The sequence below is a fragment of the Chamaea fasciata genome, unplaced genomic scaffold (genome assembly GCF_029207755.1).
Source record: "Chamaea fasciata isolate MVZ Bird 193981 ecotype frontalis unplaced genomic scaffold, bChaFas1.0.hap1 SCAF_2, whole genome shotgun sequence".
Taxonomy (NCBI): Eukaryota; Metazoa; Chordata; class Aves; order Passeriformes; family Sylviidae; genus Chamaea; species Chamaea fasciata.
Window position 1 is genome coordinate 50,665,830 of NW_027094087.1, and position 288,358 is coordinate 50,954,187.

Sequence of the window (288,358 nt, forward strand, 5' to 3'; positions counted from 1 at the left end):
AGTTAAAACAGCAAGAAAGGAGGAATTTTAATCTAGTACGACATTAGGAATAAAATAGTATGGCTGTAAAGGAGACTGAAAAGTCTCCTGAATAGAAACTGCTTCTACTTTTCAGTCAATACCATGCTGGGCTCCTAATGACATATTGTCATTCTGATTGTAATTACTTGTACCACACAAAATTATTCTCCCCATATAGAATCTGTAGCTAATTTTCATCTTTGTATCAACTGTGAAGCACAAATCTTGTCTATCACTGAATATTTTAATTAGTCTTGGTTAAAAAAATATATATACTGAAGCTATTTTTTTCCATATCTTAAAAAATATTAATGCTATACTGAAAAACAACCCTTGGCAATATTGGGAGGCTTGCATTTTCTTGAGCTGCTATAAAAATCATATCTTTGGAGGAGGGTGACACAAAGGAGAAGGTGAACTTTTGAAATCTTCACACTTGGGGTGTATGCAGAAGAGAAGTGGAGAAAAATCTTCCCTTAATAATATAATATGAATCCCTGTGCCACTATAAATCTTAGAAAATCCCGCCTGATCCAATTACATGTCTTATGCTATCACTGGGATTTCTGGAACTCCGTACCCAAAGGAATCAGTTCTCATTTCATTTGAGTTGTGCTTAGTCTTTGGTATCCCTACTCAGACCCTTCATCTGGGATTGGTGTTTATCAGTTCTGAGCTCTAGACAGCAAAATAATTAATTACAATACAACTGATCTCTAAAGACTACTGCCTCCACCCACTATTTTCTTAGAATACTTTGTGGACAAAAAGTGGAATTCTTTCATTTAGTTTTGCTACTCCAGGTCTTTTGAGAGATGAACGACATGAAAGGGCATGTTAGGTTTACATTGGAGATGGTCACTTGCTTAGCACATTTTCAGTTATCAAAATGGAAATGGTAAAAAAATCCTTCCTGGCATCTTTTTTTTCAGATTTCAACAATTTTCTTTATAAAGGAATCAAACTATTAATTTTATTTTATTTCAAACATCTTTCATATTTTGGGATCTTGTAGATTATTCATGTGCACTTTCTGCTGGCAAAACTGAAAGACTTGGGAACACTGACAGTTCAAAATTCTTCCACATTACATTTCATGCAGGATATCAAAGGAAGCAGAAGAAATGCTTTGAGAATTCCATCACCAACTCAACTGGACATTCCTGTTTATAAATACCTGAGAGATTTTAAACAAACACAAAATAATGTAAGTGCTCTATTGCTAATGAGAATTCTAACTTGGTAGTATGCCAACCCCCTGTTTAATCACATTACATTAATTTAAATTGCTCTGAGGTGAGAGGAAATAAATAGGAGGGCAGGAGGAGCTGTAAGTTCTCCAAATTTGCTCTTTGGTAAAAGACTGTCTGTATTGACCAGGAATGGCTCAGCATATGAAAAGCAAATAAAAGAACATGATAATTTTCTTTCTATACTGGGTTGTGGAAAGATTCTTGTTCAGATACCTAGAAAAAGCCACTCCACCAAAAGAAATGTCACTGTTCATTGTAGCTGGGCATACAATACATCTACTGTGGTCTAAGAAGGACTGAGAGGGATGATGTATCAGGGAAACAAGGTTTCATGGAGGAGTGCCCTTCATAGACTATTGTATTTAACTCATATTATATATTACTGGTATATTATATATTACATATTATAAATAGATTATATTGAAGGATGAAGTATGAAATGTATTTTAGTGAATACCAGATGCTTTAAAATGTTATCAAAGCAGAAGACATACCAAAGTTATGGTATGTCACAAATTCACAAATTTATTCCTAATTGAAAAGGTAAAACTGTCCTACCACTGGATAGGTTTTAATCCTTTTTTTTTTTTTCTAGCTTTTACTTTCTTCCCATTTTTTGTCCATTCTTTATCTGTCATTACTCTTCCATTTTCTTCCTTATCTTCTAATCTTTTTTGAGGAGAGAACACAGACACATTCTTCCCCTAAAATAATTCCTGTCATTTAAAATCTTACTTGACTGATAGCTCAGGGTAGCACAGCAGTGAAGGAAGAAGTTTAAACCCAGTGTTTTAATGACAATCAAGTGTCCCAGAGAAAGGTGACAGCTTCAGTTCACTTTTTAGATAGTCCTAAGAGCTCTGATGCTGACCCAAAAGCCACCTAGCCCTTGCCAGGGTTAAAAGCTGTCCTTCGATTAAAGCACTATCATAGTAGATATTGAGGTTACCTTAGTGACATGTCTGATAGCCCAGTAAGGCTGCACAATTTATCAGTCCCATTCTCAGATAGCTGTACTGTTCGAGGAGCAGTGTTTAGGGTTTGTCACTGTGGAATTGGGGAAGGTTTTTAATTGTTTAAGGACAGTGCAGTTTAAGTCCATTAGCATGTGCTAAGTAAGAAAGGGAAGCAACAGTTTGCTTCTGTGAAAGCATATTTTGCAGTTACAAGTTAGATTAAAAATCTTTAAAATATTTAGAATTTTCTTTGCTATTAAAAATATTTAAAAATGAAAGGAAGCACAGTTCAGCCAAATTCTTTATTGAGTATTTGTTTCAAAACAGAAGTAGAAAAGCATGTTAGACAATGCCTCTGATACTTTGGTCTGCAAAATTAAGGAACATTGAACAGGTTTTTTCTACTCCATGAATAATTGTCTCTCACCTTTTGTTGATAAAGGCAAACAACTTCTATGAGTACAAAATTAGAGTTACAAAATTGACAAAATTTACAGAAAACTCCACATTAGTACCAGACATTAGCGAAGCATGTTTTGATAAAAAAGCTTTCAGACCTGGCCTCATTTTGTAAGACCTTTTTCCATGCTGAGTTAACTGTTTGCATGCATTTTATTTATCACTTTTACAAACCGCTTTAATAATCAAAAGACACATTTAGGCAAAAATGGGAAAACACTTAAGAATCTCAGTATATGTATTGTTATAGGATTCCTTTAATGGGAATGTGATTTCTTATAAATAAAGAAGTCAACATGATCTCTAATACATTGCAAGAAGCTCATAATATTTGCTTTTTTTCTTTTTTCAAGAGCTTCCATTACCCAAGTTACTAAAAGGTAGTTGGATATGCAAGGTAGAACAAAAAAAACATGATACATTTAATATAAGGCATGTTTGCTTAGAAAAGGTAACATTACTGGTATTACGAATTTAAACACATGATGAATTTTGACTTATAAAAAGCATAAAATACTACTGAACCAAAAGTGCTATGTTAACATCTCATATTTCCTTAGATTACTATAAAAGTCACCTGAGGTGATTTTTTTTCTAGAAATTATCTAATTTCACTTATATTTCTTATTTAGTGGAAATAATAATAATAAAAAAATACACTCTGTATTGTTCCCTGCTCATTTTTAATCCAATCCTGCAAACACTTACTAACCAGCAGAAGAAGGAATCCTGGTTCTACAGAAGTTTTTGGCCTTCCAGGATCCCACCCTGCATAGTGCTTACTATCAAGAGCAGTAAAAGCACCTACAATGGACTACTCCGAGTGAGCACTGTGCTGGCAATGAGTATCTGCAGCTTCACATCTCTTTTTGGATTCATGGTTCAGTTTACATTATGTCATCAAAACAACGTCATTTTCTAATGTTCGCATTAAAAAAAAAAAGAAAAAAAAAACCCCAAACCCAAAAAACGCCAAACAGTTTGTCTCAAAGACCATGTTGTTAAGTTGTAATTCTGTGAATTCTGTCTTTTGCAAGCTTTTAGGAGTGGTCTAGTCTTGTTCTCCTTCTTGCGGCTCCTCCTGCAAGATATGGAAAATAAAATTTATTATTATCTATAACTATAGATAGCATAGTAACACTGTATACTGTATTTACTTGTGAAACAGACATGTGAAAAGGAAAGATGAAGCCCGGTGCTGAACAATTCTCTCTCGTGCTGGGAGCTGTGAAATTAAACTGACCTTTCAGCTTCTTCATTAATCAAAATAATATAGATTCTGAGAGTTATAAATCCTGTGATGGAGAATCCCAGAGTGCCATTTTCCCATTGTTAAGACTCCAAAGTCAAACTTCACTTTGATGGCTTTATTCTCATCTGAAACACTCTTTCAGTAAAGCACATAATTTAGGTTGTTTACAGATATCAGAAAAAAATAATTAGCAATTCCAGATTTTGTTAGGTTTTTTTAAATACAAATATAATATTTTATTTTGAAATCTGTATTTTTAAAAGCTTTTTTTCCCCTCTCCTAACTCTTAAGATAACTGAGAATAATATTTGATATGTGTTATAATGTTTAAATGTATGGCTTTTTTTTACCTTGTGCCCTCCTTGTTGGTTGTGCTTTTCGTACAGGTGTATCTAGAAAACAGAAATGTTGTAGTCAGAAGTTATTTGCTCAAACCTTTGAATTAAAACTCATTAGAAATACTGGAAACTCATTGCTGACTTTTGAAGTTTGTTCTTTAATTTTTATCTAAATTAAGAATTTTGTTCCAGAACCATGTTGGCTTGATCACCTGAAATATGAATTCTTATAATACAATTCCCACATTTCTCTCATGTGCAGTCATCCCTTGAATCTTAGTAATATTTAAAAAGTATTTTTGCATTTTAAACATATGAATGAATCCATTATCCGCAGTGATCTTCTACAGATGGTTACATGATGTAGGCAGGTGTCAGGGCATTTTCTCCATGCTCTTCATTCATCAAACACCATGTGACACTGTCAGTGGAGAACAAGCTTAGGTTAAGGCACAGGACTTGGGCTCAACTTTCAGCAGTGGATGTCCAGGTCTGTTGCATTGGCATTACTCCAGGAATTTTTCAAAAGCGAAATGCTTGAAACCATCACAAGATGTTGGCCACGTTCCCAGGTGTGCTTGGGGCTTGATTTGTAACTGCATTGTGAGCCCACAGTATGATTCCACATTTAGGGTTCAGCTAATTTTCTCAGGCTTCTGCTTTAAAAGGTGGAGCAGAGCAAGGGCTATTGGATAGGTACCACCCCCATTAGATATATCCTTTTTATTTCACTTATTCAGGGAAACTATAGATGTGTTTTCCTTTTTTTCATCAAAACTTGAGACTCTCTTTTAACCAGATGACCCCTCATTGGGAGGAAAAACATGACACAAGAAGAAGAAATAGTTCTTCCGTTACCGTCACAGAAATGTTACGGCAGTAATATTTCCTTCTTTACAACCACAAAGTACTTGCGTTTTCATTTAAAAAGTTGCAGCCAGTTCTCCTTTCATCCTGATGTACAGGGTATATCAATGCATAGCCCTAAGATACAGGCTTGACCTCATTCCAGCTGAGACTAAACATTGGGTATCTGCACCACCATGGAAGAAAATTCCAAGCCCTGCACTGCCCTGACAAGGACAGAATGTGGTCCAGCCGAAGTATGCTTTCCAATACCTAGTTGCTGTCCATAGAATTTTGCTTTCAGATAAGCCTCATGTTTGAAGATCACACCCATCTGTCATTTTCAGGCAATAGGAGACTCCCCAGCATGCCTTGTACTACTCAGCACTGAAGCTGTACAAACAGGGTGTATAAACCTTCACTGTTTGGCACAGACTTCAAAATTAAATAGGCAGAAACAAGTTTATTTAACTTCATTCTCCAAAAGCCATAATATTTTTTCCTATGTATTTAGTTCAAAGGATGACAGAATAACCTATTCTGCATTATTAAAATTAGAATTAGAATTAGAAAAACACATAAATACAAAAGAAACCCTAAGCAAATTATATCTTAATTTTAATGAGGATTATTAAACAATGGTTGTTAAACTTGAAGAACAAATTGCTGGTATAAAGTGAATTATATTTGGCTCCTTTTGGACCTTTATTCCACTCTGGTTTTTCAAATCAAGAGCTTCCTTCATTTAAAAACAGGACAAAGGTAGAGAAATTCCAAGACCCTGTGAGATATTTACACAACCTCACAGGTTATATTCCCTGCACCCCATCCACTCCTTCACAACATTGAGAAACTGGCAGCAACAGATCACGTTTACACTGACAAGATATAACTTAAAAGCAACTCACGTGGTCCTGTTCTGTATGTGCTGCTTAAAGAAAAGTCAATTCTTTATGGTGCGTGTTCCTTCAAATGTTTTATCTCAGCTTTGTGGTAAGGCATTTCCTCTTGTCTACTATGCTTGCCAAATCTTTTAGTTACTTTTAGCCGTAAAATAAGCCTCAACATTTTTCTTTGAAACATCAGTGAAAGAATTCTTTTCCCAAACAATTATAAAACTCTTCTTGCTAAAATGCTGGCTTCAGACCTAATAATTTTTATGAATAGATACTGTAAAACCTCACCTGGAATGATCACTTTGGACAAAGCAGGTCTTAGTGATACTGAATTTTTGACAAACTAACCTTCCAGATGAACTTTCTTGATTTCTCTCTCGATAATCTGTGGCTCTCCCTCAATTACTTTAGTAACCTTGGTGTACTCAGTTCCAGCTATGATAAGCATCAAAAACAAATGAGTTAAATCTGGCACAGCATTTTTCCATATGCAAGGAGCCCTCAGTGGAAACAATGTCATTTTTGGGTGTAGGTGTTGCAGGCTATCATGCTATTCATGCCATAAAGCATGTTATCTCTAGGGATGAGTCATTCATTGCAATATTGGTTCAAAGTTTTGCTTCAGCAAATACTGATAATTTTTTAAGCGGTTCTGGAGACTTTATGAGCAAAATTAAAACATATGAAATCATTCCTTTATTTAGAAAGTAATAATAAATTTGTTTGTGACTGTATTCAAATTTAAATGATTAGGAAATTTACAGTAAAAAATAATTTTATGTAGACAAGAGGGCCATAAAGCATTATCACCATTATCACCAATAACCCTAAAGCCGCATGTATATCTGCTTTTATTGGCTACATGTAGAGTAAGGTATTATCAGGGCAGCCAAGGGTAGCTGACTGGATAAATCATGGAAAAGATAGAGAAAAATCAAATTAAAGCAAAAGAAAAATCTGCCTACTTGGTCCATTCTGTAAAGCGGGATGCTGATACAAACTAACATATAATAGCAAGGAAAATAGCAAGAATTCAAGAGATGATATTGTCTACTTCAAATTTCCTGGAGAGAAACCATCTCTTTTCCATACACCTATATGCTCTAAGATGTATCTCTATAGATTACACCTATTTAATTTTATACCTCTCTATCTGAAGGTGATTACAAGTACAGTTATAATTGTTAGATTATGGCATCAGACCTATCGGTTTTGAACAGTTCTACAGATAAAGTTTCATCCTGCTCCTTGTTGACTGGTTTAAACCAGTAGAACATAGTGCAGTATACAGAGGAATTTTCTTGCTGCAACTGATTAATTTCCAGCTTTTCTTTTAAACAGTCAATCCAGAATTAGGCACCTCCAGAGAGCAAGTCTTTTCATATAGCTGGGATACGTAGGATAAAATGAAAATCCCTCTGGAAGTTTCTGTTTCTGTCCAATATGAATTTAGGTCTGTAAAACTAAGATTCAGATGTTAGAAACAGAACAAAGAATTATGGTCAGCAGGAGCCATAGCCTCACCTTGGCTTTTCTCTAAGACTAGGTCTGTTGTCAACTAGCATATTTAAGTTTGGTGGTCAGGTGTCCAGCTGTTCAGCCATCAGGGAAATTTTTACTTGACTGAAGTTTAAGTCACATCCACACAGTAGCGCTTTTGCAAAACGTTGAGATTTCGTTCAGTGAACTAAATGTGGCTGTAAGTTACTTTACTGGTATACAACTTTGTAACTTACTGAAAAGTGAATATAAAATTAAATTGATTCATTAAACTTATGTCAAGAGAAGCATCCATCCATATTTTTGATCTTCTGACTCAGGTTTAAACTAACATTTACAAAAACTGTATCGCTTAAATTCTTTTCTTATTCCCCATTGCTATTATAGATAGTTTTTCTAATCTACATTAAGCAGAGAACATTCCAAATTCATAGATAAAGATTAATTTCATAAGCAAAAGTTCTTTTACTAGTTTTCTACAGCTACTGGTTATATACTGCCAAAACTGTTAGAATTAAGAGAGCAAGAAGGAAAGAAAACCATTCTTTGGAATGCTGTATTTGGGGAGAATTAAAATTAATGTCTGGATATCCATCACCTGTAAGCATTTAAAGAAGATATTACACATGCCTTTAAGTATTAACTTGAGGGCAATGAACATTCATTTCTGAAGAACCGATAAGTAAGATGAATTTGGCCTGTTACAATATGTTCCATTTCATAAGTATTTTTCACAGATTTGAATTTGCTTAAAAAAATAAATCTTCATTGCTCCCCTGAGTTTTAATTAGGTAACCTTTTAAAGACTGAAAAAACCCAAATAATTTTTTTCTGTGATCAACGGCATTAAGAAATTCATTACTCAAATTTTGTGCTTACTTCCATTTCACAGATATCTGGCGCTAGAATACAGTGTTCTACTTTTTCCATTAAAATTCCACTTCTACTACATCAGTCTTTAAAATGTTAAATTCAACATATATAAGAGGGGTTTCAGTTATCATAACCTGTTGCAAAAATGTTAGTTATAGTACACTGAATTACCTCCCTGCAGAAGTCTTTTGATTTCTTCATCTTCCAGTAAATGACCATCACCTTCAATAAATTTGGTCACTTTGGTAACCTCTGATAGGATACAGGTAATGGCAAAAAAAAATTGATTTACAGAAAACATTTGGCAATCCCACAAGAAGATATATAATCCTGTCATAGCATTGTTCTGAATTTAAAAATTCATGTTATGTTATCAAATTCCACATAAACACTGGAAACACCATATTTTATGACAAACATAGCATGCTATATCTTAGATTCAGGCAGGCTCAGCTCTAGAGCTGACAGAAGTATGAAGATCAAGGACTCAAACCAGAATGTTCCATTTGGAGGGCTCTGAAGTTTAATCTCTGGGTGAGATTTTGCTGTATGAACACAATTTTTTAATACATGGAATATCCTTTCAGTAATTACTTGAGTTTTATAGAGAGATACATGTATTAAAGAAATTAAATAAAACAAACATACAAACCTTCTTCAAGGATTTTCTTTAACTTCTCTTCATTGTCTGAACCCCCTGCAGTAATTCGGGTATATTTTATTTCAGGACCTGGATAAAAAATGTAAGATAGTGGCTTTTATCAGATATAACAGATTTGTCCTTTAAATTTTTTTTCCTATTTAATACATACGGTGATTCCATGGTTAACATGCTGTAATCTGTTTATAACTTTATATTTTACCATTTCCAAAATTAATCTGAAAGAGCATTAAAAGCAGTAGTTAGAACTAGTCATGAAAGTAATTAGGCAAATTTATCATGATTAATTACCTGCTTATATTCTTAGATTAAGGCACAATTTTAAATACTGTTGTATTGGTTCATTGATCACGTATTTCTGAAGTCCATGATTAGTCTGAATTGACTGTTGCAAACAGACATTTTTTGCTTTTATTATTGCTATGAATCATTTGAAGACTTAACATTTGAGATTCCTTATCAGTTTCTACAGGTTGAAAATAAGGAGATACAGGTCTGAAAAGCTGGCATTTTACATTTTATTTACCACTTCATGTGGGATATTAGTGAAATTTGAATCTGAGAATTGAGAAAATTATATTTTATTTGTCTCCCCTAAAATTTTTTGCCAGAAAACAGTCCCAGGTTTATTCAGAAACCACTAATGCCTTTCATTCAGTTATTTTCATTGTAGTAAAAAGTTGTATGATAATAAGTAAGCATAATTTTTTATTTCTGTCTTTCTCAAATGACTTCAGTTGAATTTCAATATTTTCTGAATAAACTGAATATTAGGACTTATAGCTAAGTCAATATGTTGCTATAACAGTGTCTTTTCCTTACAAGCTCTCTAGCAGAGGCAATTTTAATGGCAGCATTCGAACAGATATTTAAGCAAGGTGATCGAAAAGTGTCAATAGAGAACTTCATATATTAAACACTATGCTTAAATATGCCTCACTCCACTTATTAATTTCTAGGATGCTTAAAGAAATGGCTCTGTAATAGGTCAAATAGAATATAAATTGGCCAAGGAATTTGGGAACTTTTGTGTGAGAAAATCAAGGGATGCAGATACATATTGATTTTATCTTGCATTAGCTGTATCCAAGTGTCTAACTTGTGGATGTCAGATCAAGTCCCCACCTTACAGAGAAATAGAGATCTTTCTCTGGAATGCCTGTGAGGAGAGCCTGGGATGACATGCAAAAGTAAGCATCTACACATTAATCATCTACGTTCGGTAAAATGAAACCTTCCTGGAGATATATACTCTAGAAGTACAGAAAAGAAGGGGTTTCCTTCTAAAGCAAGACAGAGTACAAAAATGCAGTGAAAGCAGTCTCATTGTGAAATGGTAGCAAAAAGATTGCAAAAGTAGACACTTAGCAAATATATGAAAATAAAAACTAGAAAAAGAAGACAATTTATCACAGTTTTGCATGCTGCTAAAATATTGTTACTATTTATGTATATGTGTGTGTAGGACACATGGCCAGCCTTACAGATACAGAGGAAAGTATTCAGGAAAATTCATCTGTCAAGGAAATGCAGTTTAGACACTAGGACAGAACTTAAGATATGTTATTTTTGTATGCAAAGATGGACTGTACTAAGAATGAATATCTCAGCTTAATTTACCTTGAATAATTCTTTCTTCTGTCACTTTTTTCTCTGTCACTTCCACAGGTCGTCCATCAATGATTTTGGTGTATGTCTTAATAATTGGTTCTACAAGGATATTTAAATTCAAGGCATTAATCAAATGATGAACTTTCAAGTGTACGTTTTGAGATGTGGAAACTGACTGAAGCACAGAAGGAAACACCATCAAATATTTTATGAAAAATAAAAATGTTCAGAGACCAGGAAATAAATCCACGCAAAATTTAAGGCGATTGCATGATTTTTCCTTTAAAACCATCCTGGATGTGAACATCTCAATGCCCTTAGAAAAGAAAAGGGAAGGTTTACCTCTCTTTCTGACAAAACTGCCTTTTCACAGAATCACATACTACATATTTGATTGCAGGACAGCAATGAGCAAATAATTCTTGACTGAGATTTATGCTATGTCAGCATGCAGAGAATTTCTAAACTGTCTTGATTGCAGCTATGGAACACAACGAGGGGGAAAAAAAACCCAATTTTTTTGAAATGCAGGAAAATTAAAAAGCATGCAATGTAATAAAATTACAGCACTTCAGAAAGATCTTGTTAAAAACAGAACAGCTGTCTAACATGAATCACCTAGATAAAGGGAAAACTGATGGGGAATATTGAATGCTAATACAAATTGAGTTGCTGAAAGCATACCAACCTCCATGAATCACTTTAGTTATTGTCTCCCCTTCTCTGACTATTTTGAACTCAGGTTCCCCTTCAATTAATTTAGTGAGATGTGTGATAGATGGGTCTGTGACATAGGAAAAAGAAAACAGCATGTTACAAATAGTCTTAAAATACTTCTAGCATTCCATGGAGGTGAGATGAAGCTTGCATTTTCTCCCCCTACTCTAGATAAACCAGATGATTATAACAGAGGGATGTTTAGTATCTGAGAGGTTATTTGTGGAAACACTGTACAGTCTTGTGTTTCCTCATACAAGATCTTAAATTTAGATCCCATCATACACTTACTCTTTATGATTTATTTATTTAGTGAATATGATATTTTTAATATTTTTTGACAAGTCTCAGGCAATAAATCAGATCTACAGCAAAGGAAAGGAAGTATTTTTCTATATATATTGGTAAGAAGGCTACTCTGCATCTTTGCAGATGTCTTATAGCTATTGCTCCACTAGTGATCAGCATGCAATCTACATAGTGAGAGCTTTTGGTTTTTTTAATTATTTTTATTATTTGTTGCCTTCGAGGTTCTCTATTTGTTGTTTTGGAGTTTCTTTTATTTTTTTATATGAGGTTTTTTACATAGTTTTTTCTCTTTTTTTTTTTTTTTTTTCCCCTTTGTATGTAAGACTTGTCCAGCGGTTACACAGCTTAAAAAAAAAACAAACCTAAAAGCAAACTTCCAAGATCAGCTGAAATGGTTGTAAGGATATTTATCAGCATTACTGGCTATCATTATCATGGGTGAGGTCATCTTGATTTTGCTGATCCAAATGTATCTCTGTCAGGCATGCTAAAGCAGGAGATACTGGATAAATTAGGAACATACCATCAATGAGCAGTAATAATATGGTTCTACTCTAATGAGTAGATCTGTTATCTGTTAAGACTTGGGTTTCGGTCAGATTTAACTCTTTACATCTGTTTAATCTTTTAGATCCCGTACATGCCCAGGTACAAAAATGGAAGGACAACACAAGCAGAAAACATTGAGACAGGAAAAGGCACACATCCCCCTCTAAACTGGTGGGAAGAGATGTGATTTTTTTAGTGGAAATTGCCCTTGCATCATTATCAAGTAGAACTTCCTGACAAAAATTGACATTGAACTTTGCCAGATTTTATCTACAGACTGTTGTGGATTTAGGTAGTTCTGATGGCATCTGCCACTCACTACTGTTACTGAGAAAGCTCAGAAGTGACAGAATTGGGTTTATTTGGTCAATACCTGAATCAATTATCAGCAGAAGGACTGCACTGACCAGATATCATTCCCTGGAGTGTGTCCCAAAGCAGAAATACTGTACTGGAAATGGAAAGGACTTCAATACTCACTGACTTCTTTTTGCTCTATTTGGTGAATAAAATTTAGTTCTATATTTGACTATACAAGTGTTCTGACATATAATTTTTTCTTTAAAAGAAAATTTTATTTAAGTTAATTTTCAACTTCTAAACATCCTGTAAATCACCTAAACTATGTACTCTGGGTATTACAGAGCAGAAGAGGAACTTTCAGAGGGTGATTCACCCTCACCATAGGAAGATTTCTAAAATAGCTTGAATGACCATATGAAATAATCTATCCATTTCTATTGCACTGCGGATCTGATTTAAGAGAGACTAGGCAGCAAACATCAGCACACATGTTAAATGGCCTCTAATCCTAAATGGGATGAAGCACAGACAAGCTCTGAAAAAGTAAGCGTTTGTCACCCCTTCTGGAAGGAAGTCCTCTCAGAAACACTGATTAAGCAATCTGGATAAGATTCTTTACATGACATTTCTAACTGCCTTTCTCAGTTGAGATAAAAAAAAATCCCTTTCAGCATTTTTATTTCAATGGAAAGCTGGATCTCATCAGCCTTACTTAAGTTATAAATCACAAGTGATTTTAGCAGTCCCATCCCCACATTTTTTTCTCTTCAGTCCCACCACTAATCTTTAAGTCATGCTTCTGTATGGAGAAATAAAGAAAGCCAAAGATTGGGTAGATATTATTTTCAGGCATCCAACAGATATTGGTAGTTAGAACTGATTGAAAATTATAGAAAAAATGAACCCTTTTTTCTTCAAAGTATAAGAAAACACATTTACTTTAAAATATCTGTTTTAATTTTTAAAAAAGAAAATGTCTTAAGTGAAAAACAAAGGTGATAAAATAAGTGGTTTGAAAAAATATTATTTCAGATATTTTAAAATACACATTGGAAAAGGAGAAAACTCGTTTGGGGAGAAAAACCATGGGGAATCTTTTCATACAAAATACTTCAGTCAGTTCTAATTGCAATATTTGTATCTTTGCTTTTCCAGCAAAGTGCTTAGCATCCTGGAATTGCTAGGTATAAAATGCATCCTGTTGAAGAAATATATTTAATATATATATTCTGAATATGTATATGAACATATGCAGAAAAATATATACCACAGGCCTCATTTACCTTCCTTTGTGATGATAGGCTGGACGTTGCTTTCAATTATGTTAATTTCTGAAAATACAGAAAATGGAATATGCAGTGCATTCCATTCTTACAGTTTCTTTGAGGCAGCTATCAATTATGTTTGGTCGGCTAATAAGGATGTGGATAAAATCATAGATATTAATGGGTGGAAGAGCAACTCAAAAGGATCTAGAGTAAGAATCTTGGTTCTGGTTACGGAATGGTGATCTACTTGGGTCACCTGCAGACAGAGTCTACTGGATCTAGAGTAATAATCTTGGTTCTGGTTATGGAATGGTGATCCACTCGGGTCACCTGCAGACAGAATCTACTGATATGGTATTTGCCTTTGAGCCTTATGAAACCCATGGGTCATGGTACCCATGATGATGTATGGTACACAATAGAGAGGGCTTGTACAATTACCCACACAAAGTTTTGCACAATTCCCTGACACACCTTATGCCTGAGTATTGCCCTTTTCATTAGGGAGCTGATCAGGCACACACAGGAAACTTTCTGGCATTCAGAACTATAGATAGAATATCACAGAAAATACACTCTTGGGAGATCAAGTTGTCCCTCTACACCCAGGACAGACTCAAGCATTGACTGAACACCTCTGATAGACATTTTACTGATACCCATCCACTGGAGAAGACCACAGTGATAGAGGCTCCAGCCTTCCTAGTCTTTCATTCAACTAATGCTACAGCTTTCTAGATGTCCACATTGACCTGTCTAGCTTAATCTTGACAGGCATTGCTTCCTGGGCTACTCTCACTGGCCGTGGGAGGTAGAATCATAGAATATCTCAAATTGGAAGAGATGCATAAAGATCATCAAGTTCAACTTCCTTCTTAGAGGACTACCTAAGACTAAGCCATATGACCAAAGGTGTTGTCCAGAAGCTCCTTGAACTCTGTCAGGCTTGGTGCTGTGACCACTTTCCTGAGGAGCAGTGCCCAGCCACGCTCTGCGTGAAGAACCTTTTTCTAATGTCCTGTCTGAAGTTTTCCCAAAGCAGCTTCATTCCATTTCCTTATGTCCCATCACTGGTCATCATAAAGCACACCTGCACACCCTCCACTGCCCTTCTTGGGAAAGCATGGGTTGCAATGGGGTCACTGCTCAGCAGTGAGGTCACCCCTCAGCCTTCTCTTATCTAAAATGAACAAGCGAAGTGACCTCAATAGCTCCTCATAAGTCTTGACCTCAAGACCTTTCACCATCTTGGTCACCCTCCTCTGGACACTGGGACCAAAACTGCCCCAGCACTCAAGGTGAGGCCACCGCAGTGCAGGGACAATCCCCTCCCTTGCCCAGCTGGCAATGGTGTGCCTGATGCACCCCAGGACCCAACCCCCAGGTTTGCTGTTTTGTCTGTTGGGGCTCTGTTGACTCGTATTCAACTTGTCATCAAGGTGAATTACTCAGTTTTTTGTTCCAATGTTTTTTTAACTTCAGTATGTCCATTCCCAATTTTCAAAAGTCTGATGTGATGGTTTCACTTTCTACTGTGAAATATGGGTTGAACTCCATCAAAATTTAATCATTTGTTTAAATTTATACTGCCTCACAAGGTTACAGCAGGATCTTTGTCTTCTAACAGCTTGTTTCAACACATACTCTATATTCAGAAACTAAATGCAAACCCTGAGAAAGGCTGCAAGAGAACTAAAAGGGTTTCGTTTTTTTTTTTTGTTTGTTTGTTTGGGGGTTTTTTGTTGTTTTTTTGTTTGTTTTTTTTGTTTTGTTTTGTTTTTTTGTTTTTACAATTACTCCCTGAAGAGAAAATATTCTGAACAACTGTCTCTCATTAAAGCCTCATATTTGCACATATGGGAAACAGGGACAAAAGGGACACTGTCCCTCTGGAAATATTTATGAAAAAGAAAGTATCTCAGCACACAGTCAATGCTGCATCTTGGAGAGTAAGTACAGTACAATGCTACATCTTAGAGAGAGATACAACTCTGTTATGCAGCAAGCACTGAACCTTGGCTAAAAGCTGAAAAACAATCTTTTCCATATGTATCTTGTCTACCCCAAGAGTTTGAACAGCTTACTTCAGGGTTACTTTCCAGTCACACATCTGGAAACAGAAAAATACAGTAGCACAGCAGCCAGAAACATTCTACTTTGAGTCTTTCTCTTCCTTTTCTTCATTGGCACATCTTACTTTCCCAGAAATTGCTTTCTTCTTTATTGAAAAAGAGATGTACAGTTCCAAATTGGAATTGGCACCACTTAAAAAGCAATATCCAACCCATCTGGAAGTATTTAAAATGAACTTACTGTAAAATGTCAGTGGAATTTCTTTGAAGGTACTGTCACGAACAAACTATAAAAACAGAAAAGCAATTTATTTAACATTTTTAAAAAGTAGCACTTGCCTTATAGTTTCCTTGTGAGTGTGGGTAGGATTCACTGCTTCATTGACCTAAAAGTTAGGTGATGCTATTTGTCTAGGTTCTCTCATTCATTGTTGAGGAAGAATGTAATCTCAAGAGGATAGCTGAGCTAGATAAGGATGCCCACTTTTCTTCACAGGTTATTGATACTGCTGGCTTTAATGGCATAAGAATTAAGTCACTCAGTGTTTTTTCCAAATAAGTGATTTGTTTTCCAAGAGTGATAAAATGAAGTAAAGAGCAGATTTGGGCCAAATCACACTGAAGTTATCCAAATGGAAATATTCTACAATTATTTGGGAATGAAAAACATAAATTATAACTGTTGAGTTCAAGATATCATTCATGACTATATTTGGGTAACTGGGAGGTACTGAATGTATTGTCTGCTGAAGAAAGAAAGGACCAGAGAATCACTTTTGACTTATAATTTTCTCAGTTTCACAGATCCTGCCAGATAGACAGAGGGATAATTACTGAAAGAATACCTTAATTTGAATATATTTAATCAACTTTTTCAGTATTGTGAGCAGCTGATCATTTCCAACAGGCAGTTCTGGCAAAAGAAAGAGGCATGTAAGAGGAAATATACAACTGTGTGCATTTTACTTTCATTTAAAGTGGTCAGGAGATGCAATCATTCTCAGACACTCAGAGAAGAGTGTACTCAATATATTATTCCACATCAGCAGAAAAGGTAGTCTTTGGCTAGTCTTGTCTTTTATATACTTTAGTAAAATTTCAAAATCTTGCCAATGTTTCAAGCAAGCTTCTTCCACAAAATGAGCATTGAGGTAAATTTTCTGTTTCAAATTCCACATAGGATTTGTATCTTTAAATTAATTAGCTGTTTTAAGTTAATACAGTTACATAGCATGTAAACAGATTTAAAAGATTGGGTACAAATTTAATGAAATGATACTCACCTGCTGGATACAGGAGTTTGTCAATGACATGAATGACACCATTTGTTGCCATCAGATCAGATTCTCTTGATTTCAGTTCATTAACCAGAAGAGTATCATTGACCTGGAAAAGGATCAGAAGAGAACCCAAATTATCAGGGACATTAGAAAACAACCCCAAACCCTATTATAACATTTGGAGAAATGCATTCCATTCTATTATGTGGACAGATGTGAAATATCAAATCTCTGTTACAAGGTTGTAGCAGTGAGATATTTTCTATACTTAACTGTTTTCAAGTAGAGTTTGCCTCCTTGGATGGTTTTAAGAATATTTGTCACACCAGGCTCAAAGCCACTTCCAATGAAAACTCCTTGTGTCAAGTGGTAAAGAAGAATATTCCTGAGAGCATTTTTGTCTCCTGAGTAAAAATAAAATGAAAAAAAAAATCGGAATAAAAATTAAGTTATAGGGGATAGTTCTTTGTGGGAGTTCCAGGGATTCACATACACTTGAACTAGAATGAAACATAATATGTATGAAAATACCGTGAAAACATACGATTTGAATTTGCTAAAATGATGACAATTGGAAAAAAGCCCAACTATATGACAAAAAAGGTACTCAAAACATAATCACAAAATCCTATGAAAAAGCTTCTAGAAAAGAACATAAAAGCTGTCAATGGAGCAATTAGAAGTGCTGGGTTTGTCTGTTCTTACAGAGGGCACAAGCAGCTTGGAGAAGTTGGGAAAGGGGGAAACCACTCTCTTTTAAGGATGATTTCCATATTTCAAAATTGACATTCCTATGTGGGGCAAAAAGAAAAACAAATGCAATATTTTCAAGACTGTCTTTAAAAAGAAATGTATCCTCTAGCCCAAGTTAATATCCTGATAGGACTCTCTGAGTCTGTGGAGGTTGAGTCATAGGATAGGCTGCAGAAAACCCATAACATCCCCAGGAGACAGAGTACCAAGCAGAGAAGCTTTAAAACATATCTGTCTGCCATTGCATGGAATATTGACCATTCTAAGTTTAATACTAGAATTACATGCTGATATTAGTTGTTATTAGGAGTCCCAGCCTTGATGAAACTGCAATGGGAATCTTGTCTGGTCATACTCTTTCCCTGATGTTTCTTTCAGTGAACATTTTCGTTTTTATCCCTGTGTTTTGCCCTGAACACTGATACTACTACTTACTTCACTGCTGAAATCCAATTAAAGAATCTTTTTTTCCCTACTAAAATTAGTGCTGATATTTTGTGACTGGACCATTCATAGATAGCATTAAGTTACATAAAAAAGCCTAAGCGTGGCCACTCCAAAGATTTTGCACAAACTCTCAGATTACTGTTGTAACTATGCCACCATACTTACTGGTTAAAATAATCATTGGTTTGTATTTTTCTTACAGATAAACAAAGTATTTCTTTATATATTTTTAGAAGTTATATACATTAAGGTTTAGTATTTAGGGAGAAAGCAACATAATAATTTAAAAGAAAACCAAGACGGAGCTCTAGAAAGTAACCTGGCACAAAACAAAACAAAACAAAACAAATTGCTGTAAAAATTATGAGGGCCAAGGAAAGCATTAAGTAACTGAGCCACAATGATAGAAAAAAATGGTGCATAAAGCCCCTTTAAAAGCAGAAGGACAAATAAAATTGTCTTTTTAACTACGGAGTTAGTCCAATATGGCATTGGGCAACTACAAGTTCTGAATTGAAGACAAAAATAACAGGAGGAAGCAACACTACAGAATAAGATATTGAGGAGTGAAAGTTAAATTTAAAAATCAGGTTGGAGTTTTTTTCCAAAAAGACATTTTCTCTCTGCCCAAGAAGGAAATAATTTAGGGGATTCCTATAACCTCCTCTATGCAAAAGATACACTGCTTTGGCAGACAGCTTTTGTGTGAGATGTGCATTGGTCTCCTTTCCAATCAATTTTACTTCACTTTTAATTCAAGGTTTTTCATGTTACTTACTTATCAGTATGTCCTTGTCATCATCAGTCAAACCTTTAAAGGCATCATTAGTTGGGACAAACAGAGTCCACTGTCCAGGCCGTGACAGAACATCATCCAAATCTGCAGCTTTCACCAGACTGAGGAAAACGCTGTTTACAACAAAGAGACAAACCACAAATCCATTTTGTTGAAATGTGGTGACTATGAGTGGGTCCAGGTACTTAATTCACCCATTTTTATTTCTGAGTGTGTTTCAGTTTTCAAACACTTTCACTGTTTCCCAGAAATAAATATATTGAAAGAGGAAAATGAGGGGAAAAAAAAAAAGGAAAATACAGTTTTAAAAGCAGCAGACAGAGGAAAAACTATTTGAAAAAAATATGTTGGCAGCCTGGGTCAGAGCAGGATTCATCAAATAAAAACCCCTACAGATCAGACAGATAAAAGGAGGATGCAAAGAATAGTTCTTGCTCTAGGAGTATTGAGATATTTGCTGGAAAAGGACAGAAATAAGTACTGGAAAGGTATACAATCATACCGTACCTCTATGGAATTGTACTGCTCATTAACTAAAACTACAGAGTCCATTGTGTTTATAGCTCTGGATGTATCATTCAATTCTTTCTGTCCTCTTACTCCTCTTATTCTAGTGTCTTACAACCTTTTGTGTCATAAAAAACCAGTGTGGAAGCCTTTTCAGCATACAGCTGGAGAACACTTTTTCTTACCCCACATTTCTTTCCTTTTATGTCATTTGTGTAGGTAATAAACCCTTCTCTGCCATCCCTGCTCTCAAAACCCCAACAACTCACATGCTCACAAGCTAAAACTTTTCCTCAGACCAACTGTGCTGTACATAAAGTTACCCCCTGCAAGAAAATCTCAGTTGTCAATATTGCTACTCACCTAAAACGCTTATCATTCCTCAGCATTTCATGCAATGTCTTTTCTGCCGGATTGATGATCTGTCTGAAGATGTGAATAAAACCATTTCTTCCTTCTTTGCTTCCTCTGACCATGCATGAATTTTCAATACACACAGCCTTATTGAAAGAGAAACAAGTGTAGCTGTTAACACAATGTAAAAAAACCAACCATATGTATTTCCTGTAGTCAAATTGTGTGTTCTTGATAGGAAATTTTGCATTGCTTGAGAAAGCAGAAATAGTAAAATCTAGGAAAAAAGAGCATGGTGCAAATATTTTAAAACTTGATTTTTTTTGTGTGTGTTTTTCCCTTGAGAATGTTCCTAATTAGTTCTAAAACCAAGCTTTACAAATTTTTAGTCAACTGAGCACACAATTTGAAATTCTGTTGCATTTACCCAAAGAGATCTCCATGCAAACAAAGCTTGGATTGAGAAACATCAGATTTTCCTTTTCTGCTATCTTAAAAGTTTAAGGATTTTTTTCTAGATAGTCATAATGGTAAATGATGGGGAATTCATTCAGCATTGCCTTTCATTGACTCTCTATTTTCATAGTTGGATGAATATATTTAGAAAGACTTATTCACTTACTGTGCGATACACAAAGACTCTAAGAAGTTTTCCTCCAATTGTTTCCAGCTCTTGTCCATTGTACAGTTCATTGAGGCCAACTTTCACTTTTATAATGTGATTCTGCAGGATTGTTTTAAGAAGACGTTGATCCAGCCTTAAAGTGTCATCTACAAAGCCATTTAGATATTAATGTATAGTAATTTGTATAGTGAATTTTTATTCAAATAAAGTTAAAAGGCTCTGGAAATACTGAATCTTTCTTTGAAATGCCTGAGTTAGAGCATGGGCAGGTCTGTGTATACAGAAGGCAAATTGTTTTGACCATTCCTCAAATGCAGCCAAGAACTTTTGACACGATTTGCCATGATTAATTACTGTAACTAATATATCTGACGATTGATATGTGGGCCTGCTCCATCTTCTGAATTACTGCTATAGTTTGTATTAGAACTAGTCCTTTCTACCTGTGAACCTAAAATCTATCCAAATTTGCTTCTGTGGTAGTGAGACAACACTCTGCCTCTGAGAAAAGGCAAGATGGCCATGAGGTCACCTCCACAAATATACAAATGCAGTACATTTATATCAGTTTCTCTCTGCTTTAGTGTACTGAGAAATACTAGCTTTCTTATATTTCCTGGATTTAACTGGGATAGAGTCAATTTTTGTCCTAGCAGGTCCTACAGTGCTGATTTTTGGGTTTAGTATAACGTTGGTAACACACTGATGTTCTGAGCAGTGCTCACTGTAAGCCAAGGACACCTCAGTGTCCCATGCTCTGCCAGTGGGCGGGTGCATTGAGAGGCCGAGAGGGACAATGGCCAGGAGAGGTGACGCAGACTGGCCAAAGGGATAATCCATACCTTAGAATGTCATGCCCAGTATATAAACTGGGGAAAACTGGCTGGGAGGTGCCAGCCACTGGTTGGGCATAGGTTGGTTGGTAGTAGGTAATTGTTTAATGTGTCACCTATTTCTCTTCGGTTTTAATTATTTTTTATTTTTTAATTAATTAATTTTTATTGCTATTAGTAATATTAGTATTGTTAACATTATTATTTTACTTTGTTACACTTAGCAAATTGCTCTTATTTAAACCTATGAGGATTTTTTACCTTTTTCTTTTCTTTTTTTTCCTGATTCTCCTCCCCATCCCAGAGTGGGGGAAAGAGGGGAGTGATTAAGTGGATGTGTGGTACCTAGCTGTTGGCTAGAATTAAACCACTGCATACGTTTTTTGAGAATAAATAAGTTTTGAATCTAATGGAAGTAATGTAAATATTAAGGAAATTTGTTCGTCATTAATATCTTCCCATTCCTACAATCTTCCTGTGCATATTTTGCATCTTATTTTAGTGCTACTATTTCCAATAGCAAATGTTATAACTGAAAACAAGCTGTGCAGTCTGGTGGTTAGGCTTGTTTTGTCCTTCTACAAGGTATGTAATTTGAAAGAATGAAGTCATTCTATATGTCTATGGTGTTCTTGTGGTGAGACTTAGAACAAATACTGGGGGTTATTTGGAAAACTGTCAGGGTAGCATACATTCTTGTTTAATTTGGTAATCTTTTAGGACTACTAACCTGAGAAAGCACCATTCAGAGGTGCTAGGAGAGTGTATTGGCCTTCTGGCCTTAGAGAAGATGCCAGACCTAGCTGTGCCACCAAGTCCGTAAATGTAGTCTGCTGAGCACCCCCAAGCTCAATGACTTGTTTGGCTGCAAATAAAAAATTAAGAAAAGGTATTTTAACACACAACATCTTCCTATTCCTGATCTGGATTCTCCATGCTTATCCAGAACTATATATCTGAGGTAATCTGGGTAAGGTTATTGAAAATATCTTCAGTGCAACAAGTTTTTCATACACATCACTGACCAGAGTCAGGAATTAGGACTTGATCAATGAGGTGGATAACACCATTGCTTGTCACAATATCTTTGCGTTTCACCATTTTCACTCCATTCACAGTCAGGCTTTCACCATCACAACCAACTTCAACAGTGTGTCCTTCCAAAGTTTCATAGACAGCTCCACCTGTGATGGCTTCTGAGCACTGGAGAGTATTTAGTATATGGAACTTCACAAGAGCTGCAGAGAAAAGAGGAGGAATTTAACAGATGTGTTAGGACACATATTCATATACGTATAATTCACACATAGGTATGGAATAAATTATTCGAGCCACACTATTTTTAACTAAGGTCACTCACAGATTCTTTATTTAAATTTAATGATACTGTAGGCCTCTAAATAACATTTATGGTCAAAACTATTTGGTATCCCTTATATTATTAAAACGACATTGGTTATGATACAATCTGCTGGTGACTGCATGATATGCTCCACACGGACCTATGAGTAAAAAACACCATAGGCTATGCAAAGGTATGAGAGAATTTCATAATCAGATAGCCCTGAATTTCTAGGGACAGGAATGTCTATCAGACCTATGCAGCTGAACTATTAGAAAGTCAATGTGCCTATATTTTCACAGTGCCCTTTAAACTGTTTTGGAGACTAAGTTTTCAGTGACTTTCTATCCTTAGGCAAGTGGAAAAAGCTAGAGACTGAAGAAATAACTCTTCCTACACACATGAAAGTAGAGGTGCTTAATTCCAGACCTATAAGGATAATGTATTTTCTGCTTCCTGATCCACTCATAAAAATTCCTCCTTTGCAAAAAAAGTTCAAATACCTTCAGAAGCCACCTTGTCACTCATGATTCTTTCTATAACTCCCCTTGGAAGTCTCTCAAAAGCTTCATTAGTAGGAGCAAAGAGTGTGTAATGACCAGGTCTTCCAAGAATGTCCATGACACCTGATGTAATGGCAGGAGCCTAAAACATAATTTTTTTCTTTTAATGCTGATTATTTAAATATTACCAAAGGACATTATCTGTCTAGTTTCACCTCATGGCCAGCAATACTTTAACGCTAGACTGAGATCATTGTGTTTTAAAAATATAGATCATGAATGTTAAAGAAAGATGAAAAAATTAGTTGACAGGGGAATTGGTTTTTTTAACTGAAAACTAGAAAGTATTGGTTTTTATATGAATTTTTTTTGAAGAGGTTAAATGTTGTTGTTGCCTGTAACTATCATGAATTGGATTTGAGTGATTCAGAGATCTTCTCCACCTTTATGCCTCTGCATTGAAAATGCCTTTTTGCATTTATTAAGGAGATGGAAGATGGAAAAGAACAGTAGTTATTTGGAAACCAATGGCATATTTTTTAAAATAGGCATAATAAAATCCCATTATATTGTGCAGACAAATTTTTCAGGAGATGGAAAAATTAGAAACTTGGACAATTTCTAATCATACTTCCTCTTTGCAAGAAAAATCATTCTTATCTGCATCTGCTGGTGCTCTGAAACTTCGTATGAGTCAGGTTCGGAAATTTATTTGGCGTCTTTACCATTTTTTTCATCCATTTTGAAATTATTGTTATTTATCTAACACTGGACACTGTAACTTCATGCTCACATTTCATTTTCTCAGTGCTTAAAGAGAAGACACTTTTATGTGCAGGGACACATTCTGTCCTATTGATGTTGCCTTATTTGCATAGGTAGATTTGCAATATTACCTGGAGCTCTTAATTTATTTCTCTCTCTTACTGAGCTAACTCTTCTTACTTCCAGATATCATAAACAAATAGAAAAGGAATAAAAAACTCTCCTTAAACAAACAGAGAAGAGTGTTTATTTTTCTCCACTTACTCTAAATGATGAAAGATCATCCTCAACTTCAATGAAATCTTGAATGGTGTTTCCAACGGAAGTCAGGACACGATCAACCACATGGACAACACCATTGGTAGCAATCTGGTTGCCATGTATGATCCTGGCACAGTTAACAGTAACAACCTATATTTGAAGAATCAGGTAGTAGAAGATAAAATATTAATTTGATCACAAGCTTGGAACCTGACTCTCTCAGAGACTGGCAATGTAAGTACTGTACATTGTGTATCCACTCTTGTTATTTCAGTTGTTTTTTTCAAAGTTTGAAGTAAAGCCTTGTAAAATTTGAAAGTCTGACTAAACTTCTAGAAAGATAGCAGCAGATTTAATCCAGGTTACATTGATTTAATATTAATTTTTAATTTCTTTCTGCAATTATTCTGATTTGGTTTTTTCTTATCTGGCTAATATGGTGATTGTATTGTTTTTTAGTGATGCAGTCTGTAGACAAACAAACATTTTGATCCATTTAAGACAACAAAGATGAGTGACTTAACTGGCAGGTTTCTAGCATTTATAAAATTTTCTTTTTTTGACCCAAAAAATGGATGTATGTTTCCTACAACTTTCAATGCTCCTACCATGCACTCAAATTCAAATAAAAGATCCGATTTAATGTTATTTAGCAAAACTATGAAATTAATAGTAGATTTTGCAGTTAAATTTATTATGATTATGTATTTTGACCACAAAACGCTTTGTCTTTTATTAAGAAAGTGCATTTTCATTTGAACTTTGATTTCTAAACAGCACAATGTTTACTCATTCTTTCTTAGTCTTCACAGGAACTAAATATTCTTCAAGAGAATATTTGTTTTTGTCAGTGGCTACTGACTTGGTAGATGGTAAACCTTTGATAATATATTTTCTTAGTTGCATAAGGAAATAAAGGAAATAAAGGCTACAACTAAATACATATCTTAGGAGGGAAAAAGACAATAGACTTACCCCATTAGGATAATGGTTAATAAGCAATTTCTGGTCATTATACATAGACACCAGGGTCATGCCATTCTTAAGATCTTTTGTCAACATTCGTTTGTTTAACATGTGGTGGTGGAGAGCATTATACAATTCAATATTTACATTGTCAACCAAATTCCTGTGAATTTCCTGAAGAAAAAAAGGAATTTCATTAGTTAGAAGCTTCAAAACTTTTTTCCACTCAGAAACATGTAACTATTTTTTTACCTTTGTATATGTTTTCAACATATTCAGCACCTGTTAGGGAAGACAACTTTGATGCCTATAAATCTGGCTCTACTTAAATGATATATAAGTTTGATTTGCACACAAATGGAAGATGAGGTTTCATCACAGACAAATTATTGGAGGAGCTTTAATTTAATATTTATTGAATAATTAAAAAATTTAAAAGAAGGACACCTGAATTACTGACAATGTACAGCCATACACCATGCAGCTGCTGGAATTTCCAGGAGTTTTCCCGAAACTATGTCAATAAAATTAATAATATTAACATGTGCAAGCAAGTGTTTAAATAAGCAATTACAGTTGCTCAGTACTCCTGAAAGTAAACGCAGCCTCTTTAACTCCAAAAACATATGTTAAACACATAGATTATTTCATTATTACTTGTATTATGTCCTTCTATGTCTAAAATCTTGACATTTTTTCCAATTTAATTTATCCCACACTAGCTGCTTCAGCTAAAATGTTTAACTCATGCACACGCACACAGACACACAGACACACAGACACATACACACACACTTACTGAGTCTAATTGGTCCCAGGCTTCATTGCTTGGTGCAAAGAAAGTGAATGATCCTCGTCCCTCAATCTCTTCTCTCAGCTTTGATATGTCAGAGTACTGCTGTGTGGAGGTAGCTCCCACAATACCAAGGGTACCATATACGTGATCAATAGGAGCAACTAAAATAAACATGAGGCAGGAATACTGTAAACTCTTCAGTCCCCCAGTTTTTCACAATCAAATTTTCTTTGTGTCTTTTGGATGCATAATAGTTCTGAAACTTTTAAAATCAGTATTAAACAACATGTTTAGTTTAAAAATTCCATTGTCAATATGCTCAAAAATCATCTAAGCACATCTGCTTGCTATTGCTTTTTGTGTTTTTCTTAATGAAAAATTAAATCAAACAATAGCAAATATTATAAAGTTTCCTGTAGAAGAGCTGTTGTATTTTGTATCAACCCAACAGAAGATGGGAGGCTATCCATTTATAATCACAAAAAAATGGAGTGGGTCTCATTCGGTCACAATGGAGCAGAATTTTTTTTGTGAAGCCTGTTACTCTTCTTCCAGTGTCTGGTTTATGCATATGCTGACCCATCCAGAGAGTAAGAATGGCCATAGTTTCACAGTTAAAACATGGCTACAGGAGAACAGCATTCATCTCTCCTAATTTTAAGCATCTAGGAGTGATACATTTGCATGCAATCTAATGGTTCTTGGCTCTTTTTATGGTTATGGAGAAGAACAAGTGATTCTAGTGTGTGACTGATCTCACCCTAATGTCGGCATCTGAAGGGAGATTAAATTATCTAAACAAACTTAACTCTGCATTATTGAACATAAAAGGATTATTCCAGACATAGGGATCAAAAACTGTGAAATATATTCCTTCTCATACTACTCTTTCCTATTGCAATTAGTTTTATTTTTACAAAGCAGAACAGCATAAATAAGAGAGATGAAGAATTTCTGTCTTCATTTGCACTCTTTGAATAAGGCAATAAGAATCTTTAGGTAATTCAAATTCAAGTTTTTTCAAAAAAAAAGGAAAATACAAAATTTAGATATGCTTCATCTTGTGTCCTGGATTTCTGGCCACACTGGTTTGCTTTAGACTCGTCTTGGATTTGATGGGAATACAAATTAAAGTTCTTCTTTGGCAGCTTTGGAAACTGAAGACACCTTCATTTCTCACCAATCCAGAATCTGAAGGAGCTGGGAAATTCAACCTAAACTCTGTGATCAAATTCAGTGCTAGCTGATTTTTAACTGTGTTTGCTGTGTGCAAATGAAGCTGTGCATTCTTAGGCAGCACTTCTTAGAAGGAGGCAATCATTTCCCAAGATGATCACCTTTGAAACTCTACTGTAATTGTAATTCTTACCATATGCCAATTTATCCATCAGAAAATAAGCTCATACCTGCAGGACATCCTCTCGTACCATCCATCTTCATATAGCCAGGACAGCACTCATATAAGACAGTTCTGTGGGATATAGACAAAACCACAATTAAATAATATACAGGAGAAATAAGCTCATTTTAGCTAAGTTTAATTTAATTTTTATTATCAAATTTTATTGCTAGCACATATTCTCCAGATATTCAGCCTTTTTTTTGTCATTCAGCCTTTTTTGTATTGATTACAAATTGGTCATGTTTTACTAAATGAAAAGTTTTTGAATTTAAAGAATGACTGCCATCATTAAATTTAAGCATTGGGAGGGAACATGGGTGAGTTTATGGTACTCATATAGAGTTACTAAAAGATGGTGTGACTAGAACAGCAGCTGAAGAACATTAATTTATCTATTGTGTGTTGAAGAGATTGAAATTGAACAAAGAGAAAAAATAGATAAGGACATTAAAATTATATCCTGGCTGAAGGGTTGTAAAGGAAAATGACAAATTTAAATGAACAGGATAGAAATTAAAGTGACGGAACTACATGAGGTCACCTACATACTGGTTATAGGAAATAACAAGTATTTCAGAGAAGGTCCTGTACATTGTATGGTGATAAAAAGTGGGATAAGTGAGCCTCTGTTTTTCAAGAAAGAATTGGAAGAAGCTCAGCAATGAAAGAGAGAACTAATTAAGAACAGGCGTAAAACTGGTTATAGAGAAGGAAGTCACTAAAAATGGAGGGATGGACACAAGGGAAAGTTCACAGGTAAATGTAGTAAGGATGAAAGCCAGAATACAAGAAATCAAAACCAGAGTTTAAAAAGCATGTCATCACAGCATACAGAGACTAGCATTGCCAGGGGCCAGGAAATGTTACATAATTATTTCAATGAAATACTCTCATTCTCAAATACACATAAGCTGCACATAACAGCAAACCAGGGCTGAACGATGATTCTGTAATGTAATGTTCATTTTAACATAGTGTTTCTTATAATATATAATGTCTCCTTAATTAATAGACAGAAATAAGGGTTCTACTATTGACCTGTTTGAAAAATTCTTCTCTCTTACAGGAAAATGCAAATTCACTAATGTTATCACAAAGGTAATTTTGGCTCCCTGGAAGAAATTTAATACATTAAACTTTAGGTATTTTTTTTCCAATTATGTTACACTATACAGTATATGGTTCACCATAATGACATCACTGTTTTACATAATAGATTTATTTTTATAGGTGTGGCTGATGTTGGCAGTTCAAAATTTCTGAACACTAATTCCTTTAAGGTTTTTACTGGGTCTTTAACCACTGCAGTCTAGCTTTTAATTTGCAGAATCTTTGGTGGCAGCTGAGTAAATTTCTCTCATGTTTCATAATTTAAAGCTGACAAAAAGTTAACCACAACCACACTAAAATAAACAGCTTAATCAAATGAAAAGTTAATATCTTAATATTAGTATCTTCAACATCCAAACTATTTCAAGAGATTTCAAAGTAAAGCAGACTGGAAGAAAAATAGTAATAAACAGCACGATTGAAATAGTGAGGATTATCATTTCATAAAGGAGAGCAATCTGATAGAGCTGGTGAAGATGATTATTTTTTTTAAACACAGACTTTTATTTCTCCATGCTATGAAAATATTTTTTCTCCATTCTGTAACATGCATATTCATACATGCCATATCCACCCATCTGCCAGGTGCATATTTTCAACTGAAAAACCATCTATTGAAAGTATTTGTACAGTTCTTTTAGTACATCTCTTTCTTAAAACAATTCACTCAAGGCTAGTTCTTGGGAATGCATAGATAGCATACAATTTAGCGTACAGATTTTTACACTAATGATGAACCTTTTACTCTTAGTCCTTTCTGCATCCTTGCCACAAGCTAATAATAAAAACATAATAATCTGGTTATCTGATTAAAAAAAATACATGTGCAGCAGAATAGGAGTCAAAACGTTCTCCCAACTCTGTGAACTGCTTTGTCATGAAAAAATACTTTTTCCTTCCCTGAAATAGCAAATCTTTCCCTCTCCTCCCATGGGAAGCTATGAAAGATTGCAGTTTAATTAGCTTTTGGAAAAAGGAAAGAGGCAGCTAAGTCATAAGCATAGAGTAAGACATGGCAAGTTTCATCCTCATACCACATCCAACAATGATACAATTAATGAAAGACAGAAAATTGGCTGGAGAACATAGTTAAGAAGAAAATGCTTCTTCAGTCAAGCATTACAAGGTCAGTGCCTTTTTACCATGTATCTTGTTACACACAGCCCAGGCTTCTTTTCAGTTATCAAGTTCCTACTTATATTATTCATTGTATTATTCCTTTACAGTTTTCTGCAGTTAGAAGGTTCTTTAGCTGCGCCCAAAGTGTAAGAAAGATGGGATGGGAGAAGAGAGATTTGTATGGAGCATCATCCCACAATAAGGTTAGAGCTAGATAAAACTTGTTGCAAGATGCAGTTCCTCAGTACCACCTGTCTGTAGGCACAGCACACAGGGGAAGTGCCACCTCAGACTAGGCCAGAAATTATCCTCACATGCATCCCCACAGATTCAGTATAAGCCTGTGGCCAAAAGAAGAAAAAAAGCATAAAATTCACATAAGAAATCAATGTTGTGTTCTTGAGGTTGGGGGGGGGGGGGTGTTTCTTTGTTTGTCTTGGTGTTTTTTTGGTTGGTAGGTGGTAGGTGTTTTTTTTTTTGTTGTTTTTTTTTCTGGGGTTTGTTGTTGTTACTGTCTTTTTTTTTTTTTTTTTTTTTTTTTTTTACTACAACATTGTGCTGACCTCTTCCAAAGGAGTATATTCCAAAGGAAAAAAGACAGAACAGCACTACCTTAATCCTTGTTATTCTTGGCTAATAGAACCAGTTTTCAGTTTATTCAAATCAGCTCTGTGACTCATCTGTTTCTAGTTCTTGCTGGCATGGAGATAAAATACTGCTGAGAAGCAGCGGGAAGACTTTTGGTCCAACAAATGCTGATTTTAGGAAATTTGTATGTTACAGTCCTATTGTAAATGGGAATTGCACATAATAAAAACTTTCAACATTTTATAGATATAAGTTAGGGAGGACTTGTTAATGTGGAGATATTGCCATGAGAAGAGCTGTTGTCATTTGCATTAGCGTTCTTATCAGAGTAACCTTTTTAGTCTTGTCTGTATTTCTGGTTTTAGTATGCAAAGTATAAAACTCATTAACGGCTAAGACTAAGTCATAACTGATGCTTTATCATAACCACAAAAACCCCTCAAACAACTCTCAGGAGTTCTATGACTCAACCTATTCTCACACACATTCTTTTCCTCATCTAGCCTTGCTCTTTGAGTTCGTGCACAATGGTAGGGGGATTAAAATAGAAGGGGAAGGGCAGGTGACAATTTTTGAGGAAGACATTGATCAGCCCCGCTGCTCAATGTCTTCCTCTGATTGGCTGTATTAGACTCCCTGGGGCCTTGCACAGGATTTGTAAAATGTTTTACAACTAACATTTACATTTCTCTAAATTCTAGTCATGAGGAGAACTAAGTCTCCATGTGACTTCAGTTCGATGAGTCTAAATTGCCTATTGCTTGAAACTATCTTTCCTAACACATGAAGTTTTCTATCTCTGCTTAAGACATTTTGCTTCTGGAGCTTGGCAAAGTAATGAGTTACCTCAGATTCATTCTGAGAGCAGACTTTCTTTCACGGGAAGACATAACATCTATCTAGGAATAAAACCACAGAAGTAGGTTGCTTTCCAAAACTGCCTGTGAGAATATTCAAGTTCGACTCTAAGCATTTTCAGGAAATACCCTTCTTCCCAATGTGTCTGTGGTAGAATAAAATTTAGTGCCAAAGTTGTCAGCAGTATGGCAGACTTTGCTGAAAAGGTGAAGTATTTTGGATGACTAGCAGTGTGCCCAGAGAAGGAAAGGGGAAGTCAGTATTGCAATGCCACCTGGAGGAGAAGTAAAGATTCTAATATAAGCTATAAACAGTTTGTCTGTGAGAAAAGGAGTTTCATAACAGTACATTTTATTATCTCAGTCAATGGAGAGTAGTTTGGAAGCAGAGCATACTTACGCTTTCTTTCCACAGATGGCTTGCTGGTACCAGTTTCTGCAAGTGCTGAAGTATTTCTTTTTTGTTCCCATAACTTGCTGAAGAGCACAGACATTTGGGCTATGGGTGCAGTGAGAAACATTTTAAAAAGAAGTTTTCGTACAAGAAAAATTCTACATGAAGTAGTAGCAAATAGTAGCAAATTCTTACTCCTGTCGAGTAAGAAAATAACATCTGGCTTCAGTTCCCAGGACAGGTGTGTTTTGAAGAGCCAAGCAAGCACTTGGGACTACCCAGCTGGGTTCCTTGTCAAGTCCACCCTCCCTGCAGTGACAGAAGCTTCCCCTTCATTCTGTTTTGACCCTGTGTCTCTGATGGGCAGTGATCACCAGCTGTGCCTAGGCAAGTCTTGATATCCATTTCTCCGTTCCCCCTGTGAAGTGAATTACCAGCCTCCAGGGACCAGAGCAATGAGGCTCTTTTCATTAAAGTTTTTGTCTTTTGCACATCTGTGCAGCTAAAGGTCGTGGAGAGATGGGGGAAGAAAAGTGCCTTGTTCTTTATGGAGAAGGAAGCCCTGTCTTCTGTAAATCAATCAGCTATTTTGATTACCAACCATTTTGAGTACCGCAGGCACCTAAATAAACATTCTGGGAATTACTGGGGACCAAAGGGTAAATTGGCATGTCAATAAAAGGAGCCACAGACTTCAGAGGAGGAATTCCTTAGCATCGTGGTGTACAAAGATGAATTATTTATGGTCAAATTCCATGGAGCAAAGGTATTTCATCCCTAATTTTTATACTTCTGCAATTAAAAAAACCCATCAGTTTAGAAGTTAAAATATATACTTTACATCGCTGGGAAGTCAGGGAGCTTTTTTATTTGAAAAGCTAAAATCATTTGAAAAGCATGTGTGTGTAGCAGGCAGTGGGAAGATAGGATGGTAAACAACTCTTATTCACAGAATGTTTTTCGCTTAAGAAGACTAGAGGAAAATGTCTTTAGGCACATGTGCTTCCCTGACACCAGCTGTTCAAATTATTTCCATGTGTCCGAGCAGCCTGGCTTGTAAGAATTGCCTTTTGGAAGCCCTGCTGAGCAGCTTGCTGCATTGCTCTGGTGGAAACAGAAATTTCACAACGGATTCCCAGTATATATTCCTATGTTAGAAAACATTTAAATAGAGTTCACTATTTTCATCAGGATAGAATAAAGAGAGCAAATACTGTGGATAGCTATCAACTCTGCAAAAGTTTGAAAACATACATTAAACATTTCTGATATCCCATTACAATACCTATGAACTGAAATTAATTTTGGTGATTCTGAATCACATTTTATCCATTGAGAGAGAAGTGATTTTTGATTTCTTTCCATTTTATGAAGTTTAACAGTATTCTGTCTCCTTTTAAAACTCTGTAAAAAGCTTTTTATACAGGAACAATTCTTGTAAAATGAATTTAAAAAAAATCTGCTTGAATGACAGTAAAAATTCATAGTAAAACATTACATGTAATGTAATACTAGAAGAAAGGGGAGAATAAAGATTAACAAGCTTCCTTTAAGATTAGAAATAAAATCCAGTTACTTACCCCTGGTCGCGTGCCCTTATTCGACTGTGAGTTAAAATCTTGTCATAGTGAGCAAAAGCAGCTGCTTGTTCAACAGCAGACAACAAAAAAGCCGGAAAGGTGAATAAGAAAAAGATCTTCATCTTTAGTCCTCTGTTGCTTCTGGCAAGTCTAGAAGAGAGAACTGGCAAAGGGTCTGGAGAGCTGACAATTTATATACATGTTAGAAGGTGGTGGGAGGGAACCACAGGATCAACCTGAAACTTTGTTCCACCCCCCCAAGAACAGCAGCTTTTGCTGCCAGTTTCAGTAACCCAAATCAGTACCATACATTAACCATATAAATAATTTCTTTTAATCCCCAATTGATTAATTTCTTCCTTATTACAGAAGGCTTAACATTTTATTCTGCTGACATGACAACAGAGAGCTTGAGAAGTTTAGACTTTGACTTACGGTTTAGTATTTATAGTGCTGAGGCATCCAGGGGTCGTGATCATTGCATGTGGTTTTATTCAATCTTTATTCTGATTTTATTCAGAGGAAGATGTTTTCTGTTCCCATAAGAACTGCATTGCTTTCCTTTGTTTTCCATGTGCTCACAGTTATCAGCTATGAGCTGTGTAACTAGTGAAGTTGATGAAAGTTTCAAAGACAGTTGCCTATAACCTGGAATAGCATTTTTGTCTTGAAAAAAAAGCTGTGTTAGTACACATTGTGATTATGAAGTAGTCACTCAATCAAATGCAGTATTAGTTTAAATATTCATTTTAATTCTAATGATAACAAGTTACTGTTACATAATGCTTTCATTCAGAGCTTTATGTAATGTATGATTTCATATCATATCAAAATCTCAGAGTATCTGAAAATTTGAATGCATACCTTTCTGTACTTATTACTCAGTCCTTCAAAAGCCTCTTATACAGTAAATGAAAGATGTAATTCTGAGCCGTAACTGAGGAAACTGAGGCAGAAGTGACAGGATTAAGCCTCCTATGAAGCGATAGTCTTATGGATCCAGGGGCAGTTGGTGTTTGGACTGCAATCCAGGAGTTTGAAATTTTCATGTCAAGAAAAAAAACCTGCCATTTTTATAGATGTGTTTGCATAACACTTTATGGTTTCCAACATTGAGAACCAAGACATTTGGTTAAATGGTATGTGGGCTTCTGTTCTATCATGACCTCTATATACCTAACTTGCAAAAACCTCAAGATAGTTCATGGAAGTGTCAGCGCCTCCTGATGTATGAACTCCATGGCTGAAACCTCACTGACAGATCTACTGACAGAGGTGATGGGTCAATTCTGTGATTTCATATTACAAGCTTTAGGAGAATATCAGTGCTGTGCTCTTATTCCTCTCAGAGCTTTTTATTTCTTTCTTGTCTTTGCAGAAAGAAATACTCTGAGAAATATCACCTCTTAAGTGTCTAGCTATGATACTGCAAGTTGCTAATTGGCCTTAGTTGAGTAGTCTTTGCAGTTCTCAATTTAAAGGTGTAAAAATCAGAAGATACACCGTAAAATTAGCTTGAAAAACCTCAGAAAGTCCCAGAACTGTCCCAGTAACCTGTCTTCTCAGAAGTCCCTCCCTCATCTCTGAGATCTCAGCGTAGCTCAAGTTCTTCTTCTTCACACTTACCATGTAGCACCAAAATGTAAGTAGCAATTAATGCTGCATGCATTGAGCTCTTGTTTACACAGCTATCCACCAAAGTTAATGATTGAGCGATCTGAGTAGGACAACCATTTTTCTTTCCATAGTTTTCCAGTTTTCTGATGAATGACTCCATTCATTCATGAGAAAACTGAATTCAAATCTCAGAGAATGCCTTTTGTTCTCTGCGTTAAATACAATAGGCTATAATCCAATAATTAATAACAAGCCTGCTGACATCATTATACTATATTTAATGAGTCAAGTGTTAGCAAAAAAATTAGTAAATGCAGAGGTAAAATTCATTGAAATAGAGTAGCATAAAAAATAAAATGAACACAGCCTTCATTTTCTGGAAAAATATCTAAATTCCTGAATGAGTTTTTCTGGTGAGTGCTATATAAGAGCACAGATCCTAAAATGGATAAAGCGTATCTTTTAATGGAGATTACTTTCTTGAAAATACCAATCCAAGAAAAATGGCACATTTTCAATTTAAAAACTTTTAGTAATAACAAAACAAAAAGCATAAAGGAGAAAAACAGAAAAATAAGAAAAATTCAAATTACATGAATTTTATTCCTCATTTATGTTTATGATAAACTAGATATAAAGAAAAATATTGGAACCAGGTTTTTTTCGCTTGTGATATAATGCATGATGAACTGCATGACAGAGTAACCATTTAATAATTTGACAATTAAAGTACTGCTCTAGTTAGCTATTTTTTTTTTCACTTGTGCCTGTTGCTACTTTATTTATTTTAATTTATTGTTTAGCAGGTTGGCTACCCCACCAAGATGCCACCTTAGTTTTTTCTTCCTTCAGCTAAATGCTTTGTGCTATTGTATTTCCTAAGTGATGTGATGTTGAAGTTCTAATTATAAATGTTAAATATCTATTTATAAAATTGATTAAAATACTTCATGGATTTGAATTATTATTGTAGTAGTAGGAATCTTTATTATTCACAGCAGAAGGAGTATATCCAAAGAAATATCTGGAATAAGTATCCATAACAAAAGGAGTATATCCAAAGAAATACCTGGAATAAGAATAGAACACATGTTGATTTTCATCTTCCAGGACATGTAAACAATGACAAGCAGCAAAGTCTAAGGTATCTGCTATTCTGAACATTTTATTATATTTCTCTAGAGACCTCTAGTGGAGATAAATCTGTAGTGTCTTTTACTGAAACCTGTATCAAGTGTTTACATTCAGAATTTTTTGTATGATAAGCAATTCCTTTTATTATTCCTAAAGAGGATTAGTTTAACTATATGATAAAAATACTTTTTTTTCAAGCATTTAAAGTTGTGAATAACTCCTTTTGCATCAAATCAAAGCAACAGGAACATCTGTCTACTAGTAATTTGTGGCCAATCCATAAAAATCACAACATGATAGCAACATGATTCAAAAGAAGCCAGTAGTAGTTCTGGACTTAAATATTTCTGGTCATTTACTGCAGGACTTAATAAAAAGAATTCTGCTCCTGAATAGAATTTTTTTTTTTTAAGTTTAAATTTAATTTTTCACACATTGTCAAATATTTTGTCTCCTCATATTTCCACCTTTTTTCAATAACTAAACTTATTCTATTCACTGCTCTGTCTTTCCAAGTTTTAGCAACATTAGGGGGTTTATCAAAATAGCTTCATATTATTTTCCCCTTGACATCACCCAGACAGTGTGTGATATAGCATGTATAGACAAATGTACATAGGAATTAAATCACAGAAAGCATTGCTAGATGTAGAAACATGAAGATAGCTCATAGTCATCTGAATTTAGAAGAGAAAAAATAGAGAAAGGAAGAAATGAAGACTCAAAGTTTTCATTCTGGTGATTCAGAGCTGTAGATACTAATCAATACTTTGGTTCCTTCTGCCTTATAAGGAAACATGCATCTTTGGATATCCTTGGAAGCTGTAGGTATCTGGTTTTAAGCAAGTCAACAGGAGCTGTAAAATCTACCATATCTCTTAGAAAACTATTTTATAGTCAAATTTTGATGGAAGAAGAAATACTCCTAAATTTTAAAATACCATGTACATACTCCAGTTTTTGTATATTATGATTTTATTCTATCATTTTAATGCATAATGACTAGATTTTAAGTGTGATGTTCCTAGCTGTTATTCTAAACTAAGACTTAAAGTATCTTGTGTGCCAATTTTTGGATCTGTTGTTCTTTAGAAAATTATATTTAATGGTGATCTGGTAACCCAGGGAAGTATTACTTCTAATAAATCTCTCCAAATTTTTTCATTGTATGGACTAATTCTTTTTACGAGTTTTGGGAAAAAACCTACAGCTGCAAACATCAGAATATTCTGCTTTCTCTGTGTCAAAGTGACACTAGTAATCCCAACATATGAATTGTAATGTGCACATGGCAAAATTTTATAAAATATAGCAGTAAAGCATGAATTATATCGTCTGATTCTTCAATCCTGATCTGGATATTCTGATCAGTTACCCTGAAAAATTAAGTAAGGATAAGCATTACTCCTCAGGAAAAAGAAATGTTGATTTCTCATCCAACAGCAGGTGATGCTGTTGCCACTGGCAAACAGTTGTTTTCTTCCTTATAGAATGAGCACATCTTCTGACAAGGCAGCCTGCAATAAAATCCAGCACATTCTGGACTTCTTGTGTTTGTAAAGCACGTGGCGAGTGTCAGTGCAACAGCGAGATAAGAGCTGAGGGAGCCAATCAACAGGAGTTAAGAAGTCATTCAGGCAGCAGGAGAATGTAGTAGAGGGTCCCAAAGACGTGGTAGAAGCTTCCAGGGTGTTTGTGTTGGGCACCACTAATTTTTTAAGGTTGCCCTGGAATTAGATGATATGATGATGAACTCCACTGTCTGTCTACACTCTCTATTCTTTCCTGCTTAAAGGAAAAATCACAGCAAACAAAGAAAAATCCTGTGAGTTTGCCAGTGCCATCCAATTTATTTAGTTAGCAAACATGCCTTGCAAACAAGGTATTTTTGGTTGAGGTTGAAATGACAGCAAATTGCCAGTAATATGCATCCTAAATGGCCCAATTAAATGCTTATTCATCCTGCTGGAAAGCTTTCAGAGATTTCAAAGGTCATTTAAACTACACTAGTGCAGGTAAAATTTACCACACTTCTAGTTAACCAAAAGGTCATTTATTGCAGTGTCTGTATAGTTGTGAACACTAAGGAGGGGTCCCCAGGATATGTATACTACACAAATGGTAGCTGTTTCATCTGGTTTGAATTTTGTGGTGGCTACTGTCAAGTTAAGGCAAAATTCTAATCTTCTTGCTCTTTACAGGCTGTATAATCCTGAATGCCACAAATCTTTCCTGTAACTGCCAGACTTCGAAACCTAGAACATACAAGGGCATGAATCAAAACTGTAAGAAAGATGCTGGAATTTATGGACGTTGTGGTATGGTGCATGTGTGGTGTGAAAAACATTCTAATCAAATAATCATTATTTATGATGAAAGAGGTCTTCTAAGTTAGGCCTTTGATCAATTGCACTATAAAAAAGAGCTACTTTGCTTTACATTAAGTGTAATATAAAAACATTTAGGAGTGGCTCAAAGACAAACAAATAATTTCAGGTTTTATAAGGTTAAACACAAGAAAGATAGCATTCCGGAAGATGTGAAAATAAAAACTACCAAAACTGGGGTATAGTGAAACTTTAAATTTGCTGTTTGAGCTTGTGTATGTATCTATAGAATGGAAATGGATTTGACATTAAAATTATTTTTCATTATTGATTCTTTTTGCCAAGTTTCAAGTGCACATGACATATCGAGATAGAGCTTTTGTTAAGTAAATAATATAGCAGTGTCAGCTGAATGTGGGAAAAAGCAACTACATGAAGTTTTTGAGAATTATCTGTCAGATTCTCAGAGATTTCAGGAAACAGAATCATTGATATTGTTAGCAAAATCTAAAATTACTTCTTGTTCAGATAATTTTTTAAATGGAAGTGATGTGAAACTGAATGCAACTCTGGTAAAATAATGATAAATATTAAAATATATAAAGGTATTAATAATTGAAAAATATATCTCAAAAATTAATGTAACTCTATTTACAGGGTTGACTGTAAAACACAGTTTAAAATCTTGAATTTCAAGAGTTACTGGAAAGCCACAGCTTCCCCTCCAACTGAGCAGGGATTTGACCCTGGCTTCCCACATGGTGTAAAATATCAGGCTCTCTATGTGTCTGACATTCAAGTTTTTGTTTACTGCCCAGAGCGGAAATGAAAGTCAGGGAACCAATTCTAGACATGACAAGACATATTGCCCTCCTTCTTGCATCTAGATTCCTATATATCCTGTCTGGAGACAGGGCAATTGTCTGGTGTCTGTTTCCTATAAACAGCTGTAGTATATGGCATAAATTTTAGGACCTTCTTAGTATGTGATTAGGCTACAGTATGGTAAATAGGAAAAAAAACCCAGTATGGGTTCTAAATCAAGGATTCTCCGTATAAATACTTGCTACAAAAAGTAGTTTCTTTGAGTTAGAGAAGCTTAAGGACATGTTAACTTTTCCAGGAAACAAAATACCTCTTCCAGGCACTGAAGGTTTTAACTTTTAAAAAATTATGAGTTCACTTAATAAGATCAAAAAATAGCTCTACTCGATGCTGAGGTATTGTTTTATACCAGTGCGGCCCTGCACTGTGAATAAAACAAAGGACAATGAATAAGACCTCAAACGTGACCAGATTTTACTTTTAATGTACAATGTGATAAGGTCAAAACTTACATGTTTTTATGACAAAAAACATGTGACTGTCTCCACCATGAATATTTCAAAATAAACAGGTTGTCTTCTGAAGGGCTAAGATGGCATGAAAATATGAGTAATATCAGCTTTCTAAAGCAGATCATACAAACCAGCCTGAAAAAAATCAAACCCGTTTTTCACTGGATTTCATATAGATTCACACTTACAGAGAAAGACTGTTGCCCTAGTAGATGGATATGACTTTGAAATTCAAATTTCAATTCATCAAGTCATGTGAGCGCATTTATCGCATTTTATAATTTCCAACGCATTCGCAGTCAGATTTGAACTGTACTATGTGTATCTTGATGCAGTTTTTGCACATTTGCACATCAGTTTTATTTTATTTATTCTTTCTAGAATACGTGACTTTTGATTAGAAGTGACACCTACTGTAGCTTTTATTATTGAATTGAAATTTTGTTCAGTTTAAAATCATGATTTGCAAGGAAAAATTACTCAAACAAAATAATGTAGAATATAATCTCCCTTGACAAATCAGGAGATCTAAGGTTGCAAGGTTAGAAAAAATTGATTTTCTACTTGACATGGGTAGAGCTTTGAGAAAAAATTAAGGATATCAGTATTATATTTTGGAGAGAAATTAAAACATTTATGTGTAATTTCAGGCACACAATAATTATTTCACTGGTTCAGTGAGTTACCATAGCAATACAATCCACTGGTTTTTGAAACACCTTATTTATCTTAGTCAGTGAGGGGAAGGGTTATTTTATCCGGAATCAAGATGAATCAAAATGAGAGAATAATTTTTTAAAACCACAATTACAACGAACAGCCCATACTTCACAAAAGAAGCTTATTGATTACAGATCTGTCATTTGAAATCAGCCTCATTTCTATAGTTAATGCAGGAATGTATTGTGAAGAACCAAGAGTAAATCACTTGAGTGATCACTTTTCAAGTCGTAAGGACCACGACTTTGAGTCTTACTTATTTTGTGGTGTTTGTAGAACACTAGAAATCATAATTAAATTACACACCTGATTGGTGTGGGCTGGCATCAACTCTAGGGTCAAATCAGTGAGAAAAAGTGCAACAGGTAAATTCAGACCTTGCCTGATACATCTTTCAGTAACACAGCTTACTTGTTTAGCATTTATTACAAGCAAGCATTTCACTGTCAGATGAGCTCTTGCAGTATTAAAGATCAATTAATAGATACTGGACTGTAACACTGGCTTTTAGAAGTAAAAACTGTGGAATAAAACAAGCATCCATGTCCTCAGAAGATCAGAGATTTAGAAAAATTAAAAAAAGGTTAATAAAAGCTCATGGAAAGATTTGTGTATAAAATGACTGGATTTGTTATGCTGATGAACAGTCTTACTGTCTGATAATTCTGTATCTGGAATAAAGTTTTATGATTTTTTTTTTTCTATTTTAAGGGAAAATTCTCTTCTGAGCTATATCGTCTTGATAAAGCCTGAGAAATGTAAGGATCACTTTGATCCAAGAGAACATGTGATACGTATCATGTGCCTCCCTGCCCTAGAAATGAGGTTTGTTGCTTTTTTTCAGACTTCTATACTTGACACAATCATTCGTTGATGTGAACATGTCACCAAAGATGTATGGAGCAATACTTGGTCAATATTATGTCTTATGTTACATCAAAGTAATTAATAACCCCCAGTTCTAGCTTGAGTAATAGTAGATAATTCTAGGATGAGTAATCATCATTTCCAAGGTTTCTTTTTTGTACAACGTTGTGTCTAAACTAATTTAGAGTTTCTTCCTGTGTTCTGCTCATACACACCTTAACTTGGATATGATAATTCTCCTATCTGCAATTAAACCCTGGAATTAAAGAGCTTAACGAGCAAAAAATGGGAGAACAGCCCTGGGGATATTAAGACTGATCTTTCTTTCTAACAGATGGTGTAGGCATGAAGTTTAATACTGAAAAACATAATGCTTTACTCTGCCATTTTTAGCAGTGCTTCCAAATGCTTTGACTTTTGTCACACCATTGCTTAAAGGCACTTAGGTCCTCCTTCTGTTTCATATAGCTCCCTGTGGCAGAATAAGGACGGCTGAAGTGCCAAGAAAATAAACCTACATGCTCTTTAGGGAAGTCCATAAAGCTTCCAGAATCAAGTAAAAATAAAGACATACAATTGAGAATGAGGCTGTCAGAATAAATTATAATCAGTCCATGCTGTATTTAAAGTTGATAGCAGACTTTTAAACATACTGTTAACATTTAATGACAGCTGTGACTACATGTGGGGTTTTTTACCATTGCATAGCAATTCCACATTCACTGCGATGCCTTACCCAGACATGCCTTAAAGTTCTGGCTGATAACATCAACGCTAGAAAAAAAAAACAACACCTTGAAGTGGGTATAGACATCAGATACGTGACAGAGGGCACAACCAATCATCTGAAGCCCTCTGCATACTGAGTTTAGGAAACTCCTCATTGCTGAAGGTGCCATCAGCAATAGTTTGACTTTGGTCAGGTTCTTAGATATTCACATTGAATGGCCCTTCCAATGTCTGATATGTTTGCAGAACCCCCTCTACAGCTGAACTATTGTTCAGACAGAAGTCTAAGAGAACTAGGTGTTAGAAAACTAAGCTAGTATACAGCACATTGCTGTCCCTCATCTCCAGAAGGAACGTCCTTGAGCAGAAGTGATTAAATAACAGTGGACATCTGACTATGGGTGTGCAGGCTGGGCAGTGCCAGAGTAACCAGGGGCTGCCCTCTGCCAATCACAGCTATTAGCAACTGGCTCCAAACAGTTTGGCAGCAGACAAACTTCAGGCCTTAAATGCCTACTCAGAAAGGTAAAGGCTGGGATTCATTTGGAATCCTTTTTTTCTTCTTGAGCATTCATGGTGGACTGTCAAAATTTGTGTAGTATTACTTTTCTAAAAAAATATGTTTAACACAATCAGAAAAATCTGGTTCTCCTGATAAAAGTTTTAGTCTTTCTTTTAATGATTTTTTTTGAAGGCCAGAGTGGTTTGTTTGGATGAATAGCAAGATGTCTTAAGGATTTTTCTTCTCCATAAGATTTTGATTAATTTTACTTTCTCAGTACAGAGCTTCTCATGAGGTATCTTTTCTTCAGCTGCCCTGGAGCTGTATGGTTTATGAAATGAAATATATTTATATAAAATATAAATATATATCAGTAAATATATCAATCAATCATGGTGCACATTTAGTTCCCAAACATTGCTTAATTTATTTTCCTATCGGAAAATTTCCTTTCCTTTCATTAAATGAAGAATTTCCTTTCATGAAAGGAAATGAAATCTTGAAACTGAGAAGAAAGTCTCACACTCTGGAAGGGAGATATGGAAAAAAAAATTGAAATGGAGTGACTACAAGCAAATGAATGAAATAAGGTGCATTGCAAAAGAACTGAAACTTACCAAAATTCACTTCACTGAAATCTCCAAATCAGGGAATGAAGTCAAATGAAAAGACAGTAGAGGAAATTGATAAAATGAAATGCTTACAGAAAAAAAATAAATTCTGCACTGAAGGGAACACAATGAAATTGCATAGGATTACAAGAAGTGCAGGGAAATGGATCAAAAGTTGCCAGATTAATCCTCATGGAAATCACAAGATATCACTTTCATGAAATGAAAAATTCCCTTTAAAAATAAAATCTCGAAGTCAGAGACCAAAGTGAAATAAAATTACAGGGGTGGACATATAATAAAATGAAATGAAAAAAGGGAAAACTGAAATGTAATCGTTGTAATCAGATGTAATGAGATGACATGGAGTGCTCCCCTTTGCATGCTTGGAGCTCCAGGCTTTGTGGTTTTCTGAACCATAACCCTAAACCTAGGTGGAGCTCTCAAAACAGCATTCAGCTGAGTCTGGTGCCAAGCAGAAAAACAAGGACATAGCAAGGTTGGGGCAGTGCCATGCACCTCTTGGCATGCCTTTTGCAGTGTCCTTGGAGCACTGGGTTTTGCAGCTTTCTGAACCCTAACCCTAGGTGGAACACCAGATACAGCATTTGCCAGAGGCTGGTGCTGAGCCGAAAGGTGTACTGGAAGCAATGCTGGGGCACTGCAATGCCACTCATGTCATGGCCTTTGAAGTTGTGGTGTCCCTGGAGCTCTGGGGTTTGTAATTGTTTTCAATCCTAATCCTAAGTGTAACCCCAGCCCTAGGTGGAGCCCAAAAGCAGCGTTGGGCTGGTGAAAATGCCAAACAGAAAAGTGTGGAGGGAGAAATGTTAGGGGTCTGCCGTGCTCCACATGGCATCACAGTGCTGCAGTGTGCCTGAAGCTCCGGGCTCTGTGGTTTTCTTAACCCTAACTCAAAATCTAACACTAACTCTAAGATTACAGTTAAAGAAATGTTGCCAGATACTGAAACATAGAAAAAACGTGCAGTGGAATAGACCGAAACTCGCCAAAACGGATGCTAGTGAAATCCCCAAAAAAAAAAAAAAAAAAAGTAAAGAAAAAATGAAAAAAAAAAAAAAAAAAGAAAAGAAGTACAAACAAAAAAAGAAAATGGAAAGACGAAAATTTGAAATCAGAAAACAAAATGTAGAAAAATTCAGGAAAAAATACATCATGAAATAAAAAAATAATTGCAAAACCCCCAAAAATTCAGAAAAAAAAAAGACTGATGAAAAATGAATTGAGAAAAAATAATGTGCAGTGAAAAGAAAATAAAAAGGGACAGAATTATTCAAATTGAAATCACAAAAATCTAGGAAGAAAAAGAAACAAATAGACAACAGAAAAAAAAGAGGGATATTAAAAAAAAAAAAAACAAAAAAACAAACAACCAGATACAAAGTGAGAATATTGAAGTGAAAGGGACGACAAGAAATCAATGAATATAACAAATCTGACTGAAATTGCAAGATTTCGTTCCCTTTCCTGGAAGGAAAATCTTCCTTTCAGGAAAGGGAACGAAATCTTGAAATCGGAGAACCAAGTCTCGCAAAGGCTCTGGAGAGGAGATATGAGCAAAATCAAAGCAAGTGAAAAAAAAACAAGAAAATCTGGAAATGCACTGATTCCAACCAAAAGGACTGAGATGAAATGAGGGGCTGTGCAAAGGCCCAGCATTGCCCAAATGACTCCAATTTAAGTCCTGCAATCAGGGAAGAAGTGTAAATAAAGAGATGGGGAAGGAATTTGAAGGAATAATTTTTTAAAGATATTTACTGAAGATAATATTTAACCCAGTGAAAGCAATAAATGTGATTGGAATGACAAGAAGTGCAGTGAAGTTTACCAATGCTTGCCCCAGTAATATTGACCTACAGCTCAAGATTTCGTACGCTTTCCTGAATGAATGTATTTGCTTTCAGAAATGGGAATGAATCTTTAAATTGCAGAGCAGTGTTGAAGAAACACTCTGGAATGGGGATATGTTCAATCACATGTGAAATGGAAAACACCAGAAAATTTTAAATGGAGTTAGTACAATCAAATTTCCTGTGATAAAAGGAAATGCAGTGAAATTTAGCAAAATGCAAAAAACATTTCCATTTTAATCCCTTGAATCTTTGAAGAGAAGGAAGCAAAATACGGAAGAGAATCAGAATCATGAAATTTTGAAAGAAAAAATAATTATCTGATACAAAGTGAATAAAAGGAAAGAGAATGGGATGACATTAAGCACAGGTAAATTGACCACACATTTCTGCATTTTTTTTTCTCCTTGAAATCACAATATTTCTTTTATTTACAGGAAATGAATTATTTCCTTTCAGTAAAGGTATTGAATGTTTGAACTCAGAGGAGAAACTTTCACAAATACTTTCACTCATATAAATACTTGCTCACAAGTCTATGAGACTGGATGGGATCCTTCCTAGGATGATGAGTGGGCTGGCAGATGAACTTTCCAAGCTGCTCCATCATTTTTCACGTCTTTGCTCACCAAGGAGGTCAGCAAAGGACCACTGGAAGCTGGCCCATGTGACACCCATCCAGGAGAAGGGCTGGAAGGAGGACCCAAGAAACTACAGGCCAGTCAGTCTGATCTTGGTGCCCAGCAAGGTTATGGAACAGATCACCTTGAGTGCCATCAAACAGCACCTGCAGGATGGCTGGGGGATCAGACCCAGCCAGCAAGGGTTTAGGAGGGGCAGGTCCTGCCTGATTAACCTGATTGCCTTTTACGACCAGGTGACCCACCTGGTGGATGAGGAGGTGTTAGGTCATAGGTTGGACTTGCTGATCTCAAAGGTCTTTTCCAACCCAGTTCATTCTGTGATTCTGTAATTTTGACAAAATCAGCATGCAAGTCAATAGTATTACGCTGTCTTGGCACTGGTGACAATGTCACAGGAGATCAATAAGAAAATCCCAGGTGAGATTGAAGAAGTTGAATAGTGAAAATACTTTAAATAGTATTTTAATACTGTCTTTATGTGGGAAATAGTTTCCCATGGAAATAGTTTCTTTTGTAGTTTATTGTAAAGAATTTTGTCTTTTTCAGAACTAGCAGTTTGTTTCAGGTTTATAATTGCTTTTATTTGGTCTTTCATCACTTACTTCTCTTGACCATGCTGGATAAATCTTGGCTCAGTATCATACATCTGGTTCTCTCTTCATCAGCTCCAGTGTGTGAGTGTGTGGGAATATTTAAGTTTTCAGAAGTTGTTCATGTTCTGCAGAAATAGAAAACAAACAAACAAGCAAAATGAAGTGCTCTTTCCCCACCATACATGGTCCTTAATGAATAAACTTTCTCAGTATTCATTTCTCTGGGGAAATATGAGCCAGATTTGGGTTAGAGTTTGACTTCCTAAAACTCTGGGTGTTCAGACTGAGGTTTTGGGTTGCATGTTTTAGACAGGCTTAAATACTGAAATACTTTCTCACATATATTGTGCTTTTATATTTTTTTTTCTGTTATTGTTACTATTGTTTAGACATGACTGTAAAAGACTCTAAATCATACTCTATGATTTGGTAAACAAATAGTTTTTTCAACTCTTAAAAGCACCAGAGCACATTTCTCTGTGGCTGAAATCCTGATGGTTCCTCCATGTGGATCTGATTTCAGATCAGAGCTGCACAGTTCAAGGACAATAAATTAACTTGCAAAACGGTCAGAGAGTTTTAGATCTTGGGAAGTTACAATCCTGTAAAAACAAAATCAGTAGAACCAGCCCTCAGAAAAGGTCTTTCATAATCTCTCCTGATTTACAATCTCCCAGTTAATTAAATTCTTCATAACTAATAAATAAACTTCTGTGTGTCTTGCAAAGCAACCCAGAGAAGCAACTGTATAATTTTAAAAAGAAATGCTGAAGAAAGGTCCCTCTAATTTTACTTAATAAAAGTGAAAGGAACTAAGAATGACGATAGTTGGTACTCTAATTTCATAAAAATAGACCTCTTTTAATTTTCTTTTCTCTGCTTCTGTTTCTTGATGTAGAACCAGATTCTGTTAAATTAGTCAGAGAGAAAGATTATTTCCATGGTTTTCTAACTGCATTCATGTTTCTGATATGACTGATCAATATATCTGAGTACCCCATGTAATTCAAGCAAATAAATTAATTTCTAGTACTCCTTAGTAAACTATCTTTTAATCCTATGGACCCAAGGTCAAAGGCAACATAAAATCTTGCATTATTTGGTCTTACTGTCTACTTTTAGAAACAGGTAGCAGAAAAATGTAAGATATTTATCTTTACTGGTGGAGTTACATATTCTCTGTAAAAACAAATCATTAGACAGGGAAGACAAGTAGAAGAAAAAGGAATAAAAATTATTGCACAAATGAACATCTGTGTAGGACTTTCTGAGTTTCTCTGAATGTGTATGAATTTATTGTATTTGAGACAAGTTGACACTTTCGGAAAATGATGAGGTATGCATCACACATCTTGTAAACTCCATTTTGTATGCTAAAAGCATAAATTATTAACCAGAATACGTTATTTTGCAACTGACATTTTCACTTCGCCACATTTAAGGAGCAGTCTATGCTGTCCATTGAATTTATGAAAGGTTAGCTCAATGCTTTCAGATGTTCTTAGGGTACTAATTATACTACAAAGCCTCATAAATCTCTAAAAAATCTCTGGGTTTTTTTTTGTTTGGGGTTGTAGGGTTTTGTTTTGTTCTTTTTAAAATGGGGATTTGAGTTCAGGAATACAGTATTTCAATCTGCAAAGATTTGCTATTACAGGAGAAAAAAAGTTTTTACTAACCTGTTAAACACACAGATTCCTAGAACATTATTTTATCTTGCTCACTAACCATGGACTTTTATTGCCTGTTTAAACACTTATGGAATAATTTAATTGTGAATTAAAAAGCTGAGCATACAAAGCAAATGTAGATGGGGCTATTCCTGCTTTTTCAGTTCCATTGAATCACGTATGCCAGCTCTTATGAATCAACTCCTGATTCCATGCAGTGGAAGAGTTTGCCATGAGTTCTGCCTGTGTGAAATTCTCTTAGTAATCTTCAGAATAGAACCAAGCTTTCTGGAAACACCTGTTTTACATCTTGAATATGTCCTCTGTCTCCACTGCAAGCATGGCTCTCATAAAGTGCAACACTGAGTATGTTGCCATAATGAGACTTCTTTTTATAACAAGGACATCCTTAACTGCATTGTCAAAGAAGAAAAGTGAGAGAAAAGATACTGAAGAAGCACCATGGTTAACTCATATTAATTTCAACTATCAGCTACTGGAAACTAGTTTCTAGTCATGGATAGTGACATAAATTCCCTCTTAAATGTACAGAAGAGGCAAGGATCTCTATCAAGGACAATTATTCTGATGCTAAGTGTCTGAATTTGAAAGTTGCATTGGCCCTTGAGTGTACCAATGTGTTACCACAGTAGAAAGGTACTGGGTTACAAAGAACTGAAGGGTGGAATGAAAAGACCACAGCAGTAATGAGCACTGCAACACCTACTGCTGCACAGCACTTGGCTGTGACTGTGATATTCAGCTAGACAGAGCAGAAAGTTTAATTGAACTGAAAACAGCATAACTGGTTTAGACTACACCCAAAGAAAACCAAGACTAAAGGTGAATGAGTAGTCAGAACAAACAGTAGTCAGAAAAAATTTATATAGTTAAAAGATAGTGGCTTCCTGAAAGTACAAATATAAACAGTTGAAATTATTCACATGTACAAACATTTTATAGCTATATTTAGCAACAGCTGAGGATTTGATTAATTTAGGAAGAGATTTATGTGTTGAAGGGACCTGTGATAAAACTGTATGACTAAATTCATGACAGTTGAAAGTTACAACCTTTTTTTTGTTGGTTTGATATTAATGAGAAATGACCTCTGCCTCATTCTTTACACTTCTACAAATAAGGCAACTTCTCAAGTGCTAAAGCAGTGGTTACTGAACCTGATGTGATGTAGTTCAATGAGTTCAATTCCTTTTGATATCTGGAGGACTGAAATTCATCCTTAACTGAAGCAATTTATTTTGGAGTATATCCAACTACTTAGGCATAAACTGTCTCAAAGGATCTCTAATCTGCTCATGCTGTAGTGAATGTGGGGTCCATAATTAAAACTTATAATAATTAAACTAGTGAATGAATTTAAACATAGAGAAGTAAGATTTTCTCAACAGAGATTAGAGTGCCTATGCTGGAAGACAGATGCCCAAGGACAGCTTACTGGTGTTAACAAATGGTTGCTTGACATGGAAAACAGGCAAACTTTGAGCAGGGATTAGAGCTGGGGAGTCCCCCTTTCCCAGGGGTAAATACAAAATATTGCTATTGTTACAGGCACATTTGCTAGTACTACTGCTTTCATTACCACTATCACTACCAGCACTATTATTTATTATTACTATTTACCAGTACTATTATTTTTGTGAGGTTACCCTACTCACTAAAGCTTTTGGTATCTCTTAAGAGACTTAAAAATGAAGACAGATTATGTTCTTGTCCAACTTGTACCTCTATATTCCCAAAAGAATACTTGATACTAAATGTTTTTAACTGTATTCAAGAGTTCATTGCCTCTTCACAATATTTAAGCATAATTTGATTCTTTTCTCTTTCATGCTGCTTCTCAGAATATGACGAAATATTCATCTGAGGTTTTGGGAGTAAATGGAGTGTTAAAGCTTGCAATATATATATATAATTTAAGAAAAAACATATAATAGTTTCTTTGTGTCTTTTTTCTATGCTTTATTTCTGTAAGGAAGCTAAGCAGAAATTTTCCTCCTCAAAGATCCATCAAAGGATGCCATCAAGAAAGACATTCTTATATCAAATACACTTTTGAAGAATTTTGAGTGCTCGAATACCAGAAATTTCACATTTTACAGCTCCCAACAGCTATAACTATATTGAAGATATGCATTCTTCTGGAACTAGGTACTACTTATTTACAAAAAAACCTCATATTGGGAAAGTCATAGAAATTCTTATTAAATTTGGATTTATCAAAAAGAAAGTGCTGTGTGATGTGTTTAGCTCATACCAGTCAATGTAGTGATGTCAATATACGAACCAAGAAAACAAGATTAAAAACAGCTGCAGAGCTGTGGTTACCGCTGGAAGAGGCATCTACCTGGCTTGGTCTCTGGTAACATTGTACCACGTGCCAGTATAGCTGTGACCTGCAGCTGGCTCATGGGTCCCCACAGTCTGAATCCTCTGATGTTCTCACCTCTGCAGCGCCCTTGAGGGCCACTGAAGCAGTTAGTCAGAGGGAGCTTTTGCAATTTTGTCTTGAAGGTAAGCATGCAGTACTTGCATCCCTGACCTCTGACTGTGAATCAATGTGAAGCACTGTCTTACATGAATTCAAGATGCCTCCTGTCCTGCTATGCCAATGTAGCAAAGTCCTGATGGTCTGTCTGCACTCTATTTCTCCAGGAGCTGAAGAAAATACAAAGGGCAGTCAGATTTTGTCCTTACAAAAATAGACAGATAAAAATTTTAAAAAATGTTTTCTCAACATTTTAAGCTATCTATTACTGGTATTAACCACCATTGTACTTGGTCAATTTTATAGCTGCATGAAACATTTTACCATTTTAAGTTCTGCTTCAAAAGACTGTCTTTTATAGGGGTTCATATCCTTTCATTTGTATTCCTCCTGTATTATGCTAATGATAGCTGCAGGAATGGATGGATAGGTTTGAACTTTTTAATTTCTTTTGAGAAGAAAATATGCTCAGCTTTGCAATGCTTAATAATGCCTCTGCTATGGCATCACAAACTTTGCTGTGTGCATATCTTGATCTTTCTTGGCACAGGTATCCTCTCAGAGGCATCCAGTGAGAAAGGGTTTTTTTTTTTTGGCTGCCTGCAAAGCAATAAAAGTTCATCACCATTTCAATTCTGGATATATTTTGGGTTCATCTGTCATCACAGAATGAGGTGCTTATTTGGCATTACTTCTAAATGGAACACTGACATTAGGTCCTTATTAATGTCAAGCTTTGAAGCCTAAGAATAACATAAAAATAGAGAAAATGTTGATTTCAATATGCTTTATTTAATAGACCTGTGTTTCAGTATTTGGATGTAAGGAAAAAAAAAAAAGGCACCAGAAGACTGACCGCTTGTTGCTATGCAATGTATTGTTTCCCTATGGTTAAGTATCCTGCCCAACTGCACCGTCTTTGCTGTTCTCTCCTGTATCCACTCCATGACTTAGACTGATGCCCAGCACAGTGGGGTGATCATGTGATGGTGTGGCTGACATTTTGCATTAACTCGACTGTGTTGAGAACTTCATGCACAGGAGAAACAGCCTCTTATGATACCAGAATAACATGCAGAACTCTTAGGCCTGTTGTAGTTAACTTGTTCTGATAATGGTAATGTTTGCAATACAAACACCCTGCTCAGGCACTTTCTGTCTGGAGTGAAACCATGTGGCTGGAATGTGTTGAAAACTCTTTTGAGCAAGCACTGTCTGCTTTGAATTTTGCTAGTGTAAAGAGAGTAAGCTTAGAACCTGAAGGCATTACAAAACATGATGAAGAATGAGAAACTGAAAGCAGTAGTAGAGAAGGACTGTTAACTGGGATATAGAAAATTTTGTGACAATCTGACACGTTTGCTTTATGGCAGTTTTAGCAAAAATGTTACAGTACAAAAAAGAACTCTCTGAAAGAGTTGACCTAATACAAATGATATGAGGTTATTCCACCATTATTATTATTTATTTCTTTTTATACTTGTGATAATTCAGGTGCTTTCCAGACAGAAAAGCTGCAGGTCCTGCCCCAAGGAGCTTACAATCTAAAGGTGGACAAGGAGAGAGACGTGAAGGAGAGAGGGTCTACAGAGCAGCCAAGAGGCCAAGATGGAAACTAACCAGTCAAATATGATTTGAACACATTGTTGCAAAGCTATACAAACTATTTTCAAACTACAACTCATGTTTTCCATTTTGGCTTAACTGTATCTGCCATCACACAAACAGGTGTGGAGGAAGGAAGCTTTCAATATGTGAGATCAGAGAGAGTAGCACACGTGTGAAGTAGAGCTGGAAAACTCACCTTCAAGTATGAGAGATGAGAGGGGTTTGCCTGGATTTCCAAGACACAGTTCAGTATCAGGACAATTTAGATCCGGAATGACATGGCTTTAGGTCAGGTCCTACAGGTTTACATGGGATAGATTCCATCAGAAATGTAAATGTACTCTGCATCTGGAAGTTCCTTAATACATCCTAATAGGAACTACAAAATCTATCATGGCAGAGCTGTGGAAGTTATGAATGAAATAACACACTTTTGTGGTATATTCAGGGTAGGAAAGAATGGTGTTGAAAGCTGGGGATGGTTATTCTCATGCCAGTTATAAAATGTAATTTTTAATAATGTAGGACACCAGCCAATGATTAAAAACCCCACAATGTTTAATTTTAAAAATACTGGTTTTAACTAAGACAGTAAGTCACTCATCAGTTATGAAAAATACTATTAGGTTTTCTTCATACATTTAGGTATCTATTATAAAACATCCAATCAGATTCCCCCAAACTGTAAAACTGCAAAAGAAACTCACTTAAGGCGTGCCTTTTAAAACTTCTCAACAAATTGCACTATTTATTCAAGTACTCAGGGGAATCACTGTATGCCTGTTTATTCCTGAAGGATCTTTCCCTTAGCAAATGCAGGTGTATTGTGAGGCAGAAGCTAATAAGCAGCTGAATACTAAAGTGCATAGGTTGTCCACATGAGGAAAACTAAATGGTTGAAGAAGCAGTATCTGTGGTGATAAAGGATTCTTGGGGAGTAATCCCTCATCGATTTGTAGTAAGCCACAGATATTTCTTTTCCTATAAGAAACTTTCTACAGCTTTCAAAACTTGAAAATGCATTTCTAACAATGGTATCAGGATAGTCATACTCCTCTTGCTGTAAGGGAAAAGCTGTAATTAAATAATCAAATAGACCTATTTTTCATAATTTACAGGTATTCATATTCCTTCAATAAATAAAAGAATATTATTTATCTTCTGATTCTGTATAGATTTTGACACAACTTTCTAGCAATTTAAATAAATGATTCTACGAACTTGACATGAATTATGCTGGCAAGAGCCACATATGATTATTATGGTGCACAGAATCTTCTAAGAACCTACAAAGTTAAATAAAAGCTTACAAGTCTCTTAAGCTACTTTTTATTTGCATAGAAAAATATTTATCATAGGAGTCAACTATCATATGAGAGAAATTCCATTTGTTGTAATTGAAAAAGATAGCTAAAAAGTTTCTGTGGATTATTGCAACAGTACAAGAATACAAGATGCTTCCATTTATTAAAAAATGTAAAACAAATCGTGAAAGCTAAAGCAGGCTACAAAACAGAAGGTCCTCATATTTTCTTTCTCTTGACTACTATGTTACAAGATCATGTGCCACAGTTGAGTACTATAAAGTGTAATTCTGCATTAGCTAATATAATTCTTAAAACATTCCCCCCCAAAGCACTATGCAAAATATATATATTTGTAAATGCTTCCTCCTGTAAGCATCACAACTTTGTTATCACATAGTCACCCTGAACAATTGTTTCCTGTTTCCCATCAGAGTCAATGCTAATGTCCAAAGCCTTGTCCAGCTGATCCTGTGGAGTGGCAGGTTCTGAGTTCTGTAAATCCATTTTCTCTGTTTCTGAAGCACAAATACTTCCCTCTTCCTGTGAATCCAAAGACTCACTGGTATTTTGTGACTTGGCTAACATGCATTTTTTGCCAGGACTTTGGAAGTTTAATTCACAGTTCATGATCATTTCTCCCTCTTCCAGTTCATCAGCTTTCTCACATTTTTCTTCTGCCTGTTGACGGGAAACTTCCTCAGAAACTGTGTAGATTTTATTTGTACTCTGCCCCACAGAGTTTGTTTTTGATTGTCTGTGAAATAACCCAAAATTTTTTATGTCTGTTACAAAATTCACACGCTTTTGTTTCTCCTGAGTGGACTCTGACACCATCATTGCTGAGCCATTGCTTACGTTATGTCCTTCTGAGGCAATATTGGTGGATCGCGGGTGAATCATCGTTGTTATGTCAAAAAGGCTGAAGGGTTTCTTCTTTCCTTTCTTGTTTCCTTCGCTCTCACTATTTTCTTCATTTTCTGACAGAGAGGCAGTGTCTTTGCTCATCTTTGCAGTCTGCAAATTAGACAGCTTGCTTCCTTTTAACAAACCCAGGACTTCAAAGCGAAAGCTGGAAATATCTTGTTTTAACTCCTAAAAATTAGGAAGATGAAACATCAGAACATCAAAGCTGATTTGACTTTCCTTTTGAAATGAAAAAGAAAAGATAAAGAAAGGGAAAAAAAAGGGCTTATGCCGGGGTCAGTAATAATCTTTACTGTCTGGATGCTGGCATATCTGGCATCTTCAAGGTTGAAGATCTTGCTCTATGGAGCAAGTTATATGCTACCTGAATAACTGAGGGCAAGAAACATGCTTCACAGTCATAAAATATCTTACTGAATTACTAAAACACCCATAAATGTAAAAATAAACACATACCTTAAAATTTTCTTCTGTCAGTCCTTCCTCAGTTTTGGCATCTCTTATCATTGCTGCAACATACCTTTTAACCAGGTTTCTCATAACCTCCTAAAAATATAAAGTATTGTGTTAGCTTTCTTGGTATTAGTTAGTAAACCTACACTTCCAGGCGCTGCTTGGGCTTTTTCATGCTTTAGGAGCATGACAAAAACTATACACATCTTAGGTCTGTTTGAAAATTTGTTTTGCTTTTTGATGGAAACTGCTAATGCTTGCTGTCCTGAGAAGGGATATGTTGAGTTTGTCTCCTGCCAAGGTATGTCTGCTGCCAGTAATATCCAGCCTGGCAGTGAGCAGTTGCTGATGCCTCATGAGGAGAGCAAGTGTGGTGTGCTTGTACAACTTTATTTCCAGCTAGTCTCTCTCAAGCCTCCTGTGCTGTGAGATGCAGTGACTGAACAAAAATGACAGTTTGAGGTTTAATTGGCCATGACAGGTTTTCTTATGCATTTTGAACTAATGTAAACTTTCAGCATTCAGAAATCCACTGCCAATGAATTCCACTGTATGGAGTAAGATTCCATTTGGGGTTTTATTTTTAACCTTCGGTCTGGTAGTTTCCATTGTTATCTTCTAAGAATCCTAGAAATTATTTAGGTTGAAAGAGATACCTGGAGGCTGTCTGAGTCATCTCAGGGCCATGCCTAGTCAAGTGCTAAATATCTCCTGGGGTGAAGATGCTGCAGCCTCTTTGAGCAACATTTTCTAGTTCTTTACTACCCTCATTGTGAAGATAATTTCCTTACCTTACAGAATTTCCCTTCCTTCAACTTGTGTCCATTTTGTCTTTTGTATTATATCTCGAAGAAAAATCTGGCTCCTTCTCTCTAACCATCCACTAAGTAATTTAAGATAGCAGTTATATTCCCCTCAACCTACTCCAGGCTGAAATCTGAGCTTCTTATATGACAGTCCTCTAACCTTCTTGGTCCACCCTTGCCAGATCCCTTCCAGTTTGCTAACATCTCTCTTGTAGTGTGGGGCCCAGACGTGACATACTGCTCTAGATACAGTCTCACAAGTGAGGGCTGGAGGAGAATAATCACTTCCCTCAAAAGGCTGCCTATACAGCCTCACTAATGCAGTGAGTTGTACATGTGGTACTCAATTCACAGATAAATGGCAAACCGCTGCTTTGTGTTCACCTTCCTCATGATTTTATAGATCCCTATTGTAGTTCCCATAGTTGCCTCTTCCTCAGGTTGGGAAAGTCCCAGCTTATCTAGTTATTTCCCATATGGGATTCATTAACCACCAAGCCTACAGCTCACACCTTGTTTAACTTGCAGCCCTTTTAACAGGACAAAAATTTAAAATAAAGCTGAAAATTATTCATTGTGAAATAATAATCTAAAAAAAGTAGAAGCTGAAGAACAAAGGATGAAAAAGAATTGCTTACAGGGGATCTAGCCAGAGAGGCTGATAAGGAAGTGGTCAATGGGGGCTAAAGCTGGAGAAAAAAAAGAGCAGGTTCTGATGGAACATGTCAGTTCACTGCACATATGGTCCTGATGATTCCTGGCAGACAGGAATTTGCCTTTTTTAAAGGCAATCCATGTTACAATGGGCAAAATACTGGATAGCATGTTGTGCTCTAGAAAATATCCTTTTGCTCCAAAATGAAGACAATTATATTCTCAAATGTTTTTGTTTGAACAAAAATACTAAGCTTGTTTGCTGAAGAGGAAGTAAGTACAGTTTTTATGGTTTTTCTTTTACTTTTCCGCTTTCTCATGAAATTTTTTCATTTCATTTTCTTCATAAAGACATTCTGAGGACATAGAAAAACAATTGCCCAAAGAATAAACATAGGCCTGTACCTGGTATTGATGATGTCTCCTCAAATTGTCAGCTGCACGTCTCTGAAAAATAGAAAAGAATAAAAAAAATTAATCCCTGTCTGGAAGTAAAATACTTAACCATAGAAAACAGCAGGCCTGTGCATTATACAGTATCTAGCAAGCTGAGAGAAAAGGTTCGAAATCTGTTGAAAAATGACAGTGTTTGAAAAAAGCCTATCATTTGCTTTATAGAAAGGAGAAGGCTGCTGTGGGGAAGGCAAAGTGTATTTTCTACATTTTTGTCAAAATGCTTTTGTTCCTGCATCAGCGTGGATGTGGCGGGGCAGCCAGGTCACAGGTTGCAGGGCCCCATGGTCAATGATCTGAGATAGAAGCGGAACAATGGATCATGTCACTCACTTGCACAGAATGAAGCATATTTTACTGAATTGAATAAAGCTTGACTCATGTCAAGTTAGATTTCTCTTGGAGGTATACAGTAAAAGAACAAGAGTCAATGGACATGAGTTACAGGAAGGGAAATTCTGTATGGAAAAACATCAGCACAGCGGGGTTCATAAAGCCATGGTGTTAGCAAGACACTTGCTATGGCTCCTAATATCTCATTTAAGATCAAACTAACCAAACCCTGCACTATAAAACTGTGTTAATCAGAAGTTCCCCCTTAGTTCTCTGTAAAAACACTTAGTGAGAGAGGCGTATGGAAGAAAGAAACAGCTTTCAACACAGTTTGGTGTTGATAGGGAGGGAGGGTAAAAGCGACAGTACCTCTGAAGAAGAGCAGCAAAAAAAAGTGTGTTAGGATGAAAGAATACCCAGGTTTCAAGCAGGTGTTGTTTTAGATTATACTGCCATATCTAAGGGCTACCCAGAAGAAGACGGGAAAAAACAGCCTGAATTATTTTCTCCCTTGAATTCTTTTTGTCCTCAATTGCATAATGAGAAACATATCCCCATCCTCTACCTTAATTACCCCTAACTGGTGAAAGAAACACAGCTTTAACTTAGACTCTCATATCTGCTGCTGACAAGAAAATAATGTGTCCAACCACTGATTGTATTTCTAGAAAACAGAACACTTAACAGCAGCTTAAGGCAAAGTGAAAGGACATCCAAGGGATTTGTTAAAATTGACCTCAGTTGCAAAGTAAGCCAGGCACTGCAAGTGGTGTTTTTGGTTGTTTTGTTTTTGGTTGTTTTGTTTTTGTTTTGTTTTTGTTTTTGTTTTTTTTTTTTTTTTTTTTTTTAACTTGAAAGAAGGAATGAACCTTTTCCCTGTACTTGGAGTCAGTTTACACTTCAGGGTTGATTTCTTGTTTGCAATTAATTTGATGCATGCAGTGGCTTTGTGGTTGGGGTAGCAAAAAATAACAGAAAGGGGGAAAATAACTTTTTCCTAGTCAGTCTTAACAGCCACTGTGGGATAGGGCTTTGTACACGAGAATGCTTTCTTCAGTATTCTTCCAGATTGTGTTTCTCCATCTATGCCTCTTCAAAGAGAAAATGGATATTTCTCGTGTTTAAGGATGGAGCGATGGGCGAGCCTGCCCATCACCAGGGCCGGAGGGGAAAATGCAGCTGTGGGAAGGCTCATACCCTCAGAACACCCGAACTTAGCTGGCTTTTTGAAAAAAATCTCAGCTTTCTTGCAGTTGACCACACGGTGGAGATGTTTCACTGTGCTTAGAGAGCATTAAGGGAGTCCGAGACGACAGATCTGACTCACAGGTGAAAGGAAAAACACTTTAGGGCATAATTGAAACACACTTCAGGTAAAGCGAATAACTCCTAAGTAAAAAACAAAACAACAACAAAAAAAAAAAAAAAAAAAAAAAAAAAAAAAAAACCAAAAAAAAAGGCAACAAAAAAAACAAAAAAAAAAAAGGTAAAAAAAAAAAAAAAAGCTGATTCTTGTCTCGCACAATACTTCCTGCAGCTGCTGTCTGCTCTATTTTACAGTGAAATGTGAAATAAATGCATAGGTTTAATTTTGTACCTGTAACAAGCACTACCTAGATAACACTTATCAGAGGCTGTGGCTTTCCCACTTAATGTAATGCCAACAAGTACAATTTGAGATAACTATGTGAAAAGATTAGTGTAATGTGTCAGAACACTGCACTGAATTGTTTTTAATCCATACCACCAAGAAGCTGAAAGGAAATTCATTTAATTGTATGTTTTCATGCACAGCTATATACCTACTCCACTGGGAATTACACATATATGTAACCTATCAAATTTATTATCACCAAACAGTTCTCTATCTCCCATTTAAATGTTTAGGTTCCATCTCCAGTTCCTAATCACCTTTTGCTTGCTTTAAAAAGCAGAATGAATCTTTGCCTAAACACATCTGAAAACCAGGCTATTCACTAGAAATAAAATGTCATTAACATTCATATTGTCCTTATTTAGATCTCAGCTGGCCTGCTTTTCTCTACTTGGTTATAGTGTAATTTATGGTTCAAAATTTGTTTCAAGTAACCATTGTTCTATGTGCATGAAGAAGCTGAAAATTATGCCTGGCAAACGGATGAAAGTTTGACTAAAAATAGCAACAGGGTGGGAAACACAGTTATGCATGTTGAATACAATAATGAAATTGAGGGGGATGCTGTTGTCACTTTCCAAAAGGGGGCACAAATATAGTTAAGGAAGCTCTAATAGTAGCTCCACGAGTAGTGATAATTATTTTGGTCTTCCTGTTTATGCCATTCCAATTAATTTGCACTGTTTGGAAAAAAAAAAGATCTCTTCAGCAGTCAAAAATTTAATAAAATTGTATTATTAATTTTGATGTGCTTTATTAAAATTGTATCTTTTATAATGCAGGAATACAAATCCAATGCCTGCATTTGACCTTAAACTGCTTAGTGATAAAGGCCCAGAAAATGGAACTATTGTCTGAAGTTATGGGATATATTCCTCATCTTGAATAGAAGAATCACCTTTAAAGCTTTAGAACTTATCTGTGTTGATAGAGAGACTTCTCCATGAAATGATTCTTGGCTACACAAGGAACACTCCAGATTATTGATTTCCATGCCAGATGGAAGATGTCATTTCTTCACTCAACTTTCAATAGCACACATTACAGAGAAAATACAAAATGCTTATACTGACTTAGAAATTGCATCATTTTCCACTGGATGAAAAAAGAATAGGAGAAAGGAAAAGAAGATTTTCTGAAACAAATGATAATAAAATCATGTAGGTTGCTTGGAAAATGGCATAAAAATCTGGATAGCTAGAAAAGAGGCAACTGTTTATCTAAACATCAGATTAAAAAAAAAAAATCACTGAAGCTAGCCGAGCTATCCCTGGCAATTCTTTCCATTTTCACTTCTGAAATTCTTAAAATTATAGCTAAAACACTTTTTTCTCACTGATCAGATATAAAGTAGAATGTAATTTGAGGAAAACAGTACCATTTGTTCTGGTGGGAGTAGGATTTCTTTTTCCATATATCTTTTTTTTTTTTTTTTTCTGAAATAGCAATGGATTTCAGATGGCCAACAGGATTAGTCTTGACACACCCATAAGCCTTGTGCAGTCAGGAAAACCTCAGCCTAATTAATAGAATTATATTACTAATCTGGCTTTTGCAAAGGTGAGCTAACAAAATTAATAGAACTGATATAGATATAGATAGAGATGATATAGATATATGTAAAGACCAGCACACAAGCATGCACTTATTTCAGAATTTTAAGTGCAGGAGATAACAGATAATAGCTGAAAAAAATGCTGCATAGCTGGGATATGTGAAAATGACAGAGTATAAAAATGTGCTAATCTCTGAATGGTAGAAGAGCTCTATCTGATTCATAGCAGAGCTGAAATATTAGTAAATCACATGTACCATCCACACCTTCCTTCAGCTGAAGCTGTGGCTAGAGAAGCTGCCATCAGCAAGGCTGGGCACTGTGTTGCTTTGGAGAAAAAGCCTCTCCCATGAAAAACCTCCCCGTGACTTCATCACCCTCTGCTTCAGCTGTCCCACTTCAACAAAGGACAGAAGAACCACAGAACTGTCATCCAAGGAGAAACAAATTGGCTTTTTTCAGAGGAACCTCACATCGCTACAGACCATTTTCTTGCCCATGATAGTTCGACATAAACAACAATGCAGATGATCCTCCCAAGCAACCATGTCATTCTTACTGGCATTTCTCTTCTTCCTATGGGCCTAGGTTTCACTAGAATATGTGCTGTGAACTATCCTGACCCTGAACCCTTTCTTTACACATTCTGCCTGTATATACTGAACTCTCAAGTGTACACATATATAAATTTTACAATGGATTCTTGACACATTTGATTTGATCCTTGACTCAGTCCTAGTTCATGATTTATGGCTTTCTGTTACTGAGAACTTTTTGCAGAGATCACGCATAATCCTTGCCTGCTCCTTTCTGTCTGTCATCTATTTTCTATCCTCTAGCACTGACTCACTCTTTGGACGCACACTATTGCTTTTTCTACTGGAAAACACCACAGTACGTCACTGCTGATTAGTGCTTCCTAATAGGAAAGTTAACATTTAGAGATTTCAGAACAGAATGTTTTGAAATCTGGGTTCTGCCTTACAGACAATGTGGCATCCATCCATCCATAGTGCCAATATAAGAAAATCATGTTGTAGTATTTTTTTCTCTCCCAGTCCTGATTGTAGGGAAGGAGAAAGAGTTTATAATGCAGGCCTCAGTGAAAAGGAGCAGATCCCAACAAAGCTTATCTTGTAGCTCAGAGGCCAAAGTTATTACAGAGGAGATACAAGTGAGCTGCAGTAATCTGAGATCCTTGAACAAAAGGCAGAGAAAACTCTTCATCAACTTTTGGTTGAAAGGGCATAGAGGTTCTAAATTTAATTTTTGATGTAGCTTGTTGGGACAATTGAAAAAGTTCTAGGAAATCAAGGCTGAGCTGTGGGTGATGGGAAGTTAATCAGAACCAGAAGTAGTGCTCTCCCTCAGAAAAAACTATGAGATCACTGTGGTGTGCCCATTTGTTGACCGATGATTTAACCTCTTTGAGAATGTCCAGTTAACAGCACCTATCTGCTGGATTGCACCTATCCAATGTGGAAATCAGAGCACAGAGTACGTATGCACATCTCACTCCATTTTGGAGCTTGGGTAAATAACTGGGTCTGGAAATTGCAAAATGTTCCTAATTCACATAACCCTAACGGGGTTTGTGTTATGCTGAGGAATTAGCTGAAGAACTTGTTAGTTTTATGAGGTGCCCATATGGTGGGCAAAATCTGCCTGCTCAGCCACTCACTTTTTTCAGGCAGATAGAAGTGTGGTTGCCATGATGGTTCTGCTGGCAGGGTCTCTGCTTCAGAGGGGTTTCAGCTCTAGTTCCAACTAAGAATCTATCCTGCAGGGGAAACCAGTGATGGATATGGCCCTGCTGTCCCACACGCTTTAGGGATTCCACTTTCAAATAATAATAATAATAATAAAATGTACAGAAACCAACTAAAAATGTTCCACAACTTTCCCTCACTGATGTCCTCCACTTCCAAACAGTTTAGTAATTAGTGGTTCACATTCAAATCATAAGGAAGCTAGGTTCAGCTCCTCTTCTGTTCTCCCAAGAGAGCACCTTAGCCCCTGCTGTATCTTAAAGATCTTGTGAAGGACATTTCTGTTGTCATAGCTTTTAAGCTTGGGGTAAATAGTTAAATATCCGCTGAAGAATAAAAGTAAATCTTTGTCTTCTCAGCCCAAGATATTTGCTTTAAATGGCACCTGCCCCTTTCTTCAAGCAGAAATTTCATCCTGAAGCTGAAAGTCTTTCCCAACAAAAGCTTATTTGAATCTGAAATATAGTAATTAAAAAGTTTGGTGCTTGAAGATTTTGGGTGATTTTAACTTTAAAATAAAAAGAAAATTCTATTTGGAAAAATTCTCAAGCAGCTTGGTGCATAGAGTCTATGACCCTTTGCTGCACCAGTTTTCCTGTATCTAAGATGTGGGTTTCTTGGAGGTGGTATTTATGTATCCTAGCATTCAGCATAGGGCTGGGAGCACCCCATATCTTTCTTTATTATTCCACTTATTCACAAATGAGTTTACTCCCAAATCTGCAGTTTGAGAGGGCAAGAAAAAGAAAAAAAATATTTCCTTATCCCAGATGGAAGGTCTGAAAAGAAATAATGTCCTGAAGTTTTAGTTGGGATGTATAAGGGTATTCTGTATCTGTCTCAGTCAAAAAGGAATATTGTGTTAATCAACCATCAACCCTCTGCTATACACTGGCATCATACCATTAATTTTAATATCAATCTCTCAGTTTACACTAGCTAATCATCCCTACCAAATGTTTAACAAATGCCTAGAAGCATTGCCCACTCTCCCACACACCCAAGTACATCACTCTCTCTCTTGACTTTTTCTTTCCAACAACATCTCATACTTTCTCCTTCTGTTGCTCTCTGCATTTACTTTATTCACTTCCTATATTAAAGAGATGTTTTACTCTTAAAATTATTCACCATTCATGCTAGTTCATGTTCTTTTAAAATTTCTATATGAATCACTTGTTAGTCTTTCTTAATGTATTTTTTCAATGTGTGCTTCTTGTAGTCTTTTACTGGTTTGTTTCAATGTCACCCTCATGTTTGTTAGCTTCTTTTCCTGGCTGTCTCTTTTCTATATGCACGAATATGACAGCTAAGTGAAACAATTTTGCCTTCACAATTTATATACTGGCCAACAATATCAGTATATTTCAAGAGGCTTGATTTGAAGCTTTCTACAAAAAGGACAAAATCCATTTATCAAAATAGTAATTGTGAATTAGTTTTATATGTCACTTTTCCTCTTTACCATATATCTGTACATGCATGTGAACTTGTTCCTCCAAGTACATCTAGAGATTAAACTGCATTCCAGGATATGACAGCAGAATAGGTAGAAAAAATGTATTACTCACCTATCAAGAAATGGGGAAGAAATACAAAGAAAAGGTTGATATAGTAATGGCCATCAAAGAATTGTATCATACCTCCTGACTTCTTTGAAATAGATGGAAGTTTTTTGTTTTGTTTTTGTTTTTTTTTTTTTTTTTTTTTTTTTTAAATAAGAATCAATAGCACAAGGGCTATACCCCTGTCTTTTCCCCCTTACCCACATTTGACTCCCATACTGTCACTCAATGCTTGGCAATCTGAGTTCCTAACAGACTTGAAAAATTTATATTCATCAAATCGCTATGGTATAAAAAGAATGCCATTATCCACATCTTATCCCAAATAGTCGTCTTCATGCTAGAGCTGGCTAAATTCAGTCTAGTTACTGAGGCACTGACTTGCTCATGGGAAATGAAGAAAACATAACTAGAGAGAATTAGTTGTTGGTGGGTTAGGATGTTGCCTGAATGTTTGCACTGACAGTATAGAAAAATTGTGTCGCTGACTGAGGTATCTCAAGTGGATGAAGTTAGGAGGGAAAAATTCAAATCTGCTTTACCCACTGCAGCTACCAGAGAAAGTAAGTGGCTGATATATTACATAGGCTGAATCCAGGTGCAGGACTATTCTTGGTTGCCTTGTGTGTCTTTTCCCTTCATTTTCTCCCCTAGAAATGTCACTGCTAATCAGCAGTATCAGAATATGGTATAATTTCAGAATGTGATTCTGAAATAGCTCTACCTTTAAATTCAAGAAAACAAGTCCAAGTAAATGCTATTAGCTTTCAAATATTTTTTTTAAATGGGAACATATTTTGGTAAGAATGCTTTTATGGTAAACTCATTTCATTACATGTAGAGAGACAGAGACACAGAGAATATACCATGATGAATACTTCCTACATGAGTCTCTGGTTCATGGTATTCAATTATACCTGAACTGTGACACTTGAGCTAGAGATTAGCAACCAACAATTCTGACACTGGCAGACAAGTATATACATTTGATCTCTTGTATTTTTTATTGCTCTTAATCTTTCTTGCCCTATCTGTAGATGAAGCACAGTCATGGTTCATATCGTCATTGTACAAGGATGTGATGATGCTTTCTTTTCAGATACATTGACATGAATGTAAAAAATAAACATTCTCTGCTAGAATTATTCTCTAGTTCATATGCATATTATTTGAAAGTTCAGATACTCTATAAGGCTGAGAAAAAGTCATCTATATAGCAAAGAGGAGGACTACAGGCAATGTAAACCACACAACTTACCCCTATTGTTCCAAAACTTTCAGGCTTTCTTCTAATTTTTTTCTTGCAAAGGTGTCTCCATAACCACTTGATCAAATACCACAAAGACTTTGGGCTTGGTATGACATTAAAAGGAGTGGGTAGAGTTCCTCCTTCTTCAAAGTAACTCATCCAGAGTTTTGTTCGAGCAAACTTCCACTCAATGTCTGCATGATCCTGCACAAAAGAAGAACATCATCAGCATGGATGTTGCTGTAATAAAGGAGGAGAAATAAATCTCTACAAAAATCTGAAAAAACTAAAGCTAGAACAACCTTGAAATACTAATGAATTGTCTTGTTAAAATACTGCCATCTTTTGACAGAAGGTCTTTAACACAAAGCCAAGCTAAGCTGCTTTACCTCACTAAGGAGATGTTTGATATGTAAAGTATGTATCTACTTATAAGAACTCCTTTCACTGTTAAAAGCTGTTAAATTATGGAAAGTCTCTCAAAAAACAGAAAAGAAAATTACAAGCAAAGAAATATTACATTTCTGGAAGAGGAGTTTTGTTATAATAGCAGCTCACCATTGTTCTGGTAATTATGCTGCACTGCAGCAGCTTCTACAAGTCAGTAAGGCTCATGCATTTTGTTAGAAATTACCAGTCCCCAAAATTCACAAATAGGTTATGGAACAAACCATGAGGCTACTAAAACTACTGAGTCAAGTATATTTTTTTTCCCCTACTACTTCAGAATTCTATATTTGGGATAGGTTGTGAGGTGGGGTTTTTATTTTTATTTGAAATTTTATTTCTTTTGGAACCTACATAGTATTGTATAATTCTGAAAATTTTCAGAAAATGAAAGCTAAAGACCATGAAAAGATATCTAAGTCTGAGCAGCTGAACAAGAAGTTTAAATCACTAATGTTAGATTTGGATAGACAAGAACTTCAGCTACAGGTCTAGCCCTGGCCACACAGTAACAAAAGCAACAATTTAGAAGTTGTAGCAGGAAAAGTATACCACCTACAGCCCAAGATTTTGTGAGTGGTACTATGTTGTGATATAGTTCACTAGACTCTGACAACTAGAGTTATAAAAACACAGGTGGTCAGTTTTTCTTCTGTGGAAACACTTGTAATTTCGAGTTTGAAAAAAAAAAGCCACACTTAAAAATATTAAGACTGTTTGCTTAAAATATTAAGCAAACAAAAGGAATTATCATATGATAAGAATTATCATATGATGAATCAGTGTTTATTTTTCTTAGTCTTCTTAACAGACATTTAGAAATAAAACTGCACCAATAGCTCTGGTAAGGATAAAGACAGTTTTCATAAAAGCAGGAAACAGAACACTGTTAAAAGAGAAGACATGACCTTTTGTTTGAATAGCTAGTGTCCTTGGAACATCGGCACTCAATTTCTGTTAACTGTATATCCATGTCAGATTAAAAAAAAAAAATAATAAAAAAAAGCAGCCTTTCAAATACAAATAAATATAATGTATTAAAAATGAAGCAGTGACAGAACAATCCTGGGCAGTCTTTTTCTAAGAAGAAGTCCTGCACAGTGCAGCTTGGGCAGGGCTGTAGCCCACGTCACTTGCCAGAAGCATCAGGACACCCTTCCCAGCCCATGAGCAGACTTCTTCATCAGAGTCACCTCTTCCCCATTCTTGTTGTGGGGAAATTTCCCTCTAGCTAGTCCAGCTTGGTTTGGCTTCTTTGTCCTTCCAGAACAGTGCAAAAGAATTAGAGTAAATTGCTGTATTTGTCCCAATGTCCTGTCTGTGAAATGTTTTACTGCCAGAGAAATTGAATGTAGGAACAGAGAGAGGGTATATATTATAAATGATCTAAAAATAAGGACCAACTTACAGCAATGAGTTGGTAAGAGTTATTCATCATGGCTATTAGCATGTTGAGCAGAACAACCAGAGATATTACATTATAGGTACCAAACATGGTGGCCCCAACAAATTCAGTGAATTCATGCCTTGCTTTCACATTGGTCACATAGAGATTGATAAGTCCAAATATAGACCAGAATAATGACTGCAGCGTTTCAAATAACCTGAAAAACAAAACGCAGAAGGAATAGCTCTATAACAACAACACATTTAGTTTTAGATTATTCAGTTTCTCCCAAAACACACAAAAGTTCTGGACTTGACTGAGATGAATGACACTTACCACAATACAGCCAACACAGAAATATCTTTCCAGTGAAAAAATGGCCTTCAGATATACAATATATTATCAAATCTGGGCCTCTAGATATACAATACAGAATCTATAAATAAGCTTGCAAGCAAAAGTCTGATTTTGCTTGAAAGTTTTGGTCAAACTTCAGAGAGATAAATATAGTCTCAGAGATCTTACATTGGACACCTTCTTTAGAACTATTTTGACTCTTTGTTTTAACTATAAGGGGTAGAGTAAGTAAATGATCATGTTTCACAAGGATGTTGAAATAGTATGGTATTCTCATGCAATTCTGGTTCGTTGAGAGCCACTGAGATAAAAGGAGTTGAATAATTAGAAAGACATTGTTATCATTAGCACATGTTTTTATAAAGAAGGGAGACACAAAAAAGACAAACATGTTGTACTCAAAAGAAATTTGTGTTTTATACCTAAAGCATATGATATTCCCTTAGGGAAGTTTGTACCACAGCTAGGAAGCCAGTAACAATGATGAAATTTAAAAAAAAATAATCCTCTGCAGCTCGATAGATTGAAAAAATTTCCCTTTTGTTCTGTGTTCAGCTACACTGTACTGTCGTAAGAATGATCCTGGTTAGACTCTGCTCCTTCAAAGTATGGAGCATATAATGCATCACAGTTTGCCATGACACTGCCTTCTGACACTAGTACCAGTACTCCCCACTGTTCCCCAAACGAATATTGCTTTCCTCAGTGCTGAGCTCTGAAAAATTTTGGTGCGTTTTTCTGTTCAGATCACATAAAATTTAGGTGAATAACACCTGCACAGGTGTTATTAACATACAACGCAAATATGCTGTGCCTGAGAAAAGTTACTTGATTAAAACGATATAAAGGCTGCTATTTTTATAAAAGAATTTCCTCTAAGGAAGCCATTGGTAATAAATATATTTTTAAAAACAGCCTAGATACACAGAAGTTAATAGGGAATGGACATTTATAGCAGTAATTTGATTCAGGTTGGAAGGTGAAAGACAAGAGAATTAGCGTTCATTTGCTAGTGTTTTGGTACTATAGATGAACTAAAAAACTATAATGAAGTAAATTGATTTTAAAATGAAAGAATAAGAAACAGTTTACAACAGAAATTAGAAATTTGATTGTACAGAGTAGAGTCAGTAGAATCTTGGACTGCATTTTTTTTACAGCCTATCACATTTGCAATGAATCTTCATGTTTTAGAACACCAGACTTATTTAATGCCCACAGGTAAACATGGAAGAAATGCAGAGTGACAGCTGCTTGGATGAGCAAGGTCTGAACTGGTGACCTTACGCAACTTCTAATATCATTTATCTTTCTTTTATCTCTATTTTACCTTTTATCTTTTGAGATATCTTGAATAGTACAGACTTCACTGTTGTATGAGGTGAACATTATTAGAATGATGAAATGTTAATTTTTTTTATTATCAGGGTAATGTTAGATGTGTTTGCCAGGACACCACTGTAATCACAACAGAAAACGGAGGTTCTTTTCTGTAAACAGCATCTAAGTGTATAAAATATTTGGGGAGAGAGGGAGGATAGAAAAAAAAAGCTACTTACGTTGAAAATGCATTATTCTGCTTTTCACATCGTATTCCTTTGCAGTTTCCAGGTTCATTTGTCTCATAGTAGAAGTAAAGCTGGTTCAATCCATTTGCAAAAGCGAGCAGCACAAGGCAGTATATGAAGAGAAACTTCAAAATATCCAGCAACATTCTTCCTAGAGATATCTGCAGAGGTCCCAGGTGAGAATTTGCAGTGAATAATGAGATCAAGCGCAGGGAGCTAAAGATGTTTGCGATTGCAAACAGGGCCTCAGCCACCAGGGTTGGATGCCACATGTCCCAGCTCTCCCGTGGAACTAACCCACTATACTGAAAACAAGCAGAAGGGAAGAAATTACTCCTCTATTTTGATGCATAAACAAGCATAGCAGTTTCTTCATAAGCTGCTCAATTACTTTGCAGATATCACAATACATTTTAACAGTAGCAAAAAATTTCACAGTTCAAAAATTCTGACACTGCAAAATGAACCGTTTCGGGCATCTTGCTTTTTAGAATTACAGAAATTTCCAGCTGTACAAGGAGGTAAATTATTTCTTTGAAGAAAAGTGCAGGGCTGACAGTGATGGATAGAAACCCACAAAACCCTGAGAAGTAGGAAGAAAACATTCAATCACTGAGTAAGTATATCACTTAATCACTAATACTGGACCAATGATGAATAAGATGTTTATTAATGAACCATGGCAAACTGCTTATGTGTCTAATTATCAAAGACGCCTGAAACGGTGACTTCTGTTCCAGCTCTACCAAAAAAAATTCTTGAAGATGAAAGATATTTGAGCTAAGGCTTAACTAGTGTGGCAGACTCATTATTATTTATTTGGTCTCATTAATCTGTTTTATAGAACATATCAGAGGACAGAATCTATGCTAGGAAGCCTTCTAAAAAGGGGATAATAGAATACAATATATTATAAAGCAGATTTCAAAGAGGGACTATCATGTTATCTGTATTTACCTTCTCTAGACCACACAGATGCACCTTCAGAGCTGCTGGGCATTCCCTGAGCAGTAAGGAAAGGCACTCGATGTGTCACTGTGGCCAGATGACACAACATAAACAGGTATCACAGCATTTTACCACCATCTCCCAACAAAGAAGGCGATCAGTCTCAGAGTGGTTCTGAAACACCTGAGTAACTTGAACATACATTAAGTTTGTAGGACCTGATCAGGTGCATCCCAGAATCCTAAAGAAATTGGCTGATGTAGTTTCCAAGTCACTCTCTATCATAATTGAAAAGTCCTGTCAGTCAGGTGAAGTCCCCAGTGACTGGAAAGAGGGAAACATTGCATCCATTTTTAAAAAGGGGAGAAATTAAAACCTTGGTAACAACCAACCTGTCAGCCTCCCAACAGCCTCCCTTCTGTGCCTGGGAAGGCCATGGAACAGATCCTCCTGGAAGCTGTGCTAAGGCACATGGAGGACAGGGAGGTGGTTTGAACCACCAGCATGATTTCACCACAGCAAAGTCCTTCCTGACCAACCAAGTGACCTTCTATGATGGAGTGACTGCATCAGTGGACAAGGGAAGGGCTGCAGGTGTCATCTGTCTGGACTTGTGTAAGGCTTCTGACACTGTCCCTTGCAACATCCTCCTCTCTAAAACTGGTGGACTTGATAGGTGGACTGTTCAGGGGATAAAGAACTGGCTGGATGAGCGCATCCATAGAGAGATGATCAACAGCTTTATGTCCAAATGGGTGTCAGTTACAAGTAGCATTCCTCAGGGATCGGTACAGAGACTAAGACTGTTTAACATCTTCATTAATGACATCAACAAAGGGATTGAGTACACAGTCAGCATGTTTACAGATAACACCAAGCTGAGTGGTGTTGTTGACACCCCTGAAGGACAGGATGCCATCCAGAGGGACCAGGACAAGCTCAAGAAGTGTCCCCATGGGAACACCATGGGGTTTAACAAGACCAAGAGCAAGGCACTGCACCTAGGTCAGGGCAGCTCCCAATACCAGGACAGTCAGGGGAATGAAGGGATTGTGAGGAGATGGAGTTGAGGCGCTGGTGGATGCATGCTCACAGCCAGCCATATCCTGGGCTATACAAGAAGTGTGGCCAGAAGGCCAAGGGAGGGGTTTCTGTCCCTCTACTCCACTCTGGTGAGACTCCACTCAGAGTTCTGTATCCACCTTCAGCATCCTTGGTACAGGAAAGACATGGAGTGTTGGAGCTGGTCCAGAGATGTACAGTGAAAATGGTCACAAAGCTGGAGCACCTCTCTTCCGAGGAAAGGCTGGGAGAGTTGGGGCTGTTCAGTGTGGAGAAAAGCTGATTTTGGGAAGATCTTGTGGCCTTCCAGTACCTGAAAGGGCCTCATAGCAAAGATGGAGATAGACTTTTTACTAGGGCCTGTAGCAATAGCAATGTGCTAATGGTTTTAAACTGAGAAAGGGTAGATTTGGACTAGATATAAAGAATAAATTTTTAATGATGAGGGTGGTGAAACACTGGAACAGGTTTCCCAGAGAAGTGGTAGATAACCTATACCTGGAGACATTCATGGTCAGGCTGGATGAGGCTCTGAGCAGCCTGATGCAGTTGAAGATGTCAGTGCTTATTGCAGAGGCACTGGGTTCCATGGCCTTTAAAGGTCCTTTCAAACTCACACCATCCTATCATTCTGTAATTCTAAAATCCAAACTGTGAAAGGGAACTGGGCATTATTTTGGACACTAATAGCACAGGCCCCACACCAGGGTTTCTCTAACCAAATGGTAGTGCATGTGAAACTGTTCCAGTGCCTGACAGCAATCCCTGGCACAATGGCATTTACTCATATACAAGCAACCACAGCAGCTGACAGGTTTGTGGATTTGGGGATGAGAACTGCAAAACTGAAAAGTAACCCATTAAAGAATTAAGAATTACTCAGCCTTGTATTTTGTTCACCTGTGATATTTATTATCAACAGAGCAGTGAATTAAATCTAGACCTGCTGGAATCATAGATCAGTACTCTCTTCATTAGACTATCCTCTCCCTAATAATTATGCTCATCTGCCCCATCCACTATGGCTTTTTAATCCAGTTCTGATTGATTCAAGATCAGTGATGACAAACAGGCAGTAGAAAACAGGATTTAGTTACCAGAGACAATACCTAAGAGATAAAACAAGAAGAAAAAAGAAGAAAGTATTTTCAGTGTTTTTGAGAAGAGAAAGCTGAGAACTCCTCAGCATGATTCCTATAATGTTTTTCTTTGAATAATACTTTACAGCACATTACTGCAAATTCTCATGGCACTTTACAACCCTCACAGCTGAAAACTTGCACGTATTAAATAACTAGGAATAACTGTCTGTACAAGCGAGGATTGGTACTGAACAGTGTAGCAGGCACTCAAATTAGGGAAAAGTACACAAGGTGTTTTGGGGCAATAAAGTAAAATACAGTCATGGAGAAATGTAAAGAACGTATCTGAGACTGGGTGAGATGAAGTTTTTTTTTAGAGAATCAAAAGCATCCAACTGCAGACATACCTTAGGTGAGGACAAATAGTGGCAGATTTCAGGGAAGTTACAGATGTGGGGGAGTTGGGAGAAATCTAAGGAAATACCCTTCTGAGAAATACATGGAACTACAGAACACTGAGTAAGTATAGCACATGATATACCAAGACAACAAGAATCAAGTTTAACAAGTCAGGTGTGGATAGCCATATCTGCACTCTGCCACCTACTTTTACAGTCAGCATGGAGAAATGAAAATTTCTAGAGTAGTGGGAAAGCAAATATCCCCCATAGGTGAGTTGCTCTTTAACTTTCTTATTTTCTCATTAATTGCTGGGGAAGGGGATAAACTATCTCACAGATGCAGTCTGGCAAGATGCCTCCAATGTCACTTTTTCCTAGAAGAAATTATGTTAAGCAGAAAGGTGGGGAAAAAACAACTTTGTCTATGACGTCCTGGATAAAGACACAAAACCGATTTTTTCAAACATTCAGAAAAGATCAGATGACCTTTTATTTGTAAAAGGGAAATCAAAGGCACAATTGTGATATTTCATCATAACTGACTCTTCCTTTTTTGGGCCCAAGTGCTTCCTGCCTGTTTGGATGGAATTCAAGAGGTGTCACGGTCATAAACAGAGAGTGATGGCTGTTATGTAAGTGTTGAAGTAACATAATTTAGGAGACTGGAAATACTTGGCAAAAAAACCTGAGAAAGGTGAAGACCTGAGAGATAAGTTTGGAAATTGTCCGTGAAATATACTAACTGCAAGAAGACATCAAATAATATAAAGAAAATAATGAGTATAAGAGGTCTCTAACAACAAATCCCTAATGATTCCACTAACTAGAGCAGAGGATGCTGAAAAGGAATCTAGTAATATTAAAGAAAAACCTAGAGAACAAAGCAGCATTCATGGGAAAAGGAAAATACAGAAGACTAGCGAAAAGACTAGGTATACTAAAACCAGGAACAGTGAAAAAGATTAAAAAATGTATCTTAGAGCCAAACCATGGAGATTTGAAATATTTTTTCACTCACTAGTGTTTGTTGAAGTCCTTCTGTTCTACACAGGATAAATAAATTAATATTGTTCTTGGGAGTGGAAAATGGTAAGAGAAAGCATAGCAACACTGAGTTTGCTGTAAATCATGATGCTGATAGTCTGCAGCCCTCTATTTAGTGACTCTGATGAATTTCTGTCCCCCCTTGAAATGCAAACACCACCTTTCGACATGTAACAAAGCCAACCATCACTTAATTTGATTAAATAACACCTATTACTGGCTCAGTGGTTGAAGGAAATTTACATGGCACATCAATGGAAAATTATGAAGAGCAGAAAACAAACTGAGCAGTATATAAACAGTAGAGTTTCAAGGCAAATATATAATGTTTTTGTGATATCAGCCAGGGAATGCAAGATAATAATTCTTGATCTTTACTCAAAGGAATTAAAACGAAAATTCAATATCTGAAACATTTGTGAGAAAAAAAAAAGGCTGAGTGATCACTGTTTTCCCATTAAAACAAAAGACATGAACTCTCAATCTTTTGGAAGCACCACAAGGGATCAAACAGACGTGTAACTCAGACAACCTGAATGTTTAATGGGCTGTTGGACCAGAGTCTAAGGCGACCCCATTGTTCCTGGTCACAAAGAGACAAGTTAAATAATATCCATTTCAGGAAAAGTACTTTAAATCCTTTCCTGAAAAGTCATATGTAAATGTGAACTCTTCCTATTTTAAAATGTATGTACCAATCTTTGCATTCATTATGAGAAATTTCAAAGCGGCAGTAGGAAGGGGACAGAGGGACAGCCTCACAGAGAGCTTTAAAATGGTAATTACACTTAGGAATTGAGTCCATAATTTCTCAGGGGTGGAGAGGTGTTAATCCTCCTATGTAAATGAACATTTAGTCTGTGAATCTGGTAAAATATCAATCAAAACCATTTTACAATGCAAACGTGTAAGAAGATGTTAGCTTATGCACAACTGTTGGCAGGAGAGATGTATAATCTTATTTACTCCTGAACAAAGTAGACCTGACACAGTGATCATTAAGCAAATAAATGTTGAGACAAACAATGTACTTTAGCTACTTTTCCGAGTTCTTGCCCTGGACAGGAATTTGTTTCCTTACTAGATCTTCATGTCAGTGGCTGAGGCATGTTATCAGCAATATGAAATTGTATGTGATTTCCTGCAGAATTGAAAACAAGCAGCACTAGGTCCAATGATCAGATTTAACAAGTATTTAAGATAAAGCAAGCAGATTCTGCACATATGGTGACAATGCACTTAACTTTATGCATCAGAACAAAATAAATTATATTCAAAAAACATAAAAAGAACCATTTTTTCTTAACAGGGAATGATTTCTACCTAAAACCCTCCATAAAAACAAATGTGTTGCTTAAAATCTGTCACCTTGTATTTCAAAAAAATTGTGACAATGTACTATAAATAATGATATTTTTATGGAGGAGAGAGCATTTTCAGTGGATATACTGGATAATTTAGGATGACCTTACATATTTATACAGAGACAAAATAAAAATAAACCATCAATAGTTATAAGAGGTTCTTATTTTATTTGAATACTGGCAATGAAACCAGTAACTTTGAGTTATCTTAGCAGTTCTCTCATCCTGAAATTATACACTTCAGTGAATTTTACGCTACCCCATCAGCTACTCTAGATAATATCTGTCTGTTTAACTATTGCATCAGTCAGAGAGCCTTAAACAGGCAATAAACCCTCTATTTTACTCTGGGAATATTTATCACACAGGACAGTAGCATGGGGACACTCATCATTTTATTCAAGGGAGTTGGTTGAAGTGTTTTCTTAGGTGGCTGGAAATGATCCATAGAAGATAGAATTAATCTAAGAACTGACCTTATATATTTGGTTCAATAAAGACAGAACATCTGTAACTTAGAAAAACCTGACTCACAATGCTTAGAAAAAGAAAACTAAAGCTTTACATTAAAACATACTGGTTACATTTGGCATCCTCTCAATCTCACCTGGTATAGTGGCAAGGAACTCTGCTGTAGGCATATGAAGGAATGTGGCAGGGTATTAAATCACACTTGTATTCCTCTGTTCATTACTTCACCATGTGTTTCAGTTGACTAGCACAGCTTTTTTAAGCACTGTATTCATTATCATTATAATGTAAGCACTAATTTGGGGAGTAATGAATTCACGTTATCCCAGATACTGTCACCTTGGAATCCGATTACTGTAAGCAAAAGCCATTTGGGAGATGAAAGGATTATAATGTCTTCTAATTAGTATTATTCTGAAGTGAATAATTGGCCATCTCCAATGCTTTGGAAATATCGATTTTAAATGAACTCTGTGCTTTGTTATAAGGGACAGTGAAATGACTGTTTATTTTCTATTCACTTTATGATAAGGCACCTTTTTCTGTAAAAAGGAATTTCATTAGCTTTTAAATGACAATTAACCACTCTTTGGAGCACCTTCCTCTTTCAGGCTCCAAATTTCTTTGAGTGATAAGACTTCCAAAGGTTTGCAGCCAGAGACCCAGCATGTCAGAAACCTTTTGTCAAAGAAGGCTGATATGTCAACACATCCCAGGTCTTTGTTCATCCCTGGTTCTGACTGGGTGACATATGGGCCCTTGTGAACAGACACAAGATGATACAAATGAGAGTTCCTAAGTTCCCCTATGCCTGTGGCAGGGTTGCAGCAAGAACAGCTGCTGTTTGAGGAGGGGAAGTCATAACTTGCTACTTGATGGCTCTCTCCTCCTCCTAGTCAAAAGTATCTTGGCAGAGGAGGGACTCTCTTTGCATGCCTATAGAGTGGTACTATTACAGCTGTAAATTATTGCTGGCGGCAGCAAACTTGAAAAAGCTGAAGTACAATGCTGATCCCAGTGGCCAGTAAAAATGGGCTAATCTTTACTTGGGAGATAATTTCCTTTTATATGTGATTTTCTTGCACTTGAGACCATTTTTTTTCTCAAAATATCTCATTTTATGAGGAATTTCTATCATACTATGTATTCATGTGGAATACATACAAAATGTTCACGCAACATGTTCTGTGCCTTTGGAAAGAAGGTCTGTTCTGCTGGAAGATACTTGAAACAATGGAAATATAAGACTATTCAAGTCCATGTAAAAATGAACATACCCAGCCTCAACTGACCATTTAATTCCCTTCAGTTTTACTTTTTCATGTTGCACTTATAATACATTTTTAAAAGAAATTAAAATCTTACTCTTTATTTCGCCCCACCAATTTTTACCACATTTTGCCAGTAGACCTGTCTGAAAGTTGTGTAAAATTGTCTTAGGGGCTATAATTTCTCACTTTAAAAAATCAAAGGTTAACATAAAATGCAAACATTATAAAATATTACAGGTCATTTTGATTTATCACGAAATTTACCATATGACAGTTCAGGAAAAAATAAGAAAAGATTGCATGGACCAAGAAGAAAAAAGCATAAAACTCAGTATTTTGTTTGCTCTTATACTTGTCTAGTTTCTTGTCATTGCTGCAGAAGATTCACAGAGCACATCATACATCTCTTACATTGCTAAGCCTCAGGACCACCAAACACAGAAGGAAGATTGAAGAAGCCTGATTTAATTTATCTTTAAAATGTTGTTGATTTTTTTTTATAGTTTACCTTTGAAAATGCAACAATTTTCAAGGAGATTGTTGCCAAGTACAAGGAGTTCATTACAAAATCCATGAGGTTCCACCAGTCATGAATGTAGTCCTGTAGTCCACCATCCCACATCTGTTTAATTTCACCCCAGATAAAACCTGTAAATAGAATATAATTCATTAGGCATGAATATTAAGTTAAAAAGACTGTGAGTATTCTAGACACTTAACTCATGATAGATTGATTCTCCTTAAATCAAGTGTAAAGGGAAAGTGGATAAGTGCTCTAAATTAGACATCTCGTTAGGTGAAATTTGGTCTTTCTGCTGTTTCCGAAACACATTTGTCACACAAAATCCATCCCCCCCCCCCCCCAAAAAAAAAAAATCTGCTTCTACAAGGAAAATTTCTTTGGTTTTCTTCAATCTCTTTCTCATTGTATCCTAAAAAGTATAAAAAGGGTCTTAAAATAAGATACCAGTGTCAACTCAGTCCTTGGCAACTGATGCAATGTATTTCAGACTGGAAAATTTATGACTGCAGAAGTCAATCCAACACAATTTTGATTGGAACCCACACACTAAGGAAGAGAATTTCTATTGTTACTGTCAATGCTGAACTAAAGTTTCCCTTTCCCATATGAAAGAGTAGTGTCTCCAGAAGAAAGCCTTTTGTTGACACCTTCCTTTGGGACATGAAGGAATTGAAACTGTTTTCAGGTGTGCAGAGCACACATTGTGCTAGACACAGTGAAACAAAAATATTCAATGCAAGTGAGAAATCTGGCAAGTTGTCTCTTATGAACTTGGTTTAACAGCTTCAGAGACAACTGTCTGGAGACTCTTTAATGCTATAAAAATTAAAACCACTCTGAAGAAGATACTCCACATTACTATATATGCTAATAAGACAATACAGTACATTTAGATGCATATTTCACATTAATATCTACAGACATTTTTTGATAACAACACTATTACAGCTTTTAGTTTTTCACAGTTAGTTATTTTCTTGTAGGAATTTCTTACTTTGGGCTCATTAGAGGGGTAAAATTCACCAGAAATAAGGCCAATCTCTCACATATTGGTGCTGAGATACAGTTAATTCAACATGCCTTTTTACACCTGCTCTTTTAGAAAAATGATAAACAGATTTCATGCAGGGGGCCTATAGAGTTCTGCATTTTTTTAGTATGAGCTTAATTCTCCTTAAACCTTAACATTTTGTCTCAATGGGTCTTCGGTTGACTGGATAGAAAACTTGTGGTTTTCCTCAAACATGATCCCTAAGAAGTAATGTCCGGCCTTCTTTTGTTTGTGCCAGGTAGGTTTTTGAGTTATTACAATTTAATTTTGCACCGTATTAGCTTGGTTTTTATGTCTCCTGATTGCTTTCAAAAGGAAAAGTTCTCTTCCTCATTAACTTCACTATCAAACCTCAGACACATGGTCCCATCTGGTTTCTGTGTGTCATTACCAGTAATGACAAGCTTCAGGAGTATCTGAATCATCTGATTGATTCAGCATTTTTTATTTTCATAGGAATAATTTTCAGGCATGCCACCATCACCATTTTAGCATTTTGCAGACCGGGGGTAACAGTGACATAGAACAGCCGAACATGATTGTATGGCAGCAGTCAATGTCCTCTAACAGAACACACTGATACACTGCTGTCAGCTCCCAAGTGCCATCACAAAGGCAACACACCTTCCCAAGGCTACGAGGGCAGGCTCCTACATGCCTGCCCATTTCAGCCAGTGAAAGGACTTAAGCACTTACTCTTCAAAGACCTGGCCACTCCTGACACGCAGTATGAAAATGCTGACAGCAGATCTGCCTCCCCCTTCCTTCCACAATCCTTTCCAACCTTCATCACAGAGTCCATGAACTTGCAAATGTCCCCGCTTGCTCTTCCACTATCTTTGGGGCATAACTTGTTAAGACCTATCCATCATCAGGTCATAATTTTGTGTGCTGCTATATCCCCTTCACATTTCAGACACTGCTCTGAATGACTGCTGGTCCACCTGCATTATATCACATAAAAATCACCCCTGTGCTGCAGGAGACCTAGCTCCAGGCTCTGAGCTGAAGTCTGTGTAATACAGATATGGCCCCTAAGTCTCAGTGTCACAGAACAGTGCATTGCACTTTTTCATTTAAGAAATTTTCACTTGAAAGTAGCAGAATCTTGACATCGAGAAGACTGCTATGGCACAGAAAGCAAACAGCTGCATTGACAGGAGATCCCCAAATAAAAAGCCTTTGCAGAAATCAATACACACATATATAGAATGAAAGAAACTTTTTTGTAACTCATCAGTGTTAAGAAGTCTCTTCAAAAAAAACTTTGAAAAGACAGCAGTAATAGGTTGGGATGCAAAATAAGATGAACGCTTTAACAAGAGGCTTTAGGTTAATTGAAGTCTTCTGCCAAGATATTCTGTGGTTTACCACCAGCCAAAGATGTGAACTGACACAGACTGCAACGGGGCTATTCTCTGTAAGACTATTTCTCAGTATTGCATGCTTTGACAGCACTGTCTAAAATATAATGGGATTATGTACAGATTGAAAAAGAAATGCTGACTAATGCTGCTGCACTTGATCTATTTTGTGAGTGAAAAGCCAGAATGTTTTTCCAAGCATTTCCTGGGCTTCAGAAAATGAAATTAATTTTAAAGTTGACATTAGCAGAGAAATACTGACCTGTAATAAAATAGTGGAACAGAGTATATGGCTGTTGTAAATTTGATCATTTTGAATTAGAAACAATTAATCGAAGCTACCAGCAATTTGGAAGTAATTTGGCAGATGAAAGTTCTGATTATACTTTGACATTGTAAAGGTGTTGGTTCTAATTATTTTCTTGGTTCAAAAAAACCTTTATGTTCAGCCTGATGCATGTTCTTTTCAAGCAAATGGTAATGAAAAACTGGAAATGCCATATTTTTGCTGGCTGTAATAGAGATGTGACAATTTCCTCTTGCCAGCCAAAGCATCTAAGTACAAAGTCCAAATATAAATCCAGTTACTGATATCCTACGTGACTCCAGAGAACCTGAAGCTACACTAATGGATAGATGGATAAATCATTTGTGAAAGATGCACAGCCTATGTATGCGGAGAAGAGCTGCCCACACATATATTTTTGAAAACAAATCTTGGTACCAAGTCCTAGAGTTGATTGCTCAAATTCACAATTCCAGGGCAACCTCACCATGAAAGCTGTGAACAGAGTCTTTGCAGCTACCAGGTCTCCATGGCTAGGGATTCTTAGTGGAGTTCATCTGGAGAAATGAATGCTGGAAGAAAGGGACTCTCTTGACTTTTGTAAATCCTCCCAAGTGTGCCTGAAGGGCTATCCCAGGAAAGTGTACTCTGAAATCCCAGAGCCATTATGCAAGGCTGAAGATGTCTCTAAGGCCTAGTGAGTTTCCATGATGAAGGTATTCTGAACAATAAACCTCAGGGATTCCCAGCTGTATTGTTTAGATTTAATTTACAGCAGTCAGATGTCTTGAAATCTTCTTGTAAAACAGAACTGCATCTTTTTACAAGAAGGAAGAGTCTTGGGGAAAGAAGTCAGACCACCCTTACCTCCAGAGGTTCTGATACAACATGCCAATTTTCTTCGGTTACATTCACTGGGAGAATCAGGAAATTACTAGGAAAATCTATGTTGTACTTTTTTTTCAAAAGAAAAATACATCCAGAGATCAGAGCAGAATTATCTCTGTGACCCTGTACACACTCTTCTACTTGGAAGACTTATGGATAGCTGGATACTACCTGATTTTACTATGCAAGGAGGCTCTAGGGCACTTCCAAACACAACCTGACATGACAGAAGAGAAGACATGCAGCGACCAGACTGTCTAATAGAGGCACTGCTACAGGTAGGGAAGAGATACAGAGTCCAGGCACTGCCTGATCATTAATGTGCCAAAGCAGCAACTTTACTGCAAACTGACAGAGCTCATGTCAGAGCCACACATTCAGAAGCAAGAAAGCTGACATCTCAACAAAACAGAGGGGACACTGCCAGCCTGCACACAGGTATTACAGAAAAACTTCTAAGTGAAACCAGCCAAAGACAGGAAGCAGATCTAAAAGCAAGAGCCTTTTAGACAGACAGTCAGGTTGGGGACAAGTTGCTTGCCCAAAGCCCTCTTTAGCTCCCTGGGAGGAAACAAGAATCTCCAAGGCAGTAATCCTGTCATCTGCTGGTGGGTCAGTCTTCCCACTGGCTGAAAAGGGAGCCATGGAGGATCAGGCTTAATTAAAGCAGATGTCTAACTTCCAGATGCCTGTATTTAGCTGAAATAATTCCACTCAGAGCAGATTTCACTATTTTAGCCGGATATTCTTTGCTATATTCCATTTGTCTCTTTGCTCCAACTGTGTCTTTCCTATCTCTTCACACCAGCCAGATTTAACACCTGCCTCTTAGCCCCTCACTTATCCCTTCCATGCTGTTATCATTTATTGCCACTTGCAAGGAAATTATCAACACTATGAAGCTCTTCCACCTCATTAATCAAGGACTTAAATTAAAAAGTTGAGGGTAAGACTTTCAAATACTCACTGCATTGTTTATACCCACATATTGGAGCAGTAAAAGAGAAATAACAGCATGCATATTTTGAAAGAGCCTGAGATGACAGAGACAAATTTCATTAAATGCCCATGGTTTTAATGGGATGAAATAGATAAATCCAGGGCAGGACTCCCACAGACCACATGAGGCCCTGGGAATGACAGACACCATGGAGAGGTTTTGGAAAGCATTGTGAATTATTATACATGCAAGCTGATCAACTGCAACCATTTGACTTAAGTCCAGTTTTCCTGAAGCAAGAAAGGAACTGAAATTGATCAGATAAAATGAATTTGGAGAAATAAAATTAATTTGTGAGCAATTTTTTTTGCACCATACTTTTGTAAACATTAATTAAAAAAATGTTTCTTCTAAAATAAATCCTACATATTGTAAAATAAGTTTTATTCAAATCTAAAATAAATCCTGTATATCATAAAATAAGTTTTATTCAAAGCAACAAAATGAGAATACATCTTAGAAAAACAAAAAGCACCGAAATAAAAATGTTCTTAGAAAAATAGCATCTCTCATTAAAATTCTCACAACACTTATAAAAAATTCTTAAGAATTTAGTAATAGATATCACATACTGCATATGATTAATGTGTGGATGCACAATAAATATACACTGATAAGATTCGCTTTTATTTTAAATATTTATCTATAGATTTTGATTCTGAAACTGTATTTCCAGTTTTGAAATCTTTGGATATTAGATACCGAAATGTCTTTTCAAAAAAAAGTGGACCTGCTTTTCTTTTCATAGATTAAGACTCTGATTGCAATCCTTGCAACTTTGAGCAGGGCAGCTGCTCAATACTGTTACAAAAATTCTCTGTTCCTCTGGATAAAGCCTTGGGTTAAACACACTATATTTTAGTGCTGACAGACAACTTTTGGTTAGAAAACATTTTGGATTGATCCTGTTTGATCTTTTATACTACCTAGAGCTGTAATTTTACTCCGAAGGAACATATCTCTTAATCTCATGCAAAAGAAACAAAGAAATAACCTCCCTCTGAAATCCAAAGATGTTTTGGGTTCTAAGAAAAAAACTTAGACACAGCCTGTCTAAATTCCTATGTTGTACTGAAACTTGAGCAACTGCAAAGGCAATTTTCCAGCAACTGTGGAAATTCACAAAGATTTATGCCGTCTCTACAACACTGCCTTTTGTTTTTCATAATTATGGTTAAAGTCTCACTGTCAACAATAACATCAAAATTTGTCAGACAGAGATACGAAAGGCAATATCCTGAACTATGTTTGGTCTCAAAAATTTTGAGGATCCTTTGCTAATTTTGGCCTTACCTTTCCCACAAAAGGTTTGTTGCCCTGTGCTATTTTTGTTCCTTACCATTAAGTGATGGAAAGCAAGAGGTTTCTTGGGGTCAATATTTGCATGCCAAGATCAACAACAGCTTTTTAGCATGTTTCTTGGAAAACATATTTTTGCTGGGCTGTGAAACCATTTAACTGACAAACTCAACTTTGCTCTGCTGTGTGACATAGAGTTTTTCACAGATACAAGAAGTGAGACAAGCTGCTAAAGATCCAAAGCTCAGTGAAGCAAAGGAAAGTCCTTCCAGAGAGATCAGTGAGCATTGATGAGGCTTGATAAAGCTCTTCTGTTTTAGACCTGGGTTGATGAACTGATCTCTGCTGAAGGCATATGAAGGTAACAAGAGACATCCTGGCATAATTCAGAGGTGTCCACTCCCTGGGGTGTATTTTGTTAACAGAGTACAACTATTTCAAGAGAAAAAGCACAAAATCAAACACACACTTCTGGCTTTCCCATGGGAAAATACCTGTTCGTGAGGGGAACAACTGTGCACAGTGTCTGGGTCCTGTGTCAGCTCAGGCAAAGAAATGGGAATGACATGGCCAGAGGCACCATTAAAAGTACTTCCCAAGGAAGAAGTCACCTGGCTTTTTTTTTTTTTAATAATAGAAACATTTTTTTTTGGCGTCCAGTTTGGAAGTAACAAGCCCATTCTAGATCAAATCATTAAGTCCAAAATACCACATATCAGCCAACATCACCAACTGCCAAAAGCCACATGTCAGTCAACATCCCCAATAACCAAAGAATAAAATAAAATATTTTATACAGATAATATTTACAGTAAATACTTACAACTTGAGTTAAAGTAATCGAGTAAAAGGTCCTATAATGTCAAGATACAGGCAATCTGAAGAAGAAGTCGCTGTCCTGAATAATTTCATTACTAAGTCCAGTTTTGGAATACTTAGCAAAGAAGAGATATTAACTGGCTGAAGTGAACCTAATGGGAGGCCATCAAGTTAAATGGGGTCTGGACCACATGATGTTCAAGAAGAGGTTGAGGGAGCTGATTTTTTTCAGGCTAAAGAAGAGAACACTAATGGGGAGGTAAGTAGTCTCAAAGCTCAGTTGGTTAGAGCATGGTACTAATACTTCCAAGGTTGTAGGTTTGACCCCTGTATGGGGCATTCACTTAAGAGATGGTCCTTGTGGGTCCCTTCCAACACAGATTGTTCTGTGATTCCATATTGCTGTTGTTATCCACTAATGAAATTGCTGGTTCTGAAGAGCTGGAGCCAGACTTGCTCTAGAGATGCACATTGAAAGGACAAGAGATAATGGTTGCATGTTGTGGCATGGAATATTGCTATTAGTATTAGGAAAAAAGTTTACCAGTTCCTAGACACAGGCACTGTGAGAGAGAGGCTGTGAAATATTTATCCCTGGGGAAAATGAAAGATCTGACTGCACAGGAACCTGAACAATGTGACCTGTCTTTGCAGTTAACCTGTGCTGAGGAGTAGTTTGGACTTAACAGCCTTTTGTGGCCATTATGTGCATTATCCTTCCTTAAAGTGGTGTTCCTGCTTTGTCTGGGGTTGGTTTTCTCCTCTCTGCTATATATGTCACTATTGGTTATGTACTGTTTGGTCTTGGCAGCCATATTACCCTCTATACCTGCTCCCTGAAACATGTCACTTCATACTAAATGTTTAATTTTTTACACAGCACTTTCTTGACCTAATTTAGAAGATGATGCACACTGTACTTGCCCCCTCTATGATCAGTTATTCTGAAGTGTCTTGCTGTGCCAGCAGTTTGGATGTACATTGTGCTAAGGACTGACAAGACCATACATTCCTATATATCCCACCAGCAGTTTGCTAACCACAAATGTTTGCAATTTTGCACAGTTCCCAAATATCCATATTCTCTATAGATTAATGTACTCCAGTAATATAAACCATTCTGACAGAAAGGGTAGGGAACACATTGTTCTAGAGATCTAGTAAGGCTGTATTCCTGCTCCAGGCAGGCTTTTGAACAATGCAATTAAAGTAAACATTTAAATATGACCATAAAAGAGAAAAAGCTCATCAAAAGAAATTGCCTAAAAATGTCCTTTGCTGCAGCCACCCTGAAAAACTGGCAGGGAGCTTTTTAACCATAACTACTGAACACTAAATTTTTCTGGTTGATGCCTTTCTGATCTGAATTTTGTAGCATTTGTTGGTGAAGACACTTGAGGCCATGGTTTAGGGCTGAAGAACAGCTATGACAAATGTACAGGGATCAACATGATCCTTACAGGAGCTGCAGTCAAGGCACACAGAGGGTGAAGCTGGGTCTTATTTGGTTTCCCCTCTGAATCACTGCTATCATGCTCAGAGGACACTCAGCAAGCAGATGGGGAATATGATGATAGAAAAAGCTGTTCTTCTTTGTTTTTTCCCCAAGATGATATTGTTGATTTTCCTGTTCATTTTTCAATGGTGATGGATTCTCAAGTATAGTAAACAGGTCTATGCTTCTGTAGTGTGAAGCAACAGCTAACAATAAGATGACAATTAATTTTCCTGATGAGCCAAAGCCTGTTTCTTATTTGTTTAAGTGGAAGGGCAGGAGATTCTGACTCTTCTTACTGAGAAATTTTTCCACAATTATTTCTTAAGGTTATGACAGCCTTGTAACACTGACTTACTGTTTCACAGATAATCACCACATACTGGAGCACCGCTTGTGTAATCATCTAATCATGTAAAAGACAAAATTAATGCAGAAGCTTCCTCAAGAGACTTTTAAATGTAAAGTCGATAGTCTCCATGGAAATGTAGCCCAATACAAGTTTCTCCTCTGAGCCTCCTGCTCTAGTGACTGTTTTATTAGGTGCTAATAATGCACATTCAGCCTTCTATTACATAGTAGTTGGCAAACGCTAATTACTATTTACTCACTGGAGAGCTTAGGTCACTATGGACAGTCTTGAAACTTCTTAAGTTGTATGAAATATTTGTGTCCTGAAGTTCATGTTGATGAGAAACCTGCAACAGTGAGCTCTTCTTCCTCTCTGAATTTTAAGAGAGATAGAATTAAAATGCAAACTACATCCAGAGCTATTTGAATTAGGAAGAAACAAACAAAAAAAAAATCTATTGTTTAAAATATTAACAGTTTTGACATGTAGTTGCTGCTCCAGGATACCCTTTCCTGTGGAAGTATTTACTTTGTTGTGTTGCAGGTTTCAGAGAAGAACTATAACCCAAGAGCCACACTAGTTTTGACTCAAATGACAAAAATTTTTGTTTACATCCAGAAAATACAAAAGTTTCTCTTTGTAACTCAGGTATAGTCTCCCTTGAAGAGTGCTTAATTTACTCTTTTTAAGGATACTGTATAATTTTATGGTTTGAAGAGATGAGACAACAAACTACATTGCAACCTGGAAACAAGCCTTAGCTTATTGAAAAGGACTTAAGAAAATTATTAAGATTATTAAAAGATGACTAGACTACAGTTTGTATGTATGTGAATAGGAAAAGAGCAGGGTTTGGCTGAGATTCATTCCTTTAGAAAAACAACCACCACCAAAAGGCACTGAAAAAACCAACCAAAATCCATGAAAACAAAATGAACAAAACCAACCCTCTCAACAAAAAGCCACCAAACAGGAAAACACAACATGAAAAATATCTAAATATACAAATAAAAAAGCTGAAATAGACAGGTTCATCACATGCTGTGAGCTGGAATGTTGGGTGGAGATGCATGCTTCCTTCAGTGGTACATGGAAATCAGGTACCAAATTAATTGTTTTAAATTATGATGGGTGAATCTGAGGCCTCATTATTTGGCTGGGCCAAGGCACTACAGCAACCAAAACCTGAACGCTGAGCACAGAAAATGTGAAACTGGAAGAGGAAACTGCTAGATAGAAAACACTAGAGATCAGTGTGCAAAATGCATAATTTTGGATGCAAGAGATATTGCCAGGCATGGTTTTTCTGAACAGCACAGTCTAGATGGACTACGAGCTATTTAACCAATGGTATCAAAATATTGATCTTCATCCATGTTCATGAACTTTTGTTTATGAAAGTGGCTCCCCTGACTTGACATGTACTGCTTGTAGATGATGGGTTTGAGCAGCATAGGCATAATCCAGCCTTATGAGTCTATACCGAAAATATTAATGTTTCTTTTAGAAATGATAGTCTCTTAAATGCCATAATTCTCAGGGTTAATGGCATCTTCAAACAAGTGCTTTGGGATGCTGAGTTACTTAAAAATCTTCCAAAGTAAACAACTATGTCAGAGGCTGAGGGCAATAGAGGTTCTTCCTCTTCCCACTGAATGTTAGCTGGAGAGGAGCTAGTCACTAAAATTTTTGAATTGCCTTTACCAGAAACTAGCTCTTGCCCTTCTCAAATTATGTCTCTTTCTTTCAGCTCTATTAAAAGACAGGTTAATGACAAAATCCACTTTGGCATGTCAAGGTCTATATGTCAGCTGTGCATTTGTTCTTATTATCCTTTAGCCTCAGGATACTGTGAAAGCTGACTAGATACTGACCACCCTCTATTTTGGAAGGCCAGACAGAAAAGACACTAATATCTCCTTTGGCCATGACACAGCACAGAAGAGCCTCCTGCTCTTCCTCAGCATTGTAGCATTTGTTTCTGATGAAATGTATAAAGAACATAGCTTTTATATTAGTTTCTCCTTTCTTGATGGTACAAAACTGGGAAAATTAACTGGAGGAAATTTTTCTTTTATTATTTAAATGTGAAACTTGCTTACAGAACTTAGTCTGACTTGTCTGTAAGAAATGCCAGTCTAGACAACCTCCCAGATTGAATAATTTCTTTGAAATAATCTCAGATTTTGGCTTTTTTAATGTATTAGAAATATTTACCCAGCCAAGGAAAACACACCTCACAGTGAAGGCTGGTGGTGAGGAATGTTATCATGGCGGAAATCCCAAAAAGCAATTCACCTGTGGAAGGCAGGTCCTTTTGACAGGTGCCTGACAAATAAGTGTAGACAGTGTTTTCAGTCATGCACACTTGTTTTTCTAAGTGAAAAGCAGATGTACACCTGCCTCCTGCTTCCCACAGTGCTCTACCAAGGTAAATACAGAGGAAAAGCCACTGAATTATTGTTCTCCAGAATATCAGGCACAGCCAACTAGTGCATTACAAATTCAACATTGTGTAGTAAATTATATGGGACCAATGGGGCCAAAAGTTACACTGCTCTAAAGAAACCCACATTTTTAGGAAAAATGGAAGACACACATTATCTTAATGAAAAGCTCTGGGAGAAATAATGGTATTAAAATCCCACCAAAATTTCAGAAATTTCTGTGCAGGTACCTGTGTGGTGACAATTTTAATGAATACATCAAACCTAAATTCTTACAGTCAAGACTACCAAGTACTTCCTTTTATAATTTTATTTTAGACAAATATATTTGCCCTGATCTGGTCCAACTTGCATTGATTCTTAAAATAAGAAAAAGAGGAGAGACCACAGCACACTGAGAGAAATTACCATCTGGCAGGGTGGCAGGGTAGACAGGCAAAGTTAGGGAGCACCTAGGATAATACTAGGATCACAGGAAGGAAGAATCATATTTTAGAATGACATGGCCCACAAAAAGTAGGCTTTCAATAATCCCAGACCAAAATTTTTATTTTAAACTATGAGGATAGAGAGATAAGGCTTTTTTTTTTTTTTTTTTTCCATTTTAAAAATGCTAGGGAAATTTCTTATTCTTTCTGATATTTGGTTTGAATTTAGTGACAAGTTTTTGAACCAAAAAAATACTCTATCTGCATATTTTAATGAAGATACTCTCTTAAGAATGCTGATCATCCCTGTTTGCAATAGGTGCATATGTCATTTAGAAAGAAGCATACTGCAGGTAACTAAGGTTAGTAATAACACTACAGAAATTACATTATACTACATTTCCCTACATGAAAAATAATTCTTGTAGCAAAGGGATGCTTTTTAAAAGTAGATTAGCAAATTTAAAAAACGGACACCTACAAGAACCAGGACAATTTCTGGCCTGAAGGAAATAGATATTAAAAAGAAAGAACAGTACATATGTTTCAGGGCACTGCATAATCATAGGAAGGAATGTCTGATATCTTTTGTTTTTCCTCACTGTAATCTATCAGACGGTGACACTCTGGATTTACAAACTCTACTGCTTGTCTACGTTGTCAACTACTCTTGCTATACACTGGAGGACATGGACCATTTGCCTGCATTGGTAGGTCAACAATTCATGACAGAACTCTGCTGTATCCTGCCTCAGGAATGCTTGGCAAAACCACAGTGGTCAAAATACTTTTCACTGTATCTTCTTTAGTAATACATTTACCCAGGACCCACGGTAATATCATCCACTCGACGATGGTTGGTGGAGGTCCCTGCATGCTGAGGTCTGACCTGTCGATGTGCTGAGAGGCAAGCAACAGCAGGAACAGAAAAGTCAAGTACGATGCAGTATGGCAGATAAATTTGATAAATGGCTTTCTGATGAACAGCCCCAATGGGCTCTTGGGAGCTATCAGGTAGCACACGGAGAAGACTGGGAAAAGGAGTCCTATCACAACGCATGTCAACATCTTCACTGCCCAGTGTCGCCTCCGCCATCCGGGGAACTCGTCGTACCAGCGGGATGCAAGCAGCTGCTGGCAGTTGGGCTGAGCAACAAACTACAGAGAGAAGAAAGGAGGAGAGTTAGTTTCTGGCTACCTCTGTGAAGTTTTTTTCATTCTATGTATCTGTAGTAGTAGATAGAGATTAAAAAAATTGAAACAAATCCACAGCCTGTGCAAGCCCATTCATACTGATTATACCAGTAAGACAGGGCTGGGTCAGCCTGCCTTTCCTTCAATGCCAGAAGTATAGTGCAGAAAATCAAACATTTACTTTTCACAATAGAGTTTCCCTTCTGCATTGGTTGAGTACAAGGAGTCAACAGACTGCGAAACACACGGATTTCAAAACCTGACTTGAAACTGAAAAGAAAGTTCACAAATACTTCTATTATTTAATCAGCAATATTTGTGAAGAATTCACAGAACATGAGGTAGAAGTTGAAATGAAACCAAGGAGCACAACTGAGGTCTGCAAACAACGAAACTGAATTCCACAGCCATGAACAAACTGTTCTCAGCATGTTCCCTGCTAATTCTCTAAAAATCAGGTTTACATGCTGTAATACTGACAAAATTCTTTCAGGTGCTCACACCATGTGAACTAAGCACTACTATTCCCCAGTGTTCCACTAACCCTTGTCAGGATAAACACCTATCCTGTGCAATACTTTATGGCCTATCTGTTACCATGACGGGGTTTTATTTTTTAGAATATGATCCTTAAAACTGAATTTCACCGAAATTCCCCAAAACCAAGTAAATATTTAATATTTTTCAGATATCTTTTCAGAGAAGTATATACTTAAGTTTTATGTCATACTTTTCTTTGATCACTAGTTCCTATTTACTCATTGTTTACTTTTATAAAGGTGACAGAGTAGCAGGACACAAGAGTTGACATAAAAGGCATAGAATAGAAGCAACATATGTATCAAAGATCACCAGGGTTGCATTAAAAAAAAAAAAAAAAGAAAAAATAAAAAGCAATGAAAATAAGCGTTTTGCTTCTGTTTCTCTGGTGGTTTAATGCTGGCTGGATGCCTGGTGCCCAACAAAGCTGCTCTATCACTCCACTCCTCAGCTGGGGAGGGGAAAGAGAGAAGATATAAGGAAAGGCTCGTGGTCAAGACAAGGACAGAGACAGATCACTCACCAATTACCATCATGAGCAAAACAGACTTGGGGCAATTAATTTCTTACCCATCAGACCAGAGCAGAATAATCCAAAATGAAATCAAATCTTAAAATCAGCTTTCTCTTACCCCTTCCTTTTTCCCAGGCCCAACTTCACTCCCAAATTCTCCATCTCTACCCCCACATCGTACAGGGAGATGGGAATGAGGGCTGTGGACAGTTCCTCATGTTGTCTCTGCCATTACTTTCTGCTCAGGGGGAAGACTTCTCACACTCTTCCCCTGCTCCACTGTGGGGTTCTTCCCATGGGAGACAGTTCTCCACAACTCTCTACAACACGACTCCTTCCCACAGTCTGCAGTTCTTCATAAGCTGCTTCAGCTTGGGTCCCTTGCATGGGGTGCAGTGCCTCAGGAGCAGCCTGCTCCAGCATGGGTCCTCTACAGAGTCATTAGTCCTGCCAGCAAACCTGCTTCAGCTTGGACTCCTCTCTCCATAGCACCACAGGTCTTGCCAGGAGCTTGGTCTGGTGCAGGGTTCCCAGTGCGTCACAGTCTCCTTCATGCATCCACATGTTCCAGTGTGAAGTTACCCAGGGGTGCAGGTGGATCTCTGCTCTACCATGGACCTCCATGGGCAGCAGGGTGACAGCCTGCCATACCATGGTCTTCCTCACCAGCTGTAAAGGAGTGTCTGCTCTGGCATGTGGAACACCTCCTCCCCCTCCTCCTCTATTGACCTGGGTGCAGAGCTGTGTTGCTCACATATTCTCACTCTCTTGTACCCTGTCTGAAATTGTTCCTTTGCACTAACTTCTTTCCTCTCCTTAAATTTACTATCCCAGAGGCACTACCATCACCAGTGATGGGCTCAACTTTGGCCAGAAGCATGCCCATCTTGGAGTATGTGGAACTGGACATGGGAGAAAAGTGGGAATCTTCAGGCAGCATCTCACTTAAGCAGCCCAGCTATCAAAATCTTGCAATACAAACCCAATACACTCACACACATATGAGCATATTACATACATGCAGTGGATTAAATCATTAGCTGAATACTTACTGAAGCTATGCAGAAACTTTCTTCTCTTATTACAAAATAATTTTTTTTCACTAAATAGTTTCAGATTCAAACTTGAATCAAATGCACCTATTTTGGGATGTTACATTGTTTTGATAATACTTATAACCACAGGAGCCAAGTTCCTTTGGGGATGAATAACAGGTAACTTCTCAAACTGTTCCTAAAATCACTGGGATTACTACTGGTAAAAAATGCTCTTTATATTGGAATGAAATGAGAGTCAGCATGCATCTTTCTATATATATCTGGATCTTGTCAGAATTGATTACCTCAGCCAAATTCAAACCTGGTGTACACTGAAGAAATGTCAGAGTCTTTAGTAGAGACAAATTTGCCTACCAGACACCAGCAGTGAAGCAGCCTCTGACTGTTGTGAAAGATAAGAAAATTTACTCCTACTGTTAGGATCTTGAAAATAATCTTAAAGAAGAGCAACAGTGTACTCCTCTATTAGGAAAAATGCATTCTCAAGGTTTCAGGTTGTTTCTTTCAAGGTACAAACGTCTGGAATAATAGTGTATGCATTCAGAGCAGATGGTTTCAAAGTTATGTTTTTGCCAAGTTTATTTTCTCTAAAACATTTTTCAACTTAATTAGCTTGAGTACAGATTAGTGCTTTGCTTGACTAGTGAAAAAGTGTGACTCATGGAATAATACCTCAATAAAATATTTTTCTCTTTTTGCCCCAGAGAGTTCCAGGTCTATGACACTCCTCTTCATAATATTTTTCTTCTCTTCATAATATCTTCCCATTATGTATCCTCTCACCTAAGTAATCAGTTCCTAAGTCTTGCCTGTGCCTCCTTTCTAAACACCCCTGGCCACCCTCACAGTGTTTAGGACCTACGCGAAGGAACAGCTGCCAGTGGCCAGAAAAGGCTGGTGACAGATGAAGGGGACCTACTCCTTGCCAAGCATGGCTGAAAGGGAATTAATTTTCCTGTTTGCAATGTAGAGAAAGTTAAGTAAAAGGCAGGAATTTTTCCAATGTCCAAGCACTGGGCTGCCCTGGGATTGGGCAGACCAGAACTGATGCAGAGGTACTGCATGCCATGAAGAGATCCTTGCTGAATGCACCATCTGGAGGATGCTCCATGATGGGGTGGGCACTGCCTTGCTTAGTTCTTATCTTTAAACAGATTAATATGCAAAACTGTCAGTGTTAATTGAGAAAACATTTCTGAGCAGGCTTAAAAAAAAGTCTCGTCTTCTAATACCCATATTAGATTTTATGGTATTGGGACTGTGTGGCTGAGGTACAATGTGTCAAAGATTGTCTTCTGAGGCACAGGAAGTTTTCCAGTAAGTGCAAAAGATTTTCAGATTCCAGACACTGAAGAGACATTTTTTTAAGTAATAATTTCATAAGTAACTAGCAATCACTTTCCTTCAAAATATGACTGTGACAAGAGAGTTTTAGTGGTGGTTTGATCCTCTGATTACAGAAGAAGATTTACATAGACTACACATTTGATACGGCTGGAGTCAGAGGGAGTAGCCTTGGTAATGTGCTTTAAATTACTTGCTTGACATAAAATACATAAGAAACAACTAATGGTATGGTATGGTATGGTATGGTATGGTATGGTATGGTATGGTATGGTATGGTATGGTATGGTATGGTATGGTATGGAGCAAGCATACAAAATACTATGTCTGCATTTAAAAGATTTATGCATAGGGAAGCAGTTTTAGTGCTGCAGGCAAAGGTCTATAACAGAAACACACATAGTGTGTTTATCTACAGATGATATAATGCATTTCTGAGAGGTCCACATATCCAGTTTCATGCTGGTGTGTTTTTAATGTAACAACATATTGGCAAGGTTGGTTAGCAATGTCCTGAAGCAACAAAAATATCTGGCTCTTCACTGAAGACTTTTCTTTATGCTTCTGAGCTTCATTTGCCATAAAACATTAACTATGAACCAATCCAAAGTATTCTTTGGATATTTGGAAAATTGTCCTAAATCTCTTGCTGAAACTTATTTTAAAGTTTAATTTATCAATGAACTGTATGACATTATTAACGTCCAAACTAATTCTCACAGATTTGACTACTTTCATTTCTGAGGTCAAAAGACTATCATCATATGCTGTGAAATGTGGTCAGTAGTTATAGCAACATTTATTACATTAGCTATAAAATGAAGGAAGGTTTAGAACAGGGAAAAGTTATGCCCTGATGGAAGAAAAGTGTGCACAGTGGTGAACCCTACTGTCTTGTTCTTCAGCTGCACAGACCAGGTGACTTTGTCCCCTTCAGAGGAAATGAGGGGAAGATGTTGTTTTCATGCCTCATAAGTAAATATTTGAGAGCATGCAGGAATCGGTGGCAGGGAAACCTTCCTGAGACTCCCAGTGTAAATGCTGCCCATGTAGCCTGTCTCATAAACATAACTCACAGGTAACAGTTAAATAGATCAAGTAATTTAATCTGTTATTAAAATGTTTTATTACTGATTCCAAATTATTATTACACTTTTAATTAATCTACTGAAAAGCTCTTCTCTACAGAAAAAAATAAGGAAAAAGGCTTAATTACAAAATTCTCTTGTCAATTCATATTTATACTATAACCAGTAGAAACCCTTCTATTCGAAAGGAAGAGTAAAAGTGGGTGAAAGAAAGACATGCTCCAACACAGGGCAATTGGATAGCATTACATCTAAGATGATCACATATTAAAGCTAAGTAGACATGTAAGTCCCTTGATGAATTTGGAGATTAAAAAATAAAAACCAAAAAACTATTTTACACAAATATTTTGTGACTAGCAGAAATAGAAATACTCTGTGACATTAATTTGCCAGTTCTGCATTGCCTTTGCCAAAATATTTTCACTGTAGTATAATTTTCTTCCTTAATTGGAGAGATTGGAGGTATTCTTTCACTACTCTTGAGTATCTTTTGTACTGTCAGTATTATGTTATTTAACTTTGACATTGTCTCCACATAATTAGCAATCAGCAAGTTTTTATTTTCACATTTTGATGGCTTCCAATAGCTTCCAGCAGTTTGTAGTTACACAAGGGATTTTGCTATATGATTATTCCTGATTTCCCGGCTTTAGCTCCCTCATAGAGTCTGCCCATCTGAAAATGTTCTGGTATTCATTCTCTTAGTTGTCATGCTGGGAATTGGCACTTCTCTGAGACCACTGAAAAACAGAAATTATACACAGTGCCAGCAAAAATAATCTGGTATAAATAATAACAGAGCCTGATTCTAGTGCTATCCAAGCATATATATATAAAACACAGAATTTAATTTTCACTTCTGATTGACCTTTGATTTTGCTAGAATACATCTCTCAGACAACGAAATGATGAAGAAATAACACAACTGATACTATTAACTATGTATGGTCTTTAAAGAAATAATACTTTTAAAATATCAGCAGAATTAGTTGTCAGCTCTTTAACGCACCACAATGTTACCTTCAAGTATTTATTTCACTGTATTATGAAATGCAAAAAGATACAATAAACCTCCACTAGCTACAAAGCTCTCATTTTTACATTTATAAAAGCAGTCTCACAAAATCTGAGGCCCAAATTAAATTCTCATTTTGACATCAATAGGTGGTTGAGTATGTTATATAAAAAAGGATGTAATTTTTCATCTAGAAATGAAAGCTTTCAAAGAAAATTTATTTCCTTTCTGACATATACAAGTGAGTTATGCTGTAGCACAAAGAACTATCTCCGATAGCATTCTCTAACAGATTAATGTTAAAGACTTTTTTTGAGAAGGAAACAGTTTAACATCTTTATCATAAACTTTCTGTTTAATACTTTTTTGAAGTCATGGCCAGATGCTCTGTTGTGCTGTACTGGCATTAGAGACACACTGGTAGGAAAGGTTTGCTCTGAGGTCTGCTACTTTGTCACACACGCTTCCCAATGATAGTGTTCCCATGTGACATGACTCAAGCTCAATTGCTTTTTCTTTCTCTAGAATACTTTACTTTTCATATTTTACAAATTTTCATGGATGTTTAATGAAAACCTATTAAACTAAATAGTTTAATTTCAAATTCACATGTCAGTATTTTCTATCTATTGTTTGTGAAAAGCATTGTGACTAATGACAGATTCAAGTCCCAATTTCACTAAGAAGACTCCTAAATTTGGTAGATTGTTTCTCCCTTTAGAGAAGTCACTGCATGTTCTTTTCTGTATCTTCCCCCAAAGGCCGCATTTGAGAATTTCAGTACTTACTCTGTGAGGACTGCTTCATTAAGACAAACAACATTTAATTGCAATTTAAATGCTTTAATGTTATTGACTAGATCAGCTCTAAATTTTCCTTTCCAAAAACTAGGGACCGTGTTCTGGATTCCTTTGGGTACAGTTATACTGAGTGTTTTCTGCCTCAGGCCAGAAACCCTGATTCCTGCACCGAATCCTATGAATCATCTCAGGTCTATCCCTTCTAAATCTTGTGCCAGCTGGAGCAGACCATCACAATAATCATGGTTTGCTGGATGCAAACCACTGGTCTGCTTCTACTCAGCTCTATCTGCAGCTGTGTCCTTAAGGGGACCAGTGAGCTCCTTTGCTGTCATGGTTTAACCCCCAGCTGGCAACAAAATACCACAGAACTGCTCACTCACCACCCCGCTCCTCTCAGTGGGGTGGGGAGGAAAACTGGAAAAATGTAAAAAACATGGGTTGAAATAAGAACAGTTGAGCAATTGAAGTAATATAAAACAACAATAATAAAAAAAAAAAGAGGGTGAGGAATAAAACCCAAGAGAAACAGGTGACTCACAATGAGGTTGCCCATCCACTGCTGAGTCCTGCCCAGCCCATCCCCAAGAAGAGACTGGCCCCACATAAGTAGCCTCCCCCAGTTTATAAACAGGGTATGACATTCTAAGGTATGAAATATCCCTTTGGCCAGTTTGGGTCACCTGTCCTGGCCATGCTCCCTCCCAGCCTCTCGTGTACCTGCCCACTGGCAGAGCACGGGACACTGAGATGTCCATGGCTTAGGGTGAGCACTGCTCAGCAGCAACCAGAACATCAGTGTGTTATCAACATTATACTCATACTAAATCCAAAACTCAGCACTGTGCCAGCTGCTAAGAACATTAACTGTATTCCAGCCAAAACCAGGACACTCAGGATCAGAGAACCAGACCATACCACCTTTTACACGACCAGGGCAACCTGAGTCACATCAGATCCCTACAGCAGAGCAAATTCACAGCACAGATGCCTTCATTATAAAATCCATGGTTTACATTCCTCTCACCAAGAACAGAATACAATCCCAGGGGTTTTTATTTTAATTATTCTATTGTGTAACTTCAAATATGAGGAGGTCGGAAACAAAATGAAAGGAAAATAGAAAAGTAAAAACTGAAATGCTTTGCCAGAAGGATTAATAATATTGCAGCTTTGAGCATTTTAAATTTCTCATTTGCTACATCAACACAGGCAGAAGCTCTTTGATTCATTACTCCTTCTCAGTAATATGAATCAGCACTGATAAAAACCTATTAAATATCTACCAAATAAGTCAAGACTTATGTATAATTGCAGTTATTCTAATTAATTGCTTAGAAAAGGCAATGGCAACTGAAACTAGAATGCAGTTGTTAGGAACCAGCTGTGCATGACTAGCTTTGTTAGACTTCCCAGTGGTAAAGAAAAATGAATCAGTTACTGGGCTTTGGGATGACTATGTAAAATAGACCAAAACTTAAGAATTGTGAAGTTGGTATAATACTTCAAGCTCCCACTCTGGGCAAGTGTTAGAACCACCATAATTCAAGACAGTTTTGTAGGGAAAAAAAAAACAAAACAGAATCCCTCTCAGTATCTGAAGAGAAAATAAAATGTGAACTTACTTCTGTTATACTGGATCCCTGTTTTTGCACACCTGGCTGGTGTATTTACATGCACAGCAAACAAAAAATAAACCTGATATTTCTATGTACAGTCCTGAATTTGGGACGTAATAACCCCGTGTAATAGTGCAAGCTAGAATTCATGGTCTAGGGAATAACACCTGGGAACACCAGTAAGCAAGAAGATAAATACGACTGGGCAAATATTTACTTAAGTCTCTGTAATTTCAATCTTATTACTCCCAAGACACTCTTTATACACCTCTAACACCAAGTTTCCTGTCTGTACCAATAGTTTCTACAAAATACACTACCTAACAAGAAAATATAAATTGTGGCTGATCATTCTCTCAGCATTCATTCTAACACTGAATAACTTGAGACAATAAACATGTTTTGTTTATAATCTCAGAAGTTCAAGTTCATTTTACAAGACCAAAATCAGTATGTATTCTAAAAAACTTCATATACCAACACAGGGAATGTAAAAAGAAAAAACCACATCTCTGGACCAGTGAGCAACCAAAAATTAAATCTCCTTTCCAGCCCAAATCATTCTATGACTCTACTTTTCTTACATTCAAGTTGGTTTTGTGTCCTGTATTGGTAAGGCCTCCAAGCATTAGCTGGTCAGCCAGAAGGGGTTTAGGATCCAAGTTAGTTATACTTCCACTACGTGAGAGAAGCAGTGGGTTCCCTCACACCCAGAACATTCTGCCACTTTGTCTACTTCTGTAGCTGCCATATTGCCAGAAGGAAAAGTCACGAATTCATAAAACAATCATTTCAAAATTCATGAGGGAGCTGGAAATATGTTGAAAGCAACTAAAGCACAGAACACAGTGAGAGTTTAATTGGAGAAAAAATAGCTAAGAGAAGCTTTGAGTGAGACATGGGTAGGAAAGCAACCAGAACAGCTAGATTCTTCCTCTGGGCATTGCCTACTTATGTGAGAATTTCTTTTGGCATCACTGAAGACCACCCTGTTCCTCATTTGCTCAGCTTGTTGAACGGGCCAAAACAAGGTAGCGAGTCATTCTTGGTTCCACTTTCCTTTTCTGACTGTCCTTTCAGATTGGAGCAGGGTATTGATTTGTTTGAAAGAAACCTGAATGCAGAAATTTTAATGCCTTCTTTTCTTCATTTTCAGGCTCTTTGTTTCTGCGACGTGAAACCTTGGATCAGTGATATTTTGTTGCACTATTCAATATTTTCTGTAAAAACAATGCTAATCACCTCCCATTAGCATCAGGCAAAGTTAGATTTCACTCTGTTAGCTAAGCTTTATGAGGTGCCATCCTGCATCCTTATGTGAAAAATGGATATTAAGCATAACTGTTCTTGACTCCATGCTTATACTGTTCTAGCCAAGAGATAAAAGAGTTGAAGTCCAAGGTTTCCCAGTTTCTTCAGAAGTGACTGTTTATGATGTGAAGCTTGTGTGGAACTGAAGAGGCCAAAGTTCCCCAAAATTAGTGGGAATCCAGTTCCTGGAAAGCATAACACACATTTGAAGGCTGACTGAATACAAAATTAGAGGGATAAGGGAAGAAAAATCCCACAGACTGATTTCAAAGTCATTCAAGCTAAATAAAGCAATAAACAGCATATTTTTCTGTTGAAATTTCTCTGTTAATGTGTAGATCTGGCTTTGCAGTTTCATAAATACTTAGGAACAGAATGCATACAGTCACTTAATCTGCTTTTCTTTCTCTTCAAATACTTTATTTAATGCTTTTTATCTTTAAGTTCCTCTTGTTTAACTTGGCTGTATTTTTATACAAGAGTGTTGAGGGCTGAGAAATCGGATTAATCACCCAGTTCCTGCAGAAAGACTAAACTGAAATGATAAGTCTTTGGCAAGGATGCTCAGTGAGCATTATTCTGAGATCATTTTCAGGAGAAATACATGTGAGTCTCTAAAAGATGCATCAGTTTTATCAGTCAAGTGCAGTCATGTGCAACTTCTGCAGTTTAAACACAAAATATTAATCTTGGAAAGTATTTCAGGGGAGTATAAACACTTGCTCCAAAGTCTTTCTTTTCAAAATCTCTTTTACACCTAAGAATAGATTGTGGCTGAAGAAAATTACCTTCTCTTGTGAACAGACCTAAGAAACACTGTGCTTTCATGTAATAGCAAGATAGCTACTACAGCCATTAATGAAAATCTGTGTATCCAGCATCTGCCAGCCTGGATAAATAATTACAGTCCTCAGATGGTTCTTTCCTCTTATGAAGCTCTGCAATTTGTGGCAAAACATTAGAGTTTGGTATCTCAAATAAAATCCTAGAGTTACTCTCACTGTTGTTACAAAGATGTCTGAACATCACTGCTTTCTTTCATGGAGAAGAACCAGAGTGACAAAGGAATCAATAAAGAACCCATTTTCATCGACAATTACATAAACATCACTTTAAAGGATGTTCAGGCCTCATCTAAACTGAAGAAATCAGTGACTGAGTCTGAGCATTTGACCCCAGTCATCCCCACTACCTATTGTCTCCTGCCTGGTTCAATTTTTTATTTCTCCAGACAGGTCTGCGCAAGGCAAACCTGCAACTTTCTGAAGTCTGCATATAAATCCCTTAGCGTCACTCAGTCATCCAGTCAGGCTATGGTCTGTTTGCATTCAGCAGTACAGACAACCTTTCAAAGACCAGTTCCTCGCTCAATATTTTATTGATTTACATGATACATTTCTGTGTTAGACTGGTGTTTCTAAAATCTATTGCATGCTTCTAGTAACTGGATATCTCAAGGGATGTTTGTTTGGCTAGATTCCATAGCATTCTCTTATGGAGATAGGGCATAATACATCGGCTTGTACTACCAGGTAAAGGAATATATTTTCTTTTAAAGTTTGGAAGAAAATGACCACTCTTCAAAAGCTAGAGATGGAAGAAGCATATGTGGAAGGATGTAAACAAAGGTTGTTTCAGTCCCTGAAGGTTTGAGGCTACATTCTTCCCCGAAAAATCAAAGGCCATTTGTTCACTGTCAGAGAAATATACTTCATAGGCTGTTGTCACTGCATGTATGACATACATGCCCTGGCCTCTTCTCCAGCAAGTCATAAAGGGTAAATTTCTAAGAAAGAGCTGCTCTTTAATCCTTGTGAAAGATACTAGTACTCTGAAGAAATATTTTCATTTGCTTTTTTTTTCACTCTTCTGTTATGTTTCCTGATCAAATGCATGAAAGCATGATTCTTTAAACCAAAATTTGAGAATCAGTGATACATTACAATTAAGAATAAAGAAACTTACTGTATAATAAGACATAAGTGAGTACAGAGAGGAAAAAGCCCAAGTAAACATGCCAAACCCCCTGAAGTTCCTATGTGGCATGCAATTAAAGTTTAGATCACATGTGCATCTTTATCATCCTATATATAACATACAGGCTTTAACAAAATCAGCTGGGTGGAAGACTTCTGCTGTAGTCCACAGAGGCCATTATGGTGATGCCTCCTGTGCTAATGTCATCTTCAGTCATCTTTTCCTCCACAAAATCCACCCTGCATCTGTAAAGGTCTCATACTAATACCATCAAACACTGTAGTCAGGAAGCAAAATCTCTTCTTTACCACACAATCCTTTTAAATCTATACCCCAAATACCTACTTGATGAGGTCATGGTGGTGAGACTCTAGTTTCTCTTTATTGCTTACTGATGCTCACAGAGTGCCATTTAGTACCAACCCTGACAGGATCGATAGCTCTCCCAAATCCAGCCCCTATCAACACAAAAAAGTGGGGATTTCTTCAGCATCCAAATGCTTCAGTGAGAGATTGAGATGAACGGCAGCCAAAATCTCCATACTTCATAACTAAACTATATAGTCAACTAAATTATATTGAAATCGTGCAGGGAAACAGCTGCAGCACTCTCTAAGATTTAGCTATGAGCTCCTTTAGTGCTTCATACTAGAACTTCAAAGATAATCCAACAGCAGTGTTTTACTCTGGGGAATTTTAGAAACTCTGACAAGGGATCTGACACACAAACCCCTTAATTCTCTAACCTTCACAGCTCACAAAGGTAAAAACTCACCTCCTCTTTGGAAAAGAAGACTTGATGGCAGATACATTATCACTACTGCTTTGGGAAAATGTTATTCTTTCTCTGAAATACTGAGCTTGCTAAACTTGTTACAAACCCCAGCTTTTCCATGAAAACTGAGGGAGGTTTTTTTTGTCCTGAAGGCAAAGGATGCAAGGCCGAGAGAGTAATATTTATGTTTTTATTGGCAAAATATTTATGTTGGCAGTGTTATGATGGGTCAATTTACATTGATTGCATTTGTGAAGGAAGGAAAGCAGTAAGGAAGGGAACTTCTTTTCCTTCATTTTGTTTTTGAAAATTATAGGATAATAATTTTCACCTAAATGTTTTGAAGTGAATCATCATATCTGTTGAAAAGTTAGTATAAGAAAAATAGTATAAATCTTCTAAATAGTTCATTGTTTAATTATGTTGTTGGTTTTAATACTTTTTTTTCTAATATAAGTATTTGTGTTTTGTTCCTGTGAAAAGAGTATCTGTAAACTGAACACTTTGACATTCTATCTTCTGATGTAATAAATAATTTTATAGTGATCCACCCTTTTCCTTCCTCAATCACTTGAAAATTCATATTACTTGATTACTTCAAACTCACTCAGCTATTAATTAAATATCCCTGAAGTACTGCTGCAATATTAATAAGAACAACAATACTATTTCTGTACCCTTAAAATCTCTTCAGGGTCTTTCTTTATGGTTTCAGCAGAGATGCCAGGTTTTATACTGGCAAACACATATGAGAGAGACTAAGGAGGCCAGATTCCTTAATACCACAGGAGAAGAGAGGCAAGTATGTGTCATCCTCTTTACACTTGATGACAGAGACTTCCAACCTCAATTTACTATGAAAATGATTATTTCTCCTCATTTAAGTGTTATTATGCTACTTACCTTTAATCTGATTTGACTAATACTTTTTTTTCTTTTTGAGAATAGGGCCACATGCAGTGAAAGAAAATATTTTTTCAGTGTATATAAAAGCTTTATCCTTTATTTCAGGATTTTGACTGATTTTGAATAAATTCACTAGAGGTTTCGGCTTTGGAAATAATGAAGTGTCTCAACACAAGTGCAATCTTGCAGGCTGACACAGCTCTAACAGTTCTCTCTTGCAAAACTTTCCACCTAATCTTCAGAATCTTTATGTAAAGTTGAGGATTTTTCCCTCAGACCAAAACTGTGAAATGCAGATTTGTATCATGCTTACTTCTCCAGGCAGACCCTTAAGATCACACTAGAATGCAGTAGAATGGATTCCTGTAAACAGGTTCATCATTTCACCTTAAGGGCCTTTTCTGGGTCTCAGATAAACTGAATATCAAGACTTCAAAAAAAAACCCGCCACTGTTAGTTACCTTGCAGAAATTATATGCTATTATTTTCAGTCTGTATAACACATCTAGTTGTCCCTTGTCACCTTTACAGTAATTGCAAGCAACACAGGCAGTGACAAAAATGATTTTGTTCTCAGATGGCCTGAGTTGCCTGGAAATGTCTGTCTCCTCCCATCAATGATGAAGGAACCCAAGGCTGGGCTGCTGGCATAGGTACTGTAGTTAAATACCTGAGGTTATGTGGAATGAGTTAGGAGCTCACAGCACAAGCACACTACAGGAATGGCTATTTCTAGATTCTTTCTGTGTGCTATTAAGAAGGCAGAAAAAATTACTTGAACTAATTTTATTAATAATGTGTCAAACCTTTTATACATGACGTTACACTTTCAGTTTGTCTTAATGTCAAATGGCATCTAACCGAGTCATGACTTTTTGTGAACCATAACAGGCTTGCTAATAAAGCCCTCAAAGTCAGCTATTTCGAACAACCTCTAATTTAAACAACTGCATTACCTTGATAATTAAACATGATTGTCTTTTATGCACAGCAGGCAGAGTAAAACATGTCCTCTTTGTCCACCTAAAAAACCTAACAAGCCAGACCTCATACTTGACAAACACAGCATAGGCATATTGCACTTTGTAGACATTCAGCAATTTCTACTTTCTGAAGATCTGCATTGGTCTTTCTCTCCCACAGATTTTCTTTTCTTAAAATGTTTTATTTTTGTAAAATATCTCAAGAACCAACATATTTCAACCCTGAAGAATATTAACCTATTATTTATAGAAGAAAGCCAAATGTCTCTGCAAGGAGGGCTTGTTGATAGTTTTGTGTAAACATTTTCCTTCCTTTTTGAAAAATACCCTAGAAGTTCAAATGCCGGCACTCAAAATTGAACCCTATATGACTTCGAAAATTCAAGATCCTCTTTGTCAAACCACTGCCATACTAAACATCTCTCCTAATTTTTCTACTTTAGTTCCTGGAGCTGGAAAGTTTCGAAAGTCATATTCTTTGCTCAACTGAATATATATAGGTCTGATCTCTCTGTAGCCACAAGAGTGAGTTCATCTAACAAGCATTTGTTTTTCTCATAAATCTTTTGTTTGACAATGGGTGCACATATTGATGGAGGCAATGGATGAAGATACCCTTTGCTATTTTAATCTTGATAGCTAAGGCTTACACTAAATCAAGCAAGGGGTAAGGAAGGAAGTGAAGATTTCTCTGCGGACATCTGGTGGAACAAAGAGAAGACGGATTAAAAGAACAAGCAGACAGGTCTAAAACAAGTTTACTTTGTGTCTTGTTTTATTGTTCAATAAACACTCAATGCAGAGAGTCAGGCAACGGAAAAAATTGCACTGGAACAACATGCAGAAGCTTCAGTGTCACCATGTTCAAATGTGCCTCAGTTGCTCTTATTTTAGGCCAGTTAAATCTAGCACATGCAGAGATTAGTTAGTTTTTGGACAGAAGGACAGAACACTTTGTGACATAGTGTCCTAGGGTGACTTTATGATGCTTATATCTCCAATTGTCTGTTCTATTTATGCTGGATATTAAGTTCTACACTTCTAAGATTGCTTCTGAGAGGGAAGGGGGGAAAAGAAGCAGCACCTAGTTTGTTTGCAGAAACTGATAGGATTTGTCACAGCTTTTTTTAGAAAAATCACTTCCATGGGAGGCTTCTCTCCTCACCAAATGTCAATCAATGCAAAACCATTACACATGGTCCTAAATTTACCCCAGGTTTGTAGGGAAGCTTGTAGGTGCATTAGTAGGGACTCTGTCAAACCAACTTCTGATGCTGCCAGTCTCCACAGAAGGGTTGTGCACTGCTGGTTAGAGGTTTGCTCTCCTGGTTTTTTCCTGTTTGAGGCAGTTATCCCAGCAACATTTCTTATAATGAAGATGCAGAAAAGGAAATGAGAGATTTACATTGTACTTCATTAACAGAAAGTTTCCTCTTTGAGTTAATTACTTCCATCAAGTGTTTGAAATAAAAAGATGCTGATCTTGGTTCATGAATAGTCTAACTAGAACTGTGATGAGAGAGTTGCAACCTGTGTGCAGCATATAGCATTTAAAGGTTATTGACGCCTTCTGAGACATCATTAATTACTTATTGCTGAAATTAATTTCCCCTTACATGGGCTCTGAGCCTCCCAAATTCAGTCTCTGTTACCACATGGTAGAATGTGCAGTTGATGCAGTAAATTGTCTAACTTGCTTCTGCATTTTCAATGCCCAGTGAAGTAATTCTTCTAAATGTAGCACACTGCTTCCTTTCCCAGCCACAGAAGCAGAGAGAGATGTCTCTGGAATGAACTTAGATGCCTTATCTTGAACAGACAGGATCTCCCTCTGTACATACCTCTGTCTATTGACTGTATAAGGAATTTGTTCACATATTCTAGGAAAATTGCTTCACCACAACTTAATGCTGTACTAAGCAGATGTACCCTGTGATTTAAGAACATTTTTTTCCTAGCAGCAATAAGTACCCCTTCCACAGGGACACCTACACCTCATTTAGTCCTGCTTGACTAATTGATTTTCTTCTATAACAAGGTGACCTGAATGAGGGAAGGCTGTTGATATTGGCCACCTGGACTTTAGCAAAGCCTTTGACACCATTTCCCACAGTATTCCTCCTGGAGAAACTGGAAGGTTATGGCCTAGATGGGAACACCCTTCCTGGCTTAAAAAACTGTTTGGATGACTGGGCCCAGAGAATGGTAATGAACTGAATTACATCCAGTTGGTAGTTGGTCACTGGTGGTGGCCCCATGCTCAGTGTTGGGGCCAGTCCTGTTTAATATGTTTATCAATGATCTGGATGAGGGTATTAACTGCACCCTCAGTTAGTTTGCAGAGGAAACCCAGCTGGGAAAGAGTGTTGTTCTGCTAGAGAATAGGAAGGTTCTACAGAGGGATCTGCAAAGGCTGGATCAATGGGTTGAAGCCAACAGCATGAGGTTCAACAAGGCCAAGTGCTGGGTCTCACACAGGTGTTATAACCACCCCAAGTAGCACTGCGGGCTGAGGGCACAGTGGCTGGGAAAATGCCCAGTGGAAGAGAGGGTGCTGATGAACAGCAGCTGAACCTGAGCCGGCAGTGTGCCCAGGTGGCCAAGAAGGCTCTGGCCTGTATCAGCAATAGAGTAGTCAGCAGGACCAGGGCAGTGATCCACCCTCTCATTAGCACTGATGAGGCCTCGAAACCCATGTTCAGTTCTGAGCCCCTCATTACAAGGACACTGAGGTTCTGGAGCAAGTCTAGAGAAGGGCAATGGAGCAGGAGAAAGGTCTGGAGCACAAGTCTGTTGAGGGGTGGCTGAGGGAACTGGGATAGTTTAGCCTGGAGAGTAGGAGGTTGTGGTGAGGCGAGGGTCAGTCTCCAAGTAATGAGTGACAGAACGAGAGGGAATTACCTCAAGTTGCATTGGGGAGGTTTAGATTGGATGCTGGGAAAAAATTATTCACCAAAAGGGTAGTAAGAACTGGAACAGGATGCCCAAGGAAATGGTTCAGTCACCATCCCTGGAAGTATTTAAAAGATATGCATATGTGACACTGAGGGACATAGTTTAGTGGCGGACTCAGTGGTGCTGGTTTAATCGTTGGAATTAAAGTTTTTTTCCAATGGAGAGGATTCTATAGCCAATTAGAGGAAGACTTTTTATGTGTAGCAGATAATCTAGTCACCTAATTCATACTATTTAAAAATCTGTGGACTTCTTATCCATAAACATGGAGGCTTTTATATGATTTATAAAGCAAATATATGACCTAGTTTAGAGTACCTGACTCTTGCATGGAAAAATGTTTATCGAACTTTTTGATACTATAGCTGAGAGTCTGCAGAAATGGGTCTTCTGGAGACGTGGACCCAAACGCGCATATATATCACTCCTCTCAGTTACGCAATTTTTAGACTAAACATATCTTCCTTTGGTGTCAAAAATGTCCAAATATTAACAGAGTCTGGTTTTTGTAAGGTTTTGTTATTTTTTACATGGAGACTTCTGAGAGCACCTTTGCAGACTTTTGACAAATATTCATATACACAGTGACTTGCTACACATGGTCGCTGTGTTTCTGCTTATGTTTCAGGCGTGGGTTAATTTTAAACACAGAACAAATCTTAAGACACTGTTTTTCCAAAGTCATTCCTGCTTACAGAGTCAGTAATTCATGTTTTTGCATCTGAAAGACTTTGAGAAATTAGTTATAATTAAACATTAAAAACATTACTAAGAACATAGCAAATTTTCATTTCAGTAGTTTAAAATTATTTTCTCTAGGAATTGCTAAAATAGTTTTGAAAATCATTAATTCTTGCTTTCTATCATGCCCATACTGGTTTCTGTAATAATATGATATGGATGATATTAGCTATAAGAATTTAATTGGCAAACACGTTAAAGTCCAAGTAGATTTAGAAGTAACTGCAGACAAACAAAATCCTCTATTTCACTGAAATGAAGTTTTTAGACACTGACATGAAATAACAGATTTGAGATTAGGCATGTTTTCATTGAAAATTTCAATGAATTTTTGACATTATTGTGAAACATTTTCATTTCACTGTGGCTGTATTTTGCACAGAAAACAATGAAGAACTGATGATTCTTTTTTAAAAAGTCCTCTTTTGAGCAGAAGCAAACAGATGGTTTTTATTATCAAAACCAAACAATTTTTTTTATCCTGCAGCATCACTTTCCCAGAAAACATGAATTGATCCACAAAATCTGAATATCATATTATTATATTTAATATTTAATTTATTTTGAAGCTAATTTCCCTGAAACATTTTCCCTGAAATTCTTTCTAGTAAGGCCTGAACTCTTGTTAATTCTTTAAACATGTCAAATTGTTAAACCCACTTTGTTTTTCACTCTGCACTTTGCTAATGGTACACATTCCACAGCTGCTCACAACTCAGAGCAACAGGTCCTGCCCCTGGGAAGAGAGAGAATCTAGAGGTCCAACTAGATTTGGGAGAGTTTTTGTAGTTAAGCAGCTGCATGTCTAGTAAACAGAGAGAGAAATTAAAATTTAGAAAATTTTTTAATCAAACCTTTAAAAAAGTTAACTTAGGATCAGGAAAACTTTAGAAAACTTAGTTCTGGCTTCTTAAGATAGGTTTCAACATGACACATAACACTGTAGGCTAGATAAACTACAGATTTACTTTACGTATTTAAAGATAAAAGTGGAAAAAAGCTTATTAAAATCTTTCCAGACTGCGAATTTGAAATGTGCAGAATTTAACCTATTCACATCCTATTTACAATATAAGGTATTCTGAATTTATTGGAGATTTTGTATTTGTCGGGGAAGAGAAAGATGATCAGCAGAACCTAAGAATGTAAAAGAGAAAAAAAAGAAAAAAGTAAATCCAAACCAAACCAGCCAGTGTTCACTCATTTGAGAAGTGAGAGAGAAAAGATCAACAGTTACATACTTAAAAACTGTTGATGTGAGAATGTCTAATAACAAAGCAAAATTAGACAGTACTACCAATAATTATAACCTCATCCTGTTACTGTATTTGAGCTTATACAGCTATACTTTAAATGAAATGGGACATTTAGCATGAGACAAAAATGAAATAGAGATATAAATGACCAGTATAAGTATTTAAATTGCACTAATTAAACTTACTGTGAGACCAGATGATATTGATTCAGCCTATTAATCTCCTCTTCTTTATTTCACATGTAAGGGAAAATTAGTAAGCAAGTAAGTAAAATAATTTTTCATATTTTTTAGTTATATACTTAAAACCTAAAGAGAACCAAAGCTAAAACAAAGTTAACTGAACAGTTGGAGAGACTGGGTTTTTGCTGTGATATCTCTGTTAAAAACACTGAATATATATGACAAGAAAACACACATTTTGCAATGAGTGGAAAAGATGACTATCTACTAATCAATAAAAAGATCTACTATTCCCTTCTACTTAATTGCATTGCTGCACCAGAGGTTTGCAATTAACTTGAATTCAGATTTTCTTGTGAACCATACAGAGGGTATGGGATTTGCCTTCTACATCTTTACAGGAGCTGCAGTCAATTCAGATAACATTCAGTTCAGAAACCAGGGAAACTTATTTCTCACTGTTCATTGTGTGCTTAGAATCTATCACAATGAACTTGTGGCAGCCTTCATAAAACCAAACTCTCCCTTACTTGAGACAATACTAAACAGCACGTAATGGGACAACAAAATGTCTGTTTCCCAGTGCAGAGTGGCTATGCGACTTCAGGAAACCTCTCATGTGCTGCAGGGTGTAGCCCAGGTAACAGCAGGTGTCAGAAGCAGGCACCACAAGTTTCAGCAACGTCTTTGCTTACAGTCAAACAGCAGCAGTGGTGCAAAATGAACACAGAAAAAAAATGGCACCTTGGATGTTCTGTCCTATGGGCTATGCTAGAAAACCCCACATATTCTGGCAGACAGTCTCCTGGTTCTGCCCCATAACTCTGAACAGATATTGTCCACAGTCTTGCCAGACATTATCCTGCAAGGTTAACTTGAGACCATAAATTTTTCAACCTCATTAGTCATTACTAAAGAAGATTGATGATTCTGTCAGGGAAGTTACTTTGTTGATAATACACTGTAGGTTACCTCTGACCTGACTCCATGGACTGAGAATCAGTATCACTGAGATGCCTTTTGACAGCACATGAATGAGAATCACGATATTATGGGAAGTGTGAAAGGAATGGAAATGCGGAGATGAGCAACTTTCACTGTGGAGAATCTCAAATCCAATTGGCATAGTGTTCTTGGTTTGTGGAAGGCCCACTTCCGCAGCAAAGTGGAGAGCATGGAGAGCTCTAAAAATGAATGCACTTTCTCAATTTCCACAAGTACAGGGTGATATCACGGGCTTGCAGACCACGACACAAAGCACTGCTTAATTATATGACTTTCAAGGGACTTTCTCTGTTCATTACAAGGCATTTCTAGATCAACATTTCAAACGTCATGTCATTTATAAACTCAAAAACTCTGAGCTTGGTAATTTTCTTTACTCATGTTTGTCAATTTTCATTTCTTTACACAATGATTATTCTTCACCATCCACTTGTTTGCTCGTACAAGTACCCTCAATCTGCTGTTCTACACCACCCTGTGACTTAAGATTAAACCAAGTTATATCATCCAAAGCCTACTTCACCCCTTTATGAGACTTAGTTCTAATATGTTTCATCTTTGCTTGCTTAAAATGCCAAAAAGAATTACTGCTAATAATTTTTTTGGTATTATTTTCAACATGAAAGGAAGAAAGTAATACTCAACTCCTGAGCACTTAATCATAAAAAAGAATGTAAAAGAACACACGTGTCATTATTTTGTCACTTTTATCTGCAATTTTTGGACTGAGACTGGTCATTCTGGACAACCAACCAGACTGGTTACTTGTGGAGCTCTGACCTCAGCCCCAATATGGCATTAGAATGTCCTTTGGTAATAGCATGAATAAAGGCTGCGATGTTAGGGATGGGTTGTAAGACAAGAGAGGAAGACAATGCACTATTATCTGCTTTGCTGCTTTGTTGCAGGGGGGCATTTAAAGAAACAGAAATAGTAGTTGCTGTCTGGAGCAAATCTAAAAATAATTTATAAAAGCAGTGAATATATTGCCTAAAATACTGCACTACAAGAGCTCCTGGCTGGATTCTAGTGCCCAAGCTCAAAGAATCCTCTGATCCTGGAGGCTGCTGGAATCAGCCGGAGGCTGTGTCTCCTGCAACATCCTTAACACAAGAAAGACCCTGATATAGAAATAGAAAGACCCTGATGATGTATTTTTATCATGATCTATACGGACCAGGACAGCCAGAATCCAAGCAATTGTATGCCTGAGGTAAGTTTCTTGATCTTAGAGCTGTACCTACCAGAATACTGTAGTAATAATCAGAAATAAAATAACTGAACAGTTACAGAGGCTACTGTTTGCTTCAGCAGCTAATATGGAATACATTTTGGAACACATTTAGTAAACGTTGATTTTACTTCAGCGAGAATCAAATGATAGGGATAGTGGGAAAAATTTACAGAAATGAAAAATGTGTGCAAAATATAAAAGATCCACTGATTTGGAATTGTTTCACTATGGCCTAATGTTTTCCATTATGAAGAATCAGTTATGTAATGAGCTGTAGTACTGCAAATTAATTAGGCACAGCAAGCAGATGCAACTATAAAAAACATTTCAGCCTACATGCCATGTACCTATCACTGTCTCTATCTCAAATTAAGAAAACTCAAGCTTTGTGTTAAAGTTTAAAAAAACCCAAACAAACAATCAAAGGTCAGAATTTTATTTCAATGCATGAATCCTTGTGAAAACAGAAGTCCAAGCTTCAGTTTCTTAAATAACTGTACAACAGGATCGGCATTTCAAGAAATAGAAATAGTGGTTGTTAAATTCGGCTAAGTATGATATGAAACCTATTCATAAATTATGAAAATAATTTATGAAGGCAGTGAATATGCTGCCTGAAACATTATACTATAAAATATAACATTATGCAATACATTTCCCAAAGGAAAAGAATACTTTTTAGAAGACTTATGAAGTCAGAGACCAATTGAGGTTTCTTTCCATCAGTACTTCAGTAGTTCCCTATCTCCACAGTAGCTTCTTGATTACTAAATTGTATTTCAAATGAACAGAAGATTCATTAAATGTTTGGTTATTATTTCTTCAAACCTTTCTAACATACTTAATAACTTAACACATTTACTAATATATTTTGCAGAACAGAGATTTAGCAGTGATAGACAGACTAGCTCAATTTAACACAGAAGTTTCTTAAGCATTTGCTGCAATGAATATGAACAAATACTATACACTTACATTTGTCTTGCCTATAAACTTCCATAGTTCAGCTGACTTGGTACGTTTCCTAATAAGATGATACAACATATTCCGAAATGATGATGCGCAGAGATTAGGTGAAGGTTTGGAAATACCATGGGAACTGTCTTCCTAACTCATTTTTGTTTCTTGCTTCTTTTGCTTTTGCATGCACAAAAGAACCGGAGTACTTTTAAAAAGATATGCAGACATCCTCTGATTCCAACTGAATGTACACACTGGTGAAGCAAATGTATGAATTTTTTACAGCCATGGACACCAATACCCAGGTACTTCCATTTTGAATTCTTTATGAAAGAGAATCTGAATGTCACCATTTTTGGGAGTCATGCACAGCTATTAAACTTCAGTTTGAGTACCTATAACAGCTACTTTTTGAAGAAACCTCTCTATAGAGGTACCTGTAGTATGTGTCTAAACACATAGCTGCCTTTTTCTGCCAGGCGTGGTCCAAGTTAAAGTATGCTTTATGTATTTCTCAACCTATCACTGAAGAATGCCTCAGAGCACAACTACTGAAGACTACGTCTATTCAGGTGTAAGAGAAAAAGGTTTCACAGAATCTGTGCTAGAAGAGAACATTTTAAATTCTGATACTATCAAACTGTAACAACTATTCAAATTCATCTAATTAAAACTATAAAAAGAGCAGAAATCTAGTAGAACAAAAAAAGATATGCAGAAATTTGTCTCAGTTAAAAGGATGTATTTCAGGCTCTTATCTATCACATTACTACTACTGAATACACTTGAATATTCTCAGCACACTCACCTCCTTTTGACGGTACTTAATTGCCAGTTTCAATCTTGCAAGATCATTACCACTTTGTTCTTCTATCAAGCTATTATCATCTCTGTAATTAAGAATAATTTCCAATTCCCTGGAACTCCGTGTCTGATCCAGCAGATCTTTTGCAAATTGCTTGCATTGCCGTGACAGTTCCTCATACTCTGACTTAAACTCATTTTCGACTTTACTCAGTTCCTGCAGCTCCCAGCTCAGTTGAAAAGCGGTAAGGAAAGGATCCTCACTGGACAAAGCAATCAACGATGGGCTCGCCAGAGCCTTGTAGATATTGAGTCTAGACCGAGAGTGGCGGAGGCTGTCCACATCTGAGCTTGAGACGCATTCGACACAGTTACAGCGCACCTCGTGTGGCCTGGGCACAGACACCCCTTTCTGCACAAGGAGCTTTATGATTTCGTAATTGTTGGTGTGGGCAGCCAGAATAATAGGCGTGATATCCGGCGTAAATTCTGAAAACTGCTTGTCCAGAAGCACTGGCGGCACCTGTGAAAGAAGGCAAAAACCCTTACAGGTCTCCTCATTGAACAAAAGTTTTAGAAAATAAGGCTAAAAATGGTTTACCAGGTAATACACTTAACTGATGGATCCTTATTTCTGTCCAGAGTTGAAGGAAACTCTTCAAATATAACAATTCAATTAGCTAAGATAGTGTCTTTCCAATTAATGAATTGCTATAAACAGGGTGTGATTTTTTCACAGAACCTGTTTATATGTAAACAACCCATGGTCAATGATTTATTGGAGCAAATTATTAGATAAAGAAGGACGAGTTAGACACAAATGCTCCTCCCCAGTCCCTTGAAGTGAGCAAGATGGAAATTTTTTCTTGCCTCTCACTGGGTTATCTCAGTTTCATAGGGAAGAAAGAATAATAGGGGTCATAACTGTGAATCTCTGAAGGAAGCAATGACCAGAACACATGCAAGTTAGATTTAGAAAATAAAATGGTCAAGTAAATGACAAGAAAATATGTGTTTTCTTAAAGAGAATGTTGAAAATAAGGCTGTGTAGAGAAACAAAGGCACTTGCTGCAAAGAGCTTAATGTCTTAAGGCTCAATTCTACATTCACTTGCAGAAAGAAACATATTCTGTTTATAGGAAAACAGGGAAGTTAGTAGAAAAAAGGTCCCCAGAGACCATTTTTAAAGCCTCTCCTGATATGAATTTCTGTTTTGTCAGTCTTCTTTATCGGAAGAAGATATCTTTACTTCATTTTAAGCTTGTTTCTTTATTTTACACTACCAGGCTCTAAAGTCTTTCCCAGGTCAACACAATTTGTTCAATTAATATAATTAAGAATTTAAGTGTAATTAGCCAATGTCAATCAAAAAAATGGTATTAGCATTATCACTTACAGAATGCCGTCCACAGATCAACAGCCGAGTACAAAACTCAATCCACAGGGCACCACAGAGAGGTGCTCTGAGCGATGCTTTTCCAGGAGGAAGAAAAAAGGAAAAAAATTGACCTAAAGTTATCTGAAGGCTAGAAAAATAGATGGCCATTGCAGAGGGGAAAAAAATTGATGCAAGTCTCATGACAGCACCATGGCCTCACAGCCAGGTGAAAAAACACAAGTGGAATTGGAGTGGCAAAATAGGGGTGGAAAGTCAAGACTGGAGATCTGGCATTCAGGACTGTAATCACACATCCCCAGGGAAGCAAAACCTGCCCGGCCATAGTGTATTGCTGACCTTAAGTAGCTGTGCCAGATTCTGAGAAGGTACATGGACTCAACAGGCAGAAATCCCTTTTCTCCCATCTCATTCACTCAGACATGCATGCTTGGCTTGGCACTGAGTTTTGTTTTAGCACAGGACTGTGGGCTGACAGAGCTGGCACACCCACCCTCATGATCCCATGCTGAGGGTGCAGCTATCCTCACAGGTGGATGTTCACAACCAGTGGTTCTGAGCCAAGAAGCTTCTGTGCAACTCCACTTCTGCTTTCTTTATTCTGAGGTACAAACATAATGGTGTAGCATGTGCAGAGAAACATGAGTCAAATATTACTCATGAGGAAAGGAAACCAGCTGAGAATATACTGAAGGTACATATAGATGGAAAGAACACTTGGGTACAAGAACAAATAGAAGCTCTGTGTGCTGTGCCTGGTCTCAGGCCAAAACCCACATCTCTGGACATATGAACTTCCCAGAGGACTCTGTGGCTCTGCCCATGCTGCTCTGTCAGGTCTCTTCCAGGGTATCTCTGGGACGTCTGTCACGTCCTGGCTGGATACTGCACAGAGCCCTACTGGGGATGCCCAGGTGCCCAGAACACATTCCTGTCCAGTGTGAACTTGGCTTGAAACCCATGTATCTTTTCTCTCCTGGCTTTGGTGTCAGTGGGGGAAGTGAGACCTATTTCCAACCCCACTTCTCACAGGTTATTTCAGTCTTAGATTTATCTTCTCTTTTACTTACATATTACATAGGAAAAAAAGAGAACACTGTGTACATACACACACACTTTTTATGCTCTCTAAATTGCAGCTGTGGCCATGCCTTTGAAACTAGAATGGCATGAAAATGGTGGTAGAGATTTAAACTTTGCATTAGTAGAAATGAGATTTTGGGCTATCATAGAACTGAAAAAGGTTTACAGAGAGGTGTGTGTTGTGTTCTGATAGTGTCTGCTACAAGCAGTCAGACTCCCCCTTGGCCTCAGGTTCAGGGTACCAGAGAGCGAAGGAGAGAGCTGCAAGGGCAGAAAACTCAAAGTCAGGAAGCTGTAACTACAAACTCACTGACTGCTCAGAGTAGAACTCTGTCATTTCACGTCGCTAGTTTGGTACTTTCTGACAGTGCTAAAGTAACATTTGCTTCAAGCCCTGCCAGAACTGAAGGCTATCTTAAACATATCATCAGCTGCAAGCTCTGAAAAATTAAGACAGCTTCAAAAAAAATGGCCTTACAGTGACTGACTTGTACATAGGGTCCATTTCCTTACAAGCCGCTTGCTTTTTCTCATAGCTTATCAAAACCTTTCATCTTAAGCTCAGATTCAAGGCTAATGCACACACTTTGGAATTCATTGCATCAGAATTTACCCAAATATAGAAGTATTTACTAAATCTTTTCAGCCTTAACTTACAGAAACATTTAAACTTAAAGGGCAAACCCTAAGACTTCAACCTTAATTACATCATGACTTTAACCCCTGATCCTTTACCTCCTATTTTAAGCTTTTGTACTAATTTAAATGAAAGAGAGAATATCAAAGTAATAAGGTCAAATTATTCCGTCATCTGAAGCAAAATGAAGGAATTATCTTTGAAGAACTGAGTGCTCTCATGGCATTCAGAAAATTTCAGCATCTAACAGTTGACTCGGAGTACTTGCTCTTAAGTTATCAGACTTACAATGAATTTTACTTTCAAACTACTAAAAACAATTCTCTTTAAAGAGAACCAAACCAAACAACCAGCACACACTGATACTAGCAACACATTTGGAAGCTTTGACAGAAAACTCACAGGAAACATTAGAGTGTTCCTTAAATCCTGGAGGATGCAAAGATACTAGGTCTTACAGACATTGACTGTGACCAACTTCCCAAGGCTCAGCAGTAATGTAACTATATTATACATTTTGGAGTTAGTGTGCTAAGTTTGAGGCTGCTTAAACTTGGCAAAGTCACATAATTTTTGCCTTACATTTTGTGAAGAATTTCTACTTCAACACTATTTACAGGGCTGAACAAAGAGGTTTAGGTGACTATTCGGATTTGTTATGAATGTCTATGTCATTAGAAGACAAAAAGACAACAAAGCAGAAAATAAAGGATAGTTTGAAGTCTGAACACTTCAGTGCCCAAGGGCATGAGATTTTTTTTGTTGCATTTATCATCCCTGCACTCAGTGTAAGTGGGAATGAGGCAGTCTGGTTTGGATATCTAACAATTCTTTTAGATACCAAATGGAACAGTCCTCTTCAATGTGTTTACATTCCCTGTATGGTCCGGGTGAAGACAAGCTCCTTTGCTATGACAGGAAGAGAAATCTAGGTTAAATTAATGCCAGTTAGGTCTGAGACATTTTCCTGTCCCCATTACATCAAAGGCGAGACCAATCATTGATCATCTCTTAGACATTCAGGAAACAGAAAAATGTAACAGTCAGTTTGGACAAGCAAGAACGTAAACCCCATGGGTGGACACTCTCTCCATCTAGATTGCTCATAATAGCTCTCATTACTGCAAACTCTCAACAGAGAGATTGAAAACTGCAGAATACATTTACCTGCTGTTTAAATGCAAGAGCTCAGAACCTATGAAAATCTGGCTCCTTGGGCAAACAGATAGCTTCCCTGGCTCTTGTCCTTGTTTATTTATTTGCAATGATTCTGTCTTTTGTTTGTAAACAAAAGCAAATCCCACTTGGTTTTGGGCAGTTAGGGGAATAAATTTCTGAGTCATGTCCATCATGACAGCATGACTGGGGGAAAAAACCTAAAACAAAGGCAAAAAGAGAATATATGACAGATAAGATGAATACATATGTCATGCAGTACCGGGTTATATAAGGAAATTATTATTATTATAAAAGTGTGTCATCAAAGTTCCAGCTGCTTTATTGCTGTTTTTCTATAGCTGTCATCAGTCAAACACCTTGAAAATGCTTAACTCTATATTTCGGTACAGCCCACAGCATATGAGTTGTCCCTATGCATACACAGTTCCATGCTTTACATTCTGGCTTGTTGAGTTCTTCTCTTCTTTGCTTTGCTATTATTGTATCATTTTTGTATCACCTAAAATACATAATGATTAAGACAATGGAAGTAGTTCCCCAGGGAAAGGTTCAAAAATTCCTCCTGCCACAACTCCTTTACCATGAACTAAGTCACCAATAAACATCCAGATATATTGAAAAACTTAGAGATATCATTTCAAGACAACTTGAAGTCAGTCATCACAGCACTGGAGGGGTCTTGGGACTCACGTTGAAACTACCCTCACAAGACCACAGGACTACAGTGGTGGGTCCTGATTGTCTGAAAGTGTTTTTCCCCATCCCAGGGTGCTCACTGTGCATTGTACAACTGGCATGCTGTGTGGCCAACAAATACATAGGGCAGGCAAGTGTATGGAAGTGGCCAAGCTGAGCACAGGGACAGTATCATTTCTGAGCAGTGTGCGTGACACTGGCCATGAAACATCCATCTGGCACACCATCACTGTCTGCTTTACAGAGGCAACCTCCCTGGCATCCCTGCCAAGGGTTCTACTTGTTTACTGTCCTTGAACTCCTTGCATTTCCTAAAGGTAAGTACCACACCCTTAATCTGCTACTGAACTATTACCTTTCATTGGATAATATTCTACTTCTGTGTCTATTTTTTTCTTTTTTTGTAGGAAACAGACACATAACAGATGTAGAAAACAGGGGTCCTAGGCACTGTAAGCTGACTAATAGCAGTCTAAGGACTAAATGTAAATGTTTTATTAATATTGTAACTTCTTAAGAATGCATACTTTCATAAGATTTAATTACAAATCGTGTCCTTTAACAATTTCATACCCACATTTTACCTCAGTGCTGGCAAGGTGTTTAATGCTTGTCTTCCAGATTACTTTTCTCTGGAGTCTAATATCATTCCAGTTATGAATTAAAGCCAGGTAGGTATAGCCAAAAATAATAATTAAAAATCAGATATTTTTGTGTGGACACTTTTTAATAAATCATCTGAGATTTTTTTTTTCTTGTTTATCTTGAAAAGTTCCTTTATTTCAATATTTCCCTATAATCTAACATTTTTTCCAGATTAAATTATTGTGATTATACTATATGATTATAATTCTAATTATTAATTTTACAAAATGTCACTAATATTTTCACAAGAAAACATCTAATTTTATATAATACCTAATTTTATAATATAATAAATATAATTATAATAAATTATTTAATTTTATATAGCTGAAATTGGGTAAGGTAAACACTCCCCTCAGTATAGAGTTCAACATAATTTATTCTTCAGACACAAGCCATGTGCTAGCTAGCTCAAAACTTGGTTACTGTGCTATCTCATGCTGGTACTGACCCACAGCTAGCCATGGCTTTGTCTCCTAACCTGCACTGCTGGGATACAAACAGGTATTTTTCAAAAGTACTGCATTCATCATTTTGGCCAGGTGTCCAGGATGTGTGAAAAGAGGGCATGAACAGTATATGCTGAATGTGTTACCTTAGGAGTTTGTTTTTAGTCTGTCTCTTACTGGTAAGGGGGTAAAGGCAACATTCTTGCCTCTGTGTAAACCCTTCTCAATGTACATCACATGTCACAATTTATTTCCATGGCTCAGGCCTAAATGCCCTCATTTGGTGGTAATATGAATCACTGTTAGCAAAGGATATCTTCCCCCCACTTAGAATAGTGTTTTACAAAATATCATGTCCATTGATTTTGCTGAAAATTTACTTTCAGCTTTGCTGGGACATGACTGGATCAGGGTTGTTTGTAGTAATACAGAATCCCTGTCACATTTAAGGAGATTTCAGTGCTTGCATTTTTACAAGTCTGTGGATTTTGAAAAGTTAAATTTACAAGTTTGAGTTATTTTCCTCCCTTTTTTTCCAAGAACAAGCTGAGTTTTCAAAACCTTGGATGTGGTTTTTTTAATCAGCTACACTTAACCTACCCCAAGATGGGAGCTTTCTAATGCTTGTTAATTCTCATCTTATTGCAGCTGAACCAATCTGTGTGTCACAAAAGTCACATCATGGACTGATCACTTCCAGTCTCCATGACAGCCACATTGCACAAAAAGCATTAATGTAACACATTAAGGAAAAGAATTTGACCAATCTGTTCCTAACGCTCTGCAGTGGTGGGTGGATATGTCACACCATTTCCTCACAATGTTTCTGATACTTCATATGCTTTACCTTTGTGCAGTTTAAGCCCATAAATTCTTGTTCTATGGAATGTGAATACAGAGAATACTTTATTTCTTTACTTAGTTTCTGTTTTCTAATTTTTCATTCACTTTCCATAGGGGGGCTGGAACAAGACAGCCTTTAAGGTCCCTTTCAGCCCAGGCCATTCTGTGATTCTTCAGCTGCATGATCTGTGCTCATTCTGATGTCATCAGATGCAATACCAACTTTTGAACAAGAATATGGTATTGTCCAGCCTTTTTATGTTAGACTTGCTCTAATATTCCCTGCAGAACTATTATCTTAATTGGTTTCAATGTCAACATATACTTGCTTATTTCTGCTCCACTTAGAACCTTACTTTTTTTTCTTACTGAACTCCTTTATTTTTCATAGAAATAATTTCTTGCTTGAGAAAACCTGAATTAAAACTGTGTCCTGCAACAGCCTTGAGATCCCCCCACATTGTTGGCTGTCTACGGAATTAACACACCATCTATTTCATCTAAAATTTCATGAATAATTGCACTGATGGGGACTGACCCCAGCAGGACTGCTCATTTCATCCCTCTGCTGAATTCTCATGTCCTGTTTCACCAAGTACTGTTGGCAACTCCTGTGAGTGTGGTTTACTTAGACTGTATTTTGAGTGACAGTTTATGAAATCTTACAAATCTTGAGCTTTATGATATGTACTGCTTTTCCTCAACATACAGAGCTTGCTATCTGGTGATGAATGATAATTATATTGTTATGACAAGCTTTGTTCCTGACAAATCTTAGTAGACTGCTATTCATGTCTATATTTTCTTCAAGGTGCTTACAAGCAGAATGTTTGACTATTTTGTTCAGGATAGTCCCTGCTGTAAAAAACTATGGATTTCTTTTGTTTGAAAAGATAGAATATGGAATGGAAGGGAATGCTGTAGAATGAATTGATAACAGTTACCAGAGAGTAGCAGAGGAAAAGATATTGGATTTGATAGGTTTAGGACATGACTTTGTTGGGTGGGACACATGTCAAATGACTTCAGTGCTTTATTTCTCTCCCTTTTTTAGAAAAATTTTTTAATTTAATATCTTCTTCCCGTATTTCTGAAAGAACTCTGATCCAAAATACTGCCTGTACACAAAACTGCTCATTCCCAATTAATTAATTCCTGTGAGAATTATGCCAGTAGCTTGAGCAAGGATGGGAAATTGCTTAAAAGTAGATACTTAATAGAGGACAGCCAGGATATTTAGAATTTGTTTTCAGCTATGGAACTTACACTTGTTCTCTCCACATACAATTTTTAAACAGGTAAAGGAGTGTTTCTAGTGGGAATTCTGGGCATTGCTTGATTGCTCATAATGAGGAGTGACAAGTAAAAGTTGTTTTCACTCAAGGGACAGTGAAAGAAGAAAAGTAAAATGGTTTGGAAAAAACCTGAGAGCTGAGAAAAAAGAAATATATTATGGAAAGAATTAAAGTGGAACCTGAATTATTTATTTCCATCATGATAAAGCTCATATATACCTCTCTCAGAGTTTTCATAATGCGTAAGTCAATAAGGAAATGTCCTGAATGTTCAAAGTACATCTGGGGGGGGGGGGGGGGAGGGGGGCTTCCCATCTGAATTTTTAAAATGGATGCATAGATAATTTTCCCAAACACAGAATGGTTCATAAAGATAAAATAATTTTTATTAAGCTCAGGTCTGATATTCAATTTCCTCAGAAACTGTCTCTGGTCTGATTAGTAAAACGTGGCTCCAAAATGGCTCCAGGGGTCGCCTAGAGAGGTGGAAAGAAATTGGCTTGCTCTGACAATGAGGTTTTCAGAGAAATGTCAGAACAAAGGAGTTCTTAGAATCTAAGCAGGATCCTTTGTTTATCCCTGAGCTTCCTAGATCTAGAAACAAGAAAGGTGTCCCACTGGCTATGGAATTATAAAGACCATTTCTGAAAAGGAGATTTTGCAGAAAAGACAATAAAAGATTGGTGGCCACCCTTGGTATCAACAAGCTGTTTAGGAGATACAAGTGTCTCAGAGGGTAGGAATTAGCTGAACTTCTTTGCAGCTATATGCAACTATTTAACATTGCAAAGTAATTTGTGATATCTTTATGGATGGGAAGTAAATTTAATGTTTGAGAATATTAAAAGGGTTATACTTACAAAGAACAAAGTGGGAAACAGGCAAATTTGCGAAACACAGAAAAATTTTCTCTCTGTTTTAAAAATATTAAGAGAAAGGAATACAAGAGATTATGACAGAGACAAAGAAACCTGTATCTTCAGAGGATGCAGAGGAACTTCACAGTAAACTGTTTCACAAGTACATTATTCCCAGTATGTTATTCAGTGGTTTGTTATTTAGCAGCAGCTCTACATTTTGAACCATACTGTAGATGTCCCATATTTCACAGATACAAAATACAACATTTTTTCTGAAGTATACAGAGGAGACCAAGGCTCACACAACGATGCTAGGATATGCTGGGAATGAAAGATGTATTTCAGAGGCAAAAGATTGAAAACTGAATTTTATAACAGGTTGATGATATTCTCAGCTGGATTCAATTCCTTAACAACAGACATGTTAAGATCCTCCTTGCATACACGAATCAATTGAACAATCCTTCCACTTTTAAGGTTTTGGAAACTTGAAAGTAAACAAGAGAAGATTGCTAGAAATAAAAATATTCCCTTTGAACTCCCATTTCAAAGATATCAAAGGAGAAATGGGAGAGACATGCATTACTATAACCTGCCCTACACAGTAAGAGACCAGGTCAGAAGAGTTAGTTAGAGGTATTTAAGGGCACATTGGTAGAAGGAAGCCTTTGAAACTAAAGCCAAGGGGAATGGATTGGTTCAAACCCTTAATACTCCTTGTTTCAAGTTAGGCTTAACTTAGTATTGTATTCCTCTTGAGTTCACCAATTGATTGGATCTTGCTCTGCACAGATCTTACACATTTGGTGCATCCATATGTAAAGAGGTATTTCTAATGTGCTTTAGGATATGAAAATACTTTTTTCTTTGAGCGTATGTAAGTCTTTTTTTACTAAATTCAGGGCATGGTAGTAAGCAGAGACTTAATAAACAAAGGTCTAAATGAGCAAGGAGCAGAGAAGATAAATTTAATCTTAGCCAGATTGCTTGTACTTACAGTAAATGTCATAAAACAAGTTGGTAGCAAATAAAATGGTGGCAGACTTTTTTGCATTTTCTGCAAATATTCAGCTGTACCTCAGCAGCACATAATATGAAATGTTACATTTTGAGGGTAGATATTTCAGGTTTCTTTTTTTTTTTTCCTTTTCCCTGCCAGAAGGCCTCACACACTGTGACAGCCCTGCAAACTTAGATAATATTTTATTACCAATCATCAGTAGTGTTTTAGTAGCTGAGTTGAAAGGGGAACTAATTTTGCCTCCTGTCAATCTGGGGTGAAGATATGGAAGATACAGATCCTGGTACAGGCACAAAGTACAATTAAAACACTTCTGTCAGTGCAGCATGTGACATACATAGCCTCTATCCAGAAAACAGTTGGTAAATTGACAAGCTAAATTGGTAGCCTCCCAAGACAAGTAAGCCCCTGTTATCACATTAAATGGGCTTTGTCAGTCAGTCTGTTGTGACTTTTGAATTTGTTGGATTGCTCCAGGTGGGTGTTAACATGAAGGAATATTAGAAATACTAAATTCCTGCAAGTTTCTCAAAAGATATGGATGTTTGAGATCTGAAGAAAATTCTGGAGTGTGAGCGCAGCTAGGTTACTAGACACCAGAGAATTCATACAAAACCAGGATACTATGAGTTTATCACCCTCTTCAAAAGCTTTGATGAATGCTCATAACATAAAAAGAGGAAATTCAATCATGATGCATATATTTAGGTGGAAATCAAATTTCATATATTTCACTGCTCACAGAGAAATTCGACAAGAGATGCCCTGTGACACAAGGAAAGATTATGGTGGGGTGTGGAAGACTATATATGATCAAGCTTCTTGACAGTGGTGTTTCTGTTTCTTAAATTTTCCTAAGGTTTTCCCATGGCTGAAGGTTTGAAAAGCAATTTGTTTTATATATTATTATGTATGATTGCATGCTTGACTCTCAAAGACTAATGGTCACTTGGAAAAAGTCTGTCAAATTCTACTCTTGCATTTTTTAAGAAGTATCTCCACAGGCAAGTTCAAGGGAACTAAATTTGAGCACAGTGGCTCCTCACAGACAGAATTCTAAAATGGTGGCTCTTTGAAAATATTTTTCAGTGGACCACTGTTCAGCTGTTGGATTGCCTGGAGGTTTGTGTCCATCAGAAACTGCTGTGCCTTGAGCTTCTTTCAACAGTAGGTGGTTCTGTTCCTAAAATATTTCCTAAAATATTGAACTGGGCACTGTCAGAAAGAGGATATGTTGCAGAAGAATGTACAGTAGCCTATTTATCTTCAGAATTAAACATCTAATGATAAGTCTATATCTGAATTATGGTTTTGAGCTCCTATTATACCCAGGAAAACCTAGGGCTCATCTCAGTTGCCACAGGTTTTGTGACATAATTGGGAGGCCACAACACATGTCTCACAGATATTCTAAGATGCTTCATATTTCACTTACCCACTACAGGTGAGCTAATGAGCTGGGCCTCTGGTTGATGTAGTGAGTGGAGTCCAGAGAAGTCTTTTTTTTAACTTACACGTGAGCAGTAAATGGATTGATTCAAACAGCTTTTTACTGCTTAAGACACTCTAGAGAATGAGAGAGACCTACACAGACATGACATGAGACCTACTGGAGGATGTCTCTCCTTTTCAGTGCAGGCAGGGTACAGGGTGGACACATCTCTGCACAGACTCTGAGTTTCACTGCTGCCTTGCCTTCAGCTTCAGGCATCTGAATGGGGGGCTGGTTTCCACCCCCTTACATACATGTATCTGCATACATGGCATATATTTATACAGAGCACAGATCTCAATCTGCCATATCGAGGGCTAAAACATTAACTGTTCCTTGAGAGGCTGCTCTAAGCAGAAAGGATACCGGTTTGTTTATATGGTTCCTTTAATGCTTATAAATTTGTAAACTTCCTAAGTCAAACTGCATCACCAAGTGTACAAATAATTGGCAACGGGGATTTCTAGACCTTAAAGACAAGACTACCTCAATCAAAAAAGGTTCTGTTTGTCGAATCTCTCACTCTTAACAAATTTATACTACTGGCCTCAAAGCTGATTCTTAACCTGTTTTCAGGCCCTGAAAGACTGTTAAAATCTTTAGATGAAACTATCTTTGCAGTTGATGAGTTGTCAGGAAGTGAAGGCAGGGAGATTTGGCAAAAAGGATGCCAGACATGGAGGTTTGTGAAGATGACAGTACAGGACCACAGACTGTAGAAGGCAGAAATTTTGGACATCTTTTTTAATTTGCACACTGTCGCTATTCTGATTGTAAGTTTGGCTGAGTGCTGTAAAGAAGAGCTCAAAAAACATGAAAAGAAGGGAAAAGCAATCAGCACAGAAAATGTGAACTCTTGAAGAGAAATCTGACTTTTATGCAGACCTTATTTTTTAATTAACTTTCTAAAGATTTGGAGGTTTGTTTTTTTTCCTAAAGGGTTTGATTTATTCTAGATTTACAAATATTTTTGGTAATCTGCACTCATCTCCTCATGGTAGGAAAGTACTTTCACTTCTAGCATGAGCTTAAAACAAGAAATATGAAAATGTCAGCAAATAATGATAGAAAAGTACCTAATATTTCCAAATCTATATCACTTAAAGTTTAAGTGGAAGCTTGGTTCACCATCCATCTTTAAAATAAATCTGTATTTGTCATCACCAAAGTTTTCTGGATTTCTGCAAACTGCTAAACCAAAGGATTAGATTCATAGCTGGGAAAAGTCATCCTCAATAGCACTACCTTCTGGGAATCTGTCTGTATGGATCCCGACAGTCAGAATTTTTCTTTATGTTGCCAACAAAAAAATGGCTCATCATTTTGTTCAGGTCAAGAAACTGTTGTGTTTCCCCATATTTTGGGGAAATATTTCTTTTGCTATTGCTTCAGCCATGGAATATTATGATTTAGCATTTTTTACAAGGTGACGGATGCATATTGTAGAACACATTTCCTACCTCAGTATTGAAATTGCTAGGAGCTCTGTTTGATGGCATAGGCATACCAGCTTCTGGAGTATTTCGTAATTGTCACAGGTTTTTCTACTCATCCACCCACCTTAACTCTGATGCATATAAACACAGACACTTTGGGTTTTTTGCCAAGACATAATGACATTTATGTGCAGCTTTTTTTTTGAACTTGAAAACAGCCAGCAATTTTCTAAAAACCCAAGAACAATACTTCTGTAGATTTTTAACTCCATTCTATATGTAATTAGTCAGCTCTACCCCTACAGTGCACCTGTGCTACACGTTGTTTTCATGTGTCCAAATGGTTATATGAAAGACTGAGCATGTGGATAGGCTACTATATCAATTTCATCCATAAAATGAAATATCCCCTACAGAACCTCACCCATTCATCCGTCTATCAATATGTCAGAAAATTCTAACTAATCAGATGCCACTGGGAAAAAAATACTCAGCTACCCACTCAGGCAGCTAGCAGTGGAAAGAAACAACCTTTTGCCCTCACGTTCCACTTCAAGAATGTGTACTTCAAGCCCGACAAAGAATCTCTGCAATGCCTCCTCCATGCTCATTACTTGCTAGACTGTCATTAAACACAACATTCAAAAAAGACATTTAGTTCATAAACTTCTGTGGGAGACATTTTCAAAATGATGTTTGAATCAGATGCTTCAAGCAAAAATGATGCTTGAATCTCAACAGAAAAAGAATATCCCACATGAGGTTATGACTGGTATTTTGCAGAGTTACTGGAGAAAGATGTTTAGATTAGCAAACTACCAGGCATCATGCAGTGCTCATTAAATCTTTCCTTCTGCCTCCTCCTGATCAATGTAACTCCCAGTTCAGTTACTGGGGGAAAATTTTAAAGAGCATTAAAAAAATCAGGTTTAACATTTATGTAAAATCCATTGCAGGCATGCTGGGCCTACAACCTGTGTACATTCCCTGGTCTTCTCCATCTGTCACCAGGTGGAAGTACAACCCTGACATAAGAGCTTTCGCACATACGCCACAGGGCTGGGTGGCAATGCAGGACTGAGAAAATGACATCCCATGAGGCTTGGAAAGGAAACAATGGGCCAAAGCTGCCTAAATGCTCTGCACACATTAAGGGAGACTGAGACTGAAACTGGGTGCCGCTCCAAAGAAGAGCACTGGCTTCATCTCATGACCCTGGGACTCCTCAAAGGGCAATTTCAAGAAGTCCAAGGATACTGAGAGACATTAAAAGAACAGAGTGGGTGACGTGGCCGCATGCAGGTAATCCCCTAGGAGATAGGAGCTCTGCCAGGCCTGATAGGAGCCCTGTCAGAAGAGCAGCATCTATGCTGCCAGCATTTCAGGAATGAAAAATGACTTGACAGGCTCTGTGCTACTTTCATACTGTTTCGTGACTTTTCACTTTTAGACTTTTTCTCTGTTTCTGGGACTGCTGCCAGACTGAAGGCACTTTGCCTGCAAAGCTCTCTAGCCTTGTTGTCTGTATTCCTTCCCAGTTAGCTTAGGTGAGTGCCTGAACATCCACACAGAAGTCTGTTCCACTGGCCTAGAAATAATACTGTACAACATCCTTGACACTTCCTCACACAGGACCATTCCCTCATCCTGGGTGTTCTCTTACAGTCTTTCATTCTCTCCAAAACTACATAGCAACACTGGTTAAAAAGAAAAAAAATCAGATATTGAGACACATTTTGGCATGAGATCAGTCAGTGTTTTCTTCTGATGAGAATTGCATCAATAGAGTCAAGTGAAAGTCAACTTACACTGCTGTCCTCCTCTTTTCTACCTCCACACTCGAAACAATTATCAATCAGATACATGGATTAAGATTCATAAAATACAGCTTTAGCTTTTGACAGTAAAACAATGCCTTTTCTCTCCCTACCTCCCAAAAGGTCCCACAACAGCAAGGTTTCCTAGCAATCACCTGATAACTCTTCCTGTCCAAGAGTTCACAATGGCTGCTAGCACACTGAATAGCACATAAATACCACAGCATTCCTGAATTCACATCTGGTTTGCGAGATTCAGAGCTGCCATCTTCTTACATGTGAATTCTCACCTCACCCATCTCTTCAAAATGCCATTCCTTATAACAGCACAAAACCACAGCTTGCTGTGGTTACCCCTGCCACAAAAACGTTCCTCTACTTCTTTTCAATTCTTTCCTTACAGATAAAGGCTAGAACATACCATACCTAAAGTCTACCATGACCAGAGAGAATAGTAAAGAGGCCTCCACATACTGATGAGGAAGGGTTGCTCACAGTCTGCCTGCAGAGAAAATGCTGATGACCTAAATGCTGAATCTTTCAGTCCTTCAGAAATGTCTGTATCTAAAGTTTCAGAGGATTGGGCTTTTGTCTCTTCAAATAAATACTTTTTTTTTACCAAATATTTTGACAACTGATTGAACTCACCCTTACTTGCACCTTTGAGAAATTGACAGGAAAATCCATGAAACCAAAAAAAAAAAAAAAAAAAAAAAAATTGTATATGCCATGGACTTGCATTTTTAGAGGCCAACACATTTACAAGCTGAAGCCTGGCTTCCTGACTTGACTTTGGCAGAGTAAGTAGAGGCAGGGCTTTTACATAAAGTAGCTTATGATGTAACTTTATTGCTTGTCCTGGGAGAGCAAAAGGTCTCTGAGAGTTGCAGCATGTGGATATAGTTCATTTTCAGCTTCCTACTTCCAGCACTATGCCAGTGATTTCTACTTTGCTCTGCATGTGAGCCAGGTACTCATCACAGTGATCACATCCCTCCATGTCCCAAAGTTCTCCTTCCTCTAGTAATTCTCTTGTATTTGCAAATGCCAGTCTGGCATTAGCTCAGTATTTATTTCACACATCTGCACATCTATTCCTAGAGTGTCCAGGCATTAAAAATACCCTCAAGTATCACAAGACTGACATATAATAGTGAACAGAAGGCATAAAAGCACTGTCATGTGCTTTTTTCTGCTAGTCAGACAATGCTGTAGACAATGCAGTCAGGTTTCCAAGCCCTAAAGCAAGTCTGTCAGCTAATATAATGCTACGTGCATTCAAGTCTAATAACTGAGTTTTCAGCTTCACTTATGTGATTTGCAGCATCCTCAGAAGGCAGCTACACCTCTGCTTCAGTCTTTCCTGAATATACACAAATATCCAGATGGTCAATCACCCAGCTAATGATCAGTGCCCAGGTTCCTTAAGCAGTAGAGCACACTGTGATTTAGATAAAGGTATTAATTTTTTATGCTGCCTAACCCCCAGCCCATCTGTGGATGCTGAATGCAATTTAACAAGACAAAAATGTTTTCTGCAGATACTAAATTTAAAAGAACAACTTTTTCTTCCCCCTCTTAATTTGGCATTCAGCTATCCGTCAGGGTAAGCAACAAGTGACTTGGCAGATAATTCAGGACATATGGCTTTGAAGAATGGTAATTTAAAAGTACTTGGACAAGTTTCCTCAACTCATTCACATTAATTTGTGCTATTCTCTTTTACTTGTGCTCTAGCAGCTGGTACAGCTAAAAAAGTATAGAAAATATAATGAATATAATGCAAGTGACATAAAAACCCTTTTCCTGAATTGGACTAATGTATAGTGCAAAAACCTCACTCAAAAACTGAGAAATAGAAAGAGTTCAAAGACAATTCAGAACCATTAAACCTACACACCTCATCTGTAGTCACCAGGTGGCACCAGATGTATCCATATATTGGTAATTAGGTTAAAACCATTGTAACCATTATCTTTGAAATGTTGAGCACATCATATATGAGTGTTAGGTAGAGCCCTACAGCTGAATGATCAACGGACCAGAGAGTTTAGATCTAACTTTAACAAGATCTGAACATTGTTTTATAGTTTGCCGGTTTGGGAGGGGGGGTGGGGAAGGGGTTTGTTTGTTTGTTATATTGGGGGTTTGTTAGGGGTTTTTTGTTATTGGAGTGGGGTTTTTGTTTATTTTGTTTTGGTGGGGGTTTTTTTTTGTTTTGTTGGTTTTTTTTTTTCTATTACGAGGAAGTGGAAATTAAGGAAATTAGGGAAATTAACTCCGAATTTGGAGATGTTGGTTATAAAACTTTTCCAAGATTGCAAAACACAGATTATTTTAACTATGTGCATTGATTCTTGGTCAGAATTAATATATTGTTATATTTGTCCCCTTTTCTTTTGCAACACTGAAAATGTTTCAAGCTTTAAATCTTGGAAGATAACCAGTTCTTTTAAAAGATATATTTCAGCAGTCCTGAAGAATCATACCTTTCTGTTGATACAAGAGGACATTTTCTTCTAGGTTTCTGACATTGACAATGAGAACTTGAATTATATAAGAAATTCTATGCTTAAAAATTATTTCATTTTACAAATATAGCTACATTATTGTATGAGGTGAAGCTGAAATTAGTTATGCATCATACATAGGATTTTATCTCATGAATATAAAAAATAGTGAGACCTAAATCATTTACTTGTGAATCATATCAGTTTTTTTCCAGAATTTCAATGTTCATAACTTTTATCACTAATTTAATATTTGGGAAACTGTTTCTTGTGCTTGGAAGTATTTAGCAAGGTGTTTTTCTTTCTATTATTATCTGTCTTCTTTAGAAATATAACTTCTCATCAGGGACCAAAAAAAAAAAAATAAACCAGCGAAAAAGGTGAAACCTCACTGAATCGAGGGCAAAACTCCCACTAACTTCAAGGGGCCAGGATTTTACCACATGTGACCAGATTTATTGAAAGAAGGAAAGCAAAACAAGACAGCCAAAGACATCATGTTATTAAAAGCACAGAGTCTGAAAATGAATCACTGTCCAAAGAACATGTCAAATATTAATAAATACCAGTAATCAAAGAGTAGAGCTGTAGTTTGAAATAGTTTCAAAAGAGACTTGAAGGGGAAAAAAACTTGAAGGAAGAAAAAGGTATATAATAAAAGTATAGAAAAGTATGTAACTCTGAGTATTCAGATTTTTTATCTTTAGCAATTTCGAATGATTTTTCAGCCAGAAGGTACTTTTTTTATTATATTAAATTCGTTGTGGCATTACTGCAAAAATGCCACTGGCATTTACATTCTCTTCAGCCTGCCACATTCCTAAAAATCAACCAGTGCGATGAACAGTGTATTATTACATACGTGACACCCATAGAAACTTAATTGTTGTTGGGATCCCTAGTGCATACAACAGAGAACACGCGTAAGCAACCAGTTCATTAAAAAGCCATTTTTTGCACTGGCAGTGGGCAAACCTAGCCTTGTACAGACACAAAAGGAGATGTTCCTGTTCAAATGATTCATGATTATTCTTCACACTTTACAGTAAGACCCCCAGCAAGTGCAACCAGGGAAACCAAGAAATGTGTAGGAGGAGCAGCACTCTTCACACCAGCCAGTAGTGGACTCTGGCACTGATACAACATGCTTAAGCTTCAGCACAGAGAATCATCCTCTGGACTGGACCAAAGCAGGTTCTGGTTAATTTAACATGGTAAAAAAGTAAACCTATCTTTCATCCGCTACAGCATGAAGCTCACCTAGTACAAGTTTTACTGTTTGCATTCAAGCATTTTCATTACAGCAGCTGTGGCACAAACAAAAAAGTAGTCCTGAAAGTCTGCAGAACAGTCTGAGATTTAGTCAGCTATTGCAAGGTGAATTTGCAGGCTCTCAAAGCCAAAAAGTGGTTCATGCTGTCCTAAAAGAAGTAACTGATAAAGACAGCAGGAGGAGCTCTCCAGGGATCTTCATTTTTCTCCATTGCTAAGGGGAGCCCAGGGAGCCAGACCAGAGATGAGACAAACCTTTGGCTGTCTACCATCAAATGGCACGAACTCTGCCCTGCAAATGGCAACTTCCACTATAGAGGCTGCATAATGGAGAGACAGGTGTTTGAACTGGTTTGGGATGGGGCTGTGCAGGGTCCTGGGACACTACATTGAGAATTTCCTTTGCACAGTATTCTCATCTACACTGTCAGTTGAGGAATAGTGAAATGAGACAAACATAATGTGAATATAGTTTTCTTCACCTTCTCTGACATAAATCTGTTGTCATTTTACAGGAGCTCTGCTTTTGCTATCTAGAAGAGAAGACAGGTACACACATTTGCAGAAAGTCCTAGTATATTTCTCTCTTTCCGTAACAAAGAAGCATACAATTCATGTTATTGTATCAGCAAAAATTATACTTTTTTACCTATTACCTTCAATTCCATCCATGCCAAGTACATTATACTGTAATTAAAGTATATTGTATGCATTATCTGTAAAAGGGCTGTAATCATTTCAACATACTTTTGAAATACATTAATAGAGTACCTATAACACACAAAAGTTGAAAATTATGAAAATAGAATACTATAGTATAACTACTTTTAAGGTTTTCTTCTTAGCAGAGTCCTAGGAATATCAGAATTTATGGGCTATGTTATCCTGTCTTCACTATTTTCTTAAAATGAGAAAAACTTGCAAGAGACTAGATACTTTCCATAGAAGTAGACCGAGATGTCTCAAGGCAGTTCACGGAAAAGCAGAGTAGGTATCAGATCATGAATGAGACTATATGTAATGATTTTTTCTTTGAGAGAAGACAGGGAGAAAGGGAGGGGAGCTTGCACCTTTTTAGTTGTACTTCATACGATGGATGACTACTTGAGACAAGACTGAAGTTCTGATCAACTGGGTCATGTCTACCACTTTCATCTTTCTGAGTTGGGATATGATGACCTCTACATGGATGGGTTAAAACAGTCATTGACTTTTATGGGAGTTTCATAATTAATTCAAACGGACGACATATTAACACTACTATCCTCTTCTGAATTATTTTTTTCTTTTAATGATTAAAGATTTCCCCACATTATCGGCAGGAATAATGTTATCATTATGCAGAAGGGAGTTATGGGAAAAAAAAGTGAGACTTTTAACCAAGGCCTTTAGTGACAGGAAAAGAGGCAACAGTTTTAAACTGAAAGAGGATAGGTTTAGAATGGACAGAAGGAAGACATTTTTTACAATTAGGGTGGTGAGACACAGGATCAGGCTGCCCAGAGAAGTTCTGGGTGTCCTATCCCTGGAAGTGTTCAAGATCAGGTTGGATGGGGCTTTGAGAAACCATGTTTAAGGAAAGAGATCTCTGCCCATAGCAGGATGTTGGAATTAGACACAAAGGTCCTTCTGACTCAAAACAATTTCTGACTCCATGATGTACAAACATAGATGAATACAATGCATACAGCATCAAATTAATTGATTTTCTGATTTTAAGTACTGTGTGCAAGAATGATGGTTGGTTTTGTTTTTCTTTTTCTTACTCCCTTTGGACAATTCTTCTCTTTACATTAGACCAGACTACAAACTCAGGAAATCCTGCACGTACCTGCTTCTCTCCACTGGGCTTCTTGTGATTTAACAGCAGCTCCACAGCCCCAACCACCTCCTTCCGTATGGCATGCAACAGAGCGTCTCCCACATACACGTTAAAACTTAGGAGCAGCTCAATGAGCTCAAGGTTCTCATTTTCAATTGCAATAAGGAGTGCCGTTCTTCCCAGGGGATCAATGCAGTTAATATTGATCTTGAAATAAATTTCTGCCTCCTCCAGAGCTTTCTTTACGCTGGCGTAATCTCCTTTCTCCACGGCATTCAGATAGGCTTTCTCTGAATGAGACAGTTCGGATTCTGCCCGCACAATGCGAAGAGGAATACGATCTCTGTAGGGAGCATTGACGCTTCTCTTGTAGTAGAACTGGGCCATATTTTATGCCATTCTAATATTTGGTCTCTGCAAGATGAAAATAAAGATAAAATCAGTAACTGAGCTTGGGAGTATGATGCACCATATTAATATTTGCAATATGTAAGTACTTAAAACTCATACTAAAAAGTGATGTTGAAATATGTAACAAATGTTGTTAATAAAACGTAAGCAAAAGTGGAAGCCAAGACAACACTTATTTGTAACTTACCAAGTCAAAGCATATCTGTCAGAGTATCATGTGTTTATATGCTTTTTTTAAATCTGTGGCAAACAAGAAATTATACGATACAACAAAGTTTACCACAAAAAGTGTAGCTCCACTTCTTCCTTAATTTCTTCATTCAGTCCTGCATGAGCACAGTCACCTGTCTCAAACACTGTAAAGTCCACAGAAAGACTTTGCCATGGGAAAAGCACAGAAGGGAGCAACAGGATGGTGACCACCCCAGGTCTGACAGAGGTGAGATCTGGTTAGCACATCCTGGTCAGCGCATCCAGACACAAAATTCCCACTGCAGCAAACTGTGTAGAGAAGCAACTGCTCATACACGTATCACTGGTCAAACAAAGGTCACTCCAAGCTATGGGAAAGATGGCATCTGCAATCACCAAGGCCTCCCTCTACCCTTTAAATATGCCTCTGTGGATATCTTGAATGTGGACTGTAAGATAAATCACTACTGCAGGGACTTGAGATAAGTTAAAGGTGGTACTATTGTCCAAGTGTTGTCTCAGACCTAGGGGGGTTTAACAAAGCCTGGGGAGAAGAATGGATCGTTCATAATGGACATAAAGAAAGTAGAATTTATGGGTAACAAGGAAAGGTAATTTAAAAGCTGTGCTGAAATCAACTCCAACTGGGTGGGTAAAATGCAATTCTGGTGGAGAGATCATCTCTGATATCCCACAACAAATCATATGTTGCTTGAGGATTGTGTGTGGACAACTAACTATAGCTTTTATATCTTCCAAGCTCTGCTTAAATACCCTGACTTATCTGTGGCAGGAACAGACTGCACAGCTCAGTGGGGAGTTTCCCAACTAAGATATTGATTCAATCTCATATGCTACTAGAAAAACATTCACATAAAATGCTTTTGCAACCAGAGCTTACGAACTTATAAATTAAAACTCAGAACCCAAAAGGAAAAACAAAATCCATAGGAGAAAAATTTCCAAGGACTGGTAGATAATAGTCACAGTTTTGATTCTGAACTACTCAGTTCTAAACTAGAATTAATACAGAAACATTGCAGCTATAAAACAACTCTAAAATCTTACATATAGAAAAGTATATAATGTCTGTCCATTTATTCTGTATACGTTATTCAAGGACTTTGAAAAAAAAAATCCATCTAACAAAATGATTTTCTCCTGGTTCTATCTTCCACCTGGGAAAAAAGAAAAAGATGAAAAAAAGAGTAAAGAGGCAAGAGAAAAAAAATTTACCTCAAAGAACAAGGTCCACAAAAAATATTTCCCTCTGCTGTTCAACTGGGGGTTCAACATCTTATTAGAGAAAGAACTGGACCATCTTGTAATTTTCTTAGCTGATAATGCAAGCTGCATCAACCCTCTGCCTTTTCCTCCACTTTCTTCAGTCATTAAAACAAAATCTCTGTTGAGATTCTATAGAAATCTTTAATACATATTTTTTTATTGTGAAGTTTTCATTCATCAAAAAAAAAAAGCCACTAAACACTCTGAGGAACATAGTAATTAATTAATCTGCTCTCTATTTTCTTAAACAGTGCAATGAGAGATATGTACAAAGGCTGTTACTGAGTTATTTTGTTTTCCAGAGCAGATCAACATGGCTTGACATAGGCAGGAAAAGGTAAAGGAGATACATGAGAAAGAACTCTCCTCCACATCCATATACAGGAGCTGAGGAATTGCAATCCTTTGCAAGATGTTTCCCAGTTCTCCCTAAAGGAAGGTATCAGTCTACAGTCTGGGCTAATAAAGGTTGCACAGACTGTGGATTATGTTCTGTTAGTCTCACTCTAAGTAAAATAAATTTCAAATCCATTGCACAGTTTTATACCCCTGGAACAGACATCACATTCTTAATGCACTGTATTTTACCACTTTATTTTTCATTCTTTCATTTCTAAACTGTGAGTTCAATTCAAGGAGGTGAAATTTTTTATGTTCAGATCCAAGTTAACAGATGTAAATGTAGTTAAAAAGGACATATCTACAAGAAAGGTGGACTGCCATATTCCACGGACAGCCACAGACACTTTGAGTTTCACTTCCCTGTTCCCAAACTCAAGTAGATTGGTTGCTGGATGTGTGTGGAAGGGCATCCTGCCTGACTCCAGCTGCCAGCTGAAAAAGACTTAGGTCTCAACAAAGGCTCCATTTCATATCTGTTAGGCAGACGTCAAGTTAACCCACAACAATGTACACACATTATTCAGTTTCGTACTATCTACAGAGTTTCCCAAGACCCCTGAGGAAAACTGAGGGACTTCAACTCGGGGGGCTAATGCTAAAGGCTCCTCTCTCTTGAAAGCACATGAATAAACAGATCATTGTCTCCCCATTTATTAAACCATGAATTAACATGTATGAATGAAACTGGGCATCAGAGATGTTTACTGTAAAAGAGCACAGTCACCTACAGATGGGATCAACCATGATTTCATGTGGATGATTTGGGGGTTTCTTGTTTCTTTGTTTTTATGTTACGTCTGATGAAGATCTTTCATTGCGTAAGCCGTAAGGAAAATGCCTTACAGTTGGAACCCTTTTTGTTTACCTTTTCATGATTCTTGAGAAGTAGATCTAAGTTTAGTTTGTCTCCTTTAGTAGAGACATATTAAAAACACATTTTCATTCTTCTAAATAGCTGTCCCCTGCTAATCTCTATTTCTTGCCTGCATCAAGTCCTTAAAATAATTATCCATAAACAAAGTTTTGTCGCAAGTAAAAGTCTATGTTTACATGTGATTAGAAAATACAGATTGATTTGCTGATATAGTACAGTCTTGAAAGGTGATATAAATATCAAAGATAATGGCTCCATGGGTATTTACAAAAATAAAACATTTATCTTTATTTTATCTACAGGTAGATGGTGTTGTGTAACGACTGTTACTATTCTGTCACATGTAAATGCATGCATATGACATTTACATGGAGCTGTAAGACCTAGAAACAGCCAGCAGCAGTACAAAAGCCTCCAATTGCTCTGAGTGTCTTGGCAGGAAGTCTAAAGAAACCAGAGGTCAAATATACTAGGCCAGTGTGAGGAGAATAAAAGAAAATTACTGTAAAACCTTATAAAAAGTGTAATTATAGTTTCTACACTGTCCATATACCTGACATATAATAAAAATACTTCAGAGAAGAAATAAAGACAAAATAGCTCTATATAGTGCTTTTGGCCATGCCATGGAAATATCAGCAGCACCAGAGCAGGAGAAAGAGATAAAAAAAGGGAATCATAATACTTCGACAGAAAAGTGATTTCTATTAGAAAACTTTTTTTTCTTAGCAGGCAGCTTTGTTTGCATCTGCTACAGACCACTATTTCAAATTATATGGGACTGTTTCTTTCATATGTTGCTTTTCAGGGAGGAATGCTGCCTTCTTTGCAAACCTTTCCATTTCCACTCTATGCATATTGCATATGTCTTAAGAAAAGCTGATGTTATTAATTTTAATAATCCTAAATAAATAATTGGGATTTTTTTCTGCTGCTGTATCATTGTGTATATGTAACTAAACATGCATATTATATATGTGCATAAACAGGCACACAGATATTTTCCCACCAAAGCTCAAGAAAAACTGCAATCAAATTTCCTTGGCATTTATTCAACTATATTTGCTTCCTCTACATATATGCTCATATCCTCCCTATTTTTCCAGGTGACCCTGACTTGCATTTTCCTTGCTTGCTCTCCCCCTACCCCAGAACAGGTGCGAGAGGAAAATTGGAGTGAGCCACCAGCAGGCCCCAAGGGCCTCTGTGACAAGCCACTTGTATCACTGCTCACGGACCTTTCAGCGGCAGAAAGGGACCCCAGTGACAATCCATCTCCTTCAGCAGATGGGCAGCGGGAGGGATAGGGATAAGCTTCTTAATATCCACAGGTGCAACTTCTGAAATACTCACTGGCACAGCCCTTCTAAAGATACTTTATTTCCAACATTAACCAATGTTAGACATGCTATAGCATTCTAGTATATATATATAGATAAATATAGCCCTATACTATACAGCTTCTTATATATCATCAAAAGCACACTTCTGATTTTGCTCATAAGTTTGTTTTTCAGATTATTTGCATGGGAAAAAAAAAAAAAAAGGTAAAACTTCACAAGTAACTATGGCATCACCCTGCTCAGGAAATCAGAACATTTATGACAAGTGAATAACATGCATATTTCTCTGTGATCTTCTGAAACTATTTTATATGCACTTCTCATGGCAATGGAAAGTTTCTGACATTTTCTAGGTTCATGAAAATACGAAATTTTCTTTCTAAAACAGACCTGTGACATACCAGCTTTAATCTGACACAGAACCCTATTTGATACACAGTAAAAATGATGTTCAAAGAGAATTTTGGAAAGCAAGACTAACTCTGATAAATCCCAGGCCAAATGAAGTATAAAGTTCCCTCTCTGTCAGTCACCAGAACAGATTGTTTTATTTCAACAAGAACAAAAGAAATGCAGATAAGCCTCTGATTTCTGAACCCAGCATCAGTCCAGATACTGCCTTATAACCAAATATCTAGACAGCAACTTTAACATGCTCTAGCACTGGGGTCAACTGGAGAGACTGTGCCCATACTGTTAAACATACTTCACCCCAAAACAGGACAGCTGAATGAGAATTATTTTCTGGGAATAATTTGGGGCTATGCCAACTTCTAGACTGTGCCTGGAAAGTGTGTAGGAAGATGTTAATTGTATTGAGCCAGCAATTGGGTTGATTCCAGGGACTGCTTGAAGAACTTCAAGCTGCAGGTGATGGAGTTTCACTGATCATGCTTGCCTTCTAGCACTGTTTATTTTACAATTGTTATAGATGGCAATACAGTATGTTGGGTCCTTACCTGAAAGTAATTTTTCCTTGTTAGAACTACAATGAGTTTCAGATTCGAAAGCTAACAATATCAAATGTACCATTTTGGCCTATAACACTGATTCAAGCATGAAGGATGACTGAATAACTCAGTATGGCGTACATTCCCTATAAGGCTGCTAATTTGGAAAAGAGCTAAACCTCTTGGTTTTGATCTGGTTTAAAATGCCCTATAATAGAAGTTTCAGTAAAGCAAAGAACATGAGCTAGTATATAGCTGTAGTGGATGAAGCAGGCAGTCATTTCATCTGCTTACATGTGTTCTGGCCTCACAGTCAGGAAGGCAGGACATGAGCTACCAAAATAAACAACTTCTAGGGTCCAAGGTCCAATGGTTGTATGGTGGATTAAACTCCACCAGCATTTTATATCAGCATTTTAAGAGATCAAGACCTAGGAAAATCTGAGTCTGAGACGCTGAATGTGATAAACCTTTGATGACATGACACAGATTACTTACTTTGATGTTTTTTTGTAAAAGACGGGATGCAATTTATAGTGTTGGGGCGGGGGGGGGGGGGTGTTTAAAGCATGGTGCTTCATATATAGCATAAAGATGGTGTGTAAGTTTACTTAATGCCAAATGGGAGGAAACTTTTCCCTTCTGGGGCTGATGTGACACCAAATCTTAGTTGAGAATGACAGATTCTTATAACAGTGACCTTTAAAGTCTACAAGACTACTACCAAACTGAAGTTTGAGAAATATCAAAATATAAATAATAAAACCATTGAGACAAATTAGAAATTATTATCAGATCTTAGAGGGGTAGAATGATTTGGGGTCAAGCATACAGTATTGCAAATCTGCATTTTTTTTAAAACAACAGATATTCAAGAACTTGGTTCTTCAAATACACCTAAAACTAAGCCAAATTTCATTTACCCTATGAGCAAAAATCTGATAGCTCACCCAAGAGTAAAAAAAAAAGCATCACTAGGTCACAAAAGTATCATTAGATGACAATACAAAATTCATGTTCCCAGTTTATTTAAACTAGAAAAAGGCACTCTTCATAAAAATACAAGACGCATGGTTACCTCTTGCTGTATACAAATGTTCCTGAAGCTTGAACTTCAGAGGGAAATAGCGACTCGTTTAAACCTGCTACCAGAGCAAAGGAGAGAAAGACTGCTTTCCACTGACTGACATGAACTTGTTCTTTGAAATGATGGAGCATGAATGATGTGAGTCCAGCCTACTCACTGTAGGCAGTCAGTTTAGGGTGGGAAGGACAGGGAAGGCAATAACACAGATAATGATCTTAATGAGTGACTGCAACATCCAGTTGAGTCGACCTTCCTGTATCCTTGGCTGGTGTTATTCTCCTGGGTAAATTCAAGGAGCTCTCCAAAATAGTTTTCAAGATAAAAGTACTTCAGTGTCATCTGGCTACATAGAAGGCTGCCTTCCAGCATTTCCAACAGTAGCACTGACCTAATGCTCTGTGGATGAGATCCTGCAGCAGCCACACAGCACGGCAACATTTCTCAGGGGACATGGGGAGTGGGCCATCCCTGCTCATGGAGAGGGTGGGTGGTCTTTCTCCAAATGAGAAGAGGATGGGAGAAGAAACCTGTACACAATCTGTTGAGAAAAGGGCTGGGAAGAAAGGGTCTGACTGTGCAAGTTCACTTGCAGAGGAAAGGAGAGCGGATGCAGATTAGGTTGGGAAATAGAGGACAGGAGCATTACTTGTGGGAATTATGCTACAAATAGCAGTGACTTTTCTAAGTTTCAGGGTATATTTTCACACAGAACCACGTCTTCCCATGATGAAGTACAAGGCAGCATGCAGTTTGGCCAGAAAAGGGAGAGTTTGGGCAGACAGCCCAAATACTTTTAGAAAAGACTTGTTAATAAAAACACACCCCTGTGGGTCCATTTTCAGATGTACAAGCTGAGCCAGCCCGAGGATAAGTTAAAACACTTTTCAAGTATTTAGGGCCAATAGAGAGCCAGCTGTGAAGAGATTTGTGTTCATACATATATCCTCACATAAACATTTTAGTACTGGCTGCTCCCCTCAGAGTGGCATGTGTATATTGTGGGAAGCCTCCAAAGAGGCTGAACTTAAAAAAAAAACCAAGCCAAAAGCTGACAATAAATAAAGGCTAGTTAGGGAAAACTGTTCAAGTTCTGGAATTTACTAGCCTGTTTCCACCCACATCCTGCCCTCACACTGCTTAGAGACACTTGAGTTGGTGCATTGTAATAATTTTACTAAAAGACATCAAGAAAATAAGATCAGGAAAATTTATTACCTTAGGTCACCTACCATAATAATCCAAAAACTCAAGTAAAAAGAATTATAATGATCAATTAAATTGAAATCAAATTGACATAAAAGCAAACCATTTAAATTCAATAGCAAGGAATGTTCCACAATTTATTTAGTTAGATAACACAAAATGTAGTTATACAGGTCTATAAGAAGATGATCACCCATTGGTAATAAACCCCAACAAAAGAATTTGATCGAAATCAGTCAAATGTATGATTTGGTTGTTTAACTTGTCTAACAGTGAAACCTATTTACTATTTGTCCAAAGCCTTTTTTTCCTTGCGAAATTGTACACTTATGTGATGACTAACCCCTTCCTGCTGCCATAGCAATAAAGACATCAAAGTGACAAGCCCTATTAGCCAGAAATCATAAAATGACAGTTTCATGTCACTCAGGACCTTTCAATGTATAGCACAGAACATGCCCTAATGAATACATCGACAAGGTATTAAATAAGGCTTATTAAATCCAGAGGAACAGTTCTTTCCAGAAACTTTCCTGCATGGCCAAATTGTCATTTATACATATGCCCAAATAACAATTCAGGATTAAAATCTCCTGCTAAATTACTACAGGAGTGAAAAATATAAATAGTAACAATAAGAGAATTCTGACTGCTAGGGAGTGATGGCACCAGAAAACTGACATGTGGATTCCCTGGCTGACAAAGGCATGTCTATTACAGTGCTCTATAGATCTGTGACCCAACAGCAATTCTGTGAGATTGGTAACAGCTCAAATACTTCGAGCACCCTTCAGGAAGTTTGTATATTCTTGTGGGGGAGACTGTCAGAAGAAGGTACATCGCTGCACTACAACACAAAAACTATAAAAATAGATCACCTGAAAATCTGAACAACAAATCTATCTCCTCAACACTTTCTTATGAATTGCTTTCTGAAGTATTATATCTTCTCCTCAATAATGAATCCTCCCAAGCATATAATTATTTCAGCATCTTATTCACAGAAAAAATGTATTTGACTGATAAGAAAATAGGAAATAATTGATACAGAAAACTTTCACTGTGAAAAATGCATCTTTCAATATTTCCAACTGGCAGAAGATTAATTCTGTACTCTTTCAGCCAAGGCTTTTACTCATCTACTTTAAAAAGTAATCACCCAGATTTATGTCTGGAAATAGCGAGTAAATGCCTTCATTTTGAAGCACCTGTGTTATGCTTTCTTCACCTTAAGCCAGAGGGTACAAGTTCATCTAAACGCAAACCGGCCTGACTTGGATTCCCATTGTAGGAATACCTTCTTGGCAAGACAACCGAATAAAAGCTGAGGAGAACACCAAGTAACATTAACATTTCAGGAAAATGACAGTTGATTATCAGAAACAAATATTTTATCAGAAACAAAAATTTGAAACAATATTTTAACCATCAAGAAGCTCAGTTGTTTTAAGAGATTCACAAATTTAAGGATTACTATAAATACCTCATCTGAACTCTGGTATAAGGCAGGTTGAGGGCAAATCAGCATGGCTTCCTGGTCCTGAAAAACCTGAACTGGAAAAGGCTTCCTGAGCCACCAAATCCAGCCTCTCACAGAGGCAATTTCCACCAAGAGTACGGATCTGTGAAGATCAGACTCCCTGTCAGAAGTAGCTGGGATCCCCCAGCTTGATCCACTGATTCTGTGAGTGGTGGTGGACAGAGACTGATTCCTCCAGCACGACAATTTCCTCAGTCCTAAACAATGTTTAGCCGTTAAGGATTACTGAAAGGATTATCTTTCTTCCAGCATAGCTGGAGAAAAAGCTATCCCTCTTTAGATTTCATTTGGCCAGACTGTACAAATATGTCTCCTTTACAGCTCCAGCTTATTCCTTGAACATTGGTGCCACCTGAAAAATCCAAGAATGCTGTTCCCAGTTACTCTCCTGAAAAGGCACAGATCCCCTCTAGCTCTTACGTCACACCCCAAACCCCTGGTACCCTCAGGCATTCAACTAGTAATAGATGTCTACAAGTGGTCAGCTGAGTTGGACCTTCGGACTTTTCTGTGTTTGCACTAGTCCTTTGCCACACCACTTTTTCTGAGCGACAAAAGTGTACTTGTTACTCCAAGACACATTTTCCTGCCTTATATGATTTCAATAATTCTCTGTCTCATGCTTAGATATTTTACTTGATTAAGTTCCAGATCTACAATCAACTTTTTCAAGACTACATCATAATCGTCAACCTGTAATCTGCTGATAACTGGTGTTCTTTTCCACCTCAGCTGTTTTCAGTCAATAAAATTCTGGTAAAAGGAAAAAAAATCCTTTTAAAAATTATTTAGTAAATGGCCATGTAATTTGCACTTTTAGACAGATAAGAATAACCTTTTGTACTCTGCTTCCCACAATAGTGGAATAACTGGTCTCAAGGGCAAAGCAAAATAAAGCTCATAATGCAAGTACCTAATTCTGCAATGATGCACATATATAAGAATATTTTCTTCCAGTAATCATCTTCCTCCCCAGAGCTTGAGCTTCAGTCAGTTTTCTCTACTTAGATATATCACACAGGTCTCTGCCTCTGTTTGTTAGTAGTCAGTAAGTCCTTGACTCCATGACCTCTTGTGGTTAAGAATGCCAAATGCTCCCTGTGAACATCATGAACTTTGTATTTGAAGACTTTGTGCTAAATATACCCACCACGTTATTTTATTAAGATAGGTGGAATATAAATATGAGCCTCTCTTCTTTCTTTTTCTTTCTTTCTTTCTTTCTTTCTTTTCTTTCTTTCTTTCTTTCTTTCTTTCTTTCTTTCTTTCTTTCTTTCTTTCTTTCTTTCTTTCTTTCTTTCTTCTTCTTTCTCTTTCTCTCTCTCTCTCTCTCTTTCCTTCCTTCCTTCCTTCCTTCCTTCCTTCCTTCCTTCCTTCCTTCCTTCCTTCCTTCCTTCCTTCCTTCCTTCCTTCCTTCCTTCCTTCCTTCCTTCCTTCCTTCCTTCCTTCCTTCCTTCCTTCCTTCCTTCCTTCCTTCCTTCCTTCCTTCCTTCCTTCCTTTCCTTCCCTCCTTCCTTCCCTCCTTCCTTCCTTCCCTCCTTCCTTCCTTCCTTCCTTCCTTCCTTCCTTCCTTCCTTCCTTCCTTCCTTCCTTCCTTCCTTCCTTCCTTCCTTCCTTCCTTCCTTCCTTCCTTCCTTCCTTCCTTCCTTCCTTCCTTCCTTCCTTCCTTCCTTCCTTCCTTCCTTCCTTCCTTCCTTCCTTCCTTCCTTCCTTCCTTTTATTGCTCATATTTACCAATAAGGCAAAACGAAGGCTAAAAAAAGATTTATTAAGGCTAAAAAAAGATTTTACTGTTTAGTCTTCTTTCCAAGTGAGTTGAATGACACCCACCCTTGCCTATTACTAGTAAATAGAAGAGGTAAACATTTTAGATATTAACCACATTCAGTAGTGCCACACCCTGATGCAACCTACATAAATTTAGACAGCCTACTAAGATTTCTAAGTTGGAATGCATTTATCTTGGTCTCCTTCTAGAGCTTGCAGAAAAAGAGAAGGAAAATCCTGCTGCAAGCAATTCAATCAAATCTCCATTTCTTTCTTTTGACTGGTACAGCTGAGTATGAATCTAGGCACTTGGAAGAATTCTCTGAACCGAAGATATTCAGAAAGAATGTTTTGAAAAGAAAAGACCCGAAAATAAGAAATTGCATTTGGTCAAAACCAAATGAAACCAAATACAAAAGGAAGACAGACCCTACCTTGATCAGAACTATCAGGAACATCTCCTGATATGCAGGTGCCTGTCACTGTTGTAAGCCAGATACAGCAATAATGCCAGTTATGCCTGCAATAATGCAGATTATGAGCCAAATTTACTTTGGAAAGATTTTCCTTTGCAGGAAATTTATTTACTCTAATGTTGTTCTAAGTAAGTACACAAATACCAGCACATAAGGGAGTGCACCATGAGTTGTGCCACATGTTCCCTTTCAGATGCTGTACTATAACAACATATCAGACCATTTCTGGCCACTAGAAATCTCATTAAATGTCCTGAGATATTAAAGAAGATCACAGATCTTCTAGGAGTATATAGGTACAGTTCTCTGTAACTGGCAAGGGAAGTAATACCTACTTTTCCTTGAAACTGGTTTTCTGAGAGATGAAACTGACCCCAAGCTGCACAAAGAAGTTGAGCTTCAAATAGATATGTGGAAGCTGTTAACATTATTCTTCATTGCGCAGGTGTATCCTACACTCTCTGCAATCCCCAGCACGCTGACATTGTAGTTACATACTGAGTGTAGGAATTTCTTTCAAACTCAGCTGCTAGTGATGGAGCTTCCACCTGCGATTTTGTTTTTTCTTCTAAAGATGAGAGAATATACAAAGCTGAGCATAACCCAAAGATAAAACCAGCTGTTAGTAACAAGGCCATGTACTTCTACTAACTAATGTTGATGCTCTGTTTTGAAAGTAATTATTTTATTGGCTCCATACGTCTACTAGAGTAGACGTATCATTGCAAAATACACTGTTTAAAATATAAATTTTCAGACTAAAAATACTCATAGTTGATACTCTAGCAGATGCATGGAATCAAAAATAATGGTGGAAAACTAATCATGACTACGACGAATTCCATGCACTGGAGATGCATTAACTAAATAAGCAACAGGTTGTTCTGGCCTGACAGAAATATCTTCCCTGAAAGCACAACCCAGCTTTTACACATTCTCAGAGCAACATCCCCTCCAGCCATTGCTTCCCAGCCACTGAAGTAGTGTCCTCAGCACAGACCTCCACTGGTCGCTGGGGGCTGCACTTCTTCCCAGGGCTCACACTACCTGCCAGGCCACCCACAGCCAGCTGTGCTGGACACTGCTCACTGCTGAAGTGGGTTAGTGTCCTGATGTTATGGGCATCACAAACAATTTCTATTCAAGTTTCTATTAAAGGAAATCGAAAATTATGGCATTCTTTCCATTGAGAGTTGCAGCTTCAGACATTAAATAACCCTTAACAAATAATCAGGAACTGTTAACATGATACCATCCATCATGAAAAGAGTTGATACTATTTTACCAGTGCTGTAAGGAGAAAAATCAGAAAAACAACTGAAAATAATTCCACTTAAAATTAATTTTGTAAATAGAAAGAAGAGTTCTTTTGGGAATGATTAAGACTCAAAACATTCAAAGTGATTTTTTTTCTTATAGCAGCAAAAACTTCAGACTGTCCGATATCAGGGATAGCATGTTTCTGAAACATGGATACTTTGAGTTCTTTACACCCACTGCTTGCAACAAGGGGGAAAATTAAACTGCCATTGGTACATATTGTGCTTGAGTGCTCACTTATCACTGGTTGTGTAAGGAGATGCTGACTCAGGTTTTAATATTGTTCACAGTAACAATTCTCATGGTAAAACAAGCTATTTGTTTTCCAGAGGTAGAATTGTTTCTAGACTAATCACACTCATTTGCTAAAATAGTAAGACAAATGGGACTAATTCAAGGGTAGTATAATTTAGACATTGCCTTTACAGAGTTGTTCCAAAGCTCATTGCACAGTGGCATGTCAGTGAGAACTTAAGCTAAATGTCTCAAAACATAAAGTCAACCTCAAGGTAGAAATACCAGCTGTTATTAAAACTCTTCTCCTCAGAAACAGTTACTCAGTTTGACTGAACAAGAGTATCTGGATCCTGAATTTTACAGGTATCAGTAAGCGTGAAAAATGTCCACCATTTTGAGCAGAGGCTTAGCAACTGGTAGGACCTGGCCAGAAAAGAAATTTTAATATAAAATCAAGAGATGGGCAGTGGATCATGCAACAGAATGTGTCCATTGGAATATAGTAAATAACACAGAATTGAGAATTACACCCAGTGGAAGTGGACCCTAAAAGTATACTCTCATTTATTTATGAAAAGCAACCAACTGTTTGGATGAGAGTTGTGTCAAAGTGCTGCATATATTTGACAATCATTTACTGGCAAGTTTTTGGCAAGTTTTTGCTTCAGGCAGTCTCATGTCCTTAAACTACTTCTTTTGGGAGAATAAAACTGTGGGTGGGATTCAGTTCAGGGTTAAGACACCTACGTTACATGTCTAAATGTAGACATCGATACTTGAGATAAGTCCCCAAACTCCCTCTGTTGTCAGTAGATAACCAGGATGGGATTCATTTTCTAAACAGAGAATGACCTTTAAGATATCCTACATGCCTGAGAAATCCTTGGGAAGTGGCCAAATAGAAAATAACCTTCTTTGTCCACAGGTAGAATCCAAGAAGGATGCCATATCAGATACCACTAGACACATACCTGTTAGCTAACTTTATCACAGCTTTAGTCAGTAAAACTAGCAGTACTTGCAAAATTATTTGACTTGCCTTAGGGATCGACATGCCAGTCAGCTCCAATAGGTCATAGGCTGTTTTCTCACTTAGCACACTTATGGACACCTGCATGAACACCCTGTGTGGGCCTGGATGCAAGTGCCACAAGGCGAGTAGAATTCAGTTGCCTGAATATTATGTGCAGGGCCACAAGATGATACGCTGAGGTCTCAGCTATGATCCGGTTCCAGTGAAAGTCATGACAGGCAGGGAACAGGCTGCCTCTAGGGCAGGTATCATCTGCCAGGTTAGACACTAGGAGGAGCCCAGGAGCACACTGAATTTAGATGTCTGCTGGGGAAGGAAGAATGAAGACCATCTGCTTTAAGACAGCTGCAGCACCACAGAGGTTGCTGTCAAACTGCTCCCTGCCTGTGCAGTCTGTAGGAAAGCCATGCATGGGGGCAAAGAGATGGAAAGAAGCATCTGTTCTCCCCACTGTGTCACAGGGTCAGCAAAAACTGAGACTTCAAGGCTGCTGGCAACATCTGGCAACAGATGGGAGATGCCTTTGCAGTTTCACCTCATTGCACGAGTGGATTTTACCATGCAATTGTTGCTACTAATAGTAAAATCAAGAATATCTGCCATTAAATCAATATCTGATAAGAAAATGAAGATATAATACATTAGCAGCCATCATTTGGCACAGATGAGGCTGTTGGAGGCACTGCTCCACTTTTGAGACAATCAAAATTTTGTCTTGACACAAAGTGCTAACAGGCAACCAGGTGTCATCATCCCACAGCTTGATACCCTGTTACTCCACATTTGAGCAAACGTCACAGCCCTTCTGGGCTGCCATCTGGTTATTTCTAATCTATGATATTTGGCTTACTACTTGCCCCAGTAGAAATAGATATTGCTAGGGCTAAATTAGAGTTGCCAAGATTTCCCAATAACTTTCATAGATCCATGATTATCATATCACATTAGAAAGGCAAAACAGCACAGAATATAAATGATGGACACATATGCATGCATTTCAACACTAGGAGAGAATGTTTCACAGTCCAACACACTTCACAATTCAAAATGCTTTCCAGATATTTTGCTGGTATTTCACTTTGCTATCTCACACCCCATTACTTCTAATTATACTAAACCCTGACCTATTTAAGCAAATTTTGCTAACAGCCTGTTTATTGACAACCACTCATCCAAGTTGTTTTCATCTATGGCATCTATCAACTAGGAAGACTTGGGGTGAACTAGCTATATACTTGCCTATTGCTATGGGACAACGGGCAATGATTTCTACTGCAGTCACAACATCTTGCTGTCACATTTTCAGGGGTAACAGCATCAGATGGCTTCAATGTTATCTCTCATCCCTGAAGTAAGTCATTATCCTCACCTTTTTCTTCACATTCTTCAATCTACTTATTTTATCCACACCTCTCCTCCAAAAAAATCCAAAACCCTGAACTCCCTTTCCCTCAAAAAACCTGCCCAACCAAACCCAAACCAGAATAAACCAAAAAGAGGAAGTATAAGGGAAATTAAGCCAGCTTTCTTGAGAACACTGTTAGTAGGTTATCTGCAAAGCTTCAATTTGTGTCAGGTGAGAAGGTAGAAGTGAGGAATTGAATTGGCCTGTAACCAGCTCTACTTCTACAAGTCTGGTCTGATTTGATGAGAGCAGATGAGTGACTGCTAAAATAGCTAATCTCTGCCACATTACTTTTAACTGTGCAAAGCAAGGCTGATCAAGAGCAACCACCAAAGAGGAAGCAAGAGCAGGTGTACCTGTGCCTGCATGACACGAGCCCTGGTGTCTCAGCTATATTCAGAAAACCACCTGCTCCCACACAGATCTGCATGTGGCAGAACCAAGGTGTAAGGAAGGCACCAGTCTGCTTATTGAGACTTGCTCTGTGCTCCTCAAAAGCATGTGCAAAACTTGAGTGGGTCATGACAGTGCACTGGAGCTTGAGCATTATCTTTTCATGCTGTCATTCCTAGAGGAATAAATACCCTAAGACTGCATTTGCCTCAGCAAATATCACAATGCAGTAGGAGCAGAGCTCCTTGCTGAGAACAGTGTTTTTCAGGTGATTTACCTCAGATGACCTCTATCCTAGTCCTGCAAGCTGAGCATTAGCAGCTGGAGTGTGGCAGGAACATACCTGGAGTCAATGATCTGTCTTTCCTGTAGAGGAATCTAGTCCACAGGTTCCAGGCCTCTCTGCAGTGCCAAACAAAGCATGGTAGGAGAGGGAAAAGTAGGAGGGAAAATCATTTAAGAGGGTACTTCGATGTTATGATACAAGACTAACGTAGCTGCATCTACAATAATTCAATCTCTTATTTTCAATTTAGAAACTTTATGGCTGACATAAATTGCTCCGATCATTAAATATCTAAGAAAGTTCCCCCTAGCCCATTTGTATTTGACAGTATTGCAGTTATTTCCATGGGTCCTGGTGGCTGGTACATGAAGTTAATTTTCTTCAAGAAGCACCTAACTTAATCAAGGGAAGGGTTCAGTTACCTATACAACAGCATGATCTTTAGTGCATGATTAAGTTCTTTCTCTCTATGCTGAGTCCCTCCCAACCCAAACTGTTCAATGATTCTATGATTTAAACTCCACTTCTTTGTGAAAAGACAGTTGCCCCTGACCCACACCCCCACCCTTCTTCACAGATCTAGAGGAAATTGTTCTCGAAGCTTCAAGTGAGATACTCAATCTTCCTCTTGAAGGTAAAAATATAATAATCCATTTTTCAGGAAAATTATCTTGGATCACTGATTTCAAACCAGAAAGACATGTTACTCTTGATGCTCATAAAATAGTTCTGTGTTCAGAGAACTTGGTGAAATCTTGAACAAAGCATTCTGAGATTGTTTACAGACATATATTCTAATCCCAATGTTGCTCTGAAACATGATACTTCTCAGTATTCCTTCTAAATTTTTTCATTTAAAAAAAATTCAAAATTGACTACAACAGGGAGAGGGGACAAGAGCATGATGCCAAAGACTAGTGCTTAGACCACTTGCCTGAAAGAACCGGTGCTCAGTTCTGCATTCATAATGCTGCTAGAATTAAGGCTCAAGAGATAAAATAGAAACTTTCTGGTAGGCCTTTTACCAAACACAAAGTTAGAATCATAACAGAGGACTGTACTGAGAGCATACTCAAATTTATTACATGGTCTACAAATCAAGAATATGAAGTGAAAATTACAATGTAATTTTTTACCCTTTAAATTTTTTGATTATCATTTGCCATAGAAAAATGTCGTTCTGCAAGTGCATAATGTTAATTTTGAACATGCATTGAAAAGAATTTAGATTTATGCTTTCTATGTATTCTGTAGTACAGATCAAGTAAGCAGAATATGATAATTAAAAAAAGTTATTCTTTTTTGGATACCACGACAGACTTCAAAAATTATAGGTCTTAAACTCTATCCATGACTTGTACTGACCTCAACAAGTCAAGAATGATTTGTCTCCAGCTACTTTTTCTTTTTTTCCTCCTTCTTGATTGAAAACAAACCTCTGCGGCTGTTTTTCTAATTTTGTAACAGTTATACATAATGGACCAACAGGCGTAGAGTACTATGGGCTTTTTAACTATTCTTCAGAAATTCTGCAAGTCAACCTTGATGGTTATATATTGCTTCATATGACAGGACAAAACAAAATGATTTTATACTTATATCCTAGGAACAATAATTGAGGGATTTCCAATTGCTTCTGTTTATCTGCAAGTCAGAACCACCTCTCTCATCTAGGAAATTGTGAGAGTTCCTGAATTACTTAACATGTGGCCTTTTTAGAAGCAAATGTGCTTAACTGTTACCACTATGCTGACTGTGAATAAAGGTGCTTTGTATATTCTTTTTCTTAAGACAATGTTCTCCACACACCACCTACCAATGCCTGAATAGTGCTACAATGTATTTTGATACTATTTCTGATTATTAGAAGAAATCTAAAAAAAGCTCCTCACATGAGAGAGAACTTTGTTCTTCTCAAATCTTTGCTTCAAGAGACATGGCAATATTCTAAATTGCAGACATCATTTGGAATGATGGAGTCTTCATAATGGAGTCTTCCTCTGAAAATACATTCATAAGACTTGAATCTTCTACTTGCTTATTTTACAAAATGCAGGTGGAGGATAGAAATAAGGATGTCAGACAAAGGGGATCTGAGATATTTTCTGCTGCTTAAACAACCTTTAAAAGTTATGACTTTTTAAAATAGCTGGACTTCTGCAGAACAATCAAACTCCAAAGACTATTCCATCACACTTGCAATATAAAAGGAAAAGGCTGTCAAATTGCATCAAGTTAATGCACTACAAATAATTACCACTCCTATAACACCATCACTCTCTATCTCAAACAAATCAGTTGCCAAGTGCAGAGTTCTAAGCTTTTGTCAGCCAACTGGTAAATAGTTCCAGCTCCTCAACCCCAAGATTATAAATCAAGAAAAAAATGTAACTAAAATTAAATGTTCTGAATGACAACTTCCACCGAGGCAACAAATAAAGCATGCATTACATACCTCCTTACCTATATAATTGATTTTGATGGAATACCTAGAAGATAACACCTGAAACACAAAGCAACCATGGTGGCTTTTGTACAGGTTACTTTGGAATATAATAGAAGATGTAAGGAAGAGCAAATGGAACTACAAGTGCCCTGTATCCCATGCTATGCAAGAAACATACTTGGAAAAAAGCCAAGACTTTTTTCTGTACTTTTCCTGCTCTCTGGCCATGAATTCACACTACAAGTGTACCCAGGGCCACCCAGTTTAAGAGCATAATCAGCTTATTGGTTAACATATTTCAACTCGAGTGAGAAGACACAGGCAAAGAAAAGAATCTAACCATGAAAATGATAGTACAATGAGTATCAGTAAATTTGAAAGTGAAACACATGAGGAACATAGTGGAATGACTAATGCGAGTAACTTCTCAAGACAGACACAAAATTGGACAATTGTGAAAGCTTCCCATGTCCTGATACTATTTCTTCACTCGCACCAAGACAAACAGTCGGTTTCATCTTTGCCCACGACAGTGAGATCATCATTTCTAACTGGCATGTAAACTGTTGTGGAGGAATTCCTCCCACCTAAGTTTGGTTGTCTAAATTTAGTTGTCCACAGTAGTCTTAGTTAAATTTAGTTGATTAACTAAGGGGAGTCCTCCTTCACAGACAGTTTAGTGAAACAGGCTGCTACAGATTCCTCATATGCGTATCTTAGATACTTTCTTTAGGATCAGATTAATTCCTCCTGGAGACCTTGTGGGCTACAAGGGATGCTGATGCTGATCTGTTTGGATTTAGACATGCGTAAATGAATTAGAAAGACTTTTAGTATGTCATCCAGAAAATGGATTTAGCCTACAAATTCTTTCCATGTGGGACACATGAGTAATGAAAGGCAGCAGGAGACAGTTTAATCATGCATTAAACTGTGTTTGGATAGATGGCAATTTAGATCTGTAATACACATATTTATGGATTTAGAGTTGTTTTGCACTTTGGAATTAATATTAACCTTTATAACAACTTCAACAATTGTATTTGTAAAAAAAAAACTGTGACATGCCCAGTTTTTACACTTGATATATTATTTGTAACTTAAAACTTAATTAAAACAGGTCTTAGTTTAATTCATCTTTTAAAGTAATTACCCTGAAGCTTGACACATTTTATCAGTTTTGTGAGACTCTAAAATAATTTCTTCAAGGAAACTTTCTTAATCTTTTCATCTATTATAAAATGAATTTATATTAACAACTTTAACTGAAAACCCTGTAGCCATTTACATACTCTTTATACAAAAAGAATTATGACTCCAGAAAACTTATTTTTCCCTTTCTTGTTAGGTGAACATAATGTCCTTGGTACAACATGTAACTTAAAATTACAGCATCACCATATGACAATGTCAGACGCATTGGAGAACTCAGATCTAAAACGGTACAATTCTTGGATTTTAAATCTTTCATTCATGCCACTGTGAAGGTCAGATGATGTTTTGAGTTGGTTAAGGACCGTGGAATGTTTTGCTTCTCAGCTTAGAATATTCTTCTCGAGCAGCCGCAGGGTTTGTTCCTGCTCCTAAATCAAGACTCAAAACATTCCACAACCCTTTGCCTTGTAAACTGAAACATCAACAACTGCCCCACATACCACCCCTCCAGAAAGAGAGCACTTTGGATGCAACATCAACACAAGTATTCTTACATGTTATTTAGGAAGAGCCACCTTCAACAACCACAGGACTTGCAAATAATTAATTAAATAATTAATTCGATTTTAAAATCCTATACTTCTATTGATAGGGTTTTCAGCTGGTATAGCTTAGAACGAGCAAATTCCAGATGTCAGGTTCTGCAAATTTTGCTTTTATTTTTGCAAATAATTTGGCCATGAGAGCAGCCAGAAAGCAGGATTCTCCAGACTTTCTGCTGCAATGGAGAGTGCACTACAGCCTTTAAAACCTTGTAGAGTGAAACATTAATTTACAACCTTTAATTTCACATTATTTCATACACTTTCTCCAGGACACTTATCTTACTGGATACAGAAGAAATAAGTTCTAGAAACAAATACATCACTAGTATTTCTACCACCATTTCCTATTTTTAACAATTATATTTATGATTAGGCTTTGTACTTCAGAACATTGCTTATGTTCAGAACTATTTCTTTTCTATTTTTGGATCTGATCCTTCAGCACTAAACATTTCATTCCCACACAACTGCCTTAAAGAGACAGTAAGAACACATAGGAAACGACAAAAATAAATGTTTAGAAACAGCTAACCTTGCAGCATGTACACAAAGCATAGCTGCCATGTAACAGAACTTCAACACCTCTAATATATCACAGCTTCTTCCTTGTGGATCCAAAAAAAGATCATGGTCGACTACATGACATGTTTACCCTTGACAATAAGCTGTGAAAACAGCTGCTTAGTGCACTGTGTATTTCCTGTTACGTTTTAAGCAAAGAAAGCTCTTCCACAGACAGCCAATTCATTGTGAGAAGCATCTAGCTCTATTAAAGCAGGACACAACATCACCATTGATTTTATGATGAAATTCTACTGAACAGCAAGTTTAAATTACAAGATAGTCAGGAATGGATTGAGGTCATTGATCAACAATAAGGATGAGACCAGAGTGAGACAAAGGAAATGCGCTCATGTGGGAAGATGTCACTAATTCAGGACTGCAAGCGGTCAGAGAGTGATCCAAACCTTCAGAGCGGGGAAGGATGAGATCCAGTACAATAGCTTGGGAAATTCAGATGCCAGCACCCAGGAAAACCAGCTGAAGAAAGCTGGAAGAAAAAGGGTGCAATCCACTGCAGACTGGAGAAAGTGTGGAGAAAGAAAGCCTTCACTACCAGGAAGGAAGAATAAAATGTTTTAGGAGGAGAGCACCAGAACCATCACCAAATCCCTTCAGAAGATTGCACCCTCGACAAAATATGCTTCATAAAGAATGGGATGTGGGGTAAGTCTCATGTATCAGGGGACTCTCCAAAGTAATTCCAGTATCCTACCACAATGATGTAATTACACCAACAAAAGCACTTGTCTGTTGCCATAGCATTTTTTAAAAGTATACTGTGTTTACTGGTGAGTAAGGCCTCTCTCAACCAGCTAAATGACCTAAGTATTTGAGGAAAATATTTGAAAGACATCTCTCCAAAGCTAAACAAGAAGTGCGTGGAATGACTGAAGGCTTCTAATTAATTACAGGTTTTCTTCCCTCTCTGGATCATGTCAAAATTCTTTACTTCTCATGTTTATTTGAGATTGTTATGGGGCTTTTTTAATGAATCAGTGCCATTTACTCACTGACTGCACATTGTACGTCATCTCCAAATGCTCCAGTTCTTTTTACCACCTCTACTTCAACAGAAGAGCAGCAGAGTTACTGGGAAAACAATAACCTGAAAGCTAGACGGTGTGGAAATACCTAATTAAAGCTGGAGCAATAATCTCTGCTTTGCTGATTTCCTTTGTATGAAAGAAGAGAAACCCTGCAATTATAATCTAAAATAAATACCACTCCCTGCAGCCTTTCTGAATGAAGACAGTGAAGCTGTGCTGGTAGGCTAAGAGTGGATTCAGTCCTCCATTAATGTCAGGAAGCACCTACTGTCCTTGTGTTGGGTGGTGGGAATGCCAGCACACGGCTGTACAGCTCTTTCCCTGGGATCCTACCAGTGCCTGTGTAGTACATGTAGATGTCACGTGAGCAGTGTGTGGAGACACGCCTTCTTCTCTCCTCTGTATTTTGGTCAGACCTATGTTTGCTGCTGGATTTATTTGCTGTTACTGAATCAAATGTGACCTCCAGCTTGTGATATGAATATGTAGCTCCTCATGGTGTGGAGCAGGAACCAGCTGAGCTTGAAAAGAAATAGTGGAAATAAAGGCTGGTTATCAACACAATTCCACATTGTGGAGACCATAACTCAGACATGGTGTTGTCAAATCTGCCAATAAAAATAAACTTCTTTCTTGGTTTGTTGGGTTTTTGGGGGGTTTTTGGGGGTTTTTTTTGTTTGTTTTTTTGTTGTTTTTTTTTTTTTTTCTCTCTTTTTCCTTCTTGGGCTTTGAAGACAGTGAAGGGCCTTGAGGGGAAGCTGAATGAGGAGTTGCTGAGGTCACTAGATCTGTTCAGCCTGGAGGAGATTGAGGGGAGAACTCATTGCAGTTACAACTTCCTCATGAGAGGAAGAGGAGGGGAAGGCACAGATTTCCTCTCTGTGGTGACAGAACTCAAGGGAATAGCCTAAAGTTGTGTCAGGGGAGGTTTAGGTTGGATATTAGAAAAAGATTTTTCACCCAGAGGGTGGTTGGGCACTGGAACAGCTCTCCAGGTAAGTGGTCACAGCACCAGCCTGACAAGAGTTAAGAAGCGATTGGACTGTGCTCTTGGGCATATGAGGGCACAGGACTCTTGGGATGGTCTTGTGCAGGGCCAGAATCTGGACACTGATGATCCCAGTGGGACCCTTCCAACTCAGAATATTCTGTGATTCTATAATTCTTCATATTATTTTGAAGTTAAAGTTTCATTAGATAATTTGTTCTTACATTTCCCAGTGTAGCTACTTGTTCCACCTTGGTGTACCTCCAGGCATGGAATATTGCTGCAGACAGAGCTGCGGGAACTATTTAATTTAACCTCTCTAAGAGAAGAGAGAGTGTGTAACAGATAAATTGTACTAGCTGATCTCTGCTATCTTACCCAGCACAGAAACAACCCAAGGAAATGTTCAGGAAAATAAAGCTAATGTGAACAGACTGCTGCCCGGGCACTTTCTTTCCCTCCTCCTCTCAGTACAGAAAACCTTCAACTCAGAGGCACAGAGCCCTGGGTATTCCATTTCTTGGAAAACTCATGCAAATTTAGAGCAATTTGCATACAGTTTGACTCTCACTACTCTGTTTATCTATTCTATTACTTACCAAAAAGTAATTTTTCAGCAAAATTTAATAACCTGCAAAGACTGAGACAGAGGTGGCAACTTTATGCCAGCTGCCCAGAAAGCCAGCCTGAAATACACAATACTTGTAATAGCTGGCTAGTCTGAGTGTACTACTTAGCCCATCTCTTCTTTGCAGATTTCCATACCTAACATGTTTTATGTCAATAATTCATAACTCAGATTACATTAAAAATCTGTCATCATATAAACTGTTCAAACAGCTAATGAATGTGCTAATCATCTCTTACTAGATAAAGACTGTTTAACAATGTGCTTCCAAAAAAAGAAAAAGGATGAAATCTCCATGCTGAAATACTAACAAAGCCTTTTAGTTTGGGGTCATTATTTAATGACAGACTGAGGCTTTGCAAAGGATCAAAATGCCATTTTACTAGGGATTTCAAAGTTTCAAAATTGAACCCTGTTCCAAAGCAGACAATTTCAGTATTACTCAAGAAGATAAAATGCTGAGAGATTAAAGTGTGGGAAGAGAATACATTGATGAATCAAAAAATTTAAAAAGTGTTACAATTTTGACATTAATAGTGCATTTAAATAATTTTTAAATGAAACAAAAAAATCAAATAACTAAAAATTTTGGAGACATTGTTCCAAAGATATCTAAACTGATTATTTCCACATTCTGGAGTAATAATCTCCCCCTGAAGCTTTCATCCAAAATAAAATTCTGATATCAGTTTTTCTGCTAAATGTGGATGGAATTTTAATTTGTCTTGTTTTTACTATCTCTTGGTTTTACTGACTTTTATTTACACTGAATGAAAACTCAAGAATCTCATTAGCAGAAATAATTATGTTCACTATTTTTTTACTTCAGATTTCAGATGCAGTGAGGTAAACTTTTTTAACTCTTCAGTTCTAAGCACACAGTATCAAATCTGTGGACACAGAACAAACTGTAATATGAAATACCTGAGAAAATGTGATCACTGAAGATACTCCTACCATATAAGGAGCATCTTATACATATATAGGTCTGCATTCCTACTGGAGTATTTATATTATATAATATATATTTATATTTGAATACTTATCAATATATTTTTATGTGTATTATGCAAAGTGATGACACTTCTGTTATGGATTACATATTTAAAGACCAAAATCGATTTTAATTATGTGATAAAAGATTGGAATAGAGACACTAAATGGATTTTTGGATCAGAACATAAAGTTACAAAAACAGTGTATGTGATAAAAAGCATTCACATAGCCATTAAGACCCACACACACCAAATTACATTAAAAGAAATTTCCATCCCTTGTATATTTCCACACTAGGTCTCGCAAGGAAGAACTTCATATTTTTTTGATAACGTCAGAGAAATGCCACATAGAGATTCAGGGTTCTTTATATGAAATATGCAAATGGCAGCTATAAAAGATTCAGGTGATCTGCATAAAGCACAGTCAGGCGAGGTTCATTATACCTTAATGGAACCAGAATTTTTTTTAAAAAGTCCCACGTGCCCATGTTTAACTGCCTGAAGTAAACCAAGAGCCAAACCATGCAATGCTGATTCATTTCCTCAGTAGCTGTTTTGCTCATGTAAAGACCCTCACACAGAAGACAGAACTAGCAATAGCCCAGATGCACTGCAACAGACACCACAGCAGCATCACTAAATGATCTCCGTAGCACAAGAAATGTTGGTTCAGGCCTTGTTTAGGAGTTCACTGATTCTTACTATGCCCTAATCTAACGCAGGTCTGCCACCGTCCTTGCTGCCTGTGAACATCTGCCAACCATCCTGTGCTGCTGCTCACTGAAATGCTGTCACAGGTGATGCTGCACCCTCTTCTAGAAAGTGAGGGCCTCTGACCCACTGAGGCCAGAGAACACCCTCATGCTGAGAGAATTTAGCCAGTGCTGGACTGTTCCACTCACACATGCTGAGAGGCTGGAGTGAAACCATTTGCAACTTTCTCCTGAGTCCTGGGCTCCAGGCACAGATCAAAGACAGAGCAGGGAACCACACTGCCCACATTTGGCTGGACATGGCTTGCCCAGTAGTTCTATGCAGACGAAGTGCATTACTTGTCCTCCCTGGGTATCCTGACCTCTACAATAAAAATGAGGCTTTGATCTTCCTCAGTGTCCTGTTTCCTGTCTACAGAGGTGGGTAAAAAATATGCTTCAGCTGTATTCAACCTTGCACTGAGGTAAGACAGCCATAAGATTTATGTATTATTGTTTTTATCTTTGCTTTTGGGCAAAGAGACGCAACCAGTGGGACAGGTCTACAATAGAATAGAATTAGAATTAGAATAGACTAGAAATACAAATAGAATACAACAGAAGTATTTTAGCTGAAAGGGATCTACAAATATCATCTAGTCCAACTATCTGAACACTCCAGGGCTGATCCAACATTAAACTATGTTATCAAGGGCTTTGAGCAAATGCCTCTAAACATTTCCTACTAGCAGGAATGCACACCACAAATTGCCAAGCATATTGAATTGAGAACAACGTTTTCACACAGTTTTTACTGACAGCTGCGTGTGAAGATCACTTTTTGTTTGGTTGTGTGGTTTTGGTTTGCTTGGTAAAAAATTTACCTCAGTTGTACTTTGGTTTCCATTGCCTGAAGGATAGATGAGGCTGCAGGATAACGGAAACTGCTAATCAGCTAAATAAAAGCAGGAATAATAAACAGTATCAGTAAATTTAAGTCTTCGCAGAGAACATATCATAAAAAGACAGAAGTTTTCTCTCACAGTTCTGTGAAGAATGTAACTGTTAAACATTATCTAACTGTAAAAGCTAATCAGGAATGACACAGTTTTACACTACATATTGAAGATTAATCACAGAGAAGAGAGAAAAGAGCAAATGAAGAAATATTGAATAAAACTAGCTACATTTTCCTTAGTTTTCCTAATTTACTCCAATATTGCAGCTCAAATAAAGGTAAGATTCTAATATTTTTAATCGTATGATACACTTATTAGAACACTTTTCTCTAAAAAGTGACATTAGAAGAGGCAAAAGCAAGATGCTCGAAAGGGAAAACCTGTAGCATTCATTTTAATTTCATTCCTATTCTTTTGATTGACGGGAAATTATTTTCCTGTTTGTGATATATGGCAGTGACGCTCATATACATACTGAAGTAATGTGACAGTGATGAGTTCAAAGTACAGTCATTGCAAGATATACATTCTATAGTCTGCTGTTACTACTCGTGAAAATATAAATAATGAAAGAATTATTGTACTTTGTTTTCTAGCAAGTACAGTTCTGGACTCCACAGCCCCTGTGAGAAGCCTTAAAAACCAGCTGGAAATAGAAACAACAAACGAGCTCAATTTCAGGTCTGTCTTCAAGTGTTTGGCACTGTGTCTCTGCTGCAGCAGTGCCAGTGGGACAGCACACCCTCCCCAGAGAGGCACAGTGCTGACAGCAAACCTCACCTGAAATTGTTCCCTGAATGAAAGATTATCTCTCTTTTACAGATGAAGTCTGAGGATGAATTTTTATTGACTTTCACAGTGGCACCAAGGCAGCTGATGGTTCAGAGAGTGGGACTGAAGTCCTGTCTCTGCTGTCTTAGCGCAAATGTGACAGGGGAGATTAGCTTTTATTTGATTGAAAGTGTTGGTCATCATTCATATGAAGAGTCACTCATGGATTTGCTATGTGGAGAAGGGGAGGACAAGGAAAGCTGTCAGAGTCACAAAGCTGCCCATCAGCAGCACTGAGACCCCATGCTTCTTGTTACACCATGAAAGGGGCCATGTCCTTCTCCTCTCTTCCTCCCTGACCCCTGTGGAATCTCACAAATCACATCTCCACAAGGAACCACAGCCCTTTTGGCTCCCTTCACCTTCAAAGCCTACATGATACTGATGAGGCTATTTTGCTGTGTTTGGTTACCTTTAAGATCTACAGACACCCTTGGGCATGCAGTGCCAGGAAAAACAATTTAGTAGTAGTAGCAACAGCAAAGGAAAGTAACTATTACCTGGGAAGATCTGTTTCTCCAATTGTAAAGACCAAATTATATTTTATTACAAGACTGTATCAGCCACACTAGATGAAATTTGCTGAACACATTATCATCTTACAAGACGCAAGAATTCTGCAGCTATCACTAAACAAGGTTATGTAGTCCAGACAGTGCTAAAGCAGCTTCAGATAGAGAACATAAAAGCAGAATTCTCCAGACTTACCAGTTATAGAAGAATTTAAAATTACATCTTTAAGACCTGTGCTTAGAATCAATATGCACCTCTCTGGGATTTTAGATGGAACACAGTTTTATGAATTTTCATTATGTCTATGCTGATGTGTCAGAATGAACTTGGCAACCATCCCAGGCTGGCTCAGAGGGGACACACTAATTCTGGTGGACAGGGGAAAATGGTTCTTATAGCTGTGTGTGCTGCACAGAGGAGCAGATGTACTTGGGAGACAATGTCAGTGTGGAACACCAAGAATGATGTTTCCTGATAAAGGAACATGGAGGACTACCAACTCGGATGGTAAAAGCTTTTGCTCATCTTACTCAGTCAGACTCACATGTCTTCAAGTTTCCATGACCACAGAGCCCACGGCAATTTAGCAAACCGCCACAGCACTGTCCAGAGAGAAATTCTGCCAATGATCTGTAGTGAAGGAGCTGGGTTTTAGATAGCTGGATCACAACGCAGGGAACCAGTGAAAGACTGAACAAGTCATGGAAAGCTGTCCAACCATAGACCTCCCTAGGACTCCTCAAAAGTAAATATGATGCTATGCCAACAGCATTTGATCCTAGCCTAACTAGAATTTCATCCATAAAAGCCAAATGGCACCCTGTGAGACTGTCCTACCAAGCATGATTTCTTCAGCTGCTAAGGACACTGGAGAAAGCAACAAAATGAAATCCCCTCCCAGCAGGGAAACATTCCTTCCTCCACATCTCCCAAAAAAGGGAAAAAAACCCTACGTCCTTTTTCAGGCCAGTAAGCCAAATGTTTGCCTGAGTGTTTCCATGTTTCCTGTTATATCTAAACTATGTCTGTCGAAGTGAAGGACAGGTTTTGAACAGGAGCATGGCATGAAGAGCCAGAGCCTTCTACTGCCTGTATCCTTGATGGAAGGATGGCACACAGATGCCAGTTGCCTTTCTGAGATTCACACACCAGCAGATCTTTGGCCTGACTGAGTTACCTCAGTGGAATCTTGTGGGGCAGTGTATGAGACTTTGGGGAGAAATGCCAAGGGACAGTGGAACTGAAGCATTGCTGGGGACACTGCAGAAAACATACACTCTTACTTTGCTCTTCCCTTCATTTGCTCGCACATGGCTGCTATGAGTAGGGCCAGTGATTTTTTTGTCAAAAATGGCACCTGTGATGAATAAAATTTAGAGGAGGGACATCAGTATAACTATAAATAGCAAATGTATTTTCACAAAAAACAGTCCTACAGACAGAGCTAGAAGACTATCCTTGATTCAGCAAGCAGTCCATCACTTACTTAAATCTCAGTAAGGTTTATTGGGATTTAACAGTACTCTGAAGACTTTCCCCTGCACAGCATTCTAAGTGATGTTTTGAAATCACAGGGAATATAAAAGATTGAATGTAACTGGCTTATGAAAGGCTTATCATCTTTCCTAGAGTAGTACCATTTTACATGAAGCAAACCTCTAAGGAAACCATTACTTCAGGTCATTTTGTTGGCTACATCTACTTACAAACTTTCTGTTTCACTTTTACATCATACCCTGCCCTACACAAGGATCTCAGTTAGACTGAATAATAAATTCCAGAACTTAGGTACAAAATTATGTATAAGATGTCAAGAAATGTGCCACATTTTTAGATCCTTGAATGCTAAATGATACAAAGTATTCAGAGGAGAATTTCTTCCTGCGCTTGTGGAGAGTTCTTATTTTTGTAAGCCAGCACATAAAAGCAACTTGTAATGTAAATACAAGTTAATTTTCTCTGAAATGCAAGAAGGGAGGGCAATTAAAAGGAAATAAATGTGTAGTCAGTGAATCTAATTTTGGCCTCTCTAAAAAAATTTTTTTGTGGAATTGTTGAACTTACAGATCACATTACATTCTATTTTTTCCTCCTCCTTAAGACATTCATCCTGAACTATTAAAAGTAAAGGAGCCTCTGAGATCACTGTGTACATAAACTAACTCCCAAGCACCTGTTTAGGAATGAAAAATATGTTTTATTTCCAGAAGAATGGCTCATACCCCCTGCACCTCCATTCAAAGGGCCAAAAAAGCCACAGATACTGCAAAACTGAGTAAGAGAACTCCTGCAAGCAGCTCCTCATCACAGAACTATATATACACTCATATATAGCCACAGTTGTGCTGGTGAGAACATGCTTATATAACATGCTTAGAAAGACTCTTAGGAAGGGGAACAAAAGATCTCAGAACAGCTGTACTTCTGTTCAGTTACCTGGTGGGCAAAGCATTGGGCTGGAACTCAAGATACCATTGGGTAATACTGGGTGAGTCACCTTGTCCAGTGACTCACAGAATTAGGATTGTGAAACTGATTTTACCTGGAAGAGCTGCATACAGAGGAGATTTTAGACTCATTCCAGCTGGTGGAAAATAGGCCAATACTGCCCTTGCTGAACGCCATGAAGGACCTGCACATTGACCTGATTCAAAACTCAATTAGAAGTCAATATTCACAAATTAGAAATCTTTTAGGATGAAGCCATTGGACCTACTCATATATACATCCAAAATGCACACAAACATACCAGTCTGGATCAAAAATATTTGTGCTACCTATTATTAAAAAAAAAAAAAAAAAAATTGAGCTCTACAAATCATATCTACTATTATTTACCAAAGTCTGAAGCTTCTGTTCAACTATGAATGTTTGTGGTCATATATACCAACCACTGTGGCCACTTTAATAAGGCAGTATTTTACTTTGAAATAATTGCATACATTGTGTGGTATTTACATATGCCTCACTATTTTGGGATAATCCTGGACTTTATCAAAAGAGGCAGGAACAGCAGATGAGGGAGATGGTTCTGCCCCTTTATTCTACTCTCCTGAAACCCCAAACTGAGTTTTGTATCCAGCTCTGGGGTCCCCAGCACAGGAAAGGCATGGATCTGCAACAGCAGGTCCCAAGCAGGGCTATCAAGATGATCAGAGGGGTGGAGCTCTTGTCTATGAAGACAGGCTGAGAGAGTTGGGGTTGTTCAGCCTGGAAAAGAGGAGGCTTAGGGTTGACCTCTTTGCAACCTTCCAGTACTTTAAGGGAGCTTATAAAAAAAGCTGGAGAGTGATTTTTTACATGGGCAGATAGCCACAGGACAAGAAGCAACAGCTTTAAACTGCAGAAGGGTATGTTTAAATTGGGTATTAGAAAAAAATTCTGCACTATGATGTTGTGAGGCACTGGAAGAAGTTGCTCAGAGAAGGTGTTGATGCCCCCTGCCCTGGATGTCTTAAAGGCCAGGCTTAGATCAGCCTGGTCTAATGGAAGGTGTCCCACCCCATGGCAGTGGCTTTGGAACTAGGTGATCTCTAAGGTTCCTTCCAACCGAAACCATTCTGTGATTCTGTCTTTATATGCATTAAACAAAAAACACACAGAGATTTTCAAAATTACAGACCAGATGCTCTTATGCAACGTTTGAAACAATTTTGTTTAAGTGAAAACACTCAGAGATGAAAAGATATTGGGAGAAAAATGTTGGGCTTCTGTAACAATTGTTAATGAAATAAAGCTCTACATAAAATAATTGTCTTCTCCCAGACTACTTGAATGCTATCAATTTCACAAGCCAGCACTTGCCTTAGGAAAAGAATTTCAATTAAAAAAGGATTTTTTTTCTAAAGAAAAAATAGGAGGTGTGTTCTGGTACTTAGTATCACCCAAGTGAGCAGCACAGATGTGATTATTTTCAAATAAATCTGTGTAAATTTTTAAAGTTTTTCTCATTGCAAGCCTTCTTTTCCCCACATTTTTAAATATGCCCTGGGCTAAAATATCTAGAAATTTTGTCCATAAGAAGTAATTGCTTAGTGTTAGATTCTTTAGCTATGAACAGCAAGCAATGTAGTAAAATTTGTAAAAGTTGGCTTCTTAGTTACACTATGACAACTATTGTGTGATTTTAAGTATTCTTTCTTAAGCAAAAGTGAATAGTATTTATTGCCTATAAATGGCAGAAGTAGCACCACCCACACACACTACAGTGCTTACTATACATTTTGCTGCTCTAAGTCTGCTACAGTCTCTGTGCTAGAAGTAACTCCTGGCAGTAATTTTTATATATATGGTCTTCCAGTTCTTAACTTTTCTGACCACATACCAAAAGCACTGCAAAAAATCCAAATTACAGACTCATAGAAGATGAGATCACTGAGTCCCACCATTAACTCAGCATGGGTTATGACTCTTCCTTTTGGTATTTTCTCTTTTTTACTGCCAGCTACATGAAATGTTCAGTCCAACCATACTCATCTGCAGTTTTTATGTCCCTTTAAAAAGTATGATAATTTTTTCCAAGGCAGTAGTTATTATTTACACCTTGCAAATGCACAGTCTGATAATGAGAATGAGATACAGGCTCATATCCAGTAACATGAGCAGTCCATTTCAGGAAAAATGACTTATTCCCTGTTCTGTCACTATTATGACTCCTGCTCATTTTCCTGCCCTCTTCTTCCCTCTTCCAGTCATAGCATTAACATTTATGATGCTATGCTAGATCTTGGCAATTGCAAGATCTAGATGTCTTGCTTGGGAATATATTTCCAATGTCTGCCTTTGTGCTTTGTTCCTTCATTAGATACACTTCTAGCAGTACTGATGAAGCAGAGAGGTCTATTTAGTTTGGCTAATAGGAATTCTCTCTTCCCCCATTTCTTTATGACTCTCTCTTGATTCTCACGCACAAGCTAATAATTTCTATTGATAATACAAAATGTATGTGTAAATACCTTTTCATTTCAAGCAGCCTTAAAATGAAAAAATGCTTACTTTAAATTTTACAACAATGAATAACTAAAATTTTGGACTTCTGTTTCTTTATTCATGTTCATAAAACTAGATAACATGTAACTAACCATTGACTGATCCCTCTGTTATAATGGGGTTTTATTAATAATAACTATGCCATGAGAAAATGTGATTCTTCCGGGTAAATAACATCTGCTTTGGACCATTGCAGGTAAGCACAATAACATCAAGAAGAAAAGGAAGAAACTGGTTAATCAGAACTGAGACCTTTTACTTGGAGAGACATTAAGATGCAATGTAAGAAATGCTGGTTTTGAAATAGCATAATGAGTTTAGGGCAGCTAAGCCTTGGGCTGTAGTGGGTTTGTTTACATGACAAGATTTTCATGGGGGTGGGGGAAAACGGCTGGGATTGCTTCTGTGAGAAGCTGCCAGAAGCTTCCCTCATGCCCAACAGAGCCAGTGCCAGCCCAAGTCCCAAGATGGACCCACTGCTGGCCAAGGCCAAGCCCAGCAGTGACAGTGGTAACATCTCTGTGAGAATATATTTAGGAAGGGGAAGAATGGGTGCACCACAGCAGCTGGACAGAAGAGTGAGAGGCACACCCCTGCAGACACCAAGGTCAGTTGAGAGGAGGGGGAGGAGGTCCTCCAGGTGCTGGATCAGAGATGCTCCTGCAGCCAGTGGTGCAGACCATGGTGAAGCAGCTGTGCTTCACAGCCCTGGGAGGTCCATCAGGGTGCAAGAGACCCAACTGCAGTCTGTGAAATAGACCCACTCTGGGGCAGGTGGATGTGCCCAAAGGAGGCTGGGATACTGGGGGAAGCCTGCACTGGAGCAGGCTCCTGGAAGGACCTGTGGTCCCACAAAGAGGGGAGCCCACACTGGAGCAGGTTTCCTGGCTGGACTTGTGACCCTGTGAGGGACCCACACTGAAGCAGCCTTTTCCTGTAGGACTGCACCCCATGGGAGGACCCATGCTGGGGTAGTACATGAAGGACTGCAGCCTTGGTAAGGACCCAAGTAAACCAATGCAGGCTGAGTCTTTTCCCTTCTGAAGGAGTAATGCAAATGTGTGACATCCCAAGGGTTTGCAAAGTTGTCAAAGGGTGTGATCTAAGTCAGTAAGATGAAGATGCAGAGCATTGCTGGAATCAAGTGAATATGTCAATCCCATATCAAAACATATCAAGAGCAGAATGAGCTTTGCAGTGCAGTTGCTGAGCAAAGAACCCAGCAACATGACAAAATGTAAAACACAGTGGTGCTGTATTCAGATAACATAGTGACATGAGATACAGACTTTGTGGCATTTCTGAACTGCCAGATTATCACCTCTAATGCCCTGTCACAGAGAAACACGACAGAATCAAATTATTTTTGTATTGCTTGTAATTAAAAATCCATTATAATACAGTGAAACACCTTCAAGTTTAATAGTTCCTCAAAGTTTGGAAATGTATTGACCATAGGCTTTCTGCCTACTCAGGCTTCCCTCCACTTTGGCTGTTCATATACAATGACAAAGGTAGCACCTTTCAGTGCTAAGGAATTGACATCACCCTTTGGAATGCGTGGAGCTTTCAAACATTACTCTGGTGAAAATCAGAATTGTGCGAGCTCATGGCTGGGTTATGTTTCTGTCACTGCCAGCTGAGGGGAACTTGATTATAAATGCATCTCAACAGTCCTATAATATAAATTGTAAATTTTTCAGGTGGATGTGAGAGAAATGAGATTAAATGATGACTCCTTTTCCCAACAGACGAACTGGAAAAACAAATGAACAGTTAAACTTTTGCTAAAGGATCTCTGATTTACTTTCTTTGGATGTCTTGGAAGATAAAAACACTTAAATCATAAACTTCAAGTTTGAAGAAAAAGAGGGATTTTTACTTTGTGGTACGTGCAATTAGAGTGCAAAAGACAGAAAAGAACAGGGATTCTGCATGGCTCAGTGAGTAGTCTCCTAACTCTTATTTTCCGTATTACATTGCTCAGAAAATTCCTATTCTCTTAAATTCTACAGTTCCACAGCCTGAGATCATTTTTAACAAACTCAGAACAACAAGTTCAGATGGGCAGAGACTGTGAAAATTCAAGGGAATAACAAAGTTCTTCTACAATTTCCGTTAGGTACATATGCTACACTTAGTAATCAGCAGAATTTTAACACATGCACAGGAACTAAAGGACTAATTACTAGCATTAGCAAGCATTTCTACAAGATAATGATTCAGGTTTTGCAGCACTGTTTGGTCTTTGTTTCAATTAGGAGAATAAAAGTTATGCTCCCAGCATTGAAACAGACTTACATAAACAAAACACAAGACATTTTATAAATCATCCTTTCTTGTCTATGCGTAAATGAGTTATGACCAGCTACATGCCTCAGCTACCTCTGCCAAGTCGGCTTCAGGAAAAGAAGTACTCTGTAACTCTTCTTTTATAAAAAGAGACAAGGCAAACAATTTGGAGTCATGGTTTCCATGAGCTGAGATGAATTTTCCCTAATTACCATTCCCATTTCCTGTTAAACAGAATTTGCTTCACTCATCTAATGCAAATGTGTAGGTGTCTGTAGCTTCAGAGCAGCATGCAGGATTGAACATGTTTTTCTAGGCTCCTTATCTCAAAAAATTGAGTAGTACTGGAAAACTTTCAGACAAGAGCAGCAGAATGATTAAATCTCCAGAAGCCCTTCCAGAAGCTCAATGACTAAATAAGGTACAAATCTTCACTCTGCGAAAGGAGGACAGATAGAAGGTGTCATGCAGGTCTGTGCAATTATGGGTGTCAAGAAAAGGACAGACATGGATTAATTGTTCCTTGTCTCTTCAGGTATGAGATCCAGAGGCAACCAAACAGGCAGTAAGAGTCAGGTTCAAGAAAGAGCTGATGAGACTTCAAGCAATTACTAGAGGAATTCATTGCTGAAGGATTGTGAAAATGCTAAAATTTTCCATGGGCTACATAGACAATTGGAAGACTTGATGAAACAGAAACCCACAGAGGATTGCAAACACAGAGAAACTGTATCTGGCAAAGAAAGACCCAGCCAAGTACTACAGCAAGTGAAGGTACTCTTACTGTACTCCTGTCTATAGATACACATTTTTTGCCACTGTGAAACACATGTTACGAGGCTTAAAAAAATCTCAATCACAATCTAGTAGGACTGTGACTGTATTCAAATCAGTTGAAAAATTTCCAATAACATCAACACAGTTTATTTTCTTCATTTATTATCCTCCAGATCGTAATCCACTACAGTTTACAAATTCATTGTGTTACTTCGCACAAATAATGAGATTTACATATCCAATACTCAGGAAATCAACACTTTTTTCTAGAGGAAGTACCAACACAATTTTTACAGAAACAGAGACAAATTATCTGAATCACTTGACACTTCAAGTCTTTCACTTTCAATTGATTTTATTTGAAAAAAAAAAAAAGAAAAAAAAGAAAAAAAAATTGTTTTCATTGCCTATCTTAATGTTTCTGTTCCAGTACAGTATATTCATTTTCAGGGATCTGTTCCAAGTCTTTCTTTGTTTGGAGTCTCTCCTACTTGACTGCCAAGACACTGTGTAGCTCTTGGTCTGTGCTGCTTCTTATCCAACAGCTAGAGATAATTAAATACGCTTAAGAATCTTATACCACCCAAATACATGATTCATTTGATTCTCAAAAGCTGCCAGGACTGCTACAGTTCAGCAGATATTGTGGATTACATCCACAATACTACATAGCTGACTGTTGGTGTCACTCAGATAGTGTTATTTAAGGCTCCAGTTGTATTATCATATTTTGTTTTCTCTGTGCTTTCCCAGGAAATTTTAAGCACATTCTCATGTCCCCTTTGATTTCTTTCACGTGAAGTCTCCAAAATGGTATATGATAAAATGTTCCATCCCCTACTGCAAACACCCCAGCAAGCCAGTTTGTCCCACCACTCACAGTGTCGTTCAATCTTGACCGTTGCTAAAATATCAAAGGCATTACAACTACTTAAACTACTAAGTTTAAGTGAGATCACAGCTGAAGTCAATGGCAAAGCAAACTTTGACTTAGGTAGGTAGGCTGGAGTTAAGGAAATGATAAATAAATTAACTACTAAATGATTTCTGTTTAAATGTGCCAGATACTATAGGTCAGAAGGCAATGAAGAATTAACGTCTGTAGAAGTACAACAGTATTGCTACACTACAGGGGCAGCTCAATAGCTCTCCTTACTCTATAGCCTAAAACTCTTTTTCTCTCAAATTAGTAGTACCTCTTTCACTAGCTGGCACTAGGAAATGACAGAGAAAGTGGTTTTTGTACCTTTCTGAATCACTGTGATATAGCTTCACTGTACTATTCAATCTCAAGTCTTCTACTTTTAGCGAACCTTTTCCCCTTCACCAAACGCATGGTTTTATCTGAAACCTCTTGGAAATCTTTCCTGTATTTTTCTATTCTCTGGTGTGCTTCCTCCTAGTCTGTGTGTTTTACTTGAACAGTTTCTTAATCTTTTGGAATTAAACAACTGTTAAGTCTTTCAAACAGGTGTTAATTACTATTGCTTTCTCATCGCATCTCTAATCCAGTTCATATCTTTAATCCTGTAGAATCTTCTTTCCCTTTTAAAATATTTTTTTAAATAAAATTTGACATATATATTTTTGGATATGTCCTCTCCTTGGCTTTGCCATTATAGCAAAATTGCAGTCATGTTCCTGACCACTACTGAAACCCCATAAGGCAGCAGAGGAAAATGGGAAAGATGAGGGTTTCAGTTGCTACAGTTTCTGAAACTTCAGCCCTCTGATCAGGAACAGATCCATTGTCAGCAGTTCAGAGATAATAAGGTATGATGAATTAAGATCTTTTGCTTAATTAAGGACTTTTTCAGAGGTTACAGCCACTTGTATACTTGAATAAAGTTATTTATCTGAAAAGGACTATACAGTTAATTTGTACTGGCATCTACATCTGGAGAAGGAAACCCAATACTCTCAGGTTTGTTTACCATCCAGCACTAGGACAGACATTGTATAGTTTGGGGGGTTTTGTACAACACAGAAAATAGTTATGATTATTAAAAATTGAATATATGATTATAAATCAACAAGGAAATAAGCACAAGGCTGTTAAAAGAATGAACTGTGAAAATGTATCTGTGAAAATCTAACACCCAAGCAATGAACAAATTAGCTCCTTTAAGGACCTCAGCAAACATGAGTGTGGACTTCATCTGTTCTTCAGAACAGCTGCTACTAGCTGCACTTAAGATGGCAAATCTATTCGGTGTGCAGCTTTTGTCCATGTTCATTTCTGACCTGGCAGCCCAGGTCAAATCCTTGCATTTCATTAATTTTGGTAGCACTTAGCACTTATCCTTGGTTAATCGAGGAATTTACCAGTTCCAATGCATAAATTACCAGCTCGCATTGAAAGGAACTGGAAAAATTATCTGCAGATGACAGATACTAATAATCAATGACTCAGAAAAAAATTAACTTTTTTGTGTGACAATTCTTAAAACTTTAAAGTACTCTTTTAAACGTGTGAGATCAAGAACTGAAAAGTAATTTCTGTGGACCAGTTTATGACTAACTCAAACGTGGTTACCTAGAGAAGTCAAATGGATTGGCTGACTTTGATCCTTCCAGTTCTTTTACACGCAGTCACCCTGTGCAGCTACTTCATAGGTCCAGGCAATAAAAGGGGGCAGCTTACTCAGTGTTCTGTAGACAGGCAAGTGCAGAGATGATCAAGAGATTTAAGACAAAGAGATGGAATCTTGGTTTTGCTTTTACCAACAAAGGAGATTTATCAGGGATTTCAAGTTACTGTTTTTCTGAATCAATCAACAAGGACCATAACCAGGTGCATGTCCCAGGGCAACTGAAACTGTCAAGCCAGGATGATGTTTTCTACATTGGCTTAGATGATATACACTGCTTACTCGGCAACCCCCTTTTTCACAGTGATCATATCTATCCTCCTCCTCTGTTCTCACAACAGTTCTGACACTCGGATGAAGGAGATCACAAAACACAATTTGGGTCCCAGCCTTCTGCCAATGCAATGACTCCTTGTGACACATCCAGCAGGATACTGAGGGATCACATCACAGAATCATAAAAAAGATTTGGGTTGGAAGGGACATCAAAAATTATCCAGTTCATGGGAACTAGGTTGCCATGGACAGAGGATGACACTCACTAGATCAGGTTGTTCAAAGCCCCATCCAACCTGAACACTTCCAGGAATGGGGCATACACAGCTTCTCTGGGCTACATTTCCTTTTTCTATTATGTACACTTTTGTCTTCACACTCAAAAGCAGATTCTTGAGGAGGTTTAGAAACCGTGCAGCGCAAGAGTATTCTGCCTCCTTTCAGTTGCTTTCTCTGACAGCTGCCATGTGCAGTTCACCTAAGGATCAGTTAAAAATTAAAAATGTTATTTTTAGACGTATATGAATCTGATTAATAGACTGTTCTGCTTTTAATTGCATGAGTTATAACTTCAAAATTAAAGCCTACAAAAAAAATCCTCCTGGATAATAAACAAAGTGAAAGATAATAGATTAGTCCTAGTCAAGCTGTATTTGCTACTAGATTTGAGAAAAAAATTCCTTTGTAGGATCTGTGTCTAAGTTTGCAGAGTGTCAGAGCTGTCAGCCCCACGGATAGAAGTTTCTGGCTTTTAAGAAGCCTCTGCTTCCTGGGAATCTCTAAATTCACAAGAAAAGTAACTGCCTCTGTATTTTCCATGCTCTGGTAAGTTGCCATTAAGTGAAGTTCACAGCTCTTCTCTGTTTGGGGTGGCAAAGAAGCCATACTTGGCCAAGAGCTGGACTCAGTCACTTAGTTCTTAAATCTTATAAACAAGTGCAGAGAGACAAATACTCCCAGGCAACAAGATAGTGATGTAAGTCTGTGTGCGCTCACAAAAGACGGACAGTTTAAGAGGCTGCATTCCTGAACTCTGGGCAGCTCTTCTCTTTCAGTCACCAGAGCAAATATTAACTTTTCACGTGTGTCAGTTACACAGTGCACATAAATGTTTCTCTTTACATGTAAATAAACATGTTGTCTTCTCTTATGTGTGTGTATAAAGCTCTATATGCATATACACACAAAACTGTAAGGATCTATAAATGTGAATATTTTGGCATAGAATACAATTTGAGCATCCATAAACCTGGAAATCATTCCATCATAATACAAAGTCTGGTTTCACAGTTGACGTAAGTAGAAAAAACGTAAAACCCATAACAGCTTGAACATACTGAATATGTAATAGTACATTTGAGTTCTACTTATATTAGAAACTTCCAAGACTGATTTTTTTTTCCATTTGATGTGCTATAACCTTGAAATGGAAGTCGGGTTTTGGCAATTCTATAAAATCCTGTTCAGAATGGCTCCTGAATATTTTAAAGATTATTAAAAAAAAAGTTTGGTTTAAAAACTGCACCTGTCATTCCCTAGTTGATTTTCATTTTTAAAGTCAACTTCCCAGCAATGGAAAGATGCAGGAATTCTTAAAATAAGATGCAGTGAGATTTTAGACCTTGTCAACTATAGCAGTATATTTAAAACAAAGATTCACTGCTTCCTTCCATGAATATTCCATACATATGCATCTGTAAAATGCAACATAAAAAGGTCTTTACACAGAGAATGGAGAAAATTTTATATTACACAGGACAGATGCTGGCTGCAATGACGGCAATAATTGCAAACAGATGAATGTTTCAGGATTACATATTTTTCTAAAATACTCAACAATGAAAAGATTTTGGATTAGATTTTCTACAACTTGTAGTTGCATTGATTTCATCAGAGTGGAAAAGTAAACACAATATATTTTTCATAAACTTCTCAATTATTGAGAAGAAACAAGAAGCTGCCAGAGCACTATAATTCTCTTGAAACTAAAGGGACAAATTTTCTAAAATTACATCATCTTTCCATATGTAGATTGATGAGAAGGCACAATTGTCTCACTTTGTATTTTGTAAAATAAGTGTGGTGTAATTTCAAATTACTTTGACCATTACCACCATCCTAAATTCACTTGTGATCTTAATATTTCCCTAAGACCAAAGAGCGCACATAGTTGGAATGTACAACAAATAAATACACAAATAAATGAAAAAGCACAAAGCTTTTGGGATTTTAGGAACCTTTACAATATGCAAAAGCATCTGAAAGAGTTTTTGAACATGGCATCTTTGGCTACAAAATGGCCTTTTTAAATGACAGCTCCTTATATAACAAAAGTACATCATAAAAAGAGTTTTCTCAAGGAGTTATACTAAAGAAATGGGAGAAATTTTGAACAATGAGTTGAATATCTGAACCAACGTCATACTTCCAAGGGAGAATGCAAACATGCAAAGCACAAACATCTTTAATATGTTTCTAACACCTGAGAAATTGCTAGAGATGTTGGTTTGTGCATTATTGGTATTTTTCTTTGTTATCATATATAAAGTGTTCACCTGAACTTTCAAATTATACTCCTTAAACCTGGATTAAGGAAAATGTGAAAATGTCTCATACTAAGAAGAGGAATGAAGCCAATGCTTAACCTTCTGAAGCTGCTTTCATTAGAACACCAGAGCTTCTTTATGCTTGAATATTTTCTTGAATTAAGGCTAAATTAGAAGAAAGCATCTTACTTCTTAAAATTTAATTAACTCATCTGCTGGCCATAAAGCTTTGCTATCATGAGTGGTGGATTGGTTTAGGTAATTTTTATTGTAGGCTTTATTTTTCAGCAATGGGTTTGAGTAAAGAGTGTTAAAATAACAGTAAGTAGGCAATTAGGCAAGAAAGCACTAATGGAGTAAGATTAATAAAGTGCTACATTGCCCCAGTAGACATGTCAACCAATCCATTATGTTACCAAAAGAAAATCAAGCCCTTAAAAATGTCTATTATCTAACTGTCACTGGGAGTATCATGGGGAAGCTGAGCATGAGCTGACCTACTTGAGTGTGCTAAAGTCTCTCAAGAGTCCTGGTCTTCGTTGACCTTTATTTCCTTGTTTGCTCTGAAATGACAACACTAACTGTTTTTTCCACCTTTGTTTTGAAACGTCAACTTATTTCTATCCTCTTCAAAGTCCCACTCTTGCCCGTGCTATCTGGTCCAAATTCAGCAAACCTTGGTTTTAACAGAAGCCTGGTTGTAGATTATCACTGAGAAGAATCACTAATCAGTAATGACTCTTTCTGAAAATAAGGACCTTGACATGTGGCGTTTGGGTAGTGCAAGATAATATGTCCTAAATTACTTGTTTCTTGAGGAGTTTGGGTAGTGCAAGATAGTATGTCCTAAATTACTTGTGTATTGGGTATTAGTAGCAATGCCCTGAAGAACTTCAAAGGCTCTGAGGACTAACCAGAAAATGAGTTTCTTGAACATATCCCAGAGACCTACAGACCCACACACAGATACTGCTGGCCCAAACCTCTCTTCAGCGACAGCTGATTGCTTCTTTCCCGCAGATCTTGCTGCCATTAAAAACAAATGAAACCCTCTTCAGTCTCAACAAGAGCTCACCTACTACTTCTGGACTTAATGTACTGATCAAGTGAGTAGGAAATCCATGGGTGAATGCACAGGAGCACATCAATTAAGGCGACACTGGCAAAACCCCTCATTAAGGGTGCTAAGCAAGGAAATACCCTGCTATGAGAGTAATGTTTCTTTAACAAAATAAAACAACAGAACATCCAGATGACATACATACAGATCCTATGCACTGGAGAATCTTTTTAATTATAAAAACCTGTAAAGCTTAATCCTGTCTACATTTAATTCAAAGGAATTCTTCTGATGGAGAAAAAGTCCCCAATTGTCTTTAAGCCAGCACAAGCAGTAGCAAAATGAGGACGGTTTCTAGGAAGTGAGTGCACAGGAAGCTCAGTGGGGATGAATGAGAAATCCTTCTTTGATACTAACCCACCCTTATAAAATCCAGCTTGTGCAGTCAAGCTAGTTCAGTCAGTCAGTGCAGCTCTGAGGATGGACTAGTGGCCAAGAACTGAAATGCAACACAGCTCACCAAGCATCCCCTGCTTTCCTCCTCTGTGGGCAAAATCACACTGAAAAAAAGGGACATTCAAACCCGTGTTCAGTCTGCTTGGTTCGAATATTTTGAAAAAAAGCAAATTTTACATTACAAAGAAAAATAAAAACAAAAATAGTTATGTGGAAGTTTAGTTCTACATAAAGACACTATAGCAAAAAAAATGTAATCATCTCAAATCGCATCAGTGTTTGGCACAACTGGCCTCAGTGCATAAACAAATATGTCCAAAGTTAATATCACTAAGTTAAACAATCATGAATAAAATATTTTTATGTAAGTGGACAGACCAAAGTATTATTTTGCAATTGGTCTGTAGGAAGCATGACGCCTTTTATGAGAAAATACAAGTGTAGTTACTGACTAGGAGTTAGTGCAAATACCTGCCTATGTCATCAAGTTGAAATACATGATCTCTGTGCTGTAGTTACCAGGTTATTTAACAGATTAAAAAAAATAGTGCAACACATTCTTCACATTAGACCTAGGCAAGTTTATTAATCATTACGTGACACAATAAAGTACTTCAATTTAAAACATGTGAAAAATAAAGCCGAGACGCATATTCACTAAGCCAGGAACCCAAAATGCTGATATCGAAGGCTGGTTTGTCATCCCAATTTTCCTTCATTACAAATAGAAAGAACTGCATTCCCTGAAGAGGGCAATTAATTTTGTTCAAGATATGTCATATGAATCACCCTATGAAGTTACCAAGTTCTTTCTAAAGGCTACACAGATTCAGAGGTCTGACGTTACGGTGTCTAGATGAACTCAAAGACAAACAGTTAGTTACTGCGTTTGGAATGACAGCTTTGTAGCTAAGAGGCTTAAGGCAAATTAGGCAACTGTTCTGTAAGCAGCTTGGGTTTGGTCTTATTCATGGCCAAAATTCCTGCCGTTGTGGTGGTGTTGCAGTGGTGTTGCAGAGGTGTTGCAAGTATAAGTGTACCTCAGAGCACTCCATATTTAAAAAAACAACTCACTGTGCCAGCATAAACAAGTCCAAGGGATTGACTGCAACTCTCACAACTTTAAATCATTACCATCAGAAATGAATGCCCAGTACCTCTCCCAGTCTAAAGAATAAAAAGTTGTCAGTATAAATAAAACACAAATGGGATATTTTAGCTATTTTTCAGTGGAAGATAGGCAGGATGCATTCAGCAACGAGTGCTGAAGTCCAGCAGAAGGATTGCTTTTGAAGTGTTTACTAATAATGAGCATTTCCACATGAACATCGGTTAAAACTATTTCATTACTGAGAGATAATTTCTGTATTTGGTGGACTAAGGCACATGGTCACACTGGCAACGCTGAGAACATTTGAAGAGAGAATCTGTGCTTGCTTTCCCTTGCTCCACAGAAACAATGTGTTCTCTCTGGAAAAGAGACACCTTGCTCTTGGAGGAGGCAGGATGTGAGCACCCAGAACTGTGTGTTCTTCTTTTGCAAGAGTCCAGCTGACACTCCCGGTTCCCTTGGCACAACTAGAAGACGTCTCTCAGCTACACAACCCATTCACAAACTCCTAAAATTTTTGAGAACAGACAACAGGATATTGAAATTATGTTGCACACATCTGTTATTGTTATGATGTCTGTATCAATAACAGGAACATCAACAGGATGTTAAGACACCTTAGAAGAAAATCAGGGTCTATTTATTGTCTCCTCTCAAAGTGTTTTTTGTTTGTTTGGGTTTTTGACACCACTAGGATAAGGTTCTTCTTGCCTCACTTCAGCTGTGTGAAATGAAACAACCATAAGCAACAATAAATACCTGATGTCTTTTCACTCTGTGTCAGGTATAAATTGGATGGATGAGTTTGTTCACAGGAGGTTTCTGTCTCTCTCCAGTGATTGTACAAAGAATGTAGGTGGTTGGTGTTTACAACTACAATCAAATTTGCAGTATCTAGGTGAAAAAAAACCCACAGGCCTTCACTGGAAAAATCCCTTTCTAGGGCTTTTCAAAATTTGCCATTAAATTTTTTTATTAAAATTAGTATATAGAAATGTACTAGGAGTAATCTTAAATTAGACACAATATGACCCTTCATATTCTGCTATAATCCTATTGTCCATTTCTTTACTCAAAGGAACTAAATTGGTCTGGTTTACTTTTTATAATGGAAATGAAAGTAGCGAATCAACACACAGAATACAATATTTATGGTCAAAAAAATTTGAAGTATATGAATTTTTAGAAGAAAAAATATAGAAGAAAATACAACTTTCACTGAATGTAAACTTGGGGCTCTATCTCCTTAGTGCAGTACTCTCTGGCCTCACATCAAACTGCCAATCTGTTAAAAACCTCTGTATGCTAGGGAATAGTACAGATTTCATCTTCAAATCTTTGATATTCTTCCCCTGATTTAGGGCACTACACGAGGATCACTGGTGAAAGTTTATCCATTAAATTTAACAAACAGGATAGAATTGACTCTAGAACTGCTAACCTAGTGCACTGATGCAAGTGGGTACTTTAATTAAATGATGGTTAGAAGAAGAAATCTGAATTCTCAGTGAATCTCACAGAGTCTTCTTCAGGAAGGTCTTTACTGGCAGAATGCCTGAATCTCTCTACGAGATGTGAGATCTAAGGAGTAGTGAGGCTCTCAGGTCAGGCCAACTTCTAACCATACATTTTGGGCTGGATACAGAGCTGCATTAATGCTCCTCTCATGCTTTATGACCTGGGTTAATGATCACCTCCACGACTTAACCATCACTGAGAAAGTTGCTGGGTTCTTTGGCAGCAGCTGCCTCTCTCTGACAGACATGAGAACCAGACACCTGAGCTGAAAAGTAACAAAAATTTAAGTAGCTATTGAGAGTTTGCATGAGACTCTATGTTTTGAAGAATTCTGTGAAAGGAAACTGGATTGCAGAGGTGGCAGCTGGCAAACTCCTAGAAGTTCTGAGTTCATGCTATTTACAGATTTTTTAAAAGCTAGCACAGCAGCTTGGAGCATGTGCATGTGTATGCATGGTTTTTTGGTTATTTTTTTTAAATGTACGTTTTAGGCTGATTATAGTAACCATTTATCTACTGACCTCTGTGCTTATTCAAGCTTTATGATTTACTACCACAGCCTGCTCTGCACAGCTGGGATTCAGCAAATCTGTCTTAAGAAGGAAGGTTCCTTCTTTTGGCATTTGCTGCATGATTAACAAAGAGAGACAGTCACCTGTGGAGGATGCTTGTTCTGTTATATAAGAACATATATAAGAATATTTAACATATATATAAGAACATATATCCTCTGACAAATACAGAGGACGGTTTACTCTCTGCTTCAGCCCTTCTCTTTCCAGGAAAGGAAGTGAGACACTCCAGGTTCATCCTGATAGCTGGCAAACAGGTATTCCATGTCAGTTCAGGGTTATCAAAGGTATCACAAAAAGTTAGTCTGCATGTTGCAAGATCGACAGCAGGCTGGAGTCCTCTTCCAATCAACTGATCCATGCTTTGCCTGACTAGCTGGCACAAGGACAAGAGGAGCCCAGGACTTCTTTTGCCAGTAGAGTCTTGGGTATCAACACAGGTAGCACAAGCTTTCTGATTCTCTGAGCCGAGGAAGGATGTACTTGTGGTCCTTAACAGTGGTACCAGAACCACTCTAAAAAAACAAAACCAAACAAAAAGATCTCATTTATCATGGAAAACCAGCATATGCTGAGCTAGGACTGGAAGATCTTAAGGGCACCACCACATGGCTTGACTGATCAGGGGCTGTCCATGCACCAGGGGTGGAATGGAGGCTTTCCTTCCTGAGGAAAGGCTGCCTGATCCTCAGAAGTTTTCAATGATACGTGGAAAGCATCTCCAGAAGAATCCTATAATGTTTCTCCCCAAAAAGCCCTGAGAAAAATCTTTCTCCATTTACTGTTCCCCTTTCTACCCACTGTATAATATACCAGATAATATGATTATAACATTAAAATGGTTCATCTGACATGCACAAGTATGTCAGAAGCTTTTGAGATGAATGTATCAAGCACAGACTCAGTGACAAAGAAACTGCAGAAACTCTCATGGACTTTAGAGATTAGATTTGATTGGTTCATAATCTTGGACAAACGCACAATTCACTCAAATTTAAGGAAGTTTTCCTGTCCCACTTCAGCCCACATTTGCTGAAAAATACCTTAGCTGTAAAAAAAAAAAAAAAGTAATTTTTATCCAAGATTATTTTCCATTTGTGTCTCACACCAGTCAATATCTAAACTAGAAGTGTGGTTGTAGAAGAGTGGAAGAAGTAATTTGAGAATTTAAACCAAAACAGACATTTGAAGGAAGAAGCAAAATCTCAAATGAAACCAAAACAGCCCACAACTCCAAGAAGAACATGATAGAATAGCGAAGTCATTTATTTGTTACTTTAGTTTTTGCGGCATGCTAAAAACCTTTTAACTCCTTTGAAAACTTCAATGTGCAAACAAATTGTCTTATTTTTAGTTGATCCTCTTTTGACAGTCTCAAATTCTATTTGACTGAACAGTAATGCCCCTTTGAAGGACTTCTGCATGCATATCTGTTACAGAAAGATTTAATTTGCTCAACCTTCCCCGGTATTCACTTAATAAAACTATATTTATTAACAAGTATTAAGTCAGGAGATTTTTTTTTCCAGTAACAAATCAAAGTGGACATGAGATCCTGGCATCATTGTTCATGGCGTTACACTAACACTATGCTATACAACTTAAAGCAGTGTCAGTGTAATAAATGAAGGGCAAGTTTGGCTTCTCTTTGTCAATGATTCAGGACTTCTAAAACAGATGGTTTCTGGAATTTTGTTTTGTCACAAAACATGGTGATGGAAGACTGATTTACACACACAGTTTTACCTTCAACCTTCCTTCAGTAATTAAGAACACAGTATTTGAGAAAGTTACAAGAACATAATCCAACACAACTTAAAACTGAATAGAAAAAGTAATGATAAATCTGACACTCATAAAGCCATTAAATGTCTGAATAGAACAATACTCCATCTATTTTTATCTGCTTTTTGTTCAAACAGTTTATAACAGAGTCTTTTCTTCCTGCTTCTATTCTGCCTTTCAGTAAAATAAGTTATGGTGACTTACACATCATTTTCAAAATTAATTCAGTCCCTTTTAACACTGACTACCAGCACCACCAGAGGCAAGAAGAGATGCCACACAAGATTTTCCTTGTTGATTTTGCAATCTCACTCCAGTGAATCAAAGCCCAGAAAAAGCTGACAGATTAAACAGTGTGCTGGTATGGAGACAGGTCTCAGGTCTTGGGAGAAGCAGTCATGCACATTTTTCCTTGTCATTTAAGTCAGGCAATAAACACACACACACAAAGGTGAAAGCTAATCCCTTAACTGTTTTCTCTATATGTGTCTTTCAATATCTACTTGGTAGTCTGTCCACACTGAAGAAATGCAAGTCCACTGTCCCCAAGAGCAGAGCCACATTGGTCAGAACCCAACATTTTCAGTAGATAAGCAAAGATATCGCAAAAAGATAATCAAAATCATAGTGAACTCAATTTCACTTAAATTTCAGCTAGCAGTATTTGGATCTAAATAGCATGAGATAAGAAGAAATGGAATTTTTTTCTGGAGCTATTTTAAGGGCAATGACTGCTATACATAGAGTCAGAGTAAGTGGCTGAAGTTAAATTTAAAAGACAGACATATTTTTGTTTTCCTGTTTCCAAATAGAGTCTCATCTGTTCCTAAGTCTGAATAACAGAAGAAAAAAGAGGGAAAAAAAACCCCAAAAAAACAAACAAAAAAAAAACCTCAGTGAAGAATGCCATCCTCCTACAAACAGAACCAAGGCCTTTTAGTGTAGAAGGCAACAATAAAAGAAAAACTGTGATTGGTTTCAGCTATTTTGATATTGAAGGATAAGGCTTATTTCTGAGTCTTGCCTAAGAAATGGGCATAAATTCAGGTCTTCCAGAATTTCTGCTATTCTAAAACAGGTCTAAAGCACTCTCAATGGTGCCTGGCTTCTCTAACTGTACACAAAACTATTGCTTAAGTGAATAAGGTTAATTGATGGAAAATTCAGTATGCTTGCACAGAAAACCTTGCTAAGCTATCCGGGCATGGACTTTGAAGCAAGTATCATAAACACTGAAAAGCTCCATGCCACTGCAATACAATTAAATTTGAAATTTCAAGCAAAATGGACTAAAAGGTACTGCAATGTTGATATTTAGTGTGTAGAATTTAAACTATTTCCCATTCTGTCTATTCTGCATTCTATAGAAAATCTCTATAAACACTGTTTCTTAGAAATTTCTTAGATTAAACCAACATGTATCTCTGTCGCTTACTTTTTGTTGTTGTTTGTTTGTGAAATACCCATTCCCTGTAACAAAAACATGTAATAGAAGGTGGTTTTATTTACTTTGACCTGAAAGGAGTTGTAATGTTGGGAAGAGCCATTTCACAAGTCATGTGTAGAGAAATCAAAGATTTGGTTGCCATGCTAACAGGATGTCACTCAACTAAGTCCAGTAAAACAAAAGTGCATAAATGATACTTTCTGGTAAAAAACAGGGAAGTATTAGATTAACAACTCTGTAGGTTTTGACAACTGTAGCCACGAATACAGTTGTGTGCCTCAGTAGAGTGCTGAATTTCTGTCGGTATTTAAACCTCCAGAGCATCAGCTGCTTCTTCCCAACAGGACCATAGCTTCTCTCCCATCATCTCAGGTGTCAGGGCCTTGCCCGTGGAAACTCCACGGGGGATGAACCCACCAGTCCCTTCCTCTGCTCCAGGAGTCGTCCCGCGGCCCACTTCACCCCGTTCTGCTCCTGCCACCTGCACCTCGCCGTCCTCCAGGTCCCACATGGGGGCTTCCTAACAGGACCCCCGCCTTCCCTGGAGGGTTCCTGCGGACTGCGCCAGGTCCCCTCGGGGAGAGACGCCTGCGGGGACACCGCAGCTGCGGCCGCCACTACGGTGGGCACCAGGAGCGGTTGGCGGCGCGGTCCTCACCCACCCGTGTCCGTGACACGCGAACTCCCGTCTGGCGCTGCCGGGGCCGCGCTGCTCCAGCGCCGGCAGGGCTGGCAGCAGCCGCGGGGCCCAAGGCGGGCCGGTGGGGCTCCCACTTGCGCGGGTGGAGGATGCGGAGCCTTCTCCTACCCCGCGGAGCGGCCCCCGCCCGCTCCCTCCGGCCCGCCGGGCCCTCCGCTGTGCTGCAGGTGTCACCCAGCGACCGAAGGATGCCGCTTCCCACGGCAGCGGCTGCCAGGGAAAAATACGTTTATTACATACAAGAGGAAGGAAGAGCTCTTAATACTCCTCCAGACTATCACCAAGGGCGTGCACGATGTCGCTTTATGCTGCTTGCGTCGGCGCAAAAAGTTACCTTAGACAGTCACAGGGGGTCCTTTTTCTTTCTTTTCTTTTTTTTTTCTTTTTTTTTTTTTTTTTTTTTTTTTTTTTTTAGAGGGTCAAAAAGGTATCCAAAGGCTCAGAAAGAGAATAGATCAAAGTTGATGAGAACTTACTTGGTTTAGGTGCTTGCGTTGACAGCCGGCATCTTCCGACAGCAGTTTTAACAAGTCACATTTTCCCCTGGAAGTTGTACCCTTTTCAATCCCGTTCGTAAATTAAATCCCTTCAGACGGTGTTTGTTATATTTCACTGGCCGCCGTCCAACTCAGGAACTATCCACATTTTTTACTTTATTTTTTCCATGTCTGCCACACATGCAGGCACTCTCGGACGCACGCCACGAGTCAGCGGGTGCCCATCACCTCCGGCCGGGGGGACCGCGCCTGCCGCCGATTTCTGTTGCAACAGATGAGAGGCAGGTTCTTCCCCGGTTGCTTAGCGCGGCGTCTCCTTGTTCCCTCGGAAAGCCTCATGCCGGCTGCAAAAAGTAACAACTCCTCCCGACGCGGCGGTCCCCTCTGGAGCGAGGGCTGCGCGGCGCGGGGAGGGAGGAAAGACACCCCAATACCGGCGGAAGGAGCGCGGAGGGGCACACTCCGCGTTTCTCCGTCCTCGCCGCCGCGCTGTCTCCTGAGCCGGCCGAAGGCTCTGCCTCGGCGGGCGCCGTCCCGCCGCCCCCCGCCCGCCCGGCCGCCGCCGCCGCCGCCGCTGCCACCGCCCCCGCGGCGCTGCCTCCGCGCCCGCCGCCTGCGCCCCCCTGCGGCCGCGGCGCGCACCGCGCCGGGCTCCGCGGGGCTCCGCGCACAGGCCGCCCCGGGCGCTCCGCGGTGCTCACCGGCTGCCGCCCCGCGCACGGCGAGGAGGAGCGAGAAGGCGCCCGCCAGGCGCCGGAGCGGGGCTCGTCGGCGAGCCGAGAACGCGCAGCGCTCGGGACGGCTCGGAGGCGGACGCACCAAGGAGCAGCCTCGACTCCGCAGAAAGTTCGCCGTTACATCGCTCCGCACTCGGGAAAGCCCTGACCCGCTCCTTGCAGCCGCGGTGGGGCTCTGTGAGTCCGCCTCCGCGGGGGCCCGCCCGGCGCGCTTCGAGCCCGCAGCCGACGTTTGGTCCAGGTAGCTCGCCCGACGCTCCTTCCCGGGGCGCAGCAAAGGCTCTGCCCCTGGTTGCGCCGCCCGGCGCAGCCTCCAACCGGGTGGTCCCTGCCCCTCCGCCGCCCCAGCCTCGCCCGCTGTCCCGGGTCAGCCCGGCCTGGACATTAACGGGACCGAGCCGCAGGCAAGATTGGTAACAGAGGAGCAGAGGGAATGAGGCTGCTCAACACCGAGTTCCTCACTTTACTTTTCCTTTCCCTAAAAAATTGTGACAGAACTGAAATGCACGAGCGTAGAAATGGTAGGAAAAAGAAACAAAGTGCAGAGAGAGAGAGATGCATAACAGAACATCGATGTCTTTGCTGAGTTTTGTTTGTTTGTTTGTTTGGGAATAACAATAATAATGATGATGATGATGATGATTTGATGTCTATTTGGACTCAGCCCCCTATTTGGGGTCTGGACACAATGCGCGCAGGAGGCCACCTGCCACCATGTGCAGAGCGTGCCGTGCCCGGGCGAACATCCCTCAACTCCGGCCCGCTCCTGCCTCCCCTGCCGCCGGAAGGCTGGCCCCACCGGGCAGCATGCCACCGGCTTCGCTCTTTGCCCGCCTCTTTGGATGAATAGCTTCCACCTGGGGGCTTCGAGAGAGAAGCGGGATGAAATAAGCCCAGGGCAGCACCGGGCAGGGCCGAGTTTCAGCGAGGCGTGCAGTGTCGCGCAGGCTGCCCAGCTGCCAGCAGCCCCTCTGTTTCCTGCACCGCCGGGACGGGAGTGTCCCTCGGGCCGTGTTTCGCCTGCCTCACTGGGGCACATCGAGGAGTGAAGTGCTTGCCAAAGCAGGCGAGCCTGAAAATGTCACTACAGCAGATGTGAAGGAGCCGCCGGCCACAGCGCACTCGAAGGCAACTCTGAGAACAGACACCAGACCACCAGACCTCCACGGGCAGCAGAGGTGATGCAATTAATCTGCGTTAAGCTGTGCAGTGAAAATGCCAGATAGACTCTGCTCTGGGACTTCCCCTGTTGCAGCATTAAGTCTCTGCATCAGACTGCTGTGTGAACCACTGGCATACGTATTTTAAGGTGTGCCCCAGGTTAGGCACTGCTGAGATTTCAGCAGAAACATACTGTCTTTGGGGACCTACTCAGAAAGCAGCCCCATCCCACTGAGCAGTACAGGCAGTGTGTAGCAGGTCTCTGCGGGTCTCTTCCTAAGAGATGTCAATGGAACATGTGAGATCAACTCGTGTCAGTTCGTATACAGATCAAATACCAGAAGTGGCTGCTTGGAAAGCTGAGCCAGTCGTTCTATACATACATATGTGCAAATGTTTGTGTAGACCCATGCATGCATGTCCACACAAAGACAAGGAGAGAGAGCTGGGTAAACAGAGGCACACTAGAGGGCCAGAGAGCCTGCAATGAAGGCTATGGCTGCTCCATCAGATTTCACTGGAATTGGCAATGTGAGCACATCAAAATATTATTGGAGCATTGGTACCTCTCATGCAGGCTACCAACAGCACTGGTATTGCTCTGTGTTGCTACAGATTGGAAGTGTAATCACAGTTTACTTTCAGAGGCACTTCCCAGAGCAGAGTGCTTTCTTTCCCCCATGTATTTCCTTACTAGATCATGAGAAGCCAACTTCTGTTTTGAGTGTAATATTTAATCTTTCACAAGCAAATACCTCTATAATTAACAGTATTTCCTATGCCTTTTTATGCATATTGTGACATTTCTACTCGGCAGGGGTGAGTGCAACATGGCACTATCAATGTGTTTCATGTTTTCTGGCATTTTACATATCATAACCCATTAGCAGTCTCCCGTGGGTCTTCCCAAGCTTATAATTCTTTATTAAACTAATGTTCAGATAAAATCTCTGTGGTATTACTCAGATGAGAATTAAGTAAACAGAAATTTACCTCTGTTTCAGGACAGTGGAGTCAGGATCCTTGCAACGTTTTGTGTGTATGCCAGTATGTTTTATTCCTGACATGTAGCCAGCTGCCAAATGTTTCTCAGCAGTAAATACTGTGGTCAGGAGAGAGAAGTAAAGGGGGAAAATTAAACATTCTGTGAAACCTGTATCACATACTGAGGTTTTAGGGGCGATAAACAGCATGATTGTACCTTTTTTTAATCTGCTCATAGTGCAAACCAAAATAAGTTCCCCTTAGGACTTTCTCCATTTCTACATCCCATGTTACATCCTCCTTCTCAAGACACCTACTGACCCATGCTCAGGTGCTGCCCATTTTCAATTCAGCCAAATCTTATATATATAAAAAAAAAACCAAGCAGATTGGGATTTTCCCTTCTCTCTGCAGTTTGTGCAAATATCTTGCATAAACTCTTGGTTTTATTTCATGAACGGAAAAACACAAGGTTTAAGACAGCTTGAAAAATAAGATTGAGTTGGACCATTTAGGAAATACTAATTCATTTCACCTTCTAATATTAGTGAGTACAGGTAAGAACAACTGCAGCAGTTGTGATTCCGTATAACTTTTCCCAAATCAGTTAAGTTGACTTGCCTCATTACGTTTAAAGAAGAAAGGAAAAAGCAATGCAGAAATTTTAAAAATTTTAAGCATGTCAGGTAAAAGCTGACAGAATATCTTTATGTCTCAGCTCCTTTTCCTTACGTGTTAATGAAAACTTTTCTTACTAGTATGGACATTTAAGAGATTATGAAATTTTCTCCAAGATGGAGATTTAGATGTGTAAGAAAGAAACTTATACCAATAATTCAAAATAATTTTTTCAATTTATTAAAAATATTTGTATAAGTTTTTATTAATTCAGAATAATGGAGGAAGATTGTCTCAGACTTCTTATTATTCTTATTTAATTTTAAATACGCTTCTACCAATCTGTTTCTCATTACCAATGATGTAAAATCACACAGTACAATAGTACCTCTTGTTGCAGTTTAGATTTCTTTTTCTATGTTTGTTTTGAAGACTACACTTGTACACAGATTAAGACTTGTAAGTTTTTTCTCTGTATTAATCTAATTCACGAAATCTGTAACAAGTTAATTTCATTAATTCTATTGTTACCGACCATGCAGTTCTCCCAGAAAGAATTCCGCAGGCAGCAAATGGTTCTTGCCAGCCCACACCAAGCATTCCATACTATTAAGTCTTTCACATCACTCAGTGTATTACCATTTATGTACTTAAATACCATTAGACAAAACTCAAGTTTCTGACACTTGAGAAAACATGATTCTATTTATTGACTGATTGAAGAATGTGGATTCTGTGAAAGGTGGGGAATCCCAATCAAAATCTTTCATTTTCTATGAAACATTTATTGGCAGAGATATCATTCTTGTGAAGGTTTAGTGGGGCAAAAGGGTTGTGAGTGGAGAGAGAGGAGCTAGCAAAGGAAAGGAGAAGTAGAGAAAAAGATTGATCCAGGGATGTAAATAAAATGTAACACTAGCAACACTTTCTTTTAAGCAAACAAGTACTGACCTTAGCTGCAGGACTCTCACTCAGCGTGTTTTCCTATGCCAGACTAGAATATTGAACTGTATTTCTTTTGTGTTTGTCTTTGGTTTGGTGCGTTTGTTGTTGTTGTTGTTTTCATTAAAAACAAACAAACAAACAAACAAACTAAACCCCCCAAAAAACTAGAACAGGTCAAACACGAGTGAACTACTAGAAAATAATTTATAACACCAATATTTGGTATTTGCTCAACCTTAATTTCAGGTCATGACAAGCAGGTTTTTGTCTAACTTTTTCTCAAGACTTCCAAGTTATTCAGCTAAGAATATATTTGGGGTTTGTATTTTAATTCAGGGAATAAAGATGCTTAGGTTTATTGACAGTTAAATTGCTATTTCATTTTAGTATTGCAGTTTACATTGGAAGTATGCAGAATTCTATGTAGGTTCCCATTTTGTTACTACTTAAATCTCAACCATTCATATTTTTGGTGGACAGCAAGCAATTAAACTTCTTTTACGTGCCTACATTTGTCAGTTTCACAGAATTCACATCTGTTATTTCTACTGACAAGCTACAAGCTTTTTCTTCTTTTCTTCTCCTAACCAGAGTTTTTGAATGATTTAAGCTTGTTTTTCTTACATCAGAGAATGGAACTTGGTGCAATAAGGTTCACTGCTTTCTTTTGCATTTTTTTAATGAATAGTAGAACAACATCACTTAAGTTTTTTGTATTTTTCAGAGTAATTTAATCTTTCTCCTCTTCATGTCTGTGCTTCCCCCTAAGCACTTACTTTCTGTCAGAATACTAAGCTGTTAGATTTTGAGGTTTTTCTGGCACAGTCTTTCAGTGTTGGGGTTTTAGGAAGGAAAGGTCTAATGAGTCAAACCCTGTGCTGGAGTGGGATGTGCCTACAGACTAGAGACATCTAAATTTAGGTGTACACATTTGAACTCCTAAGTGTCCTCAGCTCCCTGTAGAGCCAATGGAAATTTATTCAATACAGTGATGGGGTCGTAGAGAAAAGTTCAGCTTTGAATGTGCATTTTGACTTCTGGGTGAGCTACATCCTGTCTAAGCATTCCACTAAAGGGGGCAAACCTCAAAGCAGAGGTGCCTTGTGCTGTTTGAGGTTCCTAAGACTATCCAAGGTGCCTGCAAAAGGTGAACAGATGGTTTTTGTCCTGCCTTGCATTTCCTTGCCAAGGAAATTGTCTTATAGGTGACCTGTATGACCTGAATGTTAGACCAAATACTCTGTGAAATTTTATAGGCTTTGGACACCTATGCACAGCACTGTGAGTCCACACTACACCCCTTTTGGCTCTAATAGGAGATCAAATCTCACCTATAAACACTGGCATGATGGGCACACAGATGTTTGAATCTTCATCCTTAGAGTAATACAGCAAAAGCCTTACGACAGCAAAGTTTGTTGAAAAAGAGTAGAAAGTAAATGTAAGAAATGATCCCTTTCACATTTTTCTGAAAGAGGAGAAACCTTTACCTGTGTTTATAGGGGTGGTATCCTGGTAAAGGACCTGAAATCTTGAAACAAGTGTCCTATTTGAATCAGGAGATAAAAGAAAACAAGAGGCAGGATTCCAGGGCAACTAGCCAGACATTTTAGGTATCTTTAAGTATGTGGAATAAACAGAAAGAACGAAATGTCTTGCTACACAAACAAAGCTGTAACTAAATCAGCAAGACAGAGACTTTGTAGGATAAATCAAAGGGTTGGAGTGTTGGTAGAGAGCGGTACAGGCTGTTCGAGAAAGAAAGGCTGGGAAAAGGAGAAGGCAACATTGTGTTACCAAGAATATGTTTATGATTTGTTAAAAGAGAAGGCAGATACATCAAACGTCTCTAAGGGAACTAAAAACAAGGTTTCAAAAGATTGGTCTACCTCAAATCAGTGTGGAGAAAAGGTGATTGAACATCTTAAACACACACACAAAAGAAGATATTTCTTGGAGCTTTGGAGCTGTTATTTTACATCCTTAAGTGCTAGAGTGCTAGATTTTATTCACTCTTAATGGTGTGAAACAGCTGAGAAATATAAGATGAAGGCCTCTAAATCTGGTAAAAGTGAGTTTGAAATGATAGGATAGAGAATAGCACTTCAAAAAAAAAATAGGTGGTGACACACTTACATGACTGGTAGGAAAAGTCTGAAGATTTTAATGGAACGTACTCTGAGACAGAGTCAGCCATGAGAAGCTGTTACCAAAAAAAACCCCCAAAAAAACCAAAAAAACCCCCACCCCAATTCTGGCAAGAAAATGTCTACATTCAGACATTCAGAATATATTACCAGGAGTGTAACATGTGAGAAAGTGTTGTTTTGCTCTAGGTGAGCAGAAGTTTACATCAGCTTCAAACCTCATGTTTGACAGACGTGTAAGAAGAACATCCTGCAGGGAGCCCAGAGATCAGCATCATGGACAATGAGGTAATGTGATCTTTCAGATGGGCTTGTTCTGCTTAAGAAAAGATATCCTTAAGTTATGTCATATAGTTTATAGTTGTGAAAAAGAGAGTACTAAAGGGACAGCTAACATATTCATCAGACGTAGTAATCAGTTTTTCATCTTAGCGAGGAAGACTTAAACTACACATAAGTAGGATGTTCCTAACTATAAAAAGAGTTAAATACTGGGTGATTTCACATCTCCCAGTTGTGGAAAGTTGTGGAATCCATATCTTTGAAACATATGAACCTTTTTCTAAGAGCAGGGATTTTTCCTACTTTAGGATTCTCTAAATGTCTGTAATAAGATATTTTTTTCTCCAAAACTTAGTGTGCCCCTTTTTATCAATGATATTTTGGGAAACTGAGTTTTCATGCTGCTAAGAAAGACATGCAGCCAATCTGTTTGCACTCTAAGATGCCATTTGAACAGCGTGATTCAACTTTGGAAGCATATGTAGCTTAAGAGACCAAATGCAGTTTCTGTCCTGGTCTTTACATGTGAAAAGGGTGAATTCTTCCCTTTTGGACAGAACCCTATAAAAGCCAGGAAGGTACCAGGACGTTCAAATGCAGGGATTTGGCTTGTGTCCATTTTAGTTTGAAACAATGGATTTCAAATGAGGAATTCAACTGCCTAACCATAGACAGTCTTTTAGATTCCTTAGGGTACCCCAAAGGTCTAAGTAGGTGTAACCCCAGCCTAACAGCAGGTCTGCACACACCCAAAGAGCAGGAGGGATATTCCACTGTCCAGGAGCTCCACGGAGCCTAAAATGGCACCAGGAGACCAACTCCTGTCCTGAAGGTTCTTTTTGGTAGTTTCATCGCTTCCATATTTTCTTTCAGCTAGCATTGTGATAAAGCATACATTTTTTTTTTCCTTTAACCTCTACTTGGAAATCTGTTGTAAATTCAAATCACAGATTAATTGCCCAGCTTTCAGAAAACAACATAATTACTCTTCTCTCCACCAGACAAATACATCAGTAATGCTTTTAACATCTGAGATAGGAAGAAGTTTTTTTAAATTGTGTGGTTTTTACAGTATATTAGTGATCTGGCTCATAAAATGGCAGAATGACAGCAGTTCAGCTTGGTGGTGGGTTGTGTTGAAAGTGTGTAGAACCTGAGAGCATATAAAATTCACTCATTTTGCAAACAGCCACTAGAACAAGTAGGGGATGGCAATACTCAAGCTTGAGTCATCACTTCTCTTCCTGCCTTGTAAATACTTCTTTTGTGCTGTTCCTGAGACTCAGTTTTCTTACTTATGGTATGGCAACCCTCTTTATCACTCTGTTATGACTGTGCCCTCAGGATCCAGGAGGAAATCATAAATACCTGTAAAACCAATAAAGACCTTGTAAGTAGGAACAACAGTTACCATAAGAGGTTTGCTTAGAATGGATGCTGCACTGATTCTGAATTTTGGATAAAAATAGTTAATCTCTTTTTTAAAAATTGTTTTCATTAATGTAAAGTGCTGGAAGTGAATTATATATATATATATATATATAATTGCTTGTAAGAAGACTTTCTGTGCATATTGAGACTCTCTAATAAGAATAATGGTTATTTATATTTGTTATGGCATATTGGTGACATTGAGAGAGGCAAAGGGTATCAAGAAGATATCAAAGGATGTTTCAAGATTGAAGCTGCTTTCCTGTAACAGTTGAAAACAATTTCTTTTGCCATACCTTTTATGTTTTTATGTAGCTAGACAAAAATGTAGAGAATTGACTCATGTTTTTATTGTTGCCATTTTAGAGTGCTCTGGTAGCTTTTTGACTTTTTTTTTCTTTTGTCTGTGTGACTGCACAGTATGAAATTGACTTCCTGGATTTCAAAGTGCTTAATGCAGTCTTTAGCTACATTTTTGTTATTACATTCTCCAAGTGATGTTAAATTATGACAGAAACTTACTTCATGTTTGATTATGTGTAACAGAAATGCAAGATAATTTGTTGTGTAGACTTCCAGAACATTGCTTAATGATTAATTCTGAGAGACAGAGCTTCTCTTTATTCTAAAATAAATAGATGCCATTATATTCCTCCATTATTCCACTGTGTTGTGCCCATGGTTATTAGCGGAAGAGAAGTGGCAGAAGCTGGGCAGGGCAGAGGGAAGAGCAAACACGCCGAGGATATGGCTATGTTGCTGTACACCTCAGCCCTGAGGCGTGGAGGTTTGGGGCGCAGGTTTTCTGTGGTGTTTTCCAGCCAAGAAAAAGCCACTGGATGGTGCTGTGGAGACAATTTGCAGTCATGGCACAGACCTGCAAGGTGCACAGCCTTGTAGGCTTCTGCGTGAGGCGTGAGAGAGGCTCAGACAAAGAATTAAATTTACCCTTCCCTTTCTTTTATTTCTTTTCTCACACGCTTTTTAGAGTTGCGTGGTAAATTCTAAGTCAACGAATAACAGCTGCAATTTTATTACAAAACACGCATTATATTTGTGTGCACGCAAATGAACTTTTTTATGAAGGAAGCTGGTCAAGACTTTATGTCAGTTCAGTATCTTTTTCTGGCACTGCAATAAATAATATAGCCATAAAGCTGTTCGATTTATTTGGTGGAAGTTTAGTAGAGCATGTCATCTCTCTGGGCATTTCATGCAGGTATGTCTTTGTGCAGAGCTTCAGCCTCTTATCACTTGATGACTGACTCCATGGGAGGGAAGGGGAACAGCTTTGCTCTGTCTGTGACCTGCCTCAGGTCACTGCTGCCCTTGCTGTGGGCAGGGTGGTTGATCCACACAAGAAAAAATTCCTTTCCATCAGTGCTACGGCAGGACCACTATGGAGGATCAAGAAGGTAGAGATCTACTACAGTCAGACCCCAAAGCCTCTGTACCTTAGGATAATTCAGCACTTGGTGCTCAATGCTGCTTTCATGGGTGCCTTCTGTGCAGGTTCTAAGAACTCCAGTGAGATCCACATCAGCAGGTGTTAGATGCTACAGTGCAAGTCCCTGTATGGGATACCTTCTTACATATTGACACACTGCAGCTGATGTAGACAATATGCTTAGGCAAAGTCTGTTCACAGATGGGATTCATCTCGCTGTAGGAATGCCATTTTCTCCTCAGTCACTACCAAGACTGAACACTTTGCCTTCTGTAGACATCCACAGAGAATTTCATCCTCCTAGCCCACAGAGACACAACTGTCTTCAGGCAAAGGACATGTAAGCAATATTGCAATTTGGAAGGAAGGAACATTATGTCCATGAGAATATGACACAAACTGAGTTGTATCATCTTAGCTGCATCCTTGAATTCAAGTTTGCTTGATAAGCTGATTTCTATCATTTTCCCAGTGTCACACTCACTATTGCCCAGATATCAGAGGGAGAACTGAGAAAAATATTGAAATAGCTATTTTATTTCTTTGAAGTTAATTATTTGTTCAAGATAAGTTCCTCTATGTTTCTCTACAATAACTCCATTCCAGATCACTCTTGAGTATTTCGATTTTGCAAATACTCTGTTGCATTCTCTTAAATTCATCAAATCTCTAAAAATGTATGAGTATTAATACAATAAGTGGAATGATCATGCAGATAAATGCACAACAGGAGTATTATATTTGTATTATCAGAAGAGATAATGAGGATATATTTCTAATAGTCATTCAACTTTACTCATGTTGTTTCTTTAGAGGAGAGAATATTTGTAACAGCTGGCCAGATAATATCAAGTAGAGCTTAAAGGTTATTAGCAATGCTACTGAAGTTGTACATGTTTTTGGTGTAAAAGAATGGTAATAAATAAGTGCATTTAGTGATATTAGGATACTTAGTGCAATGGAATAGTGTGTGTTTGTGTAAACAAGCACAAAACTTTGACAATAATGACTTATAAAATCTAACAATGATTTTGCTCAGTAGGACTTAATGGAAAAGGGCTTACAGACATGGGAAAATATGAATATGAAAATCCAAAATCTTTATCAATAATTGCCTTCTGGAGTTTGGTTGATAACATATTCATTTTAAAATACAATCTAATGCTGGCATTTTCACTGAGATAATACATTTTCCACCACTGCTATCCAATGACTTTGCCTAAATACAAAATATAGTATTTAATGACTTGCTAGAAATTATTTTTCCCCACACTCTCTTAGATAATTTTGTGGGTGGAAATACTTCTCTGTGTAATTGTATTATTTGTGCAAGTGATTGTCAAGGTTTTCCAGAATTTTTAGGTTTATTATACATGTTAAAATTTATGAATAGTTTTTCAAAACTAACGAGATTGCTTCAAAAGAATCAGATTTTCTAATCACTGAGATCCTATGGCTGTTAGATAATTTGCTTCTATGCAAAAATTTATGTCTATAGAGACCTTTCTCTCTGCTAAAATATTTGTATTCGTCATCATTTAATTTTAATGTCAAATCACTTTATAACTTAAGGGCCATTTCATCTGTCACTCTATGCTTTCTTACTTCACACATGAATAAAGTACATTTTTCATGCTTTGTCTCCTAAAAGATAGTTGCCAAACCAGTCAATATCAACAATCTAAAATGTTAAATTTGAAAGTAATTTTTAAAAAATAATTATAATGATGCTTTAACATCTTGTTTCTATCTGGAAAAAATGCTGAGGTCTGATGGCTCATGAAATTAATATATTTAATTTAGAGGAAGTAAATCTTGAAAAAGTAGCCCACTACATGATTAGTCTTAATAAATACTGAAGGAAATATCTTGTGTAGAGTAAAAGGGAAAACACAACACCATTATCTTTAAATAAACATTTAGTGAAGAATATATGGTTAGATTATTTTTGGCTTTTGGAGAAACCCTACAGGAGGGGAATGGTGTAGTAATTCCCTTATGGAGCACAGCTGTACATCTCCCCCTTGTTCTTCCCACTTTCTCTGCCCTATGGCAGTGCTGGTGCCAGGTAGCACTGGTTTTGATCTGTGGTATTAGATGGGAAACAGGACCACACCGATTATGAGAAAGTGTCCTTAATTAACAGTAATTTTAATTACTGTTTTTCAGCCATAAGCAAGGGCCGCTGGAGCCAGGAGGTGTGTGACAGCCCCGAGTGGCAGAGCGATAAATATCCTCCATCCTTTTCTAACCAAGTTATACACTTCTATTATTATAGGTCAGTTAAAGTATTGCTTGTATCTTCATAGGGGTGGGTTTTTTGGGGTAACATCTCTTGCATTGATATGTAGGCAGCCTGAGATGTTCAAGAGAGTTCTTATTTGTCTCCTTTTTGTCTCGTGGTCTTTACATCAGCATAATGGCACAGATAGCTGTAGCTCTGCTCCCTTGAAGGAGGCCAAAACATTGTCAATCATCATCCAAGCACCAGGAAGTGACAGTCAAACAGCTGAATGAGTCTGAAGTATTTTCTGGATCCCTTAGGATTCCTGTAGGGCAGTACAAATCCACAGAGGCCGTGCAACCACAGCAGGGTAGGCTTCTCCATCCACAGCCCCCAGCCTGGCTGGCAGCAGGTGCCTGTCACTTCGGGGTCCCTGGGGGCAGGCATGGGCACAGGGACCTGCTGCTTGGGTCGCTCCCTCCCTCTCCAGCATTCCCAGACAGCTCTCAGCTGCCTGCTCAGCGTGGGGCACCCACACAGACCGCCATTCAAGCTACACCTTCCTACCAACTATAGCAGAGAAAATATCTTCTATACATAGAATTCATCCAAATTTCCCTCTATTTCTCTCTCCTAATTCTAAAAAGTCCTTATGCACTGTGGGCAGTGTACGCCATACTGTAGTTGTTTTTCTACCAAAAGATGATAGAAACTATTGTAGAAGCCCCAAATGTTTTATTAATAACTCTGTGAGGAGCTGTAGTGGTTTGAAAGCAAAACAAATGAGAGGCTCCAAGTCAGAGATACAATTTAATAGGAAAAAAGGAAAGAAAGTAAACTAGAATAGATGCAACAATACAAAAGACCACTGACAGAGTCAGAATACAACTTGAGCGGAGTGATGGAAGCAGTCCAGATGAGGTGGTCTTCCTGAAGCAGTGATCCTGTAGAAAGGTCTGGTAGCTCGGGTCCTCTGGGAATCCAGTGGGTAAGCGCCTCTCTGGTGTTCAGAGTCTCAGCTTATATCCAGGCTGGAATGCTTGGTTCCTCCCTCTGGGCGGAGCATCCCACAATGGGATGGTGAGTCATGTGATAAGGCCTGATGGGCCCATTAACAGGAGATAGTCCAGGAGGGGGTTATCTGTGAGCTGTGTAGCAAAGGTGCTGATGGGCCCATTAACAGAAGATAAGCCAGAGTGGAGGAGGCAGGGAGCACTGCCTCACCTGGTTTCAACAGTTCATGAAGATGGTGATAGAATATACTTCAACCCAGGACAGGAGCACTAAATCATGTGACATGCCTTAACTTCCCTGTATTTTTAATTCTGGATTCAATCATTATATGGAGAACTACTTTTTAAAAGGAATTATTCATTTTTTTTCTTTGCAGCCATATCCTCTCTCACAATTTATCTGGCTTGTATTGAAAGTTTAAAAGCTGATTAGAGAAGAAATTTTTCAGCAGAAAAAGAACCAATAATTCTGAAAGTCAAACTCGGCTGACCTTCCTAGGTATGCTCCAAAAATGCTCTTTAATTTTGCTTTGTTTGACATGTTGCTTTGAAGTATTTTTTCAGTTATATTTTCAGAAATGTTTTTCAAAGCTACTGATGCTCACATAAAGGTTTGGAGGAAGTTAGCTTAATACAGAATTGCCTCCCATAGGAAGTTAACCCTATACTGTGCATGGATTTTTAAATTTTTTTATTACTTGGCAAAAAATGGTCTTAGTTTCCATCTGCTGCACCTTGCCAGATTCATGAGAGAAATAAATCTTCTGTGATAGCAGGACATGATTGGCAATTTTCTGTCTATTGCTTGTAAAATCATGTGGCTAAAAAAATAGAAATCCATCTCAGAAAATGACAGAAGGTGAAGAAAAAAATAGTCTTCCTTTCTGTGATTAATGACTCAACATAATTATGAGATAGTGTTTCAACTGCATCATTTTCTCTAATTTCTTGGTGTCTCATATGAAATATTCCAGTCAAAAGCAATAAATAATACGCTTTTTTTTCTCCCTACTATCTTTTTCTCATTAATCTTCATTAGGGAACCTCCAACCCTAGGAAAGACCAAGACTAAAACATGCGTTTCCCAGTCTAGTACCCAATCTGCTTGAACACATGGGCGACATCAAACTACTTATAACAGTCTTGCTCACAAATAGCCTTGTCTTTACAATGGAGTTGGGTAAGATTTCATTTTATGTCAATAAGGACACACAGAGTGCATATGCGTTTGAAAACAGAGGACACAACCACAGAATCTGTGCCTATACTGGCAAACCTAAACTACAGTAATTGGGTTTTTACTTGTTTGGGGTTTGGTTTAGTTCTGAGGTTTTGGATTTTTTTTTTTTTCTTGTCATCCTTCCCCACCATCTTCCATACAAAGCATCCAAAACATTCAGAGGACTGTGCTGCAGTACTATTTTTTTTATGGCAAGAAACAACGGTGGAAGATTAATACCCAGGGATGTGACATGAAATTGTGGGTGGGTGTTTGCAGACCAATCTCCCAGACATTGCTGGGACCGTGTCAGTGAGGGGGCAAGGGAGTCAGGACAGGTGTCACCGCACCTGCCCTGCCGTGCTGGGTTTTGTTGTGAAAAAGATGCAGAAAAGAAACTCCAACATAAACCAACTTTAATGCTAGATGTAAAATACGTGGAAAAAGAACCAGAAGTGCAATAAAAAGCTAAAATTTTTGACTGGAAAAAATATTTGACTGGAAATTTTCACTGGAAAAAATAGCCAGAGCTTCACAGCTGCCATGTAAAAGCTGCTATGTCTTTTCCTTCTATTGTTTTTAAAGCCATATAACCACGGTACAAACTATGCTAAATTAAAAAAGTAAAGGAATGAGCTTGAACACTGGACATCAAGTGTTCACACAGTTTAGGGCTTTTTTTCCAGACCCCTCTGGTTAGATATGAAACAACACCAAATGCCAGTGAGTGTTTACTGCCCCTCTCACTTGCACATTTAATTTTGTATTCTTAGCAGGGAAGTGCCTATTGTATAAAAGCTATATATACGTTGATCTATTACATCAATATGAGATAAATAAATGAATTTTCTTGGTGTGAATGAGCGTAGTTTGGCTATAATAACGATGTTTATGTGCTCTACAGTATATATATTGACATTAATTTTCTTACAATCATTTGCTCTTGTTCTTTTTTGGACTTGGTTATTGCTGAAACTTCTTGATTCAGAATATATTTTAGTTGTCTATTGTGCTCATTTATTGAAATTCAGAATAAATATATTTGTTTTTTATTTCATAATAGATTTTTTTTTCCGGAGGGATAATTCTCCTAGTCACTTGACAAATACGCTCAAAAATAAAGTCATGGAAAAGCCTCATTTTCCTGAAAATAGATGTTTTGATACTTTAGAGAGCCAAAAATAAACTTTATTTATTTCATGTTGGAGTCAACAATATCCACTGCTAGACATTTGTATAGATCTATTTTTGCATAAGTAATCTATATCCCCGTGAAAGTAATTACTAACGTTTTGAAGCACATATTGGTCTATGATTAACTGTTCTTTTATATCTTATTTTGTTCAAACTTTATACATTTAGAATCTTTGATTTATTTTTTAAATTACTTTAAGATTAATTCATATCAGACTTTACATGTCATGTTCATACATGATTAAGTGGTGAATATAAATATTTACATAGAATTATGTTAAATTATTAATTATTTATAATGCTACCTATCATATTCACTATACCTTTTTAAGAGGTTCATTGTCCATGAATTTGGGGAGTAATGCAAATTTAAAAATACCAGTGAAAGACAGAAGGATAAAATAAACTGGGAAAGCTGTGAAGCAGTCAGCATGTTAGCAAGTGGGTCAAATTAAAACCTTACTGAGGACAGTGAGGAGGTTGATGCAACATCTCCTAACTACAAATACTGTTATTTTCTTTGTGCAGAGGGAAGTGAGGCCTTTCACTCAGATGTGGCAGAGAACATAATCCAGTAGCTCTTAATAATTTATTTAGCTCAGCACAATCGGAGAACAAACATTATGACAGAAACTTGGAGAGAATAAGTGATCATCATATAGCCCCAGGCAAATTGTATAGTACACACCAGGGCTGTCTGGCAGACAATATCAGCCCCAAGGCTGTTTCAGGGAAACAGTGAAAACTACAGCAAATAACATGTTGAGAAAGAGAAAAAGAAAAGAAGACACCAGTGATACCATACAAAACCAAAAATGGATAAAAACCTTACAGTTTCTGGTCAATGTTTGATTAAACAGAGCTACTTACCAAAATAATGAAACTTTTTAAAGGTATTTCTTAAATTATGAAGATTTCTAATGAAATAGAAATAAGTTCTTTCTCATATGGACAGGCAGGCAGCTTGCTCAAGGATGACATAGTAATCAGCACTGTGAGAAAGGCTATAAATGTTATAGCTGAGATGCTTTCAGGAATAAAATTTATTTTGTTTTCTAGTCAATTTTTTGACGTGAAATAATTTATAGTTTTGTAGAATTGCAGGGTAGAGTTCTCTTTCCTGCTGACACTCAGCTTTTCAAAAATTTCTAGAGATGAAAATTTGGAGCACTGATAGCAGTAATAAGAGAGGCCTTGCCTCCATTTGTGAAAGATTGTTAACTGCAGGGGCTGAGGTTAAGATCTGGGTGCTGTTTTTTAAGAAACAGAAAGGAATCCTCTTGTTCAAATCTTTTTACTTAAAATCATCACCACCCATAAACTTAAGCCTGTGTGCAGTTGTAAGACAGCCTCTCAATACATATTTAGAATGAAACTTTTGAAGGCAATCAACCAAACCTGAAGGGGCAACACAGTGGTTTCTCTCTAGGTAACTCATGCCCAGAGTTTAATGGCCTCCCTTGTCCAATACCAGACACATGGAACTGGCCTGCCCTCATGGCACTGGCCTGCCCTTTGTGGATCAGGTTGTTTCCTAATGAATGGTATTTTTGCAATTGACCCAAGCATGAGTTACACCAGAATGTTAACTCTGTTTCTGGTCTGCTGATTGGAGAAGCACAGTGCTCTTCATTCTGGTACAGGCAGGGTGCTGCAGTGAGCTATAGTCCTGAAGACTGCTGGTGAAGATCATATTCAAATAGTCTCCATGGACATTTTACTAAAGATTTCTGGAAATGTATTGTATCTTTCAAAATATTGGGACTGCATGTTTTGCTATTGCGCTGGGCAAGGATCTCTGGAGAAACTAATTTTTGGTTTAGCACCTCTTTGAAGAAAAAAAGAAAGATCTTCACACATCTATGATTGTAGCTGGGTTTTTTTTTTTGTCTTTCTTCTCCTTTAGTCTAAAAGAAATATGGTAAAGAAATATGGATATATGGAAATATGGAAAGAATATAGTCTAAAAGAAATATTAATTCAAAGTATTGAATTAAGGAAAATACATTCATTTATTAAGCATGATTTCTATCCTTCCTTTTGAAAGCATTTGCTTATCACCACTCTGTTTATTTAAAGTAGAGACATTACTGAACACTGTTTTGTTTTGTTTTTTTAATTACTTTTATTTTATATTTAGTGAAAAAATTCTAAATATAACAATCCTTCATTTCTGGGGGGGGGGGGTGGGAGGGGTGGAAAGCAAAACAAAGCAACAAAATACTCTCTTTTATCTTTCATAAAATTTTACTGCTTTTACATGTTAATGAAATTCATGCTTCTGGACAAGAATTCACTGAGGAAAAAAACACCATTTTTTACCAATAAAATAGAAATATCTGTATTAAAAACAGGAGCTAGAAGCAATCATTAAACAGAACATAGCAGTAATATGCCACTGAATAAGGCAAGAAAAATCCCACACTCAACTGAACCTCAAAGATATTTGTGGTATGCAGAATGCAATTATCCAACACAACTTCCCACCAAGAACTGGGTCTATCATCCCAGTGCTCTGAACAGTTCCACTGATGGGAGTTTTTACAGCAGTGCATCGTACATCTGGTTGTTTTTCAGACAATGGTGCTTTCTCTCCATAAACCAGCAGGAATGATCTTCACATTTGCATGGTGTGAGGGTCCTTTTCCTCTGATCCTCCAAAGTATTCTATGAGCTGTGAAGGAGCCTGTTGCAAGATGAAATAAATTGCGCAGCCGTGGTAGAAAAACCTCAATCTGTTCTTCTGAAGGTAATTATGGGTCATCCCAAAAAAACCCTGCAACAATCCAGGATCCACTGATGGTGCTCCTCATCCAAGAGAATGGTGATGGGAAAAGGCTGCTTTATTCATCCCACCTGAAAGTTTTCCTAAATCTCAGTAGTGTTACATATTCCCAGAGATAAGGAGAATTCACAATATGGTTAGAAATTAGGGTATTGAAATTTTCCCAAAATGGATTCTTTGCTAGTGACAGTAGACACGGAAGCCAATGAATTAAGATTCACTTTCATCAAAAATCATCTCCAAATTTGCTCATCTGAGTTTCTGAAGGAAAAGTAGGACCATATCCAAGGGAAAAAAGACAGATCACACATGCAGTGTCAAAATACTGGAATATAAGTGGATTTTCACACTCCTCTTTCCAGCACTAATGATACCAATGGAAAATACATGTGAACTGGTGGAAATTGATTCCCATCCAAGGTCTTGAAAACTTCAGTAATCATTAACAGAATTGTGTGACAGTCATCAAGAGGCTTCCTAAGCTTCATGTAAAATTTTTCTTTTGGTCCTCACACTCACTCTGAGAGTTTTTGCTTCAGAAAACTCTTTATACTTAAAGGAAAACATAGGGTAATATTTTATGTTACCATGTAAAACTGCAGAGCTTTGTAAGGTTTCCAGTGGAAACCACAATGCCTCCCTGGCACATCCTCCCCTGGAATCAGCAGGTGTCATGTTTTGTGGATTATTTAAATTGCATTGGAAGGTTATAGTTAGAAGCCTGCATGAGCACACAGAAAAGGAACAAAAGAGTTTCAATAACTTATCAAAACTGCTATTTCAACTTATACACAGAAAAGAAAAAAAACCAAGCTCCTGAAGTCTCTCAGTAACTATTGGCAAGTCAATGCACTTTAACAGAGATCAACAAAGCACACCTTGTTATATCCCGTCACTTACTGACAGAGAAGTTCATACTATGTGGTAATAATTATTATGACTTCATCTTCCTGACTTTGATGGATAACATTAAATATTCTATTCCGAAATTTGCTGTCAAATAACAGGAGCACATATTTGAACTGATGATAAAAGTTTATCACAATATCACAGATACTGACTTAGAAATTTAGTTCTTTCCTAAGAGTCATTATTTAGAAAAACAGAACAAAACAATTACTCAGGACTTCTCTGTCATTCAGTCTTGCTTTTGTTTGGTGTGTGAAAGGCTGAATTGTCAGATTCTTCCCTGCTCCTGTGCTCCCCTCTGCTGTTGACAAAACTGCAGGGGAGAAAAAGACTAATGAAAGAACAAATCCTAAATCATTGCAATCATTATTTCATTTCTTGTTATGAAATTAGGTGTGGTCCTCATTTCATTCTGAGTACTGTGAATAAGGAATACAAATGTTCCTCAGATCTCCAAGATTAATGTTTATCTACAGACAAAGTACAAATAATCATAACACTGAGAAGTGTATGTATTTTGCATTTAATTAGTACCAAACCCAAGTCAAAATTTTGTTCTTTTTCCTGCCCATGTTATGTCTTATCAGGAGCAACATCAGTTATTAATCTGATTACTTCAGCATGAAGCAGTGTAAGTAATTTGACACTTTGGTCATTGTTTTGTAGCTTGGAAAACCAGTTTGATGTTGAAGCTCAATATATACATATAGCAATAAAAATGGAGGACTAGAGAGATCTGCAAGAGGCACTGCAATTCATCTAAGATTGTAAGAGATTATTAAGTGCATACTACGATGATGCCCTTCAAAATATTTGCTTAATTAGTTCTTGAAACCCCAGTTTTGCTAGAATTTGCTGACCTTGTGATGAAGTTTGCTTAAGTGCTTTAGCTAGCATCAAATCAGAAAGATTTTTTACTAATTTTAATAATATTTCTTCTAAATCAGATTTTCTGCAAAGTAAGTTGGTACAGCTCATCCTGACCATAAGGAACACAACAGATGGAATAATCCATCGTCATTTTCTCTTCAAAGACGTATTCGTGTCTTCTGGTTGTTTTTCCAAGTCACAAAATAATTACAACCCATCCATGTTTTGTTCTTGCTTTCTTACCTATTATACTTTTCTCTTTCTGTCTCTCGTTTGTCTTCCTTACCAAAAGCTGCCTTTCACAGTGTATTTTTTTCACCTTTTAATTTTATATGATTATTTGTATATTTCGTTGTATACTTCATTTTTCCTTGATTTTCTCACAACAGGCTTTTCTGTGCAGCCGTACAACTCTTTCAATAGACTGACACCAGACTTGACAAAACTAGTAACACATCAACAAAGAGTGGAGATGCTGCTGATGTGTGACCCTGAAGAGATTTAGTCAAACCACCCTGGGACTCACTGGGCTGTTCAGTGGGGTCCCCATAATGGGACACTGGTTGCGTGCAAGGGTCTTGCCTTTCCTGGGGGCACCAATAGATTGATCAAATATCAAATCTAAAGAGTTCAAGGAAATAATTTCCCTTCCAAATCTGCTTGCTCACCTGAGCCATGTTTTCCTTTGGAACAGCATCTCAAGAGCTCTCACCATTCTCTTGAGCGTTTAGAAAATTGTTGTTCGAGAGTTTCTTTCTCCTCTTTTACAATCACAAACAGTTCTGTTGGAACTTCTTTCATATGAATTGCTTTCCATCTTCTTATTCTTTATCACTTCCTCAGAATCAGATCTTAACCAGCAAAAGCCTGATCCATTTTTCCAGCTTCTGTATGAAGTGTTTTGTCCAACTCTTTTGAGAAGGTTTTTGCTCATTCTGTTGCAAGTGTTGATGACCACGAGTATTTTAGCCCCCTAACGTTCATATACAATCAACTACCATCCTATCCTGAAATAAAAATAATGTATTTGCAAAGGTGTTGAGTACAAGAGTTTTATTAAAATAAGCTTTTTTTTTCTATTACTCTTGTGCTAGGAAAATTTACAGTACCATACTTTCTGTAGACTGAAACAAAGGCCACTGAGACTAACAGATTTTTTTACTTACACGAATGTTCTTGAAGTAGATCCAGGACTACACTACTGACTAGCTTTTGCACAATTCTGTAAAAATTGCTTATATTCTACAAACTAGTAGAAAAATCAGTGTTCTAGCAGTCAGAGGAATAAGCAACAGTGGTAAAAGCTGTAGTTAGAAAAGCAAGAGAATGATACTTTTGTGAACTCATCATTTGAATAAGTATGAATTCAATAATATTGGCTTATAACTAGCAATCTGGTATTTTCAAATAATTGAAAAAGGTGTGAAAATGTGGTCCTAATTGTTTCCTTAAATCAATAAAAAATGAAAATCATACCATATGAGTCTAAAAATACTTTCCTTGAATTAAATTGATTCAAAGTTAATTTTGTTTGTTTTGTTGGGTTTTTTGTTTGTTTGTTTGGTTGGTTTGGTTTTGTTTTTTGTGGAAGTAGAAAGCATTGATATGGAACATCTCTTTCAGGTCTTTTGAAATAAGTCTTGGGTTGTTTATTTTTTTTTTTTAAATTCTGGTTGCTTGAAAGTTATGACCATAAAAACCTGCAAGGTTTCATCCTTCTTAGAACAGTGAAAAAGCTAAAGAAGGGATTTCAGGCCCTAAAGAAGGGATTTGTGGAAGCACAGCTGAGGATGCAGAATATATTGAAAATAAGTTGCCATGAAAAGGGGATTCAGGTAAGTGTGAAAAAGAATGGTTTATGCTTGTTCTGCCTCTGCAAATGTACTCTATAGAGTTCAGCAGATTTCAAAGCAATTTTGCCCTGTTTTCTCCTTGAATTCTACATCTACATTTTGTGGTTAAAAAAAAAACCTGAACAGCCAAACCCTACATCTTCCTAGTGGAAACTGAGTTTTGATTGTGTTTTTCTTATAACCAGACATTCTTCCATTAAAAGTTTTAATTAAAAACTGGAGTTCTACACATAGGAATCTGGTGTAAACTCACTGAAAACGTAAATTTCCATTTAGAAATGCTTCTGTCCTAGAAGTTATAGTGTGATTTCCTGCTATCGCTCCTTTATCCTTCTGGTTGTATTCTCTAGTCAGACTCAGTCTTCAATGATTCACTAAAGATAGAAGTCCCAAGAGCAGGAAGCAATAGTGCATTACAGAAAATGTATTCTAGCCGGGGAATCTGTCATATGGAGGATGGCAATAACAGAAAGCATTTGAACTGCTTTTACTATCTGTCTGGGGTAAAAGCTGTCACAGTCTTTCTGTTTAAAAAAGTCTGTTTTCAAATTTTTAAGTATTTTCATCACTTGACTTTCCAATTAAACGTAAACAGTTGTTATGAGGGGGAACAACAGCTGTCATCAATATCTGCTGAAACAGAATATCTACGTTTGAATTTTTTATCCATACAGGAATGAATGAAGCCCAAATATATACCAGGTGTGGTAAGCCTGCTCTAATTACACTTTTTAGAAGGCATGAGAATAATTTTTAGATAGCATGTCATTGTCATCTAGGTTGAAATCCAGGCATTACAAAATAGAATGTTGAAGCAGACATTTCTGTAGGTAGATGAGAGGTGATTTTTCCATTTGAATTTGTTCTTCATATTGATAGCCAGGAGATTTAGAAGTCTGGAGGAGAAGTATAATATATAACTTTTGAAACGGTGTAACAGCTCCCATAAACCAAAATTACATCCAAAAAGCCAGTGCCAAGAGGTTTTTAATGACCCTGTGAAGCCAGTATGTTTGCCTATTTATAACACAGTAAAATATGCATCTAAAATGTGTGTGATTAAATTGTGTTGAAAACAAGGTAAAATTCCATTAGAGGGGATCTGTGAATATACCCTAACTGAGGAGCTTTGTCTAAGCCTGATTTTAGAAACCTTATAAAAAAACAGGCCATAACAAAATTATTGATGGAAAACAATTGGCAGAAAAGGATATCCAAGATAAAAAGTCTCTCTTGGACTTCGAATGTGAAATAGGAGTGTCATGGTCTGGCTTTCCCTACTTTGATGGGGAGTACTCATAAGTTTCTAGAACATTAAGTATCACTTCAGCACTTCAGTTATTCATCTGAATATATCTGTGTTATTTGTTGTCCTCCACAAAAGAGAATAATAATGATGAAGAACAGCTCCCAACAAAGAAAGAGCCTTGTATTTAAAATTCGTGGCTGAGGATCATTAACTACATGTCTGCAAAGTATAAGCAGGAAGGAAGTAGAAAAAGGACAGATATGTCTATATCTGCTTTGCTTTGCTTTTTAGGTCTTTACTATGCTTTGCTTTCTTAGGTCCGCAAACTGTGTAATTTCATGTTGTCAAGGCCATTGTTAGAATAGCAGTAAAATAAATAATCTGTTTTATTTCCAATACTGCTCTAAACAGATGCCATCCAGAAACTTCCCTGTCAGAGACAACTCCAGGGGTTTCTGAAACTGCAGTCAGAAGACTAATAAAATGAAAAACTGGATAGATAATTACCCTCCAGTCTGACAGCACTACCTTGCTGCTCTTGCAGTAGATTTACATTATTACATTTCTTGATTCCTTGTTAGATTGTGGATTTCAGATTTTAAACATCTTCATGTACTTAGCAGTAGCAATGACACTCTTAGTAGTATTGTGATTCCTGAAAGTCAAAACTAGATTCTCTGCTGATATCTAAGGAATTGATTACCTCTGGCTTGAAGACTGACTCAGAGATTTTATTCACAGTGGAGCAAAACACACAATTATGTTTCTTGTTGTCATAACAATGTCCACCTCAATACAACTAGCACTCAAAACAATAGCAATAAATGTGTTCACTATTGATTTCAGCATACACTAGCAGCGTAGGCATGGATTCAGGATTGTTCCTTTGCTTCTAAAGATTTCACTGATGTCTATGCCATCATGCCTGGATTAAAGTTGACTGGAGTATGGCTTCCTGAACACAGGTAGATAAATCAAATTAATATGGAGAATACAGGAATGAATAAATAATTACTCATCAACATAATGAAAATATTATAGAAAACCTGTTAACTACTTTTTCTTACTTTGGCAAACATGTTGGCAGAGAGTATTTCAGGGAGGGATCTAGGAAGGATAATAAAGCAATGTGATTGCATGCAGCTGGATTTTTTTATTCAGACTGCCTTTTTTTTGGACCATGACACTCTGTGGAAGCCCTGTATACTACATTGGTGTATACAACAATTGGTAACAAAAACCTCAAAAACTACAGAAAAACTTAAAAAATTGAGTATGCAAAATTAATTTCTTTAACAGTGATGTTTCAAACTATATCTAAAGCAAAAAATGAGGGTTTTGGCTGTTATTGACACAAGAAGTTGGTCCTCTCAGTGAGATATTCACTCTTGAAAGCAGAAAAACTGGGGAACATACACAGTACTTTAAAATCCTATTCTGGGTAAATAATAGAAATAAATGTACATTTCATTGGCAGAAGAGAGATGTAATGATTCATTATCCCTTGCCATTTCTGAGAAGTACAAATAAAAGTCTGATCTCATCATCTCTCTGAATCAAACATATTGCTACAGCCTCTCGGTTTTTCTTTCTCTACATTCAGTTTCTTCTGAAGCGGATTTTTGCTCTTTATTTCTACAATTTAATCAGGCTGTGTAGAAAGAAATTCCTTCTCAAAATGCTTGCAAATTTGGACTTACCTTCAGCAATAATCCATTGAAAGAATTATTCTTTCCATATCATGATACTGTGTTTTCCTAATATTTTTGCTTATCTGTGTTTTCCCCTTGAAACTGTCAAACAGCCTATTGGAGGTTTTTCACATCTCCCATATGCAGTGAAAAATAAATTTGGAGCATGAAGTTGAGCCTCTCTTTTATTTGTAGCAGGTGTTGGCTCACTAGCACTTTTAAATTTAGTCCCTCCTGACTATGAGAACAAAATGTTTCAAAGTGGCCTGGTTCTGACTTTAAAAGCGCTGTTTACATCTGAGTTGGGAGATAAAACCAAGACGTTTTACAAGTTTAAAATTAAAGGAGTGGCCTTAAAAGGTTTCAGGAAGATATCTTCTAAGGCAACATTCATATGTCAACGGCTCTGTGCTGGGAAAATTATTGAACACAGACGATTGTATTTCTCAGCCCATTAAAACTTTCAAGATTTCAAAAGCATTCCCATTTCTCATCCATATATATTAAAAAAAAGGTATTTTTATCTCCTAGTTTTCCACAAAGAAGTAGCCATGAACTGAGTCCTAAGTTGAACCTCTATAGTTGTAGAATTCTGCCTCCCACATAATTGCCTTTACCAATAGATTTGTTGGTGTTCATGGCTTGGTTTTCCTTCCTTCCTTCCTTCTTTCCTTCCTTCCTTCCTTCCTTCCTTCCTTCCTTCCTTCCTTCCTTCCTTCCGTCCGTCCGTCCGTCCGTCCGTCTCTTCATCCCCTACAGCTTTAAACTGTCACCCCAAACCTGGTGGATGCACCTTTTGTTCAATCACTGTTTTATCACCAGAAATCTTGGAACAGAAAACAGTGAAAAATTCCTGTGTGTATGTATATCATGAAGCAAGCAGAGCCCTAGTGTGGGTTTGCACGTTGTCTGTGGTCACCTTACTGGGGCAGGAGTCAGCCTGCTCCCCGTTTTGAGGGCATCCCATATCAGTTGACACTGTCTCAGTCTCAACTAATTTTCCCTGGCCACCACAGACAACAAAGATTTAGTCAGGGCAGTCTCCTGCAGATGGGATTCACATAGGACCTAGCCAATCAGTAAAGCTGAAAGCCTTAGCAAGACAGGTTGGAGGGAAATGTTGGAGGGAAATGTCATGTAAAAGCAGGACATCTGCTCCACATGGATGCACTTGAACATAAACAGATTAAGCTAGGTCACAGAGCCTGTCATAATGTTTTTACAGCATAGAGGCTCATCTTTTTCAGTGTCAATCACAGTTAAAAAGGTAACCAACCATGCCCCATTAAGTTTAGCTCAGTTTCCTGGTTGCCTACCTATCTGTTAGCAGATGGGGAAGGAAGAGGAAGGAAGATTCAGTGATGCACTTATCCAGCACATGTGTATTGGTAACCCGCTGTTTCAAGCTTATGAGAGAAATTTCTCTCAGACAAGAGGGCTGAGAACATAGTAATAAAGTAGTGTTTCATTCCATCCTCTGGTTGGTAAACTTCCTAAGAAAGTTGACTTAATGAAGAAAATCTCTTAAAAGAAACACTTTGAGGATTAAATGGGTGCAGTACTCAGTACCACTGCCACTAATAGTTAACAGGAATGGGTCGAATTTGGGCCTTCCTGTCTCTGCCTCTGCACATCCTCACTTCTTATTTCTGCCACCATCTGGTAAAGAAGGGCAGCCCCTCTCCTACAAATGAGGAGAAATGTTTTACTTAGATCTCAGAAGGGCAAAAGCTCAACAGCTGTTGTGTAGGCTGGCATGGTGCTTGTAAGAGACAAGCTGTGATGTGGGCAAAACACTTCTAGTCTTTTCTTCATTCTTTAAATTTTTTATTCAGAGCTTTAAAGAAATTTATAGCTTTGTTTGGATCTATTCTCCAAACAGTGTGCTGTGCTGTCACGGTGCAAGATACTATTACTATCATGCTGTTCTATACTATGAACTACTGTATGCAGTATGATAGCTCTGAATTCAGTGTATTCAGTAGTCTTAATTCTGAATTTCACTGATTCGTATGCTTTCCTATCTGTGGGCAGTTGGTGTCATCTAGATCCAATGCTGAATTTGTCTTGAAAGCTGTTTTTACGTTAGAACATTAATTTCTGCCACAAGGAAATATAGTATCTCTTGCTAGTCACATAGATTGCTCTTGTACTTACTGACTGATGGATATGGCAACACGCCCTGAAATTACGGTCTGTGACTACAGTAAATAATGGGATGGCTCTGCCTCAGAGACTGAGATGCCAGATGTTATCAATGCATGCACATCGAAACTAGGAAAGGCTCTCACTTCTGTTACACAGCCATGATTTAAAACCCTCCAGTATTTGCAATCTCTTGCGTAGCTTGAATGTAGCTTCTAGTTAGATTTATCTGTATTTCCATTTGCCCTTAATTTACTTTTCAGATAGCTATAATACTCTCATTTTAAGTGTTAATACAAAGCATAGAAATGGTGAGTAAAAATGTAATATGGGGTATGAAATGTCAAAAAAACTATATGGATGGAAAAATGCATTGTTTTCATGTTAAAGAGCAGTACAGCCAAATACAAAATTAGATAATAATGCTCTGCAAAATGTAAACTAATGCTTTCAGCCAGGCTGAATAGTTCAGTCTTGGAAAAGTCCCATATAATAAATAGATTAACATTAGGAATGTTAGCAGAATGGAGCCCTTAATCAAATTAGACAACACTAGATATAATAATGTTTAAAAAACCTTCTGAACACATATACTTTCCTATCCTTGATAGACATTTGAAGGAAGTCAGTATTTTAGCACTATAATTACAGCATGCACTATTTTGTTTCCAAATGTATTTATTAACCCTCAAACTCATTTTCATGCATTCATAATATGATGCAATCTGACTTCAGAGCTTGACCTATTTTTGTACCACAGTTATTATTTAAATTTAGTTAAAACATGATGGCTTCTTACATTTTACAATACAGTAACTTTAGAAATACTTTTTCTCTCAAAATGAGTTTTTTCAATAACATTTAGTGCTGATTTTAATGGCAAGCTCCTATGTTCTGGAATAAAAATGATCCATGCTTCTAAAAGGAATACAAATATTTCATTTTCACCATGCAAATAAATCAATTTCTCTAAGTTTAATAGTTTTCCAAACATGCAAATAATTCAAATTATTCATAGTTAGATCAGATTTATTTTCTCACTTCCTGGCCAAGCAGACAAAGAAGCAGAAGAGTTATTTATCATTGTGAATAAATTTAACATCAGAAGATTATTTATCAGATTTTTTGATCTTCAATTATACATGAAGGATTAAAAAGGACTGATTCAGATACCAGTTTATTCTTAAACAGTATAAAATCAAAGACTGTAGTTTAGACATATTGCAGATTGTCTTCATGTCTGAAAATGAGTAATATGGGAACAATTATTTTCTGGAAAATGATAATTCATATTATATTCAGTTATTAATTAACATTTCTGAGCGCATTGTAGCACTGAATATTTAAAATTAGAGGTAAAAAATGGTAAATTGTACTATATCAGCTTATCTCAGCCAATGTATTGATTATTTATTGAGTTGCATAAATGTAGTTTTATGTATCAGTAACCTTCAGTATTTATATCTACCAAATCTTTTGCTGAAGAGGTTTTTTTTAATTAGATGAACCAATGCAGTTGGGAAAACAAACAAAATTTTTTGGCACAAAGTCCCGTCTGAGAGTTTGAAATGAAAAAAAACCAAAATCATAATAAAACAAAAAAAATGACAACAACAAAAAAGCAGAAAAAAAGGAAACCAAGTCAAAAAAAAAAAAAAAAAAACCAAAACAACCCATTCCAAACTCCTTGAATCAATGAAATATTCTCTCTTCTTTAGAACAGATGTGCTGCAATAAGAAAGCCTTCATGTCTGTCACAGCTTTCTACAATGTACAAAGTCTTTGAATTTAGGCAAGGTGTTCTGTGAGCTTTATTCATAATGCTACATGATTTCCTACTGTATTTATCAAAACAAAAACATTTCTAGCAATATGATATTGCTCTGCTTCACCTCACAGTGTCCCTTTTCTGTTTAGCATCAATCCTGGAAAAGAAAAGGTGTTTTCATTCACTCTTTTCATAAAAGTGTGTCCCCTTTTATGACACTTTCACTGTAAAAAATCTTTCCTGATGGCTTATAGCAGCTTAAATAATTTTAATCTTTGATTTTCGTCTCATTCCAAGAAATTCATCTAGCTGACAGAATAAATTTGTAGCAAAGCCAATCCATTATATGTAGGAAAAGAAATCCTTTTCAGACTAAAATGAAATCCTTTCCCACAATATGGTGAATTTATTTGGCTCCTGGAGAGGTCTAGTAAAGATGAGGTATGAGGCAATGAAAGGAAGATGACCACCTCCTATATATATGCCAAGTTAGAGCCATAACAGGCCTTGAAATAGTCATGCATGCTAATGGCCATTCATCAGCTTAGCCAAACTGTGAGCCTATGAGCAAAACAATGTGGGAACAGTGGTAGACCTGAAGAAGCAGGCTAGCTATTTAAGCAAAACAGAATGAACTTCTTTAAATTTTTATTTTAAAGTCCCAGAGGTTGAGGTTTGTTTTGAGAAATACCAGTTGTAACGTTCACATCAGTGCAAAAAAAGATGGTGGTTTCCATCCAGCACCAACCTTTGAGTGGCCAGCCCCTCGTGTTTGCTTTCTGAAAGATTTTTCTCCCCCATTTCAAGGAACTACATAGGAAACAGAACAAATTATTGCCTTTGCTTACATGTCCTCACATGTATTCTGACAAATGGATTGCCAAAATGCCTAAACTTCCCCCTACTTTTATTGAAGTAAGATCCACTTAAAAATCAAAGACTTGATGTAGTTTTTTACTTTTCTGTGAGGAGTGAAAAGTTGCAATTATTCATGGGAGCTTGTAGAACCTATGAGTATGGATTTGAGTCTGGTGTGAAAATCATGTCTTCTGAGACCAGGTTGGTTTTCTCTCTTTGGAAATGAGAGAAAACCTTTACACCTCTAAGATTTAGGTTTAACCAGAGGCAGAATACCCAAAAAGGAATGGAGGTAAGAAACTAGCCTTGTAAAGAACATCTTAAAAGAGGGAGCAGAGTGAGGATCACTTGATGACTTCTGCAGCATGAATTTTCAGTGTCATGATGGCATCTAAAGTAATGGTCCTGCAGCAATCCAGGCTGAAAACACAAAGTCTCAGAGAATCAGCTAATGTAACTCATTTGCAACTGGATCAGTTGTCCTTAATTTCTGGTGGTGTCCTATCTCACAGATCAATAGATTAAACGCTGCACACCACTTTGACATCCACTGGTGTGCTATGTCCCTTGCAGACTCAAATTAATATTATGTAGCCTTTTTGTTTCTCATTTGATAGTGACCAAGGAAAAAAACAATGGATTTTTTCCTTTGTTTACTACTGTTTGATGCTAGGGAAGTTTGATCACTTTTACACAAGAAATGCCTTTTTTTTTCTGACATTAAAAATTGCCATTGGCTAGAGTAGATGATGACTCTAAAGGATAATGGATTATAGCCTGTAAACATAAATCTTTTGATATATTTAAGCATTTTGTTTGAGTCTACACATACTCGAGAAACACTAGCATTTAAAATTATAGCCTTGCTGTTAACTTTAAACCCTGAAAATTTTAAGAGTAACAGAACTCAAAATATATGTCCTGAAACTCTTTTTCATGAAAAGAAATAACTCTCCATCCAGCTAGGCATGGAAATCCATGAATGAGCTGAATCCACTGCCCAGGTCTTGCAGATCTTTAAGCTAAGAGAGATCCTTTGATTTTTAGTGTTACCTGAGACTGTTTCAGCAGAAGGCAAAGCAGCAGACAGCTTCATACACAGATCTGTATAACCATATATTTTGCTCATTTTTTCTAGTTCTGTCATTTTGCAGCAAGTAATTTTCAGGAACAAGGTCAAAGTAAAATTTTAAGGGATTCATGTAGTGGCCTGCCCCTGTATGAATATTACAAACAGCATTTGTTGTTCTGACAATCACAATGCCTTTTTGTCATAATTATGTCATTTACTGGTATCATTAAAAAAAATCTTAGTACTTATTATTAATAGGTTAATACATGAAGCTGGGTCAGCAGAGGTTTGGGTTGGGTGTCTGGAAAAGGTTCTTCTCCCAGAGGGTGGTTGGGCACTGGAAGAGGCTCCGCAGGGCAGTGATCACAGCACCAGCCGGAATAAATTCAAGGAGCATTGGACAATGCTCTCAGGCACATGTTGTGACCCTTGAGGTGTCCTGTACAGGGCCAGGAGTTAGACTCAATGATCCTGTTGGTTCCCTTCCAAGTCAGCATATTCTGTGATTCTGTGATTCTACATTTGTCACTTTACTGGGATATGGCCCCAGAATTATACCTTTTTTTTTTTTTTTTCTGAAAAGAGGAAATATACCCTAAGTCAAAGGTTAATTCTTAGTATTTTAAAAATTATTATATTTCATTATAGTCTAATTCAAGAATCATTGCTAATCCAGGAATAATTGTTGCAGAAGGAAAAAGAATACACCTATGCATAGAGTTCCAGTAATTATAATAGTTCAGTTAAACTTACTGTGAAAATACTTCTTATTTTCTATGCCTTTTCCTGATTTTCTGCTCACTCTTTCTCTGCTTCTATGGGTCATAAACTTGCTGGTCTCCTCCTGGTGTTGGCAGTGAGGACGTTGCAGGAAATTTTCAGCATCTACAGTCATTGATGGGAAGAATAGGATGCCCATGTTGACAGTTTCTTCTTCCTCACTCTAGGATCCATACAGGGTCATTTTTGTATGTTTAGTAATACACTTTTACACCATGATCTTGTCTTGTCTGCAGCTCTCTGTCTCAGCTGAATTTATTAGTGACTACTTTGTTCTCTGTGTAACCCCCTTCACTTGAAACCCAGTCTAGTGTTTCTGTAAGTGACCACTGATGGGGTGTTTATAGCCACAAGGCCTCCAGAGTCAGCCATAGCCCCATCTCTTACCATCCCATTCCCATACCCTCCTGACACATCCTGCATCTCCACTTCTTAAATCCTCTGCTGTGGTATTTGGGCTATATTTCATTACGCTGCAGGATAAAATTCCTGCAAAACACCCAGATATTTATCACCACTGAAGCACTGCTGAGTTGCAACTTCACTGTCAAATACTCACCTCGGAACATCCCTGAGGCAGTGCCAGCCTGTGGTGACAAGAGACAGTGGCAGTAAGTCCCCACAATTTTTGAATCCCCAGATGTTTCTTATGTTATAGGAAAGGGATGAGGAGGAGGGGGACTGTCATCAGAAACCAGAATCACAGGGAGCAACCCCTGCCTCCTCCTTGAATGAGGCCACAAGTCACGCGGTGATCATATTGACAGAGCATAGAGATGAGGACTGGGATAGATCATATGGGAGAAAGATGGCACAGAAACAACAGGCTGCCTTGGACTGAAATTTTGATGCTTCCACACTGTGAAATTCAACAGAAATTACTCCCTGGAGATTAAAGTATAGGCAGAGATCCTAAAGGCTCTCAGTTTTATGTGCCTTTATACCTTGGAGAGGACAGAAGAGATAAAGAAGACGTCATAGAGTGCTGAGAAAAGCACTGAGCAAAAGCAAGAAGCCTCTTTTTCTGGAAGATTTTAGAGAGCCAGTTATTGTGTACAGAGGATGTAATATGCTGTGAGCTACCAACAAGCTTGTGAGCTTGAATTTTTTTCATGAAGCACTTGTATTTCAAAGAATAAAAGTTAGAGCACAGCAAGCACACAAATATCCAGAGTACTTCAGTGAAGAAATGGTTTGCAAAGATTTATTACAGGTAGATAGGTAGGGGTGACAGGTTACTAGGAAAGGCACCAGATTCATTTTGAGGGTGTTTAGGAGGTTAATATAAATTGAGAATTTGAAAACACCTTTTTCTTCATTACACATAATTCTGTAGAAAGCAAAGCAGCTTTAAGATGGCTGAAAAACTTTGGTTTGTTCTACCAGGTATACTGGAATAATAAAGACTGTGTAATCTTCTGGAAAGAGTTGATGGAAATTTCTATTTATTGTCTGTCCTTCCCTTTTGATCTTCTCTTCTCTCTCTTCTTTCTATCCTTGTTACCAAAAGATTTCCTTTCTCTGCCAGAAATTTGAAGAAGACAGCATTCGCCTTGACTCACTGGATGATGGGAGCTGAGCATTATAAAAGGTTCAGACTGGCAGAGTGTTTTTTAGAAAATTAATTTGAAGTGAGAAAGTTTAAAAGGTGGAAAGGAATGGCGGGGACGGAATGCTATCAGCCCAAAGTGACAACTTTGGTTTTTCCATCAGAATTTTTTTTTCATAAGGCATTATGGTTTTTTTGGTCTCTTTCTATTGTAAAGAAGGTAAAAAGTAAAGCCCACTGATTATTTCCCATGAGCCAGAAATACAGTTCTCTCCCATTTCTTCCTTAAGTTTAAAGTATACTGGACTAAAAACCAGCAAATCATCACCTTGAAAGAAGTAGCCTTTTTCATTAAAGAGGTCTTTTTATTTTTCAAGACATCTAAAAATATGGTAGTTACTTTGTTTCTGACATTCTCATTCCTTCTGTTTTCCTTATTTGTGCTATTTTGCGTTTCTGAGGGGTTTTTTTAGTTAATTAAATTTCTAGAATCATCTGAGCAAAACAAAAAAGGTTTTATTGCAGCCTAAAGAGATTTTTTGACTCCACAGGAATTATTTAAAAAAATAATTTTATTTGAAATTCTATTATAAAAGTTTCCATGATTCCTAAACATTCTCAAACTTGTTGCTCTTCAAGGTCTTGCTCTCTTCAATTTAAAGCTGATATCTCAGAAGTTACAACCCAGGCTGTTTGTAGAAACTACAGGAGAGGTCTGCACAATATATGTATTTTATTTTCAAAAATTCAAAATGCTCTTCTTTTCTCTTTCTATTTAAGCTGTCTGACAGTATATTTTTCATTGTCATCTAGATGAATTCTCTTTACTAAAACAACATAAAATTTGATGAGAGGGTTTGAACATTATCTATCAATAAATTTCAAATTTGAATGACATTTAATCCATAAATATGTTTTACTTTAATTTTTAAACAAAAATAAAATAAATTTTATTTTATAAAAAATATTTTTTATTGTCATGTAGTTTCAAATTCATACTTCAAAAAGGGACATTATTTTAGAAAATTACTTACACACAGCTAGAAACTGCAGTGAAGAAGATTCTAAACCACATTTGCATGTGTAAGTTCAGGGTTTGTTATTTTATCACAGGGAAAAGCACTGTTTTGGTGGGGAATACTGCAATTATGGCCAGCTGGTGTGTGTGTCTGTGTGCTCTACTCTGCTGACGGACAGAATACATAAGGTTTGCCTCCTTGGGCAGCATCTACAGCTCTTCCAGTATGAATAAAAATCTTGAAAATCTGCCTCCAAATCTGGCCATCACTCTGTGCATTTTACCCTATCCAGAGGGTCACTCTTCATTGGCTCGACTCTTTAAATGTTGAAGAAAAAGTTCAGCTGTCACCCAGTGCTACAGGAACGGCAGAGTTCAAAATAAAAGCCCTCCTAAATTCAGTTTTAAACAGTAAAAGTTTACAAACTCTTTGTTAACTGATATTTTAATTAGAAATCAATGTTTCTTAAAGGACATACAATATCAAGACCCAGAAAATTACACTTTCTGTTTAGCAGTAATTAAAAAAGAATTGAAGTCCTGAGGGAGGAGCAGTCTGGGGATGCCAACATCAGAATAATGTATTTTCTATATTACATATGTTCATCTTTCCTGACATTTCAGTCAACGTGACCGGTTGTCGTAAAAAACAGTGATAAGATCAATGTACTAATGCATATAAAAAGTAACTAGGAAAAGAAAAAACTGGCAGATATTGAGCCTAGGTTTTAGGGAAGAGGTCACCATCATCCACATTACTTGCTAGATTTTTCTCGTCCAAGTATTCAAATTTGTGACATCTATTGTCCCCTTGGAAACTTCTTTTTTACTCTCAGGTACAAAAACATTCTTTTTTTTTTTTTTTCTTTTTTTTTTTTCCCCCAAGAAATGACTTTATTTGTACATGAGAATAACATGCAATAATAAAGCAGCTTAAGGGTACTTTGATAATTTGAGCCTGTTCTGAGACATGAATGTATAAACTTTTGTCTTCTAAAAAATCTAGAGATTCCACTTTTCTGAGTTAATTTCTTAAACTTGTATCTTCATAAGGAATTGAGTTAACCATTTAGGCAGAGTGTCATGTGGGCTAGTTAAAAATTATAACTAGTAGGTTTCTGCTGAATATACCATTTCCAGACCAAATAAAAAATCTCAGGAGCTGACATAAAAATGGTCACTGAGACATAGGAGGACGTAAGTCAGTGGAAAGGAGACCATTTCCAGGCACAGCCTTTGTCACCTTAAAATAAAAGGAAAAATTCAGGTCCTGACTTCATTACTTTCCAATTGGTGATTGCACTGAGGCAAATGGCACTTTCAGAGTACTGTTAAAATTATCTGAGAATAAAAATCTGCTCTGAGTACTGTAGTTGTTAAAATAATCTGGGAACAAAAACCTGGTCTGTAACAATATAAAGACTGGGAAGAGGTCCAATGAGAATATGGAATCTAAATATGCCAGCATGGAAGTGTGATGATCATGCTAAGACCACTCCAGGGCTGGCTTTTGAAGGGCGGGGGGTTTCTGACAGTGGGGCAGCTGAACAACTTTCTTTCTCTGGTCCCCTTGCTGCTTTAACTATGCACATTGACTCTTGTGAAATGCCACAGTTTGGAGGGTGTAGTTTCAAAATTCATGCTATTTCACTTTAAAAATGTACTGTACAATTCCACATCAGGGAACAGTTTCAGTAACAATTGCTCTATCTTCACTGGGGTGCCACAAAGGTCAAGTTATAAATGCAGAGTAAATCATCCTTGTTGCTGTGTCAGAACTATTCACATGTGTCTTATGAGTTTGGGATTTGTCATTTTGCACTGCTATTTTTATACACAGCACATGATATGGTTGACTCTCTTCTAATCTCCTGGAAGTGCATTCAGGGCTTTGGATCATGCACAGTACACAGTAACATGAAAAATTGTCTTCATTAGGAGATTTGGCACACAGAGAGGCTGCTTTGAAGTCTGGTTCTGTAACAAATCTTGCATAAACTCTGTTGTTCAGATGTTGAATGCTTATTAGTGATCCTTTTGCTGTAATAGAAATCCATATTATTCCAGTTTAGATAATATGTTATCCACTGAAACAGATATCCCAAGAAATTGATTGCCCTGCAGAAATACTCCTAGCTGACATATCAGTGTTGTGAATTTCTTCGATGTTTATGACTTAAAATGTTAGAGACGTAGGGAAAAAAATAGAATAAATCTGTTTTGACAGAAAATTCTAGTCCTTTGAGTGTGATTTGTTTACTTTCTAACATGTCAGGTTGGAAGTATTTTTATCTGGATCATTAATGAACTTCCCTACAAAAAAACTTTGTGTTTTCAGTGTTTCTAGACTGTGTTAAGCAATTAGGCACATTTGCTTTGGAAAAAAGAATAATTGCTTTAAAACTGTGGAATCAGTATGTTCCTAAACCTATATTAGTCTGACAGAATGACAGGGTTTTGACACTGGGATAGCTACAGATTATTCTAGGGCTGACAGCCTTAAAATACTAGGGCATGAAGAAAAACATATCTGAGCAAGGGGCTAAGCCCCAGCCCCACCTAACATCAGATCCTCCGAGTGCAAGAGATCCTGGATTCGATTCAAACTTGGTTTCCCAGAGAAAATAACACTTTTTTTTCCCCCTAATTCTTTCAGTGCTGTTTTACTCAAGCATTAAAGATGTACAGTGGATGTAGGCCCTGCAAGTAGCTGTGCATTAGGAGTGAATGCAAAGGTACCCACACTATACGATACTTCTGTCATCCTATCTCTTATCTGGTAAAATAAGACAACACCAAACCCATGCCCCTCAAAACAACTTTCATGATAGAAATATTCAATCTTCTTCACCAGTGCTACTTGTCAGGATAGAAATGTCTGTGAAAAGGACAAAATAGCTGCTATTTCACATACCATGCTGTGCTTCTGAAGATATATTCATAAGAAGGTCCTCTTGGGCAAACAAGGGCCTGGCCCACTCTTCAGGTAACACAACTCACAGAATGTTAAAGGTGACTATTCTGGATGCAAATGGCCCTTGGTTGAACTGAGTATTTTTGGAACATTTGAAAGCATTGCTTTGACTAATACACTATTTGACTAATACACACTGACAAGCAACATGGACTGATATGAACTCTGCTATGGGATGTTCACGATCAGTCTCCTGCACTGCAAACAATGCTCCCAGATCTCAAAGACTTTTTTATCTCTGTAATGCTTTTGCAATGTAATAGCTTAGATTGAAGATAACATAAATGAGGCCAGTAGGTTTTGATTATGCTGTGCTAGATAGAACTACGAAAAAACAAGCCCTAAATTATGAAAGCCCTTCTGACCATGATAAAAAATTGCTCAGTGGATTGGGTCTGGGAGAGAGAAAAATAAAGACCTTTTTTTTTTTTTTTTGCATATGACCCATCGTAATGAGCCAGGTTTGTTTTGCAGTCTGGCTAACACATGGATTCTCATGTCTCCAGCTTCCTTGTCAGGAAGCCTGTGGATTAATGGTTCTGATTTGAACCCACTTTCATGGGGAAGGAAACACCCACGCTAACAAATATTTGGGATGTTTTGAGGTAATGTTTTAAAGTGCTGAGCAATTACATTTGCACCACATGCAGAGAGACACTGAGTTGCCCTTTCTTGCTAGGTTACTACATACCTAACAGATTTCAGCCACCTACACCCTTACCAGTGCACCAGATGAGCATTTTATATATGCCTTAAAAACATGTTGCTGTCCCACTCTTCTCTTTTACCACTGTCTTTTCTTTCTCAACTACCGCTTGTTAGGAACTTAGGAAAAAACCCTCAACACCTACAATAGATGGCTTAAGTTTTGTTTCAAGTTTTCATTCAGGTTAAGTTAGGAAAAGTGGCTCATTTTAAAACAAAAGAGTAAAACTGAGGTTAAAAAAAGTGCCAAAAAGATACTGTGAAATGGATGATTGTATCTGGGCAAATAGATAATTAGGGTGTATGAGACCTTATTTTTTGAGCATCTGTAGTGTAGGTAGACTTGAGGAAACAAAGCATTAAAGCTCAATTTTACATTTATTTTATTCTCTTTGGACACTTGTCTCAGTTTCTATTTGTCCAAGCCAATGTGTTTGATAGGCAGGTCAAGGTATGCCACAAGGACCTTGGGAACCATCCTGTTTAGTCCAAATCTCAAGCTCTGGGTTCTACATGCAATTCTCTTTTATTTTATATTTCTCATATGCCTGGGTGTGAGGCCAAGTCAAATATAAAACATGAAGGCATGCTGTCCTTCAAGGAATGACAATCCCTTATATTTGAAATAAGGAGATAGTGCCAAGAACACAGCTAAAAAAAAAATATATATATATATATATATATATAAAAGATAAAAAGTGCTACTCTGGGCCTGGTTTCATGGGCCATTTTGGAGATTGACGTGTTGGCTGTTGCTCTGGCAAGGAAATTTTTGCACAACAAAACTTAGGTAGACTCTATACTGCACAAAATAGGATAGCCTGCATGGCAAGATGTCTTAGCAAGTCTAGAACAAAAATTAGAGCTATAAAGCATGCAAACTAAAGGTTTTGAAGCTAGGTGTAACTAATCGATTTTCAAATAATAACTTCCTCTACCCCATCTGAATTGAGTTAACCATATCAGTCATAGTACCCAGTGTGGATTGAAGTCTGTTTTATCAGTTTAAACTGCAACTTTTGCAACTGCATTTGTATTTCTGTTGCTTATTTTCAAAATACATAATTTTTGGAATGGAGACACTGCTGAATTAGAACGATCCCCAAATTATGATAAAGGAGAGTGTATTGAGAGCCTTGCAGATCACAAGTTAGTCTCTGATTCCTCTTCATGACCTTGGGAAAGTGACTGAACATTGGATGCTAAGAAGATTTTAAAACATTTTCAAGAGTAAATGTGCCTGCATCCAATGTCCAACTTCATTGATTCACTGCTGTTTAAAAAACTCAACTAAGAGTTTCTAGAATAAAATTCTGGCTGTGTATAATGTCATAGGGGACATTTCACTAATTTTTTATTGTTTCTCTTTTAAAAATGAGTATCACATTCTAGTTGTTATCATTCAGTAAAGCTATTGTAAATTCTCCTCAGTGAGTAACTAGGCTGAAAGCTGTAAAACTACACCTTTATTTCACCCTTCACTTTTCTAATCCACTTTTCAATATGGGTTGGATGTAGTTATAACTTTGGCAATTGGATCGAAGTACCCATTATCCATGTTTTACTCTCAGTATAGGTACTTAAGGGAAGTCTTTATCACTCTAGTATCTTTGATGTTCTAAATAGCTTCAGCTTCCAGGTTGCCATAACAAGGCACGACTTGATTTCTCAGTTTCCAGATTATCAAACAGACCTCATAAATTGTAACCAGTATATGTGGATATGGTGACAGTCGCAGCTCTGTCATTAAAAAAGAAATGTAGTTACAATATCCTACGTGGTATTGTATATTGGTCTTACGGGTATCCTGCAAGAGGTTCAGCTGTTGCTCCTGCATCTCTCCAAAGTCCTCTCAAGGGACAATAGTCCTTTCCATTGCCAACCAGCAGTTGTTCTCCTGTTTTCTCAATAACACCTATTTTCCAGGTATTTGACTTCCACTGATGGAATAAAAAAGTTTGTTGTCTGCTTCCACTCATCAGATGAAGCAATCAATTTTTTCTATTGGGAACTTATCCTCTCCTTCATTCTTATTATTTTTCAAAAATATCTGCCATCAGCATATTTTATCAGTTTGCTTCGTTTGGCTTTATTCTATGTCCAAAAGAACTGCATGTTTCATAAAGCTAAGAACCAACTTCTGTGAATCCTTGTGGTTCCCAAGAAATGCACTGGCTGATTCTCATTACTTTTGAGATATGCCATGTCTATTTTTAATACAATCTTGGTGCCTCATATTAATATCATAACATTTTAGTTCTTAATCAAAATGTCAAGCAGTATTGAGTCATGATCATTACAGAAGTGACGGTTTGTTACACCACCATCCATTACCGTTATTAACCAAACTGTGATCATTAACAGAACAAACTACTTGGAAAAGATCTAACGGGTTTTCCTGAAGTATTAATCATTTTCTTAATTGTTCATTAACAGACTGCCAGCCATTCCTGTATTTACTGATGCTGGTCAAATTGGTCTATTTTTAATTTGTTTGAGTAACATTGTGAGGCCATCATTACCCCTTTTCTCCCCTCCCCAGTTAGATAAGTGAACACCCCTGTCTCTGGTGGACTGACTGATCAGCATTAGGTCTGTCTTGGACACCTCTGTCACTCTCTCTGTGGACATGAAGGACATTTCTGGTAGCTTCTCTCAGAAGCCACCCATGTGAAACCCCACACTATCAAAATCTTGTCAGGCAAACCCAATAAAAACATGAATGAAATTATGAAATTAGAGTGCTACAAAGAACTGAGTCAGATTGAGACACAGACCGGGGTTCTCATAGCAGAACTTCAGTTACCTAAAATTTAAACATATCTTCTAAAATAGCCATTTATGCCTTGTTTATAAATACTCACAAGATATGATTGGAGTACAATTCATCCCACAGGTGCTGAATATTTGAGGATGGCTCAGCTGTCTTTTGTGGGTGCCCATCTGTCTCCTAGCAATCTGAGGAAATTAGGTTAAACTAGGTGAGTAACACTTACCTGGCTAAAGACAGTAGAAATAAACTCCATGCAACATGGCTGATCCCAGGAAATCTGCAGTACAAAACAAAACTTTCACATCCTGTAGAAAAATATAATCAGTACCCAATTCTTTCCAATTGAGATCAGCGTTTACTGAAATAGAATAAAAGTGTCAGTTTAAATGTAACCTGCATTCCACATTTAGGTTTTTTTAATTGGCTTTTCACAGAAAGTAACCCTTACAGAAATGCCAACTATTGTACAATGTTCTCTCTAATTAGAGCAAATCATCCCTCCTAGATAAAATCAGTATATATTTATAATCACTGTATGCTTATTTGATTGCATGCCTGTGTGTCAGGGCTTTTTTTTGAAAGGAAGGTACTGTGCATTTGAAATTATTAACTGAGCATATTAGTTTACATTTAAGTCTGTATGTGCTTAGTGGGAGATTGCCCCTCAGGAAAAAGGCCCCCATACTTCTAGAGTCTTGACTCTGTTTCTCCTTATTCTATGAAATAGACGCAGTCCTGCTTCCCAAAAGAAAACAAGTTCCCTTGCTTTTTAAATTCCTGTCTCTCATCAAACCAAGCACACTGTCTAGCACTCCAAGACAGAGGAAAACATCGAGACTGAGCCCAATTCACTCCCAGTAAAGGGGAGAAGGCAGCTGACATACTTGATTAGTCATTGCCATCTCCCTGCTGCTATCAACACAATGCAGCACCTGTGGCGAGGAGCCAAGTATCCCTTTATGTTTCTCACTTGATGCACACATTCATTGCATTCACACATCCAGAATGAGATCTATGATGAGTAAGGATCCATCTTCAGTAATGAAACATGTCCAGTAATGAGGAGTGAATTTTTCCCCAGTGAAATGTTACCTATTAAAAAAAAAAAAAAAAAAAAAAAAAAAAAAAAAAAAAAAAAAAAAAAGGCAAGAAGCAACTTTCTGGCAGAGAAGAAATTGCAGATCTTTAAATACTCCAGTGCTATCAAAAATTTTAGACCTTTAGGAAATGATTGACAATATTTCAACAACAGGGAAGTGGTTACTGGGAGCTTGTCTGTGGAAACAGATGGTACTTGAGATTTCTCTGGAAGAACCTGTCAGCCCCTTTGGAAGACCAGGTCATCTAGACTGAAGTATAAAAAGAGAATATTCTTGTCCTAAAATGATTACTACGTAACTTTAAAAAAGCATTTTTGTATTAATTTCCATGGGAGGACTCCAGACTCACAGAAGGTGTGAGTGGTGCAGCAGTCTGGAGAGAGCCTTGTTCTGGACTCAGCTGGCACTTCGCTGCACATGTACTTATTCTTGTGCATGTATACACAGGCAAATACATCAGCATAGGTACTTCAGCAAAGAAGGTAAGGAAAGAAGGTAAGGACTGGCCTGACTTGTCCTATAGGTATTTGATGCTGTTTTGGATGTCCTCTTTGATTTAAGACACTGTGAAGATGACAGGCAGGTTATGACTTTCTCCAGCTTCAGGTGGAAATTGCCAGTGCCTAAATGACAGCAGACACATATGTTTGTGTGCCTGAATCCCACCCCAAATAATGCAGTATGGAATGTAAACTTCTGCTTTATGAGCTCACTTTGTGACATGTCATGATGACCAAAAATCAGAGAATGGAGGGGTTTATCTGTTTGGAACAGTTTTACTTCATTACTGAGATGTGTTTCTCTCTCATTAATTTCATCTGGTCAAAGCGTGCTTCAGTTTGCTGCTTTCACTAATGAGCCACCCCGTTTCTGCTGTGGCTAGCTCACTCACTGAAGTGTGGGAAGAGATGTGTTACATGCAATAAATTCAGCTGGCTTCATACACCAGCTTTGGTGTCCAAGACTGTGAATGAAAGAACTTCAAGTTTATTTTTGCTTTTGCTTTGCACTTTTACAAAGGGAAATGATTGAAAATGGGAAGTGACTAACAAGTTCTTAATTAAAGACTACTGTAAAACCAGACCTGACACCCCTAAGGAAAAAAAAAAAACCAAACCAAAACCCTTAATCTGTATAGAAAATGTATACACCTAACTAAAGAAACTCAGAAACTAACTTCCCAGTGACTGATTTTCTCCAACAATTCACTCTAAAATGTCCTTGTAAGCATGTTCTTTATGCTTTGAGAAGTTATTTTTATATTGGAGTCGTCCATGCTATCACTTCTATTTGCAGAAGCAAGTATGCATTGCATCCCTATCTATTTTTCTACTTTCATTTCCTTTTTTCCTCGTGAGTTTTTCTTTTTTCATGTATAATAGCATTGTTGACAAACTTGCTGTGGGATTTTTTTAATTGGATCATATTGTTAGTCTACATTTCTCGGAGTGGCTCTGTGTTCAGGAGTAACCCTGCCAGTCTACAGCTAAGCAATGGAAGAGTAGAGCACGGGAATGTCCCTAGAGTTCAGAGACAAGCTTGATCCATTTTGTAGCTTAAAATTTGGGATAAGAACCAGGCCTGTATTGTATTTTTTTATGCCTTGCTTTCTGTAAGTTCTTGATTCTGACCATTTTATTTAAAATTTCATTTGACACACTTCAACAGCAGATTGAACTTTTGTCTTGACTGTATCTTAAGAGAGGCATTTCCACATTTATCCCTGTCAGAGTTCAATACTCTCCAACCAGGAGGAGGCTTCAGTGTTTATTATCAAATCTACTAATTTGTGTATTTGTGATCTTGATTTAACAGAGTGCTGCAGCAATGTACTGAACTCATAATAGAAAAATAATACAGCACTTGCATACTGGTTGAATCACAGAACAAACCTGTTTCTCATTACCGGTCTCTGTGTGCTCACTGTCAGGATGCTGAGCATCTCCAGTCCCTAGGAAAGCATGCATGGATTAAAGCCAGATCGAGCTGTCTTCCAGTTTTGCTCTAGTAGTTGACCAGATTTTATACTTTATGTTGGGCTGAGTCATGTGCATATCCTCTCAGTCCTGGCACACTGGTCTCAGTAGCTCAGGAAGACATAATTGGGTGTTAATTATCACAGGGAACCTGATGATTCAGTGGTGTAGCTGTCTTATCTAAAAACATTACCCTTCATTCTCCCTGGTGTTGAGATAAGCTTAGCTTTCTTTATGATGCTTTTTTTCCTGAGCTCATTGGGGGTTTTGACTCTTCTCTAAACGCCCCTCCACTGTGGAGGTGTGCTGGTCAGTCACGGCCATGCAACAGCTGCTTTCACCCATGTATAAATTTGCAATACATTTTCCCAAAAAAATCATTGCATGCAGTATAAATATTACACCTCAGGTTTTTCTTCTGAAATAACACCATGCAAACTGAAGAACACTGCAGCTACTTTTGCCTGCTGGCCCCTTTTAGCTATGACTATAGCAAATTGTTAGTCTTCTGCAAAATATTCTGAAAAGTTGTTCTTGTTGTTGTTGGGGTTTTTTTTTTTAAATCTTTTGGGGATAATTAATTTTTCTGATTTAAAACAGAAAAATCTAATTATTGTGAAAAGGTAGGTACCTGAGAATACAAAATTAGCACTGAAGGAAGACAGGGAGTCAATACAGATAGTTGGCTAGGAAATCTCCTGCAGGAACTGATGCTTTTCTACAGCTGAGTCATACAGTACAGAAAATCATACAGAGATCATTTCTCATGGGAATCGAGTGACTAAATATGAAAATTACAACTCCTCTCTTTTACCCCTCAGATCAGAATTGTTACTCTTTCATTTTTTAAGTAGTGAGTGCAGAGTACACAGAAAGTGTTATTTTTCTAGTCCTTTTTTCCTCCAAAGAAAACCTTTTTGAAGAAAACCTTTTTGAAGAAAACATGTAGTATGATATTTTACATTTTACAGGTTAGAACAGCATTGTTCTAAATAGACCACTTCTTTTTTTTTTTTTTTAAGTTATTCACATAGTAATGTATAGGTTATGAAATAGTTTACAAATTTATTTCAGTGATCATTATATCATTATATTTATCATTACATATTATATCATTATATATTTATATGTGTCCGTGCATATGAGGCAACATCTCTACAGTTTCTGAGTAAGGCATTGACATCCAAAAAAAAATGGAGTACAGAGAATGAAGGGTCTCACCTGGATACAGGCGAAGGTCATATCCACAGGAGTAAATTAAATATGCTTGAGAATATTTCAATGCAAACCAGTATTTATTAAAGTTGATTCAGCCACAGATGGACAGTAGAGTTCGGTGAATAACAGAGTTTTCTGTAGATGTTGGGTCTTATTCTGGACCTGCACATCATATTGCTGAGCCTCTGCTTTGACTCTAGGTCTAAATAGGTTGGCTGTCCACCTTCTCCAACTTTTGGAATGCCTTTACAGAAGTCTCTTCATGGATGACTAAGGTGGTATCTTGCAAGTTTCTATCCTCCCTAATCTTTTTCCAAACACTTCTACAGGCTGTTTTCAGGCAGTTTAGAGGAAATTAAGGATCATTTGATAGGGTCTGAGTCTGAACCATAAAATCTAATGGTGTGACTGCTAATGGTGTGATGCTTAGTTTGGTTCTGGATCATTACTGGTGAATATTTCAAAGCCATGAAACTGACCTTCTGTTGCCATCAGAAAGGCAAGCAGAATTGGACTGATAAGAGTAATGAAGAGCATTTTGTGGAGACCTTCCTTTTCTTAGCTGGAGAAATTCATATGGTTGTTCATGACACTAGTTTAATTTATTCAAAATTCATGGTTCTATATTCATTTTCTTAATTTGCAGCCCAAAAAGGGGGCAGTGTTATGCTTGTATGTGAGAAATGACAATGATTGATACATCCTGGAGAGAGCTCTAATTTTTCAGTGATTCTCCAGTCTGCCCTTAATTTCCATAATTTATGGAACAGTAATGAAAATCAGGCTTATTCTAGTTAGCTGGTCTCATTATGGTTCGTTTTCTCATTTTAATTTAGGGAATATGTTGACCTACTTCTTTGGTTAGATAACCTAAGTTCTTTGCCTCTCCTTTAATTTTGGGTAATTAGTGAAACCCTTAAATTTATTTTTCAACAATAGGGAGGTAGAGTCTTCTATGTATCTGATGTGCTAATGATATAGAGATGTCTTCAGATAGTATTTTATAGGTATGTTATATGTAATATGCCAACTTGGATTGTTAGGCTTCAGAGAAACACCAATAACTCCGATATCATACTGTGAGTATGATATAAAATAGTGTGTCAAAACTGTGATCTATTTCTCCTATTTTAGTTGAAGAGCTCTACACATGGGCCAATTCTCTCATTATTATCCCATACTTGAGAAAAATAGGCACTCCTTAGAATTGATTTACCTGTTGTATTTCAAATGTCAGCTTTAGGAAGAAGTTAATAATGCCCTGCTAGGACTTACTTCTCTACTGCCAACATGACTGTATTTCTTCAAAGACAGAAACCTGCATGGTAAACATCAGCATTATATCAAAGTGTTGTACAAGCCTGGGGTACCATTTGTGTCCAAATTGGTGCTGGGCTTGGGGCTTTGTGGCCACGGCTTTGTGCTGTGGCTGTGCCAGCAAAGAAGAGCAAGAATATGAGCAACTGAAAATAGTCCCAATTCCCAAATCGCATGTGGGCCCAGTGACTGCCTTGTGTCTATTTTGCAGACTTTTGTCTGTCTTTGTTGCTACAGGTTCTCTTAAATACACTCTAAACTTGAATGTTTCTTAACTCCATATCCTCAGTTTCAAAGGGGCTAATTCATGAGCCTTGTGAGCTTTTGGGCAAAAAAAAAGTTTATGAAGTGGGAATACATGTTCTGCAAGACAGATAAAAGTTTTAATTGTAATTTTTTGATTCAGACTACATAAACTATACCTCAAACACAGCATAGCACAAAGTGCAGATTTGTTGCATTAAACAACACTTTATTTACAGATTTCTGACCAATGCATAAACAGTTTGATATGGAGTTTTTTTAATGAACAGTTTGTAGCATTCTCATTTGCTGTGAACTGAAGGCTACATTATTTTACCTTGGCTAACTGTATAACCATATAATTAACACAATAGTTATCGACATTATTTTTTTAATCCATATATTTACTTTTTTTAGGATATAATCAAGAAAGTGTAAATATGAATTACAATAAGACTGAATTCCCTCTTTCTCTCAACTGCCCCAAGAAGTGTAAATTCTTTGCTATGAAAAGCTATAGATCAGGAGTTCAATACTTAAGACCAACTTTATCTTGTCAGTATTTTCTAAATATTGACTTGATGAAGCAAATAAAATATCAGTTATCTTTTAATGAAATAAAGGAAGACAGAAAACAAAATCAAAGGTTTCATTCAATGAACAGTCACTTGAAAGTGCTGGGTTAACTGTTGGATTTGATGTTTTTAAAGCTTTTTCCCACCTAAAGGATTCTTTGATGCCATGGTATTTAATGTTCAGTACATCATCTTCCTTTTTGTGTCTCTTCTTTTTGATTTTTTAAATGAGCATTTCTGTTCGAAAACTTCTTTATTCCAAAGTCTTCTAATTATTCGCACAGTTTCAGAAAATTAGCCTCTGTCAAAAGTAGTAAGATGAAATACTTTATCAGAGAAGATCCTATGGACCCTAGAATTTTTTTAGTGTGCAAATTACTTGAGTTTATGAAATATATTTTTATTCTGAGGAAAAGCAAGACATTTTTTGTGTTGAAAATAATAGTAGGAGAGGCTGGAGAGAGGGCCATACCATAAACTTACACACTTTTGGTGAGTGTGATCATCCTTAGAAAGTGAGAAAAAGAGAGACATGAACATGGCTCATGATCCAAAAGAAAAACTTATTAATAAATTTAATCATCATCTTTCTTAATATGATGGTTTAATGAAAAAGGAATAAACAGCATCCTGACACCTCAAATGCATCTTGGAAGAAATTTTTTGTTCTCCAGTACTACATGCAAATGTATACTTGGAAATTTCTTATTCTTTTTGTTAAGAACCATTTAAGTTTCCACATGCATTTAAAAGTTAAAGATGCCTGGATGATGGACAGCAACCTCTTTCTTTGGTACATGAGGCTCCCTTGTGAGCACTGATATGATGTGGGTGCTGAAACTTAATTAAAATGCCTATTAAGAAAAAAAATCTCTAAAAATATCTTGTCATCAGTAAGTAGATATTTAATTTATTTTTAAACTGTTGTTTTAGCTGTACAAAGCAGAGCTTTCTTCTTTAGAAAGATGAATATGAATGAAATCCTCTCCTTTTGTTTTCTAGTGAAAGCATATTGCTGATAACGCTTTTAACTCAGATTTTATCATTAGCCTATTGCCATCGGCAGATATAAAAGCACAGAAATTTCACAGCAAGTTCTGAGTCACCGAGTTCAACCCTGTGTCATAGACAAATCAAACAGACTACTATAAATGTATGATGTTCTGTTTAAAACAAGCTGCATTCAGTGCTTTGCATTACACTTGGGGAAAAGAAGGTTTAGAGCCTCACTTTGGGACTCCTAAGACTCCTTTTTCTAAATTCATATGTAAACTCACTAATGGTCTCCAGACAAGTGGCATATTTGACATCTATTCCTTACCTTGATTTACCTTGCCCCTGGATATGCAGCAAGCACGGATGCAACTGCACTGCAAGGCTTTGGTGGGTGGCTCCTGCGAGAAGGCACCAGAGGCTGCCAGAGGAACCTGCTGCTGGACAGGGCTGAGTCTGTTGGTGGTGTTGACAGAACCTTGTATGTGATAACATATTTAGGAAAGGATTAAAAATTCTGGAAGAGAGGAGCTAGAAAATGTGAAAAAAGCAGCTCCACAGGGGGAGAAGGAGGACATGCCTCAGTCACCAGTGCAGAGACTCCCCTGCAGACCATGGTGAAGACCATGGTGAGTCAGCCGTGCCTCAGCAGTCCATGGAAGATTTCTTACCAGTGCATGTAGATCTCTCCTAACAGAAACTGCAGCTTGTGAGAGCCTGCACTAGAGAAGGCTCCTGGCAGGACCTGTTGACCAGTGGGGAGGGAGAGTCCATGCTGGAGCAGGTGTTCCTGAAGGACTGCACCCTGTGGAAGGGACCCATGCTGGAGCAGTTCATGAAGAACTGCATCCTGTGGGAAAGACACTGGATGAGTTCATAGGATTGTCTCCCATTAAATGAGGGGAAGAGTGTGAAGAGGAAAAAGAGAAGACACGAGGTGTTACAAACTGACCATAATTCCCATTCTCTGTCCCCCTGCACTTTTCACATGGAGAAGGTAGAAGAACTGGGAATGAAGCTGAACCTGGGACAATGCAAGAGGAGTAGGGAAGATGTTTTACAATTATTCTTGTTTCTCATTATCCTGTTCTGTTTGATTAGCAATCAACTAAATTAGTTTCATCAAGCTGAGTTGTTTTGCCCATGATGGTAATTACTGAGTGACCTCCCTATCCCTATCTTGACCCATGAGTTTTTGGGTCTTATTTTCCCCTCCATTGTTTCGATGGAAGGTGAGTGACAGAGCAGCTTGATGAGCTCTTGCCAAGGTCAACTCACCACAGTTCTTTGTGTATCACAATAGGGAACTCTTTGGAATTGAATATAAGAATAGTAATTGGGAAAGGTAATGGGCAAAACATGGACTGAATAATGCTAGATGACAAAATCATTGTTAGGAATTTTATTTGCAGCTGTAGTGAAGGAATTAGGGGTGGAGTATGTGAATTGTCTGTATTTGTCAGTGTTGAAATGGTGCTTGAATTTTTTTTTATTGCATTTTTAAGAAACTGAGGCTTTTAAAGAATGCATGGCTTCATCTAAATTTAATTAATTGTTAGCAGTGGACGGCCAGCAGGCAACAAGTGCTGAAATATCTTTGCACTTCTAAACTGCCTTCCTGTTTTAGGCCTTTTATAGGCATCTAGCCTTGTGTAATTTTCTTTGCAGGCCTTTTGTTCCAATCCTATTAGGCCTTTATTTATCTTTATGGCTCTTTTTGAGATACTGCCTTTAACAGGATCTAGTCTGCAACATATATACACATTTTTCCTTTAAGTTCTCAGGAGTCACTTTCACTGCTGGAAGCCTGGAAGCAGCATCATAGAAGCTATATTGTTGTATGCAAGTTATCTCTTTGTTATAAATAAAAACTTGATTTTATAGCTTTAAACCCCCTTATTTCTAGATCCACAAGTAACCCCAGTGGTGATCTTTGTTATTGAATATTTATATTTCTTCTTCTTGAGCCAGTTTTGGGGGTTTGACTGTGAAAAGAGATTTTTTTTTTTTTACTAAATCTTATTTATTTAAATGTAAGAAGTTAATTCCATCAGCTTCTGATAAATCCTAATTAATGATCACTTCAAAATGAAACTCAAAGTGTAGGCTCAAAATAAAATTTAAAATGCAGTGTTCTCTTTGAAAAATCTTTTCTTTCCTAAGGTGTACCTGCATCCTGGGGTTTTTTTTTAATCACTATTGTAAACTACTAGATTTATCAGCACCATAGGTTAACATTGTAAGTATATTCTCTTCAGCAAAAGCTGAAAGTTTGCACTACTAACTACATTTGAAAGTAGATTTGTTATTTCTCCAACTCATCTTTTTTCATCCCATTGATTAGTGTTTAATTGAAGAGATGATAATAAGAAAATTTAACCTCTATGTCCCAATATGTTAAAATTCAAAACAAATTCTCTGCAACAGTGCATACATATTGCAGAACAATATAAGATTTAAAAACCCACAAAGTATTTTCCCATGATTGAATTAAAAAACCTGAATGTGATTTTGGACTTGCTATTTCCTTAATTTAAAAACAAACAAACAAACAAACAAACAAACAAAAAAACCCTACAGAAGTTACAGATGTTGATTGGAATTTCGACCACACCAAAAGTCCTGCTGGAACGATTTTTTCACACAAGTACCTTTAGTGGGGCCATTTTTTTTTTTCTTTTTTTTTTTTTCTTTTTTAATTTCTTTTTTTTATATACATATTTCTTCATTGGCGATAGCTCTCTATAATCTTTTTCATCTCTCACTGTCAATTTGGTTTTACTCTCAGCTTGGTCCCAACACTGCCACTGCATATGCAATGCTAATACTTTGTTGTCATGCAGAATTCCAGCTAAATTACTGGAGTCTTCTATTGAAGCAAAGACCCATTCTTATGAAGTCCTCTCTGATCTCTCAGACAATACTTGGAAATAACCAAGAGTTTGAGCAGAGGAGGAACAATTTCTAAGAGGCAGTTAACTATTTTTTTGTTAGTACTGGAATCTATTTTGACTGTATTTAGTTTGTCGTGTACAACAAATCCTTAATGAGATATCCTTAATATCTCATGACATGGCCCCCACTGGTGAATTACCTAAAAGTTAAGTACTGCCATGGAATCTGTAGTAATCCAGGGGCTTCAGGAGTGGTGTGACACAAATGTCATGGTTGCACTGGCACTGAGCAAGGGTGTGGGTGGGATTTGTGCTAACTGGGTGCTGCTGTCTTGTCTTGGCTGCTTGCTCTCTGCAATGTATTACCACTGCTGATAGCTGCAGGTGACTTGTCTTACAGAAGCAGTCGCATCACAACACTCAAGATACACAGCACAGAAATAGTTCAGTGCTTCTGGCCCAGCAAGCTCCTTAAGTACTGAGATAAGCAAAGAGGAGGTGATGGTTTCCTATTGCAAAAGCAGCAGCAACAATAAAGAAAACCTTCTTTTTCTCACAAAGGCATGAACCCAGAAATGCAAAAAGCTTTCACATTACAGTACCTGAATTAAAATCTGCATATTTATCCATGCTCCAGGTCATGTCCATCATCCTTTCTTTCTACTCTGTGTGTCTCCTAATGGCATCAGCTACCATTTCATCAGCTCCTGCTGTCACTCATTCTTGATGCATTTTTTAGTTCTCCTGAGCAGAGGACCTCCAAACAGCCATCCTCTGCCCTGTCTTCCCTGTAACATTATGTGGTAACTTCATCAGAAAGCAAAATATGGATTGTTTCAACCAGCCTGTAAAGACTGTCTTAGATGATGAAAAAGAGCATGAGGAAACTTTAAAAATACTTATGAGGTTATGCCATATATGTAAAATGAAGAGAAAAGGAATGTGAGAATGGAGCTCCAAAGAAAAAGCAGTGCTATAACTGACTGTACTGTATTTGCAAAAGCATTTTACTCACTGTGAGTGCAGAAAATAAAAAAGGCTTTCCTTCTAAATATATTTAGAGAAATTACATTTTGATGATGATGATGAAAATCTAAACAAAGATAAATACAGATGTTTTGTGTCAACTTCTATTTCAGTGGTAATACTAGCCTGGCTATTACTGGAGTTTTCAGCTGAAAACTAAGGACACTCATTTTTCAGCACAGCATATTTTAGTGGATATCCAACATTAGAAATAGAAAAGAAAATCTGTAAAAACATATTTTTAGGATCTAGTTGCACCAATTAGGAACATTACTTAGTTCTGTAACTATGATTTTACAGGTGAGATTTCCTGCTTCTATCTATTCAGTTCCAACATAAATGCTGACAGACTGTGTAAGTAGTCTCTCATTTCTCTGACTAGTTTATTCTTCATGGAAAGTTTCTTCCTAAGTTTTTTGTAAAGATGAACTGCCACTAAAAGAAGAAAAACAAATTTCAGAAATTATTTTAAACAGAGACTTCAAAACATAACTACTCAACTAAATCTTACATTTTGAGTGAGGTCATTATGTGACATCTTGTTTTATTCATAAAAAGTCAAGAAAAATAAGTAGCATTTTATCATCTTACTTTTATCATTTAACTTGAAAAAGTATTCAGGTCCTACATGGTGAATTTTTTAGGTACCTAAAGCAACTCATTCATTTTTAGTTTTCGCAATCCTGAATGCACAAATGCATTCAGGAAATTTTTAGAAAGAAGAAAAGTTAAAAAAGAAATGAAGTTTGACATGCCCATCTTCTGTTTCCATGCTTATAAGGTGTTGGTGGCATGGCTATGGTAGCAGGTGGGGAAAAACACATATGCAAGGAATGGCCAGGGATTGCCACTTGATGGATTTGGCCAAGAGCATATGTGTCCTAAGAAGACCCCCTTCAGGACACAGCTGAACCTGTCAGCCAAGCTGGTGGTGTCTCTGGAAAACCATATTTTAGAAATGGTGAAGTGGGGACAGCACTTATTTTGTAGCAATGTTTCTCTTTCATTTTATCTCGTGTCCTACCTAACAAGTTACTGATGCTGATATTGCAATGCAAATCTTTTTAAAAGGCTATAAAACATATATAAAAAAATTAAATTACATTAAATCCTAGGAATGCTTTGGGATGTATAGTATGAGCTGGGGACACAGATGTCTTCCTTCAGAGACACTAGCTGTTCCTTGTTTAAACCCTGTATTCATGGGTGCGGGGAAAGGTCAGACTAAAAACACACTGTTGTTACAGAGGCTGCCACTGTCCCAGAGGTGAAAAGTCTTTGAGGTAAACTGAGGCTTGAAAAGTGAGAACTTGTTCCCTTTGGGATCTGTGACTACATCTCTTTTGGAGCAGTAATGTCATTGGGGTCTGTAATGTCTGTTCTGGTGCAGTTCAGTGGTATCCTATGCTACACACCTTGATGTGAGGGTGTGTGAGTGTGTCTCTCCCTGTGTCACCAAGTGGGCACAACAGTAGTGTGTTTTCCACAGAACACTGTACATTTCATGGGTTTTATTTGTATCATGTTTGCAAGTGGTGCTGTGAGACTCAGATCCAAAGAAGCCCAGTTTCATAAAAGATTGTTATGCAGAGGTGAGCTTTTCTGCCTGAGTGACCCCTGGTCCCAGGATTGCACAACTCTTCCACAATGGGACACCAGCAGACACTCCCTTCTTTTGCTAGTCTGTTGCCACAAGACTGATATTCTTGGGAGCATTTTCTGTCATTCTTGGTTGAAATACATTTGTCATTACTTTAAATTTAGATAGCCTTTGATTATAAAGGGTCTGCTTTCTGGAATAAAGAATGTGAAACTTAGAATTACAGAATCCATATCAGAGAGAAAACCAGCTAGCTTTATAGCCACTGGAACTAATAGAGCTGGGGCTCTGGCAGGTTTGTAACTTAGAATTTAAATACTTCATACCTGCTAAGGTGTGACTGGTTCAAAGCCTTCTCTGCAGCTGGAGTCATCATGACTTTTCTGTTTCAAGAATAACATTGGGGTTTTCACCCTGCTGCTCTTAGAGTCCCACAGATCATATGTAAGAGAAAAAATAGACTCTTCCTTCTGGTTCTGAGTCTTTCAAATTGAAGTTCTTTATTTATTTCAAAACTTAATGTCACTTGCCAATCTTCCATCACCTGCCTCCTTATCCAAACTGTGGATGATAAACAGGCAGAATTCTCACATTGTGACAGGCATGGGTTTTGATTCTCCTCTGTCAGCCAAATTTCTCATATCAAATACATAATTTTTCATTGCTGAAGCTGAGAACACTTAAAAAATATGGATGATGCAAGCAGTTCACAAAAAGATGCTGGACAAGTTCCTGAAATTATATGTAACCATTTAAAAGAATTTCATAAAGATATTAATAAAATTACTATCTGTGCTAGATATGCTTCACTGTAGTGCAGAAGCTTCCAGTAGGATATTTTTCACTCAGTGTCCATTCCCATGTTTGTGAAAATGGGATGAGAAGGGAGGGCCTAAGTCTTCAGACATGAAGAGTGAACTTACCTGTAATTGCAGAGAGACTGTCCCAGAGCATTTGGCTTATGTGGCAAGGTTTTGTTAGCTGGGGCATTGCAGGGGTGGCTCCCTGTGGGAATAGACACAGCCAGTGCCAGCCCACTCCATCTGACCCACCACAGGACACAGCTGAGCCTGTCAGTGAGGCTGGTGGCACTGCTGCAAGAACATTTTTAAGAAAGGGTAAAAACCTTGCACAGCAGCTGTGAGACAGGAGTGAGAAAAATATGAAAGAGCCCTGCAGATTCCAAGGTCAGAGAAGAAGGATGAGGTGCTCCAGGCACAAGAGCAGAGATTACCCCACAGCCTTTGGAGGAGGTAATCTCAACACTCCAGTCCATGGAAGGCCCCATGCTGTAGCAGGTGGATGTGCCCTGAAAAACGGTGCATCCCATGATGAGAGCATGCACAAACATAGAGAGGAGCCCACAAAGAAACAGGTTTTCTGTCATGGTCTGTGGCCCATGGGGAACTAGAGCAATATGTGAAGGACTGTCTCCAGTGGGAAGGACCTCACATTGCAGTAGGGGAAAAATATGAGAAGATAAAAAATAGCAGAGAAAAGATGCTGGGACCACAGCTCCCCTTCCTCATCCCACTGTGCCAGTCTGCATAGTGTGTGGTAGAGTTAAGGAACAAAGGAGTGAATTTCAGCCTGGGAAAAACTGGGGGTTAGGGGGAAGATTTTAAGTTTGCTTTTCACTATCCTACACTGTTTTTAATTGGCAATAAATTAAATTAATCCTCCCCAAGTTGAGTCTGTTTTGCCCATGACAGTAATTATTAAGTGATCTCTCTGTCTTTATCTCAACCCACAAGGTTTTTTTTGTCTTATTTTCTCCCCTCTGCCCTGCTGAGCAGGGAGAGGGATATACTAACTGGATAGGTGTCTGGCAGCAAGTCAAGGCCAAGTCCAGTACACAGAGACAATCATGAGTTTGTGAAATAAATAAGTTTTGATCACATCCTCCTCTCCAGGAAACATTGCCATAATTTGGTTGAGGTCATCTCGCTGTTCAGACCTGTTCTACAAAGACAGAGTGTAACATACTTAGGAAATGCTGAGGGTTTCCAAAAAGAGAGGAAGTTTCCCAGCACTGTAATTCCTTGAAAATAGGTGTCTTAACTGTGACTTCTGTCAAAGATGCTTGGATTGCTACTTAAGGAGAACTTATAGTGGTGCAGAAAATAGGGTAGCTGCATAGTCATTATATCTGAATTGGTGGTTACACATGCCAGTGGGAGGGAAGTCAAATCCTCCAAGTAAAACCAGCTGGGTGCAGTTTTGAAATGTGTTCTCAAACAGAAGTGCTGACATAAGGGAAATTTCACAAGTAGGACTAACTGTAGGATTCTCACTCATGGTGGATGAAATCTCAAAGCAAGAAGTTTAAAATATAGATATAAATGGAGATAAAAGTCAAGAAAACATATTGTCTTTTATTCTTTACCTCTTATCATTATTGTCCCTGAAGTGATCTGAGAAACCTTATATCTTAGATGTGCAAACACTGATACACTTTCAGAAATCTTGACAGGAAGATATGTCTGCACCTTTCTATACATAACCAAAGCTGGTATTCTTAGTTTTTTCCTTCTTATAAGCTAATTCCCAGCTGGTTTTTTCTACTGTCTGCTCTGACTGCTGCAATCCTTACAGTTTCAGCACAAGATTCATACTTTCCTCTGCTTCATATGAGTTGACTAAAGCTTGTCAACAGCCCATAAAAACTAAATAAAAGTGAACCAAAATTTTAAGCCAACATTTCCAAAGATTTTCTACACATTTAAGTGTTTCCAAATGCAAAAGTATTTGAGAATGAAAAAAAATCTGACTGAGATATGCCTCACTTAGGTTCTCTGTTGGTTTGCAGTGAAAATGAGTCCTTGCAGGAGAAAGGACATAATTATTTTGATTCAAGCTTCTGCAACTATCCCCAGGTCTTTCTCTGCAAAGTTGCTTCTCTTCAGATGGATCCCAGTCTGCTTTGTTGCATGGAGTTATTATAAAAGGTACCTAAGCTCCATCTATTGCTTTTTTACTCTTAGGTTGATCGAACGCCGGCACAGCTTACCAGAGATACTTTGGGGTCTTCCCCTTGTGGATGTTGAGAAACCATCTAGATAGACATGGTCCTGTGGCAAGCAGCCCTGTTTGAGCAGGTGGTTTGGACCAGATGACCTCCTTCCAACCTCATTCATTCTGAGATTCTGTGAACTGCTGAGATTTGATCTGCTGGAGAGCCACTATTTCTGTATCAGTGGTATGTGATTACTGAAAAAAATGTAAGTAACTCCATATTTGTATGGCACGATTATTCTTTGTAAGAGAGGGATCCTTGACCAACAGGCTCTGACACTTGCTTTTCTCTGTAGCTTTGACTCTGCTAATGTGTGTTTCTTCTACTCTTTCAGGACATTTTTCAAGATGAGTAAATTGATTTTTGTATAAAAACAGCTTCACATTTACCAGTGCTTCAATGCAAATGGTCTTTAGGTCCCTGAAAATTCAAATACTGAATTAATTGAAAATCAAGTGAAGATAATTATCATGACCTAGTCAAACATTTTCCTCATTTTTGTTTCCACTTCAACCAGTCATTCTTTCCCAGTCAGAACTGTAGTTTGGCTTTGTCAGAGAAAAAGACTTCACCATTGCCTTTACAGGCTCTGTTTTTACTGCTTGCTAATCATGTTCTAACATAAACTGTGCATAACTGATCATAATTTTATATAACTATCATTTACCTTTAACCAGGGGAGTTCTGAAACACCTGTTTTAACATTCCTGAGTTGTAATTTTGTTTTTCTCGACAGCTGTTGAAGCAACAGATCCTAATTTTAAAGTGGGAATTAAATTTTACTTTGGATATGTGCGTGAAAACTAAAAATCCCTTGTTGTATATAAGTAGAATGACCATTTCTGTTAATTCATGAAAACAAGAAATTTTGCGATAAACCCCTAAAGAAGCACAGGGAAATTTATCCATGTGTTAGAAATCATTGTACCATTACAAAAACAGTATTTAATTTTCATTGTTTATAAATTCCAGCCAGATTCCAAACCTATGAATTCACAGCTGTGGGAAACTGCATTTTTGGGACCTCTCAGGTCACCAGGGGTTAGAGAGAGTGGCACTGCTATGATTTCACAGTGCTGACTAATTAGAAATCAATGGCTAACTGAATGAAAGCCTCCTGCATCAGACTCAGACTGAGTCAGCAAGTGATTTTTGAAGGAAGAGATGACAACAGCTTTCCCAGGAGTTTTACTGGCCTTTATGGTAGTTGTGTGGTCCATAAACCTGTCTGACAAGTGCTTGCTATGCTGTCATTTCTCCACAGGCTTGCTCTGAATACACTGGTCATGATATGTTTTTCTGGAAAGCATCCTTCAGCAGGACAAGAGGGTTCTTTTTACAGACAGAATAGGATTTAACTCTGAAGTCAGTGGGGGAGGTTTGAAGTAGTGGAAAACAACAACAGAAAATTTTTAAGCAAAGCTGTGTATCTTTCTCATTACACTTTACTTTATTCTGGTATTTAACCTTTGGTCACTCTGATGAGTCTTACCTGGTCCCTGTATCCATCATACTGTCAGACAGAGAACACCACCAGGAGCATAATGATGTTCCTAGTGCCATCCCAAATCTCTGTATTTCCTGTCTTTGTACTGTGTTAGTCACGTGCTTCATTATTTAGTATTGCACACCTAACTCTATGGACTGATAGTTACATTTGATTTAAAGCAAAGTAGGAATGGAACTACAAGGGAAAACCACAGGTGTCTTAGCTCTTATTTGAACTGCATCTAGCCCCTTCTCTCCTAAAGGGAATATCTCACTGCAATGCAATGTGGGTCAGGATTCTCTACTTACAAATGTTCAGAGAAACTGGGTTTTGCTTTCAACAAACTTTTTTTTTTCTTTCTTCTTAGAACTTCTGTGTTGATTTCCGTGACACGTTTTTGCTGGACTGTGACAGTTCCTGCTAAAGTCTTATCATGAGAACTTTATAATTTAGGGTGGTACAACAGCAAATTGAGTGAGATCCTGCCCTGTGGTTAGTTCATGTGTGCAGGTCTCCAAGGAACTTCAAGACTTCTGCTGGGCAGGCAGAGAGATGCTGAACATGAATGCATATAGATGAAATCAATTATTCTCATCATTCATGATGTGGTCAATATTTTGGAAATGTACTAAAGAATAACAACATTCTACTATTGCAACCTTAACTACATTTTTAATAAGAAAGGTAAAAGTTGGTCTTGCAGTTCATTTCCTACTGCTGCTTCCTATTTTGCTGTCAATGTAATCCCTAAGCTCATAAAACTCTCCATGTGAGTCATTAATTTATGCATCTCCTTTTTATTTGGCCAGATCCACAAGATGTGGAGCACAGTGTCTTGTATGCCTGTCAGCATTTTTACTGAGGGTTTCAATGACTGAGGCAGAGAGGAGGCCACAACGGTGTATATACTCAGAGTTCATATATTGCAAATAATGTGCAGGGATGGCTCAAGGATCTGTGTACCTATTACACTCAATGTGTGTGTACTGAGAACACTGGATTGACTTATAAAATTTTGTCAATGTCACATAGGAAGTTGCTTCTTGCCTTCCATGTTTGATTTATTTCTGATAAATAATTCATTTGAGCAATTAGTTTTGAATCTCTACTGTCTTGGTATGAGAACATTGAACAAGTTACAAGGTGAACAATTCCTGTGGAGTGTAAACTGAAATGAGTAAGAGAAATACCAGTATAGTAAAATATCTGAATGCTGTGAGGGACTGGAAGGATTGCTGTCTCAAAACATTTCAGGTGCATGTGTGGTGAAAAGAGGCAGGCTGGGCCTTGCCTTTGGTGTACCCTAGCCGTGCCATGGCCACCAGACACTGGGACACTGGAGGAAATGCTCTACACCTGCCTCTGGATTCCCATTCTAGACCCAGAATGGCCAGATGGCTGGAAGTCCTACCTGGGAAGGACCTAGGAAAGCCAAAAGCTATTTAACCCAGGGCATGTGGTGAGCATGTCTTAAACCGTACCTCCTCTTGAAATTTCTATTAGCAGAACACTGCTGGAACCAGACTTGTTCTTTTCTATATCTTTTCTGTCTTTCTCTTTCTTCTTCCTATTCCTTCTTTTCGGAGTTTTGACTAACTTAAAATTGGACGGCCTTGGAGTCTACTAATTTGAATAGGCAAAGTTAATGCTTTGAGAAATGTTTTATGTGTTTTAAACTTTTGCCAAAGTTTTCTGATTTTCTGAAGTTTCCAGTAAAGTTTCTTCTTGTTTTAACCTCTCCAGAATATCTTGCCAATATTTCTCCTTTGCATCTCACTCAGAGTACATGAACAACCCCAAGCCCTTTTTAAAAGTCTCATTGAACAAGTTTTCTGGGGCCTTAAAAATGCACTCATGCATATCTGATGAGAAGCCCATGAAGGTCAAATAATGAACAGATAAGTGTCAGTCCTTGTGGGAGACTGGAAATGTCATCAGATTAGTTATGTGATTTTGCATATATAAGCTCAGCTCAAAATAGATGCATTTGAAATATCACTTGAACTCCTGAGAATTGATCTAATATCCTTCCAGCATGTGGTTTTTAACAATACATATAATTTTCACTGTTCTTAGGAAGTTTTTATATACTAGCCAGGCAGATATGCAAAAACTTATAAAGAGTCATCATTTGCATTTCCAAACAAATAATATCTCTTTATGTCTTCTTCATATACATCTCTTCAGAATACCTGAGCATGAGAATGAGGGAATTGGATATGGCTGTTACAGGAGTTAATTGGTTATTTGCTTTGTGCACAAATGATTACAGACACAGGCAGGCAGCAGTGCTAACAGAATGCAAGAGATTACTCTCAATGCTATGATTTTGCAAAATCTATCTCAGACACTAAATGCTTAGGACCTTCATGAAATCAAACTAAACAAAAACCAGCAATTCTGATTTCTCCATAGTCACTTCATCTATGTGGATCTCAGTCCTCCAAGTGCACATCTGCACTTAGGAGCTCTGCACAGAGGTCTACAGGCATCATCAGATGTTTCCTTAGCAACAGGAGCTATATGTGGGCTATCCAAACTGCTTTTCCTGCACCAGGTTTCCTTGGCAGCAAGGATAATGCTTAGAAAGGAGAAAAAAAGGGACAGACCAATTCCAGTACATAAGTGAATTTCAGCAGTTTCCCTGTGCAGCCCGGGCTACAAAAAGAAATGTTGTGCTCCTTGAAACAATATTTTTTCTAGACATCTACGTTGCAGAATTTCTTAGAGAGGGTGGGCATGATTTGTATTTGGCCTATAGTTGAATCACCCAGATTGGGCCTCATGGCACAGGTAGAAACTCAGTGCCAAGAGTGTGGCGCAGTTAGAAATACAACTGGAGCTGTTATAGCAAGGGTCAGAGGGTTTTCTAGTAGTTAGCAAGTACAGTAATTAATGTGGACACAGTAGCTGTCTTAAGAGTTTGTTCAACAATAAGTGTTTGCATTCTTCCCTGTGCTGTATGCCAATGAGAATACACCTGTAAATGTAAACCATGTAGAACTGTACAAAACCTGCTATCTCAGATAGAATAAATGGAAAACGTAGCATTAATCATATTGATCGGATCTGCATTTTGCTCTTGCCCAAACTCCCCGTTTAATTTAGGGTCTCCTCGCTAGTCGTCTATATGGACCTCTCTGCTAAGACTGACAGAGAAGGTGCAGGGATGGCAGTGTGTGCCTGGCCCAGAAGAGTGTCATACTGTCACAGCTGTCTGTGCACCCCAGCATGGTCCCAAGGGATTTGCATACCTGCACATGCAGCATCTTCCCCTGCAGGTCCAGTGGACACTGTGGCCCTGGGCAAGCAGCTTGCACAAGTTGTGTACTGCCAGTAAACTCAGGAGGAGTCCAGCAATTTATGGAGGGTAGTGCTTAAATCAGTGAAGTTTCTCTGAGGAGCAGAGGTTGACCTTCACTAGCAACATCACAAACCATTTAGTCACAAACCAACCTGTGCTCACCACTGCTTGTAAGATTAGGGAGGAAACAGTACAGGGCTGCTGTTGGTGTCACTGGCTATAAACTTACCCACAGTGCAGTTGCTGGGGTGTATCCATCCATCACAGAAATAAAAAGGTATGTCCGGTTCCTTGACAAGGCAGATTAACCCCTGAATTTATGTATGGTACAGAGAATTAGGAATAAGTGTACCAAGCCAACTAGCCTAAAACATGTGGATATTTAGCCAGAAGACCATCTGAATTGTAAACTCTTTCAGAGATATTTGAATTTAATTAAAATCCAAAATACACACATTGCTTCATCTATCTATCAGATTATGAGATTTTATAATTTATTTCTCAAGTAAAACATAAAAATAGAAAATGTATCTTTGCATTATTTTTATATTTGTATTTGACTTAGGGCAGCAATATTGTCTGAAATGTCAAGTAATGAGACACCCTAGAAGAAAGAACAATGAAAGAAATCTTGATGACTAACAACACAAAGGAGTTTTCTGGAAGCAGTTTCCTGCACTTGTGTAGGAGTTCAGTGGCTTAAGGGGCAGATTTTCCTTTTTATAAATAAAAGAAAATGGATTAGATATATAATGTATATATTTATACATATATATAAACACAAAATGCTCAAATTATCATTTATATTAGAAACACAGTATCAACTTAAAAACAAAGCAAGATCACCAAACTATGTAAACAAATTCATATATTCCAAAAAAGATAAGATTATTCATACTGGGTTTTTTTTTAGAAATCACAAAAGTTTAGTAGGAGGTCTCACCAATTATTTTTTTTTTTAAATGAACTTAGATCTGCTTCCACTGAATTCACTGGATATAGGTGAGAAAATTAATTTCTTCAGACCTACACGAAGTCTTCTTTGATACATATTCTAGATTTTCCATTTGCCCCTTAATAATGAATTTCTGTCCCAGACTATTGCTATCCTCTTCCTAATCCCTAAAGCTTGCTCAGACCTCCAGGAATACTCCCAATGTTTGAACAGGTGCCTAAACCGTGCAGCTGCTGAGCCACATTGCTAACCAGAGATGACAGCACATATCTGTTACAACTGAGGTCCTAGTTCAGTCTATCAGTACAGCTGCCTCAACAAGACAGGCACCACAGTCCCCAAAAAATTCATGGTCTTCATTAGATCCACTCAATAATTTGGTCTTCAAAACAATTTCTTGTAAGTGCATGCACTGTCTCTTGAAATACACCTTTTTGTCTGTATTTTTGTTGATTTGAATGGTTGAACAATTTTAGTCATGGTTTCTGTATGCCTCTGTGGGGGTTGATGCATTTTGGGGTGCTGTCAAAATCCTGGTTTCATCACACAGCTATATTGGGACACCTACTTGAAGCAAAGCTTTTAAAATCCTTTCACAGTGTCTCATAAAAATGTACTAAGGTGAAAAACAAATGCATTTACTTACTATACCAAATGTCTCTAGATGTCTCTAGCATTATTTATTTTAATGTTTTGTCTTTTTGAAAACTAATATGAAGGCAGCATAAGTGAATTGTATAACTATTTGTCTTCAGGGTTCTATCATCCCAAGAACCTATTTTATATGCACCCTGATGTGTAAGGATTATTTAAATCACCAGGAGAACTAATGAGTAGGTCTTTGAAAGTCCTGTCACTCAGCCTAAACTTTAAAATTGGAAATTAGTGACATAATTTCTGTGGCACATAAGAATGGTAAAGATAAACTAAAGGGCAAGACTTCTTTTACTTCTAACTGCAGTAGAGTTATGATCTCTGAAAACATCCCTTCAGTCCAGAACATCTTTGATTACCATGTAGAGCCAGCTAGCTATTTACCTCTTTTGGGCTATTTTACAGTACTGCAAAAACTATTTTTACAGCCTTGGACTAATTCTGGAAGAGGTATGAGATAATGCCTAAGCCCACAGAGTGCAATTTTTAAATATATGTTAATGTTCCAAAGTGTGAAAATGGCACTATGGAGATAAGTATGAATAAAGAATAAAATCCTTTAGACATAGCCTATTGCTAAAATAGGCATTCAGACAGATGCACTCAGCAGTCAAAATCTAACCACATTTTGTATATAAACATTTTATTGTGGTGCTGCACTTTTTTGTTTGTTTTAATTCACAAGGTTTTGGGTGAAACTGAGAGTACCACCACAAAGAACAACTGGCAGATCACACACTCAGACCAGTCACACTCCTTTGGAATCCAACTGTTACAAAACTGATCCTGATCACTGACCATTTCATCTTTCCTGTACATTAAATTAATGATTGTGATGTTTCTTTATCTACCAGCTCAAGCCTGCTGAACAAGCCTCCTTTCCTATTGTGGTAAGGTTTTCCCAGGAAACCTCAAAATTTTAATGATGACTTTGTTGAAATTTTCTACTTCCTCTAGTACAATGTTATGTGCCGGTTAGCAGTTTTGCAATGTGGTTTTATTCCAGACAGTAACAGTAAAATAAACAGAGATTTACTCAAGAACTGAGGTAACAATCTATGGCACTTCAATTTAAGATTGATCACTATTCCTGCAGTCCTAATCAAATGCTATGTTTGGGAATTTTGGTCAGTACACTGCTACACAAACAGAATCAGATATTGCCCTCAATGTTGTGCTTCTGAACAGTCTTCTTGAGGCTTTCTTGTGTGAAGAACACCCCACTAGCAAGACAGGTTTTTAGAGGCAAGGTTTTCTCTCTGAAAGCAATATACACGGCACCAGGAAACCTAGTGCATATTTTCTCCTTCTGCATCTGTCTGCTGCAGCAGTGGAAAATCTACTTGATATAGTATGGGTCAGGTATCTCTGAATACCTTTTCTGCACACAGACACTCAGAGGTTTTTATCTATTTATCTGTTCTTAACATTGTCTATCCTGCAATCCTCCATCCTGAATGCAGGCCCTATACATATAAATGAGGCACATGCTGTGGGACACTTAGCAGCCTCCTGAGATGCTTCATCAAATTCAAGCTGGGCAGGCACATTCTTAATCAGGCAGAGAACAGCCATTGGCCTCTGCCCTTCTGTGCAGATCAAGATGAGTCTCCCTGGCAGCAAGCAGCCACTCTCAAAATTGCTGCTTCCCTTTTCTATCAGTTCAATTGCTTGCTTCACTATTATGGTAATAGGTTTTTCACAGAATCACAGAATCAAAGAATCACTAGGTTGGAAGAGACCTTCAAGATCCTCGAGTCTGACCCAGCTCTAACACCTCAACTAAACCATGGCACCATGTCCCATATCCAGTCTTTTTTTAGCCACATCCAGGGATGGTGGCTCCACCACCTCCCTGGGCAGATCATTCCAGTACTTTATCACTCTTTCTGTAAAAAACTTTTTCCTGATATCCACTCTATATTTTTCTTGGTGCAGCTTAAGACCATGTCCTCTTGTTCTGTCAGTTGCTGTCTGGAGAAAGAGACCAACCTCATCTGACTTCAGCCACCTTTCAGGGAGTTGTAGAGACTGATAAGGTCACCTCTGACTCTCCTTTTCTCCAGGCTAAACAGCCCCAGCTCCCTCAGTCGTTCCTCACAGGGTTTGTGTTCCAAGTTCCTCACCAACCTCATTTCCTCCTCTGGGTACGCTCAAGTGTCTCAACATCCTTTCTAAACTGAGGGGCCAGAACTGGACACAGCACTCAAGGTGTGGCCTCACCAGTGCCAAGAACAGGGGAAGAATGACCTCCCTGCTCCTGCAGGTCACACTATTTCCGATCCAGGCCAGGACGCCATTGGCCCTCTTGGCCACCAGGGCACACTGCTGGCTCGTGTTCAGTCAGTTAGTGACCAGTACCCCCAGGTCCCTTTCTGCCTGGTCACTGTCCAGCCAGCCACACTGTCCCCAGCCTATAATGCTGCAGGGGGTCATTGTGGCCAAAATTTGGGACTCGGGACTTGGACTTAGTAAACTTCATCTTATTGGACTCTGCCCATCCATCCAATAATTCCAGATCTCTTTGCAGAGCCCTCCTACCTTCCAACAGATCGACACCCGCTCCTAGCTTAATGTTGTCTGCAAATTTACTAATGAAAACACAGAAGTTCTGTATTTTATGACTGATGAATACATGCTTCTTCCCTTAATAGATGCTGCTGCTGAAGGTCATCAGTGAGATAGCAAAGGTAGCTTTAAGCAAGCTAGCCAGGGTGGGTCATGACAAGGATGTTTGGGCACTGGAACAGGCTACCCAGGGAAGTAGACACCTCATCAAGCCTGAGAGAGTTCAAGATATTTTTAGAGAATGTGCTTAGGCTCATGGTGTGATTTTTGGGGCTGTCCTGTGCAGGGCCAAGAGTTGTACTTCAATGATCCTTGTGGGTCCCTTCCAATTCAGAATATTCAGTAATTGTATTTCAAGTGTATCAAAGTGTCAGAAACATTAAACTAAACATTGTAACCATTTATAGGCATAATGGGAATAAAAAACAGTCTTTATTGCCTGAACCTCACCGAACAATAACAGTTCCAGCTGTCCTAAAATATCTTATTGCTAGCTCACAGTCTGGCAGATTTGTGGGACTAGGGTAGTCAGTAGAAAAGTCATCATAATGGGAGTGGGAAGACAGAGCAAGCATCAGTGGATGCACGGTATGTTGCTCTTAGATTGCTATTTGTTTTCAAGCAAACAGATGACTGACAGGAAAAATATGAACTTATCCCTCTGCTCATTTCTGGTAGCTCTGTTGCTTCATTTTAGCTTAATCCAGGTTGTCTCCAGAGAGGTTACTGCCATCTTTAGTCAGTCCCTGTGGTGAAGTACTGGGTTCTGCTGGTGGGCAGAGCAAAGAGCAAGCCTGTGAGAGGCTGTAGCTCTGACCCTTGGCTCATAATGCTGGTGTGGGTCTGGCAGCAGGGGAGAGCTCTGCAGGCAACAGCCCTCAGCAATAGCCTCTGCCATGTCCAGAGCGCTGCTGTATGATCCAAAAGCACCAAAACGTGATGAACATTCCATGGCCCAGAAGGACATTCCATGGTCCAGCTCCAGAACGAGGATCTTTCTGGGGCAATAAAGAAGGGATGTTTTAGTGAGACTGAAATGCATCCCAGCGTCTATTGTCTGCTTCAAAGGGAATAATTACTATATGGATATCTGCTTTTCAGGGCTCACAAAGGTGGAAATACAGAGAGAAAAGGTGAAGCACAGAATGAGCTGAAGGATCTTCTGGAAACTTTGCATTAATTTAATACAGGCCCTGCAGAGACCCACAAGAAAGAATGTGTAACTAAGAAGTTTAATATCTCTTGTTCTGATTAAATCAAAGCCCTAGATTAAAAAAAAAAAAAAAAGCAGAAAACTTGATTTTCAGTACTCAAAGTCTTTCTAGGTGGTGCAGAAGAATGACAGGAGAGTGACAGGAGAGCCACAAAGACTTCAGGAGAAGAAGTAGAGAATATTTGTATTTAAAATATTTGTTCTAATTATAGCATGAAATAAGGGATGTGGGAGGCATTCACAGTTCCTGGTAGAAGCAGGTGGGCAGAGAAGGAGGATTTTTTCATTTTCATATGTCTGTGAAATGGTGACTTAAAACAGGAACTGGGGTGGGCAGAAGAACTGCTGGAGATTCAAGAAAAGAGCAGTTTATTGAAGGGCAGCTTTAAAATATAATCACCATCTTCAAGGTATGCTGAAGTAGGGAACTCATCAAAAGAGAACAAATTACTTAACTCAAACTTCCCATTCTATTTTAAATGCAAAATTCATTTTAAGGTAAAGTAACTGATTAGTGAAGCTGCCTCACACTGCTGAGCACTCCCTATTAATTTAACTAATAGGATCTACTCACAATTGTTATGTGATAGAGTAGACATTACAGAGAAGTCTTGTGCTAAAGTTTCATGAGAATTACCATAGAATTTATCTTACAGAAATTCATTCTTTGGGGCTTATGGTATGCACAGGGGGCACCAAAAAAATATTAACTGATAACATTTCCAAAATATCTTCCTGAATAATTTTGCTGCTTTTTTTATGGGTTTAGTTTTGTTATTGAGAGGTGTTTCTTCCTTCCAGGTTCTCCATCTATTGATTTTGGTAAGAACCCTCACACAGTAACAGCATACTTGGATATAATAATATGGAATTCAGAGGTATGAGAATTTTCAAATGAGAAGGTTTCTCATAGAAACCTTAAGAAAAGGGGGTTTGGTTAGTTAAATAAGGATCCCTCTCACAGTGAGCCTTTCACTGCATTGTCTCTTGCCAAGTGGTGACTTGTGAGTGCATGGAAGGAAGGAAGGACTGAAGTATGTGAGGCAGAGCCTTGAAGGAAGAATTGGGGAAAACAGCTAGTGCAATGCTGGTTGCAGTTGTTCTGATTCTCTCTGTAGTGCTCTTAATCAGCTTTCTTCATAAAGATGTGCTCAGGTTTATAGACTTGGGTATTTCTGTACTTCATGAAAGTCAGTATGTGGTAAAACCAGAGGAACCCAGAGCGCAGGAAAACAAAGTACTGGGGAATACTTCACTTTGTTCAAAATAATGGTGACAGCAGGAAAGACAAGTACAATGCAAAGACTCATTAATTCTGATACACTGGATTTCTGTGTGGCTCATTAGTTGGTATTGACTCAAAATTGACACATTTTAATGTAATTTCTCCTGCAGTGTGATCAGTCTTAGAATTGAAATGATTTTGCATTATACCTTAAATGTTTAGGAATCTTTTTTTGCTGGTATAAAGTTATCTCCAAGAAGAAAAGTGGTGTGTAAAATTCCATATAGAAAATGTTAATGGACAGAATCTGCCCAAAGAAAGATGCATTACTTCCTCAGCAGAATGTTTCTCTTCAGAGTACAGTCAGTATTTTTATAAATATAATCAATACTTTTTTCTGAAAGTTTAGATTCGACAGGCCCTCTGACAAAATATTGATTTGCCTCTCCTCAAGCATATATTCACTATGAATGATAATAAAATCCTAGGAAAATGCCTCATCTAATTTGTTTAATCAGGAGGCTTGATACAGTGCAGTTTACAGATACTGAGCTCGTTCATTCGCATACATTTGGGTTTCCTTTTGTTCTGGTTCTATATGCTTAAATAAAGAGAAGTTTCATTCGCCTTGATGGTTTCCATCTAACTTTTCTTTTTTCATGCTTCAGCAGATCCATTAAGAAACTACGTGCTGTACAAGGAAATTTTTCAGAGATGGTGAAAAATTTCTCAGTCCTGAATCCTTGATAGCACTTAGATCTGTCAGAGCTCAGCATGAGTTGTGTACTTATTGCCTAAGACAGTCTGGGTCTCAGCCCTTTCTGTGATAAAATTTTCCAGTGCTGTAGCAAATAGTAATAATCACTCACAAAAAAATTGATGGTGGCAGAACAGAGAGAAAAGTAAACTAGTCAGTAGGCACGCTTTGGTCTTAGCTGTAACGGTAGCTACTTTTATGTGTTTTCATGCATATTTAATATAGGGAGTTGTGTGTGCTTTCTTTTCATCTATTTTTACAAAGGCATAAATGAAAATATTGTGAGGACAGATATTTCTAGACCAATTTCACTCCTATGTTTTGAAGTATTGGCACAACGCTTATATATTTCAGAGAAATTTCAGTTTCTCCTCCAGACAGTATCTTTCAGAAGAACAAATTCCAACAGTTGCAAACCTGGAACATCCATCTGGAAGATGCATATATATTTTTGTCAGGTGTACAAACAAAGAAATGTTCAGCTTAGCAAATTCTGTGAAATCAAATTTATCTTTCCTGAATCCTCATGAAGTATCTCACAATTTTGTGAAACTGTAATGTTGAAAAGCTTTTCATATCTGGAGTTAATTAAAGGAACCTAGCTATGAAGTTACAGAAGCCAATACTCTCCAAATATTTCTTATAATATTTTCAATTATACCCCATTTATGCCATGATTTCAGTCTGCTATGAATATGAAAACTAAGGCAAAATGGTTAAGAAAACAAACTAAGAACTTGTATGTATTTTTTGGATATACGCAGTTGAAATATTCCTTTAAATGTGTGTACCTGTAATGTCCATATGGAAAGTTTATATTGTCTTTGTCCTTTCCTCTCAGTGTTTGAATGTCCCAAACACCCTTTTTTCAGATATATCATCATTACCTGTTAAATTAATGACAATTAACAAATATGTTTTGATCTAGTTTTGATTGGACATCTCCAGTTGACTGGAAATTACCAAATGCAATGCCCATTTACAAAAAGGGTCAGAAGGATGACTGGGGGAAATACAGGCCTGTCAGCCTGACCTCAGTACCAGCGAAAGTCACAGAGCAGATCATCCTGAGTGCCATCATATGGCATGTGCAGGACAACCAGGGGATCAGGTTCAGTCGGCACAGGAGTGAGGGACAAGTCTTGCTTGACCAACCCGATCTCATGTGACAGGATGATCCGCTTTAGTGGATGAGGGACAGGCTGTGGATGTTGTCTACCTAGACATCAGTAAAGGTGTTGACATCGTTTCACACAGCATTCTCCTGGAGAAGCTGGGAGCCTATGGCTGAGACAGGTGCATTCTGCACTGGGCAAAAACCAATCTGCAAGGCCATGCCCAGAAGAGGGTGGTGGTGAGCAGAGTTACTTCCAGTTGGCAGCTGGTGACCCCAGAGCTCAGTACTGGGAACGGTTCAGTTTAACAACTTTATTGATGATTTGGATGAGGGCATGGAATTCATCCTCAGTCACTTTGTAGAGGACACCAAGTTGGTTGAGAAAGTTGATCTTCGGGAAGGTAGGCTCTAACAAGAGCTCTTGACAGACTGCATCAGTGGGCTGAGACAAGTTGTATCAAGTTCAATGAAGCCAAGTGTCGGGTCCTGCACTTGGGTCATAGCAACCCCACACAGGCCTACAGGCTGGGGTCAGAGGGGCTGGAAAGCTGGTCAGTGGAAAAGGACAGGGGGATGCTGATCAACAGCAGCTGAACATGAGCCAGAGTGTGCCCGCGTGGCCAAGAAAGCCAATGGCATCCTGGCCTGGATCGGCAACAGTGTGGCCAGCAGGGTCTGCCCCTCATACTAGGCACTGGTGAGGCCACACCTTAAATCCTGTGTTCAGTTTTGTGCCCCTCACTACAAGAAGGACACTGAGGTGGTGGAGCGCATCCAGAGGAGGGCAATGGAGTTGATGGAAGGTCTGGAGCACAAGCCCTATGAGGGGTGGCTGAGTGAGTTGGGAATGTTTAGTCGAGAGAAAAGAAAGCTCAGAAGAGACCTCATTGCTCTCTACCTGAAAGGAAGTAAATATCAATGTATTAACAAGGTTAGATTAGCAGTAAAAACAAGTGAAATAACTTCCAGATATTGGCAGTTCTTTGTTCTTGATGAATTCCAGAGTTTGTACAGGCTTCTCATTCCCTCTCATGTAGTATTTAACTATTAAAAGCTCCTGACCTGAAAACCTGAATTAATGTGATTTAAGCATCTGACTGTTATGCATATCCTTTAATGTTGCTGTCACGGAACCTGAAGTCTTATAGAGTTAGTACAAGTCCCATAGACTTCCTGTGATTTAATTTTTTTTTTCGTGAAATGTAATGAGAATACCTCAACAGCAAGACAATATTCGCTGCTGCATGGCATCTATTTGCATTTAACAACTAGAGTTGGGCTGCTTGATCAACAACTCTCTACTATCCCAAATTACTCAGAACTCTCTGCTCTCTGAAAATTGTTTCTTTTCACTCCATACAAACAGGAACTGGGGTTTGTGGGATGATGCATAACCTATACCAAATTTCAGAGAGATTATGTAAAAGCTTATTCTTTCACTGCAGATTGTATGGGCTATAACATCTCTTGGCTCTGTCCAGACTCATAGTACTTCAAAGTTGGTTTGAAACTCTTGCAGAGGGCTTACCTAAGTATAAATAGGATGAAGAAAAATCCCTCTGAGGGCACATTTTCAGTATGATAGTAGAGGTAATCATTCTGATCCTATTAACATCTAACAGGATTGTTTATAAAACCATTCCCCTATCACCACTTGCTTTAAAAGTGCCTAGAGGACTGCCCTTAAATATTCTGACATTTAATCCTACTCCCAGACAAAAGAAGCAGGACCTTAGCTGCAGTTTGTGAGCAGAACTGAGTGTAGCTCATGGAGGTGAGGTAACTGCAGGCATAGGGAAATATTTTGCTGCATTTTAAAAATAAATCTAAATGTGTAAATCCTTAATATTTCCATCACCTGAACTCACATGGTGAACTTTGTACCTGATAAGGAGAACCAGCCAGTGGGACTTAGAGATTGATTTTATTTTAGTATTAGTAATTTTTTCTTTATTTTTTTTTTACCATGTCTATGTATTAAGGGTAGGATATAGCCACCAAGCTAGGGTGTCACTTTTGAGTGCCCTTGATAGCATTCATTTCAGAACGTACTGAACAGTGCCCTCATAATACTCTTCTTCTATTTATGATAATTTTTTGTTTGTTTGGAGTTTTTGAATTCTTTTGCACATTTACCCTCAATAGCTCAAGTTAAAATTTCAGCCAATAGATGTTTAGACAGCTTTGGAACACAATAAAATATGACTCATTTTCCCACTTCTGTTGCATACTACACCAGAATATTATATTTAATATTTCAAAGTAATTATTTTGGAGAGAAGATTTTAGGATTTTTTTTATCTGGTGTGTTGAGTTGACCACAGCTGGATGGCAGGTACCCACCATATTCACTGAATTACTTCTCCTCATCTGCACAGAAGAGAGAAATTATAAGAGAAGGCTCATGGGTCAAGATAAGGGCAGGGAGGGGTCACTCATAGATTACTGTCACAGGAAAAACCAAATTAACTTGGGGAAATAAGTTTCATTTTTCACCAATCAGATCAGAGTAGGGTAATAAGAAATAGCATAAAATCTTAAAAAAACTCCTACCCCCATCACCCTTCCCTTTTTCATGGGCTCAGCTTTGCACCTGAATTCTCCATCTTCTCCCCATCAGTGGTTCAGAACAGGGAATGAGGACTCCAATCAGTTCTTCACATATTTTCTTTGCAGCTCCTTCCTCCTCAGGGGGACTTTTCACACTCTTCCCGTGCTCTGGTTCTTTCCATGGGAAACAGCTCTCCATGAGCTCCTCCAGTATGAGTCCTTCCCATGGGCTGCAGTTTATTCTGAACTACTCCAGCTTGGATTCCCCATGGAGTCACAAGTCCAGTCAGCAAACCTGCTCCAGAGTGAGCTTCCCATGGGGTCACAGCCTCCTTCAGGCATCCACATGTGCCAGTGTGGGGTCCCCAGCATAGGCTGCAGGTAGACACCTGCTCTGCCATGGACCTCCAACATGGTAACCACGTCTTCATTGCTTCTGACTACAGCTACCCTCCTAGTTATACATTTTGCAAGAGTGCACAGTGTTTCTGACATTCATTCTGTTCTTTGAATGCTTCACATGAGGCTTTCTTCAGAACATTCTCAACTCCCTACTGTTAGAAAGCATCAACAGCTGCTAGGCACCTTCAAAGCTGATCTAATATAAACTTGTCTTCTTCTGAGAAGCTCAAGGATTGTGTAAGCTCCTTGGTTTGTATAGAAGGGACCTTTTTCCAACTTTTCACTCAAGGCTATATGACATAAGGAAAGATTCTGTAACTCTTATGCTGAATTTTAGTGATTTATATGCAACTACTCTTATGAGTAGTCCCATATAGTTCAACAGATGTATGTTTGAGTAAATAAATAATTTAAACGATTAAATAATCTGGATGCAAATATATGTTTTTACATACATATGTTTGAAAATTATTTAATATAATATCATATTCTCTGAAAAGTTTATATTCAACTTTTATTCTCCATTTAAAAATCCAACTATGAAAATTTACAAAGTATTTTTCATTTCACTCTGAGATTAGCAGTTTCCTTTTAAATTATGACCTAAGTATTTTCTCCATATCTCAAGATCATGTCACCACTGACTGTTGTGTGATGGGAGCTGCTTAGGCATGAGAGCAACTTCATCCTCCAGCTCCAGCTGAGGGTTTGAGATTGGGCTACTCAGCATTGCTCAGAACTGAGACCACACATAAGTTAAATTGCTAATTCTTTTGGTTCAGTGGCAAACACCTTCTTCATGACATTTTAAAATAAGGTGACGAAGACAACAAAATCTGTTGCTCACAAATTTAGATCACTTGGAGTGTTCATAAGTACCCAGGACCCTGTTCAAAACCTCAAAACACTTTTTCCTTTCTAATACACATAGTCGTTAAGAAATAGTGACATCTGCTGTCAATGTGGGACTGGAATCGACCTGGTAGGAGGTTTTATCTAGCTTACTACATTCTTCACCTCAGATGACCCCAAGTTTCTCTGTGCTTCAGAGTATATTATTTGTTCTGAAGCAAAAGATGCCAGCTGTTAATAGAAATGAGTATAACTTGGGGAGTAATTTGAAAATAATTTGGAACAGTTTGCTTCATTGTCATTTACCTAGCTAGACTACCTGAGAATTGGTAATGATCAGATAAAGTTTTGTGTTGATTTCAAGTTAATGGCTCATATAAGAAGCCATTTGGATTTTGCAGTCTCATTTTAGACTAAAGTGAATGTTCACCAAATCACATCAGTAACAGGAAGTTATCATGAATAAACAAGAAGAGAATCAACATGAAGAATTTTCTAGGTTTTTAGAAGTTAAATGAATGGATGAAAGGATAAAGATAAAAGTAATAAAGACAAGAAGTAAAATAAAAGTTCAGGATATTGTCAGGGCTCTGTTTTGAAAGCTTCCATTTCTGCTGATCAAAGATATATACTTTAAATTACTTATATATAAGTAAGAATCTTCTTGTGCAGTGTTGCCATTCTTATTTGCTCTCTAAGCTTTTTGTGGGATTTAGTTTGGGCAGTTTGGTTAGGCATCTAGCCAAAGGTCATCTGGGATTTCCTGACCCTGGAGTAAGATTGACTGCTTCAACAAGAAGTCTTCAAAAGAGTGCAGAACCTTTGCTGGATATGCCCAAGGTTTTCTAACTTTCCCTCTGCTGTAATGCCTATAACTAAGTTTAAAAAGTTTTGAATGAAAACTGTCATTGTAGCTTGGCAGTCTGAATATGTAACACTATGCAGAGGTTGAAGCGGGCTTGTTCTTAAGTCTTGGTGGCTAAGTGTGTCATAAAGTAAAATAATCATGTATTGTTACTGGGTTGCTTATTATTAAGATATTATATATTGCTTTTACTAAAACATATTCACGAAAAGGTTTATTTTTCTAAATGACAAATATTTTCAAGTCATTTGTTAACTCTTCACTTACTCCTTATCATGTGCCTTGACATGTGTCCTAAGCGAAACATATTTCATTCTAGAAGACAATCATGTAAGAGCAGGTTTGGGTGCATTAGCAGTAGGAAGGCCAGTTATTCTTCTTATATTATGAACACTTGAAATAACTTTGCTAAGGTCATAGAAAGACAGCATAGATTTCAAATACCTATACAATAGTTGTTTGGGTTTTTTTAAGGATCGTGAAATTATGAACATCTGCTTAATTTACCTTCATTTTTCTTACTGTTTTAAGTATTCCATACCTTATAAATTTTTCATGGCTTTCAGTTATAGGAAGTCCAGGTTCACCCTACATTAGAAATAAATAAATAAATAAATAAATAAATAAATAAATAAATAAATGCAAGAATAATGCAAGCTTTGAAAGTACAGAACAAAAAAATGCAGTTACTGAGTTTTATTAATCCCTCATGTCATTCTTCAATCAATAATTACAATAAATCTTCTTTTAAATTTTATTTAAATTTTAGTTTATGTTACATTATTTCTTTTGACAGAAGGGCCCACTATATTGAAAAATAAGTAAATCAATTAATCAGAGGTAAGTGAATAATTTTTAACATGTAGAGCGGAATAAAACAGAAGTCATTAATTTTTATTTTAAGATGCCAGCTTGTGATCTACCTTTATCATTATTGAAATATCACAAAATATTCCCCTCAAATGAAATCTCTGTTGCTGTTGGCAATGGAAGATCTCTCTCTGATGTTCTGTGTTTCCTATTCTCTGCTTATTGCGTGCCTCCATGTGCAAAGTTCAGCTCTGTTCCATTAGATTCCACCTGAAGACAGAGGTGCCCATGTGTGCTTGAGCCCAGGAGGTCAAACACATCCTGGGCTGCATCCAAAGCAATGTGGATAACAGGTTAAGGGAAGGGATTCTGCCCCTCTGCTCTGCTCTGGTGACACCACACTTGCAGTATGCATCCATATATGGGTTTCCCAGTATGTGAAAGATATGGGAAAGATGTGTTGGAGTGGGCCCAGAGGACACAGACACAAAAGTATTCAGTAGGCTGAAACACCTCACCTATGAGGAAAAGTTGGGCGAGTTGAGGTTGTTAAACCTGAAGAAGTAAAGCTTCCATGGATTCCATATTGCAGCCTTCCAGTACCTGAAGGGGGGCTGTAAGGAAAGGTAGGAACAAACATTTTAGCATGCAATTGACAGGACAAAGGGCAATGGTTTTAAAGTGAAAGAGGCTAGAAATTTTTTATACTGAGGATGGTGCAACACAGAAACAGATTCCCTGGAGAAACTGTGGAACTTCATACCTGAAAGTGTTAAAAGTGTTAAAAGTAAGGTTGGATGGGGCTTTGATGCAACCTGATCTAGTGAAAGATTTCTGTATCCATGGCAGGGGGCTGGGCTAGGTGATCCTTAAAGGTCCATTACAACCCAAATCATTTCATGCTTCTCTGGATATCTTAAGGTGAAAATGGTGGGTAAATAGACTGGAGAGATAATTTTGTCATCATGAAAAGAACCACAGCCATGTTACCTGGAGTGGTGGGTAGAACTCTACAGAGCTGTAGAATGTCTGGCATTAACTTATTGAAGAAAGTGGATAATGTTCCATAAGAGACTTATTTCATTGTCTCAGAAAGATGTTTTCCATCGGATTTTTCTCCAGTCCTTGTCAAGCCTTTATCTTTTGTGATGGAGACAGCTAGAGTAATTCTATAACACATATTCATTTTCTCAACTATGCATCTCAGACACTGCGCACTGAGATAAAGAAATGGCCAGCAATGTCAAAGACAAGTATTGAAGGCGTGAAAATGGAAAAACCACCTCTTCTTTGTAGGCTGTGGAAAAATATGGTAGAAGTGAGGAAAAAGATCATACATATGTGGGAGTACAGTAACAGTTGCATATGGCTGAAAAGGGTGGACTGACAAGAAAATGAAGAAACAGAATTATACTAAGAGCACTGCAGGGAAAAAAAAAAGATTAGTATTAGGGAGTAGAGGTGTCAAAGCATTGAGCATTTGTGGATGAACAGGAAGAAGATGATTGATGTTTATACGGAAATGTTGAGGATAAAAGAAGAAAATACACGTTGCAAATGGGCAGTAGTCACAGTTAGGTAATCCACAGGTCTTCTATGGTTGCACCTCTAGTAGTAAATTAAACAGTGTCTAGAAATTTTCCTGGGTGCTAGCAATACTACTATGTATGTTAAAATAATTTAAATGGTCCTTCGAATGTCTAATGCATTTCCTAGTTCAGTAGCTTACCATACATCAAGCACTGTTCTCAGTAAGCTGTCTTCATGCACCACCCTGTTTTGGAGATAAAAATATTTCATCAAGTCTGTATAAAGTGTTTTGTTCCAGATTGCAGTCCTGAGCACATTTCTTTTACCACTATAGATATAACCAATCCATCTTGTTCTGAAGAGCAGCAGTGGCTAAAAGTCATTGTTTTTCTTCCAAAACCCTGAAAAATTTAGATTTAACCACAGGCAGACACATAGCAAAGGGTCCAGGAGACAAGTTCACTGAGAAAAAACCCAAATAATCATGGCATATACACAGCAATCTGCTTTGCCAAATGGCATAAAAAAAGAGTTGCAGTTTCCCAAATGTCAGAGGGAAATGATGCAACTGCTCTGGTGCAAAGGCTGTGCTGCTGTTTAGGCAGTTGAGCTAGATGATTGCTGTAGGTCCCTTCCAAGTGAACCATTCTATTGTAATGGACACTGAAGAGGCAGCCCTACCGTCATGCAAAGATTTTCTTCCACCCTAAGCAAATAAAATGCAGTTCGTTTCCCTCCTTATTATTCCAGAACTTTATTTCTTTCAAACCCTTCAATTTTATCACTGTGGATAGTCTCACATGCTGTGTGTACACTTACAAGGACCCTAGGAATAGGGGAATGTGCATGAAACCACTTTTTGCTTTATTCTTTTCTATATAACTTCACCTGCAGTTTTCAGCAGCTCTTTCATGTAGGCATAAAGGAGGGCTGAGTCAAAGAATGAAATGCATTTTATTCTTCACAGCATGTAAAGTATGTGATTAGAAAGAAAAGGGCCTATTTGAGGTCACGGATTGCAGAGGAAAACAGCATTTACTCTCAGCCCACAAAAGGTCTTGATTTTGATTGACTTAATTTGAACCCCTAAGGTTCTGGGGGAGAAAAAGAGTTCAGTTTCCTTTGTTTTGTTTTGGGGTTTTTTAAAGAGCTAGTTCCCACAGAGTCATTTTGAATATTACAGAGAAAAAGTTTAAAAGCCTTTTTCAAAGACTCTATTTGTTCCATAATGAAAACATTTGAGCATTCAAAGCTCAATTAGCTCTACACTTTAAAAGTATTTTCTAAAAGGGCTCTTTACAAGAGCTAAAGAAGTACTCTTTTCCTCTCTTTACACCAGGATTATCCTATTCACTTAAAGGAATTTACAGACTAGGTATGTAGAAAAATAAATGAGAGGAGAATTTTAATTTAGCTGTTTACCCTAGATTACAAAAGCTTGTGCTGCACAGACTTCTATATCTCCCCATTTCTTTAAGATAGGATAAGTAGGCAGATCCTTAAGATATTGAGATAGTGCTCAAAAAAATTTAGGCAAGGATCCCCTTATACTTAGAATCATAAAAACATGTAGGTTGCAAAAGAGGTACTAGATCATCAATGGAATCTGTTAACCCAGCACTGCCAAGTCCACTACTAAACCAAATCCCTCAGTGCCACATCTACACGTCTTTGAAATACCGCTGGGGATGGTGACACTACCACTTCCCTGGGGAGCCTCTGAAGACCCTCTCCACGAAGAAACTTTTCCTGATAAAGTCTAAACTGTCCCTGTTGAAACTTGAGGCCATTTCTGCATGTTTTATTACTTGATATTTGGGAGAAAACACAAACACCCACTTTGCTACAACCTCCTTTCAAACAGTTGTAGAAAGCAATCAGGTGTCCTCTGCAATTCCTTTTCTGCAGACTAAACACTCACAGCTCACTCACCCACTCCTCGTAAGATTTATGCTCCAGACCCTTCACCAGCTCTGTTTCTCTCTCTGGACTTGCTCCAGCCCCTCAATGTGCTTCCTGTAGTGAGGGCCCTAGACCTGAATGTAGGATTTGAGTTGTGGCCTCACCAGTGCCAAGTACAGAGGCACAATCACTGCCCTGCCCCTGCTGGCCACACTACTGCTGATACAGGCCAGGATGCCATTGGCCTTCTTGGCTACCTGAACACAAAGCTAACTCATGTTCAGCTGCTGTTGACCCACAGCTCTGAGTCCTTTTCTGCTGGGCAGCTTTCCAGCGCCTCTTCCCCCAGCCTGTAGCAGTGCCTGGGGTTGTTCTGGCCAACATATTTGTTACCCTGTATGTGCAGAATTAATTGCATCAACTCAGAAACTTTTACACTGTAAAAATTGGACAAGGCTGATGGGGAGCAAATGAAGAAAAAAGAGCTTTGGTCACAAAATTCAAGACTTCTCAGTCATCTTCTCACTAAGGGTCATATTTCCCATCATTCAACAACATAGGCTCTTAGGACACCTATTCAATTTATCAGTTAAATTGAATTATTTAGGCAATATAATGATCAGTAAATGGTGGAAGTTTGCAAATCAGATTATATTATGCACTGGAGCATAGTCTGCCCTCAGAATCTCGTTCCCTTTTAATATACAATCACCCTGCACTAGTAGCACCACAGTGCCTTCCACAGTTTTGTTGATTTATTCCTCTAATCACTGAAACCTCTCTGCAAGCTCAATGATTTCTTTACAAATTGGGGTTACATGGTCAAATTGTGCATTTTTCTTCTTCTCCTCTCAAGATGTCCCTAACCAACCTTGGACCTTGAGTCTGCTGGGTTTAGGTGTATACCCCACAATGTGAGACACATTGCATAGCAAAAATTTCTATTTCATCTGTGAGACTCATGCTAACCTCTGTACTGAAATGCCTTTCACTATTTACTTTTTATATCCTTAAAACATATTAAATTTTGAAATGAAACAGATGAAGAAAGGTGTCTTGAAAACATAATTTTAAAAAAGAAGCAAAAATAAACAACCTAGGAGATTGTTGTTTCATTTTTAGTATGGCATTGAAAGTTTTCTCTATAAAATAAAGTCCATTTATCTGAATCTGAGGAATAGACATTTTAGATAGATTTGTCTCATTTTGAACTATTGCATTGATGGAAATCATATTCTGTTGTTCATGCCTTCTAGTTCCTGGAACATCTAAGGACATATTGTAATAAAAGATTTCATGCCACACACCTCTCAACAGGTGTCAGCGGCACAGTTTACAAAGTAAGGAAAGCATAAATAGGGCAAGGGCTTTTATGCCATGACTAAATTAATTTTTAGACAAAGTGTTTTAAAAGCATGAGGGTAGCTGAGTGCTGAGTAAATTTGCATTTGAAAATGTACCCATTTATTCTCTTCCTTCAGTTCTTCAGGTACAATGAGTCAGGCCAAATGCTGACGTAAATTAAATCCAGGCTATTCAATTCAGAACATCCCACAGGTGAAGGCTGTGCTAAGCCAACAGTGCTGGGAAGTTAATTAGAAGCTGGATCCAGCAAATACTTAGTCATAATTTCTCCAGGAAAATTGTGGATTGGAGGGGCTCAGAATAGCATGGACAGATGCTGTCTTCTGGATCAAGCAGGGTGATCTTGGCCTATTTTAACTGCTCCTTATTTATCACCTTTTGGAGATTTCCTATTCTGTAGCTTTTCTGATCTCAAGGGCTGCAGGGAAATGGTTTTTAATGTGCACCAGGCATGCCCAAAACAGGAAAGGGAACATTGAAATGACACTGAAGCCAAGGGTTTGCTTTCCCTCCCTAGGTGTGCCAGGTAACTTCACACATTTTTTAAAATGCATGTATATATTTTTCATATAGTAAATAGTTTTCAATTGTGCAAGGGAACAAAATTATGAGGGCACTCCTGAGGTAGTTTGGCATCATGACCTGAAAAACACAACTTTCTCATACACATGTTCTCGTGAAAAGTACAGAGAAGGGATTAAGAAAAAAACACCCATCAAATGAGTATCTCAAAATTATTATTGTCATTGACAGGAGAAGCTGTTTGACACTGAAGCACACCAAAAGGATGACTTTTTTTCGTTTTAGTATTTTTTTTTCCTTTGGGAAAGAAATGGGAAAAAAAAATCACTTAATGCACTTGAAAGAAATTTCCTTTTTTAAAGAATTTTAAATCACAGAAGTGTAATCATAAATGTACATCCTGAAAACAAAACTAGTGATTTAGGGCAGTGAGAGAGAAACATTACGTTTCTTTACAAAAGGAATCATTTACAGACCTTGTACACAATTTTTTGTATAAATAAAATATTCCTATATCTTTTGGGGTAGAAGAAGGAGAAAGAAATCAAAGATCATGTTTCTAAAAGGGTTATAAAGCATAAAACTTTTCGAATATCTACTAATGATCTGACTAATAAGAAACAATATCTGTCATAATAACCTGCCCATCAATTAACAAATAGTCATAGAATAATTATTTCAGTTTCAGACAGAGGCTTGAAAGGGTATTTGGGTTTTAAGCACTTCATTTAGAGGAAAATACTGGGTTTTTTTCAACTTATGCTACTCAAAAGTAATTTCAGGACTCACACAATCACAGACCTAAGCAGTAATTACAGCTAGCATTTACATGAATTGCCAGTATCTCACTGAAAGGGAGTGAGCAATCCCTTCACTGAGCATCCTCTGCTAGGCAATGGCAACTCCTAGGGTAGGGAAGACTTCCATTAACTTCACAGCTCTGAAGGTTGGGGGAAAAAACCTACTTAAATCCTTGTTTCTTAATGGTCTACTGTAATGGAGAAACCGAAATAGAAAAGGAATGATATAAACATTTTCCACATGCTTGGGGTAGATTGTCTTAGTTTTGTTTCCATACATATAAGGTAAGACTTTCTGAATTTTATACATGGCTAATGTTTTGAAAGATGATTCTTCACACAAGTTAGATGCTGTAGTTATCAACAAGATCCACCACGCTATCCGAATGGAAACAGAATAAATTGAGACAAAGCATCGTAAGTTTTTCTCAGTAAAAAGAACTTTTCTGTCAGTGCACATGCCAAAAAGTTGGTGTTACAAAAATGAACATTACTTAACAGTGGAGTATATTTAAATTATTCAAACTCTGCTAATTTAGGTTTAAATACCCAACATTTCCACAAAAAGAGTTGGGCAATACCCATATCAGTTCCCTAGTTTTCGCCAACTTTTTCACTATCCAGCAACATCTGAGGAGTTAAAAGGCAGCATTAATAAGATATGTACCTTAGCCAAGGCTTCCAAAACCACATGCATACAATGGATCTCTTTCAATATTCCACTGCCTCACTAGAGATTACTTACTTGTAGAAATGTGGAGAGAAAAGTTACTACTAATTAAATAAAAACTACTTATTTGGTTATTACAGACTGGTAGTGAAATTTGCGTTAACTTTGAACATGGGATGGACTTATTTTAAGGGATGCTCAGCATCTTATGTTCTTTGGTGCCTACAAGAACTGCATTAATGATATCTGCCTACTCAAACAAATGTTGTAGGACTGTGAACCATTATGTATATTTAGGTTTTAACTTTTAGCAGAAATATGTGGGTGATACAAAGCAAAAGATGTTCTAAAGATATCATAGAACAAGTATAGATTTTCTGATGAGCTTGGAGAGTCTAGATCACTTTGTTTTAGATGGATTTCTGTCAGAAATGATTTAGATATATCCTGATGAGTTGGATGGGATTACCTGTAGTACTTGTATTCCCTCTAGCTTTATAATTCTACAGATAAGAGAATGAACATTTGGGGTTGGGATAAGAGTAGAACTGTCCAGTTTCCTCAGCAAGATCAAATTAAGTACCACAACTAGAATAGTTTTCTAACATTTAATGGTTTAATTTGGAAATAATGACATTTCATCCCAGTATACTGAAAGATCTGGCTGATGCTGCTGAGAGACCTCTCTCAGTTATATATGAATGGTCTTGGGAATATGCAGAGGTTCCAGATGTCTGGGAACTAGCAAATGTTATTCAAATCTTCAAGAGGGCAAGAAAGACCTTGGTAATTATAAACCTGTCAGTCTCACTTCAGTGCCTGGTAAAATTATGGAGGAGATTATTGGGGGAATTATTGAAAAACACTTGAAAGACAATGCAGTCATCACTCAAAGTTAGCATGGGTTCATGAAGGCAAAATCATGCTTCACTAACCTAATTTCCTTTTATGACAGGGTTACCTGACTAATGGATAAAGAGAAGGTACCAGAAATAATCGGTTTGGTGTTTGGGGGTTTTTTTTCTGTAAAGGCTTCTTATACTCTCTCTTATGGTATCCTTCTATAAAACTATCCACTCATGTATACAATACATTGTGTGACCAATGGCCTGAAGAGTTGGACCCAAAAAGTGCTGGGAGGCGTGGGTTAAAAAGCAGACGTTGGTGAGGAGATTAGAAATTGCTCAAGTGACTTTGCAATTAGGAAAAACTCTTGATGAGCCTGTGTGAACAGCAGGCCAGGGTTCTTATAGCATGGACCCTGTTCAGCCTTTGCCTGTGTCTCTGCTTGTGGGCCTCTGCCCAAGTATTGCTTTGCCTGGTTAACAAGATAACGAAAATAAATTTACTCTATCCATTCTAGCCACAATTTTGGGGTTGTCCCAACTGCCTGCCTCTGCTGACTCACAAAAAGAGTTGCAGTAAATGGAGCAACTTTTGGTTGGTGGCCAGTCACTAGTGGTGTTCTCCAGAGTTCAATTTTAAATCAAGTTCCCATCAACATTTTTCATCAGACCTGGATGGTGGAATTTAATGCACACTAAGCTTGTCAACTAAGCTAAATTAGGACTTATTGACCTCCTCAAGGACAGAGAGGCCCTTACAGGGAGAAATTAATGGATTAAAGGGCTGGGCAGTCACCAAATACATGAATTTTAACAAGGGCAGATGCCAGATCCTGCATGTGGGATTGTGTAACCCTGGATGTAGGTACAAGCTGCAGGCAAAAGACTGGAGTGCAACCCTGCAGAAAGAGAAGTTCTGGCAAGTTCAGTACAAATCAACAATGTGCCCTGTTGAACAAAGGGCCAACTGTAACCCTCTGGTACCTTAGGTCCAGTACAGCTAACCAGCTGGAAGAAGTGATTTTCACACTGCAATCAGCATTGTTGCAGCCTCATCTCAAGTACTGTGCGCACCTTGATTTCCAAAATAAAGGATGGATATAAAAATATTAGAATGTACCCAATTTTTAAAGTTGCGCTCTGGGGAGTCAATTATCATTGTGGATCCTTTCAAACTCAGGATATTCTATGATTCTATGAATCCTGGAAACTGGGGTAGGAGAGAAAACGTTTGTCAAGGAAACGTTAAAAAAGAATTATTACTTTTAAATTACAGTATATACTTCAATTCTGAAGCAAATACCATGGTTTATCACCTGAATTTTTCACTATGCATTTTTTAAAATTTTAAACATATGTATATGCAGAAAAATGCATTTATCAAATGCTTAAATGTACTAGTAACATTACTAATCTCTTCCAGCCCCATGTTGTGAAAATTATATGAACTACTTCTATGCATCTGGAATGGATATTTGATCAAAAATTAAAAGGGAGAAATTCCTCATTACTTAAAGCCACACCCAACATGGTTTCTATGAATAGCAAGCTAAATATATATCTCTGTCTTAGAATAGATTTCACTTTATTGTTTGAATTTCTTATACAAAGACTTGAAGCAGATTTTATTCTTAATTTTTTTTTTTTTACATTTATTCTCAGAATTCTTTTTTACTATATTCACCTAGATACAATTTAGGTTTGTGATTTACTGTCAAATTCATTATTTAGTATTTTGTGCTTTTCAGTGTAATGGTGTTGAGTTTATACCAAAACATTTATTGTGTTGACTGCACAGTATTTTCCTCAGTATTATATATTTCAATCTATTTTAAAGTATGCATGAATATGTGTAAAACCTTTAGAAATATTCTTTTGTACTTTCTTATTTGACAAGTGTTTCTTATGAAATATTCCTTTTAGGTGATTGAAAGGGATTTTAAGGAAGAAGTGATTTATTTATACTCAAAAATAACAATTGATTTTTTCCCCATTAATTATATTTTGTAGTGCACCCACTTTGAAAATAAGAAAATAGACTTTTGAGAATTATATTTTTTTTTATTTACTTTTGGGATATCTTACTGAGTTCTGGTCATAGTGTAACAAGTATTTTCTAACCCATGTAAATAAAATATATATCAAAAACTAAAACATCATAGTTGTTTAAAAAAGAACCTATTATGGCTTGTGTACCTTAATGGGATAGTCAAATTAGCAAGCACCATTGTGCTTGCTTTTAACTAAAGAGGCAGAATATGGTTTTTAATTAAACTCTTTTAGGACAGATTTAACATTAACAACCTGTTGAGACAGTTACCCAGGGATTTATCACAGAAGTTATTGAAGATACTGCCTTACATGAAAAAAGATGTTCTAGAAAACAGTGCAGTGGGAAAGCCTAATGATTAATGCTTACCATTAAGATATACCCATCATCTGCATATAGTCCATCTTTCTTCCAGTAGACCTTGAAGACCTAATTAAACCCACCTGAGCATATTCTCAAACAAATCTGTTTGTAACATGAAGATAATACATTTCCAGACAACAGCAAAAGAACAGATTACCTAGCAGAGAGTAGGAGATAATTCAGCAGCCTTTTCTTTAGACAAATGAACCAGCTTGCCAGCTTAGAAATATTTTTTTGCTTTATCTCACTGGCAGAGTTTTCTGTTTGTGACACAGAGTTCATTCACCCACAATACACCTCAGATCTAGCTAGGCTAATGAAAGCTCCAAACCCCTTAAAATATACAAAGCCCTTACATTATATCCCAGCTGACTTTGCAATGAAAAAAAGCCAGTAAAACTAGAAGCATGGATATTTGGATACACAAGTATCCAAGTATATACTTCTCATCTCATTACTTGTTACCTGGGGTAAGAGACCCCTGCCTCACTTACACCCTCCTCTTAGATAGTTATGGGCAGTGGTAAAGTCTCCCCTCTTTTTCTCCAGGCATGAGAAAAAGTAATGGGAAACTGCCTAATGAACTCTTTTTATTTTACTTGAGTGTATTTTTGTTTTATCTGTAAAGAGATCTTTATTCTCCATTTGTGAACTAGTACTCTGAATTAATCAACTTCTTTTGTGTGAAAAGAAATTATTGCTTTTGACAAAATGCATTATAATTCTGATTTTTTTTCATAAATTTTCATGGCATGCTCACATACAATATTTATTTTTTGTATTATGAGACATTCTGTAAAGATTTTATTTAATATTACTTAAATCTGCAGCAAAACTTTATTAGCAGTCAGAAATAAATTTATCTCATTGACTTCCCTGCATGCCAGTCCACCATCAGGAAAAGGCAGCTACACTTTAGGGGTAATTCAAATATTAAAATTACATTCTTCATACTTATCTGTCATCATCTATTTTCACCTTTATATCTGTAGTGTTTTGTGAAATGCCCCTTTTCTATTCAGATGTTCGGTAGACTGCTTAAATAATGAACAGCATTGAAAATACTTCTGGAATTGATTTATTGCAATATTCATGTAAAGTGGCAACAGAAGAGAGGAAGAAAGGAAATGAAGTGATTAATTATATGCACTTTAGAGGTGAAAGCTCCTATTTTCTCTATCTAACTGTTGCTTCCACAAAATTCAAAAAAGGCTCTTAAACTGGATTAACACAAGGACACATTTCTGACTAAACAAAGCTTTTTATGGTCTTTCTGAAATTTTATACTTTTCTATCAATGCCAGCAGTCCAGTGTTCATGAGTGTGCTATGCCCAGGTTGGAATTTAGGCATGTCTCTTTTATGAGTGCAGAACTGTTTTTTTAAAGTATCTGGGATGAAGACACCGAAATTTTTGATAGTCTTTCTAAATTTCCTGAATTCCCAGTACAGCAACAGAAGATGCAGCAATTTCATTTCAAATTAAGAGTTTAAAATGGGTCTTCATGACACTGTTTCTATATCAGAAGCATTATGTTGATTAAATTGGGTAACTATGCTGTAAGTGATTTTTTCCAAATGTGGTAAGTTGTGGAAGCTGGAGAGAGCTCCATTAATGCAGGGACACAGAAGAGTAGGAAAAAACATTTTGAAATCAGGCTGATTTGTTTCAGATATATCTTTTGGTGTGACAAAGGATCATTTTGAAGTTATCTGGCATGCAGTTTTGATTGCCAAGGACCAAAGAACAAAACTTCAACAAAAATATAATAAAAAGGCTCATTTCTGCATAATTCTGTCTGTGTGTATTTCCTCAGGAAATGGTTCAGCCATCTTGTACAAATTCACTGATACCCTAGAAGATTGTTAGGCGCTGGAGGAATTGGCAGCCTGAATAAAAGTCCTCAAAAACAGCATATCAAATTGCTTGTTCTTAATTTGTGATTAAAATCCAACAGAAACAGAATATTCTTTGAGGTGTCATTGCAACTAAGGGAGAAACAATGCCATTGAGAAAAAGGTTATCATGGAACAGCACCATGCTTTTACAGGTTCTGTTAAAGAACCAACCAGAGGTGAGCCAAGACAAAATTGAAAATCAGCAATTGCCATCAGATGATAGATGGAAATGAAAAAATGCAGATCTTTTCAATGATGAAAAAATGAAGGTTTCTAAGTAATAAAGTAGGATCTTGCACCCGCATGGGCAATAGTGTGCTCTCAACAGTTAATCAGATCTGACTGCCTTGGAACTGGTGGGTGGAACACCAATTTTCCCACCCAATATGCGATAGTCAGGACCGTGAGGAAACATTTTTTTTTGCTTAGGTATTCACCCATGGACCTTTCTTGTGGAGCTTAAAGTGCATTCCTTTCCTTCTCAGATGAATCAAAAGTTGCTCTTCTAAAATCTAATCTGAAATGTTGCAGCTGCCTTTTTTCACAGTAGCTTGCATGTTACAGCACTTAGAGAAGATGGGTAGAGCAGCATTGATTCCCCCTGCTCTCTGAGTTATTTCTCCTCACCAGGCTAGCTAGCCCAGAAGGATTTTCCTTACTTTCCTCTTAAACTGAGACACTTCTTATAAATATTACAATGGACAGAGAGGAGATCATGATATAAGAAGGACATGGACCTGCTGGAGTGAGATCCAAGGAGGGCCACAGAGATTGTGAGAGGGATGTAACAGCTCTCTTATATAGACAGGCAGAGGGAATTGAGGTTTCTCAGCCCAGAGAAGGTTCTGGGAAGACCTTGTAACATCCTTTGAGCACCTAAAAGGGACCTTCAAGAGAGCTGTACAGGAACTTTTTACATGTAGGGCATGTAGTGATAGGGCAAGGAGTAATGAATGAACAGAAGATGGGTTTACATTAAATACTAGGAAGAAATTTTTTACTGTGAAATGGGGAGACACTGGTACAGGTTGCCTAGAGAAGTTGTGGATGCCCCTTCTCTGGAAGTGTTCAAGGCCAGCTTGGATTTGGTTTGGTATGACCGGGTCAAGCGGAAGGAGTCCCTGGGACACCAAGGGAGGTTAGAACTAGATGAGATTTAAGGTCCCTTCCATGCAAAACCATTACAGAATTGTATTATTTTATAATCCTATGAGAGAACATTGTCCTCTGATTCAGCTGATTCCCCTGAGAGACAGTCACAGTTCTTTTCCTATCTTGAAGGGTCCAAAGACATTTTATGATCAGACACCATGTACTAGGCATGAATTAAACACTCAATGGCACAATCACTATGTCAAATTGAGGCAGATCTGGGAACATATAGAACAAGCCCATGGTATCTAGTGACATGCAGCGTTCAAAAATAGATGATAAAATAGTTTTTAAACCATCTCTGGAGTTAAACAGATGCAGCTTAGCAGTTCTCAGGTTCAATAAGGCACAAAATCCTTCCCAGTCTTTCTTAAGGCACATAAATCCATTTTTGGATCTGACCCATAGCTTCATCCAGATTTCTTTCAAAATCCATTTATTTATAGCTGTCCATTATGGTATATAACATAGTGCTTAGACATCAATTTGCTCAGATGGACATACGCTACATGTTTTCCCACTTTGACTTGGGGAGGAGAGAGGGACACAAAGTATACTAGAAGTTTATAAATGTTGCAGGCAAAGTAAAATTTATGTGATGTGCAGGCAAAACTCCTGGTGATTTGTTCCTTCCATAGACTTCAAGAGTCTATTTTGAGACGATTAAACTATTGCCTGTTCCTTGGAAATTCTTCCCATGAATTAAGTTTTGAATGTTAAAAAATTTGGTTTTATATAAATTTGAAGAATAGTGAGCTTAAAAATAGCCACAGTTATATACTCAGGTCTGTAAAAGCAACAGTAGGTTACTGTTGCATTTTTACCTTTATTATAATAAAGTGTTATCTTGCTGTTTCAAATATTCCTTGTACTATTAGTACCAAGACCCGTGCAATAATATAATGGCTCATGGCAGAGCTATTGTTCATAATTGAAAGGGAGTAGTTTATTTTTGGAACCAATACTTTAAAATTGCAAACGTATAGATATTATAGCTAATTGTGATAATGTGGATTTCATATTCTCAGCTTTAACACATTTTTCTTCCTTATAATAAATCCAGATAAATATTATGCCTACTAGATTTTTCATGGGACAAGAGGGATCTCACGCATAACAAAAATCTTTTCCTCACTTCCCCCCAAAATCCTGGTGGAGTGCATCCTGTAAGTCAACAAATTTTTAACCTCAGATTTAGAATATGGATTGGAAATCAAGATTCAAAATTGCAAATTCATTTCACATTTTTCTTCAGGAGATGCTTATTTTAAAATAATTGCCAGACCCTTTTAAAGACTGCCTCCATATATGGTATATGCTTTCTCTTGCATAGTCTTGACCTAGAACCCCTTATTTTCCAGAACATTCAAACAAAACACATCCTGAAGTGATCACAGACTGAGAGGTGATCAGGATAATGCCACTACAAAGCTGGAATGCCATTAAGCTACACAGAGAAGTTAATACAACTTCGAAATAAATACTCAGATTAAACAATGGAATGTATGGAAGATAAATTATTTGTATAAAAGAAACTACTGAAAGTATCACCGTGAACTTGAATAAATGTCAGATATTTGCCATTTAATTTTCTGCCTTATGTATTGTTTATTTGAGCCTCACAATTTCACAGTGATCTCTTTCAACTTCCTAACAGTTCACAGTCTTTTCCTCCAGTGATCATTCTTATGGCACAATGGGTTTTTGCAACCTCATAGACATTTTGTTCTGTGCTGGTTTTTCCACCCACCCTTCCCTGGTAACTAACTGCACAGCAGCCCACTCTCAGCAGCTCTTTTCACAGATGAAATATAGATCTTGTAATTGCAATATAGCTTCAATTTCCTTGGATTTCTCATATACTCATCTGAAAATTTCACTGCAGTAGTTATCAGAATCTTTACTTTACTCTTAAGAAATTAATATCCATGTCTAGATCATCATAGAATCACATAATTGTTTGGGTTAGAAGGGACCTTAAAGATCATCTAATTCCAATCCCTCTGACATGGACAGCAACATCTTCCACTACACCAGGTTTCTCAAAGCACTATCTATCCTGACCATCAACACTTCCAAGGATGGAGCATCCACAGCTTCTCTGGGTAACCTGTGGCAGTACCTCACCACCTTCACAGTAAACAATTCCTTCTGTACATCTAAAACTACCCTCTGTCTGTTTTAAGCCATTCCCCCTTAACCTAGCCAGGTCACATCAAGCTTCTTACCTACCAACACCTCATGATCATCAGTTTCTCTTGATTTCACTGATTTATGATTTTCCTAGACGGACCACACTATTTAATAGGAGTTTTCTGTCCCCTAAGTTACTTCTAGCACATAACAACTGAGAAATGTTCATTTCTTGAATTATCTAAAAACCAATATTCAAAAGCATACATATAGTATTTGATTAAGCACTCTTTGAGACCAATGCTAAAGTGCTTATTTTAGAATACAGAGGGGAAAATATTAGACAAAAAATCGCCACTTGTGCAAATTTTAACCTCGCAACCCTGGGTTTTTGTTGATTTTTTGTTTGTTTTTTTTTGTTGGTTTGTTTTTTAATACACTGTCCTGAAAACAGAGATGTTAGAGAAAATAGATAAATTTTATTTCTAAAAATGTATTTCTCCTATACAGTCCTTCAAACTTCACCCTTCTAACTCCAAAACCATGAAGAAAACTGTGTCCAGACAATTTCTGAAGCACCATGGAACCTTCTATCAGGTATGTTATTACAGAGATATTTCTTTGTAGTCTCAGTGCATTCCCATACACTGCTACATGTCCTTCATTTATAAGTCTGAATCACAACACGCAGCAGCAAAAAGACCTCCCACAATCTAAAAAGATTATCTTTCATGGGTTGTTTGGACTACGTGTCAAAAATGTTTTATCATATAGTATATCCAGAATAAACAATGGATTGTACCTTCAAGATACAAGATAGAGGGGATGAAAAGTCCACTGAAACCAAAAGCACAGAGTTAACAACAGCCAATCAGTAAATCATGAAGTACAAACATTCATGATCCAGTCAGTACAATTATTTCTCAAAGAAATATTTGTTTAAACTATTACATAGTACTTCTATTTATATACATTGATTTTATTTCTACAGGCTATTTACAGATTCTTTTCCTCATGCTGGGGTGGGTTTGTTTAAACATCCATTTCTCACTAAGATATTTTAAATCAAAGTTTGTGTCAAAGAAATATTCAGATGTTACTATATAGTACATGCATTACTGCATCTTGCACTCATTTCTATTTCAGTCACATTAAGGAAGCCCAAACACTTTGCTATTTATAAGGGACTTAAGTTCAAAAATCAAAATACTACACTTAACTTATTAATAGCAGTTAATTTCTGTGATTTCTGGGGTGTCTAAATTCAGGATTGTGATTCCAATTACATATTGCCAAGTGGCACATTTTCATATGCATTTAATATAAATTTAATAATATTAATCAGATTTTGGTCAAAATATCTACTGATATGTTAATAATTAGGTATTAAAAAAAAAGAAACCATTCTTCTCTTGGTGAGTCAAAATATGCGATAAGGGTGTGTGTTACAATTTGCAAAATCACTTCAGTTATCTTGTTCTGGGTCAGATGGTCAGCTGATGAAAAAGAAATTCCAGGACACATTCCACATAATTTAAGACACAAACATTTGTTCTGTGATATCTATTTTTTGCACAGTCATGCAGAACACTTGCTCTCATGCTCTCTCTGTAAACAGAATTTACCACTATCTAAATCACAGAGCTTTTTTTTTATATTCAAAACCAAACCAGAAAAAACCCTTAGAAATCAGGATATTTAGGGTTATAGTAGAGCTGTGTTTAACATTTACATGAACTACTAAATATTTTAAACTCCCACATCTTAAAATATACAGCAAAACATAAAGGGTCAATATTCAAAAAAAATGCTATTTAAAAAAAAAAGAAAAATTTGACCAAGATATTCTTACATTATTTTATTTTTCAGTTTTTCTCAAAAAATGTTTAATATTTCTCACAGAAATGAAAGGACCTGAGTACACATTAGATCTTATACCCCCAGGCCATACCCAGACAGCCACGTGTGCAAATAGGGTCACACAGAATGAAAGCTGCCCACCACTGTCATTTGATTTCCAGAGCATCACACCAGAAATCAAACAGAGTAGGTATTAACATTCATTTACTGGCTACGCTGTTTCTGCTTCTGGGTGCATAGACATGCACTGAAATACCAGACTGTTGGATCAGACTCAAGGTCAGGTTAGAGCAAAATCTAGAGGATTTTTTAGTTTTGGAGAGTACTGGGGAAAAAAAATCCTTTTTTTTTCCTCATTTTCCATTTTCTTTTCTTTATAATAGCTGTTCTGACTTTTCACAGATCCCTTACCTTTACATCCCCGGATTTCTTCTTTCTAATTTTCTTCATCAATTTGACTTGTCTTACAGCCTTTTCTTCAACATTTTTTCTTATAGCCTTTGTCAGACAATAGCAGCAAGAGTGTGTTAAACAATAAGGTGAAATAAAAAACAAGCATACAGAGATGATCAAGTCAAAAACTTGTAGGTGAACATCTTGGATATAATGCAAAAAAAATGCATGATTCATTAAGGCTTTTGAGCTTGTGCTGGTAACAGATGCTTGAATAGACAAGCAGGAACAGAAGCACTGAGAGGCCAATGATGAGCAGTGATGGACTTTGAAAATTCAGCCTGGTTCATGTCTTGCTTTGGCAGGTTTCAGGAACATTTCACTGCAGGTAATGGAGGAGCAGTCTCACCAAAATCTGCATGAGATCAGTTTGTTCTCTACCATATCATCTTCTGGGTTTGTAAAACACATGTAAACAAGTATTAAAAAAAACCCCACCATAATTCCTTTGCAGGTAATTTTTTTCAGATAAATCATTTAATTTCTCAGATACTGAAAATCTAACTAATCTGACAGGAATTGTGAAAGTTCAGTTCCTATTACCAGAATTCATAGTCCACTAGGAACTTAATATTGACTTAAAAATGCAAATTTTGCTTTGAATGATCGAAATAATGGAATAATGATTGATCAAAACCCTGGAGCTGAACTGCTGACTTTGACAGGACTGGAAAAGCAAGTTTATAGATTCTTTTTCTTCAGAGATAAACAGCCTTGATAATTAGAAAAAATTGCATAATTTTATTTTACTTTTTGCCAAAGATATGATTGTCCTAATGAAAGACTAATTGTGACAGTCAGAATGATTACACTCTGGTATATTTACCAATATTTTTTCTTAAATAATTTTTAAGTTTTGAGAAACATAGTTCTGCAGTAAGAACTGTAAGAATTTCCTATTTTTTAAGCAATCGAGGGTGTCATTCTTATGGAATCTAGGCCTGTTGCAGTTTGGGACATCATTGTCGAAAACTGTGGTTTTTACTCGTAAAGATGCACTAGTGAATAAAGGAGAAAAGAAAACATGGAAATCTGAATATTTTGTGGTCAAATATTCTCACTGAAACTGTGCAGATGTTTTTTTTTTTTTTCTCTTCAGACTTCAGTCTGACTATATTCCAATTGATGTGGTCAGTGGCTTTGCTCCCTAGTGAAAGGATAGCACAGTGTATCTTAGAATGTGAAATCATTTTCATAGTAGATATAACGTTGATTTCACTTGAGAGAAAAAGGATATTTGCCTTTGACTTCAACAGATGCTTTCTAGCTCTTACAATTCCCATGTGGATACACACCCAGCAAGCTCATAAACCACAGAAATGCATTACTATCCTCAACTATTCGATGTCTTCCTACTTCAGATCAGATCTATAATTTATAAAGGACTTCAGTTAATTCCAGACAGTAGGCTCATGTTTCACATGTCAAATACCTCATAATTTAATTTAGAAGAAATCAGCAGTGCTGATGAATGAGTAGTTAGGAAAAAGCACTGGAATGCACGGCATGATATGGCATGGCAAGAACTAGCACAAGTCCCATCACTGGCACTTGTTATGTGTTTATTTTTTCTGTTAAGTTTGCATATCAGATCAGCAATTATGTGTTAGAAAAGAACATAAGACCATTCATCCAGGGTAAGCGTGATCACTGATGACAACACGTCAGAGAGACAGAATGTGTTGACAATGACATATCCCCGGAAGTCTGCTTTTCAGTCATGACTCATTAAATCTCATTCAACAGTACATTAAATTAACTTAACTTAAAGCTGTTAATAGGGAAGCATGTGTTTCTGTATGTGTACAGAGGCATACTTTTAAAGCATAAAGAGAACCTCAGGAAAAAGATACGTGAATTTGGTGGTTGTGTAATATAATTCTTATTTTGAGGTAATTCGTTTAAGCATGGAAACAATTTTGAATGGAATTGTTGGAGGGAGTCCAGATGAGAGCTGTTAAGATGATCAGAGGACTGGAGCACCTCTCCAATGTAGATAGCTGGGAACGCTGGGGCATTTAAGCCAGGAGAAGAAAAGGCTCTAGGAAGACATTTTAGCATTTTCCGGTACCTAAAGGGAGCCTTCAAGAGAGCTGCACAGGGACTTTTTAAAAGGGTATACAGTGACAGGACAAGGAATAACGGCATTCATCTGGAAGAGGGTAGGTTTAGATTAGAAATTAGGAAGAAATTCTTTACTGTGAGGATAGTGAGGCACTGGCACAGGTTGCCAAGAGGAGCTGTGGATGCCCCATCCCTGCAAATGTTCCTGGCGAGGTGGGATGTGTCCTTGAGCAATCTGATCTAGTGGAAGGTGTTTCTACCCCTGGCAAGGGGTTTGAAACTAGATGATCTTTAAGGACCTTTCCAACCCAAATCATTCTGTGACTCTGTGGATGCTTCATGCAGTAAAGATAGAACAGCAAAAATAGCATTCACAATGCAAATATTTATAGTATGGTGTAGTATGATATAATGTGTTTCATTTCAACTCTAAGCAGGTTTCATTCAAAATCATGTCATGCTATTTCCAGAGACACATGGTCATTGTGAACCCTTCAGATGTCTTTTATAAACATTTTTATGCAATTGTTCATTATGAAGTAAAAAATCTCCTGATGTGATAATGCAAGTGACAGACAGCACACTTGTAATAAGCAAAATGTAATGAAGAAAATGTTTGAGAAGCAACATCTCAATGCAGCATGCAATGGAACAGTCATTTGTACATGTTTGCATTATCCAAACTGCCTGTATATGATATGAAGCAGAGCTAAGCTTAATTTAATTATTCTTTAATTTCTCAAGCAGCTCACTCGATGCGTAATTCTGCTTTCTGAAGCTCTGCTTTTGCTTCCCATTCCACATCTACTTCAAATGTAGAAGACGCCCCAAACCAGATATCTCACATTTAACCCTGGAAGAAGCATAATTCCACTTGGGGTTTGTTGTAATGTAGGCTCCTGAGCTACTTGACCTGAGTGAAATGCAGCCCTTCAGCAGCATGAATTGCAGCACTTATGTTCACTTCAAAGAAGAAAAGCATGGGCTGTAGCCTGGAGATCCCTGTGTTACCTAGCACTGCAAAGACTGTTTGCTCGTTAGATGCTACTCTCTTGCTAACTTAGTAGGATGAAGAGGAGGAAGTCTTCGTTCTTTTCCAATGTCTGAAGTTGTGTTACTTTCACAGCCTTTTTTGCAGATTAAAGCCCAGATAGTGTGTAAAAATGTCGTTACCACTCTTACTGGTCTTACCAGAGACTATTTTCTTTGTTGAGAGATATGAAGTGAGCACACATTCTACTTTTACTATAATGTACTGACTTTGCTTAGGATTTTTTTCATTGAAATTTGGTTACATCAGCAAAAGAAGCACAAAATTATTAGCCAAGACATACGAACACAGCTGCGTCTTCTCACCAGGGCTGCCAAAGAAAACTCCTTTTCTTTTGCATCTCTCCAGTCATCCTCTGGTTTGATGTGAAAGAATAGTCTAGGGAGAGTATGAGTTGACATTGAAACCATGAATGAAACACAGCATATATTTCTTTCTTGTTCATAATGTTGCAGCTTCTTTGTTTTTTTGGTTTTTATTTTGTTCATTCCAGGTTTCACACCTGTGCTGACTGGAAAAAAATGCTTAAAATGTGATACCTGTTAAAAGAAATGGAAGCCAAATCAAATAAATTCCATGGAAGAGTGTTTATTAAAATCTCCATTAATAATTCTAACCACTAAGGTTTGATAGGAAAAGTTTAAACATCACCATCCTTACCCATGCCGGTTTTCCCTCACGAGAGGAAGAGGTGATGAACCTTCCACTGGTAACAGAGGCAGCATCTAGAGAGCTAGGAGCCAGTCAAAGGTGAGATGTTGAAAGATTAACTGACATTTAAGATGGCAAACAGCTGCATGTGTGATTGTGTAGCTAGAATATCATTACATAGTCTAAAAATATCTTTCTAAAAGTTCATTTGTACCAAAGAATAAATATTTTTATTAGCATATCCTTAGCCAAGCCATCAAACTGAAGGCCAAACTAGTGCCAAGAAATCACTTTGTTATAGTTACTAAACATACCACAGAGATGCAATTTAAATTCAAAACACCTAACTCCTAAGCCAGAGTAAATATTTTACTAAAGAAAGAGTAGGTTCTTCTCAAAATGTTCAGAAATTTTCTTACCTTGAAGATCCTTCAATCTTTTCAACATTCAGTAAGTGCGGTATCTTTTTCTTTCATAAAATAATTGATTTGTTTCAAAAGTCTGTTCTGAAACTCATCCCCACAGGTGTTTGACTATGGTTTTCTTGGGGGTCTTTTCTGCATCTTCTGTGCTGCTTGTATCTGGTGATGGAATTCAAAATAATTCTGATTCTGGAGAGAGTGAAACAGTCTTGATGCCTTCTGGTGCCTTCACACCCTGCTCTTACAAGCATCAGCTCACTTGCATTGCAAGATTGGAGGGTGTTTTTTTGTTCACTAAATTTTAACACTAAAACATCAAACTAACTTCTTAAAGGCAAAATTTAAAATCTCATGTACTGCACCAACAATTGAGTTAACTGTCTTTTGAAAACCTAATTTGAAAAGAATACAGATTTTAGGAACTAATTCATGTGTCCATAAAATGTTTTAATTAATAAGCCTACATGTATATCTATACATGAAAGATGTATCACTAACACAAAGATGGGACTTGTAAAGTTTTTATGTAGAATATGTTTCTATACAGAGGTATAGCTTGTGAGAAGCAGACTCCAAAAGGTTCTCTATCCTCAACCATAACAAAATTAAAACAACACACACATATATATATGTCTTTTGATATATTCATTGAATGTTGTGCCTTAGTTTGTAATATTCATTTCCCATGCTGAAAATTAATTAGCCACAGCTTTTAACTAAATAAATTAGCTACTACCTACTATTTGCAAAAATCTGGGCCGCATAAAATGCTTATTCATGAAAATTAGGGATAAAAGAACATGTAAAAGAATTAATTCATTTAAATTAATTATAACATTAATTTAAATTCATCCTCATATTGGAAAAAATATCATTCATAAATAATTCTATAATTTAAGGTTATTAGGGATCTTGTATTCTGCAGTTCTGCTATTTTATATATATTCTGTATGTGAATGTGCATGGAAATATTCTGTTGAAAACAATGTAATTGCACCCTTCTTTCACAATTTTTATGTATTCAAGTGAAAATTTGAACGTGAATTGAAGATTCATTGGTTGGGAGTGGTTTAAGCTTTCAACCCAATGGATGATCTGGAAGGGCTCTCAGTATGATTTTCATTATTATCTTTTATGGTAATTACGATATTACTCTAATCAAATGCTTCTCAAAAGGCACTTGGAGGTGAGACCAGTTTCTGAAAGTAATTTTCTAGATCTAGAAGTAGGAGAGGAATCAGGAGGGTGTACAAAATGGAAGCAGTCCCAGGCAAAGACCAAAAGTATTTTTTGTGACCTTAGAAAATAAAACTGGTAATAGGGACCCTTTGTAATTGGCTTCCCAGCACTCTTACAGCTGATCATATAAGTGAGAAATGGAAAGGGTCCTGGATAAAACAAAATCCACCCTAGAACCTGCCTCATGGCACTGAGTGTCAGCTGCTCCACAGTCCACTTAGTCCTATCAACAAATACACACCATGGCTATAAATGAATTATTAAAGCCGCAGTGAGGCTGAAATGACAAGCCAAGTCAGCTTACGAACAAACTTATATTTTCTAGAAAATGACAATTCCCTCATGATCACAGCAATTTTCCTGCCATCACACTTTTCTATGCTTTCAACTCTTGTCAGTAATACTAATTATTCTTTTCCTATAGAAAATGTAATCAAATAATTTATTGAATAGGTCTAAAGCAGCACAAAGGAGTGATTCACAGTATTCCCCTCATTTTTCTCCTTGTTCTATCCTGCTGCCCTCCACAATACTGTAAATTATAAGCATAGAGCCTCTCTATTTCTATATACATTGCTTTGATTTATAAACTATTAGCCCATTATTTGGTTCAAGAGGAACCCTCAGGAAGCATAAGGGCACTATTAAGCCATCCAGCTGCCTACTGACTATGAAGAACCATTCTTGGAATCAGACTTCATACAGGTCAAGGTGCAGAGCTGCTTGATTTCCTTCAAGAGGTGGAGAACTGTGAAAGCAGATATCTTGAAATGATGCTCAAGAATACTGTCTTGGAGATGATTTTCAACAAAGCCATAGCAGGTAGAATATACTAACAAGTCCTAGAATCTAGGGTCATATCATTGACTTTTGATATACTTTAATCATTAACAAAATCTCAGAATACAATTTCTGCATATGACAAAGATATCACCAGATAAAACAACAGTTATCAACAATCATTAATTAAGAGGTTGAAGAGAACTGGGCTAAGGATGGAGCCCTGTAGAACCTCATTAGGGACAGGTCATGAGCCTGATGTCACCCCTTTCACTATGATAACCCTTCATGCCCAACTCATGAGCCAGTTCCTCACCCATCCCAGGATGTGTTTATCCTGCTGTGAGCAGGACATTTTGTACAGAAGGGTCCTGTGAGAGACACTATCAAAAGCTTGGCTGAACCCCAAAATAATTACATCAACTGGCTTTGCACACGAATTAAGGGGGTTACCCTGTTGTAGAAGGAAATCAGATTCAACAAGCAGTACTTTCGCCTCATGAAGTCATGCTGGCTGTGAATGATGACTGCCTTTTCCTCCAGGTGTTTTTCAATATTACCCAGAATAGTCTTTTCCATGATTTTACCAGGAACTGAAGTAAGATGTACATGCTTGTAGTTTCTGGGGTACTCTTTCTTGCCCTTCTTGACAAAAAAAAAGGTTGCTTCTGAACCTGAATTTTTAGGTGGTTGGCAGCTGGAAAGAACCTCACATTTTTTTCAGTTTACAACAGCGTGTCCCAGGAAAAACACTGTCATATTGACAAGAAGCCATTTATAAGACAGATTACATTAAAGTATGTCTGGCAACTTCTGTAAAGAAAGAAAAAAAAAGACAGTTGCCAGAGACAAGAACAAAAAAATCCATCATTAACAGGAAAAAGGATATGTATCCAGAGGCAGGGAAGAACAAACATGCATACACTACATAGGATAGATGATAAAATTAAGCTGGCAGTGCAGTTATCTACAACAGAGGGAAAGATGCCCTTAAAAGGAGTGGATCATTTCTTCCTAAAATATACAGTGAAAGTAGGCATAATAATATACTTCTGCTTTCCACAGAGAGTAAAGGCAGTCTAAATAAGATGGCCAAATCCAGATATTTAAATTCTCAGCTGTGTGTGTGTAGAGTCAAACAAAAGGAATCCATTCTATGGGATCACATGAAGTTTGACACCTCTTACCTATAGATCCATTTAATTGAACTTCTAAGATAAACAAAATTGTTAAAATAGAAAAACGTGTGTTATAAGAGCCATGACAGACGCACAGGCTCAAGGCAGGTGGGATACACACCATGTTTATTGCTTTGTAAAAAACACAAGTAGAAATCTAGTAACTTCAGTGACTGAGGCAGATATTTTCAAAGGAGCTTCAAGGCTCCTAGTAGATTCCTAGTTTTACAGCAGTGTTAGAGCAAGGCATGTCCCATCCTGCCTTACCAATATTGGAAGTTGGTACCCTAAGTTCCCCACCACGGCATTTTCAAAGGAGCTTAAATCAGTACAGCAGCACAGAGCAGCAGAAGACATCTCTAGTCAACATTCTAGCACTGTTTTTTAAAGAGGTATTTTCCTAGAAGTATTGCCTTTGCACAAAGCCTGAACTGAAGCCTGCTCCAATCAGTCAAGCAGAGGTACTCATACTTAAGAGTTTCAGTTTCAGGAAAGTGAAAGACTTGTGTATCTCTAAGTGTATTTCTTCACATAAATGAAATACTTTTTTACAGACAGCACAAAATATATTTAGACACTGATTTAACAGAGCACTTTACTCTTAGCATTGCTACCATGACTTTCAGTGCCTAAAATACATCCATATGGAATATCTCAAAGGATTCAGGACTGTAAACACTCTGTTGGCCTTTCATTCTCATATGTTTCACTACATTTCCAATATTTATAATAAAATACATGCACCGTATAGGTTAACCTGCCGAAAGGGAAGCAAGGCTGAAAATTCTGTTAATTCTGCTCCAGTAAGGACCAGCTTCCTAAAAGTCTTCATACCTCTAGGACCAGTGCAATCCTGGTCTCCACGAAAGAAAAATATTTACTCATCCGAAATGGCTCTTAAGTCCAAGATGCTGCTGCCAGAATTTCACAATATTTGGAAATAATTTAATTCCAAGGCAGGACTTTTTCTTTTCAGGTAATTTTCTACCAATGGGAGAAAAATCAGCTGAGGAAGGAAGACAACACCTCCCAGGAATCTGGTTGCTTAATAAGAATGGGATGTGATGAGATTAGTCAAATCAAGAGCTGCATCAGAAATCCTAAAACTTAAGGTATCTCAGTCCTCCTTTCCTTCTGCCCTTCACTCAACTTTCTACTGGTTCATGCTACAGATATTTAGCTTGCATCTTGGAGTTAATGTTCAGGAGGGGGAAAGAAGGAAATCCATTCACAAGGCTACAGATCAAAGTCTGAAAATTCATGACACACAGTCATCTTATCAGAGACTGCTGACTCAATTTTTAAAGCATGCAGACAGTCCGTGGGCTTCCTGGCTCTCACTAATATCTATATTTTCAAGTCAGTGAAGTCAACCCTTAGAGATTTCTCATGAGTCATTCCCCATTAAAAATTCTTTGGTACTAGGCTGATTCATAAGCAGGGACTCAGGACTTACATTTCTTAAAGTTTATCTATGTCTTTTTGGCTTCTAGTTTTAAAAGGTTGATTTAAGTATGAAAAAGGCTCTACAGGAAGGCTGGAGAGAGACTTTTTACAAGGGCATGTAGTGATAGCACAAGAGACAACGGTTTTAAGCTGGAAGAGGATAGATTTAGCTTAGATATTAGGAAGAAATTCTTTACCATGAGGATGGTGAGGTGCTGGCGCATGTTGCCCAGAGAAGTTGTGGATGCCCCATCCCTGGAAATGTTCCAGGCCAGATGGGTGGGTCCTTTAGCAATCTGGTCTAGTGGAAGGGTTGGAACAAGATGATCTTTAAGATCTCTTCCAACTAAACCCATTATATGATTCTATGATTTTATGCATAAAAGTCTTACTAAATCACCAGAAACAGCTTTGCCTCATGGTGGTAACTGCTGGCAAATCCAATCTATAAATTACTCAAAACACCTTTGAATCACAACCTGCTTGGTTCTGTTTCGTATGATTTGAAAACCACTTTTCAAGAGCAGATCGGCACGGACATCCATGTAGAAACAAAAATAGGACATTACTAAGGGACTAATACTGCATCTCATGTTACAGGACTTTTCTGAATTTATCGCCATCCGAAGCCTGTAGAATTGAGCTATTCTTTTAGCATGTGCTTGCTCCCACTATGATTATGTGTAAAGTTACATGATCTTCTCAAATTCACTTTTCTTCAACTTTCAGGAAAAATTTCCCATGCAGGATGGAATGGCCTGAAGACATGTATTTTTAGAATAGTTATGCACAGTAATATACAAGCCTCAGCTAAATGCAATATTCCTTCTAGGTTTGTACTGGGCACTTGCAGTGTTCTGTGGATTGGATATGCAGATGTATTATTATTTTAAATACCATCTTACACTTATGGCTTCTCCTACCATTGCTTTTTTTGTCCTTTTGAATTAAGAAAAAGTCTTTCTGACATTCCATCAAACAGCAGGACACTTGACATTGCTGTGGTGCGTTTTATTCCAAGGGTTATTAGTATGGAAATAAGGCTTATTTTCTCTATGCATTTTTCTGTCAAGCAGCATTCAGGGATACCTGAGTGTTGCAGACTTTTTCTAAAAAGTCACTTAAAGGCAAGCTCAGTGTCAGTATGTTTACCTAAAGAGAATGAAGGAGGAAAGTGTGGTCTATAACTTTAAAACAGCTAAAACCCAAGCAAAATTTCGAATTCCACAGGCTGGGAACATGTACAGAGATACATATTTTTAGTTTTAATGATCTGTAAATGGGTGGGTGGTAACTGAGGAGGCCACCAAGGACCAGTGGCTAGATCCAGGAACGGATAGATGCAAGGACTTTGGATCTAAACCATGTGCATCTGCGCAGGAAGAAATGCTTATCAGTCAGGGAATTTAGCCCATGCAGAACTAAGGCTGCATGAGTTCTTATTAATGAACCATGCTGTACTGTGTTATGCACTACAGACATGACTTAGATCTGTATCAACTGCCTGATATAAAAGACACTTCCACTAACTGCAAGATTTCCTACATGTACGCAGCGCTGTATTTCTGTTTGTTCAGTCTTATTTTTTCTAGGAAGACAAATATTGTAAGTTTAGCATCTTTTTATTAAAAAAAGAAATACCTTGCAAAGCTTTCCACAAAGCTTCAATAGATATTTAATACTGCTATTAACAGACTTGAAAAACCCTTTTTGCTTCTTTCCAAAAGCAGCAACTCTCTTAGTGTTTTGTTTTGTTTTGTTTTGGTTTTTTTTCTGAGTTCATCTGATCTATATATCTCATTTCCAGCTTAGTCCAGCAAAGCCAAAGATTTCAGAGAAGATAGAAATGCACTCTGCAGGTTCTATTTTCTAAATAAGGAACATAAGGCAGAGGAAGTTTTGCAGAGCTGGTTCTGTCTGGGTTATGAACCTAAGTGAATTCAATAAACTTAAGCAAACTCTTTCATCTCTGGAGACAAAATCATGAAGCATCAATACGAAATAATGCTTCTGATCTCAAAATAAATATATGCTTATCATAGAATATTTTGGGTATTGAGTTAAGAATTGAAAAGTTTATAGAGCAATTTTTGGAAAACTATACAGTGGCTGCTTTGAACTCCAGCCTAAAGCATTCAGCCAGAACTGAAGGTAAGGTGCAATATTTATTATTTTACAATTTTTGCAGGATTTTAATCAGCTACAAGAAGGTGTGGATTCTGTAAAGAAAAGTGTTTTCTTCATAAAGTAACATTTCTGTTATCTCTTTAGTGTGCCACTGTGCTGATACAATGACACAATATATAAGTTATTACAAATAACATTTTCTTCTTGTTAGCAGTATGGTTTGAATTCCCAAGGCTTTAGGAGAGGTAGCTGCAGGTAGGAATATTTTGGATTAAAATAAGAAAAAAAACAATGTAATTTATTTAATTCAGAGTGCTGCCTTAAGCGAGGCTGAACTGAAATTAAGTGTTCTCTAACACCACAGATGTTATTTTTTGCCCTGCAAAATTCCCTAAAGTTCTTCCCTAAAACCTTTCCCAGGCAGTTCAGCAGCTGCTCAGGCTCAAGCCCTCCCTGGGTGTGCTATTTAGCACCTCTTTAATTTATGACCCCTGAAAGATTCAAACCACTAAGCAAAATCAGAATTTACCCCCACCTTATTACAAACACCTAGACTGCAAAACCACATTGTTTAAGTGCAGCAACAGTCTTGTGCTGCTCCTGCACAATTTCCCAGTCATTAGAGTAGCTCTCTCCAGACAGAGAAGACTCAGATTTAATAACCTTCTCTGCTTGTGGGAGTATTAGTTACAGTTCATGGAATCATACAATTATTTAGATTGAGAAAAAACACTGAGTTCATCAAGTCCAGCCATGAACCCAACACAACCAAGTCCACCACTAAAACATGTTCCTCTGCACTGTTTCTGCACATCATTTAAATACCTTCAGGGATGGGGATTCTACCACTTCCCTTGGCAACCAGTTCTACTGCCTAACCACCCTTTTGGTGGAGCAATTTCTCCTAATACCCAATTCAAGCCTCCCCTGGTACAACTTGAGGCCATTTCTTTTTGTCCCTTTGCTTCTGACTTGGGAGAAGAGACTGAACCCCTTCACTACACCCTCCTTTCAGGCAGTTGTAGAGAGTGATAAGATCTCCCCTGAGTGATAAGATCTCCCCTTCTCTTCAGGCTGAACACCCCCAGTTCCCTCAGCTGCTCCTCACAGGGCTTGTGCTCTAGACCTTTCACCTGCTTCATTGCCCTTATTTGGACTTCATTGCTGTGCTTTCCCACCTCCCAGAATCTGAAAGTACCAGAAAGGTGACTGTGTTCTATTATGAAGGATTCTTTCCCTTTTCCACTGAACATCCTACCCTGTGAATAGCAGAAGTAAAGATTTGTTGAGTGAGGGACTTTGGATTTAGAGAAGGTGAGCAGAATGCTGATATTGCACCAGGAACGGGCAATATCAGTGTGATCCCTGTCATCCCCTCATTGATTATTTTTGTATACTTCATATTTCTTAAACCAGGATAATATTCATAGATCTTTTCCTAGCGACAAGCCAGACTACTGCTTTCATGCAATTGTGAAATGCATAGCATTTCTTCTCAAGGGATTCGAAAACCTTTCATATCCTGCCGTTCCACACAGTCTGTATAGAAGCAGAACAGAGTCATTTCTTGACAGACATTTTGCTCATTTTGGAAGAGGACAGTTATGCCAACCACTTCTTACTTTGGTTGACTTGAGAGCTCTTTCTGTCCATTGGGTCCAAAGTAGATGGAAATCTGAACAAAATGTGGAACACCTCACTTAAAAAAGCACTTGAAGATCTATTTCTGCAACAAATAAAGCAAATATTTTGACCATCCAATTTATCTGCTCTGTTTGCTGTTGCCTGCTTGCTTGCC

General features: G+C 37.5%; 2 protein-coding genes and 2 long non-coding RNA genes across 13 annotated transcripts; 1 reads left to right on the forward strand and 3 right to left on the reverse strand.

The window, feature by feature from the left end:
- Positions 1–2,523: 2,523 nt before the first annotated feature.
- POSTN (periostin) lies at positions 2,524–33,317 on the reverse strand. 10 transcript variants are annotated; one of them, XM_066176048.1, is made up of 24 exons: positions 33,163–33,317; positions 31,589–31,687; positions 27,519–27,583; positions 26,116–26,273; positions 25,326–25,490; positions 24,354–24,500; positions 23,325–23,466; positions 22,505–22,717; positions 22,210–22,344; positions 20,644–20,792; positions 20,031–20,167; positions 19,143–19,273; positions 17,438–17,568; positions 17,168–17,270; positions 16,730–16,797; positions 16,126–16,171; positions 13,828–13,875; positions 11,355–11,450; positions 10,676–10,765; positions 9,047–9,124; positions 8,566–8,646; positions 6,370–6,456; positions 4,292–4,333; positions 2,524–3,770 (listed from the first exon to the last, which is right to left on the reverse strand). In XM_066176048.1, exons 1-24 carry the CDS (start codon positions 33,282–33,284, stop codon positions 3,730–3,732), a joined length of 2,574 nt encoding a protein of 857 aa, XP_066032145.1. In that variant the 5' UTR covers positions 33,285–33,317; the 3' UTR covers positions 2,524–3,729. The 10 variants fall into 10 exon arrangements, with proteins under 10 accessions (XP_066032145.1, XP_066032146.1, XP_066032137.1 ...); XM_066176049.1 differs by lacking the exon at positions 13,828–13,875; XM_066176040.1 differs by lacking the exon at positions 6,370–6,456.
- Positions 33,318–51,082: 17,765 nt separating this feature from the next.
- TRPC4 (transient receptor potential cation channel subfamily C member 4) lies at positions 51,083–183,410 on the reverse strand. The gene is made up of 11 exons (XM_066176050.1): positions 182,919–183,410; positions 132,701–133,105; positions 112,243–112,761; positions 88,796–89,132; positions 76,531–76,670; positions 68,371–68,684; positions 66,476–66,671; positions 64,630–64,824; positions 56,448–56,489; positions 54,586–54,675; positions 51,083–54,297 (listed from the first exon to the last, which is right to left on the reverse strand). The coding sequence occupies exons 2-11, from the start codon at positions 133,076–133,078 to the stop codon at positions 53,581–53,583; spliced, it is 2,928 nt and encodes a 975-aa protein (XP_066032147.1). The 5' UTR covers positions 133,079–133,105; positions 182,919–183,410; the 3' UTR covers positions 51,083–53,580.
- Positions 158,283–161,203, forward strand: LOC136285938 (uncharacterized). Its single transcript, XR_010719600.1, has 3 exons — positions 158,283–158,460; positions 159,575–159,659; positions 159,801–161,203. It is a non-coding gene; the product is annotated as an uncharacterized lncRNA (long non-coding RNA).
- A 45,969-nt stretch (positions 183,411–229,379) lies between the features above and the next one.
- LOC136285939 (uncharacterized) lies at positions 229,380–231,805 on the reverse strand. The gene is made up of 4 exons (XR_010719601.1): positions 231,715–231,805; positions 231,434–231,612; positions 231,091–231,240; positions 229,380–230,070 (listed from the first exon to the last, which is right to left on the reverse strand). It is a non-coding gene; the product is annotated as an uncharacterized lncRNA (long non-coding RNA).
- Positions 231,806–288,358: the final 56,553 nt, after the last annotated feature.

Coding starts and splice junctions, on each gene's coding strand:
- POSTN (XM_066176048.1), bottom strand. CDS start 33,284: ATGAAGATCTTTTTCTTATTCACCTTTCCGGCTTTTTTGTTGTCTGCT. Junction 23,467..24,353: donor ATGATCTTTCATCATTTAGA/GTAAGTGGAGAA, acceptor ATTATGTTTTAG/GCTCCTGCCATTACATCAGG. Junction 22,345..22,504: donor AGTCCTAATTCCTGACTCTG/GTCAGTGATGTG, acceptor TTTTATTTGCAG/CCAAACAAGTCATTGAGCTT.
- TRPC4 (XM_066176050.1), bottom strand. CDS start 133,078: ATGGCCCAGTTCTACTACAAGAGAAGCGTCAATGCTCCCTACAGAGAT. Junction 64,825..66,475: donor ACTCTTACCAACTCATTGCT/GTAAGTTGGTCC, acceptor TCTTTTGTGCAG/GATCATGCAGACATTGAGTG. Junction 54,298..54,585: donor TGACAGAAGAAAATTTTAAG/GTATGTGTTTAT, acceptor CCTAATTTTTAG/GAGTTAAAACAAGATATTTC.